Raw genomic sequence first — 288,358 nt, 5'->3', positions numbered from 1 at the left:
ATTTATTTTATTTACATACCATACTTGTCTGTTTGTGCATGTAATGTCAGCTATGTGGATAACCCTGATCATCTCTGTGATTAGACAAATTCAATGAGAGTCCTTCTTGGGAAAATATTTGGTTTGATTAGGCAAAATTATTAAAGGTACTTGAATAAATAAAACATGATTCTCCTTGTAACAACTGGACTCAATAACAACTCACATTCAATAAGGTTGAAATGCCAAAAGTTCCCTAGCCTAATCTGGGGGATGAAAGAAAACATCTTAGGGAAATGGGAATAGTGAGGTTGAGCTTTTATGTGGATGGCAAACATCCTCACCCCAACAACACACACACACACACACACACACACACACACACATGCACCCAGAGAAATTTTAGTGGATACCTTTAAAAAAAAAAGATTGAGAAAAATATTAATTAGGGGGCATCACATCTTCAAAAACATCTCTGGTAGCTGTCCTTTGTAGGTTGGGAATGACAGTGGTAGGTGCCATCATGGAGACACTCTGACCCTTGACTGGGTTAATGGGACACTGGAGTGGCAGAGGGTAAATGTCAGCTGTGAAGCTCCAGACATAGTGGGTCTGATTACTGTACTAAGCAACAAGAGTGGGGATATTTTGACCTATAGAGCTTTTTGCAATGCCCAACAGATCACAATGCCCCTAAAAATAAGATAGAAGAGTAACTTCTGGGTAAGAGAATGTTAACTCAGTGGGCCTTTGTTGCTTAAATCCTGCACATTTCAAAGAAAGGATATTTTCAGGACTAGACTTTGTTTGGTTCCTGGGAAAATAGCCTCTGATCCTTTAGACTATTCTGCCTAAGAGTGTTTTGGCATGCCTGAGGTTTGGGCCTTGTTACTTGACCAATGAGTTTATCCTAACAGTGTGACATATGGTGAATGCTTGTTTTTGCTCTGAGGGTAGAGGTGGAGTTGATTAGCTCAGGTCAATTGCATAGATGCTGCATGCCTGTGACTGACCCTCAATAAAAAGCCCAGACCCCAGGATTTGAGTGATCTCTCCTGTCTGGCAACACTTCACACCAGTTGTCACAAATTGTTGCTGGGAAAATTAGGCATGTTCTCATGAAACGCCACAGAAAGGGAGCTCCTTAAGAAGGTTCTTTTGTAGTTTCTCCTTTGCTTGATTCAGGCATCTTTTCCTTTAGCTGATTTTGATCTTGAACCTTTCTCTGTAATAAATCATAACTATAGATATAACAGTTTTTCCAAGTATTTTTCAGAGAGGTTGTTTTATCTGATTATTTTTTAGATATCATACTCAAAGTAAAATGTCCATTTATGAACTAGATCTCCAAACTTTTTGTTGTTTTCTCAAAATTGTGGGAAATTGTCTACCTATATCATGCACCATAATTTATACCTTTCCTCTCCTTATATGTTTGGGGTAAATTCAGATACATAGTCTCTTGACATTTTTTATCCTCATCTAATTGCTAAATTTACAGGCACCCTTACTTAGCTTCACACAAAAATTTATATTTGGTTTTGTTCTATAAAATTGTTAATCGTTTTTTTATATCAAGACAGACCATGGTCCACATCTAGTACCAACATCTGTTCAGAATGAAAAAAAAAACTAATCAGTTCATCTCAAAAGATTTGGTTTTCTTTGTTAAATGTCATGGTGATAATTCTTTGCTAAAAACACTTTTCTTCTGCTTCTTAAAACCCAAAACCCAAAAAACACATTATGCTATAATCAATTAATCATAGTTACCTAATGTATAAAGTTAAAGATACTTCCTTTTGGGATGAAGGAAAGCCTAGCTTCAAATAATACGGCTTTCTGAAATACCCATTGTAAACAGTAAAGTTCTATTCTGTATGAGTCAGAGAGACTATATTTTAAAGCAAATTAAATGCAACATTTACCTGAGAATTAATTTCATACTGTATATCATTTTAAGTCAATGTATCTTTAACTTTTATGCTATATAGCTTTCTCTTTACTCTTTTACTCTAAATCCCAATGAACATGTACATTCTTTTTATTATCTGCTGGAGGTGTCTTGTGAATGCCAATCTTCAACTAAAAGGAATAAAAAAAAAAGGCCAACTCTAAATTTCCTATTATTGTTCCTCATCCTTATAGGTCAAGAAGCACATAAATGGACTTCCCTTTCCCACAAGTCAACCTCCATTCCAAGTTATAATTAAACTGAGTTATAACTCAAGCCTTAAGTAAACAACCACCTCTATGTCCAAACTACCTTTCAGCTATATTCTCCTTGCTCCATCTATTTTCTCTGATTATAGATGGTAACTATGGTAACATCAGCAACAGCTGGTAACTTTACTTCCTGTTTAAGAAGATAAATGGAAATAACCAGATTGGAATTACCATAAATCCCCACTGCCACGTTTTACCACTACCAGATTCTAAACCCACCTGTCCCTACTGCCTACTGCTCTAATAGGTGGATTTCCCTTGTTCTATCTGATACCAACTATTCATATATGCTCTAGAGCTAACCCTCCACCCCCACCAACTTTTCAATAATCACTCCATCCACCTCAACTTCTCCTCCAGTATCAGCGCATCCCCTCTGTTAGTGTTCGACCTTCCCTACTGCCATTTCAGTGCTTGGGCACTGTTCTCTCTTACTCTTTAGTCTTGACTCTCCTCATTACTTCCTCTCTCAATATCTTCTCAATAGTATTTATACTCAAAGATAGTTAATTCTCACTTTCTTGAAAAATAAGAATGAAAGGAAGAGGGAAGGAAGGGAGAAAAAAGGAAGGAATGAGATAAGGGATGGAAGAGAAGGGAGAAAAGGAAAAAATGGAAAGAAAGGAAACAGTCTCAAACTGATGTATCTTGATCTTTCTTGGTTCTCTCCAATCCTTCACCTTAACAACAACAAAATTCCCGGAAGAATCCATATCTCCATTTCAATCTCTGTGTCATGTAGGATGTTTTTACTTGCCCATTATTGAATACCCACTATGGATGACTGGATGACTTCAGCCTTAAAGGTCTTATATCTCATGTAATGGTAGTACATGCAAACATAGGGCTCACTGTTGGGGGCTAACTCAATTGCTCAGCAGTGTTATCAGAGACTCAGATACTTTCTATCTTGCTCCCTGGATGATCATATATATTTTTTATTTCACAGGCCAACATGATTAATCCAGGGAAGAATAAAATTTTCACCTCAGCTTTTTCTTTCTGTTATGGAGGAAATCCCTCCAGCAAGCACTCACCTCTTGACACTATGACCAAAACGTTGTCACAGACTTACGTGTACAAGGAAGTTGGGGAAAGCAATTCTTTGACATGTGCAGCCTCTATTATGGGAAAAGTGCTAGTCTCAGGAAGGAAGTAAGGATGCGTGTGTATATGCATGTATTTAGGATTGGTATATGGATTAGCCGCTGGTAAAGCAACCTATAGTATTTCCCACACCTGTACTCATTTTTTAATCAACATATATCTTGATTCTGTGCCTGGCCTTGCAACCAAATTTTAAAAATATCCCAGATCTGTGAGCCTCAGGACATTGTTCAGTTATCATTCTTGATATCTAAACAGATTTGACAAAATTGACTTTTTTTTATTTATCAGAACACTTTTTTCTGTTGTTTCTACACATTGCCAGTTTCCTTCTATCTTTGAGTTCCTATGCTAACTTCCTTCGTATTAGTTATTAAATGAGAAATTTCTTATAGCCACTTCCTAGCCCCACATTTTTTGAATCCTGCATGTTTTTCCTAGAAAAATCTTTTCTCAAATGCTTTAGTTTCTATATGCCAATGGCTTCCAAAAGTGCATATCTGAGTCAGTATGTTCTGTAGAGTTCCAAATCACTATATCCAAATCCTTACTCAATATCTTATCTCAAAAAATTCTATAGAAACCCAAACTCCACACATGTAAAATTAAATGCCTTATTTTCCTCAAATCCTAAATGCAAATCCAGTTGCTCAAACAAGAAACAAAAATATCATCCATAGCACTTATCTATTTCTCATGTTCCACATACAATCAAATGTCAAGTTCACTGACTGAGAATAAAAGTCCTTAAATTTGTATTTTTCTCTGCTATCATCATTAGTCAAGAAGCTGTCATCATCTCTTAATTAGGCTACTGTTACTGCCTCCTAACTGGTTTTCTTTCTTAAACTCTATCTTTATTAAAATTCATTTTTAATAGTGAAACCAGAATAATCATTTTTAATTCAAACTGATTGTCAAACTCCCTTGATTAAAATCCTCTAATGGCTTCTTATTGCCTTTAGGATAAAGCCAAACATTTGGATTTTTATTGAAGTATAATTAATATAGTTTCAGGTGTATAATATAATATAGGTGTATAATATAGTGATTCAGCAATATTATACCTTACTCAGGGCTAGTGATCATCATAAGTGTACTCTCAATCCCCTTCATCTATTCTATCCATCCCCCTACCCATCTCTCCTCTGGCAACTGCCACTTTATTCTTTGTATTTAAGATTCTGGTTTTTTGTTTGTTTGACCCCTTTTTCTTTGTTCATTTGTTTTCTTTCTTAAATTCCATAAATGAGTGAAATCATATGGTAATTGTCTTTTCTCCTGCTGACCCATACTGGTTCTTTAAACAACGAACCTCAGTAATTGACAAGCAAGTTCCTTGGTTCAACTTCTCTGTTAAAAGCTCTTTTAGATGATTTACTAGAGGGATGCTTTGGTGGCTCAGTGATTGAGCATCTGCCTTTGACTCAGGGTATGATCCCGGGGTCCTGGGATTGAGTCCCACATCAGGCTTCCTGCAGGGAGCCTGCTTCTCCCTCTGCCTATGTCTCTGCCTCTCTCTCTGTGTCTCTCATGAAGAGAGAAAGAAGAAAGAAAGAAAGAGAAAGAAAGAAAGAAAGAAAGCAAGCAAGCAAGCAAGCTTACTGGAAGACTCTGTAGCTGAGCTGCCAAACCACTCCCATCTGGCCCACTCTCCTGTGTGTCCTCCCACACTTTCCTCCTCACCCCTAACTCCACATTCTAGGAGTTGTCTCATTCCCAATGGGTCCTAGTTGCAATATCAAAAATGTTTATTGGTTAATTGATAAGTTAATCTATTACAAAGTATTAAAAGTTAGTAGGTTGATGTATCCTATAAATACATGTTTCTGAAATAAAACAGAATCACAAGTCATTATATCAAAGAAGTTTCTTTCTAATGACAAAATTTACAAGTATTGCAAAGCTCACTTGGTAAGGACATTTTGGGCTGATGATATTCTGAAAAATACCTAAAAATCATATCAGGTGCATTGTACCTTATTCTACTTAATCAAAATCTGCACATGTGCATACACCACACACATACATACACTATATATTGACATAGATTTTTATGTGGCTTTTATTAAGAAGCTGAATAAGTTATCTTTGTTTTGGGCAGTAGTAGGCCATAGTTAATGCTTAACTTGGTGAGGGGACTCAGAGGCACTTGTTTCTGTCTCAATTTCCTATTCCTCTTACAGTTCTACTACCTCAGGCTATTTGTCATGATTATGTTTAATGTATGGTACGGGTTGTGCATCCTTAACACCCCACATGCTATCCCAGGCTCTCCATCCTTGTCAGTTTCATGATGTGTGTGATGATGTGTGTGGGTTACTTAAAAGTCTCTCTCTCTCTCTCTCTCTCTCTCTCTCTCTCCATATATATGGAATGATAAGAGTAGCCTCTTTCAACTATGTTTGCTTATATCTCCTTTGCTAGAAGTACATCATATACTCTTATCTACAAGAGAATTTAGAAAATGTAGGATTTTTTTTTGTTGCTGTTTGTTTGTGGGTTTTGATCGAAGACTCCCAGTCTTCTGGCAAAACAGATGTTTGGGCTGAATTGTGCTCCTCCCAAATTCATGTTGAAGTCCCAAAGCCCAAGACCTAGGATGTTCCTCAAATGTAAACATATTTGACTATAAGGACTTTGAAGAAGTAACTAAAATAAAATAAAACAGGGTGAGGCTCTAATCCAATCTGACTGGTACCCTTAGAGAAAGAGGCAGAGACACCAGGCACTCATGCACAGAGGGAGACCATGTGAAGAGACTGCGAGAAGGCAACCATCTGCAAACCAAGGAGAGAGGCTGCAGAAGAAACCAACCCTCTGGCACCTTGGTCTTGGACTTACTCCAGAACTTTGAGAAAATAGTTTGTTGTTTAAGCCAGTGGGTCTGTGGTATTTTGTTATGGCAACCATAGCAAACTAATACATCAGAGTTCTGTTGTTAAATAATGAGGTCATACACAATATAGGTTAGAGATAAGGTTTCTTCCTAAAGAAGAGTGTACCACATTCTTCATTTTTGCATCTGGATATGTCATTTACTCATCATCTTCCAGGTAAATTGCTTCTGATTTGGAACCAGAGGTCTCATTAACTGTTCTCATTTATATGGAGATAATAACAGTATTTAACATTAAACAGGTGAGAAAATGATGAAATGAAATAAGGTTTATAAATTTCTTAACAAAGTATATGCTGTTAGTAAGTTCCCTATTAAAGTTATATACTTAACTTGTTATAACTTTCAACATAATAGTTCTTTGTTTTTCTTTTCCTTGAACATAGTGATCAAACCTCCTGAATATTAAAATCCACACATGCCATACTTCTCTCTTTAATCTGCCTATCATGTTATTTCTTTGCAGAAAATAGTGGATGGAGGTTTTTCTTATTTGAAGTCAATAAATTCATTGGATTGAGGACATATTACAGACACCTTCAATAAGATAAATGCCCTTCATGTTAGCTTCAATTAATTCTTTGTTTAACTATTATCTCACAGCAAGAAGGAAATAAAAATAAGTTTTCAAAAATTTAAAAGGCAAGCAGGAGTTACATGTCATTTTCCAGAAAAATAGCAACCAGTGACAAATTTGCAATCTGAACCTGAGGTTAGTGCTTAACAGCGGTTGTCGGAATTGGAAATACCAGCTGCCTCTATTTCTGCAGCCACTTGAGAGAGCAAATACAGAGGATGTTACCAGATAGAGTTGGGGACATTGAAGTGGCAATCAAACACACTGCAGAAACAAATGGAAGAAAGTGATACCATGGACTCGGGGAAGACACAGCCCATCCATCACATAACCAGTTGTTCTTTCCAACGTGTGAAACATGGAACTCACTTCTCTATCTTCATGTAGGGGAAAAAACTCAGGAGATTCAGAGCCCCCACATACTCCACATGGTTGAGCATAACCTTTAGAGATAAGAGGAGTAATTAGAACTAAAAATCCAATTAAAATAACTTATCAGATTAATCATTTCCATTATTTGAAGTTTTTAATTTTTAATTTTTAAAATTTTTTGTATACTAGGTACTTACTATTTTTATATCCCACCAGTGCAGATATCCTAGGATTTATTATTATTTTCTAAAAATATGAGAGTGTTTGAAAATAATTCTAATTCCCTACAGTAATTACTTGTGGAATTTGTTGTACGAATCACCTCTTAAATGTTGGTTTGAACAGTTTTCTCTCCACATGTTTCATGTGTTGCTGATGTGACTACCAGTTCTGCATGGTCATTGCCCAGCTTTGTGCCAGCCAACCAACCTGACAGAGTGTCTCCTGATGCCCCTGCCTCCTGCCCCACCCCACATACACATCCTGATTCTCATGAGGCTGTTCCATTGACCCTTAGGCAAGCTTTACAGTAGAACTTGAAAAGATGGGTATTTATCTATATAGCTCATGGGCCACATAGACACCGAAGGTGGGCCAGATTTAACCCTACTACTCGTGAATCTCTGCTTTAAACCTATGAAGAGTGATTTTTTTTTTCTATTTGTACTACACTTCAAGAAGAAGCTTTAAAAATGCAGCTACTCTTAAAGGCTAGCAGGATAGTATTCAATTAAAATACTTCAGATTGGGGGCACCTGGGTGGCTCAGTAGTTGAGCATCTGTCTTTGGCTCAGGTCATGATCCCGGGGTCCTGGGATCTAGTTCCACATCAGGCTCCCTACAGGGAGCCTGCTTCTCCCTCTGCCCATGTCTCTGCCAGTCTCTTTGTGTCTATCATGAATAAATAAATAAAATATTTTTTAAAAAGCACTTCAGATTGTATTTCTGCAGGAGACTAGAACTTAATTAGCATCCAGGTGGATAATCAGCACAACAGCCAGTATGCATTCTGATTTGGTGATCTTTCTGGGTTACTATTACTAAACATTTTGAATATCACTCCTGGTATCTTTTTTTAAACAGCTTTTTTGAGATATAATTTACATACTCTAAATAAAATATAAATAAATAGAATACACTATTCAGTGATTTTTAATATATAGCTTTATTATTTTTTCACTTGTGGTAAAATACATGTAACAAAGTTTACCATTTTAAGTATTGTTTCAGTATACAAATTCAGTGGCATTAACTACCTTCACAATGCTCTGCAACCATCATCTCTATTTATTTCTAAAACTTGTCCTCAATCCAAATAGACACTCTGTAACCATTAAGCAATAAATCCCAACTCTTGGTAACTTCTAACCTGTTTCTTGTCTCTGAAATAGCCATTTAAAGTATTTCATATAAGAGGAATCCTACTACATTCTTCCTTTCATGTCTGGCTTATTTCGCTTACATAATATTTTCAAGGTTTATATACATAGTATGTATCAAACTTCATTCTTTTTGTAGCTGAATAATACTCCATTATATGCATATGCAACATTTTATTCATTCATTCATTTATTCATTCATATGATGATAAACATTTGGGATTTTGTTCACCTTTTGGCTACTGTGAATAACTACAATGAGCATTGACATACAAGCATCTATTCAAGTCTCTCTCTTTTTTTTAATTTTAGCCATCTTAATAGGTGTGAAGTGCTGTCTCATTGTGGTTTTGATCACCCCTAACGTCTTCAACCACAAAGTAAACATATTTCTGAAGTGTTTACTAGGTTCCTAACATTGTTTAGAAATTTTATGCATATTATTTCATTTAATCTTGACAGTAGCTACATGAGATCGGCTTTACAAAATCCACTTTACAAGTTGATGACTGACTCTTCATCAAGTTAAATAATTTGCAAAAACCATATAACCAATAAGTGGCATAACTGAGATTCAAATCCAAATCAGTTCTAAGAGTGCCCTCAATGATAAGAGAGACAAATAAGTTGTAGAATCATAGCAAATTCTCTTTGTGCCCACAAATTCAGAGACTCAGAATTGGAAGAGGTTCTCCAATTAAATTTAATTCTCTAATTAAAATTAATTAATTTATACATCCAAGTATATGTACATTTTACCAATTTATATATAAATCAACTTATACAAAAATTGTCATATTTTAACTGCACCGATCAAATTCATTAAGATATTAAATGAACAGAAAAGATATCTGCCCTCACTGCTACCCTCTGTCATATACCCAAGAGATGGACATACACCCAAGAGATTGACTATTCTTACATTAATTCTAATATTGGCTAATAGTACTGGGCAAATGTTATACTGACATATCTGTTTCCTGATTGCATTGGTTCCACCAAAGTATCTATTGATTCACCACATGCTATTTATTGGCTATATCATTAATTTTTCTATATGTAAATTTATAGCCTTATATAATATACTTAAATATCCTTATAGTTATTTGGGGTTTTTTATTAAAGTATAGCTGATATTCAACATTACATTAGTTTCAGGTGTACAACAGTGATTCAACAAGACTATATGTCATGCTATGCTCACCACAACTATAGCTACCATCTGTCACTGTACAACTCTATTTCAATACCATTGACTGTATTCCATATTTCATCCCCATGTCTTATTCATTCTTACCTGGAAACCCATACTTCCCACTGCCCTTCACACATTTTACCCATCTCTTCACTTCCCTCCCTTTGACAACCACCAGTTTGTTCTCTGAATTTATGTGTTTTGTTTGCTTGTTTTGTTTTTAGATTCCACATATAAGTGAAATCATACAGTATTTGTCGCTCCGTCTTGAGTCATTTCACTTAGCATAATTTAGTCCTCTAAGCCCATCCATGTTTTTACAAATGGCAAGATCTCATTATTTGTATGATTGAGTAATATCCCATTGTGTGGATAAATAGATAGAGATATAGAGAGATAGATAGACATGTCATCTACAGATGTGTGTGTGTGTGTATCAAATCTTCTATATCCATTCATTTATGAATGGACACTTAGGTTACTTCCATATCTTGGGTATTATAAACAATGCTGCACTTAATATAGGGGAGCATATATCTTTTCAAATTGTTTTTTTTTTGTTTTTTTTATTTTCTTTCTGTAAATACCTAAGAGTGGAATTACTGAATCCATAAGGTATTCTATTATTAATTTTTGAGGAACCTCCATGCTGTTTCTACAGTGGCTGTATCAGTTTAATTCTCACCAATGGTGCAAGAAGTTTCCCTTTTCTCCATATTCTCTCTAGACTGTTACTTCTTGTGGTTTTGATTTTAGTCATTCTAACACATGAGGTGATATCGTATTTGGTTTTGATTTGTATTTCCCTGACAGTGAGTGATATTGAGCATCTTTTCATATGTCTGTCAGTCATCTGCATCTTTAGAAAGAAATGTTTATTCAGATTCTTTGCCCATTTCTAATCATATTTTTTGTCCATTAATCTAGGGCAAAGGAGGCAAGAATATACAATGGAAAAAAGACAGTCTTTTCAATAGATGGTGGACAGTTGCATGCAAAAGAACAAAACTGCACTGCTTTCTTATACCATATGCAAAAATAAACACAAAATGGATTAAAGATCTAATGTGGGACATAAAACCATAAAACTTATAGAAGAAAATACAGGCAGTAATTTTTTTGACATTGGCCTTAGCAACATTTTTCTAGAAATCTCTCCTAAAGCAAGGGAAACAAAAGCAAAAATAAACTATTGGGACTACACCAAAGTAAAAAGCCTTTGCACAGTAAAATAAATCATCGACAAAATAAAAAAAAAAACAACCTACTAAATGGGACAAGATATTTGCAAATGATATATTTGATAAGGAGTTAGTATCTAAAATAATAAGGAAGTTATACAGCTCAGCTCCTTGTACATTCTTTGTACATTATTTCAAGTCGAGTCTTCATCTAAGGTGAGGGCCATAGGGTTTCTACCCTCAACCTTCTATAACTCCTACCTTCATACTGATTTTGTATCACCAGAATAAAATAATAAGAACAGAGTCAAAGCTTAGGATTGTGTAGCTATTAAACTTATTAGAGCTGTTAGAACTATATATTAAGAACACAATTGAGTCTCTAAATTTATGAATTCAAGAAAAATACTTATACATTGGGACAGATATTTTCCTACAGTGCATCAACTACTCAAAATCATGCCACAGTCAATTTGGTTATGTTTCATCACTCATTTCATAGGCCTCTTTTAAATAAAAGCTTAAATTTAGAGATTAAAATTGTCTATCTTTTGAATTTTCTACATAAAAATAAATGTCTTTTTTAATATCAGTAATATAATCATCTAGTTTTTAAATTATCCTACCTACTGAATATAAACTCTTTTCCAAGTTTTTGGAACTGCTGTTATTCTAGGAATCCTTTCATTGCATCCTTGTTTTCATGTGACTCTCTGATGTATTTTATGTGCCTCTCTCTTGATTTCCTTCTTTATTTTGATTTAGCACTTTTGAAAACATTTCCGAGACCTTAAAAATACAAGAATATCTTTATTTTACTCTCATACATGATGGATAGTTTGATTTTGCAGAGAAGTCTTCATTCAAAATCAGTCTCACATGTACCTTTGAGGGCAGCATATTCATTGTCTTTTAGAATTCAGTGTTGCTGGTGAGAAATATGATTTGTTTTTTGGTTGTAACTAACCTGAGTTATTCAGAGATTTTTCGCTGATGGAAGTTCCCATGAATTAACATTTGGGATGCACAACCTCAGGAAGTCATGTCAGCAGTTACATCCATATGTAAGATTACTTGAGTGGAACATTTCCATTTTTAGTGTTGGAACTAACAGTCTGAGAATAGTGGTTCTATCATTTTTGACTTATAGCTTAGTGTTCCTTGTATAGTTTATGAAGCCTCAGTTTCTTTACCAGTAATATCATGATGGTACCAAACAAGTTGACAAGTTGTGACTAATGAAGGACATAGTCTATACTTCTGAAAAAATACTACTGGTATTTTTTTCCCAAAGGTCAAATCACTCACTGTGATTAATCACAGCCTTTACTTTTAACCTTGGCTAAGTCACAGAATCTGTGATCTCTCCGAATTCTGTTATCAGATCTACAGAGAACTGATTTTTTTTTTTAAGCAGGGTGTTAACATTGTCAAATTCAAACTCCGAACTCTTTTTCCCTTACAGTAGGCAGATGCCAAAATCTCTATTCGGTTCTGTTAAACTTAGCTGTGTGCTCCAGAGTCTGCCCCACATATGTACTGTATAGGTCACCAGATTGCTGGACTTTGTAGCTGTTGTGGTCATGGTGAACACCATACTCATATTCCTCAAGCAGTAGGAATGTGATATTCTTTTTCTCAGTTTTCTTCAGCCCTCCAGACAACAACTGGCACCTGCACTTAGATGAAAATTCTAGGGAAAACAGGGAAACTTTCCCCATGTTACCAGACCAAAAGCTACTAACCTGGAAAGTCCAGGTGTTAACTCCCTTCTAGAAATTGTTTGTATCTGGCCACTCTCCAGTATCTTTGCATTTATTTATTTATTTTATTTTATTTTATTTTATTTTATTTTATTTATTATTTTGTGTGTCCTTGGATTTAAAAAATATATATATTTTTTGGTGTTTTTAATTGCTTTTGGCAAGATGGTGACCCGATATGAAATACTCTGCCTTTGCCAGAAGTGGCTCTCCACAGATTTATATATATAATGAAAAACTTTTGAAGCTTTTATTAAAATGATTTACTTTTTTGAAATATAACCAATACACATAAGTAATTACTCTAATGTGTTTGGAAATAGTAATGAAGAAACAAAATATTCCCCTTTCCCTGCCATTCCTTCAAAACAGTCCAATAATAAAAATATATAACATGTATCCTGATAGCAACCACATGAGGGCTGGCATTTAGTAAGTGTACAATTCTAAGTTGACCTTGATTACCTATCCTGTCTCATCAGAATTCCTCAGTGTGAGAATGTGTGTTACTAAAAGATGCTGACTGATCACAGCCACATAAAGAATTGAGAGGTAACATGATCTTAAAGGCGCTATGACTAATTTAAAATATTTTCATACTTAATAGGAAAATTGATAAAACTTATAGCATAAATAATAGGAAAATTGATTAAACTTATAGCATTGATTAAACTTATAGCATTAAACTTATACCATAAATTGATAGGATTATTTATCTTATTAAGAGAACATTTGTTTTTAATTTCAGGGGAGGCCTTGTTATAAAAGATTATTTCTTGAAGGTCATACAAATGATGTCTCAGTGCTAACTGCTTTAAAAGGCTACCATGCAAAAAAGACAATAAACTCTCTACAGACACTGAGAATTAGTCTCAGGTGGCTAGAAGCAAGTAAAAGTATTGATGAGGCCTTAATGGGCTGAGTCAAGTGACATTTGACTGGGTGGGACTTGGGTTTACATTCAGTCCTGCTTTGTTTCTTCCTTGGATCCTGTTTTAACTTTCCTTACTGTCTTTGGGTTTTGAAAATAGTTAAATTCATTATCACAATAGTTAATTCTTTGTTTTGACCTGAATTATCACTATAGTTATAACTGTTTTTTGCTCTCTCTTCCAGTTTCCTGTTTTGACCCCAAAGAGATTACATATAATTCCAGATTTAGGCTTCTATAATACTCACCATTTAACATTTTTGTTACCAAAATATATACACAATTCCATTTTAGATAAGTCTTCTATGTAGGACAGATGAGTTTTTTTTTAAAAAGGCAAATATATATTGGTATATATAAGTGTGTCCTAATTTTAAAAACTACTCACATTATACAATAATTGAATTTTTGCAATAATTAAGCCTGTATTGTTTTTCTGTTAAATGAAAATATATCTAAATTTATAAAATTAGAAGCAGTATGGAATGTTGGTCAAAATTTTTAAAAATATACTTAGCATTTTCAATGTGCCTAGAGTATATGGCAGAAACACTTGGAAAAATCAGAAAAATACATTTGGTTAGAAGGTCCAGAACACTTCAATATCTACAGCTGGTCATAACCACACAAGTTTCAAACATAAAAGGCAAGGCACACTTAGACAGATTTGAGTAAATGTAAAGATTTTATCATATTAGTGGGACTGATAAAATTAGTAGTTCCTCACTTCTCAGATATAAAGAAGAAATCACCTGCTAGAAAATTAAGCTGATTATTGAGACACTATATAGTACATCTGAAACTAAGATAAAACTGTATGTTAACTAACTGGAATTAAAATAAAAACTTACAAAAATAAAGCTGAAATACCATATTCATCAGTAAGGCCATTGAGATGGGAAATGTTGGCTGTCCTAGAGACTGATGTTGAAAACTTGCCATATGTTCTTATGGCATTACATATCAGTATCTGTGCTTCTAATACCACTCTGTTTCTAACCTCAGTCTGAGAGATCTTATCTCTTCTGCGTCAGAGAGACCCAAAATCTGTTATCGTTGTTGTTGTTTTTCAACAGATGAACCCAAATGCCTGCAGAGTGCTGTCTGAGCATATAGTATCAGTGAGGGAAAGCAGCGGGGGGTGGGGGGGGGAGAGAAAGGCTTCTGCTATGTTAATTAATCTAATAATTTTCATCTAATAAATGCCCTCCTAAAAAATGAGTGGGAAATATCAGAAAGGGAGACAGAACATGAAGGACTCCTAACTCTGGGAAACGAACTAGGGTGGGTGGAAGGGGAGGTAGACGGGGGTGGGGTGGGGTGACTGGGTGACGGGCACTGAGGTGGGCACTTGACGGGATGTGCACTGGGTGTTATTCTGTCTGTTGGCAAATTGAACACCAATAAAAAAATTTATAAATGATAATAATAATAATAATAATAATAATAATAATAATATAAATGCCCTCCTATTTTTAGAGTTCAAGAGTCAAAAAGGTTTAATTCAGAAGGAAACAAGTTCACTGTGAATTATAAACTTTATTCTGCCTATGCACCAGCATAGCATTTTTATATCACAAGATACTCAAATCACATCAAAGATGTCAAGTGCACTTATGATCTGGCTGGTCTTTCCTTTTCTATTATGTTCCTCTGTATGATGGTGGACATTTTGAACAGATAAATTTGAGGAGTCGGTTGATTAGATGCCTCACTGAGGTCAAAAAGACAACCAAAAAAAAAAAAAACAACAACAACAACAACAACAACAACAAACCATCTCCTGATCTTTCTGAGCAAGCAATCGGGGAGGAAAAGAAGTGGTGGTCGGAATAAGAGATTAGGGCTCACAAGGGCTACATTTTCTGACCATGAAAATACCCAAAATGTGTGTGAGCTTGGTGGTGGAGGTAGAAAATAGTGAAGGGTATCTGGAGAAAAAGTCCGTGAGCATTTTCCTTATTGGTTACATCCTCCACAGAGATGTTGAAGGCATTGAAAATGATGGCAAAGTCTGTGATAGAAAGCAAAGATGGACCAGATAGGACTCTTCAAAGAATGTAGAGGAGTAGGAAGAAGGAAGTAAGAGACGTTGAGGATATGAGAACTGGCGCTGTGTCATAACTCAAACTGTTATTTTTCTGTCTGTTCTCTTGCCATCCCCTCTCTTCATAATACTCTCCCCATAGTTCATTCTGCTAATTCCTTGTCTTCCAATACTCATGACATCTACATAGACTGCCCTTCTATGTTTTTAATGTACCTTGTACATCTCGTTAATGTAGTCTTTGTCTACAGGTTTTATGTGGTTTTAACTTTTATTAACTTCATAAGTATAAATGTTACAAACAAAATAAACATCAATTGGAAAGTTTGCCATTTCAATTATGTATATGCTCATAAAAGCTTTAATTTTAACTTTTTAGTCAGCCTGTGCTGTTTTTAATCAGATGGACCAAAGCAAAAAAAAGTTAAAAATTTGTTATACAAAATGTGCAAAACTAAATAAATCTGTAAGAACTTGAAATAATGAAACTTTCAGATTATTTTTCTAAGTTTGTGTCATTTATCTTTCTGAAGTTATTAAAGCTTAGAACTGCTTCAAGACCTTTTGAACATCCTATATTAAACTTCCCAGGCTGTAACTTATTATAATGATTTGCTTATGTGTCTACTTAACACATTAGATTATCCATGGACCATAATATAGAATATAGAGTTAGAATATAGACTAGAATATACAAGACCCAGAATATAGAATAAAAGCCTAATATGTAATTTTATTTTATTGATTGATAAAATAAATGAATTAAAATGGACCAAGCAATCTGTATATATATTTTGCACCTCCTTTGGTTTATTTGAATAATTTCTTTCCATGACTTTTTCATATTAAAAGTACCTTAAACCACAAATGGCTGTAGGTCAATGCACTAGCAGAGCGCCAAGCTAGCAAAAACAAACAAAAACAATGCTACAGTTAAGGGCACTTATGACATACCTCATGTTGGTAGCTCTCTACTCTTCCAACATAAAAGACAAGCCATTACTGATAGGGAGAAAGCTAAATTATTTCCCTTCCCAAATCCCTTTTTTCTTTATAGCAGATATTTGGGGCTGCAAACTCAAAGCCTGGGTATTATACTGAAAGTATTCCCTCGCAGCTCTAGTTTCTGGTTCATAATCTAAACATTTCAGCCTTAATAAATGTGTGTTTCTGAGCCTCCATAAACAATATAGCATGGGCCATCAAGTCTATCAATAGATTTGCATCCATAGGAGACTATCCCATTTATAAAGATTAACAGCAGATAGAGACAAACCCGTTCTCCCTGAATGTAGGTGATACAAGTGAAAGGTGGTGACGAATGTGACCAATATCCTTTTTTACTGGGGATGGATTAAATGGGTCTAAGAGGTAGGTAAGCCAAGCGGTAGAATGGTATTTTAAAAATACATGTGCTTGTGAACACTGCAACCATTGTTTTAAATAATGTCCACATCACCTAAAACGGGTGGAATTAGTACAGAAGCTACTCAGAATATGTGAACCTCATATTTCTTTATAAAATTATATATGATAATATTAATTTTAAAAATTTGTTGAATAGGATCACATGAGATAAGAATGAAATTCAATTAGTGACATATACAGACTCTCTGTTAAGTATATAATCCCAATATTAGTCTACCTGGCTTATTCCTCCTCCATATAAACATTCAAATTACAGAGCCTACCTGTTCATTTTCTGATATCCTAACCTAGTGTAAAAGAAAATTGCGTTTTCCAACATCACATAGCTGTTAGGGGAAGATTTGACTCAAGAACAAAAGACACTTGATTCCTGGTATCGTAACATACAGAGTTTATAAAGTCGTAGCATTCTAGATTTATAAAGGTCATTTGAGAACTCATAAATCAAAAGTAAATGAGTGACAAAAAAGTAAGATGTACAGTCTTGATTACACTTTTGTGATTCGAAAGTGTTAATAGGAAAAGTATGATTACATATAATCCTTTTATGCATTTGAGGCAAAGAATGCTGGTAATAATGTCTTAGCCCAAAGTACTCATATTTATGGCTGAAATATGTAAACATCGTTATCATCCTACTTTGAAGTTTTCCTAGACATTTAAGTACTGGTGGAAGACAAAGGTTGTCTTAATATAGAAGACGAAAAGGTCAAATATTAATTTTACCAAAACTTTTTTGTAGCCAGCATATAGGCGTGTGGCTTTGAATTAAAGTGAGAATGCACCACAGGGAAAAAAGTTATGTCAAAATCTGTTCTGCTGTTGGTGAGAGCTGGGCCATAGACTCCTAATGGTAACAGTGGCACGCTCTGCAGTGTATGATGCTCAGCAGTGAAGATGTCATTGTCCTTACCATATTAATCTGTGGCTTGCTTGTGACCATGGATTCTATTTCTTCCTTTACACTTCTGTGAGCCATCCTACAGTTTTTAAATAATTTGCATATATGTATCAACCATATTAAGTTTTTGTGACATAAACATAAAACCCTTGATGAGTGCAGGGGTATTTCAGTTCAAACAACCCATATTTGTAATAGCTCCCTATAATTACTGGTAAGCTTAATTACAAGATTTTTAAGATTATGGTAGAAACTTTTTAATTATTCAGCTATTTATGTAATAGGTTTTCCAAGCACAATGCCACCAGGTTGGGAATTTATAGGTACCATACAAATTGTCTGTCATTTCTTCCTATCTAAGAATAATATTTTTGTCCTTTTTTCCAAGCTTATTTCTATCTCACTATCCTCTTTGAGCTTGTTAGGCATATTACTATACCTTTACATACAAAATGATTCCTAATTTAAGAAATTGGAGCTAGACGGAATGAATGAGATCTGTATAGTGCAGTGCCTCAAAGCTATTTGAGATTCTCGGCAATTACACTTTATATTTTAAGGGATGGTCAATAATTTCATTTGGCTGTTTGGTCTACTTGGTATATGTAATAAGCCATATTTAGGACTGGTATTAGCTTTCTTCCTTATGTAGGAATCACTCAGTCTTGGAAATCTGACCCTCTATTTTGGTTATTATCAAATCAGCATAGTTGTCTTATCCCTTGTATTTTCTTAGCACTTTCTCAATGTGTCTCTCAGTGCACTGTAGCCTAAATATCAAGCAGTATACCATATGTGTGAAAGGAGGTTTATATTTCTTCCTTAAGTATTAAGAAACATTTAAATAACTAATTGCTGAGAATTTCCCAATCTGATGAAAAAGGCAAATCTGCAGACCCAATAAAGTCAAGAAACCTAAGCAAAATAAACACAAAGAAAGCCACACAGCATGATCATAGTATAATCAAATTGCCAAAAACCAATGATAGAGTTACAATCTAAAAAGCAGCCTGAGGGGGATCCCTGGGTGGCTCAGCGGTTTGGCGCCTGCCTTTGGCCCAGGGCGCAATCCTGGAGTCCGGGAATCGAGTCCCATGTCGGGCTGCCGGCATGGAGCCTGCTTCTCCCTCCTCCTGTGACTCTGCCCCTCTCTCTCTCTCTCTCGCTCTCTATCATGAATAAATAATTTAAAAAATAAAAATAAAAAGCAGCCTGAAAATATTACACTTGAGGTACACTTTAAAATGTAAATGTGGACAGTATGATACTTTTAAAATAATGCTAATTTACAAAGACAGGAATACTTTCGATTTTATAAGATAATGTCTTTATTTTTAGATGTACCTGCTGAATTATTTAAGGATAAAGTATCATGAGATCATGTCCCTTTTCCTGAGAAATTAATAATGGTATATGCTACACATTACTGATGCAGAGAAGGCAATATGCGTGGCTACGGGCATTTGGAGACAGGGTAAAGAATGTTGAATAAGAAATTTCAGGAATCACTGGATGGTGTCTGATTTCTCAGGGGCCTGTAGAATCAAGATTTGGGAATCAGGACACAGCTAGCATAGAAGCAGGGAAGCCCAGATGACATCTGTATTATAATTCCCGAATTATTTTTATGAATAAGATTTTGGTCATGCTATTTCCCTACTCTTAAATGTTCCTTCAATGGTTCTGATCTTCCAACAGAATAAAGCTAATCATTTTAGCCAGAAGTTACAGTTTCTCAATCATTGGCAACTAACTCCATTTCTGACAGTTCTTCTTGACTTGCTATATGCTGCAGCCAACCCAAATTACTCTCTGTCCTCTATGCTGCATTTATTTAGGATTTCCTGACTCTGCTCTTACCTAGATTGTCTTACTTAAATTTATTTATTTATTTATTTATTCATTTATTTATTTATTTTAAAGATTTTATTTATTTATTCATGATAGTCACAGAGAGAAAGAGAGAGAGAGAGGCAGAGACACAGGCAGAGGGAGAAGCAGGCTCCATGCAGGGAGCCCGACGTGGGATTCGATCCCGACCCGAGTCTCCAGGATCCCACCCTGGGCCAAAGGCAGGTGCCACCCAGGGATCCCTCTTACTTAAATTTAAATCCAAGTTCAGACTCTACCTTTCTTAACATCATCAACAGAAAACAGCCTTTTTTTTTTTTTAAGATTTTACTCATTTATTCATGAGAGACAGAGAGAGAGAGGCCGAGACACAGGCAGAGGGAGAAGCAGGCTCCATGCAGGGAGCCCGATGTGGGACTCGATCCTGGGACTCCAGGATCACACCCTGGGCCAAAGGCAGGTGCTAAACTACCACCCAGGGATCCCCGAGAAAACAGCTTTTTTTAAACTCCCAGATGAATGTGTCTGTTTCTTTACATGACATATCTCAAATTTGTTTTGAAATATAACTTAAATGTATTTTGGGTTTTATGCTCTACTGGAGATCTCAAAGGAAATCAATAAATTTATAATTTTTCAGAGAGTTAGAATTAAGACAATACATAAGTTTAGAATACCAAAATAGCACCTTTACTAGTTAATGGAGACTATTAAGGTTTGCAAATGGAGTGAGAACCAGGATAGCTAGCTTCAAAAGGAAAGTAACACTGAGCCAGGTATATATCCAGATTCCTCCTGTAGGTTCCAAATTATCCAAATAGGTGGTCACTCTATTTTTCTTACAGTAGCATATATTTAAAAAATGGAGAGAGAGAAGCAGTAACTATGCAAACTCTTCACGTACAAAGAAAACTCAGGAGCTGGGAAGTAGCATCTTTCTCTAAAACACACTTCTAGAAGTCTGAGCTTACTAAAGGCAAGGATCACATCTGAATTCAGTGTCCTTCACTTTGCCAGCCATAGTGCTTGCACCTTTGGCAGGCATTTGAGAAATGTTTGCTCACTGATGAATGAATAAATTTGTGTCAGTGTTCTTGAAAGAAACCAGAATATGTCACCTCAAAATATGCCTCTTTGACAAAAAGTATTTTGAGCTGAAGACAGTTAAGAAGCAGCAAATACAGGGAGAGCTCGGTCTTCTCGTTTTTCTGCCTAAAGACTAGATTTAAAGTCTCCTTATGGGGGAAGACTTTAGACTCTGAAGCAGCCCAGAGATGGCACCAGCAGAATCTGCAAACAAGCATTAGTTACACTAACACTTATCTTCTCGGTTTCTTTTCCACCATTAACTGCCCTAGTCTCAGCCCCTTTTGTCACAGTTTCACAATTTACTATTCTTTGTTCAATTTAGTATAAAAGCTGTTCAGTTTCCAATTTCTTTAGATCTTTATTTTTCTTGTGAGGGCTCCCTGGTATGTATGAGATGCACCTGTTTATCTACTTCTGTTTTTCTCTTGTTACTCTGTTTTATTCCAGGAGCCCAGACCCTAAATAGAAGGAAAGCTTGCTTTTCGTCCACTACACACTGAAATTCAAATGGTAAGAAGCAAAGTAGAAAAGATAAATGTAAGAATGGATAGGCATTATCCACAACTAACTGAAGAGCACAGGTTCTGGTCAGTAAGACAGTCAAATTAAAATAAGAACATTAATAAGCATTGCAATAGCCAACCAAAACCAAACAGAGGATGGATGCTGCCCCTGGGCCACCTGTTACATTAGTGTTAGTGCTTGCATCAATTTATTTGTGTTTTTACCTTTGTCCTTCTAAATTGAAAGATGTCTAGAGGGAACCATTAAATCATAATCTGTGTAAATATTCTCCTTTGGAGTTTACTTTTCAGTGCACTGGGGATCTGCAATGCTTTCTCTCATGTTAAATTAATTTCAGATGATATATAGATGGGAGAAAGTAATCCATTTGTTTATGTCTCTATCCATATCCATACTCAAATGAACATTTGTTTTTGGTCCAGGTTAACTTGTTTAGGCCATTGAAATCACATATCATACAGGCTCTCTGCCTTACCTTCTTTTTTTTATAAGATTTTATTTATTTATGAGAGATGCAGAGAGAGAGGCAGAGACACAAGCCGAGGGAGAAGCAGGCTCCATGCAGGGAGCCTGATATGGGACTCAATCCAGGGACTGCAGGACCACTCCCTGGGCCAAAGGCAGACGCCCAACCACTGAGCCACCCGGGCATCCCTGCCTTACCTTCTTTTGTTCACCACCAGAGCTGGCCCAGTAAAATGGAAATATAAGAACATTATGATGGTAACACAAAAGAAAGAACAAATAATACAGACTAAATTGTTTACACTTAGACACATTCTCTCTTCTTTTTTTACTTAAGCTATAATTAACATTATATTAGCTTCAGGTGTACAGCATACCAATTCAATATTTGTTTCTGTTGTGAAATGATCACCACGGTAAGTATAGTTAACATCTGTCACCATACATAGTTATAAAAGTGGGTTTTTTTATTATTATGAAAAGAACTCTTAAGGTCTATTCTCTTAGCAGCTTTCAAATATGCAACACACATTCTAAATTCTTTTTGCAGAACTGGCCAAAAAAACAAACAGCGAGGTAGTGATTTTAATTTTCCTTTCCTTCCAATCTTTTTAGCTGTGGTCTATTTGGAAGCTCCTTGGATGTACTTTCCTGACAATACAATCTCTGCATAAGATCTCCTAATGAACACTTTCTCCTCTTCTCTCTTAAAAAGTAAAGAACAACACAAACAAAATTCAATTGAGTAAATTTTAAAGATCTTCTTGTTGACTTTATTCAATGATTAATTAATTGGGCAACATCCCAACTAACAGATAGAAAAGAGCTCTGAAGAGCTGTACATAGTGAAAGACTTTTATAGTTATAAGGGAGCAGGACAAGGAGGTTACTAGCAGAGCAAACTATGTGGCAAAGTCATCTTCTTTAGGAGACTGAGGGGCCTATGGAGACAGATGATCTCATTAGTGCTGACCAGGTGATGCACAGATTGACTGGTTTAAGATTCCACTCCTAGGAGAGGTTGAAACTATAATTAACTGATGTAGGCCTTAGCACAAATGACTCAATTTGGGGCCTGTTGTCTCTCTTTTAGCACTACCATTTTTAAAAACACAATATGCATGTCCGATATCTAAAAGTCACCCTGGAAATCTTAGTAGATTTCAGAAGTAGGACTTGGGTTAGAAAAGAACTTAAAATCTTTATCTTTGGGGAAAAAAAAAATCAGAAGTTCAGAGGTCTATCAAAGCCTCAGAAACTTGAAGATAAAATTAAGTTCTCAGTGAGGAAAAAAGCATTTTGTCAAAGAATCAAGCAAAACCAGATGACTTTTTTCAACTGTGTTTTACATCCTACATCCAACTCCAGCACATTTTTGAAAACCATATAAAATAGCAAAATACTTGGACAGAACAGCTTCATTCATAACAATCATCTTAATAATAACTTTCCTGTGCACCTTGACTTACTAATGCCTTGCTTTGTCCTCCCCAACTCTTCCAGAGCTCTTAAATGAGGACTTAGAACTTTCCATTAGGATAATTTATGTTTATTCTGCTTTCATTTTTCTTTGTAGCACTTATCACTATCTGATATTATATTCTTCATTGGCTTGTTTATTTTCTATATTTTTCTACCATTCTACAATATAAGCTCCATAAGGGTAGGGACTTCATTCATTCATGGTTGATTCCCCTCTCTACAAAAGATTCCTGATAAAATCTCAATAGATATTTACCAAGTGATTATAAGAAAAATTTACTGAGAGGAAGATGGTGAGAAGGATTGAAGATAAAGCTTCAGAGAGTCCTCATGTGGCATCATTTCATATGCACAAAATTCATAAAAAAATAAGAAAATATAATGCCTAAAGGAGCTATGGATTGAATTCTGTCCCTCCCAAAATTCATAGCTGGAAACACTCATCCCCAATGTGATAGGATTCAGAGATAAGAACTTTGGGAGGTAATTAGATTTAGATAAGGTCATGAAAATAGGGCAGAAGGAAACCAGAATTTGTCACCCCAGATATGCCTCTTGGACATAAAAGAATATTTTATGCTGAAAGCAGCTAAGAAACAGCTAATGCAGAAAAAGCTCCCCCTTTTCTGCCTGAAGAAAGGATATAAATTCTCCTTTTACTGGAGACTGAGTCTTATCAGCCCCAAGATAGCTTCATATGAATTAAACAAACTTGAACTCCATTACTTTCATCCCACACATTTACCTTCCCACAACCTGCCACCCTTGGAAGCCTAAAACTATTTTCCTTTTCCAGTTGTTTTTCTACAGATTTATTGTACTTTGTTGAAGGTCCTATATAAGTTATAATTCTGCATCGTCGTTTTTAGTTTTGGTTTCTCCCATGTGATGTGCACTGCTTCTGCTAATAAACTGTTTTTAAACTGTTTTTCTCTTGTTAATCTTTCTTTCTTTCTTTCTTTCTTTTTTTTTTTTTGGAGTCCCAGCTGAAAACCTAAGATGAGTAGAGGTAATTTATGTCTTCCATATGGGACCTCATCATGAGATTAGTGCTCTTATAATAGGAGCTTGCTCACTCACTGAGTTTTCTACTTCCCTCCCTACCTGCACTCACCTAGAAAAGGCCATGTGAGAACACAGTGAAGAGGCCATCTCCAGCCCAAAGAGAGAGCCCTCAGAGACACCAACGCTGCTGGCACCCTGATCTTGGACTTCAGTCTCCAGAACTATAAGAAATAAATTTCTGTTGTTTAAGCCACCCATTTAGGATATTTTGTTATGGCAGTTGGAGCTAAGACAGTGGACATGTTTGGAGCAAAATTGGAACATCCTTGTTATGATATCTTTATGGATTATTAGAAGCATTTTGTAGAGTGAGTTACAAATCAGATCAAGAGAAATCCTGCATTTCCATTCCAAGAAATTTATCAAATGGAAACCATTCCACAGACGAAAAAAATTCTAGTACCAATTTCTAAAAATAAAATACTGAAAAACAATGTAAGTGCCCAGAATCAGGATTTTAAATATATGTGTGCATTATATATATATATATATAGAGAGAGAGAGAGAGAGAGATAATTTTACATCAACCTGATAAAATATTATATATTATGTATTCTTAAAATTATCACTATGAAATATATGTGGATAAGTGGAAAATATAAAACATATTTCAAGGCATACCGGAGAATTTGATTGACCTCATCACTGGGAAATCTGTCAGTGTTGTATGAAATTTCTCTGGGATTAAAAGGAAAAGTAACACTAGAGGTGAGTTTCCTGAAATGCTCTCAAGGCCTTGGGAAATTAAGGAGTCTGGGAAACACAGGGCAGCATAATTCCCCTGTGAGAACTATTGAGATGCCTGCCTCCCAGTCCCATCTCTTTTCCTGATGCAGAAACTAGAGTTTCATCAGTTCTACTTGACTTCACCTTTGCCACCACAAAGTCTTCCCCACTTGAGAGTGAACTTGTTGATTTCTCCCCTGTGCTAAATGCATTTTTACTTTGCTGAAGTGTGGATCTATGGCTTCTCATGTAGAAGCCTCCCATTCTGTTGTCCTTTCAGTAGTATCACTGCTTGTCATTGACATCACCAAACTTACTCTGGCCACAGGGAGACTGGACCACTATCCACACAAGCTGGGTCCTTCCCCAGAGAACACAGATGGGGAGAGAATCCTCACCCTGAGCATCCAAGCTGGAGAAACAGGTGATCTCTTTCTACAGTGTCACTTCCAGCCTCCCAGCCTTGGAGCACCCCTGTTTTAGAGTAGTCCCTCACTGACTGCCAGTGGTAAGTTCTTTGGCTCTTCTAGCCTTAGTTCCTGCAATCAATTTCCGGATTGTGGCTTTTCCTCCAAGTGACAGTCATTTAAATAACTATTTTGCTTTCCATTTTAGTGAAAAGGAATTTCAATTACATAATGATGTAATTTTGTTAATTTTAGCAAGTTTTTAAAAGTACTATAGGAAATATCTGGGGGTTATGGAATCTTCTGAGGAAATGTGCCAAAATTGGTATTTAAGGTTTGCGTTTTCTTTCCCTAATCGTGGAATTACTTTCTGTTTATGATAGAAAATACATAAAAGAGAATAAGAAATATGAAAGAAAATAAGACAGGGGGATCCCTGGGTGGTGTAGCGGTTTAGCGCCTGCCTTTGGCCCAGGGGGCGATCCTGGAGATCCAGGATCGAATCCCACGTCCGGTTCCCGGTGCATGGAGCCTGCTTCTCCCTCTGCCTGTGTCTCTGCCTCTCTCTCTCTCTCTCTCTCTCTCTCTCTCTGACTATCATAAATAAATTTAAAAAAAAAAAAGAAAATAAGACAGGATTCAGATGCCACCGAACCCACAGTAATAGTGTTTAAACTTTGGTATGTTTTTCCTTTTTTATACTTATTGTTTTAGAGTGCCACAAATACATTTTCATTTTTTTAAATATACTTATGTATTTTCCTATGTAATTGTTTCTTGGCATACATATTTTTATTGTCTGCATCAAATTATATATAATCATTTTAATATCTCATAGCTTTATCTACTTATATTCAGATGTTTTGTGCATATCCTTTGTTTTATAGGCAAGGAACATCTTTGCATAAATACTGGTTTCTATTTTATATTAGCTCCTAAGGATAAATTTAAAAGTAGAATTACCAGGTCAAACATGATGAATAATTTAATTCTAATTCTTATATTGTCCAATTGTTTTCTAAAATTATTTTCTTGCTTCTGGAACTGCATTGCGCTGCCTCCAGGAGATATTGAAGAATGTGACAATCAGTTTACAATTCTTAAAATGTGGATCTGGTCACCAAGCAGATACTTTAGGATGGCATTTCTTTTCATCTTCTTGCCGACTTGTATAAACAATTCAGTTCAGTAGCAAATTCCTGTGCATACAAAAAAACAAAAAAATCTACTTCCCTTCCTGAAAGCATAATAATCTTTGTCATAGATGAAATTTTCTATCTTCTCATCTAAAATATTTCAAATTATTGAGCCTAGATGGTTGAAACCCAATAAATAAATCAGCTGCATATATAACAAATGAAAAACTAATAGTCATTATCCTGCACAGAGCCCACAGCTGCATTTTTCTTCAGCTATTTTTTTTTATTTAAATGTGTTAATGCGGCATGTTTATTTGTTAGTTCAGCCACCCCTCCCAGACTCCTGTTACTACTTCAGTGAGTAACATATTGATATTACCTGCTTGGTCCCTGTAGGCACATGAGCTTTTGAATGCTGCAGGACCACTAGTTCTTGGTTAATTTGCTACATGTTCTATCTACTTCTTTGTTTAGACAAATAAAATCGCTAAAGATATAAGACTAATTTTTTTAAGTTATATTGCATATTTTCTGTTCCACTTTCTGATGTCTCTCCTACTTGGAGCCTTTTCCAATTCAGATGTTCTGGCTTTTCTAGGATAGCAATTTCATCTATGAACTTCCTCTGAGCAAATGTCCTCACGAGTCCACAGGCTCATGTCGCTTTTCTAAGGCTGGCCTGGCCTTCATTTGTCAAAATATGAATACATAATTTTTTACATAAAATTCAGTATTAGGAAGAGACTGAAAAATAAAAATATGGTAATTAGAAGGGACTAAGCACTAAAAGAGACATTTTCTTTTCTTCATGACAAGAACCTATTTCTTCCAGTCTCATCTCCAACATATAAAGAGCTTAGAAAGTGCTACCCTCATCTTTACCACAACAAAAAAAAACTGAACAAACTAAAAAAAAAAAAAAATCAATGATTTTCCTTACACTAATAAAAAAAAAAATAGAAGATGTGGGGCAAATTGACTCCCCAAAAGCTAAAGCAATGGCAGATACAGAAAAACATAGCTGAAATGAACAAACTTGAAGAAAAAGCCACTGAGGTCAGAAACCGGAGTGGGAAGCATTTAGTGGTAATTTTGATAAAATGTTAGAGGCTGTGTGTTAAAGGGAAAGAGAGACCTGCAGTCTTAGGTGGAGCCCCCATCTCATAGGCTTTACTTCCAGGTACCTCACCAGGTTCTCATGATGAAGAGTTAAGAAAAAGCCCCACAAGTCTCTGGAAGTGGGAGAGTAGAAGTAGCAATTTTGAAATACACCCAGAGCATTCTCTATAACAAAGGCTTACTCTCTAAAGGGAAATACCTTAACAGAACCTTATCCCACTAGGGGAAGGGCATGTATCCCTGAGCAACCTTGTCAGCCCTTCCTGTCTCACCTAAGGGGGCAGGAAGATAAGGAACATTTTGTGAAAATCACAGCCCATGGACACGGGCTCCCTGAATTACTGAGATTTAATCACACGGTCCTAGAAGCTCTTCCCCCTCCCCTACTTAATCAGCACACAAGTGGGGATCCAGTATAATAAAAATGGGTTGTAACTCTAGGAGCTATAAGATAGAAACTCTATTTAGGAGGTTCTTAGACAAACCCAAAGATAAGAGGAGAATAAAAATAAGTGCCCTCGAGGAATTTGAAGCCTATGGCACCTAAATTTAGAGCAAATATAAAATAGACAACCCTGAGCCAGGTGAACAAAAAACTTCAAACTAAAGACATATTTACCTCACACGCTTTTCCCTGACACATAATGTCTGGCTCTTAACAGGAAATTTAAAAGCATGCTGAAAGGCAAGAAAAAGACACGGTGAGAAGATACAAAGGAAGTATCCGTATCAGACTTTGATATGATACAGATTTTGGAATTATCAGATAGAAAATTTAAACCAACTAGTACAGATTCTGGCAGTGCTAGAAAAAGCAGACGACATGCAAAAATAGGTGGTTAGAGCAAGCAGATAATAGATAACTGAAAACTTTAAGAAAAAAGTTAGAAATCAAATCAAAAAAGCTAGAAATCAAAATACTGTAACAAAAGTGAAGAATGCTCCTAAAGGAATGATCATTACGTTGGGCATAGCCAAAGATATCATCAGTGAGCTTGAAAATCTATGTCAAGAGATTTTCCAAACTGAAATGCAAAGAGAAAAGATAATTTAAAAAAACAGAACACAATATCCAAGAACTGGAACAATTTCAAAAAGTGTGACATTAATATAATTGAAATACCAGGAAGAAAGAAGAAATATTTGAAGATCAGAGATATTTTTAAAAATATTAGCAGATCCCAAACTATGTATCTATAAGGGCTAGAGAGCACCACGCCAGATAAATATTACAAAACCTACACCTACCCATATCATATTCAAAGTTCAGAAAATCAAAGACAAGTGAAAATCTTAAGTGGCAGTGGGGGATTTTATAGAAAGAAAAGGATAAAAAATATAGCTGACTTCATATCAGAAACCATGCAAGCAAGAAAAGAACGGAGTAAAATATTTTAAGTGTTAGGAAGAAAAACCACATCAGCCTCATATTCTATAGTCAGCAATATTATTTTTCAGAAGTGAAAAAGAAATAAAGATTATCTGAGACAAGTAAAATATAAGGTAATTTTTGGTCAACAGACCTGTCCTAGGAGAATTGTTAAATTCTTCAGAAGAAAAATGATAGACCCTGATTTACATCAACTCTTTTGTTGATAGACATAGTTATCACTACCAATTGCATAGATATTTAAAAAATAATAAGGAGGAGCTCCTGGGTGGCTCAGTCAGTTAAGCATCTACCTCTTAGTTATGGCTCAGGTCATGATCTCAGGGTCCTAAGATCAAGCCCTGCCTCCCAGGCTCAGCATAGACCCTGCTTGGGATTCTTTCCTTCTCCTCTGCCCCTCCTCCCCTCCCTTTTGTACAGGTGCTCTCTCTCTCTCTCTCTCTCTCTCTTTCAAAAAAAAAAGGGGGGAATAATAAATAATACTATGATACCCACAAATTTAAGAACTTAAGAGAAATGGACCAATTCCTTAAAAGATGCAACCTACCAAAATTCACACAAGGAGAAATACATAATCTAAACAGACCATATTTATTAAATAAGGTGAAACAATAATTTATAACCTTTCTAAAATGAAAGCAAAGCCCCAGACCCAGATAATATCACTAGGAAATTCTACCACACATATAAGGAAGAAATTATATCAATTCTCTATAATTTGTTCCTAAAAATATAACACAGGGAACACTTCCTAACTCATTCTGTGAGACCACCTACTACCCAAACCAGATAAAACCATTGCAAGAATGAGACAAATATCGCTAATAACTACAGATATAAAAAAAAAACCTCAACAAAATATCCAAAAATGTACAAAAAAAGAACTGTACCATACCCAAGTGGGGTTTTTGCCGAGTATGCAAGTCTGGCTTAACATTTAAAAATTAATGTAATCCACTAAATTATTAGGGCTCATATGCTTATATAAATTGATTCAGGATGTGAATTTGACAAAATTCATACAGATTTATAATTAAAAGAACTTAGTGAACTAGTAATAGAGAAAAACTTTCTCTATTTGATAAATTATGTCTACAAAAAACTTATACCCAACATGACATTTAATGGTAAGAAAGTATACACATTCTTGCTAAGACTGAGAATAAGACGAGGATATTCCCTCTCACCACTCCTAGCCAATATTGTGTTGGAAGTTTAACTAATGAAACATGACAAGAAAAGTAAGCTAAAGGTATACAGAATGTGAAGAAAGTGCTAACAGTGTCTGGATAGCCACATTAAAACAAGAGCAACAACACTGAATCTAGACACACACCTAAAACCTTGCACAAAAAAATAATTCAAATGGATAGTAGATAAATGTAAACAAGTAAGCAAACAAAACCCCTAAACAAACTAGAAAACTTCTAGAAGAAAACAGCAAATCATCTGAGTTTGGTGTTGTTTTTAAATAAAACACCAAAAAGCACATTCCATGAAAGAAAATAATAAAGTGGACTTTACTAAAATTAAAAACTTCTCTGCAAACAAACAAAACAATAAGGTGGAAACCCAAGCCACTTATTGGGAGAAAATATTTGCAAAACACACAATCTGATAAAGAACATCCAAAATGTCCAAAGAACTCTTAAAAGCTCAACAATAAAAAAATAAGCCCAATTAAAATGTGGGCAAAAGAACTGAACATACACCTCATCAAGAAGATATTCAGAGGGCAAATAAGCATATGAAAATATGTTCAACAAAATGCCTTAAGGAAGTGCTAATAAAATAGCAATGTGATACCATCACCATATGTCTATTAGAATGGCTAAAATCCAAAAAAGTGACAATAATAAATGCTGTCAAAGATGAATAGCAACAGGAAGTCTTTCGCTGCTGTTGAGAATGCAGTGTCTGAGTCACTTTGCAGTAACGTAGGGGTTCTTAGAAAGCTATGTTTAATGTTCCTCTGCTCCTGCCCTTCATATGCTTCTAGATATTTACTCCATGGATGCGAAGATTTATTTCCCACAAATACCTGCATTCTAATTTTTAATATCAGTTTTATTTATAATCACCCAAACCTGGAAGCAATCAAGCAGTCCCTCAATAGCTAAAAGATTTATCGCTTGTCAGCAGCAGTTAACTTAAATAAAGGTTTATCTATACCCTGGAAATATCCACAACAAAGTTTCAATTCTATCACATCAACTATCTACTCTCTCCAAATAAAATTTTAACAAAATTCACCACATTCCTTCGTTGGCTACTTATTCTGATAGGAGAATAAAGATAAGCAAAGCTTATCTGTCTTGAGGATTATCAAGCAGGAAAAGATCTTGCTAGTATCCTTGTTCCACTGCTATTAGGAGAACCATGGGAATGTGTGTTTTTTGTAACAATAGCTTATGTGGAAACGACAAAAGATTCCCTGCATGTCTTGTTCTACACAATAGAAAGACTCCTTTCTGTTTATGCAGCTCTTTTGTCAAGGTGAGTTTGTTTAGTTTAATTCCCATAGTGTATAAATTCCAATGCAGAAAAGGAAGCACTGCCCAAGCTCCATTCCCTGGTTTCTTTTTCTAGAGGGTATTTTGTAAATTACAGCCTCTGCACACTGCATACTCCCTAGCGGCCTGCTATAGCTAATACAGTTCTCCAAAGTACATAATGACTCCCAAGTTGCAGCTTAAATAGTGGGGAATTATAATGAATAATGAAAGTGAAATTACACCCGGGTTCCCTTGCCTGGGGGGTGGCGGATGGGGCTATGGCTGGCCCTCTAATGGTACCAGATGCAGCACAAAAGCATCAGCTTCAGACTTGTTCCCCACAGCTTCCCAAAATCGAAACGGATCCCAGAAACACACACTGAAAAAACCAAAGGGATTATTTCCATTCATATTCTTTGCCCCTGATTTGTAGATACCATGATTATGGCAATGCCTTTGTCCTATACTGAAGTCACAGATGTCCTTTCAAAATGCAAAGCACTTTTGAGATGTCTCTATAAGTCTCTGTGCTTAAAGGCCTAAATCTCCTCATACTAAACAAACAATAAAATCTTCCATACATTATATTGGTCTGTGCTTGTTTCTAAAAATACTGTCAGGATCGCTGGCAAAAAAAAAAAAAGGTGAGTGGTTAGAAATGCTGAGTAGACAGGCAGCTGTGAGATCCCTCAAAGACACTGGGAATTCACTTATGTTATCAGCAGTATTGTCCTATAGTGTGGGCAATATCTATATCAAAGACATGGAAACACCATGTGACTTGCAAAAAAGGTTCCTGGAAGCACATAAAGAAAGGCACTATATGAAATATAGGAGTTAAGAGATGAAAAAGGAGTTTCCTGATTGGGCTACATTTGGGTAGAAACCAGAGTTGGTCTCAACACAGTATTGCTATAGACCATTATTTCTCCCTTCCAGTCACCAGGCTCATCATGAGCTTTACCTGACCCAACCAATACCCGACTGCCTCCAGAGTCTCATTATCCTAGGTATCTGTCCATTTCCAGTACTCAAAACTAGATCATTCCATAGTGAGCCAACTGTTTACCCTCACCTTGAACCCTCTATCTTTGTTCTGTCCGCTCTCTTACACTGTGTTAGTGTTCTTGAATCTTCTTGGTCTTCATGTTTCTTGTTAATGACATTTCCTCTACATTGCAGTATTCTTTAAAAGTTGATTATGGATTTTGACATTCATACTTTTATCTTTTGGCATTTTAAAATAAAATTTATTTATTAAATTTTTTATAATACATTAGGTTACCCTTCTATGACTATCCTTTTTCTAATTAGATCCCATCTTCCAGAGTCCATAGCAAATGACCACTACTATTTTTGCTTCACTCAAAGGTTCTTTTTTATATTTATACAAGCAAATATAAACCTATATTCTTTCTCTCTTTTTATTATATAACTGGTTGTACACCATAGCATTGTTCTGTACTTTGCTTGTTTTATTTTGTTTTTATTAAAAAGAGCTTACCTGATTAGGTCAGTCCCACTCAAGATATTCTTACTTTTGCTTAACTTAAAGTCAACTGATTAGGAGCCTTAATTATACCTGCCCATTATGTTTACCATATTTATTGGTTAAACAAGTTACAGGTCTAGCCTACCCTCAAGGGGCTGTGATTACACAAGACCATTAGGGATCTTAGAATACTGGTTACCACACAACTATATTCCCTTAAGTGAAATTGTGGGGCCAATTGCAGTTTGGAAAGATTTAATAAAAGGCCCTTCCTAGGAAATTACACTTTCAAAAAGCGGTACATTCATTTTTCTTTTGGGCCTCACCAGTGTTGTATGTTAATACATTTTGAAATGGTACTATTCTGATACAACAGTGGGGGGGTGGGCGGTTCTCAGTATACCTTTAATTTTCTTTCTCTTGTTATAAATGGGATTCAGGAGCTTTTCTTATATTTAGTACTGTTTATATGTTATTTTCATTAATATTCTTTTATTTCTTCTCCCATTTTCACCCATTAGGTTTTTAGATTTTATTTTGCTTATCTAAGAATATTTTTAAATATTGGAAGGATTAAATCTTTGTCTATGATAGAAGTTGTAAACATTTCTTAGAACTTTACAAGTTTGCTGGTTTTTTAAAAGATTTTATTTATTTATTCATGAGAGACACACAGAGAGAGGCAGAGACATAGGCAGAGGGAGAAGCAGGCTCCCTGCAGGGAACCTGATGCAGGACTTGACCCAGGACCCTGGGATCATGACCTGAGCCAAAGGCAGATGCTCAACTACTGAGCCACCCAAGTGTCCCTGCTGTTACTATTTTAAATTGGGGTAACTATTTATTTTGAAATGATGCAAAAGTTTTCATTTTATATTAGTCACAAGTTATCTACATTATTTTAGTTTGAATAATTAGTTGATGTTCAAAAAAAGAATTGACCATCTTTTCTTATAGTGTGATTTATGATTGTATGGTTTTCATTTTACATATTCCATGTATTGGGAATTTCTTGTTATATTTTATTAAATATAGATGTTTTTAAAAGGCTATACATAATTTGTATTTTTCCATGTGAATGAACTTCTTGTAGAAGATTGTATTTTCAAAAGATAGCTGCATGGTTTTCTTAAGATGAAACCTGAAACTTGCAATATGGCTTTCATCTGGCTTTCTATCTAAGGAAATGTGTCTTTGGAAGCTTGGGTCACTGTGCAAGTAATCTAAGAATGCTGCATTGCCATAGTAGTGAAACAATATGATGAAATTACATAAAGAGACAGAGATGCCTATGGAGCCCAGCTCTTTCAAATTCCAGCTCTCAGCCAGGTAGGAGATACATGAGTAAAGAAGCTTTTGAGATGATTCCAGGACTAGGCTGAATCCAAACTTCACAGCTGAGATGCTCCCAAATACCTAATCCATGGAAATCATGAGTCATTATAAATAATTTTTGTTTTAAGCCACTTAATTTGGGGATGATTTGCTAGCTTAGCAGTAGCAATCAGATTTTTCTCATGGTTTACAGATTTATCCCATATTTTTTAATAAAAATAATTCTAGTTCTGTAATCAGAAACATTCCAAATTTTAAACTTCTATTTATCTAACCACACTGGATAATAGCACCAAAGATAAATAATAATGCTAATTACAGGCATCTTTCTTTTGTTCCTGCCTGTAGCCAAACTATTTTTAGGGTTTCTATAATAAGTAACATGATGTCTTTGAAGCAAAAGAAATAGTTCAAATATTATCAAGGTATCTATACATTTTTGGTTTTTAAATGAATGCTCCATCCTACAAATACATCAATGAACTGGCATTTTTCACTTTGAATGCTCGGAACACACTCTGCTGACCAAATCCAGCTACAGGGACCATATTCAGATTTTCCTAAATGTGACTCAAAGCCTTTGGCTGTGCTAAATGCTATAGGAAACTGGATTATACATATACTTTTTATTATATACTATTTCCTATTCAATGTTACCAGATATAGAAAAGAAGTCTCTATCGCTGTTATGCACACACATCTGCAAGGTGCTCCTTTAAGAGAGATGTTAAACTCTACAGTCAACTCAGATACTCAAACAGTACTGTGTGATATTAAATGAACATAACTGCAGAGGAAACAATTTCTCCTTTTCTCCTTTCCCTGGAGTTAATATGTAATTTTGAGAAGCATGCTATTTGTTTAGAGTATTAAATGAGTGGCATATTGAGAATATTTAAAATGCATGAGTATTTGATTTTCATCAAATGTGGGAATAGTGTTTTTATATTTCAGGAAATTTTCTGTGCCAGGATGCAGGAAAAAAAATTATTTATGAAATTCAGCATTGCGTATCCTGGTATTACTTTGGGGAATCATTTATTTTATTCCAGATTTCAGCAATTTATAGAGATGACAAAGAAGATAAAGAAAAGCTTTAGATGCAAATAGCTACATGTGTTTAATGAGGACATTAGCCCCACTGTGAAGTACCAGGAGGATTTCACACAATCTGCATTCAGGTAAGATTATTAAAATCCTATATAGTCAATAATTTCTATATTTTTTCTTAAAATGTTTATGGAATCAAGGTGTCTTAGTTCTTTAGAAATAGATACCAATTATTCAATCTTTCCTTTCGGCCATTAAAAAAATCCAAAATACATCATTTCCATTGCAGAATAAAAATTTTCACCTAATTAACCATTAGTAAATATCAACTCTCTACAATAACCCCATATTATTTCATTTATTTAATGATAGCCATCATTTCCCCTTCCCTCCTAACAGAGCTCTCTTTTCTCATGTAGGCTTCCTTTACTTTCACTAGTAATTGAGAATGTTCAATGAATGCCTAGTTTGTATCAGAAACTATTTAACTGTTGGAAATGTGGTGGTAACTGAAAAAGACAAGGTCCTTACTCTTATAATAATTACCTGTGGAATAAATGATCTTCTGTCTTCCCTAACTTTTCTTATTTCATGAATTTATCTTATCTGTTTCTGAGATAACCTTATATGCTAACTATCCTCTTTAATTTTTCCATTCCTTGTTTTCTTTCTTTTTCTACCTTTGAACATCTCAGTCCTTACAAAGATAGTCAGAATGGGTTGTTGCCATTGGCTGAAGCTGGATCTACATTAAAAAAAAATCTTAAGGAGCTAATGAGTATAATTAAACTTTCTGCAATATAAAGAATAGTTTAAAATTTTTTCAGCACGTTGAAGCAGACTTTATTTACTAATATATAAAATTTTGACTACTAAAACAGTATACTTTGATGATCTTCTTTTTAAATATCAATTTAAATTTACTCAGAAACATCTGGAAGATATATGTCTCCTCTATTGCCATGTAAGTTCCCTCGTTCCCACACCTAGAGTCATCCTGGCATTTACTATGAGGTCATTCTTGTAATTATGTAATTCTAACCTTTTATGTCTGAATTACAATATTTGAACTTGATCCTGAGACTCTTACTCTCAGTTCCTCTATTCACCTAACCAGACCAGTTTGTTTTCTTTGCCTGTGTTCCTATCTTGGGGCTTTGCATGGTATCTCTGAGTTCTTTAGAACTAGAAACCAAAACATTGTGGGAAATTATACAAACCCTGTCTGGATCCTACTTTCCTAACTTCTCTATAGAACAAAAGCCTCAAGATATTAAAGGAAGGATGGCAAATCCTGTCACTCTGACAACATTTGTGAAGACCCATCTTGGGAAAAGGGCAGGAAACTCCTGGGGCCAGGCAGCAATTACAGATCCCTTGCTCATTGGGGCTGGGCAGGATCACAGGATCTCAGGTCCCACTTGAAGGCTTCAGGAAAACAGCACTTGATTAAGGCTGAGAATGAACAAGAACAGCGAAGAATACTGCCCTCTCCCCAAACCTGCCTCCTAAGAGTCGAGCAAAATGTAACAGCAGTCTACTGCTGGGGATGGTAGAAGAGCATAGAAAGAAAGCATCTCTGAGCTCCAGGTACAAAGAGAAATCATAAAGTTGAGGACAGAGCACACACTAAAGAAAATTCTCAACTAACTAGTTTGGTCCCCCCACTAAACAGAATGTAATGCCAAAAGACGTTGAAGTCTATAGTATGCTTAAGGTAACAACAGGAATGACAAAACCCAAACCCAGCAAACACCTATTCAATTGACTACACCTTATCCTACAATAAAAGCCTAGCCAAGGAGAAATGTGCCCATTTTCTGGCATGAATTTTATTTATTTCTGTCTCCACTGCCTTATACAAGATATTTGGATTTCAACCTAAACTTACATGAAGCATAAGAAAAGAAGTAGTACAAAATATTGAAAGAGAGGGGCACCTGGGTGGTACAGTCAGTTAAGTGTCCAACATTTGGTTTTGATTCAGGTCATGATCTCAGGGTTGGGGCACTGAGCCCCACATGGAGACCCCATTGATCTTTGAACTCATTGCAGAGTCGGCTTGGGATTCTTTCTCCTTCCCCCACTACTCCTCCCACTTATGTGTTCCCTCTCTCAATCTCTAAAAATGAATAAACAAATCTTTAAAAAAAATTAAAGATTCTTTCCCTGTCCCTCTGCCCCTCCCCCTCTAAAATAAATATTTTAATTTTTTAAAAAATTATATTGAAAAAGAAAAATTAATTCCCAAACCCAGACTGGTATACAGCTTAGATGTTAGAACATCTGGACAGGGAATTTAAGATAATTATGATTCATATGTTAAAGTTTCTACTAGAAAAGGGAGACATCATACATGAATGAATTCCAGCAGAAATATGAAGGAGAGAGAGAGAACAGGTCAAAATAAATATTTCAAAAGATGATGGCTGAGAATTTTCTAGTTTAACACAAGGAAACAAATCAGAGTTCCAAAAAAAGGAAATACCAGGATAAGAACAAAATAAGCAAGTATACAAATATCAAATAAGTAAATAAATAGCAAAAAAAAAATCACCACGATATATCAGATTCAAATTGCTGCAAATAATAAAGAGAAAATCTTGAAAACAGACAGCAAATAAAAGATATATTGCATATAAAGGAACAAAGAATATCAGTATTTTCATGGAAGCTCATGCAAGCTAAAGACCATGGTGCTATACCTTAACATAGTGAAAGAAGAAACTCTTAATCTAGAATTCTATATCCAGTGAAAATATTTTTCAAAAAATGAAAAATAAGATTCTTTTCAGACAAAACTGATGGAATTTTTGGCAGTACATTTACACTATAGTATTAAAGGAATTTTTATTTTTATTTTTTTTAAAGATTTTATTTATTTATTCATGAGAGACACAGAGAAAGAGAGAGGCAGAGACACAGGCAGAGGGAGAAGCAGGCTCCATGCAGGAAGCCCAATGTGGGACTCGATCCCGGAACTCCAGGATCACGCCCTGGGCCAAAGGCAGGCGCCAAACCACTGAGCCACCCAGGGATCCCCTAAAGGAATTTTTAAATAAAAGGAATGACATCAGACAGAAACTTGGAACTAACCACACATACACACGCATATATAGTCACACACATAAAATGAAGAAGAGTAGAAATTTGTTGGTTCATTGGCTTGGAAGCGTCCTGGGTGAAATCTGAAACTGGCCCCCTTTTACAAACAAAGGGCAGGGAGAGACTGGAGAAAGAGTCAAGCCAGTCCAATTGGGAGCTGGCCAGTTAAATAAGCAAGGGAGCTTACAGATGAGGCTTGTCTTAGGCAGCCACAAGGTGTGTAGATCTCTAAACCTGTGCACCAGAATCTTAGAAGTTTACATAGAAGACTCAAGGGGGTTTAGTCATACACACTGTCTAGTTGGTCTCAACAGCACGTTGCTCTCCTAAGACTAAGACGTTGAAAATGGCTCCAACAGAATGTACATTTCAAAGACAGGGAAGAAGGTGAGGAGCCAGGGACCAGCTTGAGGATCAATGGACTTTCATGTCCTCTCAATGACCTCATCCAACAAAAGTACACAAATAAACATAAATATGAAGTTCAGTTCTCCTTTTTTCCAGTGGCTGAAAAAACAGAACTGAATAAAAAACAATAGCAACATATATATTTATGGTGTATATAAAAGTAAAAAGGATGACAATGAGAAGGAGCTAGTAGTTTACTTCTGTGAGATCCTCACCTTACAGTTGAAGTTGTGAAATAATGGTTTAAGGTAAATGATAGCTAATTAAACATGCATAAACTAAGCCGTAAGCAAACAATCCACATACGGCAGTGAGACAGAAGGAGTGTGTCCCACACTGACTGACCTCTCCCACACTGACATCTCCTGCTTTGCAAAGAGAGCAACCCACACCCAAGGAGAAGGCATCAGAAGTTTTATGGGACAGCTATAAACAAGCTGAAAATTGACCCATAACCCAACCAAGGAAAGCAAGGAGGCTCCAACATCAAGTATAAGATTTAAGGACGCCTAAGTCAGTAGGTAGACTTCCTCCTTTCCCCATATGCACTACAAGGTAAACCCTGAAATCTGGCACAGCTACAAAGGACATTTAAGAAGTTTCATGTGGCATGAGGCACAGAAGATGTTTTAGTAAGTGCTGAATATCTACGATGAGAGGAGTGAGGCGTTCTCCCTCCCTGTACTGCCTTGGAAATAAGAAATCATAATTTAACAGGCTGCCTTCCCCTAAAAAGGCACCATGCCATGTTAGGATGCAAATGGAAACAGCTACGAAAGCTGTTCCCAGGTTTGGCTTATAGTCGTATTTAGACCCGTGTAACTTGGGGTCAGTCGTAAGGAGCAGCTCCCAAAAGGCCATAAATATCCACCTACATTAGGGCTAAATTCATGACTTCAGGGACACGGGAGTGAATCACTAACTCCAAACCGACCATGCTTAATACATTTGTATACAGGAAGATTAACTCAAAAGCCTCTTTACCCTGAAAATCAATTCTCCCTTTCTTAATACCTGGCTCATGTGGAGACAGTGGAGGTTATAGCACTGCCCGTCAATGGCACCAAAAAAGGGAGGCTCTTTCATCTTCTGAACTGTCATTAAGCTGGAGCCCTATCTCTCACCTAGACTGTGTCCATGCCAGCAGCTATGTTTATACTTATACAGTAAACCACAAAGATAAATATTTGCAAAGAGCTTCTCATGCTAAGAATTTCTGGGGTTGTTTTTAACTTTGATCCTTCTCAGAGTAACTTTTACTCCAGCACTCCCTGCCCTCATAGATCCCACCCCTCACCTCTCTGCCTTATGGTGTATTCTCCAAATCTATACAGCATTGGCAGTCAACTTCAGACTAGACCCTTGGAATTCTTTCTGATTTTAACTCTGGTTTCCACTTTGGAGCCCTAGACAAGGCAGCACAAAAGTCCTATTTGTCTTTCCCTCCCCCCATTCTATTGATCGTGATGAGGAAGAAAGAAAGAGTTGATCAAGGAGAGCCCATAGAAAAGCAATGTTGTAGGGGAAAGATAGCTTTTGGTGTCACCCTGCAATGTTAGGCTCAAATTAATCCCATTTTTAATACTCAGCTTTAGTTTAGGACTATATGTATTCATATGTATGTGTATGTATATGTATCTGTGTATATATATATATATGTGTGTGCATGTGTGTTACATCAGAATATATATATGTTATATATATGTTATATGTGTGTGTGTGTGTGTGTGTATACACACACTTCACATGCACTTTACATTTCTATTTCTGGTATTTTGTTGTATAGAACAGTGGATCTAGGAAGCCAAAACCTAAATTAAAGTACTAGTCTCAATATTTTTTTACTGTGATTTCGGTGTAGTCCACTCTAATTCTGTTGCCATATCCATAATAATATATACCTCAAAGATTTTTTATGAAGATTAAACAAATACTAATGTATGTAAATGTGTCAAGATGGGTTTCTAGCGCATTGTAAACACAAATTTAGTTTCCTTCTTTTGACTTATCCCTGTTAAATATATAAGTATATATTTAACAAATATATAAATATATATATGGAACACTTATATACTGACTCATAAGCACATTAGAAGTCACAGTTATTGCATTCATTAGCATCCTGTATTTTTACATTCTCCCTTCTTTACCTTCATATAGAAAGCCATATTACTTGGGCTGATTTTGAACAGTATGTACAATCCAATTAAAATGTATAGATATCCTTTAATCACATTTGAAATCTCATCTTTGTTAAATAGGTTCAAACACTGATCTGCCTTCCAAGTTAGTTACTCGCTCTCTGCAGCCTCTGTACCCATGCAGGAGGAGGAGTACAAATGGCCTCTCTGTTTACTAACCACAAATCTGCTGACATGAGAAGGTAATTTGAGAATAATGAACATTCCTTCAAGGTATACGCTGAATCTACTGTAAATTCTTCCCTTTAAGTTTACTCATCTATCAAACAGAACAGGAGGTTTTCACCTTATCTTCTGGAAATTGCTGCCAAGTGGATATATTGATTTAGCTGGCCATTTAATGGGCTGGATGTCTATTATATTTTACCACATTGGTAAATGGGGTTTATTTAATCCCATTCTCAGTTTAAAAGGTTTCAGCATTGATAAAATCTGCAAAGACAGATGTGCAATAAATTGTGCTCTTTTAATGGAATTACTACAGAGAATAAAATGCCAAAGAAAGATGCTCACCCAAAAGTGTAAATCGCCTAAGGATTTCTCTACTTCAAATATATTTTGGAGGAAGTGCTGTTGACAAGTTGAATTATTTAACCCTTGTAAATACAGCCTCTCTTTTAAAAAAATATTTCTCTCATGTCAAAGTCATTTGCTCACAAGTAAAGAAAAGAGAAAGAATGGAAATTATACCATCCATTGGATTGATTTATTCAGTATATTGGAATAATGTAAACAAGATCAAATTTAATTCTATATTTATGACCCACATCACCTTTCTCCATGGTAAGCAAGCTCTGCACCTTAACTTAAATATGTATATACTGATGCATCTGCCTCAAACTGCCCCTTCCTGCTTACTTCACATTTGATTGCCAGTTTACTGTATCTGTTGCTCCAACGCTATATGACTGTTTTTATATATTTTTTTTCATTTGTATATTCCTCACTTTATTTATTATTCTGCAAGACTCTTAGGAATGTTTAAATTCTATCCCTCATTTGGCCTCCAAAGAGATTTCATCCAAAATAATGGCTACCAAATATACATGAATAACATTTATATCTCCAAAAGATTAATCCATGCTCATAGTAATTTTAGAATATAAATATAAAAATCTTGAAGAAAACATTGGAGTAAAGAAAATATATAAATCAACTAAAATTAGCTAATGTTTTAGTTCATTTGGAAAATTTCTAAGAGATGGTACTGTGTATGCAATTTATTTTTTGTTTTGACTCAGCATATTATTAGGATTTTGTATAAACTTTTTTTATTTTTTAAATATTTATTTATTTATTTATTTATTTATTTATGAGAGAGAGAGAGAGAGAGGCAGAGACACAGGAGGAGGGAGAAGCAGGCTCCATGCCAGGACCCTGACATGGGACTCGATCCCGGGACTCCAGAATCACACCCTGGGCCAAAGGCAGGTGCACCGCTGAGCCACCCAAGGATCCCCTCGTATAAACTCTTTTAAACAGCATTTTATATGGCTTCATAATAGTCTGTTTAATGGATGCATGATTATATTTCTGGATGTCTACTTAAATTTTTTCTTCTGGGTATCCCTGGGTGGCGCAGCGGTTTGGCGCCTGCCTTTGGCCCAGGGCGCTATCCTGGAGACCCCGGATCGAATCCCACGTCAGGCTCCCGGTGCATGGAGCCTGCTTCTCCCTCTGCCTGTGTCTCTGCCTCTCTCTCTCTCTGTATGACTATCGTAAATAAATTTAAAAAATTAAAAAAAAATTTTCTTCTAGTATTACTGATATATAATTGACATAATATTACATATATATATATATATATATATATATATATATATATACATGATATACCACAGTGGAAGTTTAAGAGTACAGCATAATGAATGGATTATTTGTTTTTAATCCTATTTAGTTGTCTGAGTTCTTTATATATTTTAGATATTAATACCTTGTCAGATATATTATCTGTAAATATTTTCTCCCACTCCTTAGGTTGCCTTTTTATTTTGTTGGTGGCTTCTTTTGCTCTGTAGAAGCTTTTTAGTTTCATGTAGTCCATCTTATTTTTTATTTTTTATTTTGTTGGTTGAATCTTATGTGTCATATCCAAAAAAAAAAATCATTGCCAAGATTCATGTCATGGATATCTACTTTTATTTCTGAATTTCTGTTCTCATAAGTAATGCCAGAAGAGATCATCTAAATTTAATATTTTCCCTTAAGATATTACTGGATCAGCATGCATGCATTTTTAAGCTCTAGATACTTATTGCCAAATGGTTTCCAAAAATATATAAAATGCACAAAATTTATCTGGAATTCTAAAACCTAAAATGTCTTGAAACTTAGAAGTTTTTCTATAACTCCTTCAGTAACAAACCATGACTTGCTTGAACTCATTTACTGTAGAACATACACCATGAGGAACCCTGGAAGATCAGTATGAGAGTTAGTTATTTAGTTAGTTATTAGTTATTTAGTTATTTAGTTAGTTAGTTAGTTGTTTAGTTAGTTATTTAGTTATTTTTAAGAGCAAGGTAAGAGTAAATGGGGAAGAGACAGAATCTTCAGCAGGCTCCATGCTGGGTGGCACTCAATCTCATGACCCTAATGCCGTACTCAATCTTATGACCCTGACTGAGATCATGACCTGAGCTGAAATCAAGAGTCAGATGCATACCCGACTGACTGCCACCTAGATGCCAGTAAGTCATTTAGAAAGAACTAGTTTTAGGTCTTCAGCCTTGCTTGGGTGGTATTGGAGAGTCTAAGGAAGTGCGGTTAGCTCTAGGTAGGATGCAAGGGCAAATCTTTGAATATCTCAGTATATCTTATCCATAGAAAGGCAGGCCACAGTGAAATAAAGCTTTGCCAATACACAATTGGTAAGGAAGGAAGTGGCAGTTACTCATTTTAGCTCGGAGAGTGAACCTTTGGCACTTTTTTGTGTATAGACAAAATTATGAAGTGGCCATGCTTTACCTCACTTTACCATAAAATCTGAGTAATATTGACTAAGATTGGATTTTTATGAGATTGCTTATATAGAATAATAGAAGGATAGCATGGTCTAGGTATGAATGCCAAGACAACTTCTGGATATGAGAAGCACCTCTCGCTTTAGTTTCTCAGAGGCTAACTGTATACTTTATTTGTTCTAGTTTATAAAATATCCATAGATTTGCTGAAGAAATAATAAAATTTTCATTACAGGTGGTGAAAATTACGACTTTCTAACATCTGAAAAAATTGAATTCCAATATACATTTGTCCCCAGGCTTTTAATATTTTTTAAAGAAATATTTATTTATTTATTTATTTATTTATTTATTTATTTATTTATTTATGACAGACAGAGAGAGAGAGAGAGAGAGCGGCAGAGACAGAGGAGGAGGGAAAAGCAGGCTCCATGCCGGGAGCCCGACATAGGACTCGATCCCGAGTCTCCATGATCACCCCCCTGCTGAGCCGCCCAGGGATCTTGTCCCCAGGCTTTTAAGAGAAGAGTGATTGGAACTGTATCATTTTATAATTGTATATACAAATGAGCTGGAAGGGCCATTTCATTGCATACTAGTCAGCACTGACGAACCTCATTTTTAGAAAGCTTATTTTATTGCATAAGTGGATTGATGGGCACACTTCCTAACTGGGTGCCCAGCATGTGAAGCTCTACTATTGGAATCAAGTGTGATAAAAGTCACCACTGTACATTGTTCTGCCTGAGGTCACTCTGTGGTAGCCTAAGCCTCCCATTGTCGTTTCACTCAGCTCCTGTCTAAGTCCTTCAGTGACTGTCTTAAGGGAACTAGATGGATACAGAAAAAGAGGTACAAGAAGGGAAAGAGTACTGACCAGGAGGGAAGACGAACTGTATCGGAAAGCAGATATTGCCAATAGGGGGCACTTTTTCTGCTTTTCCTTTGCTGGAGATGCCCAGTCACCTGAAGCCTGGAGCAGAAAGAGACTAAGAAATGAAACTACATCTTTTTCATGCCCAAGTCACTAAGCTTACTTTTTTCAGACAGTGACAATAATTTGAAGCAGATCAATATTCATATTGTTTAATATATTAAACAAATGTTATAATTGCTTTCTAAATTAATCAATGTATCTAATTCATTGAGGTAAGATCAAGAAAGCATTCTGTTCTCAGGACCATGCATCTACTAGTACTCCAGAACTTTTAGATGGCATTGAAATATCCTGGAATGATTGCTCAAAACGTACTTTATCAGCTATTACTCCCTTATAGTCAGATCCATGAGGTCTATGATAGAGTCAGGATGTCTGCACTGCATGGATTTTGTTATGAGAAACTGTAAAGAAGGCATACTTCCCCTTGGAACCAGCGATGTAAATCAGTTATCATCTTCTCTCCCAGTCATGGACACTGTTAACAAAAGTCTTGATAAATAAATGAGTGTTATAGGCAGCTTTGCTGTGATGAAACACTTTGGACATAGAATTATTTTTAATCCTTGATCTTATAAATATGCTCATCTGTGAAAAGCTTTCAGAGAAAACTTTCCCACTAATATGGCTTTCACGGAAAATCTTCAGAATGGCAAGTTATATTTAGGTATTGGAAGTTCTTGAAACAACACTAAACTTCAACTCTCCCCTGGAGTAGTTTGAACTATGATCTGAACTGTTTAAGAAATGAATTTGATACTACACGCAGGCACCAATATTTAGCACAGGACCTTATGATTCCTTCTAGAATGGCAATGGCCTATGTTTTGATCCAACAAAGAATAGGATAACAGAGAGAAATTCTTCTTGAGTTTCTCTAATGGGCAATTAGAGGGAATCAGTAGAGTGAGTATAGGGGTAGAAAAAGTAATGATGAAGAGATGATTTAAGACATTTGTAGGAGGCATGAAGCAAAACAGGAAATTATGCAAGTTTTCAGTAAGCAAAAAAGAAAATTGAGTAGGAACCCAGACAAGATCCATCAGTACAATTGTGAACTCAGAGTATACCAGAAGGACATTTAGGTGACAGATAAATCAGTTATTCCATCTACTCAGATCATTCTTCCTGGGATTAACACTCATTCTATATTCTTGGCTTTGCTACACAGAAATATTCTAGACTCTTCCTTTCTGAAACCAACTATCAGCCAAATATCTTAAAAACTCATACTGGCTTATAATTTTCATTAGAGTATCAGTTGCTCTCTAGGGCAATACAATGGCTATTAATGTTATCATTCATTATCATTATAATAATTACTGTTCTCTAGAAACTTATTAGCCCAATCTGGCACAGATTCCTGGGCCAAATAATTACTTACCAAACCCCCAACTTCACTTTTCAGAGCTGAAATGAAATGCAAATGCAGTTTAAATAGTTATGTGTAGGTGCTGATGATGTTTCATACCAGCTGGCCTCCCCAGCACCAGGAAACCTACATGAGCCCTCATAGGATGCTGCCCAAGGTGTCTCCAGAGAAGGGAGATGTGGAGACAGAGGAAAAAGGGTCAACAATATGAGTTAAGTACCTCTTATGAAAATGATTTTCTGTCATGGAAAAAGTACTTCTCATAGAAAGTACTTCTCCATTTTTACTCAAAATGGCTGCTAAAGAAATCTTAAGTTTAGGGATTGTTGTTTTTGTTTTTTTTTAATCATCTCTGATATATTAAGTATAGGTACATATTTCAATCTTAGACTCACACACTAAAGTTGTTCATGAGCATTGGAGTCTCACAGAATTAGCAAAATGTTCTGGAATTTTCTATAGCAATCCTTATTTTAAACACTATTTTATTCTTTCCTTACAAAACATTGAAATGCCTGGAAATACTAGTATGTTCTCATAACTAATGATAGTGAAAATAAAATGTTTTTAATTTTTAAGCCTTGATTTTTGGCTTATGAATCATTCTATTATTCTTTTTCATTTTTTAAATATAAAGTTATTTTTTATTGGTGTTCAATTTGCCAACATATAGAATAACACCCAGTGCTCATCTCATCAAGTGTAGAACGCATTCCACTTATACAGATAACTATCCTGTTTGAAAAATAAAATGTCAGATAAGGAATGAGGATGAGTATTTTAAGTTCTGGCCCTTTGGTCCTTGTACTGAATATGACTGCCAACTAGCGCCCTCAAGCTTTGACTAGTTTTCCCATCTCAGAAATCAATTCTGAGTTTGAGAACCCATGAAAACATTGACTTAGAAAAACACCAAACACCAGAATTTTTTTCTTTTTTTTAAAGATTATTGTGTATTTAGTTTTTGAGAGAAAGAGAGAGGGACGGAGAAAGAGCATGAGTAGAGGGAGGGGCAGAGGGAGAAGCAGACTCCTCGCTGGTCAAGACCCTGGGATCAGGACCTGAGCTTAACCAGATGAGCCACCCAGGCACCCCAACACCAGCATTTGCTTAGCCTCCCTAGTTCCATCTCCATCTCATCTTCCTGTCTGTGCTTTCAGTGTCCCTCATGTCACTTTGAAATGATCACTTTACAGACACATTCAGGACCAGACAAGAATCATCTACCAGTGCTATTTCTCTTTCAGTGAAACTCCCTCTTTTCACGTAGAACCTGCTTCAGCAGAAGAGACCATATCAATGAAGGAAATAAAATGAGAAGGTTAAAGGAAGGATAGAACAGAAGGAAAGAAGATTTTTAAAAAAAAGTTAGAGAATGAGGGATGGGTAGAACACACATTTGAAATCTTTATTAATGGCGATATTGGAGATCAATGTCAAAAATTAAACAGTAGTGTTGTAGTCTAGGCACCTGGATAAAAATACAACACTTTTCTAGATTTTTCACTGAGTGTATCAAGATATATAGGTTTTCAGATAATCATAGTTCATTCATTTAAAAACTTTTCAACTACTTGGGATAAAATACATTTTCAAACATGTCACATTCATCTCTGATTATAATATCCTGCACATGGATATTTAAAGTTTAAACAATGATTCTTTCCTAACTTCCTCAACTTCAATATTATACAGAGTTAGTTTTACAGTTCTTCTAGACCTCTTACCAGCAGTTCCATGCATGAATGGTTTAATGTGTGACCATATGGAGGCAGAGCAGAAAAGCAGATAGTATTCTTTTACAAGGACCAGGAGATCTGGTTTATCATTCCAATTTAGCAAACTGCTTCTGGGAGGTCTTGGGTAAGGCATGTGATTTTTTTTAGGACTATTTACTCATCTTTAAGACAAAGGCTGAACCCTCTGCCAACTATTTTTGCCTCTGCAAAGAAAGAACAGGACATGTCATTTTTTAAAAAAGAAATATTCATGAATATAATAACAGTAATTTTATTTATATCAATATTATAATTCATAATAAATCCTCATATAATATTACTAAATTTTCACTGCATATAGACGGGAAGATTATTTTATCTCCATTCTACAAGCTTAGAGAGATCAACCATCTACTACTGAGTTTCCAAAACTATGATATGGAGGTTAAAAGTTGTTACATGTAGGGCAGCCCCGGGTGGCTCAGTGGTTTAGTGCTGCCTTCAGCCCAGGGCATGATCCTGGAGACCCGGGTTGGAGTCCCATGTCAGGCTCCCTGCATGGAGCCTGCTTCTCCCTCTGCCTGTGTCACTGCCTCTTTCTCTGTGTGTGTGTGTTTCTCATGAATAAATAAATAAAATCTTAAAAAAATAAAATAAAGTTGTTACATGTAAAAAAAAAGTATCAGTGATCAAATAAGTTTGAGAAATGCTAGTATAAAGAGAGTTTTGAATTTCTTTCTTGAAAGACCTCTCAGAGGTCTTAATACTCTCACATAGCCCATGGATGTATAAGATAAGGAGATGGATTTTCTGCAGCATACTCAATTCCAACACACCCTGAGGGACTATTTCTGCAGAGCACTATTGGAGAATCTCTTCTAATATCACATAGCTAGCAATTTGCTAGAATTGGCTGAAAAAAAATTTGAAGCCAAGTTTTCTCAAACCATGAAAAGAGTTGTTTCCACCAAAATGCAGTGAAGTGCACAGAAGTATGGCAGTTGTGTTGAACAAGGCTTCCTTGTTCACACTCTCCTTGAGCACACTCTCCTTCCTTTGTTAACTACCAAATCTGCAATCTCCCCCATTCTCTCTCTCTCTGCCTAGCTCTCCATCTTTGTCTATTCCTCCTCCTTTCTCCTTTTCACCTCTCTGGCTACTACTACATATATATACATATGTTTCTCAAGTGGACAACTAGAAGGAATCAATGAGAGGAAGTGAGTATGAAGGTAATGATCAAGACAGTTCAAGACATTTGCAAGAGGGCATTAAACAAGTCAGGAAATTAAGCAAGTTGTCAATAAGCAAAAGAGAAAACTGAGTTAGAACCCAGACAAGGTCCATAAGGATAATCATAAACTCAATAAGTCTTGACCACCTGTGCATCGGGTAAGAGGCAGATAGACCTCAATACCAGCTGTGGACCTTGTAGCAGCCTGTGAACTAGTTCCACCCCCCCTACCAGCCATGGTCCAGGAGCGCTTGGAGAACACTGACCTGGGCAATCACCCATGAGTGAGAGAGCGTTTCTGAAAGTTCAGATCTCCAGAGACATTCCAACACTCCCTTGGAGAAAAAAAAAATCATGCATTATAAAAGGTAAAAGGAACAGTCTGACTTCGCCCACATTATCCCTCCCCCAAGTCAGCCAAACTTAGGGCTTAGCGAGACCTCTAAGCCTGTGATTTTTCCTTCAGGGGTAAAAAACAAAGAACATCTGGCTCAGCTGTGTGGGACACTGCCAGAGAGATTCAGTTTTCTCTTGCAGCCTCCAGAGTACTAAATCGGGAGCTCCATGATTGGAAGGAGAGCAATATTGGAAAGTCTTAGAGGGTATTTAAGGAGTGTTGTTCCTGCTGATTGTGCTTTATATTCCATTAGGAAACCCACAAAGTATGATCTCACTTATATGCGTCTACAAAACCTACACTCAAAGAAGCGGACAATAGAGTGGTGGTTACAAGGGGCTGGCGATTGGGAAATAAGGAGTGGTTGGCCAAAGGGTACAGATTTCTACTCAGAAGGTAAGTTCTGGGGATATAATGTACAGCATGGTGAATATAGTTAAATATATTGTGTTGTTACCTGAAAGTTGCTAAGGAGTACATCTTAAATATTCTTACCCCAAAAAAGAAATGGCAATTATGTGACACGATGGAGGTTTAACTAATGCTCCAATGGTCATCATTTTGCAATATATATGTGTATCATATCAAACCTTAGTTGTACTCAGTGTTAAATGTCAATTATACCTAAATAAATCTGGAAAAGAGCACAGAATATCATAGTTTTAAAACTTCCTGTGATTCCTGATTTGTAATCTTTTTTTTTCAATTTCTTTACTTTCAAGCTTCATAATAGCACCATTTGTTAAAGTGTCTATTTCTCAGTCAGTTATTCTCAAATCAATTGTAGCCTAAGAAACTAAAGTTCTCGCGTTTATTTAGATCAAGAAATAACAGCCTATTTGAATTTTCTGTCCCTGGATTCAGGTTTTGAGTTACCCTACTTCTCCCTTCCCACATGACAACATTTTCCAGATGATGGCCATTAACAAATCCCTCTTCAGTATCTCTTACAGGCTCAATTTCCTAAGGTGTTACTAAAGTCCTAGGTATGTTACTTCCTAGATCTGTACAGGATCCCAGATCTGAATACTTTAATTTGTCAGTGTCACTGATAAAATGCAGAGGTATCAATCAATGATTGTAACCATATCTATTACTCGGAATTGCCTGGAAAGGTTTCGCTTCAGTGAGTTAAGGATGGGCTCACACAGTGTAATTTTATAAAGAATTTGAGTACCACTGAGCTAGCTATTAAAATCAACTCTTTCACTATCCCCACACAAATCTTCTATCCCCTAGGCTAATCTGTTTGCTATTCCTTGAGCAACATTTCCTCATACCCACCATCTGGCTCTTTAAAAGAAAACAGCTTCTTTTTGAAAATACCTTTATATTTTTCTCCTGTACTCATATGCATTAATCACCAAATTAACCCTTTCTTGAATGTCTGTCTGAAACCTGTATAGTAATCAGATCATTATCTTTTTCATATTTTCTCAGCACTTCAAAAGAATAAGTTGAACATTACTTGTGATATTCTAGCAAAATGACCTACTGGCAAGTCATATTTTCCTACACAAGTGTATCATACTTTTTTTTTTTTAGAAGAGGGAGAGATAAAGGGACCAAGGGAGAGAGAGAATCTCAAGCAGGCTCCACACCCAGTGCAGAGCCCAGTACAGGGCTCAATCTCACAGCCCTGAGATTAAGACCTCAGTCAAAATCAAGAATTGGATGCTTAACTAGCCGTGCCACCTAGGCGCTGCTAGGTGCTCCATAGCACACATTTCTTAAAGGCAATAATACCGATAGTGACTGCTCTTTGCTCATATAATTAGATCATGTAATACAGTATATTATGTGAATCAAAGGATGTTCTTCTTAAATATGAATTTCTTCCCTACCTCTCAATCCTCCTTCAATGGCACCACCCAACAAAAATAACTTATCCTTTATATTCGGGACTGATATTTATATAATCCCAAAGATTATATATTGTATCAATATTTTAACAAATGCTAGTGAGACCTACTCCAGCATATCTCTTCTTTCTCTGATACTGAAAATTTTAATCTGTTTACATTGGTCCTTTCTCACCTTATCCTAGCTTGTATGTTTCACCACCATGGATCCCAAGGATGGGATCCTACCACTGCAATGCATAGAAAAGCCATGCAAACAAAATGCCCTGTGCCAGAGAAAAAGGAAGGAGACAGTAAAAATGAGCACCTTTACTTACCCTGAGATACCAGGCTTTGGTCACATAGCCAACAATCAGGAAACGTGAACGGAAAGTCAATGTTATGGACATTTACATAGCTTTATGTTATTTGACAAGAGGATAAGGAATAACTGAAACTAGCTTGACCTCAGGCCTTTTCCCCTAAGAGAATATGGAGGAAGTTATGTAGACAGAACGGTAGCACATAACAAAAGAAATACCAATTCTTATTATTTGATTATGGCCTTTACAAATACTTTTGGCAAAGCTGACTCAAACTAAAAATGGCAATAGACCCTCTCCTTTGCCCTCAGCCCAAGTCCAGACATTGAGCTCTTACCCCCTCTGCCTGACTCTAACAGGAGCACTAAAAAGTGATGAAGACATGCACACACACACACACACACACACACAGATAAATGTGATTCAAAACAACAACAACAAAAGCAGTAAAACAAAAACAAAAGCAGAAGGTTGTATAAATACCCAGACTTTAAGGAACCTCTGTTCAGTTTATGTTCCTTTTTCATAGATACAAATGGAAGCGTTGATGCTACTTCCCAGCACACAAAGTGATACATGTAGCATACATATGGTCCCCAAATCTATGAATTGGAATCATTAAATTAGCTTTCCCTGCTGTGTGTAGGGAAGAGAAGGGGGAAAGCGCTTCATGTTCTAAATATCACTGTGTGCACAATTCTCATTTGTCGCACCGCACCCTGGTTTACTCTCACTTTCTTCAGTCTGCATTTTGCTGCTTTTCCTGCTATACTTCTTATTATTTGATCTTTTACATTACTTATTATCTAATCACATATGTTTTGTATTATTTCATGTTTCTGCTATCCCTTTCACCAACGAGGCTTTGACTCTTTATAGGATTGTGTTAAATAGATATCTCCTACTACTTTACTACTGTTTGCTTAATAGTGGGCTCAATAAAATTGGGATATATTTGTGCACCTGTCAGAGTAGAGGTCACCTGAGAAGAGCCAAAATGAAATGAACACAAATCCAGGCTATTGGATTAGCTGAGCAAATTATAGTGACTAATGAGATGATGGCTGCTTCTCTCATAATTGATGGATACCTGTAGTTTAATTCTATTTGATTTTAATTCTGTGTTTGTAGAACTGATCATTCCCAAACTTATAATGCTTGATACCAAATAACAAATATTTTTGTTTCTTTGTTCTTTGGGCCAACCCTAGGAAATACCCATGAACTGAGCTTATTTAATGTTTCTGTTATATTTTCTGTAAGAGACTAATTCATTTGAATGTCATATATTATGATAAAAAATAAATATTCATTTGAGTAAAACATTTTGAGTATCAGATTCCCTATAAGAATGATACTGAGAGACTATGATCAATATTTGATTCACTATGTAATAGACAACAGGTATAAAAAGACTGATTTATAAGGTAGAGTTTTAAGGCAGAGCTGGTGTTTATGTTGTAAAATTCAAACAGTGTAATTTTGTAAATAACAATACATACATGTACACATACACCCTTCTCTCTGAAGCCAAACTTTACAATTAAATTTGATATTACATAGATTTCATCAGTCATTAGATTCTAAAGTATAAATTGTCATCTAGAGAATATTATGTCCATCTTGTTCAGAAAACAATAATGATTAGATAATCAGCATTAAAAAGAAACCAATATAATTTAAGAGGGTGAGAAACACCCAAATGTGTATCAGTTGGAGTATAGTTAAGAACATTCTGACACATTTATGAAATGTGATGCTAAATAGACAAAACCAAATTTTCTACTTCAAACTGTATAAAGCTTATATATATAATATATAAAATTTATATCTCTAGATACCTAGATATATGTATCTCTAGAGTACCTCTATATTATATATAAAATTATATCTCTAGAGTACCTAGATATATGTATCTCTCTACGTATGTATATATATTTTTATATCTGTATCTCTCTGTATATGGATCTATATATCTGTATCTCTTTACATGTTTATTTATAATACACATGCAAATATATTTTATATGAAAATGTGTTATATAATTTTATAATATTGGTGTGAAAGATATCTGATTTTTATTTCATGAATCTCTTCCTGCTTTGGCATTCTTAGTAGTGTATGTGCTAATATTTCAGTAGAAAATGGAAGATCAGGCAGCCCGGGTGGCTCAGCAGATTAGTGCCGCCTTCAGCCCAGGGTGTGATCCTGGAGACCCGGGATCGAGGTCCACATCGGGCTCCCTGCATGGAGCCTGTTTCTCCCTCTGACTATGTCTCTTCTCTCTCTCTCTCTCTCTCTCTCGAATAAATAAATAAAATCTTTAAAAAAAAGAAAATGAAAGACCATGTGTTTTATGAATTTTTAAATTTTTTTCTTTCCCAGTTGTATTGAGATATAATTGGTAAATAAAATTGCGATATACCTCTTGCATACAGCATAATAATTGATATACATATTGTGAAATATTTACCACAGTCAAGTTAATGCACACATCCATCACCTCACATAGTTACCTGTATGTTTAGGTACGATCTACTCTCTTAGCAAATCTCAAGTATACAACACAATATTATTTATTGTACATTAAGTCTCCAGAACTTATCTCCTCATTGACAGTTTGTACCTTCTGATCAGTTTCCCCCCGATTTATCCCACCTTCCAACCCATGGCAACCACCATTCTACTCTATTTCTTTTTTTTTCTTTTTTTTCCTATTTTTTTTCTACTCTATTTCTATGGGGTTTGTTTGTTTGTTTGTTAGATCTCACATATAAGTGATAGCATATAGTATTTGCTTTCCCTTCTAGCTTATTTCATTTAGTATAATATCCTTCAGTTTCCACCATGTTGCCACAAATAATAGGATTTTTTATTTTTTGTGACCAAATAATATTCCATTGTATAATATATACTACATTTCCTTTTTCCATTTATCCATCCATGGACACTTGTTTCCATATGTTGGCTATTGTGAATAATGCCGCAAAGAACATGGAAGTATACTGCTATGTTTTTGAGACAATGACTGTGTCTCCTTTGGGTGTATATCCAGAAGTGAGATTGTTGGATCATATAGTAGCTCTATTTTTAATTTTCTGAGGAAAGTCCATATCATTTCCCATAACGGCTTTGCCAGTTTACATTGATAGCAACCATGTACAGAGTTTCCCTGTTTTTTACATTCTTACCAGCATTTATTTCTTGCTTTTTGATAATGGAGATTTTAACAGGTGTGAGGTGATGTGCCGTTATGGTTTTTATTTGCATTTTCCTGGTGACTGGTGATGTTGAACATCTTTTCCTATACTTGTTGGCCATTTGTAGGTCTTCTTTGAAATAATGTCTATTCAGGTCCTTGGCCATTTTTAATTGAGTTATCTGGGCTTTTTTGCTATAGAATTATATGAGTTCCTTTTATATTTGTGGATATTAACCCCTTTTCTGATATGTTATATGCAAATATTTTCTCCTGTTCCATATGTTACCTTTTCATATTGTTGATTATTTCCTTTGCTTTGCAGAAACATTTAATTTATGTAGTCTCATCTGAAAAAATAAAAATAAACATATTTTTACTTTTGTTGCTTGTGCCTTTGGTGTCAGATCCAATTCATTGCCAAGATGAAAGTCAAGTTTCTCCTATGTTTTCTTTTCGGATTTTTATGGTTGTAAGTCTTAAAGTCTTAAATCCATTTTGAGTTAATTTTTGTGAGTCTAAGATAAGGATCTAGCTTCATTCTTTTACATGTGACTATCCATCTTTCCCAGCACGATTTATTGAAGACACTATCCTTTACCAAGTGTGTATCCTTGGCACCTTTGTCAGAAATTAATTGACTTGTATATGTGTGAATTTATTTCTGGGCTTTCTATTCTGTTCCATTGATGTATATGTCTGTTTTTTTTATGCCAGTCATATACTTTTCTGGTTCCTATACCTTTTTAATATTTCCTATTTTTGAACTTTGGACTTTTGTTAACTCTGGGTCATTTCTCAACCATACTTTACCTGAATATTTGTAGGAGCAAAGAAAGAGCTGGAGGTGTAAACACTGCTACCACTATGTATTCCTAATTGTTACCAATTGCAAAATGTATTAGTGTCCCTCTTCATTTCTTCAGTCCTAGAATTATTATTATTATTGTTAACCCAGCTGCTGGGTTAATGACTGAGTAAGTTGTTGGATGAGATTAATATTTGCAGAAAGGCATGACTTGTGTCTAATATTAACCCAAGGGGCCCTCATTAAATAAAACATCAATTTCAAGTAGGTTTATTGCTCCCCTCACTCACTTGCTTCCTGATACCACAAAATTATTCATATGCATCTTTTACTATTAATTAATGAGATCATGAGATGTGCACAACATGACTCCAGCACTTTTTCTTATTTTAGATCTTTTTCTCAAGCTATGTGAATGAAGACAGAATAAATAACATGATAGTGGAGAATGGATTCCATTAGACTGACATTTGGAAGCATGGGCAAAAAAATCCTCTAAGTACTTCCTTTAGACTTGCAATCTATTAATATGTCATCCTATTGTCCAACTTCATAAAATAGCATTGCAAATTTTTAATTAAATTATTAACTTGCTGTTTTTGTTCACTGTCTCTGGAATTAAAAGGAACCTGAACATGGATTTGACATATATCATGAGATCCTATATTATAAGTCAGAAAAAAACAAAAGCTAAATGAGTCAAAAATGACTTTAATTCCTTAACTTTGCATATTTTGCTATACTAAATATATCTTCTATTATTTGATTCTAACATGTATGTGCAATTCAAACATTTTTATTTTACTTCAGCATGTGCCAGACACTATTATTAGGTTCTAGAACTATGGAAATACTAACAGCCAGTTTACTCCTAATTTCTTTCCTTCTGGACACTATTAGACATTTTAAATTTATTACTTTAAAAGAAGTATGATTATACATATTTCATGTACAAGGAATCTGAAGATAAGAAGAATTAAAAGTTTTTCTTAGACGCATATAGTGAGGTGCTGTCAGAAATATCATTCAAACTTAGTAACTGCTAATACACTAATGCTAATATGCAACTGTGTACCATAGGTTAAAATAAAAATTATAATATAGGAAACAGTCATAAAGTTGGTAACTTTTTAAAACCTTTTTTTCAAGTGAGGCATAAAATAAATGCAATACCTTTCCTTTTTACTCTGATTTAATAATAAAAAACAATCTTTTGGTGGTAAGCCACCTGATATCTTCATCTTGATATGTGCTTCAAGGGCAACTGAAAATTTCCTCTAGGAATTGCAGTGGTGTCACTCCACAGAAATCCCCTTTAGGAATTCTTACAGTTTTCTAAATGAGTCTCAGACGTTTGTAAGGAAAAACAAATGCAAAAGAAGAGCAATACATTCAACAATACATGCACACAGTTTGCACGAGATTCAGTTAACTCAATCAGAATTGGGTAAAAGAAATAATATTTATCAAAACTTACCAAGGAACACCGTATCTGAGAATTGGAAAATAACTCAGAATTGGGGGGTTTAAAATAAGAGTGCTATATTATTCAAATATTTTATCTACTTAAGCCTGTAAGTGCTCAAGGCAGGGCTCAAATATGCCAAGTCCCAGGTATTGATTACTCCCTTACTGTGTACTCTTAGAGATCCTTCTAGTTCTATGGAGAATAAACACAAGAATAAGAGAAGACAGATGTAGATACTACCAGTGGTTGAGCCAAAGAACAAATACACAGAATGGTCTAGATGCTAGAATTCCTATGTATATCATATTAAACATGAGCAGGGTTGGTTACAAGCTGAATAAAGCTTTACAGAGAGTTGGGTTTCACTACTACTTCATCACTTACTGCAGTGTTAACTTGAGCAATTAACTGCACTTTAGTTTAATGATTTTTATTAGCTGCAAAAACTGTTTTAATACTATGTATCCTTCAGTATTTAGAGAGTAAAATTATTAGCGGTAAAGCATTTACCCTATGGTAGGCTCTCCCAATTCAGTGATCTTGGCTTACTTTTTTAAATTATTTTCCTGTTCCATAATCTTCTCCCAGTTCCAGAAGACCATTCTTTAAGACTTCACGGAAGATTTCCACCAAAGGAAGTATCTTTTGGTTAGACCTCTTGCCCCTAGGTTTTGTTACTATTATGTCCTCTAACTTTCCTTAAAACACAACCCTGCCAGTTTCTCAATCCCATAAAGCTTTATATATGTATTTAATTGCATTATAAAGGTATTCATTTTTGTTTGTTTGTTTGTTTGGGGGAGTTTTACTGTTTTTTTTTTTTTAATTTAAATTCAATTAATTGAGCCACCCAGGCTGCCCAGTGATTCATCAGTCTTATGTAACACCCAGTGTTCATTACATCATGTGCCCTCCTTAAGGCTTATCACCCAGTTACTCCATGCCTCTTCCAACCCCTTGCCCCAGTAACCTTCAGTTTGTTTTCTATGACTAAGTCTCTCATGGTTTGTCTCCCTCTCTGACTTCATTTTCTTTCATTTTTCTCTCCCATCCCCTATGCTCCTCTGTTTTGTTTCTTAAATTCTGCATATGACTGAAATCATATGATAATTGTCTTCTCTGATTGACTTATTTCAGTTAGCATGATACCCTCTAGCTCCATCCATGTCATTTCAAATGGCAAGATTTCATTTTTTTGATGGCTGAGTAATATTCCAGTGTGTGTACTTGTGTGTGTTTGTGTGTGTGTGTATCTCACATCTCTTTTACCCATTCATCTGTCGATGGACATCTGGGCTTTATCCATAGTTTGGCTATTGTGGACATTGCTGCTATAAACATTGGGGTGCAGGTCCCCCTTCAGATTACTACATTTGTATCTTTGGGGTAAATACCCAGTAGTGCAATTGCTGGGTCATATGGTAGTTCTATTTTCAATTTTTTGAGAAACCTCCATATTGTTTTCCAGAGTGACTACCAGCTTGCATTCCCACCAGCAGTATAAGAGGGTTTCCTTTTCTCCACATCCTCATTAACATCTGTCATTTCCTGACTTGTTAATTTTAGCCATTCTGACTGATGTGAGGTGGTACTTCATTGTGGTTTTGATCTGTATTTCCCTGATGCTGAGTGATGTTGAGCATTGTTTCATGTGTTTGTTGGCCATTTGTATGTCTTCTTTGGAGAAATGTCTGTTCATGTCTTCTGCCCATTTTCTTGATTGGATTATTTGTTCTTCGGGGTTGAATTTGAAGTTCTTTATATATACATTGGATACTAGCCCTTTATCTTTTTTTTAAGATTTTATTTATTTATTCATAGACACACACACAGAGAGAGGCAGAGACACAGGGAGAGGGAGAAGCAGGCTCCATGCAGGGAGCCCGATGTGGGACTCGATCCCGGGTCTCCAGGATCACACCCCAGGCTGCAGGTGGCGCCAAACCGCTGTGCCACCAGACTAGCCCTTTATCTGATAAGGATCTCTTCCATCTGAAAATAGCTTAGATGCCAGAATCGGGCTTACTGAACAACAAGTTCTTCTTTTCTTTTCCAGTGAATCAGTGGAATAAAAGCTGCATATCTAGTCATGCTTTGTGCACCCAGTCTAGGCCAGAAGAAACTATAAACCTTATTCTAATCTCTGAATATATATATTTCTATAAGATTAATATCCCATTATAAACATCAAAAATAATATTTGCAAAAATCGTATCAACAATTGTGCAAGAATCTTGGTTTTTCTCTTCTCTGATCGGTACTGCCAGCCTAGCATGCATGGTGCCCTTCACTCTAGCAAGCAAGTTCGTACACTCAGCAGATATAGAAGTGGATTTCTGTACTTGTAGTTCCAAAGTAATTTTTTTTTTTTGAGAGAAAGAGAGACTGAGAGAGTGCATGCAAGCGAGGGGAGGAGATTCCATCTCATTACCCTGAGATCAGGATATGAGCTGAAACTAAGAGCCAAATGCTTAATAGACTAAGCCACCCAGGAACCCCCAAAATGATTATTAATAATACCCCTTTTCACTCAGAGGAATAATCCAATTTTGATGATCTATTTAATGATCACCTATGAAACTGTCATCTCCTGATACATAATCTTATAATTTATAGGTTAATTTTCTCAATTGTCCACTTTTAGGTACAACATGGCCATCAGAAGCCCATAATTATATTTTATTTACCATGTCTTACATTTGTTTCTCTTCTGTCAGTACATCCAAGGTGCTGGCTGCAAACAGAATTTTCTCCCATCTCTGCTAATGTCATCAAGCCCTTACCTAAGTTCTCTGTGCAAGCCAGAAGGAAATGGAAAATTTGACTTGCACAATTGGCTACCAAAGAATCCATCTCTGATTATGTTCCTATTTGTGCTCTGGCTGGCAAGTATCAGATTCCAAGGAAGCAGTGCTGCAATTAAAAAATAAAAAATAAAAGAGTGGAGTGGAGGGCATGCATTGCTATCCTACTGCAGTTGAGAAGTAGGGCATTTATGCTCTATTGTGTCTTTTTCATTAATTTTAACAGACTACCTGTTTATTTTAAAGATAGGGAAACTGTGGTTGATGTGTTCATTTTGGGCAGTTAAAAAGTTAACTTGATCTACATAATATGAATAGGGGCCAAATTATCTGGAAATTGTAGCTCTGAGAGGAGTCTCCTCTGAGTTAATTTGAACCCATAGAATAGATTTGAGAATATGTGTTTAAAAATATAATTCTCACTCCTTCACGTATGCAAATTAGATGAAACTAAAGTAAGAGAAGTGACACGAAGTAGCAGTCCTCTAGGGTCCAGCTTTAATGAATAATTTATAATTAGGTTGCACTTGTTTTGCATCTTTTCATATTTTCAGCCTGTTAGTGCCTCTTTGAAAAATGACTTTTATAAAGCCATTGCCTGATATTCCCATTAAACGTACCCCTAAGCTTTAAGCAAGCCTTTTCCCAGATTTAATATTCTGTGATTTGTTGAATTAGGTTCTAAATCTTGGTATCCTACTGATATTCTAGATTATTTGAATACATGGCCAAATTCCATCCTTTTGAACTGAGAAGGGTAAGTTTTTTTCATCTGTCTTCAACTTTTTCTCATGCCTTTGACCATTGAGAAAATTATTCCTTGTACTTTATTCAGCAATACTAAGACATTTATTCATTGCAGTGATACTTTTAGCCTCCTAAAGTATGTTCAGAATCGCTTTCTATGTGTAGACTCAGAAGTGAACAAAATAGGCAGGATCCTGCTCACTTAAAACTTACTTTCTTGCATGATGATGGGTGTAATGGGGGAGGGAAGATAGATAATATATTAGCGAGTAAATAATTTCTGATAGTAAATGAGATCAGGAAGAAAATAAAAAGAAGGTAATAGGATAAGAAATAATTACATAGTTCAACAACAACATACAGAAGCCACTTCAAGGAGTAATGAGATTTAAATATATGTGTTATATATAATATTTATAAAATATAATATATATTGGCCCATGTCTTGTATATATATTGCAACTTTAATTAAAAAAAGAAAACTCATCTCCAACATTGGAAAACTGCCAGGCATAGCCACAAAATTGCCCTTAGGAAAAATGCTCATTAAATGATAAAATACCCTTAAAGTAGAAAATCTTGGTTTAAATCTATACTTCAAATCATATTTGCTATACGGCATGTTTTAGTTATGTACCTTTTTGATATCCAAGTTTTCTTATCAATAAAAATGAGTGAACTCATAATGATTACTCAGGGGGCTATAGGACAAATAAATAATGCAAAGGAAAAATACACATTAATGTTAATTGTACAAAGAAGACAGTATATTTATAGTTCCAAATATCACTGTGGTAACTCAACAACTACTTAGTAGAATAGGAATTCTCCTTCAATTCATAAAGGCACTGCTGCTAGCTGAGACCAATGGTATTAAAGTCATGTTTATAATGCTTGGAGATGAGTAAGGAGCCCAACAGTGTGTTAATTTAACAAAAATTTATTAGACATTTACTATATGCCCAACACAATGCATGTTTCCATCAAAAATGAAAGTAGGGAAACTCTTCTGAATTCCGGCAAATCTTCAAAGAAGGCTGACTAGGCACAGGTCATCTATATCATCTCATAGGTTGAGCAGTTGTTGTTTTTTTTTTTTCTCTCTGAGTGAGGGATCTACTATTCCTTCTCACTTGACTTAGCTTTGGTTTCTATTTCCATTTCTAAAGTCCAGTCTTGGAATATAAGCCCAGCCTTATGTTCATCAAGCTTCAACTCAATGCCAGGAACATTTGCTTTCCTAATTATCATATGTGTATCTTCATAGTGTCCCTCTAGGGTGATTGTTACTGGCCAGTTGGTCCCTAGAATCAAAACTGCCTATGCCTCAGTTGCCTATTCATAACTTGGAATAATAATAACACCTACTTACCTCATAGAGTCAATGTGAAGATTAAATTAATATCCAAGCCAAAGTAATTAGCTTACTGTCTTTTGTGTAAGCACCCAAAATTCTAGTTACAAGGATGAAAATGGTTGTCCCTATTTTAAAAATGGGAGCCAACCTAAAAAAAGAAAAGAAGAAAAAAACAATTTGCACTACTTGTTAAAGAACATCAACTTGAACCTGAATTGAGTACTTCTGATTTCCTGCTCTCTCCAGCCATCCAATGTCACCATAGTGATGTCACCATGTAACCCCTGAGATTCCTGGCTTTCAAAACTGGCACTTGCCACAGATCCAGGATAGTCAGAGACAAGGATATGAAGAAAAAATCAGAGTATCACTGAATTTTAATCTGGGGGCAGTGGGACCAAGCCTCAGACTTGGACTCATACTGGACTCAGACTCAGACCCCGAGGCTTTATCTCCAGTTTTTATTAAGAAAGCTAGCAGATTGGCTATAGGAAGGATTAACTTTGGGAAACAAAGAAAAACATGTTTGCTTCCAAAGGTAAAATAATAGCCTATTGACTCAAGGAGCGGGGAGCAGAAGAGCTGTATCTGGAGAACAATGTGGTCAAGAGTCAGTGTGCCGACTCATGACTTCCCATATCCCCAGGGTACCCAGGACTACAAGATTCAGTTCTCAGGCTCTGCAGCTTGTTCCCCAAAGACACAAAAGAGGGAAGAAATTCTGATTCATTCCTCATATTTCCTAGAACTCTACCCACAAGCTGGCTAAGCTCTCCATCATTTATGTCAGTAACAATTTCTTACTAATTTATTCTCAAAGCTGTTCGTAAGGGTTCAGGTGAGGACACATGTTTCTGAATCCATTGACAGATAATACAGGGCTCATTAATGCTTAAATAAATGAATCCATCATGTTGTTAATTTAGCATAATTATAATTTTGATTATAGTTAGACATTTAAATTTGTGTTGAAAGAATACACTTGGGTCTAAGGATTTCAGATATTTTTATAGTCACTTCGAGACCTCCTATGGTCAAATAGTTCAAATAGTTAAGAGAGAGAGAGAGGGAAAGAGAATTTAAGAACTAGAATACTTGATCTAAAAACATTCTAGAAGAACTGTGAAATATTGCCAAATTTAGAATTCAACCAAACTTTCATGACATTATTATAGATTATTATGTTTAACTATATATGTTAACTAAGATATGACCCTAAAAATACTCTGTGCCCACCTCACAGGCTTGTTATGCACATTTAATGAGTCATAAGTGTGAACATGAGTCCAAGAGTCCAAAGCTAAACAAGTATAAGAGATTGCTACGATTATTTTTTGCTCACTGGTCTTAGATTAGAGCTTTGATTCTGTCACCTAGTGGAAATTATTTTAAAAAAATACTAGTCCTGATCCAGAATTTACCTCTTATGTCCTAAAATAATTGCCTTCATCACTAGTATCATTATCATTATCATTGAAGTCAAGACTAGTGGTATTGTTTGGTTAGTTTTTCCAGGAGCCTGGAATAGACAAATGCAAATTCTCTCCCAGAGAATGCTTACACTAAGGGATATAAGAATAGTCACAGTAGAATTTCTACAAAATGAAATATCACATTAAAATAAACAGAACATCTAAAGAAACAAAGTCTTATGAGTTAGCCAGTACAATAACTACCTGCAAAATCATACCCACAAAAATTTTGAATTTAATTTTTTGGATACAATACAGAAATGTATTTCTTATTACATAATATTTGTATTATTAAATACTTTAAAGAAATAAAATATTATTTTAATAATTTGCTGAAGAATAGAAGACATTACCAAGAAGGAATGGTAGACCTTTTTAAAGAACCAAATCAAACTTATAGAAATTATACACACATTTTTTAACCTATAGTTAAATATAAGATTGATCACAAGTAAAGTTAATGAAGTAAAGAAGTAGAAAATGTGAAGGAAGACTAAGAGACATGGAGGTGAGTATAAGATTATTTGAAAAGATCTACATTAATATATATTAACAGTTTAAGAAGACAAGAATAATACTATATTTAAGAGATAATGACAAAGAGGTTTCTAATTTATAAAAGACAGTGATCCTCAGATTCAGGAACCACAACAAATTCTAAGTAGGGCAATGAAATACATAGATAGATGATAGATAGATAGATAGATAGATAGATAGATGATAGATAGATAGATATCAATAACATTGTAGTAAAATGCTACCCCCCTAAAAGAGCATGTTAAAAACAGACAAAAAGAAAAGTTAGACTGTCTACCAAAGAATTAAAATTAGACTGTGGAAAGGGAGAAGATAGAAATGTAAACAACATAGGTAGGGAAGGATTCATTGAGGAAAAAATATAATATGTAATAACCAAAAGTAGATGAGAGAGTTAAATCAGGAGGACATTTATAGAAAGAACATTTCAAATAAAAGAAACAAGTATAAATGTCTTTAGGCATGAGTAAATACAGAAACAGATCAACTGAAACAGTGACCCCAGACTAGAACCATTTATTTTATTGGTATCACTTGGGAGGTCATTAGAACTGCAGAAACTAAGTCCTTACACAGGCCTACTGAATCAGTTCTACATTTTGACAAAACCCCTAAATGACTACTATGTAAATAAAATTTTCATAAGAATAGAGCTAGACAGGAATAGAGGATGAGAAGAGAGAAGTTAGCAAGGGGCCAGATTACATAAAACCTTGTTAGGTTTTCATTCTGAGTTATAGGATGGCCATTGTGTGATAGTGATCTGAACAGTGAATGATCTCCAGCTACTTTTGGCTCAGATGCCTCCACTGTATAAGTCATTAAAAAAAGACATTATTGTCTCCAGACTGTTTACTATTATTACAGCACTGTCATAATAGGTATACAATTCCACAAATGATAGAAGAATGATAGTCTCTGCAACTGCACACTGCACAGTCTGCACAATCACACATAGCAGGCTCATGACCTATATATTTTTTAAAGATTTTATTTATTTATTCATGATAGACATAGAGAGAGAGAGAGAGAGAGAGAGAGACAGGCAGAGACACAGGCAGAGGGAGAAGCAGGCTCCATGCCGGGAGCCCGACGGGGACTCAATCCCGGGACTCTAGGACCGCGCCCTTGGCCAAAGGCATGGAATATTTGTCTGTTTCTCTCCACTTATTAATTTCTTAAAAACTAATGGACTCAGAAATTTAGTTTAATTTTGGATTATAGTTCAATAAACTTAATTTATTTTGATCTTGTTGTTCCATTTTTGGCCATTGAGAGCTCTTTTAGTTGGCCCCAGTGTCCCTTTGACAAACTGTCTTCAGTGTTTTGAGCACTTCTTTTATTTCTGGCACAGCAAGATATTCCAGCTTCATCTTGTGTATTTTCTTTTCTTTTTTAAAGATTTTATCTATTTATTCATGAGAGACACACAGAGAAAGACAGAGACAGAGACAGAGACACAGGCAGAGAGAGAACCAGGCCTCATGCAGGGAGCCCGACGTGGGGCTCGATCCCTGGTCTCCAGGATCAGGCCCTGGGCTGAAGGTAGCGCTAAACCACTGAGCTACTTGGGCTGCCCAATCTTGTATATTTTCTACCCCAGTGGACTCAACTCTCTTTATAAGCACTTGTGTTTATCATTTGTTTATGTTCTTGTTCTTATTATTGTTGTTTTCTCATTGGAGAATCGTATTAGAAACCAAGATACAGAAGTGCCTGGGTGGTTCAGTTGATTAAGCATCTGACTTGTGATTTTGGGTCATGATCTCATGGGTTATGGGATAGAGCCCTGTACTGGGCTCCAAGTTCAGCAGAGAATATGCTCCTCCCCCTCTTTCTCTCTGCCCCTTCCCCACTCACTCTTTCTCTCTCTCAAATAAATAAATCTTAAAAAAAAAAAAAAAAAGGAAACCAAGATACAGATAAGTATGCTCATTGTTAATGGGGTATACTTTTTAGACCCCTCTACTGACAGAAAAGCATGTATGTATGCTACCCGCGTACACATAAACATTTCCACATGTCTATATAGAGCTATCTGTATTCATATTAAGCTAACCATGAGTTCATACTGACATGTCCAACTCTAATCCATTACTACATGGATTATTTCAGCCACCTCTCCTTGCTTATCTATAAATTCCCGTTACTAGAGTGAGAAATATAGCTCCATTTACGTAATTGTTCAGTCTTAGTATACATGTTCATAATCAGAATTGTGAACCTGTGCCCCTGTGGGGGGGGGGGAACTTTATCATCTTGAGTTCAGTGCTTCTGTACAGTTCCTTTTATTTTTTTATTCTTAAAGATTATACTCATTTTCAAAAGTTACTTAAGTCAACAATTTCCCTCTCCCCTTTTAAATTCATGTTTTACTGCCTACATACATTTTACTTCTTCCTTTCTCATTAACATTTGCAAACATAATAAATTGGACATAGTTGTATGTCTCTGTGTTTGAGATCCATTGTTATTTTTCACATCATGAAGCTAATCTAAATGATCTAAACATATTTAATGGTCTAAAATCAAATTTTCTCCATCTTGTAAATTTGATTTATTTTCAGGGATTTTAAAAGTTTTTATTTAAATTCCAGTTAGCATATAATATGATAGTAGTTTAAGGCATACAAGATAGTGGCTCAACACTTCCATGTAACACCCAGTGCTCATCAACAAGTGCACTTTTTAATCCCCGTCACCTATTTCAGGCTTTTTTAACCACAAAATTATTAACCAGTTTGCTTTTCCTCAGAACTCTGTCCTGAAACAGTAGAGCAGAGTGCATTGTGTTCTTCTCAAAGATAGGCTTACAGTAGTTGGAGCTGACTCTCTCTCAGAGGAGAGGTTTGATTTCACTATTGTTCTCCTCATCACACAATGTATAATTTCTCCATATCTTCCTTTCAGCATTCTTAGGCATACACTTTAGACAGAAAATCTGTCTAGGAAGGAAGGCTGCATATCAATATTGTTGTCTTCTCTGCCTTGCTATTAAGTATTAGCATAGTTTACGATACTACGTAGATTCTTCATATTTTTACCTAATATTATGCAAATTACAATTTAGAAACGATATAATGGTGATAAAAGTGGTAGAGAGAAACCTTTAGCCTTGTAATTATCAAGCATATGGCTATATGTCATTTAGTTAGGGTAGTGGGAAAGTTTAACCAAAGATACAAAAGGCTTGGTGTGTGGTTTTGACAATGAAGACAGCTCATTTCCTATGTTAAGTTTTTTACTATAAAGATCCTGGGGTTCAGACTCTGATAGATCACATACACAATCTCATGGAAAATAGTTATCTCACAGGGAAGCGGCAAGTAAAACTGCTTAGTACAGAGACTGTTACATGCTAAACAATTAATGAAGTTTAGCTGTGTTTCTCTTCTCTTTTCTCCCACCTTAGCTTCTTTCTCTTTTTCCTAAATCCAACAATTACTTTGGGTTTCAGGTCATGTTCCCTCATCCATCGGTTCCTTTGTTCACCCATTTGTTCCATGCTTATTCCCCTTTCTCCTTTTTTTCTACCTTACTCTCTCCTTCTTTTCTTCCTTTTATCTTCCTTTCTTTCTCCTTTCTTTCCCATTTCTCACATCTGATTTTATATTAAAGGTATTTCAAAATTATCAAAATACTATAATATTGTAAATCAGTGCATGGCATTTTTTAAACTTAGGGGTCCTCAGACACAGGTCATAGTTATTCTATAAATATGCATCAACATGGGACTGAGAATGGAGGTGAGATCTGATACTAGGTCAGAAATGCACTAAAGATCTCAAAAGGTACAAGAAACGCAGCCCCTGTGGATCTCACCTGGCTTTATGTTGAAGCATTCTCTAATAGAAGAGAACTTTATGCAGACAGTGAACTTTTTCAAAACCAAATTTCCAAAAACCGTATCTAGCTGGTTGCTATTGCTAGGACATTCAGCCTTTCCATGGATCTTTGGGTTTTCATACTCAAATGAGTTGGCTGCAGCCACTGAGACAGTAAGTAAAGTTAGTGTGTTCAACCCTTACCACCAAGTCCCAGTATCCACAGATACTATGGTTTAACCAGTTGCAATCTAACTTCCAATAAAATAATTCATTTCACCTTTCTTTATCTTCTCTGAAAAGATACCATAGGATATATTGGCAAAGGCATTGCTGAAATCAGTCTCCCTAGCCTGGAAATATTTTGTTTATCTGTAATCCAAGAAAGTTCATGGAACAGTTTTTGTTAAATACAAAGGTATTTTCCTTCTCCAAATTATGCCTATATACAACTGAAGAAACATGTGATTAATAATAGATATTGGTATGGATCCCTGAGTGGTTCAGTGGTTTAGCACCTGCCTTCAGCCCAGGGTGTGATCCTGTACTCCCAGGACTGAGTCCTGCATCTGGCTCCCTGCGTGGAGCCTACTTCTCCCTCTGCCTGTGTCTCTGCCTCTCTCTCTCTTTCTCTCTCTCTCTCTCATGAATAAATAAATAAAATCTTTTAAAAAGTAATAGATATTGGTGAACAAACTGTCAACTGAGAAGTTGGGGGACTACTTTATAGTGTTCTTTTGGTTTTTTGTTTTCAGTCACTCTATTGTCATTTTTCATACTACTATTTGTGATATCTATATATTTCCATGTGAGGTTAACTAAAATAGTATACATAAATTCAAAAAAATCTATGGATGCTCAGAATACAATGTATTCTGTTTTAGGAACATAGCTTTTCTCATTGTTCTAACATTCATAGATTTAGTTGATTTCTCTCTCTGTGTAGAATTGAATATGCTTTTCCTTGATAATTTTATGGCGCCAATGGTCAAAACTCTAAAAATAGTAACTATTTTATAAATATTCACGGAAACATATTGCCTTCTGAAATAAACTGCCAAGTTTTCGTTGTTTTTTTGACAAAGAAAGTTATGAACATGTACTCATTTAATTAATGTATGGTACAAATAGTGGACCCAGGAAAAGATGCTAGAATAATTTAAAATATCGGATAAGTCTATTCAAATACAAATATGTCTGTCCATGCTGCTTCTGTCCCCAGCAATCTGGATCTTTTGCATATAAACTCATAAATCCAATCTGTAACCCTATTCAAAACATTTTTCTTTTAACTAGTCAAGAAAAGGGAAAAAATGAATTTTTTAAAAGAAAATCAGTTGCATTTTTTAATTAGAAAACTAACCCCAATGAATAATTAACATGGCAGAGCAAATAGATAATAATTACTTGAAATTACTTATGTTTATAATGATGAGAGTCTTGGCCATGAGGTTCTCCAGTCATTCTTATTAACATGAGAGTCATTATTGTGTTAATAATCATTTTGCTTATTCTGCATCTGTTTATTCTAAAACTTGAACTAAAAGTTTTGTTTAAAGGCACAGGTTTCCATTAGTACCTGCTTCTTTAGCTAAATGTCTTAACCTTAAGTGGAAACACAATTTCTTCAAATGCCATTATTTGAGAAATTAATGAGGTGCATAAGAAAAAAGAATGCAGAGTACATTATCTAGAAGGTCTTGCCTTGCTCATATCTTTTTTTATCTTATTATTGTTAGCTATATTTCATATATTGAAAGAGCCTAATGTAGGGGATTGCTACATTAACTCTTCTTTCCCAGAAAGAAAGAAATGCAACAAAAGGAAATTATGAGTGCATATGATGTATCTCTTAACAATCTCTGCCTGGATTTCCCCTCTCTCTTTCATACTCTTCCTTTCTCCCAGCCTTCCTCCTTCCCTTTATTTTCTGTGAACAGGAGGTACCAGGTGAATGACAGGTCATGGCTGACCAAACTGAAGAACCAATAATGAGGACTATCAATCAGTATTTCTAATTATTAAAATTTCTCCCCATCCACCTAAAACCATCTCATGTAAAAGGTTTCTTGGCACTTTGTGACTGCTATTAATATTCTTTCTCACTGTCAATATGAACCATTATGAGAATATGCAATTATAAGAATAGGAGAAAGTCTCTTCAACTATCCTCACACCAAATCGACAGCAAGCCTAAGAGGTGGAGTGGATACCGTAACTGGGCCACTTTCCATTTAAATATTTCTATCTCATGTCAACTTATTATCATCATTGACTATTTTTTTAAAACTTTCTAAAATAAATAAATAAATAAATAAATAAATAAATAAATAAATATTTAAAAAAATAAAACTTTCTGTTCATTGATGATAATAATGGTAAAAAATAGTTTGGTAGGAAACAAATGATAGATTTTCATAACACCACCCTCCCCAGTATGCTCCTGGTTTTTTTTGGGGGGGTGGGGAATAAAAGGTTTATAAGGGAACTGACTTTTTCTTAATGCCGCTTCTGTTATTTTTTGTACTATTTCATTGTGCCAGCTTCCCACTGTTTTACTCCTTCACCATTAGAAAGCTCAAAAGTTACTACTTTAGTTTTCTCTGTCATAATGTTAGCTGTCTCTTCCCTTTTTATACAGTTTTCACAGATTGATCTATTTCATAGAGGAAAACAGTAACACAGATATTAGTCAAGGAGAATATAGCCTTATTGCCTAAGACAGACTCTACTGTATGTAAGCATGTAACATGGCATGCACAGCCTTGGCCCTACCTCTTTAGTTGTTCACATCCACCTGATATTTACTGCCTGAACAGTTGCTTCTATTGGGAAAACAGTAATTTAGAACAGAGCTAGGTTTCATCCAGGGATACAAGCATACAACATTCACAAGCCTACTTGATAAGGCTATTTTGACAAAACCACTTTGGGGTATATTTTCTTTGAATAAATTGTTTTGGTGAGAATTTTAGAAACCATTGAAATTTTAGCTTTTTTATTACCAACTAGTGGGCAAATAGGAATATTTACTCCATTCTTGGAATGTTGGGGTCACCAACATTACCCCATCATCACCTTTTTGAAAGATGAACTAAAAACAGGAATATAGGGTGTAGTAAGAGAACCTGAGATGGACTGAGTCAGAACTGCAGTAATGTAAGGAACTACAGTATTATGGATACTGAGTGGAGAGAAAATTACTTTGCATTGTGATTCAACCACATACAAATAGTAGGGTCAAATTGACTGAATAAACTTGGTGGGAACAAATTGGGCTTATTACTTACATTGAATGCAACTCAAAGTAACTCCCAAATTAGAGCATTTTGAGAATAATTTTATTCTAAAACAATTGAAATGTAAAGGACTTATATGTTTTATCTTTGTGTGTTTATGATAGCTAAGCTATGGAATGTAAAAAAATGCCTGTATTGTCTTCATTTTTATCCAGTTTTCACTGATGCATATGGATGGTCCTCACTGCAAATTCAACAGTATAATTTCCCTCACTGCAAATTCAACAGTATAATTTCAGGAATTGTGACAATTCCTGAAATTATACTGTTGAATTTGCAGTGAGGACCATCCATATGCATCAGTGAAAACTGGATAAAAATGAAGACAATACAGGCAATTACTGAAATGATAGTGAACACAAGATGAGAGAAAGTTTCCTCATGAAACTTCCCAGTTGATTATACTCATTTTAAATATTTGAAATAGAGTTCCCAATGACTGGAAAACATAGAATTTTATATTTGAAGGGACTCCTAGAGTGCAAGTTATTTCCCCAATCTTTTCTTTATATTTCCCCTACATTGTCTCTGGCTCTTCTTTTATCAACCCAACTTAAATTTTACAGTGTTCATTGCTCTAGCACTGTGATAATTTGAGCAGGAGTTCAGATTATCATAACTTCCATTGTGAAAAATATCATTAGAACTTATTTATTCAACACATCATAATGAGAACTTTCTAGATGCCAGGGGCAGGCCCATCATGCTCTTTTCTTGTGGGTTGTATTAATTATATTCACCCTTAGATAATATTTTCCTGGTTGCTATTTGATGTAGAAATATAATTCATTAAGACAGACTTAGAATCACTCCAAATATATTTAATACATTTACCTGCAGTGACTTAAAAATGGCTCTCTGTGATACATTAGAGATTTTTCATTTGAAAATAATTAAAGAAATGGCTTACAAGCAAATGTACTAGTTGATGGTAATACCAAGAATAAGGACAAGGCAAGTAAATAAAATAATCTGTAAGGTTAATGAAGGTGAAAGACTTTGTTCATCAAGTCCATGACATGTATTACTTTTTAGTCAATAAAGATGTTTGCTGTATACAATAAAATTGACAATTGCTAGAGCCTAACATAATATTCTGTCTTTAGATAGGTTGGGGGAGGTTTTCCAAATATTTTAAACTTATAGTTACCACAGCACATGTTTTTTCAGATAGTGGATTTTTAAAAAATCATTGGTAACATTATTATGGAAAGAGAAATATAAATAAAGTAGAATTTTTAAAAAGTAGCTTAGACTGATAACATTTCACTTTTTGGGAAAAAGCGGGGCAATGTAAAATCATTGTCAATTCAGTTAATTAAAGGATATGCACAGATTAGAATTTATTTCTATGAAAATTATATATTAACAGAAATCTACAGCATAACACCTTTGGTGCTACTTCCACTTTATTTCTATTTGCATGTTTATACCCATTTAAGAATTCCTTCCCTTTCTCCCTTTGGCATTCACATTCCTTTTGTTGCCCTCAACTGGCCAAAGTTAGTCATCATGTTCATAAGTCACCCTCTCTACATTTTTCCTCACTGAGTCCCTCTGGATCTTAGAGTTGGCTTTTTTACAAATGACAGTAATAACATGAAATGGCTTTATGTTGTACTTTATAGGTAGAATAAACTCCAGATCAGGAAGAAAAACAAAGAGCCTATCTCTTTAAGGATCAACTGGAATTTGACACATAATGAAGTTAGCTTAGGATACTTAAGACACTTTTAAAAAAAGAAATTACAGACTCCTGAGGAGGGGCAAGATGGCGGAAGAGTGGGGTCCCCAAGTCACCTGTCCCCACCAAATTACCTAGATAACCTTCAAATCATCCTGAAAATCTACAAATTCAGCCTGATATTTAAAGAGAGAACAGCTGGAATGAGCCAATAGGATCCAACAGTACATTAAGAAAATTATTCACCATTACCAAGTAGGATTTATTCCCGGGACACAAGGCTGGTTCAACACTCGTAAAACAATCAATGTGATTCATCATATCAGCAAGAGAAAAACCAAGAACCATATGATCCTCTCATTAGATGCAGAGAAAGCATTTGACAAAATACAGCATCCATTCCTGATCAAAACTATTCAGAGTGTAGGGATAGAGGGAACATTCCTCACATCTTAAAAGCCACCTATGAAAAGCCCACAGCAAATATCATTCTCAATGGGGAAGCACTGGGAGCCTTTCCCCTAAGATCAGGAACAAGACAGGGATGTCCACTCTCACCACTGCTATTCAACATAGTACTGGAAGTCCTAGCCTCAGCAATCAGACAACAAAAAGACATTAAAGGCATTCAAATTGGCAAAGAAGAAGTCAAACTCTCCCTCTTCACAGATGACATGATACTCTACATAGAAAACCCAAAAGCCTCCACCCCAAGATTGCTAGAACTCATACAGCAATTTGGCAGCGTGGCAGGATACAAATACAATGCCCAGAAATCAATGGCATTTCTATACACTAACAATGAGACTGAAGAAAGAGAAATTAAGGAGTCAATCCCATTTACAATTGCACCCAAAAGCATAAGATACCTAGGAATAAACCTAACCAAAGAGGTAAAGGATCTATACCCTAAAAACTATAGAACACTTCTGAAAGAAATTGAGGAAGACACAAAGAGATGGAAAAATATTCCATGCTCATGGATTGGCAGAATTAATATTGTGAAAATGTCAATGTTACCCAGGGCAATTTACACATTTAATGCAATCCCTATCAAAATACCATGGACTTTCTTCAGAGAGTTAGAACAAATTATTTTAAGATTTGTGTGGAATCAGAAAAGACCCCGAATAGCCAGGGGAATTTTAAAAAAGAAAACCATAGCTGGGGGCATCACAATGCCAGATTTCAGGTTGTACTACAAAGCTGTGGTCATCAAGACAGTGTGGTACTGGCACAAACACAAACACATAGATCAATGGAACAGAATAGAGAACACAGAGGTGGACCGTGAACTTTATGATCAACTAATATTCGATAAAGGAGGAAAGACTATCCACTGGAAGAAAGACAGTCTCTTCAATAAATGGTGCTGGGAAAATTGGACATCCACATGCAGAAGAATGAAACTAGACCACTCTCTTGCACCAGACACAAAGATAAACTCAAAATGGATGAAAGACCTAAATGTGAGACAAGAGTCCATCAAAATCCTAGAGGAGAACACAGACAACACCCTTTTTGAACTTGGCCACAGTAACTTCTTGCAAGATATATCCACGAAAGCAAGAGAAACAAAAGCAAAAATGAACTATTGGGACTTCATCAAGATAAGAAGCTTTTGCACAGCAAAGGATACAGTCCACAAAACTAAAAGACAACCTACAGAATGGGAGAAGATATTTGCAAATGACCTATCAGATAAAGGGCTAGTTTCCAAGATCTATAAGGAACTTATTAAACTCAACACCAAGGAAACAATTTAATCATAAAATGGGCAAAAGACATGAACAGAAATCTCACAGAGGAAGACATAGACATGGCCAACATGCACATGAGAAAATGCTCTGCATCACTGGCCATCAGGGAAATACAAATCAAAACCACAATGAGATACCACCTCACACCAGTGAGAATGGGGAAAATTAACAAGGCAGGAAACCACAAATGTTGGAGAGGATGCGGAGAAAAGGGAACCCTCTTACACTGTTGGTGGGAATGTGAACTGGTGCAGCCACTCTGGAAAACTGTGTGGAGGTTCCTCAAAGAGTTAAAAATAGACCTGCCCTACGACCCAGCAATTGCACTGCTGGGGATTTACCCCAAAGATACAGATGCAATGAAATCCCGGGACACCTGCACCCCGATGTTTCTAGCAGCCATGTCCACAATAGCCAAACTGTGGAAGGAGCCTCGGTGTCCATAGAAAGATGAATGGATATAGAAGATGTGGTCTATGTATACAATGGAATATTATTCAGCCATTAGAAATGACAAATACCAACCATTTTCATCAACGTGGATGGAACTGGAGGGTATTATGCTGAGTGAAGTAAGTCAATTGGAGAAGGACAAACATTATATGTTCTCATTCATTTGGGGAATATAAATAATAGTGAAAGGGAATAGAAGGGAAGGGAGTAGAAGTGGGTAGGAAATATCAGAAAGGGAGATAGAACATAAAGACTCCTAACTCTGGGAAACGAACTAGGGGTAGTGGAAGGGGAGGAGGGCAGGGGGTGGGGGTGAATGGGTGACGGGCACTGAGGAGGCATTTGATGGGATGAGCACTGGGTGTTATTCTGTATGTTGGCAAATTGAACACCAATAAAAAATAAATTTATTATTTAAAAAAATAAAAATAAATAAATAAAAATAAAATTAAAAGAAATTACATAGATTGCACCTTTAGTTATGTTGCACCTTTGGATTATATTTTTAATTATATAAATTCACTTTTTTCTTAAGGATTCCACTAGTTTAATAAGGAAAGTCCTGAAGCACTAAACTATTCAAGTAATTGACAGTAACCTCAAGAATGAAAATACATTCTCCCAGAATATATGTCTGAGTAAGAAAATGAGCACTGCTTGAATTTTTAGACAGATCACATTATCTCTTATTCTCATCTCTCTTATCTCCCTTTTCTGCAAAATCTGATAGTTAAGATTATTTCTTTTTTCCTTTATTTGCCTACTTTCCTCTTTACTAAATGGTTGTTGCTATCTGTGTTATATGCATGGATTTTGAAGATAATAGAATATACACAATAGTTGATTTCATGGAAGTAGTTAGACTTATACATCTGTATCATAGCTCTTGTCTATATCTCTTGATTGATGGCTGAGAAGATAGGGAGCCCCACCTTCTTGGTCACAATCACTCATCATGGAGCTTCTACCAAAAGACGTAGGGGTAGAAGTGGGACCAAGTCATGGCTCAAGGAGTATAGACAATCCTTGTTATTGCCTATATTTACTAGATTTTTCTTGAATGAATGTTTCTTCATTTTGTTTCTATGCTTTTCAATTTCCAGAGATTCTGAATTTTTTTAAGTTTTCCTCAGTTATGGGTATGTACTAGTTTTGAAGAGCTGCCATAACAAATGATCACAAAGCAAGAGGCTTAAAACAGCAAAAATGTATTCTCTCAGAGTTCTGGAGTTCAGAAGTATGAAATCAAGCCATTGAAAGGGTCATGTTCTCACTGAAACTTCTACAAGAAAACCCTTCCTTGTCTATCCCACAGTCTGGTGGTTCTTGGCATTTTACCTGTGGCAGGATAACTCCAGTCAGTGCCTCTGTCTTCACAGGGCCATCTTCTCTGTGCCTCTGTATGTCCTCTCCTCTTCTGATAAGGACACCAGCTGTTGGATTTAGGGCTCACCCTAAATCCAGGATGATCTCCTTTAAAGCAGCTTAACTTGATTATATCTGCAAAAATGCTATTTCCAGGGAAGTTCACATTCTGATGTTTTGAGTGAACTTGAACTTTGGGAGGATACCATTCAACCCATTAATGGTTGTTTTACTGAGAAACAGGTCTTTGGAACAACTCATGCTGCCATTCCAGAAGTGGAGATGGTTCTTTTTTTTTTTTTTTTCAGATTTATACTTACTATACAAAAAAAACTTCACATATTTAATGTACATTTCTGATCTGTTTGAACATACATATATATGGTGATACCATCACCACTATCGAGATAATGAACATACTTATCATCTCTAAAAGATTTCTTGTAACCTCTCACTTTGTGTATGTGTGCTAAAAACACTTATCTTGAGATCTGCCCTCTTAACAAATTCTTAAGTAAGAAACCATATTGTTAACCATAGGCACTATGCTGTACAGATTTCTAGAACCTATTCATCTACTATAACTGTAACTTTTTACCCACCAATTACCTATTTCCTTCTCTTCTCACACTCTCAAAACTAACATCCTATCCTTTGCTTCTATGAGTTCGACAAGTTTCAATTCCACATGTAAGTAAGATTACGTGCATTTGTCCTTCTTTAACTAAATTCACTTAGCATAATGTAATCCAGGTCCTTTGTATTGTCATAAATGATAGGATTTCCTTCATTTTTAAGGTTGAATAATATTTATATAGAGAATTAGAGTTATGGATATATCCCTTTTTATTTATCCATTTGTCTCTTGATGGACATTTGGGTTATTTCCATTTCTTGGCTATTGTGATTAATGCCGCTTAGTTGCTTCTTGATTGTAATTTGTATAAAAGAATTATCACTCAGCTCTCTTATTTTCTAGTAGTATTGATGTCCTGATTAATTTCCCAATTGTAGCATAATAAATTTTGATCGAAAACCAAATATCACATACTATCATTTCCCATTTTTATTAGGAAAATGTTTGGCTTCCTGAATAACTTTGGCTTTATGTTTGGCTTCCTGAATAACTTTGACTTTATTATTTTGATGTAGATTGTATTTGAAGAAAATGTTTTCTTTTGAACTTCAATTTTATTGGAATATTGTTTACACACAATGTTTCAGTAGTTTCAGGTGTTACAACGTGGTGACTCAATATCTCTCTATGTTATGCTATGCTCACCACAAATGTAGCTCCCATCTGTAACTCTACAATACTATTATAACACTATTGACTATATTCTTTATGCCATACCTTTGATTCCCGTGACTTCTTCATTTCAAATACATAAACTACATAAAAATTGTGTGTAATACTCTGTACCATGATACTTTTGGAAAACACAAAAATTAAATTGTAACCTAAACAGCTGTTCCTCTGAATCTTATACATTACTTGACTGGAATAATTAACCAAAATGTAATAATTAATAATTATTCTTTACACTAGTGTTGAGTCCCAGTGCAAAGAGTTTCTTTGCATTCAGACCTCAGGAATTTTGACCCGCTAGTAATAGTATTTCAATAACAATTAGTGAGACAAAAGCTAACCCTAAAGTCTAACCCTATGGATAAAAAAAAAAAAAAGAGATAATTCTCTATTAGGTGCTGGTCCTGACTCATATGAAATGTTAAATGCCAGAGTTCTACCTCAACTCAGATGATTTTAAATATAATGTATGTGAAACACTAGCAGAAAAGGATGTGGATGAATTAATATAAATGCTGAACAGTCTTGAAGTCTCTAAGGAGAGTAACAAAAACAGAATTTACTTTAACATATTTGGTAAGCATTAAAATATGAAAATTCATAGTATCTAGACATCTATCAAAAGTGTAAAGAGCTCTCAAGTTTGGGGCAATGGATTGGTGGAATGTAAAACTGTGAGAGATTATCCAAAAAGAACAAATAGGAACCAAGTTATACAAGACCTTAATATGTAGGCTAGGGAATTTAGACTTGGAAATGTTATGTAGGAAATGGTTACAGCACTAAGATTTGCCCTGCTTTTTTGCATTAGAGCTTTTGAAATTTATTTTTTTACCACATGCAAAAAACTTCCTTTAATTGAAATTTTACATCATACCTTACTATACTAAGCAGATGAAAGCAAGCCATTCTGACTAAAGCAGAAGCAGAAACAGAGCTCAGGATCCTGTGTCTTTGAACTTTTCCTTGTCCCTTTACAGTATCTGCCCAGTGATGAAATTCCTCCAGAGAAATGTTAGCTTCTCAGGATGCAGAAACACCCTGCTTCACACCATAAACCACCCTAGAATCTGTCCAAACCAGGCTGCTCCAATTACTATTTTCTTTTCTAAGTTTCACAGGAAAGATTTAAAATGTATTTTAAAAATAAATTAATCTCATGGGTAAGTGTGGTACTGGCACAAAAACAGACACATAGATCAATGGAACAGAATAGAGAACCCAGAAGTGGACCCTGAACTTAATGGTCAACTAATATTCGATAAAGGAGGAAAGACTATCCACTGGAAGAAAGACAGTCTCTTCAATAAATGGTGCTGGGAAAATTGGACATCCACATGCAGAAGAATGAAACTAGACCACTCTCTTGCACCATACACAAAGATAAACTCAAAATCGAAGAAATATCTAAATGTGAGACAAGATTCCATCAAAATCCTAGAGGAGAACACAGGCAACACCCTTTTTGAACTTGGCCACAGTAACTTCTTGCAAGATACATCCACGAAAGCAAAAGAAACAAAAGCAAAAATGAACTATTGGGACTTCATCAAGATAAGGAGCCTTTGCACAGCAAAGGATACAGTCAACAGAACTCAAAGACAACCTACAGAATGGGAGAAGATATTTGCAAATGACCTATCAGATAAAGGGCTAGTTTCCAAAATCTATAAAGAACTTATTAAACTCAACACCAAGGAAACAAACAATCCAATTATGAAATGGGCAAAAGACATGAACAGAAATCTCACAGAGGAAGACATAGACATGGCCAACATGCACATGAGAAAATGCTCTGCATCACTGGCCATCAGGGAAATACAAATCAAAACCACAATAAGATACCACCTCACACCAGTGAGAATGGGGAAAATTAACAAGGCAGGAAACCACAAATGTTGGAGAGGATGCGGAGAAAAGGGAACCCTCTTACACTGTTGGTGGGAATGTGAACTGGTGCAGCCACTCTGGAAAACTGTGTGGAGGTTCCTCAAAGAGTTAAAAATAGACCTGCCCTAAGACCCAGCAATTGCACTGTTAGGGATTTACCCCAAAGATTCAGATGCAATGAAACGCCGGGACACCTGCACCCCGATGTTTCTAGCAGCCATGTCCACAATAGCCAAACTGTGGAAGGAGCCTCGGTGTCCATCGAAAGATGAATGGATAAAGAAGATGTGGTTTATGTATACAATGGAATATTACTCAGCCATTAGAAACGACAATTACCCACCATTTGCTTCAACGTGGATGGAACTGGAGGGTATTATGCTGAGTGAAGTAAGTCAATCGGAGAAGGACAAACAGTGTATTTTCTCATTCATTTGGGGAATATGAATAATAGTGAAAGGGAATATAAGGGAAGGGAGAAGAAATGTGTGGGAAATATCAGAAAGGGAGACAGAACATGAGAGACTCCTAACTCTGGTAAACGAACTAGGGGTGGTGGAAGGGGAGGTGGGCGGGGGGGGGGGGGGTGAATGGGTGACAGGCACTGATGGGGGCACTTGATGGGATGAGCACTGGATGTTATTCTGTATGTTGGTAAATTGAACACCGATAAAAATTAATTTATTAAAAAAATCTCATGGGTAAGTTAAGAAAGAACAAATTCTGTGGCATTTCTTTCATTCAGATAATGTCAAATATATATTGGGAGTACTTGAGGGAACACTGTGTTCTTCCTGTGACTGAGTTTGTTTTCTATTTCATGCATTCTCTTAGGTGATTCTACTGGCATATATCATCACACTTACAACATTGGTTTGTAGTTTTGTGTAATTTATCTGCCCCCCCTAAACTATAAGCTTCTTAAGAGGAGGAGCCATGCAATGCTTTTTTATTTATTTAGCACTTCACACAGTGATCTATATGGATGGGCATTTAATGTATATTTCTTTAATAAGTAAGAAAGGTATGCACTTTATGTTCTGAGTTTTTTGTGAATTAGTAGATTTCTTTTAAATCTCAGATGCCTAGAAGGCACTTCACTATTTACTGAAGATATTCTCTCCCTGAAAAAATGTCAAAAACCACAGGTTATTTTATGATGCGTTTGGAATAGGAGTTGTAGCCCCTGGGGCAGCACCAGTAAAAGCTGGCAGACAGCAAACGTTTTCAACAGAATCCATTAGGGCTCCCTGAGACCTCTATCTCTGAGTTTATACTTGATACCTGGAGAATTACCAGCTTTATTTGGCCTTCATCCTTTGCTTCATGGCTTGGATTCCTCATTAAAATGATTTCCAGGGCCTCTCCATGGGCATGATCACTAATGGCAGTATTGACATCCAAGAATTGCCCTCTGGATGACAGATTAGTTGAGACCTAATCTCACTTCACCTATTGAATTAACACAGATAGCTTTTCTTTTTTAAAGATTTCATTTATTTGAGAGAAAGAGAAAGAGAGCACAAGTTGGGGAGAGAAGCAGAGGGAGAAGCAGATTCCCCACTGAGCAGATTGCCCAATACAGGGGATTGATCCCAGGACTATAAGATCACCACCTGAGGTAAATGCAGATGCTTGACCGACTGAGCCACCCAGGCACTCAGATAGCTTTTAAACCAAATTAGAAAGCTGACCAATCAAATGGCCTACCACACCAATTTATAATGGTTACTAAATCATATCTAGAAATATCATCTGATGAATAAAAGATGTTGATTTATCAGAACTCCTCTTCAGAATATCAGTTTAAAGAAGTACTCTGATGAAGAGACTGGGTTAATAGGTGCTCAAAATCTTTTAAGTAAATATTGAACAAATAAGTAAGGCCTATTTAAAGATTTACAAAATTATTAGCCTGTCTTGGTCTACTCTGCCTATACATTATCTTGGCCAAAACATGTCACACACTGGAAGAAAAAGATATGAGTGTGTATAGTTGTAAAAATAACAATCGCTTAATATTTGTTAATCAAGCATTTATTTAGCACATACTATTTGTCATCACGATCCTACTCTCATTCTTCATATATTTTAGATGAGCAGGACAGAATATAAATTATAACAAAATAAATGAACATAAAAATGTCAGAAAGAAATTTCAGCAAATCTAGTCTGTTACGTGTTTACTGTATAAATTAGATCAGATAGGAATTAAAAAGAGAGCACTTTGACTGAACTTAGCTCAGTGTGGAAAAAAATCAAGAAAAAATAGTATATTAACTGTGATTTTTAAAGCGGAAAGAAATTGAGTAAAGTGAAACAAAGGATATAGAGTTCTTAAAGTTGAAAAGAACGAGAACTAAATTCATACCCCACTTCCCATATTAAAAATAGCACACTAAATAAGATAACTGGTCAGAATTGGGTTAATTGTAAGGAATCCTTTAAGAATATTATAAAAAAAGAAGACCTATACTTCAGGAAAACAGTTTATATGGTTTCAGGAATTTGTAAGCCAGTCTAGGGGATGATAAGACCATGGGCTAAGAATTGGCTAGTCCCAGTGGAGTTTATAAGTAACTTTGATCCTTGAGATCTGAAGAGCGGGCAGGGCCCGTCAGAGTCAGGATCTTAAAAATTGTATGATCAAAGTTATTTTGTTTTACATTCTTTATAAAAGAAAATAAAAGCACAATTATAAGATTATCAAAATCTTGTCAAAATATCAAGATAATTTTGTAAATACAATAGGCTTTAGAATAAAATGCAGCTGTTGCTTAGCGCTTTCAAAGTACCACAATATTCACCTTCGAATTTTACTGATATTCATCTTCTATGATGCCAATACACAAGAAAAAACAGAGTGCATAAATATTGAATTAGAAAGGAATAAATTTGCCTGGTGTATGATATTCCTTATTGCATTTAGGTAAGACATAAAATACGGATCTGTAAATTTCTCTGCACTCTCCCTTCATGCTGAATTTCCAGCCAGAAATGTTCCCAGAATTTATTTTTTTGAAGAACTTTAATTTTTCTTGGCAAGGTAAATGTCTTTTTTGAGTCATTACATGAGATTGAAATATTTCTATTCAATATTAGCATTTAAGCTAGTCCATCCTAAAATCAGGTTCTAGGTTTGCTTTCCAAATGATTTTTATTCCCCAAATTGTCATTCCTCAAACATCACTTTGAATTAATATTGCTGTAATATTATATAGTGTGGTTAAAAATACATAATGTTGACTGGAAATTTGGTCTATTCTAAAAAAACTTCCAGTTTTATTCACCTTTCATTACTAAGGGTTAAAATTTCATCTTGAGAAATAACTGAAGCAAAGGAAATCATTTAAATGCTATGAGTTTAATAAAATTCATATGTTTTCACAACCTGATCCTTGATGTTTCATCATTTTATAATTTTTTTAAAAATGTATTTAATAAAGTTCAGTGAGTTTTCATAGCATCAAAGTTCTTTTTTTTTTATCAGAGTTCTTATTGAGCAGTATCTTAATTAAGGGTTTTGAGAGTTTAGTTGAATAGAGTAGGGAAAACAATTCCAGAATTCCAGGATATTCTTTCTTCATTCCAGTACTATAATTTTCAATCGTTAGGGCACATATGAATTACCTGGGGGTAATTGTTAAGATTATAGATACACATACACTATTCCTAGATATTCTCATTTGTTAGGGAACATATTTTTTTAAAATATAGAAAAACATTAGAAAATGTAAAAAAAGAAAAGAAAAGAAAATGTACAGTCACGAATCAGTAGTCAAAATGTCTAACCCTTGTTAACATCTTAATAACAAAAGAAATCTAGGATAGAGCAATGAAGCAAGGACCAAATAAAGTTGGATAACAAAATATGAATAAAGAAAGTTCTTGGAGACTTCTTCTCAGAGAGATTATATAAAGAGATAGGTGGCAGTGCTATAGTCAAAGAGAAGAGGTATAGGCACTTATTAGGCATTTAATAATTTATTATTTAGAATAATAAGTTGAAAATATCAGGACTATGCTTAGATTGAATCAATGAACATTTGCTGCATAGCAGGCAAATTGCTATATGCTAATTATGCAAAGAGGAGTCAGATACACCTGCCAGTGTTAGATAAACTTTGCTGCTAATAAATATTCCTTTAAAACAATTCACTAGAAAGTAATTAAACACATGGTATTTATGCTGTGATATATGTGGATATTTAGTATAATCAAAAAATTCTGGATATTTCTATGCCTAAGAGTTATTTTCTTGTGAGAACACAGATAATGAGAAGGTAGAAGACAAATCACTCTTCTTTCTCTGTTTTCATGGAATGCCATTCTATCCTCTGCCACACCCCTTCCTTCCCCACCCACCTCCACATATTGATCCCATCCAGGGCTCCTTTTCATTCACTCATGAGTCTTTCTCTTCTAATGTCCTCTGCCCCGGGCCTGCTTTATTTCTACTTTATTTCTTCAATACTAGTGTTTTAATTGGCTCCTAACTGGTCTTTTGGCATCTGGTTTTTCACCCTAATGGTCCATCCCTGAAACCACAAACTGTGTTGTCTTTCTGAGGTAGATGTGGATCCTTGTACTTTATCACAAAAGACTAAAAAATAGCCTTTGTGTATTCCTCTCTGTTTAACAATAACGTCTAAATGCTTTCTCTCAGCCTTTAGGGTTTTAGCATTCATTCATTCTTCAAAAAAAAAATGTAGTGGCTACAGTGCAATAGATGCAAAGTATGTTTGCATACTGGAGATATAGCCATTAACAAATGTGACCCATGTTTACTGTTCAAAGAATTCTAGCCTAGTGGATAATGGTATTCTGTAGGAGAATGCCCCACCTTCTCACTCCACTCTCAGCTTTTAGTACCCTGCTTCCCTTTTAAAACTTCCCTGTGTCACTTCCCTCAAAATACATGTGCTCAAGTTGAGTGCCCATTCAGTTCTTGCAATTTCTTTTTTTTTTTCATTTTGCTGCTGAAAGCTTTTTTTTTTTTAACGGAGTTCAATTTGCCAACATATAGCATAACACCCAGTGCTCATCCCGCCAAGTGCCCCCCTCAGTGCCCATCACCCAGTTCTTGCAATTTCTGAAAGGCTTCATACCTCTTATGCTTTCTCTTCTTCCTGTGCCTAGAATATCCTTCCTCCTGTTCTATACCAGACATGGTCCTGCCCATTCAAATCTCTGCTATACTTTCTATATCTGACATGGGTTTTCAAATCATTTAAAAATGTAGTTTTTTTTTTAAGGAGGAGAAAAGGTCAGAATATAGGACTATAATAACATCCTTGACATTCCTGTATGCCAAAAAAAATGTAAATATCAAAAACCAAGGATTTTTAATTTGCCCATCCAAATTATGAGCTATCCATGATGTTGTCAGAATCCCTCTCCAATCTTAACATAGCTTTTCACTTTCTAATCCCTGTTATAAAAAGACCTAGCCGCCATAAATTTCACACAACTCCTTTCCCTATATAAGTATATAGCATGTGTCATGGCACCACAGACCTTTAGGTAAGGTTTTAAAAAATTTTTTTTAACATGCCATCCTCCTGACCTTAGTTTAGCAGTGTGAAAAACATCTATCTTTGTATCAATAAACATTAATAATGGAGAAGTGAATATATGAATGATAGATGAATGTCATTGCTCTGACATTGCTCTGACACAGAGGCTCCTAAACTCAGATTCTTGATCTGATGTTTGCCTGCTGTGTCCAATTGTACAGGATTCAATTTCTATTTTTTACTTCCTGGTCTGAGAATGCTTTTTTTCCTGAACCCTAACTACTCTGATTCCCTTGCAAATGCTACATACTTATTTTGATTTCATCATTCTTTCTTTGGGATGAAGAACTAGATAAACCTCTATTCTCAGTACCTAGGACTCTTCTATCAAGTGATGATGTTTTCACATGATTATCATCCGTCTTCAGGTGTGTTTGAATTTCTTATTATTGATCTTTAACACTGACTCATGTTCAAATGATATCTAGTGATAGCTTTAGTGGCATCTGATTTTAACAGCCTTTGTCAAGTTCTACTTGGGCATTCCACCCTAGGGAGATCTGTCTGTAAGTAGAGGCACCACAATCAGTGATAAGACCAAAGGGGTTCCTCTGTCTAAATAGGTGAAATCTCTTCAAGGTAGAAGTCCTATAACTGCCAATGGGGTCCTAGAAAGACAGGGATCATCCCAACTCCCTAACTATAGAAGTAGAGTTACATTAAGGATTTAGGTTAAAAAAAAATTAGAGAGGTATGATTCTTAGGGAGTTTACTACAGTGGGAGGGCATAGAAGAAAATCTCCATGTCACCATTTTTTCCAGCCCTGATGAGTCATTACTCTTCCAAGAGACTTTGAGCTGATTTGGTTAAAAATTGTCACCATAATAAGATGGAAAATGTCAGCATTTATTTTTTAAATTCATATACTAATAAATTCACTTGCTGACATAGGCAAGTATGATGGTTAATTTTATGTATCAACTTGACTAGGCTGTGGAGCTCAGCTGTTCAATCAAATATTAGTCTAGATGATTTTGTAAATGTATTGTGAAGATGTGATTAACATTTACAGTCAGTCAATCTTAAGTCAAGGAGATTACCCTTCACAATGTACATAAACTTCATCCAATTCATTGAAGGTATTAAGAGTAAACACTGAAGATGTTCTGAGAAATAATTCTTAAGACTCTAACATATAAATCCTGCCTGGGTTTCTAGCCTTTCAGCCTGACCTATAGATAGTGAACTTTCCATCCTTGCTGTCACGTGAGACAATTCTTAAACTCTCACACTCTCGGGCAGCCCGGGTGGTTCAGTGGTTAAGCACCACCTTCAGCCCAGAGCATGATCCTGGAGACCGGGGATCGAGTCCCACGTCAGGCTCCCTGCATGGAGCCTGCTTCTCCCTCTGCATGTGTCTCTGCTGCGCTGTCTGCCTCTCATTAATAAATAAAAAAAAATTAATAAACAAAATCTCACTTTCTCTTTCTCTTATAGATGCATATATACATGCATACATACATACATACATATAGGTAGATATAGATATTCTATTTCTTGTTGGTTCTATTTTCTGGATAATCCTGACTAATACAGTAGAATAACAATTGCTTTATTCCTGACTAGTTGTTGGGATAGGTTCAAACCTTATTGTGTCAAAGGGAAAATTGTGCACTTTCAGAAATCTAGGTAGGAAATGGTGTTACCATGCAGAACACTCATCTTCCAGCAATGGATTAGTGAATTGTCCCTCTGTTCATCCCTTCATAATGCTTCCTTTGTTCTAACTTGATAGAAAACAGCAGTTTGGCCTTGCACCACAGCATCTTCTCAACAGAATATTTGAGGATATTCAAGGGATTTTTGTAGGCTCCATATGTGAAATTTAAGAGAAAATCATTGAACTGTTTCTTTTTAGCACTTAACCTTGAGAATTCATTTTCTGCTTTTCAGCAGAAAAGGAAGAAATAAAACTACTTTTATGAAACTTAGTCTCTTTCTAGCAGTTACAAAAGTGCAACTTTTTGGCTTGATTAGCAGAAAGGACTTGGTTCCTTCTGCAGATGACACCCTTAAGTACTACTGAGGTAGGAGGATGGGAAAGTGTTAGAATGTCACAAATTCTTAAACTCTTCTTGTCATATCACGGGCCCTGACAGGGCATAGTCAGGTTTTCTGCAATGGTGTAAGACTGGCTCAGAGAGAGTTTAGGATTCAGAATGAATTTTGGGAAGAGAAACAAAGCTGTAGAAGCATGAACAATGCATAACTTGGTGAGATATCATATCCAAATCAGAAGTAAGAATGCAGTGAAGTATTTCCTTTTGGGGTACAGGTTGTTAAAGCAAAAGGGTGGAAGTCAGCAAAGACAAATGCATCAAAAAACATTCTTCTTTGCAAAACTAAGACTGTTCCAAATTCAAGAATTGTGTTTTATTTACCTGTGTATCCCCAGGAGCTAGACTTAGAGAAACTTTTTTTTTGGCGGGGAGGAATATGGTATGTATGCATGAATTTATATGCAAATGAATAAATATTGGAACTTATTCATTTATAAATGAATTAATAAATGAAAGAATAATTAAAAATTCAGGCCAAGGGGCTGTTGACATAATCAGATTTGATCAACATCCCCAAAGGAAATCTGGGACCATAAGGCAATGATTTTCCATGTCTGAAGAGGAATGGGGAATCCCACAACTTACTCATACAAGGCTTTGAAAAACAGCAGAATCAAAGTGGTAAGATCAGGAATAATAATTCAGTTGCCAATTCTAGAATGTTTGATTGGAGCCTATTAACAATCTCCTGCTCAAGTAGAGATAGATCCTAGACATGTGAGGAGAGTCTTAGCTTATAGATTAGTATTAAATGACTTTAGGAGCCAGAACTCAAAACAATTTCTAACACTTCCCACTTTTCCTTTTCTGTAATTCTGAACCATATAATCAACAGCTAGTTTCCTAATACCAAGTTAATATTTATTTGGGCACTTTAAGTGATTTTTCAAGGGCTATAATGAAAGTAAAAAACTGTAGTTAGGAGTGGAAACCAGATCTAGTTAAGGATATGATTAAATAAATAGAACATCCAGATAATAAAATATTATTTAAGAATGCATATGAAGAGTTTGTAGTGAAAGTTTCAATCATAAAGTTAAATTTTATGAAATTTTATAAAATTGTGAATGCCTTATAATCTGAATCATCCTTCAAAAAATGTGTCAAAAATTGGGCAGCCCGGTGGCTCAGCGGTTTAGCACTGCCTTCAGCCCAGGGCATGATCCTAGAGACCCAGGATTGAGTCACAGGTCGGACTCCCTGCATGGAGCCTGCTTCTCCCTCTGCCTATGTCTCTGCCTCTCTCTCTCTCTCTCTCTCTCTCTCTCTCTCTCATGAATAAATAAATAAAATCTTTTAAAAATGTGTCAAAAATTAATCAATTTTAAGAGTGCTTCTTGGTGGTGAATCCATGGATGATATATTTTGTTTCTTCTAGTTTTCCAGTATCATCCAAATGGTCTATAATGAACATATAACAATATTGTAATAAAAACAATTTTAGTCATTTATTTTCATTTTAAAAACATTATTTAATTCTCTTCAGTCATTAATGAATTAATATTGGTCCCACAAGCCCCAGATTTTGCTTTAAAAGCTATATAAACACTTCCTCAGAGTGTGCATGTGATTGTGTGTGTCTCTATGTGTGTTAAGTTCATTTATAAAGGAATCAGTTGCATCTCCATTTTGCAAAGGTATTGGTATTGGTCTTATTATCTCTGTGTAAAAAACAGGAACTAGAGTCTTAGGACAATGAATTAGATGCTTGGTAGATATTTGTCAAGTGAATGAAGAAAAGAATGAAATATGAAGGTAGGGAAGGTGAAAGGTTGAGAGAAACTCACTGTTTTAGAAAAGATTTTGAGAGGCAATTCTTGAATTCTTTATTGGTATGTAGGATATCATCAATGTACAAAAATGTTTCTACTAACCTATAAATGTGTTTTATTAGAATTTTAGGGGCTACACAGCAATAGGCAAGAAACAAAGGGGATGAAATATCTGTACTAATCATTAAATCACTGTCATTTTTGGCAATTAACTTCCACTCTCTTAACCTCAGAGTTCTTATTAAGTTTGTGTTAGCAATTAACCAGAGAACCTCTGAAGTCTCTCTTCCATTTGGACCTTGTGTTCTATGAATGTATTCTACTTTGTGGTACATTCATGGCTGGCAGCTTTTTCAAATATCAATATGGATTTTCTAAAAAGTAGGATTGCCCTTATCTGTTTAACTTGGTAAAAAGCCTAAAATGAGATAAAACTATATTTAACAAATTAGCATTTTTAGAAAGAAAAGCTGAGTTTCTGACATAAATTCTAGAAATTATTACTGCTATCCTATATATTATTTGCTACATTATTGTAAAAGGTTCTTTTTATTTTTTTAAGATTTATTTCTTTATTTTAGAAAGATAGAGTGCACTGGCAGCAGTGGTGGGGGTAAGAAGGAAGAGAAAGAGGGAGAGAGAGAATCTCAAGCCGACTCCCGCTGAGCATGGAGCCAGATGCAGGGCTAGATCTCATGACCCTGAGATCATTATCAAATCAGGAGTCAGACACTTACCCAACTAAGCCACCCAAATGCCCCTCTTAGTGTTTATTATTAACCCAAATTAATAATAACCTCTCTTCCTTTTATCCAATTCCACATTTCAAGGAAGATTCTCTCAAAAATATTAATTATGCATTTCATAAATGCCAGGCATTTTTCTTGTTTGAAGAGATGATGAGGTAAACATGAGATGTCTGCACCACAAGCTCTTACTTAGTCTCTGTGTGTGTTGTGTATTTTGTGACTGCAATAGCAGCCAATGTGAACTAAGAAATCAGTAAAGAAAATAATTTCATATTTGTCCCACTAGAGTAACTGCAATCAGGGAGGAAATTTGTGAGTTACAATTCTAATAAGTTAGGAGAAAGGATACCTACTGTGTGGAGATAATGACTGAGATGAGATTCAATGGATGGATGAGAAGATATGAGCCATTTTAAGAACAGGGAAAGAAGCAATTCAAACAGGAAGAACAACAAATTAAAGTGGAAAATACCTTGAAATATTCAAGGAACAACTGAGTAATGAGCTCAGTCAAAATATAGTGAGTTAAAAAAAAATATAGTTTATCTTTGCGTATGGTGCAAGAGAGTGGTCTAGTTTCATTCTTCTGCATGTGGATGACCAATTTTCCCAGCACCATTTATTGAAGAGAGTGTCTTTCTTCCAGTGGATCGTCTTTCCTCCTTTGTCGAATATTAGTTGAGCATAAAGTTCAGGGTCCACTTCTGGGTTCTCTATTCTGTTCCATTGGTCTATGTGTCTGTTTTTGTGCCAGTACCACACTGTCTTGATGACCACAGCTTTGTAGTACAACCTGAAATCTGGCATCGTGAAGCCCCCAGATATGGTTTTCCTTTTTAAAATTCCCCTGGCTATTCGGGGTCTTTTCTGATTCCACACAAATCTTAAAATAATTTGTTCTAACTCTCTGAAGAAAGTCCATGGTATTTTGATAGGGATTGCATTGAACGTGTAAATTGCCCTGGGTAACATTGACATTTTCACAATATTAATTCTGCCAATCCATGAGCATGGAATATTTTTCCACCTCTTTGTGTCTTCCTCAATTTCTTTCAGAAGTGTTCTATAGTTTTTAGGGTATAGATCCTTTACCTCTTTGGTTGGTTTATTCCTAGGTATCTTATGCATTTGGGTGCAATTGTAAATGGGATTGACTCCTTAATTTCTCTTTCTTCAGTCTCATTGTTAGTGTATAGGAATGCCATTGATTTCTGGGCATTGATTTTGTATCCTGCCACGCTACCAAATTGCTGTATGAGTTCTAGCAATCTTGGGGTGGAGGCTTTTGGGATGAAAGATTTAAATGTGAGACAAGACTCCATCAAAATCCTAGAGGAGAACACAGGCAACACCCTTTTTGAACTTGGCCACAGTAACTTCTTGCAAGATACATCCACGAAAGCAAAAGAAACAAAAGCAAAAATGAACTATTGGGACTTCATCAAGATAAGAAGCTTTTGCACAGCAAAGGATACAGTCAACAAAACTCAAAGACAACCTACAGAATGGGAGAAGATATTTGCAAATAACATATCAGATAAAGGGCTAGTTTCCAAAATCTATAAAGAACTTATTAAACTCAACACCAAAGAAACAAACAATCCAATCATGAAATGGGCAAAAGACATGAAGAGAAATCTCACAGAGGAAGACATAGACATGGCCAACATGCACATGAGAAAATGCTCTGCATCACTGGCCATCAGGGAAATACAAATCAAAACCACAATGAGATACCACCTCACACCAGTGAGAATGGGGAAAATTAACAAGGCAGGAAACAACAAATGTTGGAGAGGATGCGGAGAAAAGTGAACCCTCTTACACTGTTGGTGGGAATGTGAACTGGTGCAGCCACTCTGGAAAACTGTGTGGAGGCTCCTCAAAGAATTAAAAATAGACCTGCCCTACGACCCAGCAATTACACTGTTAGGGATTTACCCCAAAGATTCAGATGCAATGAAACGCCGGGACACCTGCACCCCGATGTTTCTAGCAGCCATGTCCACAATAGGCAAACTGTGGAAGGAGCCTCGGTGCCCATCGAAAGATGAATGGATAAAGAAGCTGTGGTTTATGTATACAATGGAATATTACTCAGCCATTAGAAACGACAAATACCCACCATTTGCTTCAACGTGGATGGAACTGGAGGGTATTATGCTGAGTGAAGTAAGTCAATCGGAGAAGGACAAACAGTGTATGTTCTCATTCATTTGGGGAATATGAATAATAGTGAAGGGGAATATAAGGGAAGGGAGAAGAAATGTGTGGGAGATATCAGAAAGGGAGACAGAACATAAAGACTCCTAACTCTGGGAAATGAACTAGGGGTGGTGGAAGGGGAGGAGGGCGGGGGGTGGGGGTGAATGGGTGACGGGCACGGAGGGGGACACTTGACAGGATGAGCACTGGGTGTTATTCTGTATGTTGGTAAATTGAACACCAATAAAAATTAATTTATTAAAAAAATAAAAAATAAAAAAGATCTAATATAAAGTATAATAAATACAGTTATTTTTTAAAAACCTAAACAAAAAAAAATATAGTGAGTTAAGGGCATGTCATTGCGGGGGAAGGTATGGTGGGGGCAGCACAATTTGAGATAACATTGGAGAATGAGGCAAGGGCCAAAGCATAGAAGGTCTTGTTATCATAAAAGGAGTTGGATTTCTTTCTAGGGTAAGGGGAAAGACATTTAATTTTTTATGTTATGATCTGATCTGTGAAAAGGTAACTATGAACGTTCACTGGGAAATGGATTACAAGAATGTGGAGTTGAGAGCTGAAAGGGTACGAAGGCTAATACAACAGTTACAGTGATGGATAACAGAGCCTTGATCGGGGTGATGAAGGAGGGCATGGATGACATGCTAGATGGCATGTGTGGGTCAGGAGTGATGAGCCAAGGGATTGTTTATGTTTTAAAAATAGGAGATTACTAGAGAATTTTGGTATGCTGGTAGAAATTAATCAGGCAGAGGAAAAAAAGATGATGATGCAGAAGAGAGAAGTTTTAACTAAAGAAATCAATCCTCCAGATTAATATCCCTTACGACCATAACACAGCCACCACTTCCCTCTAACTAAGAGTGTGGTTAGTAAAAGCTTTATCAGAGCACAACACAACAGCGAAAATGAGAGGCACCCAAGGAACAGGAGCCCAATGTGAGCCCAACGATAATAGAAGAGTAAAATGAAATAGTGCCAAAAAGATGGCCAAAGTCTCAGCTTTTCTGCACATTTTCTCTCACAATTATTGCCTCACTAGCAGCCCACTCTGAGCCATGCTGACAGAAGACTTTGTGTTAAATTATTCCAAGAAGGAATATTGTTCCTTAAGGCAGAAATTTTCTGACTACCCGACTAAAGCTGCTTTCTACCTAGCAGGCCCTGACACCTCTGCCTCCTTTGTTCCCTTAGAGAAAAATGATGAGATATCCTCTTCTGTAATGCACATTTAGTAGGAGCTCCCTAAATCAACCTTGCTTGACCAATTGAAAATTAGCACTTGAAGATATAATAAATAAAAGGAGGTTTCCAGTTTCTCACTGTTTAATAATTATGAGATGAAGAAAGAGTCAGACCTGAATCAAATCTATTTTCAGTGAAGGCTCAGAAAATGGAAATCTGGTTCATGTACCAAGAAGAAGAAAAGGCTCCTTGACCATCCTGTTTTGAAGGCCACTTAGATGTAAGATAGTCGATCACACAGCCTTGACCAAAAGCATCTTCCAAGTTGATCTGGGTTTGTATGAGCTTTTCAAGGAGCATGGAAGGAGCCCTATAGCAACATATATTCCTTTCATGTCACATACCCATAAAATATTTTTTAAGTGTGTGACATTCTAGAGTAAAGCAAAGAGAAGTTGCTTACAATGGCTTTAGAACATTTATATATCTCTTTGGCTGTTCCCATATTCACATTATTTTATTTTCTCATGTGTGAGACATATCACACAAGACTAATCACCACTACTAGTGATTTGCCCTCCAGTGTCCTCCAACTATAAACTATTTTATGTATCTAAGTCAATAAAACTGTCTTTGGTTCCCTGATGAACTATTGTATTGTAAAATAAATTATTCTTAAACATTTGCCAAACTAGCAGTTCCTATGGGCATCCATGACTGTATAATGGAGACAGATCCATCATGGAAATAATTCAGAGTAGAAAAAATGACTGGAAGTGAGTGGAATCACTGCCTAAAAGACAAGAGCTTCCTCATTCTCCTTCATCTTGTATTCTCTTTTCCTGATTTTATCAAGCAGGGGGGAGAAATAATTTGAAGTTATCATTTAACAGCCATCAAATCATAATGCCATTGTGGTAGGCGTAGTTTGGCTTCCCAATAACAACCTCCAATTTCTTGTTCTCTGGTAGTCTCCCACGAGAGGGCTTTGCAGCCACAGGGATCATGTGAGCCAATTATGGTCAATGAGACATACAGAGATACTTGCTGGGGGTATTTCTGAGAAAGGTTTTGCTTCCTGATAAAAGAGAGAGGCTCTTATCCAGGTTTTCAGTCACAACCTGAATTATTCAACCACCAATTTTATTAGGATAACTTGATTCACTGAGGATTATCTGAGATGCAAGCAACAACAAAATTATTTCATCTAATACAAAAGAAAGTTCTTCAAAGTCAAAAAGACATGTGACTGAACCTCAGCTGTGCCATGTATATTTTCTTCTGTTTTGAACACATTTCTGAAGCACTGTATATGTCGATTTTCTTACCTCTAAAATAAAATTTTCACCATTCTCCAATTTTAGTTTTTAGAATATTAATAAAGTAAGTTGCACTAATATATTACCCAAAACTGAGCCATCCTCATATTTCTAAAAGAATCCTTATTTTGTTGGAGTATGTTATTTGTAAATAATATCATATAACCAGTTTTCAAATATTTAATAATAATATTTTCCTCTGTATTTGTAAATGATGTGGTAAATTTTTGTCCAATTTTGTTTGAAATTGGAAGTTTTTCATGGTTTCCTCTGCTCTGAAAAAAACTTATCTAGAAATTCTCATTTCTTGAGGATTTTATGAAAATGATAAAATAAAACCATCTGAGCCTAATGTTAGGTGGGAGATAAATAGTTAATCAACTTTTATGCCTCTCCCCATAATTAATGACCTATTTAGATTATTCATCTTTCCTCATGACCATTTTCATCATTTAAATTTTCTTGAAAAATTATCCTCTCCTCTCAACTTTATAAAATCACAAAGATTTGAAATTGCACATTGAATTATCTGATGCTTCAGATGCTTTTGTGTTTGATTTGGTATTTCTTTTCACAATTCAAATGCTTATTATTTATTCTTCTGTTTTAAATTGAGCAAGGCTATACTTGTTTTATTTTTAATAATGTATTTTAAAGAAGCTTTCTTAATTTTATGTTTACTTTTTTATTTATTATTCTTTTATTTCCTTTTTAGTACTCCTTTCTTGCTTTATTTTTATCTATTATCTCCTTGAGACAAATGCCTGCTTTGCTTATTTTGAGTGAGCAGACTCCAGATTAGTTACCCACAAACTATTCACCACTGTCTTTTCCCTTGCCTTCCTTTGCTATGGTTATAGACAGAATACTCAATTTCAACTACCTTGCACTCAGAAATAATTCTAGCCAGGTGTGACATGGGTTTTAAGCACTTTTCTCATGATGTTCCTTTTTTTTCCTCCCCACCATAAACACAGACCTTATAATTGGAAATACCATAGCAATAGATCTTGAGAAAAGAAGTCAAATGGTAAGGATGGCAAGGAGGATAAGGAGTAAAAGCTTCCATATATTGATGACATTGCTGGACTGTGGAAATGCCTGGGTAACTTACTCCTAACAAGCAAGAAGGAGGGGCCGAGGGAAGGAGAAAATCTTAAGGAGGCGGGACGCCCAGCACAAGCCTGACTGGGCACCATCTCACAATGCTGAGATCATGACCTGTGCTGATATCGAGTCCGACCCTTACCCAGCTGTGCTACCCAGTTACCCCCATGAATGTTTATTTTTATTTGTTGGCATATGTTTAATTTTCAGATACTTAGATTTTATATTTTGTATATGCTTTTCTGTTTTAGAATATAGAATGCTACAGTCTGTACCTCCTTTCTGCCCATTGTCTCAAGGCCATTCCATTTAGTACTGTGCACTTACTGCCTTTTAAAACCTCTCTTGTAAACATTACTAACATGATGAAATCAATTGTCTTACCTGTTTTTGTTTTATTCAAATTATCAGTATTACCTGACGCATTTTTGTCACCTTTTCCTTGAAACATTATCTTCCCTTGAAGATCAAAACATTAGTATCTCTTTGTTCTTTTGAGGAGTTCTGTCTTTTTTTTTTTCAGTCTCTTTTGCTGATCTCTCCTTATCTGCATGACTATCAAATGTTAGAATGTACAAGAGTTTAATCTTTGGACATATCTTTGTCTATATTAATTCTCTAGATCATAAAATTTAGTCACATGGCTTTAAATACCATTTATGTGTTGACGGCTCACAAAGTTATATTCTACCTACACATTTGCCCTTGACATCAGATTTATCTATCTGACTGCCTATTTGGCATCTTCATCAGGATATCTAATGGACATTTCACATTTTATATGTCAAAATATACTCTTAATTCCCTCCTCCTAAGTGTTTCCCCCATTCTTTTCCCTATCTCCATGACAATTCCATTCTTCTAGTAATGCAATTCACAAAATCTGGCATCATTCTTAACTTTTCTTGTTCTCTTACAGCCATCAGCAAATCCTATCACTCTACTTACCAACAACATAAGTTTTATTATATCATTCTTTTACCTTGAGTAATTTATAATTCTTGGATTTTTTTTGAGAATGATTAAATTTTTAAACCTTTCCTTGCATATTTGGAAAAAAAAATGCTTGTATATTACTCTTTTAAAGCTCCATGAGCTCACTGGTCAATCAATTTTGATTTGTGTTAATCACACTACTCTCTATAGCTAGGGTGATCAACTGAGGCCAGAGCTGAGTCCCAAATATTGCTAGAATCCAGGCTGCAAAGTCTTAAGAAAGAACATTCTAGGCAAAGGGACAATAAATACAGTCTCTCAGTTGCAAATGAATTTTGCAATGTTGGGAAGACTTGAAGTGGGCCATCTTCATAACAATGTAATGAGTTACAGCAGAGAGGAGAGAGATGCCATCTGAAATGTAAAGCGTTCTAGGTCATAAAATAGAATTTGAAAAACATTTTCAGTGGGTATAGAATTCTAGGTTGACAAAGTGCTGTTGTAGTTCATTGTTCCTGTCAAGATTAAAGATGTTATTGCACATACTTTTGGCTTATATCACATTCAGCAAGATGTCTGTATTCATTTTTGTCCTTGTTCTTCAGGATGGAATGTGTCTTTTTTTTCAGCTGCTTTAATAATTTTATCTTTATCACTAATTTTCAGCAATATTATTGAAATATACCTTGATGCAATTTTCTTCATGTTGTCTAGTTCTTTGGTAGGATTATAGTTGGCATCAAATTTGAAAAATTCTTGGCCATTTTTTTCTCAAAATACTATTTGTACTTTCTGTCTTTTGTGAGACAGATTACTCATTACCTCATTACTTGCACAAGTACTTAATTGTATTCTGCAAATAACTGATACTCTATTTTTAAAAAATTCTTCTTTCTATTTCATTTTGAATGGTTTCAACCACTATGTATTCAAGCATCTTTTTTTCTGCACTGTATAATCCATCATTAATCCCATAGAATGTATTTTTCATTTAGACATGGTAATTTACCTCTCTAGAAGTTTGATGTAGTCCTTTTTTATATTTTCCATCTCTCACATCATGCACATACTTTCCTGTAATTTCTTGAACAATATGAAAATATTTATGAGATGTTTTATTATATCTACTAATTTTGTCATCTAAGTCATTTTGGGTTTTAAGTGCTATTGACTGATTTTAATTTTTTTTTTTTGCATCATATTTTTTTTACTTCTTTGTATGCTTGGTAATTTTTGACATTACTTGAATTTGTTTTCTGGAGTAGTCAAAAACAAGTTCTACAAACTGAATTACTTAAAACTGTTTCAATTATATACAGTTCTGGACAGTTCCCTCCAGCTCTGTAGGCCAGAAGTCTGAAGTCATGGTTTTGGCAAGGTTATGCTCCCTCCAAAGCTCTGGGGAAGTATCTTTCCTTGTCTCTTCCAGCTCCTAATAGCCCCAGGTGTTTTTTGCCTCATGGAAGCATAATTCCAATCTCTGTCTCCATCTTCACATGGCCATTTTCCCTCCATATGTCTCTGTGCCCAAATTCCCCTCATCTTGTAAGGATGCCAGTCATTGTTGCATTAGCACCCACTTTAATGAGGGCCCACTCAATTTAACTTAATTATGTCTAAGATTGTTTCCAAATAAAGTTACATTAACAGATTTTGGGATTAGGACTTTAATGTCTTTCAGAGGACACAATTCTATGCATAAAAATACCAGAATTTGTGAGCTTTACATTATTGGGCATGGGAATTTTGGTTGTTGGTTTTTTAAATTTCTTTGAATAGTTTTGACTTTTATTCTGAAGCGTTGTAAAATTACTTAGCATCAGTTTGATCCTGCCAAAGCCTGCTTTTAAACTTTGTTAGGTAGGGCCAGCTCAGCCTCTAGTCTAGGGCTAAGCGGGCCACAATAGCCTTCTGGGTGCTCTACTTGATGTGAATTTTGAGGCTTTTCACAATGGCTGTAAAGGTGAACCAGTCTTCTGTGAGCTCTAGGCACTGTTCTACTAGCTTCTTTCTGGTGGTTCTTTCTCTACCCAGTATTTCTCACACATATGTGCTGATAAGAACAAGGATGAAAACTTGAGAGGAATTGTCTTCTAGAGCTCTGGAGCTCTCTGTGCAGCCCTTCTTCAACACTTTGTCTTAAGAATTCTAGCTACTTTGGCCTCCTGAACTCTGAACTCTGATTCTATAGCTGAGGGAGACCACAGACTTCAATTTCATTCCCTCCTTGTGCTTTGGCCAAGCAGTTCCCTCTAGGCATTAAGCTGGGGCATATGTAAGGCTCACAATTTTGGTTTCTCTTCCTTTATGAATTAATGATCTGTCACTGTTTTCCCAATGTCTAAAAACCACTATTTCATATATTTTATTTACTGTTTTAGTTGTGAAAGGGGGAAAAGAAAATTTGGCCTTTTTACTAATTATACCTGGAAACAGAAGTCATAAAATGGAATTTGAATTATATGTTAATTAGTTGCATAGCATTTGATTTTAAGGAAGGGTATGATATTTTCAGATTTATTTATTTTTAAGATTTTGTTGTATATTCATGAGACACAGAGAGAGAGGCAGACACATAGGCAGAGGGAGAAGTAGCCCTGTGGGGAGCTCAATCCCAGGAACCCCGGGATCACAACCTGAGCCAAAGGCAGAAGCTCAACCACTGAGGAACCACGGTGCCCCTCAGATTTAATTTTTTAATATCATTCTTTTTAGAGGAAGGGAATGAACTGAAGAAAGGATAGGAAAAAGGAAGACCACTAGTAGTGTATTCCTTTGGTCCAGGCTAAATTAGGTGGTTACTCAGACCAGGTTTGCTGCTGTAGAGACAATAAAAAGGATGCTTTGGGAATAGAATTGGAAATGGATTCCACAAAACCTGCTGAGTGATCAGATGTGAGATAAAAATGAAATAAGGGTAATCAAATATAATTTATAAATTTTTCCTAAGAAACTGGTGAATGATGATATCATTTATTGAATTATAGAGGAAAGTGATAGGTATAGAACTATGGAAAGGGTTTGTATTTTATTTATAATTTTTTTCCTCCCAACTGGGAAATTGAACCTTTGCACTTTACTTTGATCAATTTTGTATTTATTCTTACTTCTATTACTTATTTTTTCTATTCACTATTTTTGCTTGTCCATTTTTCTCCTTTATTGCCTTTTACTATTTTTCTTTTATTTTCTTCTCTAATACTTTTGAAATTTTATCTCTTATTTATACTCCATTAGAATTTATCCCTTAAACTTGTATTCTCCTATCACTATGAAAAATTAATCAATATCTACAAAGGATAGAGAGGTTTCTAAAACATATATCTGACCAGGTTGAGCTCCACATAGAATTTAATAATTTTCAGTGCTTCAGGATAAAATTCAGTCCTACAATTTATCTCATGTCAGAGCTTTGCTTCTTACAAATTTCATTCACTCTGCCTCCTGTGAGAACAGAACCTTCTTGTTACTTTTATAAAGTCCCACAATAAGGATGGTGTTTTTTTCTTTATTCTTTTGACCTCCACATTGTGGCAGAAATTTTACATTCAGTTAATTGTTTCCCACAGCCAGTGAGGGAAGGAAAAACCAGAGTGACTCAGATGACATCAAATCAAGGACTTCAGGGTCCCATAACAACTGTTTTTATTGAATATGGAATCATGAGGGCATTTAAGAAAATTCATCTGAATATCAACACAGAAAATTGGCTCATAAGTAAACTAATTACAGTTTACATATTAGATGACTGGAGAGTATCTCTCTCTCTCTCTTCACTTTCTCTTCTTTCTGTAGGCTACTGTCCTCTGTAGGACCTGCTTTTACCATGCTGAGGGGTTTTCCCAGAGAGAGCAATGCCAGAGGAAGTATACAAAAGAAAGTAACCTGGGTACAGTAGAAGTAACAATATTTTGTTTCATTTTGCCTTTGATCACTTATCTTTAAATAAATGTTTGCCAAAGTTGTAACTAGGTGTTTTCTCTATTTCTAATATTTTAAAGACTTAATATAAATGAACAGCATGGTATACTTAGTCTCCCACACAACAGTTTCAAGTGTGATATTTAAGAAAAAACACATGTCCTAGAGAAACATCAAAATGAAATGTGCAATGTATAAATTTTTTTATTTATAAAAATAAATAAAAAATAAAAATCTCTGGGGTGCCAGGCTGGCTCAGTTAGTAGAGTAAGTAAGCTGCTCTTGATCTCGGGGTTGTAAGTTTGAGCCCTATGTTGGGTATAGAGATTACTTAAAAATAAAGTTCTTTAAAAAATAGAAACTCTTAAATGAAACTACTGGAGAAGAAATGGCTTAAGGGCATTACAGAAAACAGAGTTGAGAGCCATAGGTATAAAGTGGTGAAAAAATTATATTTATAATAATAATGTGCACATGGTTTAGTCATTCTTTTAAATCTACTCTGTGCTCTTAAATCCATAATGGCTCTTCTTATGGTCAGGTAAAATAGGATGTTGCTCCTCAAAATGTACTAACAATCATGTAAATATAACTCAAAAACATTTTGGTTGATATTGTTCTTTCCTACTGATTTTGTATTTTCAAAAATGTGAGTATTTTACTTAGCATGTGGCTTCTTAGGTTAGCTGCCTGGATATAATGATGTCTGCAATTAAAAAATGAAAAGTGAACTTTGTTATTGCTAACCTTGCCTGAAATAATGAGCTCTTGATTACTGTAGATCTTAACCACCTTTCATCTACACAATGAATTGCATCAGCCTTCACTACTAGTGGCAGTCACTACTAGTGCCCTACACAATACCCATCCCCTCTGAATAGGATAATATTTATTAAGAATAATATTAAAGTATTATGATTTTGTTGTGGGGTGTATGATACCCAAATAAAAGTCTTCCTTTGACAGCCTCTCTTACACTGGGTCTTCCCTTGAACATTGGCCATCACATACACATTACAAAACGATGAGATGGAGGGCCAAGTCCCTGTGAAGAAGAATGTATTTTCCTGAATAAAATACCAATGTTGTGTTACTCTTCATATTTCCCTTTTTACAGCTTAGGATGTGCATCCCAGGCCTGTAGACACAAAAACAGACACCATCTGTTTACCATGAAGTTAGAAGTCAGATGTTAAAAATAGTGGAGAAAAAGATTAGTAGAACCTGGAATCTATTTTAGAGACATCCCTTTTCACCTAAGGGAGCTCTCAGACTATGAGTTCCTGGAGATCCTTAATGATGTTGTGTAGTTCGCAGCTGAATAATTAGTGTCTGCCTCAGACCTCAAAATATAAACTGTCAACAAATACTTTTTTTTTTTTTTTCAGGAATGGGTTCATTAGAGCTTTCCTACTTATACTAGTTAGGATTGCCTTTAGTTGCACATAAGAGAAATCCCAATGTAAGAGATGCTTTTTGGGGGAGGCACTTGGGTGGCTCAGACAGTTGAGCATCTGACTCTTGGTTTTGTTTCAGGTCATGATCTCAGGGTCACGAGATTGAGCCCAGTATCGGGCTCCACACTCAGTGGAGAGAGAATTATCTTGAGGATGCTTTCTCTCCCTCTACCATTGCCCCTTTCCCCACTTGTGTGCTCACTCTCTTATGCACTCTCTCTCTCAAATAAATAACTACATTTAAAAATAATAATAATTTCTTTCTTCCTCTGTGTAACAGTAAGTATGGAGGTACAGTAGATACACTGCCTTCCATTGGGATGATTTTGACATACGTGCACATAGTTTTCTCAAAGGACTTAGACAACAGAAAGCTTCAGGTTTTTTTTTGTTGTTGTTGTTTTTTGTTTTTTTTTTCAGTTCTATCCAGCAGTTTAAGGATAGTAGGGCCAAAATATCTAAAATTTTCTTAACTTTCCCTTTATGGATACAAGATGACTGATGACATCCAACTCTCATATCAGTATTACAAAGAAGAAGGAGATTTAGTGGAAGGAAGGCTGGCAATAGAAGACTTCTGTTTACAGAAGTAATTGCTGATAATTGTATCAAAAGGAAAACCCTAGCTGCAAAGGAGTCTGAGAGGAAAGCCTTGACTTTCCAGATTCTATAACTGAAAAAAGCAAGCAAGAAGTAAATTGGATTTTGAGTAAGCCAACCTAAAATATTTGTCACTTTTGTTTTGAAGATTTAATTTCAGACTTCTTGTGGGTTTTGGGGTTTTATTTGTTTATTTTTTTGTTTTTCCTGACTTTTTAGTACCTATAAACATATAAACGGGAAGTTGGCTAAAAAATATAGTCAGCTGAAAATAGAGGCCACTTTTCTTCTTTCTTTTTTTAGTAGGCTCCATGCCCAGGGCTTGAACTCACAACCCTGAGATCAAAACCTGAGCTAAATTCAAGAGTCAGACATTTAACAAACTGAGCCACCCAGGAACTCCTTTTTTTTAAAACTAGGGCCACTTTTTTTTATCAGAAAGGGTATATGACTCAGATGGTGGTGTCAAAAACCTAAATTGTAGAATGAGAACCATAAGAAAATCACAACCAGAGTAGTTTTTACAGGAACTAGGAACGTGCACCCAGATGATTTTCAGTATGGCTGTGGACTAGTAACTACTATTTATATCATACTCCTTACTTTTGAACCAATGTGTACATTATGGTTACCTATCCCTGTCCCAATACTGTATGTCAGTGTGTGAGGGGCAGATAACTAGCTCACAAGTCTTCAAATCCAAAGTCACCCAGGAGACTTTGCCTGAGGAGCCTTATCCATACTGGGAGCTGATTGAGATGATGTTATAATTGGCTTATTGGAGTGGATGAGTTTTGCATATGGAAAAAAAGGAAATTGCTTTGGGTAGAGAAAACTATGAAGACCATAAGATCAGTGATTTCCAAGGAGTGAAAGGGAAGGAGAGATGAATAGACAGAGCACAGAGGATTTTTAGGGCAGTGAAAATACTTTGTATGCTATTATAATGATGGATACATGTCATTATCCTTTCTATAAAACCACAGAATGGGGAACACCAAGAGTGAACTATAATATAAATTATGGACTTTGGGTGATTTGGGTTTGTCAGTGTAGGTAAAAAATTCACCACTCTGGTGAGTGATTTTAATAATAGGAGAAACTATACATGTGTGGAGGCAGAAGGTATATGAGAAATCTTTGTAGCTTCCTCTCAATTTTGTTGTAAACCTCACATTGCTCTAAAACAATATGACTTTTTTTAAAAAAGAAGAAAGAATGTTTCCTCATATCACCACAGACAGTTCAGCCATGATTTTCAACCATTTGCATTTCAGTTGTTTTGAATACTGGATTTTGAAGGGAGGCTAGCTTGAATAGATTAAATAATTGCAAAACAAGGCAGCATTAATTACAACTCAATAATTCCTGCAGGATAAAAATGTATTAGTGTCTACAAAAGCATCTAGCATGATTACACTGGTCACTTGGCTGCCCTTCACATATCACTATCTGACTAGAACAGTTCATTGTCATGATGAGAACCATAACTTAATTTTTTGCACCTAGTAAACAGGTCTTCTTTCCTTGCTAGATTCTTGTCAAGCAATGCCAGTTAATGGCAGCATGTATCAACCTGTTATGCTAGGCTTGCTCAGTTTAATCTTTGGACTAAAATTGCAATCATAGAATTTTTACTAATTATCCTACAAACTTGTAATGAGTTCTTGACCAACCAAAGTTACTACGACACAGTGAATTACTCTCTCTGTTTTTAAGAGAAAATAATTTAAGCACTAAAATACTTTTTTTTCCCCAAAAGTACAAGTCATAATGACAAATGAGAAATTTAGGTTTTTCGTTGTCTGGAGATAATCTATAGTATAGTTTTACTCTCCAGGAGTCTTTTATACCATTTCCATTTCAGCCAAACTACTAAAAGAACTGATCCCCCAATTTCATGCACAAATTTTTCAAAATAATACTAAAAGTTTTACAGCCCTTGTATTTTAAATGATTTAACATATAAAAAGTACAAGATTTTTATACATAGAATATTATATAATTTTAAAATATCTTGGCAAGGATGCCTTTATTTGTGTTATTTCTTCTGTATTAAGTATTTCTGTGCTCTCCAATATCTGATAACCTATATAGTTACTTATCCTCAACACCAAATCCCTAGACTATAATTTTCAGTTCTCATTGAAGTCTCTTTTTTATGCACCCCACTCAGATGAAATTTACTATCTATTGAACACCAATTGGTATTTATCTCCTCCTATTTTGGGGGTTTCTTGAGTTTGCCATGAATTTTAATTATTGATTTACAGTACTCTACTTATACTACAAATTCTATATAGTTGGGATATTAAGTACCTAATTGATTTTAGAATTCTAGTGTCACATATGTGCTACATTCTCAAAACATTTTTGAGTGACTGACAGATTGTGAGGAAAAACCTTCACTAAAAATGTTTAAGTCTATAAATTTAGTAATAGAAAAACATTAGCAAAGTCAAGATTTATGTGCTTCTCAGAATACATACTAAGCAGATAAAAGAAATTAAGCACTGACAAATAGAAGTAAGAATATTATTTTAATAGCCTAACACTGGAAACTCCAAATGTCTGTCCACAAGAGGATGATAAATAATTGTGATATTTTTATGCCAGGGAATACTACACAGCAAAGAAAACAAAACAGACTACTAATGTCTGTAATGATACAGATGACTGTCAAAAATATTTTCAGTGAAAGACGACAGACGCACAAAAAATACAAACTGTATACCTACATTTTTAAAATATTCAAAATACACAAAACAAATTAATGATAGTATAAATTCAAAGACTATTTGTTCCTGGTGTGGAAGCAATTAAATAGAGTAAAATTAAAGGATACTTAAAAATAAATTGCCATGTCACACTCATAGTGGGAGACATTAACACAAGCAAAGAAAAATTATTGTCTCCAAAAGCTTTGTAAAATAAAAAGTAACTATTTTCCAAGAGACGGATATTGAACCCTTAAAACAAATAAATAATAAGCATTCTTTTGATGGACATCTAAAACATTTATAAAAACTGATCTCAAAAATAAAAAATAAAAAAATAAAAATAAAAACTGATCTCATTAATTCCATATGAGGAATCTAAAACTTTTCAAAATAATCGTATAATAATATATTTTTCATTAAACTATACTGTGTAGAATATATTTTCTGAACACAATGTAAGTAATTAGAATCGATAATTATAAGATAATTATATATATTTAATATATTGTTTCATAGATAGATTTACTTGGAAAGATCAAACTGTTAAATAACCCATAGATTAAAAAAGTAAATTAAATTTAAAATTTAGAAATCAAAATGGAAATTTTGAAGTACTTAGAAATGAATGATGATGAATACTGTGCATATCAGAATGTTGGAGACTTAGGGATCCCTGGGTGTCTCAGCGGTTTCGCGCCTGCTTTTGGCCCAAGGTATGATCCTGGAGTCCCGGGATCCAGTCCCACGTCAGGCTCCCTACATGGAGCCTGCTTCTCCCTCTGCCTGTGTCTCTGCCTCTCTCTTTGTGTGTGTCTCTCGTGAATGAATACATAAAATCTTTAAAAAAAAAAAAAAGAAAGAAAGAAAGAAAGAAAGAAAGAAAGAAAGAAAGAAAGAAAGAAAGAAAGAAAGAATGTTGGAGACTTAGAATACTGGACAAAGACAAGTAGACCAAAGTAGCTGGAAAGGACATATCTCACCAAAGGGAAGTTGCTACTCTTTAATTCCAAAAGATTCTTGTCATGTGTGAGTGTGGACCTCAACACTCCAGTTTCCAATTTTATTTTTTTAGAGTACCTTGGGAAAATAACTATATAAAATCTTCCAAGTGATACATGTTGGGAATTATCTTTTTGGAAAATTGTACTGCATGAGACAAGCAAAATAGTTGCCTGTCTGCAAGCAAGTTCATAAACAGTGGTTCTTACAGTGGGGTCCCTCGTACAATCACATGAATATCATTAGTGAACTTGTGAAGAATGCAAGAATGCAAAGGTTCTCAGCAACCCTGGCCCCAGTCACTGGCAACTCTGTGAGTAAAGCCCAGCAATCTGTCTTAAGAAAGTCATCCAGGTGATTCTTATGTACCTTCAGGTTTGAGAAACACTACCTCAGGGGCCCAGGAAGTTTAACTATGACTTCATTGTTGCAGGATTGCAGGGTTCCTGTCTCACTGAGTCAAAGAACGAACCTTGTGGACATGAAAGGGTAAAGTGAAGTGAAAGTTTATTAAGGGAAGGTTAGAGTAGAGCACCTGGGTACACTCAGTGGTTGAGCATCTCTGCCTTTGCTCAGGTCATGAACCTGGGGTCCTAGGATTGAGTCCTGCATCAGGCACCCCTCTGCCTATGTCTCTACCTCTCTGTGTGTGCCTCTCATTAATAAATAAATAAAATATTTTTTTAAAAAAAAGGAGAGGAGAGGTGGAGAAGGTGAGAGCAGAAAGGAAAGAAAAAAGCTTTCTAGAATGAGAGGGGTCCCAAATAGGTTGCCACCGAGGGCTTTTAGTGACAATTTTTTACTGATAACTGACTGGGAAGCTTGTGGCCTTGAGATTCTTGTGCCGTCTTGGTCTGTTCCCTTGTCTCTTGTCCTGCTCTGGTCTCAGTGTCTCTGCCTGCCAGGAATAGTTTCAGAGATTAGTCAGGGGAGTCAGGGGTCTTCTATCTCTCCTGCCTAGACCTTTACCCATTCCATACTCACAGGACAGGATCTGTGGGCAGAAAGAGCAATCCTGGGATTGTGAGGAGTGATGGATTGTATACTTTTGAATTAGGGAGGGTGAGGGATAGCACAAGTCTTCAAGGAATCTGGAAACAAGGCTTTCAGGACCTTGAGGGGCCTGCTGCTGCTGAGATAAGGTTATTTTTAAACATGAAGGTGCTAAGGCAGCCACGAGTTCCTTGAAGAAGGTCACGCTCTGCATGTTTCAGGGATGTCAGTGGGCTGCGAGCTGTAAGGAAATTTTGATATAAGCTTCATTTCTTTTGCCTTTGTTTCCCACATCACCATCTTCCCAATTCAGCCAAAATAAATTCATTTTTACTTTACCAGTACATGACAATGAGTCTCTTTTTTCATAGCACCAAATTTGGCATCACTCAGAAAGAAACCGTCTGTTAGCTTTTAAAAGTGAAGACTTAAGCATTTAAGAATACAGATAAGACTCACTGGAGAAAGAGAATAAAAAAGAATTAATTTTTTAATTGAAAAAGAAGTAGTTTTATCATATGGGCTTTATCTTTTGAAAGGGGGCTGATACCTAGGATTGCATGTGCCCAGTGGGATCTTCATAGTGGCAATTTTATTGAACTAACAGCTCTGGGCTTTTTTCCCCCTAAAGGAAAAAAGTACAGGAGACTCCACCTGTTAAAGTATGTCCTTATTTGAATAGAAAAACAAAACAAAATCAAACCAGGAAAGCAGGGAGATATGCTCATGAGGAGGCAAGCTCCTATGCAGTTCGCTCTGAAATTATACATGATTTGATTAGGATTTATGGCTATCTTTCCCCAAACAAAAGATTATGTTTTTCTCATAACTTCTGGTTATGTTGATTTCTTTTTAAAGAAAGCTTAAGCCCTCACAGAGCAGCAAAGAGCTAAATAAACCTAATAAAAATTAGACATCTTGATTTTCTGCTAAATTACATGATAATGAATAATTAAATACAGTTTGATTATTTTCTGAGCTGTAAGTATCAGTGGTGCTTCAGGGAAACAGGGTGTGTTCTATAATATGCTATTTGGGTTTGTGTTACAGATAGCCAGTTGAATATTGATAATGAAAAATAGAATCTCAGTTTCCTGTGACATGTGAGGCAAATCTTCCAGGACTCCAGGACAATATCTGTCACTCAATTACAGAGAAAAAAAAAAAAAAAAAACAAAGGCAAATTTTTTTTATCCCTTATGTCACTTTGATCATATCTAAAGTAAGCATAGTCAAAAAAAAAAGGAAGTCACTTGACTTTTTTCAAAATATATTTCCCATCTGACTCATTAGAATTTGAAATTCAGCAAAGAAAGTTAAATATAGCCCCTCTTCCCTTCAATGGTCTCACTTTAATTAATTGAATTATATGACTTATATGACTTATTTATGATTGATGATTTATGATTTATGATTATATGACTCACTATCAAATGAGGACAACAGGTTTGCTTAGGGCATTATCAGGAAGATAACCTCCTTTTGGAAGGTGTGTGATGATGCCACAGTATTAGAGAAAGGTAGACATGAGAGATGTTGGGCTACTGATCATTTTCCCCTCTACCCAGTGATGAACAGGATGATATGATTTAAGAAGAGATAAAGCCAAATATTGTTAATAAATACAATAAGGATATACACCTTTGACTTGTAAACATGCCAAGAATCACATTTCCACCCATTGGGCAATTTTTGAAAATATCCAAGAAGCAAGTTCTGGCCAGCCTAATATTGAATATTTCTGCTAGCTGTTTTCCTACTAGAGAAACTTGTGAGGGTGAGTTAGTGAACAGGAGAAGACTGAGCTAAAACTCACTGACCTCATTAAGGGAACTTAACGCTAGTATTTCAAAGACAAAATATGCATACATGAATCTCAGTTTAACTCATAACTTAAGTTATAATTTAAGTAAGAAAATGCAAAAATATAATGAAAAGAATATAGATAATCAGGGGGACGAACAATGGGAAATTGCAGCCCAAAGCAATAGTGCTTAGGTCAGACTGTGTATTCAAAACCAGGTTGAACCAGTTACCAATGACCAAATCTTTTACATATTTTCCTTGTCTCCATTCCCTTATTTGTATGCAGAAATAACAATGATACCCATCCTTCAAATTATTTTGTGATGATTAAAGGAGACAACGTTTGTGAAAGCCTCTGGAATATAATGTTCAAAATGAATCTCAATTTCAGATTGACGGGTGGCAGTGAGTTTAAATTGTCAACCAATTGTTATAGAGTGGAGCAATCCAGAAAAAAATTGTGGAACAAGTGGTACTTGAAACAGAATTAGAGAGAACAGGAGATTTGGACTGATGGAGAGGAAGTGGAGGTATGAGATGATGCACAGAGGTGGGAATCAGGTGACAAACTTATATGAAAAGATCACCTGATTCCCAATGGAAAGTCTGCCTCCATTTTTTCCTTAACATTTAAAAATTACTGGAAAATAAACAAGCAGGTTTTTGATGGGAGACAGGATAGTCGATCCCCTTTTTGTCTGTAAAGGGATTTTGTTCATCATCTTTACACAAGTGGTACTACACTCTGTTAATAAGCAGAACATAAGTAGAGGCTCCTCAGTCAAATAAACCTGGCTGTGGGATCTGTACTTCTCCACTGGGTGACTCAGCCAATTACTTGGTGTCTTTGTGCCTCAGCTTGCCAATATGTAATATGGAGATAAGTATAGCCCCTCATTAAAGCTTAGACAATTGCTCTTATAATCCAATAATTAAGATAATTCTGATTGACACTTAGTAACTTTTCAATAAATATCATGATTTTATTTTCATTTGCATTATTATAGGAATAAATGAACTGTTGAATCTCTTTGGAACAAAAGCGTTACATAAAAATTCAGGCCCAAAGATATTTTTATTCCCAGAGTACCTGAATTGAACAGGGGCATGTGGCACAAAGAGACTCAGGTCCTACATGCACATCTGTTCTCTTTTTGAATAACTACCCAGTCTGTTGTTGGCAGCTATCCAGTCTGGTAATTCACTAGCTGGATTGCAGTGACATGGCTAATGTTGCATTATACATTATATTTGGAGCAGACCCACATGGGTTTTTTTTCCTTTTTTTAATCTTTAACACCTATGTGTCCGAATTGATTTTCACGTAAATAGAGTTGTAATGCTTCTATTATCCTAGCTGAGCTCTTCCTGAACAAAAAATGGATGCCCGTTTTGCAAGGTTTAAGAACATTACTAGTTAAGTATTTTAAACTATAGGGAAATGAAGTGTGTGACAGCATGGGTTCCTTGGGGAGCAGACTCTGAGGCAAAGCTGAGCATGCAGGAGTTTTATTAGGGCTGCTCCTGGAGTGATCACCTGGGAAGGGGAGTGGGCAGGACTGCTCAAGGAGAGAGGATGGGCCAAGCCAATAAGCAACGGTTTTTGTGCCAATCTCAGCTTGTCCACAAGCAGTGTTGTAGCAGTGCCAGCCCTTGTGGTTCTTATGATTGCAAGACTCCCTCAGCGATAACCAGCAGGACAGTTTGAGAAAAAAGGTTTATTACTTACTGGATCTAGAAGTTACACAGCACACCTGGGGTCACACAACAAAGCTGTGAGTAAAGAGAAAGAGAGGGCCTGCAGGCCTAGTGTTCTGCCTTTATTGGGGTCTGGGGTGGGGGCTTAGGGTTCCTTTGTTTGTGAATATAAAGCATAAGTGCAGGAATTTAAAGCATGGGAAAACAAAAGACAAGCGGCCCACGTAGTCATTTGTAGAAACCAACTAAAAAAAAGGAGCCTAGGAGTTGGAGTGGGGGTGAGAGGGCCGCCTGTCTCTTTATAATGTCTTTTGGCTAGCAAAGTGTTCATTGGAAATAGATGTCTTTGAAGTAGAGGTTGTCTTAGCAAAGTGTAAGTCAGTCACTTGCATTACAAAAAGACAAGACTGACACTGCAGCAACCCTGAAGCCCCAGTTATCTTTCATATTTCCTTCTGAGGGGTTGAGGTGGCAAGGTTTGTGCCCCATATTAACTAATCATTGGTTATGGCCCGTCCCTAGGCAACTTTTCTCAGACAGACAATTCCAAAAGGTAGCTAGAAACTGAGGGCTATCTCCAGACAGAACTTTCAGCTGCTGGGGGAATGAGGCCCACAGTTCTACTGAGGGATCTGGCCAGCATATCATAAGATCATACTGTGCATCACAGGGTGAAAAGGAAAACAAATATATCTATATCTAGTCTCATGCTATGTGAATATCATGTATGTATGTATGTATGTATGTATACACACACATACATTTATTTTTTATATTTTATATAAACACAGATATTTCTTTTAGCAGGAGCTTGATCACTAGCAGAGCCTGCAATATTATAAAGTATTCCAATTACATGTTTTTTTTTTTCCAATTTAGATGAGAAATCTTGGACAGAGAAGTATTAGAGAAATACATGAAAGTAAAAGTCAAAGGCCACAGCTACACAATGTCTTTCTTTCTCTTATGGCTCTTTATAGAGTAAGAAATATTTTAAACCCTAATAAGAACTTTGGTTCTTTCATATTCTCCCCCACCTATCCTGGTTAACCGTGATTGTAAGAAATAAAAAGGAAAAGAAAGGAGAAGGGAAAGGAAGAGGAGGAGAAGGAAAAAAAGGAAAAGAAAAGAAAAAATGAACCAGAGACATATTGAATTGCATGTGAAGGATTTAACACAATTATATTAAACTCAGTATCTACCCACATGACAACAAAAAAGAAATTAAGACCGATTTATTCTAGAAGAGTGGAGAGATGCTCTGATTATAGCAAACTGAGCTTGCCTGAAGTGGGAAGGTTAAGGGGAGATTTGGGAGAACTTACCAGGCTCCGTGGACAGGCTACGACACCATATTAAAAAGGCACAGCAAGAGCAGGTCTAATTCAGACAACCATCAATACCGCAGGGTGGAACATGGTGGTGGGACTATTGAAGCAGCAATCCAATTTGGATGCCAGGCGGGGTTTCTGTCAGAATATGGAGGCTTTACCTCTGTGACAGTACTGTGGGGATTACATCATGATTGGAAATTGACGGGCAAATCAATTTAAGTTTCCTTGTCCTTCTTTCTCTTATTTTTAGTCTTCAAAGAAGTAGTAGGCCAGAAAAAATGGCTGATTTTAAATGTGGACATTTGGGAGTGGATTATGGCTGGAGTTCAAGATGCCCTGGAACACGTGGTCAGCCCAATGAACCAGGAAGGAGAGATCTGGATGTTAGGATGTTTTTTAACTAGAGTCAGAACTAGAGAAAAATGGGAATAAATTTACAGACAACCGAAAAAGAAACAGAAAGTCACTGCCTTTATTTACGTAGCAGGAGTCTAGGTATGCTGAGCAGTCCTATTTCTTTAAATTTTAGTTTGTTTAAAATCTCTAAATAACTCATACTGTCATTTAAAATGGTAGTAGCATTTTTTAGGACAATACTGACTCTGTGCTCTACTCACTCTCTAATGATTTAAGTCATATGCAAGTGAAGCTATAGGCTAATTGTGGAAAGTTCTCTAGAAGAAATGGAAAAAATAATCCTCATCTGAGTGACCTTCGAATGAAAGTTCTTCTGTGAAGATAGATCTCATGACCCCTGAATACATTTTCATGATTGCTCATGTCCTTATTCTTGCCTGTCCTTTTCTTCACCTAAAAAACAAGACATCTTTATAATTTTAAGCTCTTTTGTGGACACAAGAATCAGATCAACAAATTATGAAATAATTTCCTTTCTTATGGATATGGAGTGACCAAAATAGGGAAAAGTTCTTAGAGAAGTTTCAAGTTACACATGCCCAAAAGCATAAGCATTTGGAAAATTGGAAGTTGGTGGTTTTGGTTAATTCTTGTCCTGTTTTTTTTTTTTTTATTAATTTTCTATGAAAAACAATTGTAATGATTAAAACTTATTTTTAAATATGTATTTTTACAGTTTCTTCTATGAGCATCAATATAAATGATTTTCTAGATGGTACAAATGTGTTTTTCAGAGGAGAAAAAAAATGACATTTTCTCAGTCTAATTTGTACTCAGCCATTTACCCATACTTTTCCAGACACATCTAAAATCAGTTCTAGTGAGCACTTGGATATTTCTCTGCTTCAAAGCAAATGCAAAATCTTTCATCCCCCCAAGTTGAAACAGTGCTATTTATCATAAAGTGAAACACTGTACTGTGAGGACAGGACGGTTTTAGTTTAGCCTTTTTTTCACCTTTTAACCTCCCAGCTTGAAACATGCCCATTTATCATTAAGAGGAATATTACACTGAGAGTGGGTTAAATTTAAAAGCTTTCTGTTCCTAAAGTAGCAGAGTCTCAAAACTTAATCATAGAGAAATGGAGGTTGAAACAAAATTCTTATTTGAGGATTTGCCTCCATTTATGGGAGAACAAAATTGCATCCTGAAACACTCTATCGCTGTCCTCTGCTGATAGCTGGGTAAGTCCATGTCCATGCTGGGTTTTGAAGCACTTTAACTACTGTGTCAGGTTTGAACTGCTGCAGAGAGCAGGTTAAGGAAGGCATTAAGCAGAAAGTTTAAAGTCTTCTCAGCTCCAAATTCTCTGCAGAGTGAGTTGAATGTACGACATTGTGTTGTAATGAAGCAACAGAAGTAAAGCAAGAGTTAAGAAGCTTTATATTTAGGGAAGGAGGAGAAGGAGAAGCATTTTTGTAATCACCCTGGATAGGTTTGGGTGTCAAAAAATAATAATAATAAAATAAAAAGCTCCTCCTACTCTTGCTTGGAAAAGGCATTTTGGAACAAATGCAGGACATTTGTGAGAGTAGGTTAACACCTTCTAAAATCCATCTCATGAAAAAAAAATAAAAATAAAAATAAAACCCATCTCATGGATTTGTGCAATATCCAAGAGATAAAACAAGACTGAGGGTAGGGGAGAGGTTCATTTATTCCTATCTGTATATAAGACTAAAGGATATAAACATTTCCAAAAGCAAAGTAATACCAAGGGAAGAGTGATCCTCCCTAACAGCTAGTCAGGATTTTTTTTTTTTAATTTATGATAGTCACAGAGAGAGAGAGAGAGAGGCAGAGACATAGGCAGAGGGAGAAGCAGGCTCCATGCACCGGGAGCCCGATGTGGGATTTGATCCCAGGTCTCCAGGATCACGCCCTGGGCCAAAGGCAGGCGCCAAACTGCTGCGCCACCCAGGGATCCCTAGTCAGGATTTTTAATGGGCATGTATCCTAACAAGTCTTTTAGATCAGTTGTTGTCAAGCTTAGCATACCTCAGAATCATCTGGAGGGTTTGTTAAGCATAGCTCACTCATTCTGGGATAAGGAAGTTGCTGTGTTGTAAGCAGCCCCATGGAGAGACCATAGCTTGACTGCACCCTCATAGGAGACTTTGAGCCTGAACCACCTGGCTAAGCCACTCCCAGATTCCTGATCCCCTGAAACTGTGTGAACTAATAAATATGTGTTAAGATGATAGGCTTTGGTATACATTGCTACGCCAAATAGATAACTAATACCATAATAAATGATGCTCTGTATATAAAATTCCTAAGTTTGAGAAATTGTAGACCAAGGCCTAGGATAAACTGCAATTATAACTTCAACCCTAATATATGGGCTAACCAAAAACATTGTAACATTTCATGAATCAGAGGGTTGCTTGGGCGGGGCTGGAGAAAGAAAATAATTGGTGCCTTACCTAGACCAAAAGTGACAGGAAGAGAAGTTTCAAATGACATTAGGTTGAAGCTAGGACAATAAAATTTAAAAGTTTAACCCATATACTACAAAAATCTGAAAACTAATAGCATGTGTAATGTTTATTTATAATTACAACATACATATTTGCAAATATGTATATTTATCTAGTCTACAAAACTTGCATACATATACATGGCAAATTCAAAATAATTATTTTATAAGCCTACATGTACAATACTTTAGACACTGACTTCAATTATTCTCAAGCATATAGTTACCTCTATATAGTTACCAATTAATAGTACCAATAAGCAAGGGTGATGAACATGTTTCAAGTCATAAACCAATTCGGCATTTTATGGAAGCTCCGTGGTTCACTATGTTAAGAACTCTGAGCCCACAACCAGACTCAGTGAGGAAAATGTGATGATCATCTATAAATGTCTGTCCTGGGCATAGGTAGAGTTTGGGCATTTTGATAGAGGTCAAGCTAATACTTGAAGATGTGGAATTTTCTTTCCCAGAACAGATGAAACAAATAAGAAGCACCAAAAATTTGGTTGCTTATTTGTTTGAGGGAGAGGTAAATTCTTTTAAATGCAATTCAATTTACATCAGTTTTATCCCACACAAACACATGCCAATGAAAAGATTCTCTAGTAAAAAAAAAATAGCATATTCTCCTTGAGCTCTTGGATAGATGTTCTACAAATATAAATAAATATCTATATAAAACTTGGCCTCCTGTATGTAAAACTATAACACAGTTTCTCAAAAATAAGTCAAACCAATATGAACTCAAAAAAATAACAGCAAAGCCAAGTTCCTTCCTTCCTGACATGATCATTACAGCCTATTTATTCCAGCCACTTCAAATATTAGATCTAAAGTGAATGTAGAGAATGACATTAAAAAGGCAGGACAATGTATAGATCAAATGATTCCTGTTATAAAGTCAATTCTAAAAAAAAAAATGTCACCTGTTTTTCTAGTCAGGAACTTGTATCAACTTTGGTCTTCATAATTAATTTTAAAAATAAATCATACCTATTTTTTTCTTTATTTACACCAAGCAAATGTTTCAGCTGATTTTTCCCATTACTGAATCAATCTGCAATGTCAGTTTTTGTATTTCATTTTATTTGGATGCTAAAAATATACCATACAACCATTGAATGATGCAAGTTGCAAATCTAGTATGAATCCATGAGCATACTTTTTTGACAATAATGTATATGTAATATTGTAAATCACTTTGAAATCACCTGTTAGAAAGAGAAGTAAACCATTGCATAATTTACAATGCATAACAGAGTTAGAAAAAGAGACTGCAAATGAGGTATTGCTTTAGTGGTCTAAACATTCCAGGACCCAAATAGGAGTGTAGAGTATTTGGGTTCAAGTTATGGAATTCACCTTGTAGAAGTGTTACCCTAAATCTCATGTATTAGTTTTCTAGGTCTGTCATAACAAAGTATCACACACTGAGCAACAAAATACTTTTCTTATGGTTCTAGACACTGAAAATCTGATATCAAGGTGTTTGCTGTGTTGGTTCTTTTCTGACGACTACCCCATGCCTCCCTTCTAGGTTCTGCTGGTTTTCTGGCAATCTTTGGCATTTCTTGGCTTGCAGAAGCATCACTGATGCCTGCCTTCATCTGCAAATGGTATCCCCCCTGTGTCTGTGTCTTTGTGTCCAAATTTCATCTTTCTGAGGAACACCAGTCTTACTGGATTAGGGTCTACCCTAATGACTTCATCTTAGCTAATTATAACTGCAACTACTCAATTTCCAAATAAGGTTACGTTTTGAGGTGGGAGTTAGGACTTCAATATGTGAATTTGTGGGCAGAGTGCATAATTCAATCAGTGACATTTGGCTCTCCAATGTGGCAAATTAAGTGCCAGTCTTCTCTGAACTGGTAGATGTCAACATCTAAAAGATTTGTTCTGAAACATAATATGAGGTCCTTGAAAAATTGCTTAGACTGGATCAGAAAGAGATGCCCTGTAACAGTCAAAGTGAGAACTCAGAAAATGCGAGCATAAAATCCAGCTCTTTCAGTACAAGTGGCTTGTCAAGGTCTTAGAAGATTTTCAAGTAAATTTGTCACAGGCCTACTCCCACTTTTTAAAAAACAAAAACCGTAGTTAGCTTTCGAAAATGGTCATATTCACTAGGAGAATAGCCATGTTTATTAATGACTTGGTAACATGAGATACCAAAGTGAGGATGTTTTAATTCCAGATTCCTTCCATTTGAGAAAATATTCACTGATACAAGTGCCCACAGGAAGCTGTTAGCAGGGGGGAACTGACAAGATCAGTAAAGATGTTACATTTTTCAAGAAAATTATGTAGTCATCCCACCTATGTTTTCAGGTGTTATGAGAGAGTATACAAACAGGATTAAGATTTTCTTGGAAAATGTGTTGAGTCCTCTGAAGTCTAAAGGTAAAGGCAATTCAAAATCCGTACAAAGTTAATCCATTTATGGCCCAATTGGAATAAACAGCTTCAGCTTAGAATTATTTTAGGTAAACTAGGATGGTATGCTTTGCTTATAAACAAATACTGATAAATATTCATGGGAAAACTTGGTTTCAGAAGTCAGCTTTGCTGGTCTATCATCCAGTATAAATCATGTGTGAAATACGTATCTTGTATTACTTACCTAACCAGTTAAGGTAGCTTTCACAGAGAAATGCTACACATTATCTAAGGATTTGGCTAAGGTTGAATGTCTTATTTGGCCCACAAGCCAGAAAGGCACAGTCTTTTCAGATAGATTAAATTTTAGCATACTTAGAATTTCTGAAGAAATTGACATTCAAGCTATCAAGACAAGATCTCAGGGAAACAGAACACACAACTGCCAATGAGGAAAGAAAACCAAAGGGTCAGAAATTTAGCAAGTGACTAGAATAGACTACATAAAACCATTGATAAATATTAAAGCCATTGTGGCTTCTGCTATACATAAAACATTGTTTATGTACTCTTTGTTGTGACAGGAATTATTCCAGGATATGAACAGCCCAGGCTTTTCCACATAGTGGGTAAACAATTAAATTCGAAAATGTTCAGTGTGTGTGTGTGTGTGTGTGTGTGTGTGTAGTGTGTGTGTTTGCTGACAAGAGTCAAAGCTAAGGTCAGAGGTCACTAAGAAGGATCATGGTCGCTATAAATTACAAACAGAATAGTACAGTTATATGTGCTTATAGTAAATATAGCACTTTATTGTCTTGCTCAGAGCTCAACTTCTCGCTGGGTTGAAGTCAGAATGGCAAATGCTACCCTGATTCTAACACATCTGTCTGCCTTTGTGCCTACTACAACAGCTGTTTAAGGGTCACTAGGCTTTGGAGAACCCAGATATTAGTATCCACCTTTATTTGGTGAACTTACAAAGAAAAACTCTACTTAACGTTTTTGTGTCAATGGACATAAAACAAGCTTGCTAAATTTTAGGAGAGGGTTTACTTATCTTTGAAATCTAGGAAAATGTGTCCACGTGATTAAAGTTGATTGACCTCCCAAAATACAATTGTCAGAATATAAAGTAATTGTCAATTATGATTGTAGAGAGATATTAAAAGGTTTTTGCTTTGTTGGTTATGCAAAATCTCTTTAGTTGTCCCATTTGTTTTCCCTTATAAGTGATTGCTATAGAAAATTAGGAGATTATATTAGAAGGCCAAGATGGTGATACAGTCTTCAAAGTTTGAGATATGAAAAGTTGTGAGCCCATGTATTGTTATTTTTATGTTTAAAAACATAATCAAGGATTATATTTCTTAACACATTTGTTTGCATAAAAATATTTTCCCACATCAGAAAGAAGGTGTCCAGGTAATATTGCTGCATTAATGAAGTATTCCAAACTCACCAACAACATTTTTTCTATGTTCACAGATTCTTTGGTTCAGTAATTTAGAAAGAGCAAAGCAGAAATGATTTGTCTCTGCTCTATAATATCTGGGGCCTGATATGGGAAGAATTGAAAGCTCAGTGTACTCAACATCAGGAGCATAGAATCATCTAATGCACATTCACTCACAAAACTGGACCTAGGATAAGAAAACACAAAAATTGGGGCACCTGCTTGACTCTGTCAGTTGAGCGTCTGCCTTCAGCTCAGGTCATGGTCCTGGAGTCCCAGGATTGAGTCCTGGGATAGAGCCCTCCCCTCCCATATCTGGCTCCCGGATCAGCCTATAGTCTGCATCTCCCTCTCCCTCTGCTCCTCCACATGCTCATGCTCTCGCTCTCTCTTTCACTCTCAAATAAATAAAATCTTTTTTAAAAAGAAAACACAAAAATTAAGATTTTAACCTGGAGTGCCTACATGCAACTCCTCTATACAGCTTGGATTCCTCACAATATAGTGGCCTCAAGATAGATTTCTTAACATGGTGGTTCAGGGCTCCCAAGTGAGAATGTTCCAGTAAGCAAAGCAAGAAGTTTCATGGTTTTTTTCTGACCAAGAGACAGAAATTTCTCAGTATCATTCCCATAACATCTTATTGATTATAAACAAGTTAGTAGGCCACTCAAATCCAAGAAAAGGAGACAGAGACTATAACTCTTGATGGAAACAGTGTCATGTAGAATGGAAGATATTATAGTGATCATCACTGAAAAATACAACCCAACAACAGAAGGTTTTATTTTGTCTAAATGAGTTATGACATTAAACTATAGCCTTAGAGTACATGCTAACTTTATGTGTTTAGTCAGCATGCATTAACTAAGCATCATATACTCAATGACTTCTGCTTTAAGAGTTATGAAGTTTATTTTCTTTTTGAGTTATGAAGTTTAAATAAAAAATAGTAAATTGTCTTTGTCATCATGGAGTGAAAAACCGAATTAAATATAAAACATGGCCATAACACTTAAAAATGATTTTTTTCTGGGGTGCCTGCATGGCTCAGTCAGTTGAGTATCTGACTCTTGATTTTGGCTCAAGTCTTGATCTCAAGGTGGTGAGATCTAGCCCTGCTTTGGCCTCCACACTCACACACAGTCTACTTGTGCCCCTCCCTCCCACTCTACTCTTACCACCCCCGCCCCGCCCTTGTATGTGCTCTTTCTCTCTCTCTTTCTGAAATTAATTGATTTTTTTCTTTTTAAGAAGTAACTTTTTTTCTCGTTAAAATGCTATGTGTACGTGTGTGTATATATATGTATATGTACATATATATACATATACATATATATGTATATATATATCTCTCCAGTGATGGGGCTCAGAGAAAGATTGTACAATTAATGAAGGTGGTGGGAAATGGACCTTCAATTGGGTTTGGAGGAAGAGGAACCAATCCAATTTAACAAAGAGTCTCAGTATAACATAAAGGCAAATAAGACAAAATTGCTTGTCCCTCCCAGAAAAATTATAAGACAACTGCACAAAATGGGAATATAAAAGAAAAAGATATAAAATCTCAGGGAAGAAAATAGAAAAGGAAAGGATTTATGAAGATAGCATCATTTGAAATTAACTTAGAAAATGCAGAACATTTGAGATACAGAAGATGAATGTAGGAGTTCATGATTTTCTAGATAAGGCTATTCAGAAATACTTGTATAGTCTAATGTGGCAAGAATATATAATTTGTTTAGTATGGAGTGGAAAATAAAACCAGAAAAAATAAATAAGGTCATAAGGTGGTTCATCTTCTACTTTTCTAAATATTATGTATACATACACTGGGTGGCCAGTGCTTGCACATGAATAAGAGGGTAGAGTGGCTGGGGGTGAGCTTCAAGAAGTTAGTCACTGGGAGCAGTGAAGGACAGAGGAGAATAGAAAAGAGATACAAGCAATGAAATCCATCCAGAACCCCATTCACTTGTTGGATTTCTTGTTTATTTTTAATACTAGTCAAGTCAGCTTCACCACCAGTAGTCAGATATAAAAATGTTTCACAAAGCATCATATTTTTTAAAGAAACAGCAAACCATTGCGAATTTTTCTTCTCTGATTTGTTTGTATTTCTTCTCTGAAATTTTTTGAGTAGCTTACAACAAATGTCAGTACTTTGTAACTGGCATTGAATTTTTAAATTGAAATAATTCATAACAAGTAATATATGTTGAAACATGTTGAGAGTTTTACTCAGTTTCTGAAGTCTTACCCATTCTATGTTATGGAATCACACTATTCCCTCAGATGTCTGGGATATTCTGTGTGACCCAGGAATATCTAACTGAGAAACTGAGGGTACCAATGCCATTCCACATATCATATATCATAACTGAATACACATGTATATTATATATTCAATTATATCACATGCATTTATATGCATAATTGTGTATGTTACAGGATATATGTGTTTTTAAATTAGTAACTTTTATTTCTTCTTTATTTTTACATAAGGAATAAATGTTGACACAAATTCTAGGCCATTCTTCCTGTTTCCTACTGAATAATCTTTCAAACTCTCAAAAGTGCATTAATCTTCCACTGGAGGTCCCTGGTATAGGTTCATGGAAATAAAGCTATTGAGGAGAGTAGACAGGAAATGAATGAATGCAAAGCAGGTAGAGTGGGATTAAATTGCATCTCACTGAATATGGAATTTTAGAAGTTCCTTTTGAGAACTCTTATAAGAAAATTGTCTTGCGGGATTGTAGTTGTTTGGGGGCATAAACAGTTACAATTAACAGTGTAAACATCAGAAGTTTTATCTTTATATTCAAACATACTGCTTAAACCAATGTGTATCCTCTTCGATATGAAATCAAATTTACACACATTAGACAATAGCCACTAATCAGTGAATGCATCAGGTTCTAGAAGAAACTATCCAACGTGAGGATGTAATTCTGATAACAGAATGCATACCAACTCAGTGGCATTTGTATAATTTCCACCGTACTAGAGAATTGCCTTTCAGAATAGAAAGGATGCCAAAACATCTGTAGGAAGACCCTCTTAAGCTAAGTGCTAAGTATAATTTACTCAAACACTTTTCACTATTCACCTTTTTAGCTTATCTCATCCACATGATCAGCAGTCATTATATCAGAAGACAAATGTGCCCATCAGATGGGTGCCAGAAGGAAAGCAGAAGAGCAAGATAAATACCATCCATTTGTTGGGCTGATTTTCAGGCTAGAGATTACAATGCAGCCATGAGAGAATCTGGATGGGGAGAGAGACATCATGAGGTCACACAGGGAGAGGTGATCTCATAACCAGTTTTATCCCTGATCATGGTGAGGTAGGACTTCTGTAGTACCGCATTGTCCTCCCTAATTCACCAAGGAGCTTCATAAATGTCAGAAATTATCTTTATCTCTACTATCTTGTCCACTGCCCCAAATAGACTTTCTTAACACTGGCAGCTTCCTTCCCAGTCTTTCTCATCTACTAGCCCCTGTTTCATATACGAGTATCCAGCTCAAGCAACTGCTTTCCTCGGGGCCAAGAACTTTTTTTTTTATAATAAATTTATTTTTTATTGGTGTTCAATTTGCCAACATACAGAATAACACCCAGTGCTCATCCTGTCAAGTGCCCCCCTCAGTGCCCTCACCCATTCACCACCACTCCCCGCCCTCCTCCCCTTCTACCACCCCTAGTTCATTTCCCAGAGTTAGGAGTCTTTATGTTCTGTCTCCCTTTCTGATATTTCCCACACATTTCTTCTCCCTTCCCTTATATTCCCTTTCACTATTATTTATATTCCCCAAATGAATGAGAACATACACTGTCCTTCTCCGATTGACTTACTTCACTCAGCATAATACCCTCCAGTTCCATCCACGTTGAAGCAAATGGTGGGTATTTGTCGTTTCTAATGGCTGAGTAATATTCCATTGTATACATAAACCACATCTTCTTTATCCATTCATCTTTCGATGGGCACCGAGGCTCCTTCCACAGTTTGGCTATTGTGGACATGGCTGCTAGAAACATCGGGGTGCAGGTGTCTCGGCGTTTCATTGCATCTGAATCTTTGGGGTAAATCCCCAGCAGTGCAATTGCTGGGTCGTAGGGCAGATCTACTTTTAACTCTTTGAGGAACCTCCACACAGTTTTCCAGAGTGGCTGCACCAGTTCACATTCCCACCAACAGTGCAAGAGGGTTCCCTTTTCTCCACATCCTCTCCAACATTTGTGGTTTCCTGCCTTGTTAATTTTCCCCATTCTCACTGGTGTGAGGTGGTATTTCATTGTGGTTTTGATTTGTATTTCCCTGATGGCCAGTGATGCAGAGCATTTTCTCATGTGCATGTTGGCCATGTCTATGTCTTCCTCTGTGAGATTTCTGTTCATGTATTTCTTCTGTATAATCTCATTGTTGAAATCCTCTCCTTTAATTTCTACTCATTGGGGCAGCCCGGATGGCTCAGCGGTTTAGAGCCGCCTTCAGCCTGGGATGTGATCCAGGAGATCCGGGATGGAGTCTTGCTTTGGGGTCCCTGCATGGAGCCTGCTTCTCCCTCTGCCTGTGTCTCTGCCTCTTTCTCTCTTCGTGTGTCTCTCATGAATAAATAAATTAAAAATCTTTAAAAAAATAATAATTTCTACTCATTGTCATGTCTGTCACGTATGTGTGGTCTAGATATTTATTTAACCCTCTATTGTGCTTCAGACCACAGATCCTATTGATCTTGGACTAATGTGTTACTAGCCTTGGCTTTTCTGGAATGTTTTGTTTGCATACATTGAAGCCCTACTTGCTTTCCTATCCCTGGCCCAAAGCTAGCACTCTTTCTAATATTCTTTATTAAATGTCATTTGTCTGCTTAAGGAAATGTGTTATAACCCTCTCCAGAGAGTTTCTCAAACTTTATGGCTGGAAACACAGATTTCCTGTTTTGAAGACAGGGCTAGAAAAACTACAGCCCAAAGGCCAAATCTGGTCCAGTTTTTATTTTTGTAAAGTTTTATTGCAACATAACCAATACCTGTTGTTTTTATGTATTGCCTATGGCCACTTGCATACAGCAGAGTTGACTAGCTGTAGCAGAGACCATATAACACACAAAGCCTAAAGTATTTACTGTCTGGCCCTTTACAGAAAAAGTTTGCCAATCTCTGAGTTAGGGTCTTATGGAAACAAGACCATTTGTATAATACAAGTATATGGTATTAAAATATCCAAGAAGAAGAAACAGAGGAAATAAAGATGATTAGAGAATCCTGTTAATTTCTCGTTATTCACACTCGATTAGAGAATCCTGTTTAATTTCTCGTTATTCACACTCAATATGTTCATGGTATGAAATAAAAACTCTTTTAAAAAAATCTCACAATGACTAAGGAGTTTGAATGCACCTTACCAGAGCCTAAATTAATGGGAAATTCTAGAATAAAAATTAAGATTTTTTTATATCTTACTTTGAGTATAATTAAAATCTTCTTAGACAAAGACATCTAGCCTCACAGTCTCTGATTCAAAACAAATCAAACCTTTTTTTTTTCTTTTTTTTTCTTATCATGGCCAGAAAATATGAAGGGGAAAATCAGAATGGTCTGGATGAGACTGGTACTATGTATTAAGCTAGTTTTTCTCCCCTCTTGTCTAGAGCCAGGTCATTTTTGTTCTATTTTGGTACCATAATTACTCTCATGCTAAAGTCTTTTTTGTTCCCCTTGTAGCTTTGAGAAATGAGACATTTGTGAAAACACAAAGGACTGATTGTTCTGGACAACACAGACAACTTCTTAGCTTTTTCCCATATAATTACTTTGGAGATGAGTTTGAGAATTTGTCAGGGCTCTTTCTGGAATGTGTGGTATCCTATTGCCTTTTAAATTGTTATATTGTTCCTATAAAAAACATTTAACTTAGCCTAGTCGTAGAAAATGTAAAACTGAAACAAAATGTAGTCTTATGATGTATCATCTTTAAGTTATTATGGTATACCGCTATTTTTCTCTGAATAATTCGATAAGAATTATGTCATGCATGCATTTCAGTTACACAGCCTGTTTTCTACTCCTGCAAGATAAAAGAGAAGCCAAATGGACTGCTAAACATGAATAGCAATTATCCCATAACATGGAAGACCCCTTTGTCTCAGGCATCTATTTAAATGAGAAGCAAAAGGAACCTGACTTACGGCCCCTGGGGATATTCAGTCTAATAAATTACTAACAGTAATTCTATATATAAGAAGTTTATATATCCTATATAATAGATATATAGATATCTAGATATATAGATATATATATCTATATATATAAGTTTATATCCTGAATTTTATATATATATATATATATATATATATATATATATATATAAGTTTATATCCTGAATGATCCTGAATGATCCTGAATGACGGATCCCTGGGTGGCTCAACGGTTTGGCGCCTGCCTTTGGCCCAGGGCGCGATCCTGGAGATCTGGGATCGAATCCCACGTCGGGCTCCCGGTGCATGGAGCCTGCTTCTCCCTCTGCCTGTGTCTCTGCCTCTCTCTCTCTCTCTCTGTCTATTATGAATAAATAAATAAAATCTTAAAAAAAAAGAAGTTTGAATGAAAACAGCAGAAAACATGGGCTAAAACTGGGAATAAAGTTGAGGCCCTCAGAATACTCCTCATGGATTTATCTTTCATTAGTCAAAGTCTAGTCCTATGAGAAGAAATGAAAAACATATTACATGAGAAAACCAGGTTCTACAAACTGCAAGAAAAAAACAGAACATTGTCTCTAGTCTCAACCCCCCTTACATTCTTTTAGAATACTTGCTTATGTTCAAGTAAAGATGGTTATTGAAAAAAAAAACTATAGTTCACTTTTATTAATGAACCCAGGGCTTTTTAAAATTCTGAGCAAATTTCATCAGACAGAAATCATCTATTAATGATAATGATTTTTTTTTGGAAGTAGGATGGGTCTCATTGGTTCTTGCCTCTATGTTGCTGAGCCTGCAGGAGTTTAGGGTGTTAGGAATCTTAGTTGCAGATGATAGAGCCCACTTCAGACAACTTTTTGAGAAAGGGATTTATTGAGGAATATAGAAAACTCAAAGGATCATTAGAGGCATTCCAAGAAAGACATCAGGCAAGTTTGCTGCTTTCTCCACCATGATTAGAAAGCTCTGAATTAAGAAGCAACTTACATAGCTACTGTTGCCAGACCTGCACTCCCTCTTCCATCCTGAGGAAGCTATAAAAACTGGAAGTCACAGCTAGTCTTGCTGAATGCAGTGTCCATGTTGTCTCTGTCAGGATTAGAAAGTTATGGAATCAGAGATTTGTCTTCCCAGTGGCTGGCTGTATAATTTAGCTGTCTTTGCTAAACTTAAGCCAGCAAAAATGACTGCCCTTGGTCCCTCTTGCTTTTTCGTATTACTAGCTCTAAATTAAGTCTTACATGTGTTCATTTGACTGGTAGAAGATAAACTATTAACTATTTGATCCCTAAAAGCAAAAAAGAGTGAGGCTGGGCAGTACTTTGCTTTTTTTTTTTTTTTTTTTTTAATTCCACATTGAGGTAGCAAGATTTAGACATGGGAAATTATCACAATCTGGAAGCTGTTCTCAAAAGAAATGCCATATACACATCCTTATTGGAGATGGAGAACACTGGGTTGGATCGCCAATCAAGGTCCGGTGTCACCTATGGGAACGGAACTGGGAGAATGCAAGAAAAAAAGAGTCATAAATCTTGCAACCAAGTCACTGAGACCAGTCCCTTTGATTTGTTAATGTTATTGCTAAAGTATAAGTTAAAATAATTTCTTCAATAATTTCTTGAATTTCAACACTCAGTTTTTCATTGGCTTTAGTATATAAAGACAGATTGTATGCACATAGAACTATAAGTGGTTTAGGAAAACACATAATGAAAATGAAAAAAGGTTTCAATTTAGCTAGTTCTTAAACTATTATACTACATGCAGGAAAAAAAAAACAAATAAAGAAACAAACAGCTTTAAAATTTCTTTCCTTGCAGAAGATACACACAAAATTCTGCTCAATAATTATTATTGTTATCACCATTATTTAGTTAAAAAGTTAAAAATAACCAAGTATTTTTGTCAAGTGGTCTTGGTGGCAGAAGTGGAAAAAGATGAGGTTAGTCTATAGCTCTTTTTGTTCTGGAGTCCTCTTCCTCTGCACGTAAGGAACCGATGTTCAAATACTCTAACTAATCCTACTGCGGAAAAAGTTCTCCTTCTTTGTCCTCTGATCCTCCAGAATTTTCCCAACCAGAGCTGTCTACTAGAATTCCCTATGATGATGGGATAAAGAAAATGTTCTATATTCTGTGTTGTCCAGTACAGACAATAGCCAGTAGTACCAGGTGGCTCTTGAGTACTTGAAATGAAGGGAGAAAAAAAATTAAAAAAAAAAGAAAAAGAAAAAGAAATGCAAGGAGAATACCTGAAGAACTGACTTTAAAACTTTTACTTTTAATTTAATTAACTTAAATTTGGATTAAAATAGCCATATGTGACTAGGGGCTGTCATATTGAATGGGACAGCTCCAAAACTCTATCACCTTTTCACCCTAACTGTAATTAAATATTTCTATTTTCTTAGTAGAATGTACAGTTGATCTCAGATATAGGTATCTAGGAAAGTAACAAGTTTATTATTTGACATTGAGGCACTAATTATTGCATCTATATTAACCCTGAAAACTATACTTGTGTTTGGAAATAGAAAGATGCTTGATGTAATAATAAATATTTTTTAATCCCCTTTGTACTGAGCCTCACTCATACTGGGGCTGTGGCAAAGAATGAGGCACACAGACAATAAATAAACAACTAAACATATGATAGGAAAAGTAATAATCAGGCCTGAAAAGAAATATGTTGCAGAATGATTTTATAAAGGTCATAATGAAGAATATTTTGTAAATCCAAATGTATATGAAATCAAAGCATATCACTAAATTGATATCAAGCTAAGTGTTGGGAGACATTTTAAGTTTCCTATATGTAATACAAAAGATTTATATTTATTGTAATAATGCCTATTAAAATATCCAGAAAAACAGCAATAGTAAACCTAAAGTGTAGATAAGCCATATATAGATGATTTAAGTGTAGATATTAAATATAGGTGGATTTGAATTAATGGATATCTTCTGGGGTCAAGATGCTACCAAAGTTTGGATCCTTGGAGGTAAATCTTGCCTGCCATGGGACACTTTCTACTGATAGGGTCCTAGAGCTTCGGTCTTCATGGCAGTTGTTATGATGAATGCCCATCAACATGTGGAAAGATCCAGAGGCTTGGGCCCATACATGAAGAAGCATGGAATCTGAGATTCTAGTCCAAAATACTGCTTATGAAAAAAGGCAAGAACCACGACGAGTGTAAAAATCATTACCAGGCAGGCAGTTAGGAAATCTGTGTCTGCTTCGGCTCTGGATACAAGGAATTAGAATTTCCCTTTAGATTGTATGACAATGGGTCAGGCCTTAGGTGGATTTAGGACCTGAATTTTCACTTTACACATCAACCAAAGTTTAACATGGGTTAAATAGCAGAATCAAAGTCAAATCTCTGGAAGAGTACAGTCTCAATATAGCCCTCAGAGATTCCCACAGGTAATATGAATATGAGAATTAAACACACACACATACAAGAAAACCAGGCAGAAAGAGTAAGAATAATTACAAATACAAAATGTAAATATTGGAATCAGATACATATGACTTTCAGAGATTTATATTGACAGATACCAAATATTGGAAAACATGCTAAGTTAGGATTAAAAAAATAAAAAATGTAATTGAAAACAAAAGTAAGAAGCAAAACTATAGAAAAAAATAAGTCATGGTGTAAGAGGAAGCAAATAGAACTTTTTGGAATCCTTCATAAATTCCAGAAAAAAAATTAAAAATACCTTGGGGTTTTGATTGAGAGAATATTAAATTTATTAAAAATCTATGGTGACTGCCATCTTGAGTCTTCTCCTCAAAGAAGCAAAAGTTTCTTACCGGAGGCCCTTTTTGGTTAGTATTATTCCAAGATATAATTTGGACCTTGGTATGATTGCTAATGGAACTAATGAAATCCCTTTTTCAATGTGCTTTCTAATTGCTCATGTTTACAAAAGTGATTGATTTTTTAATGTTTTATTTTATCATTGTAATCTTATTTTTTCTAATACTTTTGCAATTGATTCTGTTGGTCAATCAAAATTCTAGAAGTAATGATAGTTTTTGCTCCTTCTTTCCGATACATAAGTCTTCTTTTTTATTTCTTGCACTGGCTAGGAAATCTATAGCAGTAGTGAATAATAGCACTGATAGTGGACATTTATACCTTGTTCTTAAAATCATGGCAATAATTTTAATTGTTCATTCATTAGTTTAAGGTGGGCAGTATGTTTCTGGTAGAGGGTTCACCATACCCAGGAGCCAAATGTCCAGTAGCCTACTTTTATAAGGTTTCATTGGAATTCAGTCATACCTGCTTGCCTACATATTGCCTATGGCTGCTTTCATACAGCAATGATGGGCAGAGTTGAGCACAGATTGCAAAGCTAAAAATAATTTACTGTCTGAACTTTTACCAAAAAGTTGGTTGAATCTTGTTTCATGTATATAGGTACATATGTATACATATATAAGTACACACAGAGAGATTAATTTTATTATATATGATATATAACAATAACAGTTATATATATTAATTATGATATATATAATTTCTTTATAAATCTGACATATATTAGCTTTCAAACATTGGAAGCAAATAATATGACTTCTCTATAAAACAAATATTAAATATGACATACATATATATGAAAATAAATGACATTAAAGATTGATCCAAATTTTTTATTTACTATTCTTTACTCTGAAAACAAATGTGGGTACACAAAAATACCTTGAACCTAGATTGCAGTTCTCTATAGGAAGGGCTAAAAATACTTTAATGAGAAAGCTAAGTGGTAAATGTCTGAGTTGCACTCAGGATGAACAGAGGAGGTTTTTGTCACCTCAAATTATCCACATTAACTTACTGAAAGTGAAGTACACACCCCTAAAAAGCTTCAGTGGGTACAGGTGTTGACTTTAAAGTGATTGCTAATATTTCAGGATCACAAGCACATCACAGTAACTGTCTCTTGGTTAGTGTCTGTTAAGCCTTATTAAAAAAGTATTATACTATGACATATTTCTGAATTTCACATATGTTTCTTGATTTTGTTTATCACACTAATTTTATAGTTTTGGCTAGTTTAGAGCGGGAGTTCTGACTAGTTTAATATTTTTAGTGCACTTCATAACTATCTGAATCAAGCATGTTTTAATATCCTTCTGTCAAAATAACAACTGATTTTCATTTAAATTATTTTTTAAGATAAAGCACAATGTTAAATCAATTGAAGAAACAGTTGTGGTCTGCAACTGTGTTATAGTATTAGATTTTTAACACATGAAATGATTGAAAAATATAGAACACCATTTTAAAGATGTTAATCACATTGGCCTTTAGCAATGAATGGCTGCCACTCTGATGTGCCTCCTCCAAAAATGTCTAGCAGTGCTTAAGAAACTCATGGCACACTTATTTAGTAGTATAAGGGTTCTGTACAGATGTATGTGTATTATGTCAACCTTATGGTTCAATTTCACTTTGCAGTCTTACCTTGGTTATCTTTTCTATTCCATTATCTCACAGCATATAATCTGAGGCGATAAAAGTCTTTGGTAGAGTGCTGGGCAGTGTGACCCTTGGGAATGCCAGACTTTCTCACAAAATTCTGCCCTTATCATAGAAAAGATTTCCTTTGTTTTATGTGACATGTGGATTTTGCTGCAAAACTTGATCAGTTACATGATTTCTGAATATTAGTGATCAACAATTGTTATGCAGAGGACAGACACTACTGAAAGGGGTCAGCTCTGAGAGCAGCTGGGTGGCCAGGGTCTCTAACCCACATCACCAGGAGAGCTGAGTACACATGTGGAAGCTTTCTCTCCACATCTCCCCTGGCAGAAGGGTTTAGGCATGAGTTACAAGAAGTGAAGCCCTTTGACCACAGGAAGAGGTACGAGTTTATTGTCTTTCAGAGTCACTGACCCTAACCTGATTATTTCTGAATTTTGAGTCTTGTTTGACCATCAGGACTACTTAGGGTTTTAGAACAAATCTGACCACAACCAAATACACAGTTTCATTTGTAACTATACTTACATGTTTATATAGTAAGCCAGATAATCAGTCTTCTTGTTTTTACTTTTCTTACTCAGTTTTACATGTATAATACATAGAAGGTTGGAGCCTGCCATTTTCTTTGAATTTATTAAGTTCTTAAAGGTTGCTAAATGACTATATCTTTCCTGTGGATTAATCTTTCATCTGTCATAAATATCTCTCCTTTTTCCATTAAATTCCTTTTAACTTGTATTTTATTTTGTGTAATATTGACAGTTTTGCTCCATTTTATCTTGTCATTATTTGTATGATTAATCATACTTCTCTTTATTTCCAAGCTTTTTACATATTTTGGGTTTAGGTGTGTTTTTCATAAATAGCTGGATTTTATGTTGATTTCTCCCAATCTTTTACAATGATGGTCACAACAGCTGACATTACCATTCTCTTACTACGGCCAGGAGCTGTTCTAAGTGCTTTCAATGTAGTAAACGATTGAATCCCCAGAACAATTTTAAGAGATCTTTTTAAGTCTACTTTGTACATTGGACAACCTTTGTCCACATGGTGGAAAAAAAATTCACATTCAGCCATCTGGCTCAAGAACCCACATTTTAACCACTGCACTCCTTCATGTTTGAGGGATTTTTTTTTTATCGTTCCATGTACATTTAATGCGGAGTGAGAGAAGACATATTAGAGAATATTGATGTCATGGCATCCTAATTGATATAATTTCTTAGAATGTATTTACCTATCTGCTATGGCATAGGAGGAGTTGTTGACCCTCTTTCATGGGATTTACAGTCCATCAGGAGGTTAGGGTTGGAAAACACACCTCATACAAAGAGAGCTTTGAGAAAGTTCAGAATTGAATGCTGAATTATTGTACATATGCTAGGCATGCTATGGGACTCAAAGGAAGTGGAAAGCATCATGTATAGCTTTCTTTAATGGAAGTTGAAGAGTAGTTGAAGAATAGCTGAATACATATTCAGCTCATAAGTCACCTAATACACATCTTTCCTTGCCATGCTAAGTAGTTACATATTTTTCAGTAGAATAACTTAGAAATATATACTTTCATAGATACAAAAAATGCAAAGATAAGAATGGGAAGTCAACATAATTTCTTTTTTCTCAGCAGCTACTATGATCTGAACATGTATGTAAATTTGTTGGTCATCATAACTTTCTATAGGTAGAAGAAGTAAAAGGAGATGGAACAAATATCTATTAACCAGTTTTGTGCCTAGCCGTAACTTTTTTATTCATTCATGCACCCATGGATGTATGTATAAACAAATACCTTTGTTTAATTGATAGTCCTTGGGCCCTCCTCCCCTTTGCCTAGCATTGTCTATTATAGAAAATGGGGCTGTGTATATGAACAAAACAGTTAAGAACCATGTTCTCATAGACCCCATATTTTGTTATGGAAACAGTGCTAGACAATTTAACCCCATGACCCACTAAAATATCCCCAGTTAGTAAATGATAAAACATATATCCAATAGTCTTGGGACTCAGGGTCTGAGTAGTAAGTAACTGGGAAGTCACAGAGACACATGGTTTCCCTAACTTTGAAGTCCATGATCTTTTCACTACTTTCCACAGGGGAAAAGGAAAAGGAAGCCTCTTAAATATTGTAATGCAATATATACATTTGGGTGGTGAATATCATTTTTATTTTCTCTATAATTTACAAACTAATCCAATATTAGATCAATTAATTTTATAGAATATTTGCTTAGTTAACCACTTGAATGATTAAGATAACTAACCTTCATTCCCGTTTGAAATACCTGGTTACTTATTTTTTTTCTCTAGGATTTATTTACTGTCATGTGCACATCACAAAAGAAGGTCAAAGGTATTAAATTCCCCTATGTCTTTCAGTCATATCGCAAGGCAACTTTCAGCACATGTATAAGCCAATACTCACCTCCATTATTCATTTTGATGGCCTCAAAATATTTTGTTTATACTAAAAGTATGGAAGGACCAAAAATGCTTTTTCATCAGTTATTGGAGAAAGGATGCTAGTGAATTTCATTTTAACCCCATCATCCCTGATCAAAAGAAAATACATTGAATTGAGGAACCTAAGTAGAGATAGCCTAATACATTTTTTAAAGATCACAAGATGAAATGCCTGGGTGGCTCAGTCAGTTAAGCATCAACTCTTGATCTCAGCTGTCATGAGTTCAAGCCCTGTGTTGGGCTCCATGTATGGAGCTTACTTATAAAAAGAAAATCGCAAGAGACTAGAGGACAAGATGACTTGAGTCATTGATCCTGAGAAGTCTGCAGGCAGTACTGAAGCACCATGTCTTCAGGTGAGAGCCCTCACTAGCTTATCAATAAATTCATCTCCTCAATGGGAAACTACCCAGAGACTTCCAATTTCTTTTTCTTTTTCTTTTTTCTTTTTTTTTTGTTATAACGTGCATTAAACATAACCCCTTGTGAAGTGATACTTCACTAAAAGCTTTTTAAACTAAGTAATAACTGTTCTATTCCAATCAGAAAATTCTTAGTATATACAGAATTATGTCAAAGTAAGAAAAGTTCTGAATGGCATACTCAGTCACACCAGTCCAAAGATCATCTCCAGAAAATTCAGCTTTGTTCTCAAAACCTGAAGTTAACTGTCTCATAGCCCTGTAGAGATGCCAAGCACATTTAAATCACCATGCAGTTTAAACTGGGCACAGTACATTTTCTAAAGGATGACTGGAATGAAAGATGAGCACAGCAAAACTCTATACATTGCTGTTTCTTTCACAACTAGCCTACTTTTCTGCTTATGTGGAATGCTGGACATATATTCAAAAATCACAGAAGAATTTACAAGGTGCATGAGCTAATAAAGCATTTGCCTGTTATTTTCCTTGTGTTGTAAAGTACATCACCTACAAAATTATCTTAAAATCCTCTCTTAGATTATTATAGTTATAGGCCTAATGTTCAAATCTTCACCAACTGGTAATCTTTAGCTACTTTTTGTTTAAAGCTTAATTCACAAAAAGAACTGTGATGAAACCTAAACCACATTACCTTTTAGTTTTAAACTAAAATTAGAGAATTAATAATTTACATATATATTAATTTTAGTGGAAATTATCACATATTCAGAAAATTATAAAGACCATTGTAATAAATACCATATACTCAGCTCTCATATTAGCAAATTCCTTCAAAAATGTTTCTAAGTCAAACATGACAGATATTTTTAAGACCCTTTTATATTCACTTCAGATCCAAATACTCATCCTCCCTAAAGGTAACCCACTATTATAAAAGTGATATGTGTCTTTGCAATAAACGTTTTCATAGTATATTACATTTGTATATATCCATAAACAGTATTTATTGTTGTTTTGCATGTCATTAAGTCTACATTAAATCTTTCATGCTCTGTTTATCATTCTGGATCTTTCCTATTTATTCCAATATAAGGTATTTGATATTTATTATTTAGTTGAGCTGCTCTGTGGTTTTATACCCTATGAATATAGCATAATACATGATAAGGTCCTGCTGAGAAACATTTATATTGGTCAGCCTGCTTGTTATTGCAAATAATCCTACAATTATAATGTTGTCTCCTTCGGCTTATAAAAAGGCTCTCTATGTTATATTCTGAGGTCACATTTCTGTTTATCTGCAAATTTACTTGATACTACAGAAATTTTCTGCAAAGTGATTGTACCAACATAAATTATCAGTAGTTTCTGTGAGTTTCCAATTCTCTAAAGCCTTACCCATTTTGGGGTTGATCAATTTTTCCACATCACTTTTAGAATTAAATTATTAAATTCCATGGAAATTTTTGTTGGGGCTTTGATTAAATTGGCATTAAATGTTTATATTAGGAGGCGCAAGATGGCGGAAGAGTAGGGTCCCCAAATCACCTGTGCCCACCAAAGTACCTAGATAACCTTCAAATCATCCTGAAAATCTACGAATTCGGCCTGAGATTTAAAGAGAGAACAGCTGGAACGCTACAGTGAGAAGAGTTCGCGCTTCTATCAAGGTAGGAAGACGGGGAAAAAAGAAATAAAGAAACAAAAGGCATCCGAGGGGGAGGGGCCCCGCGAGGAGCCGGGCTGAGGCCGGGGCGAGTGTCCCCAGGACAGGAGAGCCCCGTCCCGGAGGAGCAGGAGCTGCACCAACCTTCCCGGGCGGAAAGGGGCTCGCAGGGAGTTGGAGCAGGACCCAGGAGGGCGGGGATGCCCTCGGGCTCCCGGGGACACTAACAGACACCTGCGCCCCGGGAGAGTGCGCCGAGCTCCCTAAGGGCTGCAGGCGCACTGCGGGACCCGGAGCAGCTCTGAGGGGCTCGGGCGGCGGCTCCGCGGAGGGGGCTGCGGGGCGGGAGCGCGAATCCAACAGCGCAGGCCCGGAGCACAGGGCGCCGGGACACAGCCCAGGATCCGGCCTCCCCCGGGACAGGCAGAGGCCGGGAGGGCCCAGGACAGCAAGGACGCTCCTGCCCCGAGCTGAGCACATCAGCGGCCCCGCCCCGGAGCCTCCAGGCCCTGCAGACGGAGAGCCCCGTAGTTCCTGCGGAGGCTGAATCCAGGCTTCCAGAGTTGCCATAGCAACTGTGGCTGTTCCTCCTGGGGCCTCACGGGGTAAACAACCCCCGCTGAGCCCTGCAGCAGGCAGGGGCAGAGCAGCTCCCCCAAGTGCTAACACCTGAAAATCAGCACAGCAGGCCCCTCCCCCAGAAGACCAGCTGGACGGACCAGTTCCAGGGGAAGTCAAGGGACTTAAATTATACAGAATCAGAAGATACTCCCCCGTGTTTTTTTTTTTTTTTTATTTCTTTTTGATTTCTGTTGCTTCCCCCACCCCTTTTTTTTCCTTTCTTTCTTTTTCTTCTCCTTTTCTTCTCTTTTTTCCTTTTTTTCTTCCTTTTTCTTTTTTCTTTTTCTCTTTTCTTTCCTTCTTCTCTCCTTTCTTTTCTCCTTTTTCCAATACAACTTGTTTTGGCCACTCTGCACTGAGCAAAATGACTAGAAGGAAAACCTCACCTCAAAAGAAAGAATCAGAAACAGCCCTCTCTCCCACAGAGTTACAAAATCTGGATTACAATTCAATGTCAGAAAGCCAATTCAGAAGCACTATTCTACAGCTACTGGTGGCTCTAGAAAAAAGCATTAAGGACTCACGAGACTTCATGACTGCAGAATTTAGATCCAATCAGGCAGAAATTAAAAATCAATTGAATGAGATGCAATCCAAACTAGAAGTCCTAACGACGAGGGTTAACGAGGTGGAAGAACGAGTGAGTGACATAGAAGACAAGTTGATGGCAAAGAGGGAAACTGAGGAAAAAAGAGACAAACAATTAAAAGACCATGAAGACAGATTAAGGGAAATAAATGACAGTCTGAGGAAGAAAAACCTACGTTTAATTGGGGTTCCCGAGGGCGCCGAAAGGGACAGAGGGCCAGAATATGTATTTGAACAAATCCTAGCTGAAAACTTTCCCAATCTGGGAAGGGAAACAGGCATTCAGATCTAGGAAATAGAGAGATCCCCCCCAAAAATCAATAAAAACCGTTCAACACCTCGACATCTAATAGTGAAGCTTGCAAATTCCAAAGATAAAGAGAAGATCCTTAAAGCAGCAAGAGACAAGAAGTCCCTGACTTTCATGGGGAGGAATATTAGGGTAACAGCAGACCTCTCCACAGAGACCTGGCAGGCCAGAAAGGGCTGGCAGGATATATTCAGGGTCCTAAATGAGAAGAACATGCAACCAAGAATACTTTATCCAGCAAGGCTCTCATTCAAAATGGAAGGAGAGATAAAGAGCTTCCAAGACAGGCAGGAACTGAAAGAATATGTGACCTCCAAACCAGCTCTGCAAGAAATTTTAAGGGGGACTCTTAAAATTCCCCTTTAAGAAGAAGTTCAGTGGAACAATCCACAAAAACAAGGACTGAATAGATGACAGATAGTCATGATGACACTGAACTCATATCTGTCAATAGTAACTCTGAACGTGAACGGGCTTAATGACCCCATCAAAAGGCGCAGGGTTTCAGACTGGATAAAAAAGCAGGACCCATCTATTTGCTGTCTACAAGAGACTCATTTTAGACAGAAGGACACCTACAGCCTGAAAATAAAAGGTTGGAGAACCATTTACCATTCAAATGGTCCTCAAAAGAAAGCAGGGGTAGCCATCCTTATATCAGATAAACTAAAATTTACCCCGAAGACTGTAGTGAGAGATGAAGAGGGACACTATATCATACTTAAAGGATCTATCCAACAAGAGGACTTAACAATCCTCAATATATATGCCCCGAATGTGGGAGCTGCCAAATACTTAAACGAATTATTAACCAAAGTGAAGAAATACTTAGATAATAATACACTTATACTTGGTGACTTCAATCTAGCTCTTTCTACCCTCGATAGGTCTTCTAAGCACAACATCTCCAAAGAAACGAGAGCTTTATTTATTTATTTATTTATTTTTGAAACGAGAGCTTTAAATGATACACTGGACCAGATGGATTTCACAGATATCTACAGAACTTTACATCCAAACTCAACTGAATACACATTCTTCTCAAGTGCACATGGAACTTTCTCCAGAATAGACCACATACTGGGTCACAAATTGGGTCTGAACCGATACCAAAAGATTGGGATCGTCCCCTGCATATTCTCAGACCATAATGCCTTGAAATTAGAACTCAATCACAACAAGAAGTTTGGAAGGACCTCAAACACGTGGAGGTTAAGGACCATCGTGCTAAAAGATAAAAGGGTCAACCAGGAAATTAAGGAAGAATTAAAAAGATTCATGGAAACAAATGAGAATGAAGATACAACCGTTCAAAATCTTTGGGATGCAGCAATACAAGCATCCATTCAAAAACTGGAAAGAACTCAAATACAAAAGCTAACCTTACACATAAAGGAGCTAGAGAAGAAACAGCAAATCGACCTACATCCTCACAGCAGAAGAAGAGAGTTAATAAAGATTCGAGCAGAACTCAATGAAATAGAGACCAGAAGAACTGTGGAACAGATCAACAAAACCAGGAGTTGGTTCTTTGAAAGAATTAATAAGATAGATAAACCATTAGCCAACCTTATTAAAAAGAAGAGAGAGAAGACTCAAATTAATAAAATCATGAATGAGAAAGGAGAGATCACTACCAACACCAAGGAAATACAAACGATTTTAAAAACATATTATGAACAGCTATACGCCAATAAATTAGGCAATCTAGAAGAAATGGACGAAAGCCACAAACTACCAAAAATGGAACAGGAAGAAATAGAAAACCTGAACAGGCCAATAACCAGGAGGAAATTGAAGCAGTCATCAAAAACCTCCCAAGACACAAGAGTCCAGGGTCAGATGGCTTCCCAGGGGAATTCTATCAAACGTTTAAAGAAGAAATCATACCTATTCTACTAAAGCTGTTTGGAAAGATAGAAAGAGATGGAGTACTTCCAAATTCATTCTATGAGGCCAGCATCACCTTAATTCCAAAACCAGACAAAGACCCCACCAAAAAGGAGAATTACAGACCAATATCCCTGATGAACATGGATGCAAAAATTCTCAACAAGATACTAGCCAATAGGATCCAACAACACATTAAGAAAATTATTCACCATGACCAAGTAGGATTTATCCCCGGGACACAAGGCTGGTTCAACACTCGTAAAACAATCAATGTGATTCATCATATCAGCAAGAGAAAAACCAAGAACCATATGATCCTCTCATTAGATGCAGAGAAAGCATTTGACAAAATACAGCATCCATTCCTGATCAAAACTCTTCAGAGTGTAGGGATAGAGGGAACTTTCCTCGACATCTTAAAAGCCATCTATGAAAAGCCCACAGCAAATATCATTCTCAATGGGGAAGCACTGGGAGCCTTTCCCCTAAGATCAGGAACAAGACAGGGATGTCCACTCTCACCACTGCTATTCAACATAGTATTGGAAGTCCTAGCCTCAGCAATCAGACAACAAAAAGACATTAAAGGCATTCAAATTGGCAAAGAAGAAGTCAAACTCTCCTCTTTGCCGATGACATGATACTCTACATAGAAAACCCAAAAGCCTCCACCCCAAGATTGCTAGAACTCATACAGCAATTTGGCAGTGTGGCAGGATACAAAATCAATGCCTAGAAATCAATGGCATTTCTATACACTAACAATGAGACTGAAGAAAGAGAAATTAAGGAGTCAATCCCATTTACAATTGCACCCAAAAGCATAAGATACCTAGGAATAAACCTAACCAAAGAGGTAAAGGATCTATACCCTAAAAACTATAGAACACTTCTGAAAGAAATTGAGGAAGACACAAAGAGATGGAAAAATATTCCATGCTCATGGATTGGCAGAATTAATATTGTGAAAATGTCAATGTTACCCAGGGCAATTTACACGTTTAATGCAATCCCTATCAAAATACCATGGACTTTCTTCAGAGAGTTAGAACAAATTATATTAAGATTTGTGTGGAATCAGAAAAGACCCCGAATAGCCAGGGGAATTTTAAAAAAGAAAACCATAGCTGGGGGCATCACAATGCCAGACTTCAGTTGTACTACAAAGCTGTGGTCATCAAGACAGTGTGGTACTGGCACAAAAACAGACACATAGATCAATGGAACAGAATAGAGAACCCAGAAGTGGACCCTGAACTTTATGGTCAACTAATATTCGATAAAGGAAGAAAGACTATCCACTGGAAGAAAGACAGTCTCTTCAATAAATGGTGCTGGGAAAATTGGACATCCACATGCAGAAGAATGAAACTAGACCACTCTCTTGCACCATACACAAAGATAAACTCAAAATGGATGAAAGATCTAAATGTGAGACAAGAGTCCATCAAAATCCTAGAGGAGAACACAGGCAACACCCTTTTTGAACTCGGCCACAGTAACTTCTTGCAAGATACATCCACGAAAGCAAAAGAAACAAAAGCAAAAATGAACTATTGGGACTTCATCAAGATAAGAAGCTTTTGCACAGCAAAGGATACAGTCAACAAAACTCAAAGACAACCTACAGAATGGGAGAAGATATTTGCAAATGACATATCAGATAAAGGGCTAGTTTCCAAGATCTATAAAGAACTTCTTAAACTCAACACCAAAGAAACAAACAATCCAATCATGAAATGGGCAAAAGACATGAAGAGAAATCTCACAGAGGAAGACATAGACATGGCCAACAAGCACATGAGAAAATGCTCTGCATCACTTGCCATCAGGGAAATACAAATCAAAACCACAATGAGATACCACCTCACACCAGTGAGAATGGGGAAAATTAACAAGGCAGGAAACAACAAATGTTGGAGAGGATGCGGAGAAAAGGGAACCCTCTTACACTGTTGGTGGGAATGTGAACTGGTGCAGCCACTCTGGAAAACTGTGTGGAGGTTCCTCAAAGAGTTAAAAATAGACCTGCCCTACGACCCAGCAATTGCACTGTTAGGGATTTACCCCAAAGATTCAGATGCAATGAAACGCCGGGACACCTGCACCCCGATGTTTCTAGCAGCCATGTCCACAATAGCCAAACTGTGGAAGGAGCCTCGGTGTCCATCGAAAGATGAATGGATAAAGAAGATGTGGTTTATGTATACAATGGAATATTACTCAGCCATTAGAAACAACAAATACCCACCATTTGCTTCAACGTGGATGGAACTGGAGGGTATTATGCTGAGTGAAGTAAGTCAATCGGAGAAGGACAAACAGTGTATGTTCTCATTCATTTGGGGAATATAAATAATAGTGAAAGGGAATATAAGGGAAGGGAGAAGAAATGTGTGGGAAATATCAGAAAGGGAACAGAACATAAAGATTCCTAACTCTGGGAAACGAACTAGGGGTGGTGGAAGGGGAGGAGGGCGGGGGGTGGGGGTGAATGGGTGACGGGCACTGGAGGGGGACACTTGACGGGATGAGCACTGGGTGTTATTCTGTATGTTGGTAAATTGAACACCAATAAAAAAATAAATTTATTAAAAAATAAAAAAATAAAATATGACATTAAGTCCTAAAAAATAAAATAAAATCCAAAAAAAAAAATGTTTATATTAAGTTGTGAGAAAGTGAGATTTTTATAGTATTAAAACTTTGTATCCAAGTAGGTATGTCCCATATTATCTAGGTTTTCTTCCATGTCTTTCAGTGGTATATTGAAATTTTCTGTATAATATTATTGAACATATATTTTATATTCCATAGTAAGTAACTGCAGTTTATCACTTATATGAATATTACATATATTAAGTTTCCATTTGAAAATTGCCATTGTGTTTTAATTATTGAATTTTTCTAACTATACTTCTGGACTTTCTTTTTAGTCATAATTGTCATTATCCCATACTTTCTGTACAAACAATCCTACTGTTTACAAGTTACACTATTTTATATTTTTGCAAATTTTATACTTTTAATTTTCTTTTTCCACTTAATAATAAAAACTCAAGTTGCATAATAGTATGGAGTCATTTCTGGGTTTTTTCCTTGTCTTAAAATGTACATATCCAACGTCTTATCATTAGGTATGATTTTTTTTTTATGATGGGGTGGTCAGTAGATACTTTTGTTAAAGAAGTTCTCTTCTATTTATATTTAAATAAAAATTTTTCTTTTTAATTATGAATGAGTTTGAATCCTACTGAATACTATTTCTTCCTCCATCATATTAAGTTTTATCCATTACTATGCTAATATAATAAATTATAGTTTAGAAAATGAGTTTTGAATCTTACTGAATACTGTTTTTCCCCCATCAAATTAGGTTTTTACCCATTGCTTTGTTCATGCAGTTTAATTATATTTAGGATTTATTAGGCTTTTTTTCCTTATTATGTTAACATAATGAATTGCATTGCTAGAATCCGCAACAAACGCAATTTATTCCACCTATTTTTAATAAAGTACAGTACAAATTGATTTTGTAAATAATTTATTTAGGAATTTGTTATCTATGTATTCATACATTACATTTACTTAAACTTTTCTCAAGATTTTCCTTGTGCCGTTATCAAGATTATCTACCCTCACACAAGAATTTAGATAAATTTCCTTTCCTTTCTGCTCTGAAACTTTGCATTTGAAGGGAATGCATGCTCCTGAAGGTTTATAAATACTGATATACAAAAACTATTCGGGCCAGGTATATAATTGGAGTCCAAGAGTCTCTTCTTTACAAAGGCCTTGATTTATTTTTGTTGGTTTATTCCTTTTAATACATTTCCCTAGTCAAAAAACTGCTCTTCTTGAGAGGCCTTTGTCATCATTCTCCACCCTTTGGAGCTAACCCATAACCCAGCCTGGCTGCTCTGCAGCTCCACTGCACACACCACCCCCGGCCCCCTCCCCGACAGTCCAGGACTTCCCTTATGCTTCCTAAGAATCATCCCACCTTACCTTCTGGTTAAAGGCCAGTGTCACGGGCCCCAAAGCCTCCCTATTAATTTGTCCCTAATGTTTTAGAAGCCATCCTAAGGTAGCTAGAATTCAAGGGAGGGAATAGTTTAGAAGTTTTTGTGAGACTGAATGTCTTTATTCTCTCCCTTGAGAGATAATTTTAGTATAAAATTCTAGTTTGAAAATAATTTCTTCTCAGACTTTTGAAGGAGTTTCTTGTATTTTCATTTCACTTTTACAAACCCACTGACATGCTCATTTTCTCTGCTTTATGTGCGATGTGTCTTTGCCCTCTCTCTGAAAGCTTTTGGAATCTTAACCCTGATATTCTAAACAATTACTATGAAGGGGTATTGCCAGTAGGATTCATCGGGATAAGCACTTGGTGAACACTTTCAGCTTGGAATTATATTTCTTCAATTCTGGAAAATTTTCTGTGAGCATTGTTCATTATTGCTTCCCCTTCCTTTTCTCTGCTTTTGGTCAGAATGCTGATTGATGTTACATTTGACCTCACTGGACTTCCCTAATTAAATTTTTTTTTCTTCACTTAACATCCATCTTTTCATCTTTTTGGTTGCCTCCTGAGACATTTCTTCAACTTTATTTTCTACCTTTCCATCTTACTTTTTTATGTTGGCTCTCTTTTTTTATTCTTCAATAGCTTGTTCTTTTTATATAAATGGTCCCTTTGTAAAGAACAGCCTATTAATGAAATATATATTTATACCTCATTATATAGTAAAGTATATATTACTGTTTTCTTCTAGTCTATGTATTTCTGTTTTTCAAAGTTTCTGATTATAAGATTTGTTTCAGCCCCTAAGTTTCATGTTAGTGTCTGTTCAAATGTCTCAGATACCTAGTGGATTCTTTGGTGATGGGGTTCTAAGGTAAAAGAGGTGGTGGTTTTGGAAGCCTAACTGTCATTATCCTATAAAATTTGACTTTAATCTAATTTTATCTTACTTCAGAAATTTTGACTTTTATCTAATTTCCAACTGACAATGCCCACACGTGAATATGCCATGAAAATGTTAGTCTGGAAGATGTATCTAATATTTAGAAATATTCATAGAAACTTGGTTTAGCTACACAAGTTAAAGCATCATGTTTTGTTTTACGCCATAATTATAGCCACTCAATGAAGTTATAGTAGCCATCTCCTACTGATAAGACATTTTTTTTTAATTTATTTATTCATGAGAGACACACACAGAGAGAGAGGCAGAGACACAGGCAGAGGAAGAAGCAGGCTCCATGCAAGGAGCCTGATGTGGGACTCGATCCCAGGTCCCCAGGATCACACCCTGGGCTGCAGGTGGCGCTAAACCACTGTGCCACTGGGGCTGCCCTGATAAGACATTTGTAATATGATTAGTCACTGATTACTAACTGTAGACTCTATTTTGTAAATTAAACACTTTAAAATGCCCAATACTTACAGAAAGAAAAATAACTGAGCATTTGATGGTAAAATACATTGGCAGCATATGTACTAGATATTCTGTAGATCAAAGTCTGTTTCTGTCTTGATGCTCTCTGTTATCTAGATCTTTGTGGATACAGTAGAGTATAGGATTCTGGAGTGTGTAAACAGGCTGGCGAGAGTCATTTCACACAGTCTGGCTAACTTTGCTCTGTTTGTGGCTGCAATCATCCACCTTAACCAGTCAAAATGGAGAACACAGGAGATAACATGATTATACATAACATGATCGTGTTAAAAGTGCAGACTTTTTTTTTTTTTTTTGTAATTCACTTCTGAGTTTAAGCTTTGAATGTTATGAGGGAAAGAACTTGATACTTGATATTTATATTTGGTGATTTTTTTTTAATATAACATGTTTGAGAAGGGCTTTCGGAAATAATATATGGTAATAGTAGGAAATGTGAAAAATAAAGAAATATCAGGGAAGAAAATAGAATCCGACATGACCAAGGAGTAACCACTATGAAACTATTGATATTTCCCTCAGGCCTATTACCAGGAGAACATTGTAGAAGTGAATGTGAATGTTAATCATTTCATTTAACAAATATTTATGGAGTATAAATTCTAGGCCAGGTACTGTTCTAGATATTTGGGAGACATGAAGGCCAAACTTTAGATGGTATTGTCAGAAAAGTACTCAATGAGAATATAATCATTGAGAATTAATCATTGATAATGGACTTGATTTGATATAAGTCAACTTATTAATTTGAAGTGCTCAGTGATGTTTCCCTGCTACAGAAGGGACTGACTTCTGTTTCTCTCAGCCTAGTAACATAGGGACACATTGCCTCAGTATGTCTTATGACCTGAACTGATTTGCAGTTGGGCTTTACTTTATGATAGGGCTTCTCAAACTCAGCTTTGCCCTATACCTTCTTTGTCATCCTTCAAAGGCTTCTGACGAAAAGTCTGGGAGGCTTACAAAAGATGCTTCTTGGTCCACCAAGATGGTCCACGGGATCCTGAGCTGTAAATTTTGTCTCTTTAGCTCACGAATCTATAAAATCTCTGCTCAGCCTCTCAGTCTCTCAGTCACAACTTGTGTATCAACAAATATCAAGAAGTAAGAGTAGCATGGAGTAGCAGACTCACTTGCCTGTACAGCCCTTTTTAGAGGGCTCTTATGTCCCCATAAGTTCTAGTACTGTGATAGCTTCTTAATTCCTTTGATCAAATTCCGTTTTTTCTATGTACTATGTGCGTGAAGATTGAATTGCACCAAGCTTATCTGCCATATCCAGAGGTAGAAATAAGCCCTCCTCTTTTCAATTTATAGCTGTTCTATCCTGCTTTTGTGACTGGTTTTCCCACTATTCAAGTCACACATGTCCTGTCTTCTCTGGTCTATGCAGTTGCAAAATATAGTCTTACTGTATGAGGTGTGGGAATACAAGGACCCAGGGAATATAAGTGATACTTACAAAACACTCAATTCTTACCCTTCACTATATTATGTGTAGAACCCGATAGTTCTAAAGCCTTGCAGGTTGTGTACAATTTGAGTTGGAGTACTTGTTTCTCTTTCCTTTGGAGAAGCTTTGTTTTGTTTTTTCTCTTTCAGTTGCTATGTTGGGTTCTACTTCCTCTTGCCTTTTCATCTCAATATATTGTAATTCAGGTTTAGGGATATCTCCAAGTCTCATTCAAGGTGGAGCATGTGTTTCTATTGTTCACTGGCCTTGTATCTCAGTAATTGTCAAGGTCAGAAGTAACTAAAAGGGATTTTTTTTGCCTAGTTTAACAGTGGAATGCCCAAAACATGCTGTGCCTATCCATATACATGAATGAAAGACTAAGTAGATGGGTTTTCCTTTGCGTATAAGAAGTCTTCCTTCTTCCACTAGTAAGTCTATTACCTGAATGTGATTACCGACCATGAATTCTTTCTTTTGTGAGTTGGACCTAAGAAGATGTAACAACTAAATATAATGTGTTATCCTGGATGCAATACTGTAACAGAAAAATGACATTAGATAAAAAATACAGGAATCTTAAATCATGTACTTCAGTTAATAATAATACATAAATATTGGTTCACTAATGTAATAAATGTATCATACCAATGTGAGATATTAGTAATAGGATAAACTGGGTGAAGGGGCATAAAGACTCAGTACTACCTTTTCAATTTTTCTGCATATTAAAAACTGTTCTTAGAAATAAAACCTATTTTGTAGATGTAGGCAAAAGATATAAGCATTTTACTCAAAAGAATATATGGATAGCAATTAAGCACCTGAAAAGATACTCAATATCTGGTTATTAGGAAAATGCAAATTAAAATAATAGTACGATACTGTGTACCAATTAGAATGGCAAAGAGAGAGAGAGAGAAATAAAGAGGAGAAAAAAGGGAAAGAAAAAAACCTGACAGTAGCAAAAACTGGGGAGTTAGTGGAGCAATTGGAAATTTCATACATTTATAGAGAAAAGGCAAAACAACACAGCCAATATGGCTGTTTGCAGTTTCCTATAAAATTAAAAATACATTTACCATATGATCCAGCAATGAATTCTAGCTATTGACCCAAATATATGAAAACTTTGTTCACACGGAAACATATATGTGAGTGTTCATAGCAGATTTGCACATAATTGGTAAAAATTAAATCCAACCCAAATGCCCTTCAATTGGTAATAGATAAATGACACTATGTCTTTATGAAGAAACACTACTCAGCAGTAGAAGGAAGTTACTCTTGATACGCACGTCAACATGGGTGAATCTTAAATGCATTACACTAAATAAGACAACTCCAAAGACTACATAGCGTGGAAAGAGATTGACTATCAAGGAACATCACAAGATAATTTTTGGCCGGTGGAAGAACAGTGCTATATCTTGATTGTGTGGTGGTAATTGTATAATTCTAAGCATTTGCCAAAATTTATAGAACTATATACCAAAAAGAGTATTTACATTATGTAAATTGAAAACTAAAAAATAAGGAAAATAGAACATTGGAGTTTTGCATTTCTCATAAAAGCCCTCATTTGTTCCGTTCAAAAATGAGCACAATTTAGAAATAGAATGATCCTGATACGAATAAATAAATAAGCCTCTGAATACATTTCTTTGCAATGCAACACTCTTTCCTCTTCTTTCTAACATAGTGATGGACTGTGTATATATTATTAACTTTTAACATTGTATATTTGATTAATTTCCTCTTTTATTTAATATCTGGACTTTTTAAAATTCATAGAACAACTACCTTTTATTGATGTTCCTATTCTTAGGCAAATTAAAAATCTTTTTAAACAGAAGAAATCTTGTGAATGCTCTATTCAATTTATTTACTGACTTATGCAAGTTTAAGTACATTCTACTCTGACACTCATGAAGCTGTGCTCACATTAAAACATGTTGGAGTTAATACTACATTGTGCTCATTTTCCTCTTTCTTATTTCTTCTACAAATATTTCTCCTAAGCTGATGTAGAAACAATATTTAATGTCTTTTTCTTTCAGAAACATAATAGTAATTGGCTGTCCCAATCCTGCAAATTGTGCCATTGACAACTTCTCTGAATTTCAATCCCTTTCCAAATGCAAAACCTTGAAAATCCAATTAGAGCTAGAGATTATGCTACATTGATCTCAATTATGAGAGGTAAAACTTTAATCAGACTTTTAAATTAACCAGAAAATGAGACCTAGTGAACTTAGAAATCACTCAGTTTATCAAGGAAGATAGAGATTTATTACTAATCTACCTATTTCTAATTGTTGTAAGATGATTGGGATGGCCAACAAGGACCCTAATTGATTCTTAGATTCTGTACTTGGCCCTGAGGAACTCTCTTCCTTCTTAGCTGCTTATCCAGATTCCAGAATTCTCAGGGGAACTGTAAGAACATCTAGAGTATGTGCTAGTTTCTAGTGGATGTTGGCCCTGTGCCAGAGGTGGCTAGTCATTTAGAACACTTCTTCCCTCTTTTTCCTTATCAAGTGAACTCAAATTTTAGGTAGTTCCCTAGCGTCCTGACATAAAGACTGCATTTCCCTGTCTCCTTCATAGTTAGTCATGGACTAAGGACTAATTTATAATAATGAAATGTAAGTAAGATTCCACAGGGAAGCAGTTTTCAAAAGACTGGCAAGGCCTTTCTCTATTCTTTCTCCTTCCTGATGGCTGGATTCAGGACTAGAGCTCATAAAGCCATCAGGGACTATAAGTAGGAAGCCCAAGCAAAAGATGACAGGCCAATAAAGTAACTGTTCAGCAAACTTTTTCTGTAAAAGTCCAGATATTTTTGTCTCTCTCGTCAGTTGTGCTGTATAATACCCAGCTCCCTATAGAGAATACATAAATGAATGGCTACATACCAATAAGACATAATTTATCTGCAACTCCAGACAATAGTTTGTTGACCTCTGAAATAGAAGAAGCCTGATTGCTAAAATGGTAGAAATATTATTTAAGCCCTGGACTTACCTCAGTACTTTCTTCAGCTGTGTGGAATTTGGCAGTTCCTCAAAAAGTGAAACATAGAATTACTACATTACCCAGCAATTCTACTTCCAGGTATATACTCAAAAGAATTGAAAACAGAGAGTCAAACACAATGTACACACTGATGTCCATCAAGTATATTAATAGATAAGTAAAATGTGATATAAAATACAATGGAATATTATCCAACCATAAAAGAAATGAAGTACTGATACATGCTACCATGTGGATTAACCTTTAAAACATTAAGTGAGAGAAGCTAGATACAAAAGGTCATATGTCATAGAACTCCTTTCATATGGAATGCCCAGAGTAGGTAAATCCATAGAAACCAAAAGCAGATTCGTGGTTACTAGGGGTTGGAGAGAGGAAGGAATGGAGATTAAGTATTTCATGGATATGGAGGATGGGTTTGGAGTGAAAGAAATGTTTTGGCACTAGAGAGAGGTGGTGGTTGAATAACATGGTGAATGTATAAACTCCACAGATTTTTTTTCACTTTAACTTTAGTTTAAAAACCTTAAAATTACTTTAATTCACTGTAAAGTAAACCATTTTAAATGGTTAATTTAATGTAGTGTGAATTTTACTTCAGTTAAAAAAATAAAACAAAAAAGAATGAATCCTAATTAACATGCTTCTCTTTATTTGCATGGCCAGTAAGTGTTCTCATATCATAGTTGCTTAATTATGTTTAGTTAATTAAAACCATGCTGTTTCATGTAACTATGTTTTGTGCCCATTGTTTCCTGGCTCTGCAACATCTTACCTACCAGGTATGCTTAGAACATATCTGTTCTTTACTATCCAGCTCAACAATGACTAATGTCATACACATGCTTTTAACAAATATAACCTCTTTTCTTTGGGTAAAATTTTATGGTTCCTCCTTGTCACATTGTGCTGTCATTACCTGGTAACATGATCTCTCTACAGGAAACTGGAGGACCACACTAGCAAGAAAGATGGATTTATAAATCTATATGTTGCTGGCATCTGTGGTTGCTGGATTATAGTAGTAGCTGGATAATATCTGCTGAACTGATGGCTGAAGCCATGCACCCAAGTACCTTTTTGATGTTTTTTTACAGACTAAATTTGTTACAGACATAAAAAGAAATCTGGGTGCTTGCAGTTGGTGTTAGGATTGGTCTGAGAAAAGGCCCTAAAATCGAATTCTATAGCTGTCCAGTTGACATGGAAACCCTCTATCCAGTGGTAAGTCCACTACAAGTATCCTATACCTAGTTAAAAATTGTCAAAATTTCCAAAGTGATTGGAGTGTTCAGAGAAAGTAGTCTGTTGCAGTGTACATTAGATGTGGTGGAGAAAGACAATGAAAGTCTGAGGGGATCTTTCACAGATTTAATGCTAGATGTGGAAGTCAAAAGGATTTTTAGGCAGAACATAAAGAACTTCATAACCTGAAATCAGGGAGCAGAAAAAACTGAGACCTTGAGCTGAATTATAAGGGCAAGAGAGCACCAGAGAAGACTGAACTATGCTCTCTGACAAGTCTGATATGCAACGTTCAGGACTATGGCTGGTTAGGAGTAAAACCCCAAGACTCAAGTGGGTGGGAAAACATCTGGGTTGATGCACTCAAGAACCATGTGATTCACCTGAACCCCCAGAACACTTCTGTACTGTCTCATTTATTCCTGCCAAAGACTAGATCCCTCACTCTTACATGAAGATAAAGAGCATGTACACCCCTTATTATAAAACCCCACCTCCCCTCTGGCCTCCAGATGGAAACTTAACTTAGATAACATCCAGACCCAGTTGGAGAAGTTCTATACTTGCTAAAGGAAAGGAGGAAACTGCCTCCTGAATGAGCTATAGGAACTAGTTAGTAAGTACTGATGAGACCCAGGAGAGGATGCGTGGGACTGGGTCCAGAGAGTGATGGATCAGAAGAAGTGGAACATGAAGTAGGTTAAGTGAGAGACTGTTGACATGGGAACATTGTGTTATGATATAAATTTAACATCCTAATAAGAACCCTGAGAGTGGGTGACTAAAGTGTTAATACTGTTTTTGGAAACCCACTGTCAGAGAAGGGGTAATTCTAGGACCACTGTGATCAAAGATGGAAGAAGAGACTAAGAGGCTCAGAAAAGTGATGTGCTAGACTAACAACACTACATGTGGCCAGAAAACCCACCAATGTGGGAGAACAAAAGAGACTCCATTTGCTAAAGTGGCAAGATTACACTGCTAGGACACCAGCATCAATGAGAAGCTCAGCGGTGATGGTCCTCTGTAAGCCAGGGCTGATGTCAGGAGATGCAGTTACAGAAATGGACTCATTGATGACAATGGGACTGAGAGATTTCCATGATAATAGAAGCCAGATGGCAGTCTTAATCATCACTACAAAATCTCTGGCATTCAAGATAATTGCATTTTGAGAGAAGTCCAAACTTGGCTCAAAGGGGCTATTGATTTCTCATTCCCCAAGGTGCCAAACTGACACCAACAAAAAGTGTTGTGATAGAAATATTTCATTCTGTTTAAGGGTAATTCTCCCCATTGGCCCATCTCAGATGTGACTGTGGAGGATAATAGACATTAGATATCCTCACTGAAGGCCTACTAAGATTCTCACAGTGGACTCTGCCTCTCCACCAAAACAGGGACTCTCCTTGTTTATAGCTCTCTAAGGATATGGTGTATGTTATAGATTGTTAAACTCTTCACCCTTTTTCTATTTTTTTTCCCTTTTTAATCAGGATTGCTTTTATTTCCCTTCTGGTCTAGACAAAGGAAAATGAACAATGTGTACCACTTAAAGGTCTTGGACTTGGAGCACAGAAATTGATATAGTCTCTTTGAAAAAATAAGGTGAGTAGACTTTTAGTGGTATGTGAAGTAATTATGTCATGTTAAATGCGTTATTTTCTTTTAAGATTTTATTTATTTATTTGAGAGAGAGAGCAGAGCAAGAGAGAAAGCAATTGGTGGGGAGTGGGCAGAGGCAGAGGGAGAAGGAGAGAAGGAGAAGCCGACTCCCTGCTTAGCAGGGAGCCCAACTTGGGGCTTGATTCCAGGACCCTGAGATCAAGACCTGAGCCAAAGGTAGACGCTTATCCAACTGAACTACCCAGGCACCCCAAAGGTGTCGTTTTTAAATGTGTCTTCAGGAAACATGGACTTGTAATCTTTGTGTTACCAAGGCATGGAACGTAGTGGAAACTTACTGTCTTCTGTCTAGTAGGCTTTCTACCTTCTTCTAATAACAGTGTCTTGATTTTCCTGCATAATGACCATGACCTCACTTTCATTTCCCGGGTAGTGGATGAGTAGCTCCTGTTCCCTTACCAAAAGCTGTGTGTGACAGAGACTTGACTGTTCTTTCTGTGTATATTCTGAGTATGTGACCTGAATGAAAATATAGGACACCGCAGTCAAGGTTTGTTTTTTACTGGGTTCATTAGGAAAATTGCCTTTAAACTGTGGTTGCTGAGGAGCATCATTTGAGACTGCATAAAAATGAAAATTGTAAGGCAAAGCCTAGAGAAGGAGAGATGAGAAGCTCTCTATCCTCAAGGCATTATTTGAGCATCTAGACCCATCTGTGACAGCAGTTAGTCTTCTCTTGCCTTAAAAGTAAGGCTAGCCAATAGATTTTCTATTTAGTTTAACCTGTTTTGTGATGGATTACAATAAATTGCAAGCAGAATCTTGACTTTATGCTATCTCATCTTTATTTCTTATATACTCCAAACATTTCAATCATATTGAATACATGTACAAGATAGTTCTGAGAGTACTTCATTTTTTAGAGATTTTTAGAAAGTAGATGTGTATTTTCCCGCATTTATTAGAGTCAACATCCTGCTCTTTGAATCCAGATTCTTTTCTTTCCCATACGCTCCTTTCACTTTCCTCTTGCTCTCCCACTCTGTCTCACTTCCCCAGATGATCTTTAATTGTGTAAACCTTTCCTGAGCAAATAAGATGGCTAAATTCTCCTGGGATGTCCTTCCTTTCCATTTGATTGCTATAAAAAAATGCTCTTCTCACACCTCAAAGAGGTGGGCTGGTTGACAGAAATTTAAATAAGCAATTCAGTGATCCAGTAACCTAAGGGAAGTTAGGAGTGAGCCAGGTCCTTGGTAATGCCAGGAATAACACTTTCAACTATAGTTCCTTCTCTGTCTTTGATTCTAAAACTTCACTAAAGGCCAAATATCTGTATCCAACTTTGGATTTGAGCTCTGCTGTATGCCAGACACATATTTTGGCAATGCCAAGAGATTCCCATTGTGCTGCCCAGCTGTCCAGTGACTATTTTCAGGTACGTTGACTGGTCTCTCCTCACCCCAGGAAACCTCAGTTCTTCCAGCACTGTTACTCACTAATGTTGCTAAGCTATTGCCACATAGACATGTTCAAGTAGTAGGATCTACGCTTATACTTCCCTGCCTGTGTCTTCAGTTCTTATCCTCTGATTTTGAAGAGTGTTCCAGATGGGACCCTTTCCTTTAACAAATTTCCTGGTAATCCTATGTTTATGTCAATGTCAGCTCTTGAAATCTTCTTTCAATAGTGTCCCATTAACATTGTATTTAATATAGGAAATGCTTCAAAAATATTTTGTGTGTGAAAAGCATCTTTCCTTAATCTAACTCTTAACACAATTTCAGGACACCTCTTCTCCATTTAGAAATTTGTTTTTTCAATTTGGTAGGTGAAGCCACTGGGTGGGTATATTTTTAAACTTGTGTTCATGTTCATGTCATACCTAAAAGTTCCAATTCACAAACAAAAAAGTACTGAGCACTAAGGAAGAACACCAAAATTTTCTGAATTTACTCATTTTTGATAATTCAGAATGATCTTTATTCAATTGGCCACCCTGGTCTGTTATTTAAATTGCCTCTCTGATTTAGGCTTTGACTTTTAATCTTGTTGAAATAATGTTGGTCTTGGTTCTAATTGCCTACAAACTATTATTGCTTTCTCCAAATTCTTTCTGATACAAAATTGTGTCATAATGTCCCTGAAAAAAGAGCTTCCATAAATTTACCTTTCCTCAATACAAATTATTTGATTCAGTGATTTCCTCTTACCTGTAGAATAAAAACCTGTTCAAAATATTGTATTAACTTCTCTAACCTCTTTTAAGTTTTTTATGAAATAAAATGCTTAAAATATTGCAAAATTTTATCTTTACAATGGTCTTAGAAGAAGTGGATTTGGTATGCTGAAATCCCAGGTGGAATTTGGATGCTTAAAAACTCCACAGAATATATCCAACTTTCTCCCAGTGGGTTGTGTTTTCTATACAAACTATCTCTTAGAATCTTGATCCTAAGCTTTCGAGAATAAAAATATTTTATTTACTCTTCAATTTCCTCAGCTGCAAAATGTCACAACATTCCCTTTCTGTCAATTGGTCTCTTCCTTCAAAACTCAACAGTTTAAGATTCTACTACTTTGTGAAAGCTTTGATTCTCCACCCCAAGAAGGTTTGAAGGATCTGTTTATCCCTCTCTTTTCACATAACACTCTGTCTTTAATTTCATCACACTATGTATCACATTGTAGAATTATCATTGACTTACTTGCCTGGCTTTCCCACCATGACTCAATGCAGGGAATATGTCTTTTATCTGTGTCCATTCTAAATATTAGAGTTCCTGGTAATGGCCTATGTTGAATGAAGACCAAAAGAAAGAAATTAAGTAATCGTCTTGTTTTTGCAATCTGAGAAAGTGAGACTTAATGAAACTGAGTCTATCTTTTAAATTTTTTTGAAAGTGAGTTTAAAGAAAAAAACTATAATTTTAAAATATACTGAAAGAAGTTTAAATCTTGGCATAGTCTCTATTATATTCCTTTTTTCCTTTGTTTAAAATATTATTTATTTGAGTGAGTTGGAAGAGGGGCAGAGGGACAAAATCTTCAATTAGATTTTCCACTGCTAATGGAGCCTGACCCTGGGCTTGATTTCATGATACAAAAGACCATGACCTGAGCCAAAAACAGGAGTCAGATATTTAACCAACTGAGCCACCCAGGTGCCCTGCCTCTATTAGGTTCTTGACTATTGAACAATATTGAACAAGAGGCTCATCTCAACTGAAAGAAAGAACACATGATCATGGGAAAGGTAAAGAGTATACATGCAGACAGGCCCATGGACAAAAAGAAATTTACATTAATTCCAGGACAGAGAGCTCTATCAGAAATGGAACTGTGTACAGTGGTATTTCTTTTTTAATGCTGGACCAATATCCAAAAAAGCAGTAATAGATGTGGAAATTATTTGTTTGTAGCCACAGAGGACTAGGAAGTGCCAAAGACTACATAGCTAACAGAGACAAATGTGAAGTACCTAATTATTATTTAATGTACATTCTTCTCACTTGTACAAAGAGGTGAAGCAGAATTATCTGCAATCAGCTCAGGAACAATGACAGCTTGGCACAAGTGAACCTAATCAGCTAGAGATGATGATGATACAGTGATTCTCAGGCAACTCTAAGAGCTCAGGAGGGAAGGAGAAAAGAGGCCTCATGAAACTGATCCGGGGACTTGGCAGTGAAATCATGATGGTAGAGGAGAATCAGATCAGTGTGAGGTAGAAAGGCCAGTGACTCTCAAAGAAATAAAAAGAAAGGCTAAGGATAAAAGAAGTGAATTAGTTTGCACCCTGAGATTTAGAGTTCAAAGAACATTGGCCCAGGCGCTGGTTGACTAGGTTTTTAGTTGCAGTTGTATCACTAACATCACCTGTGATTTTGATAAATAAGTGGCCTTCTTTGCCCTTAGGTATTTAGATCTGTAAAATGAAATGTTTGACTCGATGACTCCCCAGATTCCCCTAAACCTTAATTACATGATAGTTTTCCTTGTCTGACTATTCCTTGGAGACATGAAACTATGATTTTCCTGATTTCTGTAGGTTCTACACCCAACTGCAATTTCTGACATATAGTTAGTGTTGAATAGGGGTTATCAAGTAGGAAATATCACAAATAATTACTTTTATTCTCTATATTTGAAAGTTAATAGTCATAAGGTTAGATGTATAACTTCCCCTGTATTTAATATGGTTTGAAGGGAAATGGGAAAACCCACCTCCTCCAACTAAGAGTTCAGAGGGTCTGTGCTTTGAGAAGCTGGAGCTGGGAGAGCTTTTCTGGAAATTTTTTAAACTAATAACTATATAAAGAAACCTATGTTTACTGCCCTAGCACTCTGTAGTTGGTAGACATTTGTTTACCTCTGTTAACTCTGGCTGTTAACATATATTGTTTCAGGATAGATTTGTAAAGCAATACTGCTTCTTGCTAGTTATGTCTATACAAGGCTAGGAAAGCACTAGAAAAGGGAAAAGAAACCACTTCCCACCCCACCTTCTGAGCCTGAGAAGTAGCCTAACCCTATTGTTATTAAAGAGTCCAAAATTGGTTCTGTATCCTTTTATGCCTATTAATAATATGGTGTTCTGAGTCTTATTCTGCAGTTGTTTTGCAATTGTCAGGGGTGCTTTACTGCAATACCATCCAAATATTAGCATAGCTTCATGCGAACTTTAAAGCTTTAGTATTGTTATTACCTTAATGTTTGAATGTAATAAAAGATACCATGCATAATGCCTAATACTTAGTAAGCGCTCAATAATTATTATTATGAAGGAATATATAATTATCAAGATTTTTTTTAAAAGGGAAATGAAATCTCGTAGAAATTGAGATATACTTCATGCAACTAACATTTTCACTTTCCCAAAATGTACTATATTTGCATAAGTGGTTTTATTACAAAATATTATACAAAATGAAGAATGTCCTTCAAGTGTCTTGACAAAATTTTATCAACAATTTTTACTATGTCAATATTTTGTGAGGAAAAGTTATATCTGTTACAAAGCATAAATTAAAACCCACCTCTTTATTACTCAGCCACATAGTAAATTTCAGATTGAATTCTGCAAAAGACCAGGCAAATGAACTTAAGTCCGTCCTTCTTCCCAGTTCTATAAATCAGGCCCCTTCTTCCATAGGAAGGCAGGAGGAGGAATTTGAAGTCATCTCTGTTGGTAGAAAAGGGGATGATCCTGGTGCTTGTGCATGATTCTTTATAGGGGCCTCTTTGCTACTTTACTGGCTTTTTCTAGTATACCCTACACAGAATTGCAAAATTAATCTTCCCAAACACAGTCCAGGTCATGAGACTTTCTGTTCAAAATTTTCAACAGCTCTTTAGAGCTGACAGCAATAGACTTTTAACTCATGGGTTTAAAGACTGACTTCAAGTTGACTATCCTCTAGGGTCTGTTCATCCCACCAATGACTTGGCACACAATTACTTGTGTGTTTATCCTGTTGTTTAGTCTCCACTGAAACACTTCCAGGGTCAAGAAATCTACTACCTACTCTGTTTACACTCTGTTCTGTTTCTTAGAGTTTCCTTTTTATTATAAAATCTGTCTCCTTGCTACTGCTGGAGAGCCACACACACAAAATAAATACAACTATTTTCTCATATACAATAGATCGATATTTTGGGCCCCACAGACCTTCTAAACCTCATATCTCCTTTTAATTCAGACACTTCTCCAGCCAATTTCTACTTTTTTTTTTTAATTTATCTATTTCTTTTAGACAGAAAGAGAGAGTGCAACAGGAAGGGTGGGGAGAGGGAGAGAGAATACCAAGTGGACTTTGCCCTGAGTGCAGAGCCTGACACAGGGCTGTTCCCATGATCCTGAGATCAGCACCTGAGCTGAAACCAAGAGTACCATGCTCAACCGACTGTGCTCCTAAGGTCAATTTCTACTTCTGCTGTTCTTAGCCACACTTCAGATCTCACTCTTATGTGGTGCTTTCCATAATCCTTTGGTTCCTTCTCACACAGAGAAGCACTTTTCCCCCAATTGCATCCTGTCAATAGAATACTACACATTATTGACCTCTTTCCTGTGTTGCTTATTATAACTTTACTTTTAGGGATGCCTGGGTGGCTCAGTCAGTTGAGAAGCCAGCTCTTGATTTTGATTCAGGTCATGATTTCAGGGACTGGGATCAAGGCCTGCCTCAGCTGTGTGCTCAGCAGCAAGTCTGCTTGAAGATTCTCTCCCTCTCCCTCTTCCTCTGCCCCTTCCTCCACTCACTCACACACTCTCTCTCAAATAAATAAATAAATCTTATGAAAAAGAAATATTTTACAAAATTTGATCCATACAACAATATTCTCACTAGTTGTTTCTAGGGGTGCATTTGGGGAGGAAGATACATAAAGCAATAAACATTTATTTCCTATACATAATATAGATACTAGTTACACAGAAGCCTCAGAGTACTCAGATGAGTTTCGATTTGTGAATTTTCAAGGGTGGATGAGAAATATGCCATGTATTTTTTCTAAACTAATTTGACCATAGAACTCTGGGTTTCATAAGTTTAGATTTCTTATGGCAGGTTCTTTGGGGTATGTTGACTAATAGTTATTTATAACAATATCTCATCTCTCTTACTGGAATAGGATGTTCTTAATGGCCCTGTGCGCATCTCATATATCTTTGCTACTGCCACAGTCACTTCCACACTGCCAAGTACTTGGTTGGTATCAAAAATAGTTGAATAATCAAGTGAATTGGTGAATTAATAGGCTACAGAAGAGTTTTTCATCCTTGTTGGGTTGTTAGAGAGATATGATACTTCCTTTGTTTCTTGTTATAAAATTGTTTATGGAAGAAAACTAATCTTTCTCTTTCTGGTGTTATCTTCCTTTGCTGTTTTCTTCTTGTCTTTTCATTCTCATTGAATTTTTTCTTATTTATCACCCTTTTAGATATAATATTTGAGTACCTGCTATGTGCCAAAAGATGTACTACATGTTCTACATGAATCGTAACCCCTCAGCAGCCTCAATAATTCTATGACATAGGGATTATTATCCTAATTTAAAGATGAGACAATTAGAGTCACAGAAATTAAGTGAATTCTTTAAGGTATTAAAACTGACCAGAATCCAACCACAGGATATCTGAGTTCATATCTCATACACCTTTCTGCCAAACCATTCCCTTGAAATATGTAATTATTCTTTCTTTTTGTGAGTACAGAACATACAGAAGACCTGACTACCTAATAAAATGTAAGATTGATGCCTTCACATATGCAAATGATGGAATTCTGGGCCTTCAAACAATGGTTAAGTGAATTCAAAGCTTCTACAGAGTTATTCAGTCCAACCTCTTCCTAAATGTATTTTTTATCTCAGACTTTCCCCAGAGACTAGATTCCAGGTCATACAGAATCATGTGAAATCATGTGGATAAAGAAATTTGCCCACTATATTAGTGTCAGACATTCCTGGATAAATGGTAAGCACTTTAGGCAGCTTCATGGCATCTGTTACAAGATGGGCTTTTCAGTTAAGTACAGATTTCTTGTTAGAAATTAGTTGGTGAAACTCTTGACAATATTTATTTGAAATCTTATGAGTAGCCTATTAGCCCAGAATTACAGATATCAATTATGTATCATTTGCTTTTACAAAAACTTTTTATGTCCATTTATAATACCAGTTCTCATATTTGGAAATTGAATCCCAGAATAGTGGTCAAAAGTGCTAGAGCTAATAACAGAACAATTGAAGTAATACAGAATAATTTTCCAACTTTATAGACCTGCTCTCTCCAGAATGGATAGGAGTTACAGGAATGGAAAGGAAGTGATTGCTTTATGCTATTGATTGAAGAAAATTAAGTTTTCTTGTCAATACCTCTTCCAATATTAATAAAATGTTCTATACTTCATCATAGTTGATTTACTATAATTTATATCAACACCTCAGAATTCATACCACCTATATCAAGAAAGCTGTTTGAGGTTTGAGGAGAATAAAAGATAGAGTGGTTTCATTATACAAGCCAATTATCCTGGTCCTAGGCTATTCTTTCAACACAAACACCCATGTTTTCTACCTCATGATTTGACTCCTCTGTCTACAACAGAATAGTTTAGAGGATAGCACTTGGCCCAAAAGTGACCAGTTGATAGGCTAACCCATAAAATATGAGATTGTTTGAAGCGAAAGTTTTGCTCAATAGGCAAGCTAATGGCTAAGAAACAAAATATTTATTTCTTGTTTATTTCTCTTCACCTGTTTAAATGTTAGTTACCATATCAGGTATACCTTGACAGCAACAACCATTTTATAAAATTTAAAGCTTATTTTCATAGTATTGGACCCAACACAGTAACACTTGGATAGATAAAAATCAGAACTGTTACAGGGATGCTTGGGTGACTCATTGGTTGAGCATCTGCCTTAGGCTCAGATTTTGGTCCTGGGGTCCTGGGATCAAGTCCTGCATCGGGCTCATCACAGGGAGCCTGCTTCTCCCTCTGCCTATGTCTCTGCCTCTCTTTGTGTGTCTCTCATGAATAAATAAATAAAATCTTAAAAAAAAAAAAAGAGCTCTTCACTTCTCACAACTCAAATGACAAAAGACCATCAGGCAGGGCCACAGGGGTTTGCACCCAGGGACGGGGTAATGGCAAGTTGGAGTACAATTTGTATGGCCAAATGAATGTGGTTAGCTAAGTTTCTCAGGCTTCCTGTGCATTGTCTAATTTGAATAATCTGATGAACTCTGGATAATGGAGCTGTCCCTAATTATCCAGTGCCCAGCCCTAGAGTTCTTAGGATGGCTGCATAGAAGGCCCAAAGTGTGAGAACTTTTTATTTAAAGCATTTATTTCCTGCTCATCCCACTGTTTTTGCATCATATCTGCCAAAATCTCACTGGTCCAAGTTACACAGCCAAACCCAAAGTCAGAGAGTCAAAAAATACACACTTTGCCTCTGGTGGGAGTAATTGAAAAATCACATGGCAAGTTTGGAAACAAGGAGGGAGTGAGGATTTGGGAACCATAATTCCATCTACCACAGATGATGAAGACAGAAGTGGGAGGGAATGACATTGAAGACAGAATTGGTAGTTGGAGACAAGGATGAGGGCAGGAGTAGAGAGATGCGGAAATTCACCAGATGGTGTTTACTCAGAAGCACCCAGGGAATACTTTAGAGTCTACTGAGGAGGTAACAAAGTAATGTACTCCCCAGTCACTGAATATTCTTCATGACCTTCCAAACCTGGGCCTCCTCATGCCCTGTCCTACTTAAAACTTGACATTATAATTTTTCTTGGGTATCCTGAGGAATGCTCTCAAACACAACCTTCCTGTTTCCATATTTCTAACTGTATCTTTGCTTAGTAAGTGTATAGTCTTTTTGGCATCGAGTTGTATAAGTTCTTTATATTTGTATATTAACCTTTTATTGGATACATCATTTTCAAATATCTTCTCTCATTCAGTTGGTTACCTTTTTGTTTTCTTGATGTTTTCCTTTGCTATGCAAAAGCTTTGCATTTTGGTGTCCTTTCAACGGTTGAATTTTGCTTTTGTTTCCCTTGCTTGAGAAGACATATCTAGAAAAATGTTTCTACAGCTGTTGTCAAAGAAATTACTGCCTCCATTTTCTTCTAGAAGTTTTATGGTTTCAAGTCTCATATAGAGGTCTTTAATCTGTGATGGACCTACAGTGTATAATGCTAAATGAAATAAGTCAATCAGAGAAAGACAAATATCATATGATTTCACTTATATGGAATTTAAGAAACAAAAAAAAAAATGAGACAAATGAAAACCAGACTCTTAAATACAGAGAACAAACTGGTGGTTGCTAGAGGGGAAGTGAGTGTGAGAGAGGTAAAATAAATAAAAGGGATCAAGAATACCCTTATCTTGATGAACACTAAGTAATGTATAGAATGTTGAATCATTATGTTGTACACCTGAAACTAATATAACACTCTATGTAATTATATTTCAATTTTTAAAAAGAGAGCATGGTTGACTCAACCTTGAGATTCTACATTTGAGCTGATATTTCAAGTCTCACTTCTGAGTAAAGAGGAAGATGGAATAGACACAAGAATGCTTTACAGGGCCCTTTTTTTCTATCTTGTTTTTTGTATTCTCTCTTTGTTATTCTACTTTCTGTCAATCATCGCTGCTAGTCTTTCCCCCTCCTCCCTGCCAATTTAGTCTTCTCTATTCTCACCACTTCTTTCTCCCACTTTAATTTTCCAGGTCATTCTTTACCTCTTTCCTTATCTTTCCCTATATTTTTGCCTCCATTCTAGGTCACTTCCAGGTAGTTTTTTTTCCAGTCTCACTCGTTTTATCTTAACTTGTCCCCTCTCCACTTCCAAAAGGGCCCCCTAAAAAGTTGTTCATAGGAGAAAACCATCAGAGTTGCTTTTAACTTTGCCATTTTCCATCATTATAAATGCTCTAAGGGGTTTTGGGGGGACAGCTCTTGTTCCTACAAAGTAGGGACAGACTCTCTAGTCTCTGTACAATTCTGACCACTTATTGAGAGAAATGTATGTCCCTCCAGCTCCTGCCTAACCAGTGCAGGTCTGTCACCTGCAGCTACTGGAGGGAAAAGTTTAAATCACAGCAAACTTTGAAGTATGTGGCTGGGGAGAGAGGGTCAAAACAATCCTAATTTCCCAAGTGAGTGTTGGCATCATAGAAAAAAAAGATAAAATAAAAGTGATTATGACCTGAATTGGTCTTCAGGGCCAGGTTACAGAGAATCACCATAGATACAAAAGAAAAAAATTAACCCTCACCACTGCTATGTTTTTTTTTTTTTTTCCAAGGGAACAGTATCTTCCTGTTACTGGCTGTCCTTGTGGAAAGAACAAACTTTTATTATTCCCTTGGACCAGGAACCTTTCATATTCAATCTCACAGGCAAACTACAGCTTTTTCAGCTATAACAGAGCCCTGTAATTACTGTTATTAATCTTAAAATCATGGGCTTTAATTCCAAAGACTTCTTGTAACCTGAAAGTCTTTCAAAACATAATGGTGCAAAAATAAATAAATAAATAAATCACCCTTTCCAAGTGGCGTCTTTGCTTGGTAAATGCCAGCACTAAGAAGGATATAAACATATTCCCCAAACAGATACCATAAACTGGGAAATGACACAGTGTCAACCATAAACATGTCTTTGCCACAGCCTTGCTTAAAAATGTTCTCACTCACGAACTTGAGAGAAGCCTTTCAAATTGTATTTCAAAAAGAAAATCAATAAACCTGCAGAAACTCTACTTGGCCAGAAAAGTTAAAGCCACGTCTACTGCATTTCCCAGTGGCATCCTTTCCCTCCTTTATCACCCCCATTTCTTTCCAGTCACTGCTCAATCACTGGGACGAGACAAGCACCCCTCAGTACCAATCAATACCATGCAAGCCTTCAATGAAGAAAAGCAAACCCTTCTTCCTGAAGGATTTTACTTCCTGCCTGCCTGCTCTGCCTTGTGTTGAAGGCATTGTAATCCTTCATATATAAATGGCATATGTGTGTGTGTTTGTGTGTGTATATTACAAATACTCTCTAGAAGGAAAGAGACATTAAGCTGTTATCAACTGCTAATGTCACTTAGTAAATTAATTTATGTAATTAGAATTATCAAAGAACAGGACAAGGGAATAGGGAATAATAAGGGAATAGGACAAGTAGCAGACAAATATTCAGGTTGGGGAGGCAAGGAAGATATCTGGAATATGGGAGGTGACCCTGACACAGAAAGAGAACTGGGACTCACTGGGAGATAAGAACCCAGTGATTTGCTCCCAGAAAGTTTTCTCTCATTTTGGCCCATGATAGGCATCTTACCTGCCTGTCCTACGACATCACTAAGCACCTGACTGCCTTAGCTGACCACCTTGAATGGGATTCCTTGCTGTTTCAGGATGCATGATTTTTCTGTATCCTGAGTATGCCCATTATTCCACTCCTATTCAACAATAGGTATCCTTCACCCAAAGCTAGCATCCTTTCACAATGGATTGGGACAGTATGCATTCATGTCTTGAATAGGGCATTGTCATTGTAAATGACAGAGCAGAACTTTCAAGCTCTTCAAAGGAACCTGCTGTGCACTTACTGACTTTACTAGAAGACCTTCCTCCTAACACTTAGGAAGGAATGATAAAATGCAGAAACAAGTATTGTATCTGTTCGTGATGGGGAAGGAAGGAAGGAAGCTATAAAAGCAGTAGTTTAGACCAGCTATTCTGGAAATTTGTTGATATACTGATATCTCAAAATTTCTTTTTTTTTTCACTCTTAAAATTTTTTTATGAATTTATTTTTTATTGGTGTTCAATTTGCCAACATATAGAATAACACCCAGTGCTCATCCCATCAAGTGCCCCCCTCAGTGCCTGCACCCAGTAACCCTCACCCCCCACCCACCTCCCTTTCTACCGCCCCTAGTTCGCTTCCCAGAGTTAGGAGTCTCTCAAGTTCTGTCTGCCTTTCTGATATTTCCCACTCATTCTTTCTCCTTTCCCCTTTATTCCCTTTCACTATTTTTTTATATTCCCCAAATGAATGAGACCATATAATGTTTGTCCTTCTCCGATTGACTTATTTCACTCAGCATAATACCCTCCAGGTCCATCCACATCGAAGCAAATGGTGGGTATTTGTCATATCTGATGGCTGAGTAATATTCCATTGTATAAACAGACCACATCTTCTTTATCCATTCATCTTTTGATGGACACCGAGCTCCTTCCACAGTTTAGCTATTGTGGATATTGCTGCTAGAAACATCGGGGTGCAGGTGTCCCTGCGTTTCATTGCATCTGTGTCTTGGGGGTAAATCCCCAGCAGTGCAATTGCTGGGTCTAGGGCAGATCTATTTTTAACTCTTTGAGGAACCTCCACACAGTTTTCCAGAGTGGCTGCACCAGTTCACATTCCCACCAACAGTGCAAGAGGGTTCCCCTTTCTCCACATCTTCTCCAACATTTGTGGTTTCCTGCCATGTTAATTTTCCCCATTCTCACTGGTGTGAGGTGGTACCTCATTGTGGTTGTGATTTGTATTTCCCTGATGGCCAGTGATGCAGAGCATTTTCTCATGTGCTTGTTGGCGATGTCTATGTCTTCCTCTGTGAGATTTCTCTTCATGTCTTTTGCCCATGTCATGATTGGATTGTTTGTTTCTTTGCTGTTGAGTTTACTAAGTTCTTTATAGATCTTGGATACTAGCCCTTTATCTGATAGGTCATTTGCAAATATCTTCTCCCATTCTGTAGGTTGTCTTTTAGTTTTGTTGACTATTTCTTTTGCTGTACAAAAGCTTATGTTGATGAAGTCCCAATAGTTCATTTTTGCTTTTGTTTCTCTTGCCTTCATGGATGTGTCATGGAAGAAGTAACTGTGGCCAAGTTCAAAAAGGGTGTTGCCTGTGTTCTCCTCTAGGATTTTGATGAACATGGATGCAAAAATTCTCAACAATATACTAGCCAATAGGATACAACAATACATTAAGAATGTTATTCAACATGACCAAGTGGAATTTATCCCTGGGATGCAAGGCTGGTTCAACACTCATAAAACAATCAATGTGATTCATCATATCAGCAAGAGAAAAACCAAGAACCATATGATCCTCTCATTAGATGCAGAGAATGCATTTGACAAAATACAGCATCCATTCCTGATCAAAACTCTTCAGAGTGTAGGGATAGAGGGAACATTCCTCAACATCTTAAAAGCCACCTATGAAAAGCCCACAGCAAATATCATTCTCAATGGGGAAATACTGGCAACCTTTCCCCTAAGACCAGGAACAAGACAGGGATGTCCACTTTCACGACTGCTATTCAACATAGTAGTAGAAGTCCTAGCCTCAGCAATCAGACAACAAAAAGAAATAAAAGGCATTCAAATTGGCAAAGGAGAATTCAAACTCTCCCTTTTCGCAGACGACATGATACTCTACATAGAAAACGCAAAAGACTCCACCCCAAGATTGTTAGAACTCCTACAGCAATTCGGCAGTGTGGCAGGATACAAAATCAATGCCCAGAAGTCAGTGGCATTTCTATACACTAACAATGAGACTGAAGAAAGAGAAATTAAGGAGTCAATCCCATTTACAATTGCACCCAAAAGCATAAGATACCTAGGAATAAACCTAACCAAAGAGGTAAAGGATCTATTCCCTAAAAACTACAGAACACTTGAGGAAAGAAATTGAGGAAGACACAGAGAAATGGAAAAATATTCCATGCTCATGGATTGGCAGAATTAATATTATGAAAATGTCAATGTTACCCAGGGCAATTTACACGTTTAATGCAATCCCTATCAAAATACCATGGACTTTCTTCAGAGAGTTGGAACAAATTATTTTAAGATTTGTGTGGAATCAGAAAAGACCCCGAATAGCCAGGGGAATATTAAAAAAGAAAACCATAGCTGGGGCATCACAATGCCAGATTTCAGGTTGTACTACAAAGCTGTGGTCATCAAGACAGTGTGGTACTGGCACAAAAACAGACACGTAGATCAATGGAAGAGAATAGAGAACCCAGAAGTGGACCCTGAACTTTATGGTCAACTAATATTCGATAAAGGAGGAAAGACGATCCACTGGAAAAAAGACAGTCTCTTCAATAAATGGTGCTGGGAAAATTGGACATCCACATGCAGAATAGAAACTAGACCACTCTCTTGCACCATACATAAAGATAAACTCAAAATGAATGAAAGATCTAAATGTGAGACAAGATTCCAACAAAATTTCTTTTAAAAATAACAAAAAAGAAGAGTCATGTGTTATTACTTGTAATGAGTTCATGTTGATAAAGACTAAGATCACTGTTTACATTTAGCAAGTACTGTATGATATTTGCTTAAAAATAAATAATAGCAAGTGCAAAGTGGACACAGGCAAAAGGAGAGAATGTTCCATGAATTAAGAAAGCAGTTTAAATAAAAAAAAAAAGAAAGCAGTTTATAATTTGATAATGCATGGTTGCTAATTACTCAGTTCAAATGTTAAATTTATCATATTTAAATGGATAATAGATTGACAGACATAAGAAATGAAACAATTATAGTATTACTTTGTGAAATGTGTTTCTCACAGCCTATATAAAAACAAAATGTGATAAATAGTTTTGCAGATGGAGAAAGCTTAATGATATTTTGGAGTCATTTTGTCTGTATCCTAGGTAATAAGCATGAGATGCAGTATGGAATTGACGGATTTCCTTGTCCACCTGCAACAAATCTTAGCTAGCTAGATATGTTAATTTAATCTTTTTCATTTATATTGTAATTCAGCTTAATACTAAAGTTCTCATTTATAATCTCATACATTGAATTTACTCACCTCATTTCAATTTCTTTTATTTTCTTGTCATTTTCTGCACTGAACTTTCTTTGAGCTTTTGTTAACCCCTTAGTTGAGAGTAAGAAATTTTTTTGTATTTATTTATACTGTTAAAAATACTATCTTTTCTTGGCTCTATACATTTAACATCTTATTTTTTTCCTAACTACTTAAATCCTTTTCCTTTTCTGTTAATATTGCATTTAAATTTGTCAAAAGCTTAAACAGTACTGTCTCTTCAAAATGTTCTTTATTTTATCTCCCCAAGAAAGCAAGCAAACTATGGTAGATAAAGCAGAGTTTGATATCTGATTAACTTTACGTATTAGTCCTGCTGCCTAGTAAGTGAAAGATCTTATATATTACAATATCATTAAATTTTTTACTTATTTACAAAAAGGAATAAGTGCAATCCTTGCCATTCCAAGCTCACAAGATTTGTGACAAGAAAATAAAGATGTGAAAATCCATTCTATAAATTTCTGATTTTCAAATAATTTCAATGAATTTATATATTTAACTAATCTTTATTGACTCAGAAGTCTTTTAAAATCTCAATTTAAAAAATAAAATAAAATAAAATCTCAATTTTATTGCCATTATTATGATCATCAAATGTCAACATGTTGAATATGTTCAAAATCCAATTTATTTTTCAACCCATGTACTGAGATACTTGGCTGATATAGTCATAGGCCAGAGTTGTCAGGGATATACAGTCATATAGGGACTCCCTACTCAATTTATAAATTAAGAGAAAAGAAAACAATGTACTGAAGACAGTAAGTTCATCAAAGGTAATTGTTATAGGCTGGGTTTTTTTTTTCCCCTTAATTAATATGTTGAAGTCTTAACCCCAAGTCTTCAGAGTGTGACCGTATTTGGTTATAGGTTCTTTCAAGAGGTAATTAACAATGAAATCATTAGAATGGACCATACTCCAATATGCCTAGTGTCCTTCTACAGAAGAGAGAAGGTAGACACAGACACACATACAAAGAAGACCATGTAAGGACACAGGGAGAAGATGGCTACCTCCAAGCCAGGGAAGAGGCTTCAGAAGAAAGCAACCCTGCAAACACCCTGATCAAACAGCCTCCAGAATGGTGAGAAAACACATTCTTATGGCTTAAACTACCCAGTCTGTGGTACTTCATTGCAGCAGCCCTAATAAGCTAATACACTTATTTGAAGCAGATGCAGAGTAAATCTGAGGTGTTCCCAATCCTTATTGAGTAGTCCTTCTACCACATCATGCTGCCTCTCAATTTTATTTTTTAAAAAGATTCACTAATTAGGGGAATAATTACTTCAATGGTGAAATAAAAAGAAAAACAATTAACAATGATACAAAGATCAAAATACTCTGAAGGACTAGTTTAGGATGGCACCCAGTCAGAGGCTAGAGTGAAGCCAACATAGTATCAGTTAATAACTAAATATTCACCATTGACTGAGGTTATAGGACTCACCTAGCAAAACCTGAAAGTGGCATTTGAATTCCAGATGACTTGAGTAGAACTGGATCCCAATAAATAAATTGGAATGGAATGGCATAAATCTTGTAGAATTTAACAAATCTTAATAGAGACATAAGGAAAGAGAGAAGTTAACAAATAATATAGATAGAAGCATAGTAAAAGTACGCATCTCATGTTACCAGAGGTTACAGTGAAGCTACCAGCCCTGAAGGGACAGTGATGCTATTTGTAATGCTGGTCATATGCAGAACTTCTTGCTTTCCTGTCCTACAATACTCTTCCATTCCTATATACCACAGTAGCTTATCCCTTATGCTGCACCAGGTCATACTGGCCATCTGGAGTCAGAGATAACGTATACTGAATAAGTATTTGTTTAAGTCATATATATATAAGAGAATGAATGGATAAAAAATAGCATTAGTTTTTGATGAAAATCATGCCCCTGAAGAGTGCTACCACCAGAGCCTGCAACAAAAGGGAAGAGGAAGGAACAAGGAAAAGGGAAAAGGAAAGAGGGGAGAAATGGAAATAAAAATAGAAAAGAAAAAGAAAATGCTGTCCTGCCAGTAGACAAATGATGGAAAGAAGACAAAGCCAAGAGGGTATTAGAGAGCCAGTCATGACTCATAGAGATGCCCAATTCTAAGTAGTCAAACCAAGATCATGAGTTTAGTACTCCATGGGCTTCTTACTCAATTGAAGTCCTGAAACTTGAGCCACCTTGTGGTGCTGTATTTCCAGCTATTGTTCAACTCTCTCAGTGGGCTCTGCAGATAGTCTCTCATTTAGAGGCCTTCGACAACCTTTATGTTTGAAATTAAGTCTCCTTATAGCTTTTTCTGGCCTAAAGTATCTTCAGCTGAAATAAAGCCAAACATTTCAAAATAATGACTTCCATTCCACAAACAACTATGGTCTCTTATTAACTAACCCACTGACCCAATGTCATTCTCTTTTCATAAAAATAATTTGATGTTTTAATGGGTATAAGCCTATGGATTATTAATGGCTACTAGAAAAATATTTTTTCTAGGATACAGAAAAATATGTTTAATTATTTTGGACTCAGAGTGAACACCATATAAATGACACAAATAAATGGCTTCATTTAAATCCTCTGATGCATTTACACAAGACAGTTTGAAACCTTACATACACTATGCAATTTACTCACTTACAGTTCTTAAAAGGAAACCATAGCCCTCAGTACTATACTATGATTTGCTTTTTGTGTGGAAAAATATTGAGGTTGTGATTCTCAGCATTTGAAATAAAAATCTGAAGATTCTATAATAGTAGCTCAAGCTCCTTTCTCTCAGATCTTCTGTGTGGACTGTGCTGATGATTCACCCTTGGATATTATGGAGAATCAATCTATAAAGAAGTAGACTTTATTTCACTTAGATTAACTAATTTCATTTAGAATGAGTATATTAGGAAAGTTGCTCAGAAAAATACCGATACCATTACATTACAAAAAAAAAAATGACTTTACTTTGGATGATGCATGTTCTTTTATAAAAGCTGCTGAATTTATGACCATATTTTAATAATAACACTGTTTGAAAATATTTTTATTATAAGCAAACTATACAGCAAACGCAGTGGATCAACAATTTTCTAGATCTCATGGGATCTTTTCTCATATATATGGCTAGTTTTGGCTGAGCAAGTCTACTAAGGCATTTATATTCTGAAAAACAATGATCCTTTTATCTTTCTTTCTGTCTTTTAAAAAATGTTTTAAAAAAGCAAGTAATATTAAAATGGTAAAAATGCATGTGATAGTAAAAAAATCATATAAATATTTATAAAAACAATACAACATGGTAATTTTAAAAAAATAATAACTAGAATACAAATAGGCAACCAGAGAAATCAAAAGTAGTTGTTTAAAATCCAGTGTCTCTAATTAAACCAACACATTTTATTGTGGGCATAAACATTATTTTCCTGCAAGCAAAATTATAATTGAAAATTTTTAAATGCTTCCATAAGAGGAACACAAAGTAGCTTGTGAATACTAGCTGAGTTCAGCTTCAGTTAAACTTTGAATAGACATGTTCTTTTCCCAACTAGAGACTATAAGCTCCTGGAGAGCAGGGACTTTATTTTTTTATATATATACTTTTTCACAGACTCCACAGTTAATAAAGATTTCAATACCTAGAAGGATTAAACTAGGCACAATTTAATGTTTTGATTATTTGAAATACTAATATTCCTGAAGTGTTCCCCCACATAATTGGCCATGGTTATCCAGTGACCCTGGCACTCTTTTACCTCCCTATATCAATGCCAGAAATTGCAGAACCTGGTTTGGGTTCACAGGAAACTGGATTCAAATCTCAGCCCTACCTCTTTCTTCCAATGTGGTCTTGAGCAAATTTCTTAATTCTGTAGCTCCAGTGATGTTAGAGCTCCACAGTGAACTCAGAGGGGTATTTCAGGATACTTTATTTTCTGAGAGAAACATATTGATATTTGATATCTGTCAGAATCCTGGCCATTAGTAGCTTAAAGTAGTTCACAGCTTCAATATTAGATCACACCACATTCCTACCTATGGTCTAATTCTGCTGAAACTGGGCTTTCTGTGTATTCTGTAATTTAAAAACAAAAACAACCAGGGGTGCCTGGGTGGCTCAGTCAGTTAAGCAACCAACTATTGATCTCAGTTCAAGTCATGATCTCAGGGCTGTGAGATTGAGCCCTGCGTGTTGGGCTCTGCACTGAGCATAGAACCTACTTAAGATTCTCTCTCTCCTCTCCCCACTCCTCCCCCCCACAAACAAAACACAAAACAAAACAAAAAACAAACACTATCATGTGAAGATCAATGTAGAAGTGGAAATAAGATTGGTGTGTTTTATCCAATTCCAAGATTTGAGAAATTAATAGGTACTCAATGGGCACACATATCCTATTAGTAACTAATTTGACATTATTTAAGAAACTGAAATCAATATCTTATTTTTTTCAATATATGCATTTTTTCAAACAGTTACTAAGTTGTTTAAAACATAAACACTTCAGTTTTTTGGCCCCTACAACTACTTAAAAAATGAAGTTGTTTGAGATTCCTTTGACCTAGTAGCCATGAAAAAATTAATGAATTACTGAGACCACTGAGACAAGAACCTTTGGCTTCAAACTCCAGTTTCCTTATCTTTAAGAGGAAAGCAGTGCCAATTTTAAAGATAATTATGAAATTTAACTTAGGGAGCTTTTCTATAGTGTCAGGAATATGTTTTGAACTCAAGAAATTAAAGATATTCTGTGTTTATTATTTTAGGTACAAAATGGGCTATGAGAGCCCTTCAATTTCTCTTATTGTACATGTGTTACCCTTAATTCCTCAGTAGATTTTGGCTTTTAAGCTAGCACATAATGAATTAGCAGCAGAGCCAGGGCTAGCGAGGCAACTTCCATTTCCTTAACTCTGCCTGCCTAAAGCTGCAGCTAAGCAAAAAACTCTAAATTGTTTTTAATGTACAATATTTTGTCACTAGAACTTAGATTTCAGCGGGTAAAACATGAAAAACTGAGGTAACCATGTATATTCACTTTAAAAAACATCTTATTATGTTTTTAACACAATCCACTTTAAACTCAACTTAATACTACTCCACTGGTCCTGAAACCATGGAAAATAAATGCACAGTGTAAGAGCCAAGAAGGTCATTCAAGGCTTTATTTAAGTAAAATTCAATTATGACCAATGAGCCATTCTAGAAGGAATATGGAATAAGGTATTTGGGAAACATTTTCTACAGTAGAGATTGGAATAAGGTGTTTTCCCCTTAATTTTTATTTAATTAAAGATGCAACTCATTGGAACCCAATTGTTTTGTAAGATTCCTAAGAGAGTTACATTCTAATGAAGTCTCTCCCTCTCCTTCTTTTCTTTATCTTTAAAAACAATGTGTTTGAGCCCGAGGATACAGCAGTGCATGAGATGCAACATAACTTTTACCTTTAAACAACTCACAGGGTTCGTATACCTAGTTTTGAAAATGACTCTGACCCAAATACCCAAGACTAACAGAAAGTTTCATTTTTGAACCTATTTTTTTTTTCATCCTATTCAGTCACTTGTAGTATGCCATGTTCAAGAGCTGGAGACACACATTAAATGACAAGTGGCTTAGACTGCCTGCATTATATATAAGAGAAACCAAAAAGAGAGGAAAAAACAGAGCTAGAGGGAATATATATGTTTGTCTCTGTGTTTGGATTTCATCCTCAGGGTTATAAAGAGCTGAAAGATGTTAGTAAGGGAAATTATACAATCAAAAATTAGACTTAGAAATATCATTTGGTTGTGAAAGTGGATTAAGGGAGTGTGGATGTCTTGAAGCAAGACCGGCTATGCGGCCATTTCAGTAGCATGAGTGAGACAAAGAAGAGACTGGTAATGAGGATAGGAGAGATGATGTTCTATTCTCATGGCAGTCTCAGCTCTTCACTACCAGAAAGAACATTCCTTCCTGGTGTGTGTATTTCTGCATCATAGTATTTTACAGTTCATAGAACCTAGGAGGCCATACCCAGGGAAACACTGCTCCACCTCCTGCCCCAGAACCCATGTATTTGAACTGACTCAAACTCTATCAATTTATTCTGCAAAAAATAGATGAGTCAGAAGAATAGACAGGGCTGTCTACAGACATATTTATGGTTGTCTTCTATAATGACAATATTAGTGCTACTCTAAGCCACACACAGTCTCCATCTAATAATTTGAAAGCCCAGTCCTGTTCCCCACATAACTTGTTTTGGTGTTATGTCCCTTCCTCCCACGTGGGGCAGAACCAGGGCTTGGTTAGAACTTCATTCTCTCTCACTCATCTTTCCCACTACCCCTAGCACACTCACAGGCTTCAGAAAGTTTCTGATAACTCCAGGGTAGAACCGAAAGAGAAAGGATAAATTCCCATCATAGAGATCTTCCATCTTTAAGCTTTAGAGAGCAAATGCACTCTTCTAGAGGTCACTTAGTTTCCCATAGTCCACAGTAGCTCAGAGTTCATCTCCATCACCTCCCAGTCAAGCTGACATATAGAATGCAAGACAATCTCACACCTACTTTCTGTGCATGCAGCTCATCTCTATTCCATGGAAATATTCACATGACCTCTGTCCCTTGAGTCTAGTTATATCCCAAATGCTCACTCTTTCTTTCTCTCTCTCTCTCTCTCTCTCTCTCCCTCTCTCTCTCTCTCTCTCTCCCATCTCCTCCCTCCCCTTGAGGGCAAAGGCAGAAATTACTCACAGATCCCTCACAAACTCTCCTCTTGCTTTTAGAGTTTCAAAGCAGGTAAAGATTTTAAAGAGTTGTAGAACTGATTTTCAACTATTACTCTTATAAAACTGTTTCAGGCACATTTTCCAGTTTGTAACCTTTTTATTATGAAAAGTTTCAAATATACATAGATTGGTATAATGAACCTCTATGATCTATCAATTTCTTTCATCAGTCATCAACTCATAGCCATTTACATTTCATATTTTCTCCACCCTTACCCAACCCACTAGATTACTTTGATGCAAGTACTTCACATAATTTTATCCACAAATATATCAGTGCATGTCTGTCAGTATATATTAGTTTTCTATTGCCAAGTAGCAAATTACCACAAACTTAATATATTAAAGCAACATACATGCACTACTGCTCAGTTCTATAATCAGAACCCCAGGTGGGTTTGACTAAGTTCTCTGCTCAGTGTCTTACAAGTCTAAAATCAAGGTGCTGGTAAGGCTGGGCTTTTATCTGGAAGCTTGTAGGGGAGAATCCACTTCTAAGCTCATTTAGGTAGTTGGCATGATCTAGCTGGCTTTAGGTCTGAGGTCCCCATTTCCTTGTTGACTGTCAATGCCTCCTTTCCTTGCTCATAGAGCTGCCTGCATCCCATGTCTCTCCCCCTCCATCTTCCAAACAGCGAATATATCCTTGTCATACTCCAAATCTCTCTAATGTCACTTCTTCATTCCAGTTTTGCCTACCAGCTGAAGAAAGATCTCTGCTTTTTTTTTTTTTAATATTTTTTTTAATTTATTTATGATAGTCAGAGAGAGAGAGAGAGAGAGAGAGAGAGAGGCAGAGACACAGGCAGAGGGAGAAGCAGGCTCCATGCACCGGGAGCCCGACATGGGATTCGATCCCGGGTCTCCAGGATCGCGCCCTGGGCCAAAGGCAGGCGCCAAACCGCTGCGCCACCCAGGGATCCCAAGATCTCTGCTTTTAAAGGGCACTTATGACTACATTGGGCCCACCTGGATAATCCAGTATACTCTTCTTGCCTTGAGATCAACTGATTAATAATAGTATTACATCTACAAAGTCCCTCTTGCTGTGTGAGGTAACTTATGCTCAGGTGTGATATCTCATCATTTTCACAAATTGTAGGATTAAAACAAGACATTTTTTGGGTGGTCATTTTAGCTGATTACCACATAAGCCAGCATGAGCAGGAAAATGTAAGGGAAACCTATGTTGTATACCCAGCTCCACCTCTACCCAGGGTTCAGTATGCCCATCCAGCATTTCTGAAAAAATATATTTTGTAGTTGCTTTGCTGGCCATATTGTATAACTGATGAACATCTGCATTTTTAAAAATGAACAGAATGCATTAAGATAATATAAACTTTGGGACGCCCGGGTGGCTCTGTGGTTAAGCGTCTGCCTTTGGTTCAGGGCATGATCCTGGAGTCCCCGGATCGAGTCCCGCATCAGGCTCCCTGCACGGGTCCTGCTTCTCTCTCTGCCTATGTCTCTGCCTCTCTCTCTCTCTGTGTCTCTCATGAATAAATAAATAAAATCTTTAAAAAAAAGATAATATAAACTTTGATTTGGGCTGGAAAAGGAGTAGAGTTAAAAGAAAAAAAAATGAAACCAAGAAAAGATTTTCAATACTGTTTTACAAAGAGAGTAAGTATTACCATATCCATATAACCAAGCTCCTACCCAGCACTTCAGTTAAACATTGTGTGCATATGGTCTTAGGTCAAGCTCCCAAACAGATTTAGAGATGGTAAAATAACTGTGCTGAGTAGCCAGTCATGCAAGTATCTTATCACAAGCCTTGGAGAGAAAAGATCTGTTTCTGTGCCACTGCAGTGACATATGTGACAGTGCTGCTTCTTCCAATTTCTGTGATTCCTTCCTGTATCACAGCAAAGAATCCTAAGCCAATATGGACTCAAAACCTAGTAACATCACTGAAATGAACTCTCTGTGGTAGGTCCATTTCAAAGAGTGAATTGTGCAATTTGGCTTCTTCTATCACTCTTGACAACTATTTTCTTGCTTTGCAGTGATCATAAACCTTTTCCTCTCAGAGGATAAGTTCAGAACCATAATTTCCTTTATCTCTTGTCAAAAACTTACCTTACTTATGTCCGCATCCTTCAACTAGTTTTGTCTTAGTATATCTGATGCACTAATTAATGTAGCCAATAATGGCTTAATGTATTACTCGCATCTCACACACCACATGGATGCTTTAAGGGGAGCCAGTAACGCCTTAAACCAAAGCTAAAACAAACATGGAAATGCCAGGTAGTCTAGCAGAGGCAGATTCTGGAAGTAACATTGCAGCAGAGAGTTCAACATCTTTGTTCCTCCTTAGGTCAGGTCTGTTTAAAAGTGCATTTTCCTGAACTGTAGCTCAGGGCCTTTCATATTTTGCCAAAAATAATTTTGAAAATATTGTTGTTCACAATAGTATTTGCCCATATTTCTTCTTTCATCCTTTCACTTTTAAAAGTGGCTCATAAAAGTCAGAAACTACACAACAGATAGGCATGCAAAAAAAAAAAAAAAATCTCTGGTCCCCAGGAATTCACAGTTTAGTAAGAAAAAAGCAAACCTATCAGCTCAATACAGGTTGGAACACAGGATTTTGAGATTAAGAGCCTCATGTTCCCAGTCTGAAAAGGATTTTCAGAACAAGGTTGTTCAGTTCTATAGATTTATGACATGGAATGAATAGAGAACAAATAGCTTTCCTCAGTCCACAAGTTCTATTCATGTTGAAAGAAGAAAATCTATTCAATTATTCCCTTTCTGTCAGATTGCCAATTTTGTACTGTTGGGTTGATTAAATTCAATGTTTGAAAACTCCAAAAATATTTGAATAAAAGGGGCCAAATACACAGATGATTGTAAGTGATTTAAATTCCAATGGGTTTTGCTTCACTTTCTGTGTTGCTTTTTCAAATGAGGTTAAATTAGAACTTTTGTGAATATTGTGTTTGGAGTTCTCAAACAATATGTCTCCTATTAACCTTGACTTTCTTATTATTTTTCAGACAGACTTTGTCAGTACATTTCTCACAGATGCATCCTGGCAGACCAATATCTACCCTGTTATTTACTCAGATACGTTTTGAAATGTTCACCACAATCTCTAGACACGTGGTTTCTTAAAAAAAAAAAAAGAAAAAAGAAAGAAAATGGACTGTCTTTTTAAAGCCCTCTCCTGGATCCACTCTAGACTATGCACTGTATCCAAAACCTTTCTCTCCTAACTGCCCTATACTCTTCAATGATGACTTCCAAATCAACATCAGCAAGTTGTTATTCATTGCCTCAAAGATGCCCAGCAGGCATTAGACTCTGTAAAGAGATGAGAAGTAAAAAACTTTCAGAATTTCTTTTTAAAATATCTTAAATCTTATTGAAGTAAAAGAAAACAGACTCATGAAATATACATATTTTTTCCTAAGAAGAATGAGTGTAATCAAATGTTGATTGTGTGATTCTAACAGCAACTGTGTGAGAAGATAGGAAGAGGGAGAAATAACTGCTCTAGATAGAGAGTCTTAAATTGGATTTGGAACAATGGGCAGAGTTACACAGGCTAACCAAAGGAGGTGGATGTAATCTGCCATATATCAGAAAGATGGCATAGGAGCAGAGTCTACATAAGGTCACAGAAAGATAATTGTCTGGAGTTGGTACATAAACTAAGAAACATGTAATGAGCATGTCCTACATGAAGTGAAGCACTGAGCAGACTAAATGATACAGGATGTGGATTTGCCAGGTCAGGATGTACCGTCTAACTAGGAAGTCAGATATTAAATAAATAATTAGTAGTAATTGCCAATAAACCTAAGAATGTCAAGTGTCATGAAGGAGTACAGATGCTAAAAGACTGTATGTTTGAGGGACTGAAGGAAGGCCTATGTGCTTATAAAGTACGAGGAGGCTGGTCAGACATGAGCCTGGAGCATTTCCCAGGAATTAGGGCATGTTAATCTTTCTTGTATATTTTGTAATTTATTCGAATGATAACAGGTAACCCTTTGGGGGATTCAACACAGCAATAGCCAGATTAGGTATTGTTGTGCCCAAGATCGCGAATCCGAGGAACCACCAAGGAGCCGACACCGATGCAAACACACGAGGGTTTATTTACAAGCTCGAGCTTGGGTCCAAGTGTACCCGACACAGCGGAGCAGGGACTTGGACCCCGAGGTGGGTTTCAGCTTAGTTTTAAGGACTGGTCTAGGGGACCTCCAGAAGGGGGGGGGAGCAATTCCTCAAGTTCTGTTTACATTTTAATATGGGGTCTTCAAGGGCATTGAGCTCTGTTCTCATTCTAATAGGGGCTTCCAGCCCCTGGCTTGGGCTCTGTTCTCATTCTAATAGGGGCTTTCTAGAACATTAAGCTGTAAGCTGTTTTCTTCCTGTAACTGTACTAAGGTAAAGTTCAGCTCTTCTTCACAGGGGCCTGGGATGGCTGTACTTGTGCTAACGCTGAACTTAAAGTGGAATGGCCTTAATTTTCTCGGCCTCCACAGGTATGTTTAATGTTGGAGATAAAGTTAGAATACTGAGTTTTGATGAGCAGATTCTAGTGCCATCCCTACTCCCTGGCCAATAACTATTTCTATTACTTAAGCCTTAGTCTCATTGTAAAATGGAATAATGTTATATGGGTCAGATGTCACCCAGATATCACATGAGTGAAAATGAATTATAAAATGATGTTTTGTGTGCACATATGTGTGTAAGGTAAGGGACCACTGCTTATTCTCATGCATCCCTATAGCATCAGCCCCTAAGAAAATGCCTGTATCATACAGGCCATCATACAGGGCCAAATAAATGATTTTGCACCAAATATATAAGCACATACATGGTGCCACATGCACACAAATGTGTGTGTATGTACCTGAGAAATCCAACCTCCAGAATCCCTTCTTCCAAAGATCACTTTCCTCCAGTTGATTTGGGAATTTGCATAACATCTATTTCTGGCTCATTTTCTAATGGTCAAGGTACTACATAGTCACTCTTAAAAACCGAGCCCATAAAATTTGTTCTTGTATTTTTCACCACTATGACTGTGATTGCATCTGGCCCAAATTCCTGCACTAGACAAAGAATCTAATCCTATACTTGGATCCACAATGTTAGTGCTCATTAGGCTGTATTACTCTTTCAGTCTCGGTTCCAGTGGAATAGTGGAATAGTGCCAATTGAACATGGCTGAGACTGCAGAGAGCTTTTAATCTCAGCCATGCACTGTTTCTAAACCAGTCATTTCCCCCACATCCGTCTTGGCCTTAATGTTGAGACTCTGTCACCAATGCCAATTTTCTTTCCCTCACAAGAAATCACCTTTGCAATACCTCCATGTTCTCTCCTGCCAGTTAACCTCAACCACCTTAGAAAAGTTCTAGGGACTTTGAATTTCTAAAAGGAAGAAGTTTAGAGTTCAATTAATCACTTTACCTCACTGAGTTTTCTTGTCCTTGATTACAGGATACCTACTTTCATATCGGAGGCAAGCTCTGCAAAGGAGGGGTTATTTTGAGGCAGACTCTTCACTAAGCCACAAAAGGCACTGTTACTCAGGCATCAAACTTGAGCTGTTTAACCCCATATCCCAGGATCTTGACAATTTTACATATCACCTTTTAAGAATAAATTAGTTTACTTTCTGAAAACTCTATCTCAACCACACAGACATTACTACTACTTTTATTCTATCTCTTATCAAAATCTAATTTTATGTGCCCTGGATTCCCCTTTGGAGTAACTTTATTAAGACTCTGAGGCCTTCAGCTTCTTTTTAGGCCCCTACAATAGTTGTCTTCTATGTACGATAAATGTGTGAAATTTGACAGAGCTATTCTGGTAAAAAAAAAAAAAAAAAAAAAAAAAAAACTATTTCTGAGGCCTAGTTAGCAGGATCTATTTTGAAGTCTTCTTAAGGAGCAAACTTAATTCCCTCTACCTACAGATTATCTTCCTGGCTCTTCTAGTTTCTCCATCTGCCTTATATCTATATGACACTTTCTTGGACATCCAAATCTGTAAAGTGCAATGGAAGTTTCCTTCACTGAGGAATGACAGATCTGCCTGATAACACTCATTCCTCAGCAGAAAAGAGTAGTGGTGTCTTTTCATTTCTCATGAATGGCTCCTATTGTGACAGTGGTGGGGATGCATATGCTGCTGGTTATGGCACTGATTTTGTGACTTAGCATCAGCACTAAGGGATTTACTTGTTTTTCAACATCAATTGAGTCCCAAGGGAGACTTCTGAACAAATTTCCCAACATAGGGGATACATTCCCTTTGTTGCTTTTCTTTGAGGAATAACTCTTTCATTGTTCATTCCACTATAATGCTATTGATTAAGCTGGGTTGATGCAGTGCTGATGAAGTGATGTTCAAAGTTCTGAGAAGTTCATTCAGAATTTGAAAGGTCAGAAAATAAGTGAGTTTTCTCAAGGAAGTCTAGATGCCATTTGCTTTTCATTTTTCATAAAACCTAGTATTTCCATTTCAATACACACACAAATTAGAAATTAAAATAGTTTCAAAAGGTTTTTAGACAAATTCATGAACATAGATCCTGGATGTTCTATTAGGAAAACAAAGATGCTTACTGAGCAAATCCCTGATGCTGCAAAATTTACTGGGATATAGTTGCAGTCTTTCATAAGTGTTTTTAAATAAATGAGCTTCCATCCACCAAGTACATGATACTTGGAACCCTTATCAGAGCCTTATCAGATTTGTTTTTCTGTAAATGAAATATACTCTCTCCTCAGCCTATATAAAATTATATTTCTGTCTTCACTAAATGATTTTTAAAACCTTTTTTCCCAGATTAATATCAAGTTACTCTGATGATTCCAAAATATATCCTTGTGTAATCACTCATAACTCAGCAATACTTGGCAGGGCAAGAAAAGAACTAGAAATGGACAGACCTTTCCTCTATCTTCCAGGGAAATCAAAAGGTAGAAAGAGGTAATCAGACAACCAGGCCCCATCTCGAGAGTCTGGGGTATGATCCAGCTATATGCATTTTTTAATAATTGCTTTTATTGAAGTATAATATATATTGAAAAAACTCAACTCATGTGTGTATCAGAATTAATCATTATTAAAAAAAACAAAATTGTGTCACATGTAAAGCACACATAAAGACATAGGATATAACCAGCCCCCAAGAAATAGCTGTTCATATGCCCACTTAATCTCTACCCCACCCCCACCTTCCAAAAAAGAAACATTATCCTGAATTCTAGCATCAAAGATTTTTTGCCTATTTTCAATTTTTTTTATTATATTTTAATAAATATATTACCCATTACCCATATAGCCACCCAGCATAGAGGCTCACGTGGGGTTCAGTCTCACAACCCTGAGATCATGGCCTAAGCCGAAATCAAGAGTTGGATACTTGGGGGAGGGGCAAGATGGCGAAAGAGTAGGGTCCCCAAATCACCTGTCCCCAACAAATTACCTAGATAACCTTCAAATCATCCTGAAAATCTACGAATTCGGCCTGAGATGTAAAGAGAGACCAGCTGGAATGCTGCAGTGAGAAGAGTTCGCGCTTCTATCAAGGTAGGAAGACGGGGAAAAAGAAATAAAGGAACAAAAGGCCTCCGAGGGGGAGGGGCCCCGCGAGGAGCCGGGCTGAGGCCGGGGCGAGTGTCCCCAGGACAGGAGAGCCCCGTCCCGGAGGAGCAGGAGCTGCACCAACCTTCCCGGGCGGGCGGAAAGGGGCTCGCAGGGAGTTGGAGCAGGACCCAGGAGGGCGGGATGCCCTCGGGCTCCCGGGGACACTATCAGACACCTGCGCCCCGGGAGAGTGCGCCGAGCTCCCTAAGGGCTGCAGCGCGCACGGCGGGGCCGGAGCAGCTCGGAGGGGCTCGGGCGGCGGCTACGCGGAGGGGGCTGCGGGGCGGGAGCGCGAATCCCACAGCGCAGGCCCCGGAGCACAGGGCGCCGGGACACAGCCCAGGATCCGGCCTCCCCCCGGGACAGGCAGAGGCCGGGAGGGCCCAGGACAGCGAGGACGCTCCTGCCCGGAGCTGAGCAGATCAGCGGCCCCGCCCCGGAGCCTCCAGGCCCTGCGGACGGAGAACCGAGAGCCCCGAGCCCCGTAGTTCCTGCGGAGCCTGAATCCAGGCTTCCAGAGTTGCCATAGCAACTGCGGCTGATCCTCCTGGGGCCCCACGGGGTAAACAACCCCCGCTGAGCCCTGCAGCAGGCAGGGGCAGAGCAGCTCCCCCAAGTGCTAACACCTGAAAATCAGCACAGCAGGCCCCTCCCCCAGAAGACCAGCTGGACGGACCAGTTCCAGGGGAAGTCAAGGGACTTAAAGTCTACAGATTCAGAAAATACTCCCCCGTGTTTTTTGTTTGTTTTTTTTTTTCTTTTTTTCTTTTTTCTTTTCTTTTTGATTTCTGATTGCTTCCCCCACCCCCTTTTTTTTTCACCTTTCTTTCTTTTTCTTTCCCTTTTTCTTCTCTTCTTTCCTTTTTCTTTTCTTTTTCGTTTTTCTTTTTCTCTTTTCTTTCCTTCTCTCTCTTTCTCTCCTTTTCCCAATACAACTTGTTTTTGGCCACTCCGCACTGAGCAAAATGACTAGAAGGAAAACCTCACCTCAAAAGAAAGAATCAGAAACAGCCCTCTCTCCCACAGAGTTACAAAATCTGGATTACAATTCAATGTCAGAAAGCCAATTCAGAAGCACTATTCTACAGCTACTGGTGGCTCTAGAAAAAAGCATTAAGGACTCACGAGACTTCATGACTGCAGAATTTAGATCCAATCAGGCAGAAATTAAAAATCAACTGAATGAGATGCAATCCAAAGTCCCTGACTTTCATGGGGAGGAATATTAGGGTAACAGCAGACCTCTCCACAGAGACGTGGCAGGCCAGAAAGGGCTGGCAGGATATATTCAGGGTCCTAAATGAGAAGAACATGCAACCAAGAATACTTTATCCAGCAAGGCTCTCATTCAAAATGGAAGGAGAGATAAAGAGCTTCCAAGACAGGCAGGAACTGAAAGAATATGTGACCTCCAAACCAGCTCTGCAAGAAATTTTAAGGGGGACTCTTAAAATTCCCCTTTAAGAAGAACTTCAGTGGAACAATCCACAAAAACAAGGACTGAATAGATGACAGATAGATCATGGTGACACTGAACTCATATCTTTCAATAGTAACTCTGAACGTGAACGGGCTTAATGACCCCATCAAAAGGCGCAGGGTTTCAGACTGGATAAAAAAGCAGGACCCATCTATTTGCTGTCTACAAGAGACTCATTTTAGACAGAAGGACACCTACAACCTGAAAATAAAAGGTTGGAGAACCATTTACCATTCAAATGGTTCTCAAAAGAAAGCAGGGGTAGCCATCCTTATATCAGATAAACTAAAATTCACTCCGAAGACAGTAGTGAGAGACGAAGAGGGACACTATATCATACTTAAAGGATCTATCCAACAAGAGGACTTAACAATCCTCAATATATATGCCCCAAATGTGGGAGCTGCCAAATACTTAAACGAATTATTAACCAAAGTGAAGAAATACTTAGATAATAATACACTTATACTTGGTGACTTCAATCTAGCTCTTTCTACCCTTGATAGGTCTTCTAAACACAACATCTCCAAAGAAACGAGAGCTTTAAATGATACACTGGACCAGATAGATTTCACAGATATCTACAGAACTTTACATCCAAACTCAACTGAATACACATTCTTCTCAAGTGCACATGGAACTTTTTCCAGAATAGACCACATACTGGGTCACAAATCGGGTCTGAACCGATACCAAAAGATTGGGATCGTCCCCTGCATATTCTCAGACCATAACGCCTTGAAATTAGAACTCAATCACAAGAAGAAGTTTGGAAGGACCTCAAAAACGTGGAGGTTAAGGACCATCCTGCTAAAAGATAAAAGGGTCAACCAGGAAATCAAGGAAGAATTAAAAAGATTCATGGAAACTAATGAGAATGAAGATACAACTGTTCAAAATCTTTGGGATGCAGCAAAAGCAGTCCTGAGGGGGAAATACATCGCAATACAAGCATCCATTCAAAAACTGGAAAGAACTCAAATACAAAAGCTAACCTTACACATAAAGGAGCTAGAGAAGAAGCAGCAAATCGACCCGACGCCCAGCAGAAGAAGAGAGTTAATTAAAATTCGAGCAGAACTCAACGAAATTGAGACCAGAAGAACTGTGGAACAGATCAATAGAACCAGGAGTTGGTTCTTTGAAAGAATTAATAAGATAGATAAACCATTAGCCAACCTTTATTAAAAAGAAGAGAGAGAAGACTCAAATTAATAAAATCATGAATGAGAAAGGAGAGATCACTACCAACACCAAGGAAATACAAACGATTTTAAAAACATATTATGAACAGCTCTACGCCAATAAATTAGGCAATCTAGAAGAAATGGACGCATTCCTGGAAAGCCACAAACTACCAAAACTGGAGCAGGAAGAAATAGAAAACCTGAACAGGCCAATAACCAGGGAGGAAATTGAAGAAGTCATCAAAAACCTCCCAAGACACAAGAGTCCAGGGCCAGATGGCTTCCCAGGGGAATTCTATCAAACGTTTAAAGAAGAAACCATACCTATTCTACTAAAGCTGTTTGGAAAGATAGAAAGAGATGGAGTACTTCCAAATTCATTCTATGAGGCCAGCATCACCTTAATTCCAAAACCAGACAAAGACCCCACCAAAAAGGAGAATTACAGACCAATATCCCTGATGAACATGGATGCAAAAATTCTCAACAAGATACTAGCCAATAGGATCCAACAACACATTAAGAAAATTATTCACCATGACCAAGTAGGATTTATCCCCGGGACACAAGGCTGGTTCAACACTCGTAAAACAATCAATGTGATTCATCATATCAGCAACAGAAAAACCAAGAACCATATGATCCTCTCATTAGATGCAGAGAAAGCATTTGACAAAATACAGCATCCATTCCTGATCAAAACTCTTCAGAGTGTAGGGATAGAGGGAACATTCCTCGACATCTTAAAAGCCATCTACGAAAAGCCCACAGCAAATATCATTCTCAATGGGGAAGCACTGGGAGCCTTTCCCCTAAGATCAGGAACAAGACAGGGATGTCCACTCTCACCACTGCTATTCAACATAGTATTGGAAGTCCTAGCCTCAGCAATCAGACAACAAAAAGACATTAAAGGCATTCAAATTGGCAAAGAAGAAGTCAAACTCTCCCTCTTCGCCGATGACATGATACTCTACATAGAAAACCCAAAAGCCTCCACCCCAAGATTGCTAGAACTCATACAGCAATTCGGCAGTGTGGCAGGATACAAATTCAATGCCCAGAAATCAATGGCATTCCTATACACTAACAATGAGACTGAATAAAGAGAAATTAAGGAGTCAATCCCATTTACAATTGCACCCAAAAGCATAAGATACCTAGGAATAAACCTAACCAAAGAGGTAAAGGATCTATACCCTAAAAACTATAGAACACTTCTGAAAGAAATTGAGGAAGACACAAAGAGATGGAAAAATATTCCATGCTCATGGATTGGCAGAATTAATATTGTGAAAATGTCAATGTTACCCAGGGCAATTTACACGTTCAACGCAATCCCTATCAAAATACCATGGACTTTCTTCAGAGACTTAGAACAAATTATTTTAAGATTTCTGTGGAATCAGAAAAGACCCCGAATAGCCAGGGGAATTTTAAAAAGGAAAACCATATCTGGGGGCATCACAATGCCAGATTTCAGGTTGTACTACAAAGCTGTGGTCATCAAGACAGTGTGGTACTGGCACAAAAACAGACACAGAGACCAATGGAACATAATAGAGAACCAGAAATGGACCCTGAACTTTATGGTCAATTAATATTCGACAAAGGAGGAAAGACGATTCACTGGAAGAAAGACAGTCTCTTCAATAAATGGTGCTGGGAAAATTGGTCATCCACATGCAGAAGAATGAAACTAGACCACTCTCTTGCACCATACACAAAGATAAACTCAAAATGGATGAAAGATTTAAATGTGAGACAAGAGTCCATCAAAATCCTAGAGGAGAACACAGGCAACACCCTTTTTGAACTCGGCCACAGTAACTTCTTGCAAGATACATCCACGAAAGCAAAAGAAACAAAAGCAAAAATGAACTATTGGGACTTCATCAAGATAAGAAGCTTTTGCACAGCAAAGGATACAGTCAACAAAACTCAAAGACAACCTACAGAATGGGAGAAGATATTTGCAAATAACATATCAGATAAAGGGCTAGTTTCCAAAATCTATAAAGAACTTATTAAACTCAACACCAAAGAAACAAACAATCCAATCATGAAATGGGCAAAAGACATGAAGAGAAATCTCACAGAGGAAGACATAGACATGGCCAACATGCACATGAGAAAATGCTCTGCATCACTTGCCATCAGGGAAATACAAATCAAAACCACAATGAGATACCACCTCACACCAGTGAGAATGGGGAAAATTAACAAGGCAGGAAACCACAAATGTTGGAGAGGATGTGGAGAAAAGGGAACCCTCTTACACTGTTGGTGGGAATGTGAACTGGTGCAGCCACTCTGGAAAACTGTGTGGAGGTTCCTCAAAGAATTAAAAATAGACCTGCCCTACGACCCAGCAATTGCACTGTTAGGGATTTACCCCAAAGATTCAGATGCAATGAAACGCCGGGACACCTGCACCCCGATGTTTGTAGCAGCCATGTCCACAATAGCCAAACTGTGGAAGGAGCCTCGGTGCCCATCGAAAGATGAATGGATAAAGAAGCTGTGGTTTATGTATACAATGGAATATTCCTCAGCCATTAGAAACGACAAATACCCACCATTTGCTTCAACGTGGATGGAACTGGAGGGTATTATGCTGAGTGAAGTAAGTCAATCGGAGAAGGACAAACAGTGTATGTTCTCACTTATTTGGGGAATATGAATAATAGTGAAGGGGAATATAAGGGAAGGGAGAAGAAATGTGTGGGAGATATCAGAAAGGGAGACAGAACATAAAGACTTCTAACTCTGGGAAATGAACTAGGGGTGGTGGAAGGGGAGGAGGGCGGGGGGTGGGGGTGAATGGGTGACGGGCACTGAGGGGGACACTTGACAGGATGAGCACTGGGTGTTATTCTGTATGTTGGTAAATTGAACACCAATAAAAATTAATTTATTAAAAAAAAAGAGTTGGATACTTAACCGACTAAGCCACTCAGACACCCCTGCCTATTTTCAAACTTAAATTAATGGAATTAGACATTTATCCAAAATTATATATGTGAGAATCATCCTTTCTGAGTATAACAGTACTTCATAGTAATTTGTTACAATAGTGCATTGAATAAATATACCACATGTATTTATTCATTCTACTGATGGCACTTGGGGTTGTTTCAGATTTAAAGCTAATATAAGCAATGCTGCTATGACCTTTTTGTATTTGTGTCTGGTGCAAAGGGGGATGCACTTCTATTGCTAACTACTTTGCAATAGAATTGCTGGGTATTATGTTTGTATTTATTCTGCTTTATAAGTTACTGTCAAAAAGATTTCCAAAGGAGTTATACCTACCTATAGACATTCCCTCTAGCAGTATTTGAGAATTCTAGTTTTTCTGCAACCTCATCAAACCTAAGTACTATCAGCCTTTCAATTTTAACCATTCTAGTAGATGTAAGTGGTATCTTTTCTGGTTTTAATTTTCATTTTATTAAATTCTAATAGGAGTGAGCAGCTTTTCATGTTTATTGATTTGGATATCCTATCCTATCTAATCTAAACTACCTATTCAAGTCTTTGTTCATTCTTTTCCTAGCAGATTTTTTTTAATTGATTTGTAGAAGTTCTTTAAATAAGCTCTATATAAATAGATTTTTAGTTATATCTGTTGCAAATTTTATTTTCCATTCTGGAGATAACATTCTTAGCGGTGTCTGATTAAAAATTAGACTTAATTAAAAAAAATTTTTAAATAAATTAATTATAATGAAGTCCAGGGAGGAACTAAGATGGTAGTGGAGTAGGAGGACCCTAGACTGGTCTTGTGCATGGAACACAAAGAGATAACTATCAAATCATCCTAAAGACCCCCAGAGATAGGCCTGAAGACTGACAGAACAAACTCTACAACTAAAGGGAGAGAAGAAGCCTCATCAAAGAGGGTAGGGAGGATGGAGACGTGGTTTGGGGAAGAAAGGGACCATGGCTGCTGTGGAGAGGGAGTCAAGGTCGCAGAAGCAGAGAGAGAGCCAGAGGAGGGCACAGGGAAGGGAACCCACAAGGAGAACCTTTCCCCAAAGCCATTTGCTGGGAAAAAGAGAGGGCTGATTTTTATGAGTTTTTGCAGCCAGCAGAGCTTCAAGCCCAGAGTTTGAAAGGTCAGTGGGCTTGGCTGGCCTAGAGCCATCCGGGCGCTGCCCTACTCCCGGAGAGAAGGCAGGCAAACACCTGGAGCGGGGCGTAAACCCGCACGGGAACAGCCACCTGAAGACATAGCAGAGGGCGCAGGGATGCTTCACCCTCCTTGGAGGGGACGCAGAGAGGTAGCTCCTGGAGAGGCCCTCTGGGCTTGCAGGAGCTCGCGGGCATCAGTCTCTCCCCGCCCTCAGCAGAAGCACAGATGCACCAATAGGAGGCAGCACTGGGCCAGCACAGGCTGCCTTACTTGCTTCCAGGAAACCCCACTTCCCCCTGCACTCTGGTGAGAATGACTTTGCAGCTCAAACTGGTCTCAGTCCCAGCGCAGCGAAACCCTCCCCCAGAAGGCCAGGGCAGGTCCCTGCCCACTTTATGTCTCAAACCCTGGAGTTTGAAAAGTTTGCAAGCTGGGCTGGCCTAGAACCCGCAGGGCACTGCGCCGCTCCTGGTCAGGAAGCAGGCCAACAACCCCGGGCGCATGGCCTGGAAACAGCTTTCTGGAAAAGGCCTGGGACACTGTTTTTCTCAGGGTGCATTCCTGAGAGGCAGCGGGTGGGGAGCCTGCTCTCTGGGCACAAGGAGGTGATCAGGGCCATAGTACTCCGCTGCCCTGGGGCAGGAAGCAGGACAGGGAGGACTGGGGCTGCCTTAACCTGCTGAAGCCAAGTCCCACACCCTTGTCCAGGGGGGCTGCCCTTCTGTCAAGCTTGCTTCAGTCCCAGTGGGGCAGGCCCCTGGCCCAGAAGAGCCAGCATGAGCCCCCGCACAGACCGCATCCCCTGCCTAGAGAGTTCTGCACCACCACAGTGCTAGCACCAGGAGGGTCAGGAACCATTTCACAAACAGAGCAGAGCACACCTAGTTCAAACTCGCCACACTCAGGCAGGGACCAAACACTGTGCACATGCAACCAGGAGAGCCTCTGCAGGTGACAGGCCCGAAGGCCAGAGCAGCCAAACCACAGTAGCAGAGGGCATGCAGCACACACCAGAGATGCTCGCTCAAGTGCCAGATACTGGGCACCACTACCCTCTTCTTCATAAAGACATTCTCTCCAGAGTGGAAAGCAACTGGACTTTCCTTGCACCCGAAGAAGGCAGAAACTTAGACAAAAATGCCAAGACCAAGGAATTCATCCCAAATGAAAGAACGAGATCAAGTCATGGTCAGAGATTTAAGCTTGACAGATAAAAGTAGCAGGCCTGATGGAGAATTTAAAGCAACAATCCTAAGGATGCTCACTGGGATTAAGAAAAGGTTGGAGGATTTCAGGGAGGCCCTTACCACAGGGTTAAAAGAGTTAAAAAAAAAAGTTAGAAATGAAAAATATAATAATTGAGGTGGGAAACAGGCTTGATGCAATGAACATGAGGATGGAAGGAGCAGATCTCTCCACAGACAATTGGCAAGCCAGAAGGGAGGGCATGATTTTTCAACATGCTGAATGAGAAGAAAACTCTGATTGCAAATGGTAAGAATTTAATTTTTTTATTGGTGAGTAGTATTCCATTGTCTATATATACCACATTTTCTTTATCCATTCATCTGTCGACAGACATCTGGGCTCCTTCCACAGTTTGGCTATTGTGGACAGTGCTACTATGAACACCGGGGTGCAGGTGCCCCGTCTGATCCCTATGTTTGTATCCTTTGGGTAAAAACCTAGTAGAGCAGTTGCTGGCTCATAGGGTAGCTCACTTTTTCACTTTTGGGAGAACCTCCATATTGTTTTCCACACAAATGTGGAAATTAAGAAACAAAACAGAGGATCATAAAGAAAGGAGGGAAACATATAGTAAAATGAAAACAGAGAGGGAGACAAACCACAGGAGACTTAACTGAGTCAGGAAACAAACTGAGTGTTGCTAGAGGGGAGGTCGGTGGGGGGATGGGATAGCTAGGTGATGGTCACTAAGGAGGGTACTTGATAGAATGAGCACTGGGTGTTATATGCAACTGATGAATCACTGAACTCTACCTCTGAAACTAATAATACACTATATGTTATTGAATATAAATTTTTAAAAATAAAGAATGAGAAATACCCTGTAGTCAAGAAGGCTCTACTGAGTAAGGGAACCATTTAGAACCCAAGGAGAGATCAAAAGTTTCCCAAATAAGCACTAAAGGAGTTTGTGACTACTAAACCAGATCTTAATTATTATTGTCAAATGGATTTCTTGTAAGATGCCATTTCCCATTCTATTCTTTTTTGGATGGCAATTATTATATACAATACCATCTTTTTCTGTTTTGTAGGATCTACTTATTTTTCTGTTACCTAATAAAATTTTTCTCTATATATTTAAAAAAATTATAGTGAAGCCCAAAATATCAATATTTCCTTTCTTGATTGGTTGCTTTTTGTGTCCTATTTATTAAATACTTTTCTACCTGAAGTTCATAAAGATAATCATGTGTTATCTTTTTGAATTTTCATTGGTTTTATGTTCACATTTAGATCTACAATCTATCTGGAGTTCATTTTTTAGTATGATCTGTGGTAGCATTCAAACTCATTTTTCTCCATATGGGTGTTCAGTTCAGCTAGCAGTATTTATTGGAAAGACTATTTCTTTCCCTGATGATCTGCTGTCACATTTTTACCATATCCATGTGTTCAAATGTGTGAATATATGTTTATAGACTCACTCTGTCCCATGATTTTTTTTGTTTCAACTTTATAACTTACTATTGTACTTATAATATTGCTAATATTACTGTCTTAAGAACTATTTATAGCTTTGGGGCCCCTAGGTGGCTCAGTCAGTTAAGCATCTGACTTTTAGTTTCAGCTCAGGCCATCATCTCAGAATCGTGGTGTGGAGGCGGAGAAAATTAAGGCCATTCCACTTTAAGTTCAGCGTTAGCACAAGTTCAGCCATCCCAGGCCCCTGTGAGTAAGAGCTGAAATTTACATTACTTCAGTTACAGGAAAAAAAGAAAAAAAAGAAAAAAAAAAAACAGTTTACAGTTTAATGTCCTAGAAAGTCCCATATTAGAATAAGAACAGAGCCCAAGCCAAGGGCAGGAAGCCCCATATTAGAATAAGAACAGAGCTCAGGGGATCCCTGGGTAGCGCAGCGGTTTGGTGCCTGCCCTTGGCCCAGGGCGCCATCCTGGAGACCCGGGATCGAATCCCACGTCGGGCTCCCAGTGCATGGAGCCTGCTTCTCCCTCTGCCTGTGTCTCTGCCTCTCTCTCTCTATCTGTGTGTGTGACTATCATAAATAAAGAAAGAAAAAAATATGAAAAAAAAAAAAAAAGAACAGAGCTCAATGCCCTTGAAAGCCCCATATCAGAATGTAAACAGAACTTGAGAAATTCCTCCACCCTTTTTGGAGGTCCCCTAAACAAGCCCATAAAACTCAGCTGAAACCGATCTCGGGGTCCAAGTCCCTGCTCTGCTGTGTCGGGTACACTTGGACCCAAGCTCAAGCTTGTAAATAAACCCTCCTGTGTTTGCATCGGTGTCGGCTCCTTGGTGGTTTCTTGGATTCGCAATCTTGGGCACAACAGTGGGATTGATCATTGGGCTCAGCAAGAAGTCTGGTTCTTTATTTCCTTCTGCTCCTCTCCCTGCTCGTGTTTTCACTGTCTCTTTCCTCTCAGACAAATAAATAAAATATTAAAAATAAAAAACCTGTACCTTTATAATTACTCACTACCTGATAGTATAATTCCACCAGTTTTGTTCTTCAAAAATTTCCTGAACTAACCTTGGACCAATGCACTCCATTTGCATTCTAGAATTCTTTTGCCAATCTCCACCTTTCCCACATATTTGAACTTTGTTTGTGATTTCATTGAATCTGTGGATAAATTGATTGGAAAATTACACCCTTACAATATTAAGTCTTTTGAACCATAAACATATTCTATTTATTTAGGTCTTATTTAATTTCTTTTAGCAATGTTTGCAATATTATATGCAGAAAATTTACACATACTTTTTAGAATTATTCTAGTTATTAGAGACTACTATGAATGGCATAACTTGTAAAAAGTGACCTCTTAGTTTCATGTATTAATTCTAACCATTTATTTTATGATTTCTTTCCTGTTTTATACATACAATGTCATTTGTATATAATGATAGTTTTATTTCTTCTTAATCTTTTTAACATTTGTTTCCTTGTTTTACTGCTTTTCTTAAAATACTCAGAAACCATGAGTACAGGCAATGAAAACAGCTACTCTTGCCACTTTCTAGATCACAGAAAGAGCTCACATTTCACAGGTGAATACATTAATAGCTGTATAGTAGCCCCCTCCCCCCCCCCAGCCGCCTTATCTATGGGGCATATGTTCCAAGATTCCCAGTGGATGCCTGAAACTGTGGATAGAACTGGAGCCTATGTATACTATGTTTTTTTTCCTGTACATACATATCTATGATAAAGTTTAACTTATAAATCAGGACAGTAAAAGATTAAGAATAATAATTAATAATTACAACAATATGCTGCAGTAAAAGTTATGTGAATGTGGTCTCTCTCTCAAAATATCTTACTGTATTGTGCTCACCCTTCTTATTTGTGATGATGTGAAATAATAAACCACCTATGTGATGAGATGAAGTGAGGTAAATGACAGGCATTGTGACATAGCCTGTGGCTATTGTTGACTTTGTGACCTTAAGTCCAAAGGAAGATCATCTACTTCCAGACCACAGTTGACCAAGAGTAATTAAACCATGGAAAGCAAAAGAGCAGAGAAGAGGTGGCATGGAGGGGTGGGGGGAGCAGCAGAATACTGTGCTCTGTTTAGTGATATTTGGGTTACCTATTTGCTATGCATTTTAGTGATATATGAGTGAAATGCTGTGTTTAGTTATACCTAGTGTATCTGCTACTTTGGTCAGTGATAGAAGGGGGGGGTGTTAAGTTAAAAGATACAAGTGTGTGTGGCACCGTGTTTAATAATATTATGTGAGACACTGTGTTTAGTGTTGCACTGAGCTTGTGCTAATCTGTTTGATGACATATGTCTGAACCCTTGGACTCAGTGGTAGATGTGCTGCTGTGATAGTGGTATATGTGTCACCATACATATGTGTGAGACAGTCTCTTCAGTGATGCCTGGTGTGGGTGGTCTACTTTTAGAGAACTGTCTGCTACTGTGTTTACTTATATATGTGTGGGGAATTGTGTTTATTGGTGTGCATGCTGCTGTGTTTAGTGATATATGTGTGCAAAACATACAGAGTGCCTATTTTTGGTAATACTTTGTTTACTGATATATTTGTGAGCTACTGTGCTTGATATGTACTACTGTTTCAGTGGTAGATGTGTGAGACTGTGTGTAGCAGTGCATGGCGTATGGGCTACTATGTTTGACTACACAGAAGCAAAATACTGTGCATATATGACTGGTGTTTGCTACTGTGTTCAGTGATATGTGTGAGCTAATGCGTTTATTAGTGCCTGGTATGCTTGCTGTTTTGTTTAGTGATATATGTGAGAGACACTGTTTAAGGATCACAACTGTGTTTGCTCCTGCATTTAGTAATATTGTTTGAGATACTGTGTTCTGTGAAGATTCATGCTTGTGCTACTCTAGGTAGTGAATTATATGTAAGGACTTGGGTTCAGTGGTGTGTGTGTTAGTATGTTTAGTGATACATGTGTGACACACTGTGTTTCATGCTGCTTGTGTATGTGCTACTCTGTTTAGTGTTACATGTGTGAGAGATCATGCTTAGTGGTGTCTAATATCTTTACTACTATGTTTAGTGATATATGCACGAGACACTGTTTCCAGATAAAATCTAAGTGTTTCAATGTATTTAGTAATATTTGTATAAAACACATTGTTTGGTGGTGCCTGGCGTGTGTGCTTTTGTGGTTACTGATCAGTGAGTGTGTTGGTGGTCTGTGGTATATTTTTACTGTATTTAAGAATATATGTGTATTACATTGCGTTTAATTGTGAGGTATTTGAGACTGTGTTCAGGTATTTTATGTGTGAAACACTTGCTTTGTGTTATGTGGAGCATATTATAATGCATTTAATGTGTGTGCAGTAGGAATTTTTATTAGCATGTATGTGAGACACCTGGCTTAAAGGTATGTGGTGTGCATGATAATGTATTTAGTGATGTGTGTTTGAGGTAGTATATTTTTTAATATTGATTAGGTAGTATTGGTTGATGATGTTGTTGAGTAACTATATCTTTGATGATTTGCTATCAAGTTTTTTCATCAATTATTGATAGAGCATTGTTAAGTCTCCAAATATGATCATGGATTTGTCTATTTCTCTTTCCAGTTTTTAGTTTTTATTTCATATATTTTGCAGCTATATTGTTTGATACACACATTTAAGGTTGATGATGTCTTCTTGAGGATTGACCTCTTGTATCATTATATGGTAATGGTAATTTTCATTGATAACATGGTAATTTCTCAGGTAATTTTCTTTGCTCTGTAGTCTAATTTAGCTGATGTTAATATAGCCATGCTTGCTTTTTGTTATTAATGTTTACATGACATATCTTTTTTCCATCCTGTAATGAGTTGAATGGTGTTCCCCAAAAAGATATGATATGCCCATGACCTAAAAGCTGAATGTGACCATATTTGGAAAAAGAGTCTTTGCAGATGTAATGAAGTTAAGGGTATTGAGATGAGGTCATCCTAAATTTTGTGGATGTACCCTAAATCAAATGACAAGTGTCTTTATATCAGACAGAAGAGAAAAAGGAGAAGGACATGTGAAGACAGAGATTAGAGGTATGTCCCCTCAAACCCAGGGAATACCTGGAGCCATTAGAAGCTAGAAGAAGCAAGGCAGGATTCTTCTCTAGAGACTTAGGAGAGAGAAGAGTCCTCCCAATATCTGGATTTCAGATTTCTGGCCTCCAAAATGATAAGTCAATAAATTTCTTCTTTTAAGCTACCCAGTTTATTGGAACTTATTACAGCAGCTGTAGGAATCTAATATGTGTCCTTTTACATTCAACTTGCCTGTACCTTTATATTTGAAGTAAGTTTCTTGTAGACATAAAGACATCACATAGGTGGGCCATTTTTTTTCCCAGTTCTCACTTTAATCTCTGTATCTTAATTGTTGTATTTAGACCATTTACATATAAGGTAATCATTAATAGGTTGGGGTTTAAATCTTTTTTTTTTTGTTTTCTCTTTGTTCTTTTTTATATTTATCCTTTTTCTTTTTAGTTACTTCACCTGAGTTTCTTGAAAATATTTAGCACTACATTTAATTTTATGTACAGTGCTTTTGTAGAGCTACTTTAGTAGTTGCTTGGGTTTATATTACATATCTATAACTTATCAAAGTATATTTATGTCATCCTTTAACAGTTCAAGAGAAGTACAGAGACTCTACCTCATTTTACATCCTTTAACTTCTCTGTTTATAGTATAATTTGTGTTAAATATTTCTTCTTTATATATTTAGAAATATATCTGACAGGTATTATATTTTTCCTTTATTATCAAACATAAATTAGAAAGCCCAAATGCAAAAGGAAGTCTATTGTTTTTATCCATGTTTTCATGACCCTTATTCCTTGATAATGTTCCAAGATTCCTTTTTTATTGCTTTCTTTCAGTGTAGATAACTTCCTTTAGCCATTCTTTCAGATTAAGCCTACTAATAACTAATTCCCTTAGTTTTCCTTCATCTGATTATATCCTTCTCTCCCTCTTCCTAAATGTTACTTTTGCTGGTTATAGGATACTGAGTTGACAGGGGTTTTTTTTCAACATTTGAAAAATGTTTAGCATTTGTTTTTTGATGATAAATCTACCATTAGAAATCTTTGTTTTTTCTTATATGTAAAGTATTTTTCTCTGACTGAATCAAGATTTTTGTTTTGTTTTGTTTTTAGTTTTCAAAAGTTTGACTATAATGTACCTTGGTGTGAATTTATTTGGGTTTCTTCTCTTTGGGGTTCACTCAGCTTTCTGAATCTGTATTTATGACTTGCCAAATTAAGGAAAATTTCAACCATTATTTATTTGAGTACTTTTCCAATGCTTCTCTCTTTGTCCTCTCCTTCCTTCAGGACTTTGATGCCATAAATGTTAGATCTTTTGTTACACAAATCTGGGAGGCTTTGTGTTTTTTCCTTCTCTTTTCACTCCATTTTTTTTTTCAAATTGAGTAATTTCTTTCATTCTATCTTTCATTCATGGATTTTGTGTGTTCTTCTTTTATTCTTCTGCTGAGACCATCCATTGAGATTTTTATTTTAGATGTTCAGAGCAGAGCTTTGGAACCTGCCTTCTCAGAGCAGAACTCCTAGTCTTAAAGATCCACTTCTGGGTTAACTGTGGTAATGTTGTGACTTAACATCAGTTAGGATCCAGACAGATTTTCTGCAGCATTATCCAATGTCCACATAGGGCCTTTTCAAACCCAGTACTAATACCTCTTTCCCTTCCACTCCTTTCATATGAACCAACATCCCTGACACTAAGCTAAACCAATAATTGATCTCTGAATTGACTTGAGTCCACTGGTTCTAACAACATTGATAAAATGAGAATCTCTGAATAAGGCAGAAGAAAGATGAGGAATATCAGAAAATATAGCTTCATCAGAACTAGCAAGCCATTTTATGGAGGATGTCAAAAGTCAGGAATGGTGACTAATAGTAGGTATTTTATCAGGACTTGACAGAGAAATTGGCATTTTAGGAAGATATAAAACACTATTTCTGATATGCCTAATTACATCTGGGGAGGAACTTTGAACACAGAATGTTACAGACTCAGTATTAATTTCACATTGGAACCACATCTTCTTTCTGAGATGATCACCAGATAGTTTACAAATCTGAAATTTCCCAATGGATAGCAATTCTTATAAAATCCTTTCTCCACAGGTCAACAGTGAGAAAAATAACCTTCTTCTTCCAAATGGAGGGTATATATATCTAGATAGAAAGTTAGACAGATAGATAATAGATTGACAGATAGATAGATTTCATATATCTATGTATGAAAATAAAAATAAGAAATCCAGTTTTCTCTTATTTACTCAGTTATGGCATTTGCTTATAGTGCATGTAATTTATCTACTCAATAAATGATGCATTTGACACCTTCCAGGCAGGGTCATTTTTCAGCTGTCTTGTCTAATAATTTCTAATTTTTGATCTGCTTCTGTGTGTTCAGAGCTCTAACTGGTCAAGTTAATGCTGTTCTGGGTCATTTATTTACAAAACAAGCCCTGTTCATAGATTAATCATTTAGTTACCTGAGACCATTGATCTCTCCACTAGTTTATAGATTTCAGTGCTACACTAAGATCTTTTCCTTCTTTGCTGTTGGTATCTCCCTCCCAGACAATTCTTTCTCCTTTTAGTTTCTTACTTTCACAATATTTATTATATCTCTTCCTCTCTTCACACTCAGATAAAACAATCCTTCCTTTAGGTATCTTCTTCCTTTCCTAGGACCTACCTTAGAACAAGAGATGTCAAAATCTATTCTAATTTCAAATGAAAGAAAGAGTTAAGTGAATCTAAATTCTATTTTAAAACTACATTAAAATTTTTAGAAATACATGTGGATTTAGAGAGGGACCATAAAGAAAAGTGATAAAGGAAGGATGGTGCTTACTTATATTTCCTGGGGACATAATGGATCAGCCCTTTGCTAGCAACTTTACTTATATTATTTTATTTAATTTTAACAGGAAATTGGGTTAAAATGTGGAAACAGAGGTTCAAAGTCCTTATTTATTCTCTTCCAAACCATACTGTTAGTAAAACTGGTATGATGATGGCTACTAGAATTAAATATAAACAATTAAGTTTCCAGCACCCTGATAATATGCATAATATTGGTTAAAACACTATTTCACTTCTTTGGGCCTTATTTTCCTCAGCTATAAAATCAGATTTGAATATGACATGACTTCCTTCTCAGTAGTGCTTTAAGTATAATGAGATGCATATATTTTATCTCAGTTTTGGATAGTTTCCCAAAAGGATGAGCATAAAGTAATATAGGAAACATTCTCATATTCAAAAAGTATGGGCTTGACATACCATGCAAGATTTGCAAAAAAGGTAACAAAAGACTGTTTTTTTTTTTATATATATAACCCTTAGTTCTATATTCATCTCATAGAATTGTTGAAGGAACTTAGAACAAGGATATCTTTGGGAAAATTTGCAATGCTATGGCATAATATCCCCTCCTCTAGGAAATGGGAATGGGCACTTCTCTCTTCCATCAAAGTCAAGGTGAAAACCTTCAGTGGAACACACTAGACCTTGAGCTGTGAACCCTGAAGTCCCCAGGACTGAGGGACGCTAAATATGAAGGACTATTCCTGGCTACCTGCACTTGTGGCAGCATAAAAAAAAATAAAAAATAAATAAAAAGATCTGCACTGGGAACTGATGACATTCCTGGAGTTTATTGGAGAAAAGATAGAAAATCTTTGAGCCAAACACTCCTTAGGTTTGCTGAAGCCGACCTAAATACATTGTCCAAAAGAGGTTCCTATAATGAATCCAATAGAGAGTTAAGGAGAAAAACTACTGCTTGAAAAACTATGTCTGAGTTTTCAGGCCCAACCATAGTCAATTACAAAGGTTTTACCTGGAAGGACTCACAGAGGAAAACTGGCCTCTCCATACCAGATTTGGTGTACATCTGGTATGTTATGGTCTCTGAAGGGATTTGCAGTAAAGGACTCAGGCTCCTGGCCAGGTCTGCTTTTATGCATATTTGGTTCACATGTCTCTTTATCTGATAGTCTTCCTTCTGCTGGGCCTTCCTTCCTCAGATGCCTAGGCTGAGATCTTACAGCAGGTGGAGATGGTGGTACTCAAAAAAACTCAAAGATCCTTTTTCCTCACTCTTACACTATATTCAGTACTTTCCTGTTAGCTCTTCCTTCCCACCACCTCACAGGGTTAGATCGTAAGTAAAACAGTAATAGCCTAGCCAGTTAAAGAGAGTGATTAAGTGAAAATCAAACCAAAAAATATGGCTTAACAAAGGCTCTTCAAAATCCAAATGTGAGGTTCTAAGCCCTTGCAATTATGTATTATAGTAGTGACTGCTGTACTTTCCCCCCTTATTCATAGAAGGAGCTCATAATGGTGACTATTCTTTAAAAATAAAGCAATAACAATGTGAATAATAATAATACTTATCTTAAAAAATATGAAATATTCATTTCATATTTGGCAAGTGATACAAGTCCTTGATAATCAGTGAAAAGATAAACATGTTATGCCATAGGAATACAGAAAAGGAGCAACTAACCAGTCTTTTAGTGAAGAAGAATATGGAAAGTGCATTTTTAGCCTTAAAAAGGTGATGTAAAATTTATAAAAGTCAGCTAGGGGTGAAAAAAAAAAAGGGCATTCCAGGCAGGAAGACAGCATAGATAAATGCTAAGCTACGACATAACAAATTGGGAGCTAAAGATCATAATGGAATGGCTAGAGCCACATTTGAAAATATGTATTGAAGAGAAATGGAGACATGACTATTTTGAGCTTAGGACTTTATCCTGAAACTCACCAATCAGCAAAGAAACCAAGTGAGAAATGCATTTGAGAGATAATGTTCTGAAAATGGAGAAAAGAGCCCAGACAGGGATGAAAAAGGAGACAGGGACACCAATGAGGAGGTCATATGGAAATCCAAATTTTCCATTCCTCCTTGCTCATTCTATTCGTTTGGAAAGGGAGGCACAAAATTTCTTGTACTTCTGTACTTTGGTTACATAATTCTCCAATTGCAAGTTCTTTAAAAAAAATTTTTTTTTATTTATTTATTCATGAGAGACACACAGAGAGAGAGGCAGAGACATAGGCAGAGGAAGAAGCAGGCTCTATGCAGGGAACCCAATGTAGGACTCCATCCCGGTACTCCAGAATCATGCCCTGAGCCAAAGGCAGATGCTTAACCACTGAGCTGCCCAAGCATCCCTCAATTGAAAGTTCTTGCCACTGGGCCATACAACTATTTTTTTATTTTTCCTTTTCTTTTCGATGCTCTGCCCCATGTTGGCACAGATGCGTACTCACAAATGTGTACCCACAGACATTCATTACAAAAGTTATTTTGTGTTAGGGCCTTGCAGGTTTCTCACCTTCCTTTCTTAAAAGGAAGGTGAGAATAAAATAATATTCTAGTAATCTAGTTTCAGGCTTTGCATGTAGTAGGTGTTCTGCAGTTGTAGACTATTGATGGTGAAGATGAAAGAGAAAGCTAAAAGTGAAACAGTAGAAAAAGGAAAAAATATAAAAAGCAAAGAAAATAATTGAAACACATCTCTTATTTCACTTGATTGAATCTAAATGTCCCATTCATCTACACTTCCATTCCAGGTCCTTCCATAACTTAAGTGTGGCTGAGGTCTATGACACATAGTCCCTGTCATCATCTAAGTCATATTGCCTGGAATCTACCATGGGAATTCTTCACACTTCACCTTACTAAGTAGAAATACATGGAGATATATACTAGTACAAAGATGGGCTCTGCATTTGGAATCTTTTATCTCATGTATCTCCCTCTATCTCTGGATAGCTAAATAAAGCAATGGAATATAGGTTTCTAAACCAAATCTAGAGTGACATTTTTAACATAGTATGTGAGACAGAACCACCTGGACAAATCTCCAATTATTATGGCCTATTTCCCCACTAAATTCAGCACTCAGTAAAGAAAGCTTCAAGAACATGACCTGTCTTGGGAAGAAACTCCATTTACATATGCACACACACACACTTACAAATACCACATTTTATTTATTTAGCTGCCTTTGATGTGCTACATATTTGCATATATTGAGCATTATGGCACATATTAATCTCAAGCTCCTTCCTGAGCTCACACCTTAGCTGCTTCTAAACTAAGATCCAAATACGTCTAGAGAACTATAGGGGAAGACTGCCAGTGTGCCTATTGTTTTGATAAACTCTTGTTGTTAAAGTTTGAAATGAAATCAATGTATCACACTCTAAAAAGAATGGCGATTTTAAATACAGGGTTTTGTCTTAGAGTATAATCAATCCCACAGATACATAGGAGACTCCTACAGCAGGATGATTTAATCCATAAACTCAAAAAATGAGTACTGATCATTTGCAGTAGGCCAGGCCCTCTGCTAGGTTCTGAAGAGATACTGAAGAAAAATGTTGACAAGTCTAACAATTCTGATTTTAAGAGCTATGGGGAAACTTTAGCATGGAACGTGAAGTCCTCAAGAAATTAGTAAGTTAAAGGAGTGTTTTGCAATAAATTCTGTAAAAGCCTGAGATCATAAGATACCAACTGAAGTTCTGATGACAACAGTAACCCTCAAAATAATATTAATGTGGCTGAGGACTCCGTGCTGGGCAAAGGTTATAATGCTACCACTCCTTGTGTCCTCAACTTTTGTATACAGTGTCTGTGGCCTTTATTATTATCATCTTTGGGATGAAAAATAAACCTCAGTGGCAGAGGTGACAAGGATACATCTAAGCAAGAGCACAGGGTGACTTCAGTGGCTTTGGGTATACATCTTCCATTTTTTTTATGATACAATTACAGTCTAGGAAATTTCCCCACATGGGGACAAAGAGAAAACAGCAGTTTCTTCCTAGTTTAAGTAAGAAGACTGATCCTTAGTGTTCAAGGAAATCATCCCCTGCAATGTGTCCTTCTCTTAGAAGAAACTTGAGTTCATCTGATTCTGGCAAAGTTCATGGAACAAGTGGGTGTGGCCAGAGAGTAACCATTTATTATGTGGCCAGGAAAGCAGAAATTTATAATATTGCTTATATTTTCTTTGGTCAAGACTTTTTCTTTGTGATTTCAAATTGGCTTCCATTTCATGTTGGAGGGAAGGGAGAGAAAGAATTTAAGCCAGTGCATTCCAAAGATTGATAATGGTGCTGGTAGCTTAAAGAATATTCCTGAAATTTCTTGGTATATTAGAAGAGAAGGAATTAGGAAGGTTAAGGAAGCCTGCAGAGGTTACCTCAAGTTCAACAGTCCCAGCCTTCCCACTGGCAAACTCCAGCTCCTGAGACATGGCTGTAGCCAGATGTTATAAAACCACAACAATGTGTCAGAGTAGACAGGTGAGATACACATCCTTATTCACACACCACTCACAGATTGACACTCACCCTAAGGTCAATGATTTTATAAGGTATCCTGTAAACAGACAGTCGAGTAGCTGAGACTCCCATAGCTAGAATAGGGAGTAGTTAAGAGACATTTATGTCCCAGGCATCCCGAGGCACAACAATAATGTTAAACAGAGATTTAGTTCTATTGCAGTGAATTCACAGTGTCAATCAGCCAAGGATTAGAGGTGTTTTTCCCAGAGAGATACAGGAACAATGCAAGTATCAAATATATCAGGTGACTAACAGGCAGTGTAGCATCATGAAAACAAGCTTCAACTCTAGAACTAGAAGTCCAAAGCCCAATTTCTGGCTTGGTACAGATACCAGCATTGACTCTAAATAATTCCAGCAGGAATCGGGAGGGGCCCAAGGACAGTGTTCTCTTCAAAGTGCCAGGCACATATGCTTGCTTGGCCTCAGCATAATCTATCACTTGCTATTATGTAAATGCAATCCCAAGTAGCAATTTGTGAACCAGACCTATAATTCTGTGTGATTCAGGTGCTATGGCTGGATCCATCCCTAGCTTTTAATCTGTACATTTTATTCACTAGAAGGTGGCATGATTGGATTTTCAATTCTGTTACTGTGAGTTTTTCTATTAGTAGGCCAAATGTATTTCATGCCATTGCCCTCAGTGATTTCCCACTAAAATACAGACTACAAATATTTCAATCGAGTTGCAATTAATAGATCATACTCTAACCCTTTCCTTAAAACTGGGACTAGTATATATAAGTTTTCATACCATTATTAAAATACAGTATAACAATTTGGAAATTATTCAGTGAAATTTGGGTAATGGATTGATTATTCTTGGAGAGTTTCTTCCCCAAGTTGCTATGTGACCTTGCCTTGAAGGAAATCAGTCAGATATTTTGACATTTTTAAACCTGTGTCCAAGATGACCACAATAATAAGAAAGTATTTAATAAATTACTTTGTTTTAATGATAAAATCAACTTATCCGATAGCTTTCATATAAATTTTGTGGCTTACTGATGCCAAAAGCATGTAAATGAACTGACTAGACCCATGGGATCTAGAAATATGCAGACTCCCTTTAAAGATACCTCTCAGAGTAATATTTTTGATACTTAAAGTTATAAACTTGGACCTCCAACCATCCCATCCTCATCTCTCTGGAGCTCAACAAGCCCTGAAGTGATCCTTTAAAAGCCCACACATGAGCAGTTCTTGGATTCTTGGTAGGTGTGAATGTCTCAGATGAGAAATACCAGTATAATTATGAGATTAAATAAGATGAGGAAAACAGAGTATCTTTGAAGAAGAAATAGTAGATAAGTCAGAATAAGAAAGACAAATATGTGGAATCTAAAAAACCAGACAATTGAATAAACGAAATGCAGAAGCAGATGTGTAAGTACAGAGAACAAACTGATGGTTGCCAGAGAGAAAGAGGATGGGGGATGGGCATAATGGATGAAGGGGAGTAAGAGATACAGGCTTCCAGGAATGGAATGAATAAGTCATGGGGAGCACAGCATTGGACATGTAGTCAATAATATTTTAATAGTATTGTATGGTGACAGATGGTAGCTACACTTATGGTGAACTATGTTATATATTGAAAATAATGTAGCACTGTGTTACATTACACTGAAATTTTAAAAAATATTAGAAAAAATCTTTTTTCTTCATTTTAAAAAATTTTATTTATTTATTCTTGAGAGACACAGAAAGAGAGAGGCATAGACAGAGAAGCAGGCTCCATGCAGGGACCCTGATGTGGGACTCAATCCTGGGACTACAGGATGACACCCTGGGCCAAAGGCAGGTGCTCAACTGCTAAGCCACCTAGCATCCCTCTTTCTTCTTCATTTAAAGAAGGATCATTACTAATATAGGTGCACCTCTGCATACCCCTCCCTATGCTATTAACCACATGCCCCCAGATATAACTAATAATCTGAATTTAATAGTCATGATCTCTTACTATTACTGCATGCATACGTGCCTGAAGTGACACATTGTTTTACTATTGCCATATGTTCTAGCATTGCTTTACATATTTTAAGACTACATAAAAGGCATGATATAGTTCATATTGTTCATCAACTTGCATTACTCATATAGTGAAGTCATGATGTATCTTCCAACTCTTTCAAGGTTAGGGAACTTACTGCCCAGCTGTTGGGAGTGCAGGGCCTAAAAGCTCTCAGCTGTCATACCTCTCTAGAAATTACCCTCTGCTGAAGAGAGTGCCTTCCCTAAATTCACACTCTCCCAAAGCAGCCTGCTCAATGAGGAGTATAAAGTCCTAGCCCCTTAAACCCAACTCAGGAACTTTTGAAAGGCCATCTCAACGCCATATCTCCCTATGGAAGGTCAGAAAAGCCTTTTTGAGAAGAACAGATAATGTACAACCTGAATCAAAATGTAAGGAAACATCAGACTTTCCCAAATTGACAGATATTGTGCAAGATAACTGGCTTATAGTCTTCAGAAATATTGATGTCATAAAAGACAAAGAAAACCTAATGCAGTGTTCCAAATTAAATACACTAAAGAGACACAACAACCAGATGAAGCATATAATTGGGGATTTTCTTTTTGCTATAAGGAAATTATTAGAGTGATTTGTAGCTTGCATAGCACTTAACCATAGAACAGGCATTGTTCTAAGTAATTCATATATATATATGAATATATATATATATACACATATATATTCATTTAATCCTCATGAGAACCATATGAGTTAGGTATGATTATTATCCTTATTTTACAGGTAAGGAAATTGAGGCACAGGGAGCTCAAGTAACCTACCTAAATAATGCAATGAGTGAGAGGCAAAGCTAGCACCAAAAGAGGACACTGCACATGGGCTCACTATTCTTAACCACAGTCTCTACTGCTCATCATAATAAGGTCATCATTTCATACACTTTGATTTGGCAAAGACTAAAAAGCTTATCATCAGCTGATGGTAAAATTGTGACAAAATCGGAAGTCTCATGTTTTACAAATTGTTATTTGATTAAAACCAATTTGGAAAGCAATTTAGCAATGTGTAAAAGCACAGTAAAAGCACAACATAGTGTGATAAGAGGGATCCAAAAAGTCATATAAAGCACAGGTCACAAAGTTAAAGAAAAACAGTATTTTTTTTTAGCCTGTAATGTTCTCCACAGTATGAAATTAAAAACTATAAAATATTGATGAAAGAATTGCAGAAGACACAAATGAAAAGATATTCCATGCTCATGGATTAGGAGAATTAATATTGTTAAAATGTCTGACTATACAAAGCAATCTACAGATATCAAAAATACCAACAGCATTTTCCATAGAACTAGAACAAATAATACTAATATTTGTACAGAACCACGAAAGACCCCAAAGAGTCAAAACAATCTTGAGAAAGAAGAGCAAAGTTGGAAGTATCACAATTACAGGTTTCAAGATATACTACACATTTTTAGTAATCAAAACAGTAGGGTACTACAACAAAAATAGACACATAGGTCAGCAGAACAGAAAACAGAGTCCAGAAATCAACCCACAATTATATGGTCATTTAATTTATGTCAAAGAAAGCAAGAATGTAAAATAGGGAAAAGATAGTTTCTAAAATAATTGGTGCTGGGAGAGCTGGACAGACAGATGTAAAAGAATGAAACTGAACTGCTTTCTAACACCATTCACAAAAACTCAAAATGGGTTAAAGATCTAAATGAGAGACCTGAAATCATAAAAATCCTAGAAGAAAACATACGTAGTAATTTCCTTGACAACGGCTGTAGCAACATTTTTCCAGATATGCTTCCCAAGGCAAGGGAAACAAAAACAAAAATAAATTATTAGGACTTAAAAAAAAACCCAAAAACATGAAACTACAAAAGTGATCATAATGAAGAAAATCCCAAATGATTAATCATTGTTTTTTGAAATTCTATAAATTCTATTAGTATTTTCCTTCACACTAAAAATTGATAAGGTTTTTGTAAATTTCCATGAAGAAAGGGCTTTTTAAAATTTTTGATACTAATTTCTAGTTTTATTACACTGTGATTAAAGTATTGTTTATAATATTTCTACCTTATTGACCCTACCAATGATTTCTTTTTTATCTAATAAATGATCAGTTTTTGTAAATATTATGTATACTTGAGAAATCTTGAGATTTCTTGTATTCTCTATTACCTGTGTATAAAATTCAATATAACCATAAGGTTATAAATAATGACTAATACCTGACTCATTATATTTTTTAGGTCTCCTATAGTCTTAGTTAACTTCTCTCATCCCCATGATCTGTGTTTACTAAAGGGCAGCATGTTAGGGGCCCCTGGGTGGCTCAGTGGGTTAAGTGGTGGATTCTTGGTTTCAGCTCAGGTCATGATCTCAGAGTCCCGAGATGGAGCCCCATGTCCTGATCCCTACTCAGTAGGTAGTCTGCTTAAGATTTTCTCTCTCTCTCCCTCTGCCCCTCCTTGCCATACTTTGTCCCATTCTCTCCCCATTTCTCTCTCAAATAGATAAATACATCTTTTTAAAAATTAAAAATAAATAAAAGGTAGCACATTAGTTTCTTTTTAATGATGTATTTCTACTCATATCTTCTCACATCACCTGTAGTTTGTTTTGTAAAAGGGTCACTATGTTATTCGATGCATAAACATCCATAACATTGCAAATTGTGGCTTTTAACATTGAAAGGTATCCCTTATATGTGAACAAGCTTCTTTTACATTATGCTACATCGGAACCCAGGACCTAGTTTCTGATGTTTACCGTGCTAATTCACATTTCTTTTTTATTTCTGACATAGAAAGGTGTGCACTTCCATTTGGAGCTTAGATAGGTTTTATTAAATTTATTCTTTATATTATAGTACTACTTGGAATGTATTTAGAGCAAATGGGGATATTCAATGTAGGACGTTCCATAGCTATTTTGATAGGAATTTATCGTCTAATCAACTCTTTTTTTTCTTGTTTTGGATTCAGTAAACATGGGAAATTTCTGGGTGATGGTATTGTTCTATAAGTCCACTCATTTTCAACTCTTTCATAAGAGTTTCCCCAACAATTATATCTACTCTTTAACTCTCTTCTAAACTTTTCCTTTTAGTCCTCTAACTTCTGCACCATGTAGCATTGTTGTCTGTTGCATTACTGATGTACCATTCTTGTGTCATTGGTATAATATTTCAGGGAAATTTAATCTTATCTCCCCAATGAGTACCCAAGTTTTTCAACAGCAGATTCCACTCAGAAGCACCTCTGCTAACAAGCAAAGCTGGAGACTCTCGCAGGGGCTAACAGTTAGCTTGAAGTGTATGTACTCTACTACAAGAATGAATAACAAATGTGGATGCATAGTGGGGAGAGCGAAGTTATAGTGACTTTGAAGCTATGCCTTGAATGTTTTTAGAAGACATTAATTCATTAGGCAGATAAGGGGGCAAACACATTCTAATGAATGGAAAACTTGTCCAAATGCATAAAGATGTGGAAACACATGGCTAATTCAGAAAACGGTGCTTGAGTTCAGTGACTAGAGTACAGTGTGGCAGGACATACTGTTCAGCAGTAGAGTCTGCTTTTTATCCTGGTAAGGGGTTAGAGTGTTATTCTAATCATTAGGGATATTTAAGGGACAAAGTGATATGACCACAGTTGGCTTGGGAAAAATAACTGTGCCAATGGTTTGGGAAATAAATCTTAGGAGGTATCTCAAAGAAAAAGGCATCAGTAGAAAAGCTGCCTACTGTGGGGCACGTGGGTAGTTCAGTCAATTAAACAGCCAACTCAGTTTCAGCTCAGGTCATGATCTCAGGGTTCTGGGATCAAGCCCTACTTCAAGCCCTCTGACCCTCCTCCTAGTTGGGAATACACTTTCTTTAAAATATATAAATAATTCTTAAAAAAAAAAAAAGGCTACCTATTGTGGCTAGGGGAGACCTGCCCAACAACTGAATGAAGATAGTCATAGTAGAACTTGGTGAGAGATCAGATTTGTTAGCTGTCATGCATGTAGAATAGCTAAAACTTGGTTTCTAATTTGCTGTCACAGAGAAAGAAGATATAGAGGGTGATGTCAATATTTCTAGCTATAAAAATTTTCTAAGTGAACTAAAAACAGGAGACAAAATGTTTAAGGGACACAGAGCAGGTTTAAGATTCACATTTGTGGTGACATGAGGAAAAAGAAATTCTCTCTTTTTCTCTGTTGCCTCCCCACCCCCAACTTTCCTTTAGCCTCAATGTGAAGGGAAACAGTTAAATATCAGGAAAGACCATTGCATTATAAGCTAAGTTTTGTAGGTTTATTCCACTCAGGGATAAATGGAATTTGAAAAATAAAGTTGCCATAAGGTTGAACAGAAGCAAATTAAACTTTCACAAAGGATCTTCTCTTTCACTTTCACTCTCACAATTTTTTCACAGAGGCAGTTAATACTCTAAGCCATAGCATCTTAAGTAAATGAAATGAAGTCAATAATACCAGAGTCTCAGAGGGACAGTGTCTATGGGACAGGATAGGTAATTAATAGTTCAAGTAAGTAAATGGCCAGTATCCAGAAGCAGATTTCATGCAGTACTTATCTCCCAGTCTGAAGATTCTGGAAGGAAATATGGTTAAGATACTCTTAAGCCATTAAATTACATTGTCATTGGAAGCCTGATGCCCTGGGCACTCCCAGAACATATGGCAGAAAAATATCTTGTCTAGAATTTCATTGCCAGCATCAATCCACAGCTTTGAGAGTCACAGCTGCCATGCTGGATGGAGGCCAAGGGCATCTCAGGACTGCCTGTTCTTGTATGAGAGAGATGGAAAGGTTGGGGATTGGTCCCATTAATTTATTTTGATCTTTCAACTGAGACCCTGAATCACAACCACAGCTTAATACTCTGTTTCCCCAGACCTTCTGCTCCATCTTCCTAGTAAAAGTGAAGTGACAGGAGAGACACTGTGACCCAGCGTCAAACATCCATTAGTGGTGTGATGCATGTGGCTTGCCCAGGAAAGCCAAATTTCTTGGTTCTGCTCTCATTTATAATAACTCAGTTTTTAAAAAATCAGGTAATGAATGATAAGTGTGGCAGTTTTGATTTGTTTTAGCCACAGAAGGTACTAGATGGAATATAACCCTTTTAAGAAGCTATTGAGAGAATAGCAGTTAAGTGAAACTTGGAGGAGTCTTAGCAAAAGATGAAATAAGCAGTTACCTAAAAACATGTAACATGCTTACATGTTTTTAGCACTGAAAGCTGCTCCTTGGGATAAATATTCCATATTTGACCATCAGAGTTGCCTAAAACTCAGCTATTATATTAATCCTTAGTTGGAAATTAAGAAATTACCTCAGTAAAGCCCTTTTGAAGATGAAAATATTATCCTTGTTAGGGGTGTTATTTTCTGATGAGCTGGGTTTTTGTTTTGTTTGTTGTTATTTGTCTGTATTCTCATGGGGAAGTTTTCCAGACCTTGCCCATAGACTCCTATTCACTGACTACAAGGGATAGAATATTATCAATAAAATTTCAGCCAGTTTGGTTATTTGAATTAATCACTTTTACATAATAGTAAAATAGCACTGAGAGAATGACAAAGGGGCCTCTATATTTTATTAGGGGAATCAGGATGGAGAAGGCAGGATGGAGGGACCAAAGGCCAGAAGCCCTAGCCTGAGAAGACACAGGGACTGGAATGGAGTTATGGTAAGACCAGGAATAACAAGAAAACATAGAATGGGGTGTGAATGTTGTCTTCCATAATGCCTAGCATGTAGTAGATGCAAAATGAGTCAAACATTGTCTTCCAAATAACATCTGATCTATATATTCCACTACTGATAACTATCATTAAAACATTCCATCTACTTTTGAATATGCAAGTTTCTCTCTGAATTTGCTTGCATTATATGATTTTTCTGATTTATTTTCTACCATTCTGCATTTTTAGTACATTTGAATTTTAGACAATGAAGAAACAATGTGTTTACTGCTTTCTTTTATCTTTCCTTCAGGGACTTAAGTTTGTAGAAGGTTTATAACTTGATGAGGATCAGGCTGAGAATTTTAACCTTAATACTATAAGACATTTCATAATATAAGTAGAATTGTTCTGGATTACTTCCTTGTGTGTTTAGCTTAGTGGATATATTATTTTATTCTGATATTTTATTGTTTTAAAGCACACAGAAATTTAAGTGCAATAAATGTGTGCTTGATAAGTGATTGAATAATTAGAAGTATTTCAGACTGGCTGAGCACAAATAAGAAAACAGAAAAAGCTCACTATACTAATCCTGACTACTGGTATGAAATGATAGAGCAACATTTTTGAAAGGAAAGGCAATTAATCTTCTTCATAAATTCTCTATGGCATTTATGCTACTTCTAATTTGGAAAAAATATGTCAGATACAAATGTATATGAAAAATTCCATCATATTCATGCTTTAGTTTGGAAAGAATATGGAAAGAACCTGAGATCATATCAACAAGAACACTTGTTGTTGTACTCACCAAAGTGCAGTTCTTCCCCTTGGATTTTGTAAAAGTATCTGATTTGTGAAGTTACTCAATGTCAAAAATTGGAAAATCTGTAAATTAAAAATGAGATATCAATCAAGGAGAATGTTTTGTATCCAGAGCCAGATAAAGAAGTGAATCTTGCTTTACGGGGTCACATCTATGCCTCCATTTTTTTCTTTGGTTTAGTTTTCTCCCCTTTATTTCATGAGAAGAAATGATTCAGCACCTTATAGGAAATATTCAAATAAGACAAGGTTTGTTTTTAGGTTACTCGTGACTTGGAGCACAGCCTTCATGGGGATTGAAGTTAGTTCAAAGGTATCACTGTGAACTATATAAAGAAAAGAGAGAGAGCAAGAGGGAGTAAGGATCCTGAGATGGAGGGTAGCAAGCCACTAGTTTGGGTCTGGCACAATGCCTAATGTGTATTAAGAGTGCAGCAAATTTGAGGTGAATAAATGAATGGCTGAATAAAATGTGAGTGGACTATTTAATTATGGAAATGCTACAGATAATTTGGCTTCCAAGTTTTCAGTGTTTTTTATTGTTTTTGTTGGACAAATTCTAAACAGTTATTTTGAACTTTATATATCACAGATACTATATAACCACAGATTATGGCATTTATGTAATCCTTCTCCAGAAAATCCAAGATCTGATATGTTTTGTCATTAGTGCTACCCTGTCATAGACTTTATTTTCTGATTTATGAAATAAAAATTCACAACCTAACCCATCAGTTACCATAAATCACATTTGCCAAAGAGTACCTATCCATTATGCTTCCCTTGAGGTATATGGATTTTTATTTTGTTCCTTAAATTCATAGCTTCATGGATGATGTGTACTATAAGATAGACTGTGACCTTAGGAAGCATTTTCTAGGACTGCAATCTTAAACTATCTTAAAAGAATAAGAATTCAGAAAAAAAAATCTTCAAACTAAACTCCGAAGTAACTTTAAACAATGAAATCAAAATAATTCATCAAAGGTGAACTTCTAGGGGTTCCTGGGTGATGCAGTCAGTTGAATGTCTGACTTTTGGTTTCAGCTCAGGTCTGACCTCAGGGTTGTTACAACCCCATGTCATTCTCTCTTCCTCTCCCTCTGCCCCTCCCACTTGCTCTCTCTCTCTCTCTACAATAAATAAATTAATCTTTAAAAGAAAAAAAAACACAAAGGTGAACTTCCTAAAGTTCATTTTGTGATAGCTGTTTGGCATTTTCCTTTCCCTTTATCTTCACTAGTAGTTTAAATTTTTTTCTAAAAAAGAACATCTAACATGTATGTGCCTGAATGTTTTAATGAAATGAGGACATCTTAAAAATTTGGAATGTTCATATCACCATGAGTCATAATGGTTCAGGTTGTATGATGCTGTTTGTGCTACCAATTTTACTTTTGTTTCATTCAAGTGTTCAATTAAAATATAACTTCTTTGTATCAATTTTATTGATCTGCTGTTTCCCATAAGGCTCCCACCCCCCATTGAGAAGTGGTAGGAGGAAGACTAGATCTTGTTTCTTTGAAACTCAGATAAATGTTTCAAGTGAAAGTTCAGTCTTCAGTGTTCCAGGGCCTCCCTATGTTCTTACTGAAGGGCCTGGTTGTCCAGTCTGAAAAAGTCTAAGGAGTCTTCTTGGCTAGTTGTGGTTCACATGTTCTCTTCACCCCAATCCAATGTGGATAAGGAAGCAGAATACCTAGGTATATGGAATGGTCCACTAGCATCTCATGAACAGTATAGGAGAAGAAACATTTCCCAGAAGACCAAAAAAAAAAAATTAGTAGTAATTTAAGGATTTATTTATTAATTTTATTTTTTAATAATTTGAGGACTTAATATATACACACTAAAAATGGAATGTGTAAAGAGGATTTGACATAAAAATGGGTAGAAAGCAAGCGGAGACACAGACTTACTTATACTCTTAGGGCTTGGATGGAAGGAGTTGGAAGGGTTGTACTGACCTCCTGCTCTTGGGAAATCATCACTGAGCAGATAGTACTGAACTGGAGTTTTTTTGTTGGTTTGTTGTTGTTGTTGTTGTTGTTTAAGATTTACTTATTCATGAAACGCAGAGAGAGAGAAGAAGAGACACAGGCAGAGGGAGACGCAGGCTCCATGCAGGAAGCCTGATGTGAGACTGGATCCCAGGACCCCAGGATCATGCCCTGAGCCAAAGGCAGGCACTCAACCGTTGAGCCACCCAGGCATCCCACTGAACTGATTTTTAAATAGCAACAACAAAAGGGGCAGGGAAGGAAGGAAGAAATGAACAAAAATAAAGAAAAAATAGTAAAGAAAAGAAAGAAAAGAGAGGGAGGGAAGGAGGGAAAAGAAAGTAAGAAAAAAAAAAAAGGAAGAAAGATAAAGAAGAAAAGAGGAAAAGCCTGGGCAGTAATATCAGCTCTACAAACATTCATGAAATTTGTGAGCTTGTGTGTGGATGTTTTCCACACTCCCATTTTATGAGGTTCAACTTCATCCTCAAGATAGTTATTCATTCCGATAGGCTGGTTTCTGGATGCATAATACCTCTATCCCCCCAAAGAAGCTAGTCCCAAGGCCAATCCAGTCTCTCTCTTGAAGTCATAGTCCCAAATAGAACCATCGTTTACTCCACCCCTGCCCTCACCAATCAGAGCCATTTTTTCCTGATGTGTTTGCCAAAACTTTATTTAGTAAGGAAACAAAGTCATCAACTATTTTGATTTACTGTGTAAATTGCCTATAGTTTCTTTTAATCCTTTTAGCATACCCGTCTTTCAAAAGAGGGTAAAGAGTAATAGACTAAAGAAGGAAGGTCTTAGAAGATTAATGTGTAGAGGCTTAAACCTTATAAAGTAAAAACAAGTAATTCTTTCCCCAATTTTAGCTGTACATATAATTTCCTACACTAAAATCTCATAATTAGAAAATGACTAGTGTTAAAATAATGTTTTACATATATGCTGGGAAGGTTAAGTAGGATGAGTAAAACTCATTTATGCTTTTTAATGTGAATTAGTTCATTTTCTTTAGCTTTTTGACCTGGGGAATTAGTAACCCAGTCTTATCAATCTGTTTTCACATGACCTGGTTTCCAGATACTTTCTGCACCTTTGCTGTATGTATAGTGCATTGTGTTTCAAAATATCTTCCTTTTTTAAAGATTTCAAATTTTTGAAATTTGAAATTTCAAACCTTCCAACATATAGTATATTATTAGTTTCAGGAGTAGAATTTAGTGATTCACTAGTTGCATATAACATCCAGTGCTCATTACATCATGTGCCATCCTTAATGCACATCATCCAATTACCCCCACCCACCTCCCCTCCAGTAACCCTCAGTTTTTGTTCCCTATAGTTAAGAGTCTCTTATGGTTCATTTATTCATGAACCATAATATTCTCTGAAAATTGTTTCTGAAATTGTTTCTGAAATTCCATATATGAGTGAAATCATATGGTATTTGTCTTTCTCTCACTGACTTATTTCACTTAGCATAATACGTTCTAGCTGTATCTACATCGTTGCGGAGTGGCTACACCACTTTGCATTCCCACCAACAGTGTAAGAAGGTTCCCCTTTCTCTACATCCTCACCAATATCTGTTGTTCCCCAACTTGTTAGTTTTAGCAATTTGACTGGTGTGAGGTGGTATCTCATTGTGGTTTTGATTTGTATTTTCCTGATGATGACTGATGTTGAGTATTTTTTCATGTGTCTGTTAGTCATTTGTGTGCCTTCTTTGGAGATATGTCTGTTCATGCCTTCTGACTGGATTTTTTTGTTTTGTTTTTTGGGTGTTGAGTTTGATAAGTTCTTTATAGTTCTTGGATATTAGCCTTTTATCTGATAAGACATTTGCAAATATCTTTTCACATTCTGTAGGTTATTTTTTGGTTTTGTCAACCATTTCCTTTGCTGTGCAAAACCTTTTTATCTTGATGAAGTCCCAATAGTTCATTTTTGCTTTTGTTTTCCTGCCTCTAGAGACATATCTAGTAAGAAGTTGCTATGGCCACAAAGAGGTTGCTGCCTGTGTTCTTCTCTAGGATTTTAATGCATTCCTATCTCACATTTAGGTCTTTCATTGATTTTGAATTTATTTTTGTTGGTGGTGTAAGAAAGTAGTCCAGTTTCATTCTTCTGCATGCAGTTATCCAGTTTTCCCAACACCATTTCTTGAAGAGACTGTCTTTTGCCCATTGGATATTCTTTCCTTCTTTGTCAAAGATTAGTTGACTATAGAGTTGTGGGTCCATCTCTGTGTTCTCTATTCTGTTTCATTGATCTATGTCTGGTTTTTGTGCCAGTACCATACTGTCTTTATGATTATAGCTTTGGAATACAGAACCATGATGCCATCAGCTTTGGTTTTCCTTTTCAACATTAGTTTGGCTATTTGGGGTCTTTTCTGGTTCCATACACATTTTAGAATTGTTTATCCATCTTGGTGAAAAATACTAGTGTTACCCAAAGCAATCTACACATTCAGTGCAATCCCTATCAAAATAACACAATATCTTCCTTAAAATGTGGTGGTAAGAAGAAAATGGAAATCTCATATATATTTATGGAATGTGTGTGCCTATTCTCTTTGAGTTAAAAATTTTATTCCTGAGAATTTACCCTGTTATGCCAAGTTTTTTTTTTCTTCCAAATTTTATTTAAATTCTAGTTAGTTAATATAGTGTAATATTGGTTTCAGGGATAGAATTTAGTGATTTATCACTTAACATATAATACCCAGTGCTCATCATAACAAGTGCCCTCCTTAATAACTATCACCCATTTAGCCTGTCCCCCCACTCACATCCCTGCATCAACTCTGTTTGTTCTCTATCATTATTATGCCAAGTTTTTAAGGGGTTAATTTAATTCTACTTTTCCCTTCAATGATATGTAACTCTTAGAAACAATGAGGTACCATATTTTACAATTTATAAATAGAAAAATCTTTAAGATGTCTTTTAAGAGAGAAAAAGCCACAAGTTAGTGAATCAACATAGTGTGAAAAGTGTTTCTTTTATTTTTTAAGTATGTACATCTTTGTATATTTATTTACTGGCATATGACTTTTCAAATCAAGTCAAGAAACTATTAACAGTGGTTTCCTTTAGAAAAAATAACTTTTCTAACTTTATTTTGTTTTTTAATACTTGGTATTTCATAAGTGCCTAACATATTAGTTTTTTGTATTTTTAAATTTCAGTAGGTATTCATGAGGCTGTCAACCTATGGGTCCATTTGTGTTTCATTATTATGTTTTATCTTAAGCAAAAAAACAAACATAGGAAAATATCATTTACAATGCATTGAGGGAAAAGAGAAGATGTTTGTATGAAATGGGTATACAGCTTTCTGGGTGTAAACAAACCATTAAGAGTCAACTGAAATCACTTCCTCCCTCAATTTAGAGACCAGATGGTCTCCCTGGCCTTCCTCAAATGACAAAAGTTACAAAGCACTTTGGGAAAACATAAAATCCAGAAGAATAAAATAAATGACTTAAGGCAGAATTTTTCAGACTGGTATTTCACAGAGCACTGCAAAATGTTTTGCAACAACAAAATAAGTATGAGAAAATCTGGCCTTAAAGATAGTTAAATTATTTATAACACTAGCACACTCTGGATAATACTAATGTAATCTGTGACTTTCAAAGGTATATAGTGTTCAGCCTTTAGTGACCTAGCTATGATTCCCAGAACTGAGTTCTAAAAATGTCCATTTTATGAAATGCTGTTATAGGAAAATTGGTCAAGAGAAAACTAAGAGTTAAAAAAAATCTATGAATAGAAATGCATACCATGTGATTTTTTGTAGTTTCTGAAAGTGAAATGGAAATTTGATTTTATACTTCCTAACACCTGATAAAGAAAGTTAAAAAAAAAGAGAAAGTTTTTAATGCAAAACCTTGGTGACAAAAATAAAATCTTATTAAGGAGAAGCACCCTTTTCCAATACTGAGACTAATAAGAAGTACTATTAAAAAGAACACTAGGAAATATTATTGTTTAAGAGTTCAAGAATTTTGGATCAATATGATCATATGCCTTCTCTGCTCCTACTCTCTAGTTGCACAATGGTGCAAATTCCCACACCTCAAATCATTATCTCCAGTGTCAGCTGGATATTCAGCATCATTTTATCCAAATGTGCATCTTCAGTCCTTCTCAAACCTGTAGAAATCATCCTCTCTTCTCTGCAGTTAACCTTGACCTAGAGCAAGATGAAGTTTTCAGTGTGACATCTCTTAATTCTCCCTTTTTTTTCTTAAGTCTTTTCTGTAGATGCAAATCCCCTCATCTCTTAACACACACGAAAGAAAGAAAGAAAGAAAGAAAGAAAGAAAGAAAGAAAGAAAGAAAGAAAGAAAGAAAGAAAAGAAAAAAGAAATGTCCTATTTGGGCTCAGGTTAAATCTTCCCCTTATGCTTTACTATCTGATCCCTTTTTCTAAGTTTTATCTCTTCAGTGATATACTCTATTTGATGATACATAGTTCTCCTAGCTTAGTTCTTTGCTCCTTGTTTCCTTAGACTCTTTGAAGATATTTGAGATAGTTGAGTTAAAGTCTTTGTCTAGTAAGTCCAGTGCCTGTGCTTCATCGGGGACACTTTCTATTACTTTCTTTTTGTTCCTCTGTGAATGACCATTTTTTTCTCTTTTTTTTCCTGTGGTGCATAATTATTTGTTGAAGACAAGACATTTTAAATATTCAATGTGGAGGATCCCTGAGTGGCGCAGCGGTTTGGCGCCTGCCTTTGGCCCAGGGCGCGATCCTGGAGACCTGGGATCGAATCCCACATCGGGCTCCCGGTGCATGGAGCCTGCTTCTCCCTCTGCCTGTGTCTCTGCCTCTCTCTCTCTCTCTCTCTCTCTGTGACTATCATAAATAAATAAAATAAAAACATATATATTTAAAAAAATAAATATTCAATGTGGCAACTCTGAAAATCAGATTCTCTCCCTCCATGGGATGTGTTGTTGCTGCTTATTGTGGGTTGGTACTGTTTCTTTGTTTATTTACTGATTTTCCCAGACTACTTTTGTGAAATCTGTATTCTTTGTGTGTGTGAGTATGTGTGTGTGTGTGTGTGACCACTGAAGTCTGAGTTTGATTAACTTAGTGGTCAGCAAGTATTTCGACAAACATTTGCTTAAACTCCTGGGGCCAAGAAAAAAGGAAATCAAACAAAAAAACTTTCCTGGAGATTGACTCTGTGTGGAGACACTCTTTCAACATTTATCCAAACCATGTACAACTCTGCTTTAAACCTCACTTCTCACTTGTATAGAGCTTAAACATCGGCCAGCGATGAAAGCTTAGAGTCTTCTCTGATCTCTTCTGAGCATGTATCCAGCTCTGCACATGAATGTTTTTCTTGATTCCCCAGTTCACACAGGAAGTTTTAAAAGCCTATCTTCCCCTGGATACCTCAGATATCTCCTTTCCTAGCTTCTTCCTTCCCAGATTTTCCAGGCTGTCTATTGCTTGCCTAAACTTATCCCATACCCCAGACTCCTGTGGACAATTATATTGCCCCTAGAAGCTTTCAGTCAATTCCACCCTGGAAGCAGCTTCAGTCCCTGAAATACTTCAAGTTATGCTAAATGATACAGTCTTTCACTGGTCTTTCAGGAATCCACCAGATAGATTGAAAATATTACCACAATTCTTGAGTACAGGGCCATATTGCTCCATCTGGCACTAGTAACCTGCACGACGGGTGTGAGTTGCCATATTCATGGCCATTGTAGATCTGGGGGATGAGAGATGTTAGCAAACAGATATTTCTCTTTTCAGTGGCTTCCTCCCACCATTTTAAAAGCCTGTTCAATTATTTCCCATTATAAATCAAAGCAAATACATGAAAGAAGACATGATCTTGTTTTCTTTTTTTTTCTTTTTTTTTTTTTTAAGATTTTATTTATTTATTTATTTATAACAGACACAGAGATACACAGGCAGAGGGAGAAGCAGGCTCCATGCAGGGAGCCTGATGTGGGACTCCATCCCGGGTCTACAGGATCAAACCCTGTGCTCAAGGCAGCGCTAAACTGCTGGGCCACCAGGGCTGCCCGACATGATCTTGTTTTCAATGCCCTGATTATTCAATAAATAAATGTTCAGCTATGTTAAACCATAGAGTAGGCCTTTTTTTCTAATATAGTATTACAGTTGGCTAATTAAATAGTCCAGAGCAACTAACACCACAAAGAAAACTATTGATTTAGCATCAAAGATTTTTCTTTCCAAGTAGTTTTAATGCTTGCTGTGCATGGTATCTAAGAGTATCTAATAGACTTAGGCTTTGTGGAGTCAAAATACTTTCCTGGTGCCAATTTTAGTCAATTATTTATTTTAATACAGTCCAAAAAATGCACCACAATAACAATCTTTTAGAAGTTGCCATATTTGAAACAACCAATACTGGTGCTTTAACCCTAAAGCAGGTATTTGTTATCTGGGCAATCTAAACAGGCAGAAGTTATGCATGGAAATTCCTGGACTGCATGGCCCTAGGGATGTCACATACCCTGCCTCTGTCATTATCTCTAGCACTGAGGCAAACACACTTTCTCCAAGAAAGAACTTTTGACCTATCTCCTCTAAGATATTTACACTAGTGAAAGTTTACAGATACATGGACGTATATGTGTGTGGGGGGGGTATTTAAGTACCACTCCTATTTTATTTTCAGCGTATTTAGAAGATTTTAATGTTCAGTATTCTAGATATGTTTTAGTTTAAGGACACATGAAATGAGAGGACAAGAGAAGGAGAATTTAATAAAGGATGTTATGCTTTTACTTCCCTCCTGATTGCTTGGCTAAAAGTTACAACTGTGTCTTTCCTCTGTGACAGTGTATGTGGATACTTAACTAGCCAGTAATTCAAATAACAAATCTCTTCAACTCTGCTACCTCTTTTCAGTGCAGATTAATTTTTCTCAAAAAGAAATACTTCTCGCAGTCAGTCATTGTATACTTCTGAACAAATTGGGAAGGGAGACCAAGGGAAGAAGGAAACAGGCTTTTTAAAGAGTAGTCACATGATGGAACTCTGAGTCTCACTTCCAGGAAATATATTTGATTTTCCCCATCAGTCTGAAAAATCATAGTAAAATTAACTGAGAAGTTTGGAACTTGCAAAGAGAAAATTTGGTAATTGAAAATCAAGGACAAGAAAGTTTCTGTGAGGAAGAGGGATACTTTCTCCCAGCTTTAAGAGAAATGACAGCTTCTATTCCATTTTTGAATGTCAACTGAGGCAGGAGGGCTCCAAACTGAAGAGCTGCTAAATTGTATGATTACCTTCTTCTGGCTCTGCAGGAAAGAACAGGCATTAATTTTAGTTCAATGCAAGTTTACCGAGAGTCTCAGCAGGTATAAAGTGCCAAGATTCAGATATTGTCTGAGAGTAGAGCTTTGCTGGAATTCAGTATTAGGGATCTCTATCATTGGTATTAGATGTCATAGCCATAGAAGTAGATTCCCGGGGTATTACAGGAGAATGCAAAAGGATGCCTTGTTGGCAGATGTGCATCTTGGCTCTCACTGATGGAGATGGTTCGCCAAAACCTGAGACCTGTAGGAAATGTGGATCATCAAAATAATATGATCTCATATGTATCACAGACTGATAAGAGTCAGGGACATACAGGTTATAAGTCACATAAATATTTTTCACCTCTGCCAAGACTGGGAAAGCCCCTTTTCTCATGAACACTGAAGTTGCTTCTAAATAAGGATGATTAAAAACATAATGATAATACCACAGCAAGAGAAACCGCAATAGCAGCATCCAGTACTTCTGATTTATTCATCCTATTCAACTGCTAGCATTGTATCTGCCATGAAAGGTTCAAAAATATCCACTAGACGCACTACTTATTCATTCAGTGGAATCTGAGTATCTCCATCTTTGATGATTTAAGTCCTTGAGTACAGTAAGAAAAGCTCAAGTTCTTATCCCATTCTCTCCCTGACATACCCCCTACTGCTGTCCTCTTACCCCAATTCAGTTTTCAAAACCATATAAGTTGCACCTTCCCCAAAGATATGTCTCCAAACTACAAGATTCCATTTTTTCTAAGAACAACTCCACCAGTTCTTTCTTCTAACACACATTTAAAGATATTAAAACATTGTATTTCCATATACTAGCTAACTAATCTTTCTCTGAAAGATATATTAAAGAACTTCTTATTATCTGAAACCCATTTTCCTTACCACAACATTGAGCAGAGACACATAACAGTAAACCAATAAATACAGATTGACTTACCCCTCAAAAAAAAATCTTTGTCTTCCTCTATGCATTCAAGTTCTATTAGGAATTTTAGTTTTAGCTGAATAGTACAATCCACATAGGAAAATCCATACTTTAAGAATATTCACTATCTAATTAGGATGCCTCCTCACTCCAACCAGTGGCATAAATGTCATACTTTTATATTTAATATCCCTATTTATTTTCTATGTGTGCACATACATAATTTTTTCTAATAAATTTGATATATTTCATGGTACAGAGTGTAACTATTTCTAATTAGTTTGATCAAAGATACCATAGTCAGTGCTGAGTAATGGAAATTATGCTAATAAAAATTCTATTGCTTCTGACAGGAGGAAAAATGGTCACGCATTGATTCAGCCCTCCCAGCCTTCCAGAAAAGTATTTACATGTGACATATTTACAAGGGCACATAAATGTATATATAGTCATAGTTTGTAATATTCCTAAAGGCCCTGCAGCTGAAGCAGCAGGGCAGAAAGCTATTTCTGCTGACTCTTTTATTATCTGTGCCATTTCTGCTCTGATCTATTGTGGCTTTAACCCTTACATACTCTGTGAGATTGGAAGGGGAAAACAAAGAAATGGACTGACCATAAAAAGATCAAGTATTGCTCTCTTATGTTACCCTTTCATTCTGGAGACTTTGATGTCAGAAGATAATAGGACATTCTTACTAAAACAATGTTTCATACAGCAAGTATTTGTTGGGGAAAAGAGCTAAAATAATATTTGTTAACTATATAAATGTGTGATGAGGTCAGTGAAAGATGAGCTAAAGTCAGTATCCGGGGATAGATCTGGAAATGACTGATTTTCCCAGAGTACCAGGAATCAGGAACCAAAAAATTTTAGAAGGGACCACACCACCTAAGGAGCAGAAATATAGAATAGTTATTGCAGAAGCTACCCCTTGGAGACTGATAATAGGAGACAATCTAAAGAAACAATTTCTAGGAGGAACTAAGGATTTTGCCGGGGTTGGAAGTCACCTTTACAACCAGAATGATCTGAATTCAAATCTTTCCTCTTCTCCTAGGTATCATGTAATCTTAAATTTATGAGATGTGCTGAATCTTAATTTCTTCATCTAGATTATAAATTAACCACAGTGCCAGTCATATAGCAAATGATCCACGAAGGAAAGATTCTACCTCTTTTTTCCTCCTATTGATTCACTAATTTGTTCAATGAATAATTAATGAAAATAAATTGATTCTAAGAAGCTAGGGATACAGGAGTCAATATTTCCAATGTCATCCCTTTTTTTCTTTTTTGGAAAGATTTTATTTATTTATTTATTTATTTATTTATTTATTTATTTATTTATTATGAGAGAGAGAGAAAGAGCAGGGGGAGAGACAAAGGGAGAGAGAGAGAGAGAATCTCCAGCAGACTCTGCTAAGCATGGAGCCCAGCACAGGGCTCCATCTCAGAACCCTGAAATCATAGCCTGAGCCAAAATTGAGAGTTAGATGCTTAACCAACTGAGCCACCAGCCATCTCTCATCCCTTCTTATATGAAGCTTATAGCATGAGGAATAAGTTAGAAATCAATAATATAAAGGCAAGTAAATATTAAGGCAAAATTATTATGTGCTATAGTAAAGGAAATACAGGGTGCTCTACAAGGGCCCTACTCCTGGGCTTTCATGGAACACTTCCTTATGGAAGTGACATGTAAGGCAAGAGAAGAAGCCAAAATAAGACTAAAACAAGAGAAAAGTATTCCAGAGCAAAAAGAACAGCTTGTGTGAATGCTCTGAGTCCTAAAGAACATTGGCAGGTCTTAGGAACTAATAAAAAGTCAGGATGCATAGTATAGCAAATGAAGGTGTGAGTTGCATGAAATGAGGCAAAGTTAGATTATGGCCATAATAATTACATGATTTTTAATAATTTCATGTAAAACTACTAGATTTTTTTTAAACATTATTTTTTTATTTTTATTTTTTATGATAGTCACACAGAGGAGAGAGAGGCAGAGACATAGGCAGAGGGAGAAGCAGGCTCCATGCACCGGGAGCCCGACGTGGGATTCGATCCCAGATCTCCAGGATCACGCCCTGGGCCAAAGGCAGGCGCTAAACCGCTGCGCCACCCAGGGATCCCAAACTACTAGATTTTATCCTTAGTGTAATCTAAAGACTCTAAAAGAAACTAAGTAAAAGTGACATGATCATGCTTAATTAATAGCAGATGATTCTATTTTGTAGATAATGGCAAAAGCACAAATAGGGATGGGGGGAAAGTTTTTAGAAGGTTTTTCTTATCATTGAGGTTAAGAATTGATAATAGCATGAAACAAAAGGGTAATAAAGAGGTAAAAACATTAGTAGTTTGGATATATATTCAGGAGGGCAGCTTTACAGGATTTACATTTGATTCACTGTTGGAGCTACCATGAGGAGGAAGTGGAAAAAAAAAAAAACAGCCATAGACAAATTTTTTAAAAAGTTTGCTCTGCTGGGAGCCAGAAAATGGCTCACACTTTGGAGGAAATGTTGTATTCAAGGAGTCTTGTTATTGTTTTAGTTCCTTCTAAGCTGAAAACTTTGAAAGGCATGTCTACAGGATGATGGATATAGAATATATATTCAAGATGCAAAAGTGAAAAGGAATAATTGCAAGAAAAAGACATAATTTTGAGAGTAACCTTTTTTGGCAAGATGTTTTTCAATTTTAGCCATTGCATAATTAATCCACCTCTTTAATTTCATGTTCATCATTCATGATTTTACATCTTATGTAGGTTTGTGTATAGGGATAGACTGTATAGGATATGTTGGTTGAAGAATTCCAATCTGTAAAGTTCTTTTATTACCCATACTAAATTAATAAATGAGCACTTTATTTATGCACATTTATGAGCTTTATTAATGTGAGTCTATCATAACTTTCACTAAACTCTCAAAAATTATATATATGCCTAAAAAAAACCCCCCAAGATAGCCCTTCTGTCCATACTCAGATGCCACATATTCCTATTTTGAATATCATCATGAAATGAAATAATTACTTCTGTATGATACTGTGTTGAAATACAGACCAACTGCTTGAAGCATTGAGCAATTGAAGGTAGAGAATGAAGATTAGTGGCTCCTGGATCCTGAACTTATTACTATACTTTTTTAAATTATTGAGTTACAATTGAACAATAACATTGTATTAGTTTTAAGTGTACAACATAAATATATATTATAAATATATATAGTAAAATGACCATCACAGTAAGTTTAGTTCACATTCTTATAGTTTCAAGTCCACTTCCCTATCTTTTACTGGTGATGATCCACTTTGGAACCTCTTTTGACCTTTCTCATACCCCCATTCTCTGAACATCCCTCTTAATACTTTTTCCATTCTTTCACTTTCAATACCAAAATATAGCATGCGACTTGAGAGAAGGAGGTATTTTCAGAGACTATCAGAAGTACTAGGAGTCTATTTTTATACACTCCATAATACAAGAAACCCAAAGCAAAAGTTATCTCAATGAAATTGCTGATACAAGATGGTTACACTTTTTGCTTGGTGTGATTGGTTTGCATTTCCTTGTAAGGTCAAACTTAAAACAATATGATCATTTATGAATAAACATCAGTCATAAACAAGCTGCTCTGAAGGTAGTAAGGAAAGCATAAGAGGATACTACATCCATACTATTTTGCCTAATGGTAAAATATTTATGATTAGGTTAAGCCTTCATGAGCTTCTGATCTTTCTTAGTACTTTTTTTCTCACTGGATGCATCCAGAAATTTAAGAGAAGTGCTCAAATTATCAGAAGCTTTGGCCTGGTCTGTGGGGGAAAACCAAAGTCCCATATATACTGTTGAGTAATCCTTGGTATGATTAGTGATCTGGGGAGGCATTCAAGATTCATAGTAGACGTGGGAGTAACATGAAAAGAACAAAGGTCCACAAGCGATCTGGGTCGGAGAAATAAGGACATCCTATTTATGCTTGCCATGTAAAAGATTGTATCCTCCAGAAACACACCCAGAGCTAGCTTAGATGCCGTGTAGCCAAGCAGAAAGAAGTAGTGAGGATTTGTGGTTTAAGTAAATTACTTCCAGAAGTCATGTTTCCAAGCTATTAGTGTGGAACAAATAGTCTGAAAAATCTGAGAACAGAACACTTATTTCTGTAAGCAAGTCAGTGGGATGAATGAGACTATAGCAACTTCACTCCTTAAAATCACTTTTATGCATCTGTTCTATTACACTAAATTAAAGATGTGTGCTCAACACAATTAGCAATTAGATTAGTAAACATGCCCAAACAAAAAGCAGCACCCATCACATAATTTTTGTTCTTCTTACCAAAGAAAATACCTATTTATCAGTAAAAGTTTGGTCGATTATAATTTAAAACAATAAAAATCACCTTTATTTTTTTCTAAGTCAAATTAAATCTTGCAGTCCCCAGTAATCAAAGTCTAACCTGAGTCATTGTGGAGGAATGGAATCTTTTGTGGATTGTGTCTGTCAGGAAAGGCTAGGTAACATCTCCAATTACTTAGAGGAATCTAAATTTAACAATTCTAAATTCTCAGTAGCTTAAAATATTAAAGGTTCATTTCTGTCTCACACTACATGCTCAGTGAAGAAGGCCGGAGAAGTGTATTTATTGTGGTCATTCCAGGTTAGAAGCTAACAGATGCTCAATCAAACTATGACACCACTCTTTTCACACGTGCTTCCTTGATCAAAATCACTGTGCAGAAGAAGGAAGAGGTTTGGCATGTTGAATGTTCTAGTTTGAGGAATACACCCACCACTTCTACTTACCTTTCCTTGGCTAATCTCCTGGCAGTGCCTAACTTCAATTGGATAGGAATTATAATTCTTTATACAGCCAGAAATAGGGATTAGATATTAATGATTAACATTAGTAAATATTTATATATAATGTCTATCACAATTCAATCTTCTGGTCACTATATATTAGATAGACTTTCAACTACTCCCCAGAGGAGACACCTCAAATGTCAGCATGAAAGAAGCTGTCTACAACTGATTGAGACATGATTCCTTTGGTTTATGAGGAACTAAAAAACGAGCTGTTTTGAATAACTCAGCATACACTGGCGAAACTGGGACAGAACAATAAATGTTGACTTGATTTCACAAAGAATGGGAAACATATAGCAATCACTATCCATAGCTATTTTGAAATTCCAGTAGGCAAACGTTATCAGGATTCATCTATTAGGTAAGAAATCTGTGTGCCTTTTCATATTTCCCCAGCCACATCTTTTATGTCTCTCTGGTCAGTGATCCTCCTGTGCAGTGTGGCTTTTCCATTTCTAAACTTGAGTTAAACATCATATGGAAAGATCCTGCAATGTGGCTTTCTAACGCGGCCCCCGAGGTATGAGATGAGGATAATACAAATCACTGGGGACTTAGCCTCAATGTAATAATCTGGAATGATCTTTGACCAACGGATGACAGGAAAAAGAGAGGAAGCCTCTTTCCTCCCTTTCTTCCATGTACTACTCCAAAGTATGCTCTCCCCTTACCACCCTTTCTAAGAACTACTTCTGGAGTAGTACATGGAGAAAAGAAAATCTGGATCATTTATGTTTGGTTCCCTTCTTTCTCTCTGTTGATGAACATATCTACATAGAAACCTGATCAAGACAACGGAACCGAGATGCCTAGGCATCAATGGTTGAGCATCTGCCTTTGGCTCAGGGTATAATCCTGGGGTCCTGGGATAGAGTCCCACATCAGGCTCTCCGCAGGGGGGCTGCCTCACCCTCTGCCTATGTCTCTGCTTCTCTCTGTGTCTCTCATGAATAAATAAATAAAATTTTTTAAAAAAAGACAAGAGAACCAAATACTGGCCATTAATGCTTCAGACAAGAAATAACACTTTTCTCTCCTGCTCTCTTTTCATTGCCTGGGAAACTAATATGGACATATGTAAGTTCTAGGGTTAAATAATTATAATCCCTCATGTACATGGAAGAAATGGAGAACAAGATGTCAAAGGACATGAGTAATATCCACCACAGTTGCCTTCAGCGTTCATATCATCCAGCTTTCTTCCTAACTGGGACCCTGAGTGCAAGTGAGGGCAGAGTCTCCACCAGCCCAGGAATTCCCTGAAGCTACTTTTCAAGTAGTCAGGAAGCTATGCCTCTTCCCATATTCCACCTTCCTAACAAGACTTCTCCCATGTACCCTGATAGTTGAGTTAGGGACCCTGGGACATAAAGATCCATTCCTGGAAAGATTAAGGGACTTTCACAGAGGACTATAACAAAGGTCCTGGAGGTTGTTTACCTTTTCAGAGAGGTGGGCACAAGTGTTGTGAGAAGAAAAATACTTTACATTCCTTTGAGTGTGATGCAATAAAACAAAAATTATTATTCTAGTAGATCATTCTACCATACTTCTAGTAGTGGAAAAAAATACAGATTTTGAGGTCCAGCAGACCTCTGGTCTCATGTTGACTTTTATCCTAGCAACTAGTGCACTATCTTTTAAGGGAAAAATTTTTTAAAGTCTCTGAAATTTAATCTCCTCACTTAGAAAATATAAAAGTAGTAAATATTTTTAATATTTTGTGTGTTAACTAAAAATATGCAAGTAAATAATTGGCAGAATTATAAATAGTTTATAATTTTATTTATTTTCACTAAAATTGAGACAGATCCTAGGAAATAATCATTTTAGTACTTAAATTTTTGACTTCAGGTTATTAATTTGATACTGTCTAAAATATACAACTTACAAAAAAAGGTGCTAAAACTTGGGTAAATATTGGTGTTGATGTTTTTATTTCCTATTTTTCTTTCTTCTTCCTTTGAGATTCCAAGTAAGCCTAGAACATTCCCTGAGGTTTTTCCTTTCTGGCCTCTATTATACTTCTGGATTATAAAGGAAATAAAAATTTACATACATACATATTTGCATGTATTTGTAAACTATCATAATGATGCTTTATCTTTGTATAATTTCTTAGCTTACAAAGCATATAGATTTACATGATCTCATCCAATTTTTGTAATTTTTTTGAGTAGTAATATAGAAATGAGAAAGCTATAGATCACTTTGGTTAAGAGATAGATAATAGATGATATGGGTCAGATTCAATAAAATGCAGAGTACTAAACCCTGGTGGGGAGAAAAGATGTAATAAAAAATTCACAGCATTATTTTTTTCTTGAGAAACTTAGCATCTATCTGGAGAGATAAGATAAACACCTCCTAATTTTTTTTTTTTTAGTATTAATGTACATGATCTGTGAATAGAGGCAGGAAAGCTGTAGGGTTTAAAGGAGTCAAGAAGATCTGTATAATAGACATGGGTGGTAGGAAGTGATAAAATTTAGATAAAATACTAAGTCTTCATAGTTCCATTCATCAGAAATGTGAAAACTTCTCGACATCCAGGACCATGTAGACAAAACAACCAATTGATGATTATAATCAGTTACTTTTTGGTGGAGACTAACATCAAGGCAATTACTTTAGCTCATTTGCAAGTAAAAAAAATAGATGAAATGAATGCATTATGGTTATGGTCATAGATAGCATTTTGTACTTTGGATCTCATGTATTAAAAGTCTCACAGAAAAATAAAAAAAATAAAAGTCTCACAGAGAAAACCAGTTTTTCCTTACTACAGCTTTCTGTACATCCATGCCCTGTTCCTCAGAGGAACAGAGGCATTTTTGCTTTTATTATGGTTTTTCTTATTTACATCCAAATTTTATTTCCAAATGATACCACTATTCTGTTGTTTCCAATTTCTTAATTTTAAACATTCTGTTGAATTCCGGTTCTACTCATAAGGATTTAACGTACTCTGCCTGCTTTCTAAGCCTCTACCTGTGTAGTTATGTCACCATGTAAGGTTCAGTTATCAGGGTTTATCTTATTATTACTCAGTGTCATTTACTACTGAGTCAAAAGGTGCTGTTCTTATGAGTCCTTTTCTATTTTTCCTGGAGTTATTAGTTAATCTCTCATTTTTCATTCACTTAGTTTAGTATGTGCCTATCACTTTCAACAAATGTTCTAATTATCTGCTAAGCGTATAGCAGTCATTTTTTCCAAGGTTCCAATGCACCAAATAATGTATCAGGTTGTTGTCTGTTTTTTTCCCACCTCCTCTCTTCTGCCATCCCCCAAGGATAAACTTCTCACAGCTCTCTGCCCCACAGCTGTCTGGTCTGCTCCACATTAGTTTAGTTGTTCCCTCGGCCTACTGAACAACTATTTCCCAAGGATTTGTGCTCTTCTGTGTTGGGTCCACAATAATTTCTCATTATTCTACTTTCTTGATCTTGAAGTATAGTCCTCTTGCCTTGGTATAGAAATCTGAGTTAAAAACCATTTCTTTTGGAATTTTGAAGGCATTGTGTCCCCTATCCCTTCAGAATGTTCATATATATGTATATATAATTTAGGCTAACATGTTCATTTTTAAAATCTCTGTGTATTTCTGATTATTCCTATTGTCTAGCATCCATTCTTTTAAACAAATGCAAAATATCTTCTTTTATCTTTCTGAGGATGTTGATTATAGGAAATTTTAAGTTTCTTTCTTTGCTTCTTATTTGTTTCATTGTGTATCTGCCTTTCATCTTGGAGGACTTCCTAAAATGTCAGCCCCATCTTTGACACTCTAGTGACATTTAGAAGACCGATTAGAAGTTGTGTGAGCATGGAAAGTCTTTACCATCTTTTGGGCTTCACTGTTGAGATATCAGGCAGGAAACTGAACATTTTACCCACAATTGCTAGTTTCTGCAAAGGAAGCCTTCAGTCCTCTGCTTGGAGCATTTTTACAGCCCATCAGAATCATGAGGGGAGGGTGGAAAAGGTGGCTGGAACCTCAGCACTCAGCAGGCAGCTTTTCACTTGAGCCCCCCATTTTCATTCCCACAACTCACTTTCAACTTCTGCTGAGCCTAGTGACCAGAAGCAACTGTGGTCTTTAGGGTTTGACACCCCCACGGAATATACTACTGGTCATCTCCTGAGAGGAGCAGGAGGTATTTGAGTGTGTGGAGGGAGGTCTGTCAAACAACCTCCTGCTTTTGCCATTTAAATCAGGATCACCATCTGTAATATTTGGAGCCTCCCATTTCTGAGTCTTTACTGGATCCCAGGAAGCAATCATCATGCTTTTCACTGCTGTCCTCTGCTATTGGTTCTCTCTTTTCTCCTAAGTCCCCATCCTTTTACCTCTTCCAATCCCACATTGACATCTCCCTTCCATTCCTTTTAATCTTGTGAATTGATGAATCTTAAATTTGCTGTCATTTTCTGTGGTGAATCAGAAATCTAGATTACATTTAATCTTAATTTTTTTTTTCTAACCCAGCAGACTGGAGAACATACTTCTGTTAGTCACAGCAGCACACCTGTGGAGAGATTTTCAAAATAGAATGAAGCAGAAGCCCTATCAGAATCAGGGGGTAAGGGAGAAAATTTACTTGGCGAACCTCTCTAGAGTAGATTTGCATACTGAGGAGTCCAGCCACAAGCTAGACTATGTGATTTTTCAGGCCCAGCATAGGCAGTTACAAAGACTTTCCCTGACAGGCCTCAAGGGGAGAACTAGCTTCCCCACACCAGATTTGGTACACAGCCACTGTGTTACTGTCTAAGGCTGCTCTGGCCAGCCGTACTCTTACATATCTGCATTCCTAGCTTAGGATCCTCCATCCAAAGCCTCATTATCTGATGTATTGAGGAAATGCCTTGTCAGGTCCCTTGGCTAAGGCCTCCTTAAGAAGGTGGAGGGGGAAGGGGAACTCAAAGACACTTGTCCCCACTCTGACACAGTACTCAGTACTTTTCCATTCCTGGCTCTTTCCCCTTGCTCTCCACCCAGCCCCAGAGGCAATAAAACTGCAGAAGACTTTTGTCTGAGACTTCTTCAGCAGTAAAATGAACTCTACGTCTGTGTGTATGCATCCACCAGACCCTCAAACCATTGTGCTGATCCATGGGGGAAACCGGATCAGGGGAATTAATACTTCTTATGGTTTAGCTCCTTGGTTATACTATTCCAGTCACTAATAAAAGTCTTGACTGTTGCTTCTGCTTTGGCTTATTGCTTAAACTGGCTACTCCAACATCTGGCATCTCAGATCTATCCAGCTTAGTTGACCTCCTCACATACACTCCTCATTCCCTAGATTGTCCATAATTAAGTGCTTCCCTAACCAGTACACAGACTTAAACAAGTCACAGAGCTGTGTGGCTTTGTAAGGATCATTTAACTTCCTTGAGCCTCAGATTTCTCATCTTAAGATAGTAATAATAGTATTCGTCTCTTTCAGCTTTGGAAGATTCAATAACATGACTCATGGGAAAATCTTAAAAAAATCTCAATTATACAGTAAATGCTGAGTCAATATTAATGATGATATTGAAAATGATGATAATAATGATTTAGATTATTCAACATTAGATCCCTTTAAAACCTACACATTTTTTTTTTACAGAGGATTCGGAGTCAAGTGTCTAATTCATTTTCTCTCACTAAAAAATTAAACACCAATGTTTAAATAATGATGAGCAGGAAGTTCCAGAAGAATAAATAATTTGGGTCTTGGATCTTCTATTGAGGTTTTTATTTGAACTTTGGCAAAAAGATACATTGGTTCAGGTTGTAAACCAAGTCCCCAAGCCTAAGGCAACACCTTAGGATTCATCTCAGGCCTGCATTTCAGGCTGAGTGTTCTATTTATTTGTGTTCTATAAAGTCTTCCCAAGCTTTCTTATTTGCATTATAGATTTTTGTTAAGGCTGATGCTGTCCAGAAGATGATTCTTATTTTTCATCTTCTATGCCCATAGCTATATTTTATAATTCTAACTCCATACCTCCATGTCAGGAGGATAGGATAGAAAAACTTGAGAGAGAGATCCTGACGGCAAGAAACCATTTCCTTTCCTGGATCTCCCATGTTCTCAGCCTTCCCAGAAAACATTATTCCAACTGCTAGTACTTTTCCAGAATGGATTCTTCCCAATATATTATTGTGAATAGATGCAAATACTTCCAAGATGCATTTGGGTGTACAGGCATTATAACCAACTAATTCAATATATAGAAAAATGTATGTTCTTTATAACTCTGCAGGGAAGCAGAAAAGACATTTAAAGACATTAGATGATGCAGCTGCCCTTCTTCTTTAGAGGCAGCAAGGTTTTCTTGGTATTCACTCATTCATTTATTCATTCATTCACCTACTTACTTATTTATGCAATAGTTATTGTGGGTTTTCTGTGTGTAAGGCAGCTCTCAGCTAAGTAATTACCATATAGCACCTCTGGAAGGAGAAATGGACAATTTATCTCCAGCTGGGCCTTTTTGGGTAAATACTTTAATCTTCATTGATCATCATTTTCTATATAAAATATAATCTATTCCATACAAGAAGTTTTACCTTGTGTTTGTTTCACTGACTTGATTTTTTTCTTTGGGCATATACATACTTATTTTGGTCACTGTGAAAACATAACCACAAACAAATAACTATATAAATGTGTATGGAAATAGAAAACCATCAGTGATTTTTTTTTGTGTGTGGTAAGAAAAGATAATTATTTGCCAGGTTGTTTTAATACCTTCTACTTGGAAAGTACCTTGAGGATATTAAACTATCAAAGCAGGATCCCTGGGTGGCGCAGCGGTTTGGCGCCTGCCTTTGGCCCAGGGCGCGATCCTGGAGACCCGGGATCGAATCCCATATCGGGTTCCCGGTGCGTGGAGCCTGCTTCTCCCTCTGCCTATGTCTCTGCCTCTCTCTCTCTCTCTCTCTCTCTCTGTGTGACTATCATAAATAAATAAATTTTAAAAAAATTAAAAAAAAATAAACTATCAAAGCACCCCTAAAAAGGTAATGAGAATTGGGATGCAGTGTATAAGAAAAAGTTTTGTCCTTTGATAGATTCAGGGAAATAGAAAATCATATAATAAGTGCATAGTAATATTAACCTAATTTTTTAGTTTATATAATATTCCATAAGATATCTTAAGATGCACTGACTGGAATCTTGGGTCTAATAATGTTGACTCATTTGGTGAAGAATACTAGAGTCATGAGGGTCTGGAATTATTCTCCTAGGAAATAGTTCAAAAAACTATCAGTATGTATCTGGTGAATATTAGCAGACAGGTAGGAAAGTACTTGAATATATTTAATCATAAAATAAGTTATTTTATTCTTATGTGAAATATATGAAACATTTCTATGAAAATCAGATAGGAAAGATCGAGCTACCACTATGAGCTATATTTCACTTAGTCTATTAATAAAAACAATAGGAAAATAAAAACTAATAGTAGGAAGTGAGAAGTGAAAAGAATATATGTTAAAATTAGATTAGAGATATAAAAATCTCTTTGTTTCTTCAAGATGCTTATCACCAATTGCAAATGGCACAATTCAACTTTATGTGCATCAAAGAAAAGTATGCTCTAACATGAAAACTGTTAATAAATCCTGTTCCTCACTTGGTGAATCATTTGAGTACTACAAACAACATTTGTGTTAGTTAGGTTTTGGAAGATGCTCTTGAATGAGAAATTGAAACCCAAAATGCCATTTGTGTCAGCAGATGAACTTTATGAGTTAAATGTCTTATCCCTTTGACTGAAGAGTTCATATCTTTTTCTAAAGATTGATTCATGATTTATTAATGGATTAGGGTCATTCAACACTGATGACATACAGGTATGCAGTCAGATTGTTTCAAATGAACATCTGGAACTTCTTGGCTTGGTGTCATGTTAGTCATAAAGTTGGTCTTATATTCAAGCTTATTACACAATAATGTGGACATTCACAGGTGTGTCATTTGTGACACAAAGTGGGAAATAGGAATATAAACATTTACAGGGTAAAATTAATCAAGACTCATAAAATCTTTAAACAAAGAAGCAAATCGGAAAAACTCACTCAACAATATTGATCAAGCTCCTAATCAGTGTCAGAAATAGTGCTAGTGGGTTAACATTGTTGGTTTGCTCACATCAGGCTTGGTCCATCATGTGACCTCTGACTGAATAGTAAACTTGAAAAGGGAATTTATCCCTTATTATGGCAGGTAGATTTAGATGGGACAGTATTTCCTTTTCCGGGTTTCTTGATGATTTGCATGGTTACAGGTCTGTTATCTTGCTCTGTCCACTAAATCAGCAGTCTCAAACCCTGTTCAAACACCAAATAACAAATTGCTGCTTGCTTTGCTTTGCAGTGTCAGTGTACCCTGGAACAAATGCGTGTTATCTGCTAAGCACCTCTAAGCTCCTGACAATTTCCCCTGCTACAGCAGGAGCATCTATCATCCAGGAACCACTCTTTATCATTTCATAAAGGCCTGGCATGGTGAAGACTGTCATAAGCTGCATGCTGCCTCTTGGCAAGCCTACCTGTCGACAGATGAACCATAAAAAACCAGTCCATACAAAAAGGTTCACCAAGCAAAACTCTTCCCAGATTATTTATGTCTGATCCTTCCTTTCCCCCATTATACATCATAACAAACGCTGTTCTCCTTTTTTTCTATAATGTCAGACTCATTCTGGATTTCTCCGTAGTTATCAGCCCCCTTATTACAAAAATATTTTCCAAATTCTATAGATTTTATCTCCTTAAGTATTTGCCCTACTCTTCATTTCCACAGAAATTGCTTCCCTTTATAACCTTTTATTACCTCTGATCAAAATGTATGTCTGTATGTCTAGGTATGTTAAGTTAAGCTTCACATAGCACCTTTCTAAGGCCAAATGCAAAAGACGCTTGCATGGAACCTAATAGGTACTCAATAAATAATAGTTCAGTAATAGTTTTATTCTGACCTTTATATTTGGATGAGTTTCTTCATCCATATTTTTGCCTGTTTTCCCAGTCATTGACCCAACCATCACCATCAGCTTCATCTCTTCTTACTGCTGTATGTCATATTTCACTGTAGACTGGTGAAATTATGCTAAGTGCCATGAGAATGAGATCAGAAGGAATCATATTTTCTACTCAAAGATGTTAAATGCAAAGCCTTTTAAAACTCATACTTCTTCAAAAAAAATTAAGAGAACATATATGGTAAGGCTTTTAAATGTTTCAGTTAACTGCCATTAATTATAGAATAAATTTTGAAATATGTTGATCTATCACTTAGTGCCTCAAATCTTCTTTTCTAGTCCTCAAACCTGAGAGCAGGGATTCAGTTCCCTTTCCTCTTTGCTTACTCCATAGCACCTACCCAGGTACTATGACATTTTGAGTGTCCAAGGAAGGCTTGTTGACCCAATTATCAATAGATATTAAATTATGGCTCCTGTTTCAGGGCTAGGCAACTCTCATATCTACATTCTTGAAGGACATGAGTCGATGCTAATAAATATATAAATAATTTGAAAGTGTATTGACATCACTCTAGATAATATTCACCTTTACAAATTCCATGTGTCCATATGTGGACACATTTAAATATGTGTCCATATTTAGAATCTCTCTGCTTATCTGAAAATTATCTTTTACATTTATATTTGGAGCCAGGCATGTAAATAGGGTAAGTTTAGTCAGTGATGCTTCACACCCAAGAAGAGAATTTCAAAAGCACACCTCTTTCCCTCTTGTCTTCTGCAAATTCTGTGTACTTTCAGAGGTCTCCTCCCTTAAGAAACAGCCCTCACTCCCCTCATTCCTTTGTTTCAAGAATTTCTTGGCAAACTCTACTATCACTGTGGAAGGAGACTTCTGTCTTGAACAGGAAGTTTAATGTTTCTTAAAATTAGCAAAGGTAATCTCAGTATCAAATAGAAGCAGTGGATAGATTTTATAAATAAGAAAAATGGCAAGAAAGACCCTGAGAAATGAATCCTCATCAGAGAGAGAAAGAAAGAGTATCAGTGCACACAATGAAACAAATATCCAAGTGGCCAAGATGGCACTACATGGGAACCTGGGGCTAACAAAAGTGAAGAGAGGCAGAAAGCAGTGAATTCATGAGTTTTAGCAACATGAGCCCTGCTACCAAGTACTCAACTTTCCCCGGTCACTAGAAAGTGTTGCATGAAGTTCTTAATGTTCCACATAAGAAGATACAACTTTGTAAGGAGAACAAATCCTCAATATAAAAGTAAGCAAAGTCATGAGCAGTCAATTCATATTCCGAGGTGAGAGGGTAGATAAAGACCAAAAACATATATAAAGGTACTTAGAGATTAGACACATAAAACTAAAATGATATACCATTTTTTTTTCTGATCATGGCATCATTTTTTTAAAAAGAGCATATTACCGTATTTTTCATTTCTCTTTCATATCCAAATGGTGGGGTTTTTTTTAAATATAAAAATCTACTCTCAATGAAAGATAACTCCTTTAGAAGAGTAAGGCTTTTTTTTTTCCCAAGTAATTTATTTTTCCACTTAGTCACCATTTTATTTTTTATTAGTTTTTTTAATAATAAATTTATTTTTTATTAGTGTTCAATTTGCCAACATATAGAATAACACCCAGTGCTCATCCCATCAAGTGCCCCGGTCAGTGCCCGCCAACCAGTCACCCCCACCCCCCACCCTCCTCCCCTTCCACCACCCCTAGTTCGTTTCCCAGAGTTAGGAGTCTTCCATGTTCTGTCTCCCTTTCTGATTATTTCCTACCCATTTCTTCTCCCTTCCCCTCAATTCCCTTTCATTATTATTTATATTCCCCTAATGAATGAGACCATATAATGTTTGTCCTTCTCCGATTGACTTATTTCACTCAGCATAATACCCTCCAGGCCCATCCACATCGAAGCAAAGAGTAAGGCTTTTGAAAGGATTTTTTTTTAAATTTTTATTTATTTACGATACTCACAGAGAGACAGAGAGAGAGGTAGAGACACAGGCAGATGGAGAAGCAGGCTCCATGCACCGGGAGCCCGACGTGGGATTCGATCCTGGGTCTCCAGGATCGCGCCCTGGGCCAAAGGCAGGCGCTAAACCGCTGCGCCACCCAGGGATCCCTTTTGAAAGGATTTTCACCAATATGTCTAAAAGTAATTCTAGATGACATAACCTGTTTTTTGCAGGAATATACCCTCAAACGAGTTCTATAATTTTGTCATGTTACCCCCAGCTTTCTGCCTCCCATCTTGGTCCCTGGTCAATATCCTATCTCTTTTGCCCTTTGGTTTGCTCTGTCTTTGGTTATATGAGAAACTGGAGTTCTGGATCACATTGTTAGTCTTCTTAGTCTAATTCTGCTTCTACCACCTTCTTCCTAACTCCTCCCCAAGGAGGAAGTCTCATATACCATAACCCAGAAACTCAGGGTATGGCCAAAGAACTGTTCCTTTAATGGCACATTCTGTCTGGTTCTTTTCCTTTTAAAATAAATGTGCTCATAATGACAAATAGGTCTATATGCTGCTTACTCTATGCCAGGCATTATTCTATATGATACCCATATAATAACTTGATTAATCAACACAAAAACTCTATGGGGTAATAACTATTATTATTCCATTTAAGAAACTAGGAATAGGAGTCAAATAGAGGATATGTAACTTAGTAAATGTCATCCAGTTCTTATGTGTGAAAGCCTGGGCTGGACCAGGCACGCTTGCTCAGAGCCCTGGATCTTGTGTTCTGAAGCCCTGGATCTTGTGTTTCTCTTATCTTAGATAACCAGAGGTCAGAGGAAGGAAGAGATTATAAAACATTTACATATTTGGATCATTATTAATTGGCTTTATTTGAAATCTCATCCTGGGTTTAGGATGAGGGCGACTCATCACTATTAATATAAGGTGGTAAATAGAACTGAGAGTGCAACTTTGGCCTAGTGAATAGTTTAGCCTTAAAGTTAGCTTCATGTTTGTTCTGGTCAGTTGCAAAGACAACGGCTTCAGTGACTCTATGGTTAAAAGCAAACAAAGGATGATATTGGGGAAATAGTCTCACAGAGGTAGGCCAGGACAGCCATACCTTTGCTTGATTTTCATGCTAGCCTCTCTGTTAAGAAAGAAAACAAACTAGAGCAGGGTCTCATAAGGAAAATTTCTAGCTCTCTTTCTGTTCTAGAACTAAATCTGCAAATGCCCCTTCCCAATATGTCTCAAACAGAGAAGATAACTTGACTGGTTAGATCCCAGGACATTCCTTTTATGTTTGAGCTACATTCTTTAATTTGTGTTTTGCCAAACAGCATTGCATTAGAGGTCAATTAGATACTTGTCAATATATTTCAAATAAATGTATTCTCATCTCATTCTCTTTGTTCTTTTTTTATGCACTTAGATTTTTCTGAACTTGATGAGAGGGATAAATTAATAGAGCATTGATATTTTAACTAGTAGAGCAGCAGCCTGGTATTCTAAAACACCACTACAGTGTTTCATTCCATCAAAAATCACCAAAATTCCACCTTTATCCCTTATTCTTACCAAAGAATTCAATAAAATCATGCAACCTATTATGAAATCCTTTCTGGCCATGTCCCCAACTTCCTGGATATTCCTGGAGATCCCACAGCAAAGTCCCTGCCTTTTCCTGTTTCTCGACCCTTGGGCCCAATGAGTTAACCTACAGTAAACAAGCAAGTTGTAATTGGAGACAAGGGAGATAGAAAAGGCCAGCTCTTTTGGAAGGAGGGATATATTTATATGAGAACCAAAAAAGGAACAGTGCACTAGAACTAAAGAATGTTGGAGCAACAGGGGCATTTCTTCATCATTTGCTTGATGGCTTACCCTAGAATACTTGACCAGTCCAAGCAAATGCAATTTTTAAAAATTTATAACACATCTTTACTGGCTTATGACATCATGTCTGAAACATAGAACTGCATCTGGCCAGGCTGCAGCCCAAGTCATCTAAGTGATGATGTCTTTATAGTTTTATACATTTTTCATACAAGACATTCAATTAGTGCTCATTATGTTGGAAGAGATATCTTGGCAACTTATCCTCTCTCTTTTTGCTGCCTCCAAGCAGTGAGAGAGACTTCTGGAAATCTTCCCTCCACAAAGTTATACAAGACATGTGTTTGTTACTGAGCCATTATAGCCATGCTGATAATTTTAGGGGAAAAAAGGATTCTGGTCCCCAAAAGCACAAGCTACAGATGGTTGTGTCACGTGGCAGAGGCCAAGCCATCTTTCAGGTCCTAGATGGATAGAAAGAATAGTGGATAATTGGTCAATAATAGCCAAAAAAGAGTAATTCCCTCCCCTAGCATTTAGCATCCTGTTGGTGTAGGGTTTTAGAATGAAACAATTATAAAGATTGCTACTATATACTTAGGATCTACACAGTGCCAGGCAGTGTGCTATATGCCTAACATATCTATTGATGTGACAAATGTGTCAAACTGGTCCCATATTTTCTTGAACACTTACTGGGAGAAGAATGAAAATGGAACAAAATGAAAATTGTTGCAGGGAAATCTGAATTGGCCATTAGATGCTCCTCAGGGTATATTTAAAATGAAGGACTTCAGGAAAATTAAATTAATTAATTAATTGATTAATTAAAATGATTTTCAGGAAATAGAGTAAGGTTCTGCTATATAAATTTGTTTTGTAGGAGCCAGTGGTCCACACATATCTCTGTAAGAGCTTCCTCCAAGGCAAATAGATGTTTCCATTGTCATCATTCTTGGAAAGGTCAGTCCAGGAGTAGGAAATGAAGATACATAGACAAGGATTAGGAAATGGAAATGCTCCACCATATCCTCTGGAATATATTTGACCATTTTTGTGAAACCGCTGCCCCAACTTGTTTTTGCTTTAAACTACTTCCATTTATGACTTTCTTTGTATGGCTGCTCCTAACTACTGGAACTGGAAGTGCCTGTAGGGTAATGCAGCACTGGCACAGCCATTACCAATGACTAATTCATGTCAGAGTATGATAGCCCAGATCCTTGCCTCAAGTTGATACAAATTCTGAGGTATAATTTACACTTCAAAGCTCCCAGTGGACCAGGCTGATACTGGGATTTTGCCTGTAACTGCATCCTTGCCTGACTTTATCCCTTATTTTTCCTTCATGGTCTTACAGATTTCTTCTAGGAGTAATTTTTTTAAGATTTTATTTTTAGGTAATCTCTACACTTAACGTGGGGCTCGAATTTGCAACCTCAAGATCAAGAGTTTCATGCTCTATCAACCAAGCCAGCCAGGTGCCCCTCCTAGGAGAATTCGTTAACAGATCATTAGCACATGAGTCTTCATCTCATTATCTTACTATAGAGAACATACACTAAATCAAATGGCGTGAGGGATAAATGTCTCCCCATTTGCTTTCAAAGCATACACTTAATTTTGCTCATGTTCTGAGATATGGAGTTCTACATAGTGCTTCCAGAATATGCGTGAGATCAACACTGAAGGAAAAGTGAGGTAAGGAAAGGCAAAAACTTCCCTTGAACCCATGAAAAGGACTAAAAGGAAGGGAGAAAATTAACCTGGGAGGGACCATATAAATCTATCTTGGCCTATATAGGAATTTAAGATACTCTTACTTACTTTCCATTTTATTGGCTCTCTCAGTAAAACCTTCTCAAAATGTATTCTAAGTATGTCAAAAACCTCAAGGTGGTATCAGTGCCCTTCAGCCAAAGAGCACCATGAATATGCTTGGGATTAAACCAGTTGGGTTTATGACATTACAGTGGAGGACAAAGCACACCATAGGAAACCATGGAGTATCTCAGTAAGAGGGTGTCAGAAAGAACCTATTTTAGGGATAGCTGGGTGGCTCAGTGGTTGAGCATCTGCCTTTGGCTCAGGGTGTGATCCCGGAGTTCCAGGATCAAGTCCCACATCAGGCTCCCTGCATGGAGCCTGCTTCTCCCTCTGTCTATGTCTCTGCCTCTCTCTTTCTGTATCACTCATAAATAAATAAATAAAATCCTAAAAAAAGAAAAAAAAAAGAACCTTATTTTGCTTTAGGTTTTAGTCAGAAAACAGAGGTTAATCTATGATTAGATATCTAATAAATCTTATCTACCACAAAGACAAAACTGTAATTGGTAAAGAAGTATCAGTCATATATTTTGGCCAAGACGGGATGTTTGGTATTTTGGGGGTAGCACAGTGACTTTTTTTTTTTTTTTTTTTTTGCCTATGCTTACACAAAGTATGAAGTGGCCTTCTATTTTTTATCCATTTATTTTTAAGTAGGCTCCATGCCCAACATGGGGCTTGAACTCAAAGACCCTGAGATTAAGAGTCACATGCTCTACTGACTGAGCCATCCAGGCACCCATGAAATGGCCTTGTTTTATCAAAATGTAGTCCCTGAGAAACCTTGTCTGAGGTTGGTATTCTATAAGATTGTTTATGTTTAACAGCATAATTTGCCTTTGCTATGGATTCTAGGCCAGCTTTCAAATGTCGGAGGCTGCTCTTTTTTATTTATTTTTTACTTAGGGACTTCTTAGTGTTCTTAGTATGAACTTCCTAGTGGTTTGAAAGCTCTCAGTGGATCACATTTACTCCCACTCACTCCACTAGAGCCAAAGGGAACTTTCCTCAGTCCTTTGTATGCACCATGCCTCCCTCCACTCCAGAGTCTAGGCATGTGCTATTGTTTTGACCCAACCTTCACATCTTATTTCTCAGGTAGGAACTATCATCATATGTCAAGACTTAACATAGTATTTGATGCATAGCAAATAAACTCAGTAAAAAATTTGTTGAGTAATTAAATGAATGAATGAGTGAGTGAATTCATATCTTGTGACCCAAGATTATGCTCTATCAAACTTGTATGGGGCCTGGTTAATCAGGTCCCACTCATTGCCTGCTTAGGTCCCATTAAGTGTGTATAGGAAATTATCCCCACATTCCTCCTCCTAGAGTTGGCTGAATCTTCAAAGAAATCCAGCACTTGATCTAGTCTGCAAACCAACTGTTCACAAGGACAAAGGAAATTCAAGGAGAGGAATATGAGCAAGAAAAATAATGAAGATCTTGAAAAGGAATTTACATCCATTATTATAGAAATTATTAGGTTAAGTAAAGCATCTTTAATGGCAAAAGGAAGGTAAGAACTGACTATAACAAAGAGAGGAGTCATAATTATGACTAAGGAGGAATATACATTCTTAGAAGAACAGTGAAAAAAAAAGAACAGTGAATTTTTAACATATTCTTTTCTCTTTGCATGTGAAAATGTTTGCCTCTCTTTTTTCCAATGAATTACATGGGAATTTATTTGCACAAATTTATAAGACACACTTTATGTATTTTTTTAAAGATTTTATATATTTATTTATGAGAGACATGGAGGGGGAGAGGCAGAGACACAGGAAGAGATGGAGAAGCAGGCTCCCCGCAAGGAGCCTGATATGGAACTCAATCCCAGACCCCAGGATCACACCCTGAGCAGAAGGCAGACACTCAACTGCTGAGCCACCCAGGAGTCCCATAAGACACATTTTAAATACAATAGCCAATGGTTTATTTCAGGTTTCTAATTATAAAAGGAATATATATGCTCATTACAGAACTTTCAAAGAGAGAACAGGCAAATACAAAAAATTAGAATAAGCAATTATCATATCTATGTAATATTACTGTTAACATCTTGGTGTGTTTTCTTTCAAGACCTATAAAGATGGATTTAACTTGGGGTTGTAAGGTTCACAAAATTCTACTTCATGAGGTGTGTTTTTCAAATATCTTTATAACCTTTGATGCTATCTCATATGAATACTGTTATGCCATTAGTCTTTGAGAACATGATTACGTGACTGATACTTTAACACCTTGAAACATACTATATAAATGTCACATAATATATTATTCCAGGACTTAAACCAAGTATTTATTATGTTACAGAGTTTCTGAGTGTCAGGAATTCAGGATGGCCTACCTGGGAGGTTCTGGCTCAGGATGTTTCATGAGGCTGCAGTCAAGCTGTAGTGGCGTTACAGTCTCAGAAGACTTGACTGACCCTAGAGAATTAACATTGAAGCTTACTCAGTTGGCTATTTATTGACTGACCATTTCTCAGCACATGAGCTTCTCTGTGGAGCTGTTCCCACCATTACTTTTCCCAGAGTGGATGAAGAAAGAGTGAGAGGGAGAGAGGAGGGGAGACAGAGAAAGAGGGAGAGAGAGAAAGATGATACACCTTTTATGACCAAGTCTTCCAGTCACATACCATCACTTCTTTAAAAAAAAAAAAATATATATATATATATATTATTTATTATATTATTTATTTAATCATGAGAGACAGAGAGAGAGAGAGACTTAGACAGAGGGAGAAGCAGACTTCCTGTGGGGAGCCTGATGTAGGACTTGATCCCAGGACCCCGAGATCACGACCTGAGCCAAAGGGAGACACTCAAACACTGAGCCATCCAGGTGCCCCCATACCATCACTTCTACCATGTAATTCAGTAACTAAACAGTCACTAAGACTAACCCATACTAAAGGAGAGGAAGACATTACACAAATGTATGAATACCAGGAGATAAGGATCCTTGAGGCCATCTTGGAGTCTGGCTACTACATTTACCATACTACATATAATTGCTGTAATTGCATATAACGTTTTATGTAATTTTTAATGTAATGTATATATCTTTTTCTCTAGTAGATCCTTAGGCTTATTTCCATTTTTTCTACTTAAAAGGTAGTCATTAATTTTTCAGTTAAAAGGTATTTGTTAAGTGACTTCAATGTACTAAATATTGAAATAAAAATGTATTTTATTATGCTGACTAAAATTGAGCATTCTGTGGTTAAAATCTTTGTACAAAAATCTTCCCTGTCAGAACCTATGATTATTTTATTAAGATAGAGTATTAGAAGTAAGAATATTAAAATACAACATATAAGTTTTAGGGCCTTTTAGTATATATTGATAATGATATTTCAGAAAATATATATTTACTAATAATCCCAGAATGAAAAACATCTCACTATAAAATCAGTACTGTGGGATCCCTGGGTGGCGCAGCAGTTTGGCGCCTGCCTTTCACCCAGGGCGTGATCCTGGAGACCCAGGATCGAATCCCACGTCAGGCTCCCGGTGCATGGCGCCTGCTTCTCCCTCTGCCTATGTCTCTGCCTCTCTCTCTCTCATTCTGTGTGACTATCATAAATAAATAAATTAATTAATTAAAAAAATAAAATAAAATCAGTACTGTTCAATATTGATTTTTAATACATGACTATTTCTAAAGTAATAAGTTTAAAAATCATATATTCTTTTTACTTTAATCTGCATATACGACATTGATCAAAACATTCATGCTTCTTTTTTCAATTAACAAGTCTTCCCATTGCATTTTTAAACCTTTTCATAAGAATATTAACTTTTTATCAGCTGTGTTTGCTGCAAATATTTAATTTGTTTATAGTAAATCTTTCCATTTATAGTAAATCTTCACATTTTTACAGGATGTTTGCTATGCAGACATTTTATATCTTTGTGCTGCCAAATCTATTTTTCCACCATTTCTTTGTTGCTTATTGAGTCCCCTCCATTATCAGTTTATTTATTTCTTTATTTTTATTTTCTTTTTAATTTAAATTTTAAGTAGTTAACATACAATGCAATATTGGTTTCTGGAACAAAATTCAGTGATTCATCACTTACATACAATACCCAGTGCTCATCACTACAGATGTCCTCGTTAATCCTCATCATCCATCTAGCCTCTTCTCCACCCACAACCCTCCATCAACCCTCTGTTCTCTATCCTTGAGAGTCTCCTATGGTTTGTTTCCCTCTCTCTTTTATATTCTTTTCCCCCTTCCCATATGTTCATCTGTTTTCTTTCTTAAATTCCACATTTGAGTGAGATCATAGGGTATTCATCTTTCTCTGACTGACTTATTTTACTTAGCATAATATGTGTCATTGCAAGTGACATGATTTCATCCTTTTTTATAGCTGAGTAATATTCCCTTTGTGTGTCTGTGTGTGTGTGTGTGTGTGTGTGTGTGTGTGTGTATACACACCAAATCTTTATTATTCATCAGTTAATGGACATTTGGGCTCTCTCCGTAGTTTGGCTATTGTTGATAATGCTGCTGTAAACATCAGGGTGCATGTATCACTTCCGATCTGTATTTTTGTATTCTTTGAGTAAATACTTAGTAGTGCAATGCTGGATTGTAGAGTCATTCTATTTTTTTAATTTTGAGGAACCTCCATGCTGTTCTCCAGAGTGGCTGCACCAGTTTGCCTTCCTACCAACAGTGCAAGAGGGTTTCCCTTTCTCTGCATCCTTGCCAACACTAGTTTCTTGTGTTCTTAATTTTATCCATCCTGACAAGTGTAAGATGCTATCTCATTGTGGTTTTGATTTATATTTACCTGATGATGAGTGATGTCAAGCATCTTTTCATGTGTCTATTAGCCATGTGGATGTCCTATTTGGAAGAGTGTCTATTCATGTCATCAGTCCATTTCTTAAACGGATTATTTGTTTTTTGAGTGTTGAGTTTGGTAAGTTCTTTGTAGATTTTGGACACTAGCCTTTTATCTGATATATCATTTGCAAAAATCTTCTCCCATTCCATAGGCCGCCTTTTAGTTTTGTTGGTTGTTTTCTTTGCTGTGCAGAAGTTTTTTATTTTGATGAAGTCCCAATAGTTCATTTTTGCTTTTGTTTCCCTTACCTTGGAAGACATATCTGGTAAGAAGTTGCTGTGGCCAAGATCAAAGAGGTTTCTACCTGTGGTCTCTTTTAGGATTTTGATCGTTTCCTGTCTTCATTTAGGTCTTTCACCCATTTTTTAATTGATTTTTGTGTATGTTGTAAGAAAGTTGTCCAGTTTCATTCTTTCATGTGTGCCTGTCCAGTTTTCCCAACACCATTTGTCATTTGTTGAAGACACTATCTTTTTTCTATTGGGGATTCTTTTCTCCTTTGCCAAAAATTAGTTGACCATATAGTTGTGGTTCCATTTCTGGGTTCTGTATTCTGTTCCATTGATCTATGTGTCTGTTTCTGTGCCAGTACCATATTGTCTTGATGACACAGCTTCGTGATACAGTTTGGAATCTGGTATTGTGATGCCTCTAGTTTTTTCTTTTATATCACACATAGCAATAAAATTTTAATTAGAAAATATGAACACTTTAATATGCATGACATATATTTTGGTTAATCATGTACAATGAAGACCCAATGCTTTATTACAAAATAATTTCCTGAATACTCTTTCACTTCCTATTAACTTATGAAGCTTCTGAAACTCTACTGGATTCTCATATAAGCTATACCTCTTTATTCCTCCCCAAGTCTTCATCCCACCCAAACATACTGACATAACTCTTTAACCTAAAATGTTCTTAGTTAACTCACAGGGCATTTGCCATGTCTTTTTCTCCTTTTCCTTTTTAACCTTTTTTCTTCATGTAGATTCTGTGCATTCACTGGTTAGTGACTTGGTGGGTACTTGATTATTTGTTTCTTTATTATAGATGATTCTCTTTTATAACATAACTTCTAAGAGAAAGTTATGTTTCATTTTATATGAAACAATTTATTAATAATCTCTTGGTAAATTTAGAGTGCTTCAGTTGATTTCTTGATTTCTCCAAGAAATATCTGTATATTTACAGATATATATCTGTATATATATATATATATATATATATATATATATATATATACAGATATAATACCATCTGTAAATGTTCCTGCCACCATAAAATAAAATAAAAAGAAAAAAGAGCATTTTTATCTTCAACTTTCTAATGATTACAGCTCTTTTTTTTTTTTTTTGTCATATCATATGCTGATCAGAATGTCTGGAACAAGTTTAAAAGTATTAAAATTCACAGGAAACTTATTTTATTTGTAAATTTAATATGATTATATCTAGCATTTCACTATTAGAAATGAGGTTTTAAAAGATTCCTGTGAAAAATAAAATAGTGTAAACCCTGAAGCCCAGTATTTTAGCATTCTCCACATCCTTCCTCCAGTCACTGTCAGACATTTGATTATTTTCAAAAAAGAAGACACATTTGATAAGCAGACACTCAGCATAATAGACTCCGCTTTTGTTTTGTTAATCTGGTTTACTGGTTATCAAGCTTTAGAATTACTACTCTGGCCAGGATGGCCAAAACCATGTATAATAAAATCTAATGTGGATGCTTTAAGAGTTATTCAGAATTAATCATGACTCTGATGATTTGTGCTTTTTACACTGACTTTAGAACATAATAGAACTCTTTTTAAATATGAACAAACATTTCAAAGCTTATACTCTTTTGTAGCACTTCACAGAATAACTACTTTCCAATGACATTTACTATTATTGAATAACTATTTACTTTCCTACCAGACTTTAAGTTCTATTGGGGCAGGATTCATTTATTTTTTTCATGCATTGGCACTCCTGTATTAACGTTTTGTTATTGCTGTAACAAATTACCACATGCTTACTGGCATGAAACAACACAGATTTGTTATCTTACAGTTCTGTATGTCAAGTGTCTGACACTGGTCATACTGGGCTAAAATTGAGGTGTCAGCAAGGTCTATGTTCCTTATAGAGGGCTTTTAGGTTTTTTGTTTTTGAATTTTTGCTTGGTGGTTTTTATTTTATTTTTAAAATCTCTCTCTCTCTCTCTCTCTCTCACTCTTTAAATTCAAGTATAATTAACATATACAGTGTTATATTCTTTCTGGAGACTTTAGGTAAGAACTGGTCTTGCCATTTCCAGCATCTATAGGCTTCACTTCGTCTGTCTCACTTATCTACTTTGAAGGAATCTTGTGATCAGATCGAGCCCACTCAGATAATCCAGGACAATCTCCCTATTTTAAAGTTAGTTAGTTGATTAACACCTTAATCTCTCTTCATGATATGAAATAACATATTCATAGGTTCCAGGGATTAAGACAGGGACATTGGGGGAAGTGCATTATTCTGCTTTTGACAATACCCATATTGTCTAGCATAATTTGTGCTCAGTAAATACGGTGTTTTATAAACTAAAAAATTAATGAATGAGAGCTACAGAGTTGGTATATTATTTAAATGATCCAGAAGTTTTCCAACATTTCCAATTTTCTAAAAACTTTTAACAACAGTGGATGCTGAGGTTTTATTTTTAATACATTTTATGTACTCTACCATACAATCATTTATATTTTTTTCTTCTAGAGCCTAATAGTGAGCTAAAAGATTCTACTAAGCCATCATGAATTCTGATTTAGTCATAATACTGGTAACTCTGGTTGGTCATTTCTTTTTTTTTTTTTAGGATTTTATTTATTTATTCACGAAAGATACAATGATGGAGAGGCAGAGACATAGACAGAGGGAGGAGAAGCAGGGTCCATGCGGAGAGCTGATTTGGGACTCGATCCCGGGACTCCAGAATCCACCTGAGCCAAAGGCAGATGCTCAACCACTAAGCAACCCAAGCGTCTCATGGTTGGTTGTTTCTTAAAGATATTTGTACATTGATGAGCCACATGCTATATTAGATTTTAGTATCAGACTTTATTCACTTAACATAAAAATGATACTAGTATCTTATGCGTGATGAATGTTTATTATCTGCCCCATACCATACTGGGATAAATTAAAAATTTTACTAAGTGTTCTCTATCTGTCCTGTAATGTTCAGTTTATATAAAATTTCATAATCAATCCCCACAACAACTCTACTTAGTAGAGTTTGTTCTTGTGTTCATTTTATAGATAAATAAAATGAATTTTTGAGACATTGAGTATTTTGCCTATTGTTATACCCCTGATAATGATGGATGCAAATTACCAACTCTACTTTGGGAATCAAATTCTATACTATTAACTATAATGTTCCATCAATTGATGTATTTTCTATCATGTTCTTTGTTCTGGAATGAGATATATAGCATTGTTTCTTAGAAAATTTGAAAGAGTATATCTTTAAAGCCTGGAGCCTGGATTTTTAGGTCTTTCTGAGACAAAATTCTATTATCCCTTTTTCAACAGCTTTTTTCTCCTGGGTCAATGAGATCTCTTTATGTATTCTCCTGTTTCTTATTGGTTCATTAAGATAGTCGACACATTTTACCAGTTGTTTTTTGCCAAGAAACCTATTGGGTGCTATATTATCACTGCCAATATAGAGTTATGTTCTATTAGATAGATAGTAAAATTAAAACAACTCAGTGCATAATTTTAAATTATGATTAGTACTGTGAAGGAAATGAATAAATTGCGAAGAGTCACAATAGAAGGGCTAACTAATTTATGTAGTGATCTAAAAAGTCCTTCCCATTCCCTACCCCTTGAAAAGATGGCTTTCAAGCTGAGATTAAAAGAATTAGAAAGAACCAACCCAATGAAAAGGAGTCAGCCAGGCTTTCCATCCTCTTGATACTGCAGAGCAGTTATCTGAAATATTCTTTTGGTTGAGGAAGTGAATAAAGTTTTATAATAGTTCTCCCTCTCTCAGTCACCTGTGATGAAAATCCCTTTCCCTTATTTTGCAATCTGTTGTTTTCTATAGCTTCCATGTTGGTATTTTCATTTATTCATTCTGAACTGAGTAAACATTTATTTAGATCCGATTTTACAGGGTATATAAGTTTTTCTTCACCTTGCTCTCTGCCAGTTCAGGCTTACATCACCCTTACTTGTAATGTGAATATGGGCCTGTGGAAAATATAGCCAATTAAGTAAAATTTTACCCTACCAGTTCAGATATCCAAATACCTTTTTACAGAATATTTCATTGTTATGTCTATAATTCCAAACATACAACATATCACAATTTGTGCTCTAACACCAGGCTCTTGGAAGGTATTTCACAGAATTACATTGGCACTTCTGAAGAGAAAATAGTAAAGAATGATACTACTTAAATGTAATCCTATCAGAGTTTGGATAATATATGTGAGCCTTTTTTTCTCTCATGGGTTTTTCTTTCCTTTTCTTTTTTTTTAAATTTTCACTGAGTGACTAATAAAATCAGTCACAGTGAAGCACTTGGCACTTAATCTTGGATGGCAGTTATTGATACAGCCTACTTGATGAATGCAAGGTATGTACTGGAAATGTGAACATCATTATACACAGTTCCTGATAGACTTGATTGCCTTAAAATACCCATATTGGTTTAGTATTGGAGAACCACAAAATAATAAAGCAACATAATAATCATAGCATACCATATTTACCTCATAAATTAATTAAAAATGGCAGAAAATGAATGCTGTGTTTAAAGTATCTGTTTTAGCAAAATGGTGGGAGATTCTATCGCTATAAGTGTATGAGCTATTATGCTGTCTTTGAATGCCATCCCACAATTTGCAGAATGTGAGATAATCAAAGAAATTAGCAGTTCATTACAACTATGAAAATGCCATGGGGGACAAAATCATTTTAAAAAGAATTATTAGCAAGGTACAAGTATCAGGTGAAATAATTTTGTACAATTCACATCACCATACCCTGAATCTTTATAACCAAATTGGAAGAGTCCAAAGGGAAACCTCATTGATTTCACATGGCATGTTCACCTGTGGCTGTGACTGAATTATTTTTCAGAAGTAGAAGTTTCTTTTTTTTCTTGTATATTTTTTTATTGGAGTTTGATTTGCCAACATGTAGCATAACACCCAGTGCACATCCCATCAAGTGCCCCCCCTCAGTGCCTGTCACCCAGTCACCCCCCCCACCTCCCTTCCACTACCCCTTGTTTCCCAGAGTTAGGAGTCTCTCATGGTTTGTCACCCGCTCTAATATTTCCCACTCATTTTCTCTCCTTTCCCCTATAATCTCTTTCACTATTTTTTATATTCCCCGAATGAACGAGACCATATAATATTTGTACTTCATCAATTGACTTACTTCACTCAGTGTAATACCCTCCAGTTCTATCCATGTAGGCAAATGGTGGGTATTTGTCATTTCTAATGGCTGAGTATTATTCCATTGTATACATAAACCACAGCTTCTTTATCCATTCATCTGTCAATGGACACCGAGTCTCCTTCCACAGTTTGGCTATTGTGGACATTGCTGCTATAAACATCAGGGTGTAGGTGTCTCGGTCTTTCACTGTATCTGTATCTTTGGTGTAAATACCAGTAGTGCAATTTCTGGGTTGTAGAGTAGCTCTATTTTTAACTCTTTGAGAAACTTACACACAGTTTTCCAGAGTGGCTGCACCAGTTTACATTCCCACCAACAGTGCAAGAGGGTTCCCCTTTCTCCACATCCTCTCCAGCATTTGTTGTTTCCTGTCTTGTTAATTTTCACCATTCTCACTGGTGGGAGGTGGTATCTCATTGTGGTTTTGATTTGTATTTCCCTGATGGCCAGTGATGTGGAGCATTTTCTCATGTGCTTGTTGGCCATGTCTATGTCTTCCTCTGTGAGATTTCTGTTCATGTCTTTTGTCCATTTCATGATTGGATTGTTTGTTTCTTTGGTGTTGAGTTTAATAAGTTCCTTATAGATCTTGGATACTAGCCCTTTATCTGATATGCCATTTGCAAAGATCTTCTCCCATTCTGTAGGTTGTCTTTTAGTTTTGTTGACTGTTTCTTTTGCTGTGCAGAAGATTTTATCTTGATTAAGTCCCAATAATTCTTTTTTGCTTTTGTTTCTCTTGACTTCATAGATGTATTTTTCAAGAAGTTGCTGTGGCCAAGTAGAAAAAGGGTGTTGCCTGTGTTCTCCTCTAGGATTTTGATGGATTCTTGTCTCACATTTAGATCTTTCATCCATTTTGAAGTTATCCTTGTGTAGGATATAAGATAATGGTCTAGTTTCATTCTTCTGCACGTGGCTGTCCAGTTTTCCATCACCATTTATTGAAGAAACTGTCTTTTTTCCAGTGGATAGTCTTTCCTGTTTTGTCAAATATTAGTTGACCATAGAGTTGAGGGTCCACTTCTGGATTCTCTATTCTGTTCTATTGATCTATGTGTCTGATTTTGTGCCACTACCACACTGTCTTGATGATCACAGCTTTGTAGTACAACCTGAAATCCGGCATTGTGATGCCCCTGGCTCTGGTGTTTTTCTTTAATATTCCCCTGGCTATTTGGGGTATTTTTTGAATCCACACAAATCTTAAGATTATTTGTTCCAACTCTTTGAAGAAAATCCATGGTATTTTGATAGAGATTGCATTAAATGTGTAAATTGTCCTGGGTAACATTGACATTTTCACAATATTAATTCTTCCAATCCATGAGCATGGAATATTTTTCCATCTCTCTGTGTCTTCCTCAATTTCTTTCCTCAAGTGTTCTGTAGTTTTTAGGGTATAGATCCCTTACCTCTTTGGTTAGGTTTATTCCTAGGTATATTATGTTTTGGGGTGCAATCATAAATGGGATTGACTCCTTAATTTCTCTTTCTTCAGTCTCATTGTTAGTGTATAGAAATGCCACTGACTTCTGGGCATTGATTTTGTATCCTGCCACCCTGCCGAATTGTTGTGAGTTCTAGCAATCTTGGGTGGAGTCTTTTGGGTTTTCTATGTACAGTATCATGTCATCTGTGAAGAGGGAGAATTTGACTTCTTCTTTGCCAATTTGAATGCCTTTTATTTCTTTTTGTTGCCTGATTGCTGAGGCTAGGACTTCCAGTACTATGTTGAATAGCAGTGGTGAGAGTGGATATTCCTGTCGTGTTCCTGATCTTAGGGGAAAGGCTCTCAGTATTTCCCCTTTGAGAATGATATTTGTTGTAAGGTTTTTATAGATGGCTTGTAAAACGCTGAAGAATGTTCCCTCTATCCCCACACTCTGAAGAGTTTTGATCAGGAATGGATGCTGTATTTTGTCAAATGCTTTCTCTGCATCTTTTGGGAGGATCATATGGTTCTTGTTTTTTCTCTTTTTGATATGATCAATCACATTGATTGCTTTACGAGTGTTGAACCAGCCTTGCATCCCAGGGATAAATCCCATTTGATCATGGTGAATAACCTTCTTAATGTATTGTTGTATCCTATTGGCTAGTATCTTGTTGAGAATTTTTGCATCTGTGTTCACCAGGGACATTGGTCTAGAATTCTCCTTTTTGGTGGGGTCTTTGTCTGGTTTTGGAATTAAGGTGATGCTGGCCTCCTAGAACAAGTTTGGAAGTATTCCATCCCTTTCTATCCTTCAGAACAGCTTTAGTAGAATAGGTATTATTTCTTCTTTAAAGGTTTGATAGAATTCCCCAGGGAAGCCATCTGGCCCTGGACCTTTGTGTCTTGGGAGATTTTTGATGACTGCTTCAGTGTCCTCACTGGTTATTGCCCTGTTCAGGTTTTCTATTTCTTCCTGTTCCAGTTTTGGTAATTTGTGTTTTTCCAGAAATGAATCCATTTCTTCTAGATTATCTAATATATTGGTGTATAGCTGCTCATAATACTTTTTTAAATCATTTGTATTTCCTTGGTATTGGTTGTGATCTCTCATTTTTCATTCGTGATTTTATTTATTTGAGGCTTTTTTCTTTTTAATAAGGCTGGCTAATGGTTTATCTATCTTAATTCTTTCAAAGAACCAACTCCTGGTTTTGTTGATCTGTTCTACAGTTCTTCTGGTCTCTATTTCATTAAGTTCTGCTCAAGTCTTTATTAATTCTTTTCTTCTGCTTGATGGAGGTTTTATTTGCTGTTCTTTCTCCAGTTCCTTTAGGTGCAAGGTTAGCTTGTGTATTTGAGTTTTTTCCAATTTTTTGAGGGATGCTTCTATTGCCATTATTTCCCTCTTAGGACTGCTTTTGCTGTATCCCAAAGATTTTGAATGACTGTATCTTCATTTTCATTTGTGTCCAAATCTTTTTAATTCTTCTCTAATTCCCTGGTTGACCCATTCATCTTTTAACAGGATGCTCTTTAATCTCCACGTGTTTGAGTTTCTTCCAAATTTCTTCTTGTGATTGAGTTCAGGTTTCAAAGCATGGTCCGAAAATATGCAGGGGACAATCCCAGGCTTTTGGTATTGGTTGAGACTTGATTTGTGACCCAGTATGTGCTCTATTCTGGAGAAAGTTCCATGTGCACTTGAAAAGAATGTGTATTCAGTTGCGTCCGGATGCAAAGTTCTGTATATATCTGTGAAATCCATCTGGTCCAGTGTATCATTTAAAGCTCTTGTTTCTTTGGTGATGTGCTTAGAATATCTGTCATTTGCAGAAAGTGCCATGTTAAAGTCTCCTCCTATTAGTGTATTAATATCTAAATATGTCTTTACTTTGGTTATTAATTGATATACTTGGCAGCTCCCACATTAGGGGCACAAATATTCATGATTGTTAGGTCTTCTTTTTGGATAGACCCTTTATGATGATATAGTGTTCCTCTTCATCTATTATTACAGTCTTTGGGATAAACTTTAATTTATCTGATATGAGGATGGCTACCCCAGCTTTCTTTTGAGGACTGTTAGAATGATAAATGGTTCTCCAACCTTTCATTTGCAGGCTGGAGGTGTCCTTAGGTCTCAAATCAATCTCTTGTAGACAGCAATGGATGGGTCTTGCTCTTTTATCCAGTCTGAAACGCTGCATTTTTTTGATGGGGTCATTTAGCCCATTCACATTCAGAGTTACTATTGAAAGATATGAGTTTAGTGTCATTGTAATACCTGTTCAGTTCCTGTTTTTGTGGATTATTTCTTTGGGTTTCCTCTTTTTTTTACAAGGTCCCCCTTAATATTTCTTGCAGAGCTGGTTTGGTGGTCACATATTCTTTCAGTTTCTGTCTATCTTGGAAGCTCTTTATCTCTCCTTCTATTCTGAATGAATTCCTTGCTGGATGTAGTATTCTTGGCTGCATGTTCTTCTCATTTAGGACCCTAAATATATCCTGCCAGCCTTTTCTGGCCTGCCAGGTCTCTGTGGAGAGGTCTGCTGTTAATCTAATACTTCTCACCATATAAATTAGGGATATCTTGTCTCTTGCTGCTTTAAGGATTTTCTCTTTATCTTTGGAATTTGCAAGTTTCACTATTAAATGTCCAGGTGTTGAACGTTTTTTATTGATTTGGGGGGAGGGCTCTCTATCTCCTGGATCTGAATGCCTGTCTCCCTCCCTAAATTGGGGAAGTTCTCAGCTATGATTTGTTCAAATATGCTTTCTGGCCCTCTGGCCCTATTGGTGCTTTCTGTAACCCCAATTAAACGTAAATTTTTCCTTCTGAGGCTATCATTTATTTCCCTTAACCTTTCCTCGTGGTCTTTTAATTGTTTTTCTCTTTTTTCCTTAGCTTCCTTCCTTGTCATCAACTTCCTGTCGCTCACTCTTCCTTCTACCTCATTAACCCTCGTCATTAGGACCTCCAGTTTGGATTGCATCCCATTTAATTGATTTTTAATTTTGGCCTGATTAGATCTAAATTCTGCAGTCACGAAGTCTCTTGAATCCTTTATGCTTTTTTCTAGAGCCACCAGTAGCTTTATAATTGTGCTTCTGAATTGGCTTTCTGAGATCAAATTCTAATCCAAATTCTGTAACTCTGTGGCAGAGAGTACTGTTTCTGATTCTTTCTTTTATGGTGAGTTCTTTTTGCCAGTCATTTTGCTCAGTGCAGAGTGGCTGTATGAGTGGGTTGAGTCAAGAATATCAATTACAACCTAAGTAAATTCCATCCTAGATGATGCTGCTGAGTTCAGAGACCAGAAATTAAAACAAAGATCAGAACGAAATAAAACAAAGCAACCACTAAAGTGAAAAACAAATTTTAAAACAAGGTTTTAAAAACTAAAAGGCCAAGAATCCCAATGAAGAAGAAAAAAGAAAAGAAAAGAAAAGAAAAGAAAAGAAAAGAGAAAAAAGCAAAAGTAAAGAAGACAAAAGAAAAAAAAGAGAAGAAAAAGGGCAGCTACTCGGAGATGGTGGTGGTGATGAAGTTGTAGTGGAGGGAGAATGTAGTCTACCTGAGGGATCCTGGAGGGTGAGCCTCTTGGTTCTGAGTATATTAAGTTCTGTATGTTAGAAGATGCTCAGTTCGAAATTTATATAAACCAGAAATACTTGTAGAGAGCCCCGCCATTGACCCCCAAAACATAAATGAGATAAAAGAGGGGGGAATAATGGGAATGAGGAATCTCACAGAATGAACCAGCACAGTGTACCACTTGGTTGTGCATGCTCGTCATGTTTTAGAGGGTATTACTTCCACCATTGTAGAACAAAATGAGGCAGAAAAAATAAAAAACACAAAACAAAACAAAAATATATCTTGTATATCTCCCCCAAAATTAAGTTGAGTATGTTGAAGGGAATCTAGAAGTAGAAAATATATCTAAGACCTGTAATTGTAGAAATATGAAAGTCAAAAAAGAAGAAACTTAAAAAATGAAGAGGTGGTAAAATAATGTAGTTTAGGTGGAAAAAGAAAAAATTGGATATTTACAGTCTGAGATAAAAATGAGTTGTACTGGAAAAAGGAAGAAAAAATAAGGAGGGGTACCCTCTGGTTCTATATACAGTAAATCCCTCGACTTCCCCTGGAGCTTTCCAGCACTGCTCAGTCAAGAACTTGCTCTTCCCCTGTCCTTCCAGCTGGTGTTCTGGGGGAGGGGCCTGCTGTGCTCTCAGGTGTGTGCACCTGGGGGAGCTGCCCCACCCCTGCCAGGTGCCGGGCTCAGTTGGAGCTGTTTACCCCAGGAGGCCTCTGTCCCCTGGTCGCCCTGCCTCTCCCAGGCACAGGGTGACACCAGGAGGAACAAGCATACTGGTGGCGGCCAGCTCTCCAGCCCTGGAGTCAGCTCCCGCAGTTACTACCGCTGCTCCCAGTCCACAGGGGCCTGGATGCTCGAGGCGGGAGGGCACCATCTGCACAGCTCGGGGGCGCCTGGCAGCAGGAGCGTCCTCACTGTTCTGGGCGGTCCCTGCTTCCGCCTGTCCCAGGGGGAGAGCAGGATCCTGGGCTGTGTCCCCAGCACCCTGGGCTCCGGGGTCTGCGCTGCTGGAATCGGCTCCTGGGGCGCGCAGCCCCCTCCGCCCGAGCCGCCTCCGAACTGCTCCTGAGGCCCCACCAGGCGTGGCTCCACCCTTCACGGCGCTGGGCCCGTGGGGTATGGCGAGCTCTCCCCCGGGCGCACCTCCTCTGTTAGTGACCCCGGGAACCTGGGGGCTCTACTGCCCCTCCTGCGGTGCTGCCCAGGTTCCGTGCTAAGCCCTTTGTTTCTGGTGTGGGTTTTTAAAGTCCCCCCTTCTCCGGGCCTGGGCTTTCCTGTCCAGGAGACTTTCTCTGCCAGGCCATAGCCCGGCTCCTCACGGGGCCCCTCAACCCACTTGATTCTTTTTTATTTTATTTTATTTTTCTGCCTTCTTACCTTGTTAGAAGTGAAAACGTTTCTCTCTGTTCTCTCCAGCTGTTCTCTCTTTAAATCTCAGGTCGAATTCGTAGGTGTTCAGGTTAGTTTGAAAGTTATCTAGGTAAGTTGGGGCCGGATGAGTCGAGGACCCCTACTTGCCCCACCTCCGAAGTGGAAGTTTCTAATTACAGAGTCATTCATGAAGCCCTAAAATGTCTAGATCTCCCATGAATATAGTGACATCACCCCCCCCAAAAAAATAAGTCAATGGCAAAACTGTATAATATAGTATAACAGTGGAGCCCACTGGAACAATACAATACAACTTATGCATACAGTTCACTGGATCTCCAGGGCATCAGTTTCCTCCTTTTTAAGAGAGGAAGGGATGCTTATTTCACAGAAATGTTACAAGCAGCTAAAATCAGTGATGGAAGTAATGCTATGCAGAAAGCTGGCTCCTTGGAAGTCCTCAAGAAATGTTGGTCTAGTAATAAGCTCAAAATCTTCAGCCTTCTATTTAAGTTTTTTTAATACAATTTTAAAAGTTCTCTGCAAGAGAACCCCTTTAAATGAAATACAACACACAGACTGGGAGACATTTGCAAAGCAAATATTGGACTAGAGTATGCATGAGGAATATAGTTAGAGAAAACATAAGTAACTGATGAGAAAGGTTTAACCAAGAATGGTATGGGTGGAATGGGTAAAATGATGGTTATAAATTCTTTATGTTCAAGATCTTTAAAAAAAAAAAAAATCTTAACACATCTTTGCTTCCCCCACAGTGACTAATACAGTGCTATGATGGTGTTTGTACTTATTTGATATGGACTAGTTAATTTTAGAAAACAAAACTAAAAGTCCTAGAAAATAAAGCCACTCTACCCCATGTTGATAATTACCGGGAGCTAACTTAATAACTTTTTCCCAAATCAAAAAAAAAAAAAAAAAAACAAAAAAAAAACAAAAAACTGGGTGAAAATATTTGCAATATTATGGTACCAAATAGATGAGTTTTCTCACATACTGGAATACATATTGAAAAGGAATATATTTTGTAGTCAGGATGTTAGTAAGTGTTTAGCTCTATATGCTACTTACCATTTCAAAAACTATCCCAAAAGCAGTATTGAGTGTAGGAGAGAAGAATATCCTTATGAGAATTCACAAGACATGGCTTACTAAAGTCTGAAATGGAAAAAACAAAGGTCTACTCATATAGGACATAAATAAAGCAATTTTCCTGTCCCTGGTTTATATTACTATAGTGAGTTTTAGAAGCAAATCATCTACAAACTAATGGCCTTTCATAAAGTCAAAGAGCAGTTTATCAGGGAGATATGGCCAGAGAAAATACAGAGAAATCATATTTAAGGATCTACTTTCTCTTTCTCACTGCTTTTTCCAAAAGTCTGAAAAATAAGTTTGGAGTTTCTTGAGTCACGCAGCGCTTGACATACATTAATCTCACCCAAATAAACACTTTGTAGCCACTTTTGTGTTCTGAAACCCTGGAAACTCAAAGTGTTTCTCTGTAGGCATGCCACATGTGCACATTTTTACTATTTGTCTTTCTAGGAATTTGCCTGTTTTGTCTGTCATTTAATTTGCTGTCATACAGTGGATTATATTTCTATACTATTTATTTCTATAAGACCAGTGGCGATGTTCCCTCCTTCATTGCTGACTTTTGTAATTTGAATCCTCCATCTCCTCATGATCAAGCTAGCTAAATTTGTCAATTTCATTTATCTTTTCAAAGAATCGTTTTTGGTGTCATTGATTTTCTACTGTTTTCCCCTTCTTTGTTTCTTCAATTTCTGCTCTAAACTTTATTCTTTCCTTCTGCTTGCTTTCGGTTTAGTTTGTTCTTCTATCTCTAGATTCTTTTTTTTTAAGATTTTATTTATTCATGAGAGACACACACAGAGAGAGGCAGAGACTTAGGCAGAAAGAGAAGCAGGCTCCATGCAGGGAGCTGAATGTGGGATTTGATCCAGGGACTCCAGGATCATGCCCTGGGCTGAAGCTCAACTGCTGAGCTACCCAGGTGTCCCATATCTCTAGATTCTTTTTTTTTTTTTTTTTTCTCTAGATTCTTAAGGTGGAGTTCAGGTTACTGAATTTGTCTTTTGTCTTTAATGTGATCATTTACAGCTATAAATCTCCCTCTAAATATTGCTTTTGCAACATACCATAAATTTTGACATGTGTTTTGTTTTAATCTTTTCCTAGTGTTTTCTAATTTCCTTTGTAAGTTCTTCTTTGCATCCATAATTATTTAGGAAAGGGTATATTTTCTACATGTTTGTGAGTTTCTCAAATTTTCTGCTGCTGTTGACTTATAATTTCATTCCTTTGTGGTCAAAGAACATACTTTGTATTTCAGTCCGTTTAAGTTTATTGAAGTTTATCCAATGGCCTAACATAAGGTGTATCCTAGATTTTGTTTTATGAGTGCTTGGGAAGAATGTGTGTCCTGCTATTGGCTGTAGTGTTCTATAAATATCATGTCTACTCAATTTAGAGTATTGTTCATGCCTTTTATTTCTTTGTTAACCTGCTGCCTAATTATCCCATCCATTATTGAAAGTCAGGCATTGACGTTCCAGTTATTATTGTTGAAGTGTCTATTTCTCCCTTAAATTACATCATTTTCTTTGCCTCATGTGTTTCTGAGCTCTGTTTACAGGAGCATATATGTTTTCAATTGCATATCTTCCTGATGGATTATACTTCTTAACATAAAATAAAATGTCTTTATCTAAAGTAATGATTTTTACCTTTGAGTCTATTTTGCTTGATTTTAGTAGAAGTATTGCGGCTCTCTTTTAATTACCCCTTTCATGTAAATTTTTCCATCTTTTTCCTTGGATGTATTTGTGTCTTTGAATCAAGCATGCATCCTGTGCATTGACGATTGGATCATTGAGATGTTTAATCCATTTATATTTAATGCAATTGCTGATAAGGCAGGATTTATATCTGTCCTTTTGCTAATTCTTTTCCTATGTCTTGTGCCTTTTTTTCTAGATTCCTTGATTGTTGTCATCTACTTTTGTTAAATATATATTTTCTAGTGTATCTTTTTAATTGCCTTGTTTGTTTCACATATTTATTTTTTGTAGCAGTTGCTCTGGAAATTGTGATTAGCACCTTATTTTTAAATAATCTAGTTGATTAATGTTAACTTAATTTGAATAATATGCAAAGACTTCTCTAAAATACTCCTACTCCCTCTCCCTCCTTTGTACAGATATACATCTATATATATTAAAAGCCAATCAACACGGTTTTGTATTTATTGTTATGTAGTTGTAAATTTAAAACGGACTGAAGAGGAATTACAAACAAAAATGCATGTATACTGCCTTTCATAATACCCAGGCAGTTATAACCCTTACTAGCATCATTTTCACGCTTTCCTCTAATTCATTGTACATGGTTTCCTATCGTTCTTTGAATATATTTATAATAGTTTATTGAAAATCTTCGTCTACTAAATCCTACTAAAATCTGCCCCTCCACCCCCACCTAGGGACATTTTCTGTTGGTTGCTTTTTCTTCTCCTGTCTAGTAGGTTCACTTTCCCTTTTCTTCCTGACTTTATATCTCCTCTTTGTTACAAATAGAGTTGTTTGTGATCACTCTGGTATCAGATTTCTCCACCTCCCACTGAACTAAGCGCTTAGTCATTCAGATGGCTACCTAAGCATAGAAATTTTCCAGGAAGCTGAAAAATCAGACAAAATATTGACTCTGCACAGGGGACAGTACTTTTAATGGAGCTCCAAAAGCCATCCAATTTTGTCATTTTCTGCAATACTGCTGGCTTTTGCCTACTATATTACTAAACTGGGGAGGGAGTGAGGAGATGAGAATAGTTTCGAATTCAAGCATCACAGACCTTGTCTCTCACCAAAGTTCAGGACTTTGTCTTGTATAGAAATTTTTTGATTTATTCTGTGGCTTTGGTGAATTGCCAAAGTTCTAAAATGACTTATTTTAGTTGTTTTGCTTGTATTTTTGTTGTTTCAGAGGGAAAGTGGGTTCATCAAGGTTGTCATTCTGCCATTTCAGAAGCTTATCATCCCCTGGTTAACATCTATTTTTAAATGTATATTTACAACAGAGTATCAGTCATGGTGCAATGTCTGAAGACTAGAAACACAGTTAAATCTGATGCTGACATTTCAGAAAACCTGTGATCATTTAGAAGAAAAAAAAATTTGCACAGCTAAGTAATACAGTTAACAAAGAAGAAGCAAAGATACATGAATAGAATTTCCTCATTTTTATTGGTATCCAGTTAAACTCCATAAAAAAGAAATGAAAGAGGTCTTAAAAGGGATATTACATACTAATCCCAAATGAGATTTATCAGATGGAGGAGCCAGCAGCCACTTTTGTATCTTAACTTACTTTCCAATTTTACAATTCATAAAATACTCACCAAGGCATGACACAAGTTTGGAGTTCAACCACAGTGCATTTTATGTTGCAAGATACATTAAAAGCAATAATTTGTAAGATCCTCAATAGGAAAGTGTGCATTTTTTTTAAGGAATACTTCAAAGAAGGAAGCAGGACTCCTTGATCCAATTTTATGTGAAAAGTAATCTCATTCTCATCTGTGGCCACTTCTTTCCTGCCTGTGATTATGGTTGAAGTTGGAAAACTAAGAACAGAATGAGCAGCATCTCTTGGTGTCAGTAGTTCTTTTCCACAAGTATGAAATAACGATCTGGCTTTCCCCTGGGGAGACAGCAGTAAATCTCATACTCTCAGCAGGAAATAGCAGAGACTTTGATCATGAACTCATTCTGCTCTATGTCACCTTTCTCTGCCTATTTCTTTTTCTTAGGTGCCTGAAGTCCGGAGTATGAACATGGCTATTAGACAAGATTCACTTATTTTGGATCATTAGCCTACTGACTTTTCTTCCTCTATGAAAAGTAGAATTCTAATGTAAAAAGGCAGTGCCAGAGGGATGTATTTGAAAATGTTTCAGCTCTGCCCTTACCAGGTCTGTGAACCTGGGCTTTATTCTTCCTAAGCCTCACTCCTTATCTATAAAATGGAGGCTACTGTTTCTCTCACTAATTTTTTTAGACTATCAAATGATATCTAGCACTTTTATCAAATGATTTTTTAAAATCATTAAATATAACACTTAATATAAATATAAGCTGTTTAAGCTGCTGACAGGATTAATACAATTCCATGGGACAAATGTTGAGGGGGAAAAAAAAGAACTCAATCTTTATACTAATATTTAATACAAAGTATAGCTTTTAGTCCAGACAATTAGACTTTCTATAAGCAGTGATCAATCTTTACCCTCTTATTTGTCATTTTTGCCTCAATTATTTACTTACTATTTGTTTAAGATATAAAAACCAAGTTACGCTGAAATACTCAACACTGCTTTGTAGGAATTCTGATATAAGATTAACACATGAGTGTCACCAAAGTCAGGCTGGCTTATATAAAAACTGCAGAAGCATGAAAGTGATTAGATCCCACCTCCTTGCAGTTACTAATGGGGGGAAGAGATGCAAAGAGAATTAACATTTGGTGTAGATGCATTTTCACAGTTCTTTGAAGAAAAGTAAAAAGTAAAAAGATTATCCCAGTGTTCTGGTTTATAAATTAATAATAAGTAGACCAAGAATGAGTGAAAAATAATAAGTAGACCAAGAATGAATTGAAAGAAAAATACTGTATTCTGTATATGTCATTTGTTCCTGTGATCTCTGTCTTTTTGCTAAGATTTTAAGTCATCCATTATGAGAAAAGATGCCTAAATCATAATATTCTTATGTCCCAGGTTTTGTCTTTAATTCCTTAAATATGTACTGTCTCCAAAGTTCTACACATTCTTCAAAATGCTAGTGATAAATATTAAGTAGACAAGGAAGGCCTAGAATAGAGCCAATGTGAGAAAAAAAAAGTAGGTTACCACCTCTCTACCTTTCCTTTTTATTCTGTTGTTCCAAATATAAAGCTACCTATACCACATATGCTTAATTTTTGTAATATTTAGGAAGGCTGTGGATATTTGAAATAAGCCTACAAAATTCTCAAGATGGTACAGATATCATTCAGATCTTCTTCCTCCATGAAGGTTTCCTGTTTTCCATTCTCCACACCTCATCCCATCCCAGCTCTTCATCCACAAATTCTATCTCACCTCCCCTGACTTTTCTTAGTCTTTTACCCTATGTCTTCATGATCCTCATCATAGTCCTCTGCCTTCCATTAAAATCATCTGTGTATATGTTTTACTGTCTTTGGTTTCTTTTAATTTCCTGGAGGGTAGGGTCCATACCTGATTTAATTCATTCATTCCCATGACATCTGATATATACATGATGCATTATATACCTGCATAATTCGTCTTTCCATGACACTTGGATCATTGCCTGGAACATAATAGGTGCTCAATAAATATTAAATACAATGAATGATTGCATGATGTCAAGCTAAATTGAAGGAAAATGCATATATAAATATAAGATGTACTTTTTAGTGCCCTTGGCAGTTTTGAAGACTGGAATAATGACTTGGGACTTTCAAAATATCTATTTCTTTTCCAGACAAGAGACAAGAGAAAAATGTGTAAGGCTCTTTTTGGGCTGAAGATGCAAAGTAATTATGCAAATGCATCCAAAAAATCTATAATTGAAATGATAAGATTTTTGATAAATTAATGCCTTCACCAGAGGGTTAGTTCCACTTGTAAAATTTAAGTCTATGGGCAAGATCTGAGACCCTACCACTCTTATGTTGGGTCAAGTAAGGGAATTAGAGTTAAATAAAAATTACTTAGACTCCAAACGCGGTCAAGAGTACAATTGAATGCGATGTTCTTTTTCATGGCTGCACTCAGAAAGAATGAAAGCTTCTCAGTTCAGTACATGCTTGACACTAAACTACTTTCTTAGTTTTGAATGTTTTACAATGAAGTTCCATAAAATGAAGTCATTATGGTCTTACTCGACTAGTTTGAATTCCATGAAGCTGGTATGCTGGAGACAAATCATAGCTCCTGATGGAGACTTTCCTGCTCTAATTTGTTTTCTTCTATTTATTATTAAAATAGCAGTTATCTATAATTGTTGTGAGTCCTTCACTGCATCTTTTCAGTGGTGTTGCTGTTGTTGTTGTTGGAAAGAGACAGAAGCATTTTATTATTTCACTTTTATTTTTTATTAAACAGAAGACTTTGAGTTAGGTTTTCTTTTTTTAAAATAATTTTATTTATTTATTTGAGAGAGAGAAAAAGCACAAGCAGGAGGAGGGGCAGAGGGAAAAGAAGAAAGAGACTCTCTACTGAGTAGGGAGCCTAGTAGGCTTGATCCCAAGATGCTGAGATCATGACCTGAGCCAAAGGCAGACACTCAACAAATTGAGCCACCCAGCTGTCCCTATTTTTATTATTTTTTTTAATTTAGGAATCAGATTTTCCCCCAACTTTATAAAGGTATGACTGACAAATAAAAATTGTAGAGGCACCTGGGCACCTCGGTCAGTTAAGCATCTGCCTTTGGCTCAGGTCATGATCTCAGGGTCCTGGGATTGAGGCCCACTAAGGGCTCTGTGCTCAGAGGGGAGCCTGCTTCTCCCTCTTCTCCCTGCTCATGCTCCCTCTTGTTAACTCTCTCTCAAATAAATAAATAAAATAGTTTTTAAAAAATTGTATATATTTAAGGTGTACATTGTGGTACTTTGATATAAATATACCTTGTATAGTGGTTACCACAATCAGACTGACATATCATCACCTCACATAACTACCATTGTATGTAATTGTTCCATACTCTTCAAAAGTGCCAAGGTCTTGAAAGTCAAGAAAAACAGAAACTTTTCCAAAACGAATAAGAATAAAGAGACATGACAATTCAATACAATGTCTGGTTCTGAAATGGATCCTTTGCTAAATATTACATTACTGGAACACTTACAGCAACTTGAATGAGGCCTAAGGAATAGATAGTAGTGCTAAATCAATGCTAACTTCGTGATTTTGATCACTATACCATGGCCATATAAGAAAATATACTTATTTGTATAACAAATTCAGTTATTCTGTAAGTGTGGGATTGCTCCAAATCAAAACCAAAATAAAATAAAAATCAAACTGAATGCCCATATCCTTTGAGAAATCACACTTCTAGAAATCTATGAATATACTCTAGCAAGAGTGTCAGGGTATTTGTATAAATATATTCATGGTAGCATTGTTTGTAAAATGGAACAATTGAAAATAGTCTAATATTCAATAATAAAAAGTGTTAAATTATGGTTGGTTCAGGGCATACAGTATCATAGAACTGTCAGAAAAGGTTGATCTATATGTATAGACATAGAAATTGTTCAAGGCACACTGCTGAGTGGAAAAAATGGAATATTCAGAACAAATATTCAGTATGATCTAATTTTCATTTAAAACAACTCTAAAACAGCCCAAAATTCAATGCATACTCTTCAAAGGCTCATGATCAAATTAACCTGCAAGATATATGCTATATAAGTTATATATCCATGTATACTTTAGTGGTCCTGGGTCATTCTTCTACTTTATTTATATTCCACTTATTGCATAAAGAGATTAAAATGTTACTTAGCCAAAAAAAAAAAAAATCTCAGGTTTTGACTGAACACTGATTCATATTTGCAGAGCAAATCACCTTTTCACATAAGCATAAGCAACCAATACTACTTGTATTTAATCCAAAAACAAAAGCATTATCCTCTTTTCTTTCTTTCTTTATTTTTTTTATTTTTTAATTTTTATTTATTTATGATAGTCACACACACAGAGAGAGAGAGAGAGGGGGGGGCAGAGACACAGGCAGAGGGAGAAGCAGGCTCCACGCACCGGGAGCCCGACGTGGGATTCGATCCCGGGTCTCCAGGATCGCGCCCTGGGCCAAAGGCAGGCGCCAAACCACTGCGCCACCCAAGGATCCCATTATCCTCTTTTCTACATCAGGGTTTTCTTAGAAGAGAAACACCCACTTCTTTCAGACTAATGGTTTCATAACGTTGAGGAAAGTGGCTTCTCTGACCTAGGAGTGTCCATTTTCTTTTTCTCCTCTCTTTCTGTTCATTTTGTCTTCACACAGCATCTACCTTTCCTTGAGGTGATGCCAGAAAAAAAATTATTGTCGGCATTTCTTTTTTTACACAGAAGCATAGCCTGGACACAGCCAAGCTGATCTATTAATTCCAAAGCTCAGTACCTTAGCTAAGAATCTATAACATTTAATGAAAACGAAAATGGTCCTCTTAGAATTTTACACAGAGATTTTTGCTAAGCCTTTTCAAGCTCAGAAGATAATCCCCACATTCAACTGTTCTATACTCGTATCTTCAGGCAATTTCAGCTGGAGCATCACGTCAGCTACTCTCTCCTAGGGGACAGATTCTCACTGTGCTGGGAAAAGTACTCAGTGACACTGTTGGTTTTCACAAGGTTTCCAAATTGGCCTGGAGTCCCTTAGTGAGAGATAGGATGTTGTGACTCAAAATCCAGGGACACCCCATCTTGACAAACTGTCCCCTTATCCTGCTCAGCTTATTTCTCTTCTTCTGATTTAGTTTCCTCCTTAAGAACTAACAGGATGCTAAGTGCTTTGAATGTATAATTTTATCACCACAACACTCCATAAAGGGAGATACTACATTCATATTTTACTGATGAGCGATCAAAGATGAAAGACAGTACATAAGTACATAACTTCTTAAAAATTTGCTCTCCACACCTCCATAATTTTAACTGGCTTTTTTTGTCACCTTGGCAGCGTTCATTCACACAAATATATGTAGAATATTAACATATCCTAGTCATGGAAGTAAAGCAGTGATTTAGCAGTGAGAGTGTAACGTGTGTGCTAATATACCTCCTGGCTTATTATTCTTTAGCTCTTCCTAATACTCAAACTGAAACATTTCCAATAAAACCCATTTCTGTATTATCTCCAAAAAGATTATAATCTGAATTCTGATAATTTATTAAAATATCTATCACCTCCACTGATCAAAGTATCCATAAGGGCAGGGATAGTGAAGATGACATTTTTTATTGAATTTCTGTTTTCTGCCTTATTTGCTGTGAAGCCTGCTATGTATTTGCTACATTTTGAATGATCATTAGGCTCATTCCAGTCAGGGATCTTATCATCACTGTGTAGTTTTTCTGTTGGCCAATTAAAATGTCTGCAGTTCAAAAATAAAATAAAATGTTTGCAGTTCAATTATTCTTTGATTCTACCATATGTCTCTTTGCCCTTTAATATCCAAGGCCATATTAGAAAACAGAGTTTGAGATAGTGCCTAAGGGAAGAGAAAAACTTAATACTCAAGATCATCATTTCTGTGAAGAATCCATTTTGAGTCACATGTGGGCCTTTAAAGGTTGAGTTTAGGGTACAGTGTTCCCCTGGAAGAACCATATGATGAGCAGATGCAGTAGGAATGAAATAGATGACCTGGTATGAGAGATCCCTCAGCAGATATAGACTAGCTCCTAGAAAAAAAAAAAAAAGAAGTTTCCCATGAATTTACTGCGTAGATTCCTTTTCTTTAGGAGGGATTCTGTGTGAGCCAGCAAGGCAAAAGAACAATTAGCAACTACAGGAATTATGTGTGCTAATGTGACTTTATTTCTATCCACAAGCTGGAGATATCCTGAGTCATTTAGGTTATAGAGTAATTAGAGTATGAGCACCAGTGAGCTAACATGACGTCTTCAGTATTACACTGTAGCAGAGCCTAGGCTCACAATAAGCTCCACACTCAAATCCCAGCAGCCCTTTTCATATTCCAATTCAATTGTTTTATTGGTTCATGGTTCTCTACCTGGATGATCCATCATTATCTTTACCACAGTAAATTCTATCCAACCTTCAAAGTTCTAGCAAAGCTCATTCTCTATCACATTTCATTAGACATCCGTTTGATATGATGTTTCTCTAGATGTCTTAAATTTACACATATATTTTAGTAATAAATTATACCTTTGTCAACACTTCTAGAGGACACAGAAATCAGAATCAATATCACTCATACATACATGATATTAAATAAGCCTGCATGTCCCACTTTGTAAATGCCAGAAAGAATTCTAATATGACTTTACTCACATGCAGAATGAATTAAAATCACAAATTGAGCATCTAATATATGCCAGGTATTATTCTAGATTTATAGCATTACTCATAGGTAGGAGCGGAATGAGCACATACCAACCATACTTGATTGGCTATTTTTATTACACAAGTCCTAAAGAAATGAGCATACTCTGACTACCTGTTATTACCAGAAACTAGTTCAGACAACATTGCTCGTGCACATATATACCCACCACTATTCTAGTAACACATTACCAAAATAAAGAAGGCATTATTCAGGGCTCTTGTTATTGTTCAGTTTTCCTATCATTGCAAAGAAAACAGCATCCATTTCAGTCCACTCCCATCTGCATAAGTGTGAGCTGTAGGTACGACAAAACTTACATCTGAATGTGCATCAAGGACCCAAAAGCTTTGCTTGAGTTACCACCTCTTGTAACTCAGACATAATCTGCCGTTGTTCAGGCTCACAGTAAACATGGGTGGCCTTCTTTGAGGTATTTCGATCACTAGATGTTACCAATATTCCCAGAGGTAGAATGTGCCTCTTCCAAAATTCAAAACAACCTGACCAGGTGCAGTGCTTCTTGCTCAGTTACTAATTTAGGTGATGAAAGCAGTTTATTTTTTAACTGATTTTTTGGGGGATGTCACAGGTGGCCCCTTCTCAGTTTGTTCTGAAGAATTTCACTGTTTGGGTGTACCCTTGGATCTTTGCCAGCTTTATTTATCAGCCTCCAGTGATCAGGTGTCATCATTGTATGCAAGTCAGTTCTGGCTTACGTTTTAGTTTCTGATACTGTCGTAATATCATGAATATAATGTCTTATTACATTGGGGACCCACATCAAGTCCAAATCCCTTCCAACCAAGTAACAGTAAGCTGGCAAATTCAAATAACTCTATGATAATACAGTAAAAGTAACTTAGGATCCTTCCCACTATAGTTGACTTTTTCAGAGATTGGTATTAGGGAAAAAAGCGTTTGCAAGGTCAGCCACTGGGTACCAGTCTCCTTGAGTATTTTTAGTTCTGTTTTATTTTGCACTGCTCAACTCATATCTGAGATTCCTAATGCCATAAGTGGAACTATTTTATTAGGTCCTTAATAGTCTATTCTTAGTCTCCATGTGCCATCTGCCTTTTTCATCAGCCACACTAAGCTATTGTCCAGTGAGTCTGTTGACACCAGCATTCCAGCTTCTAACGTGTCACTGATAACGATGGTAATTTCTCTTTTCTCCACCAGTTATTGTATACCATTTCTAAATAACAACCTGTATAGGTGGTGTGGAGCTCCAACACTTCTAAAGCTTTCTATTTAACATGTCTTATTAATACTTGCTGGAGGGTGAACTTACATCCATTCTGTTCTACAATTCCAGGTAGAGGAAGTATTCTACAATTAGACAAAAAATCCATCCCAATAATGTGTGAAGATACAAAAGATACAACTTTATATAAAGGTGTTCAAACATTACAATTTTCCTCCAAATTTTCAAAAAGGGAACCCTTTTGTCTATTTTTGTTTTTTTTAATAAATTTATTTTTTATTGGTGTTCAATTTGTCAACATACAGAATAACACCCAGTGCTCATCCCATCAAGTGCCCACCTCAGTGCCCACCACCCAGTCACCCCCACCCCCCACCCACCTCCCCTTTCACCACCCCTAGTTCGTTTCCCAGAGTTAGGAGTCTTTCATGTTCTGTCTCCCTTTCTGATATTTCACACTTATTTTTTTCTCCTTTCCCCTTTATTCCCTTTCACTATTTTTTATATTCCCCAAATGAATGAGACCATATAATGTTTGTCTTTCTCTGATTGACTTATTTCACTCAGCATAATACCCTCCAGTTCCCTTTTGTACTGTTGGTGGAAATGCAAACCGGTGCAGCCACTGTGGAATACAATATGGACGTTCCTCAAAAAGTTAAAAATAGAACTACCCTATGACTCCATCATCACACAAATGAGTATTTACCCCCAAAATAGGAAAGCACAAATTCAAAGACACACATGCACCCCTATGTTTATAGCAGCATTACTTACAATACCCAAATTATGGAAACTGCCTAAGGGTCCATCAATGGATGAATGGTTAAAGAAGATATAAGGTGTGTGTGTGTGTATGTGTGTGTAATGGAATATTATTCAGCCATCAGAAAGAATGAAATCTTGCCATTTGTAAAGATATGGATGGAGCTAGAGAGTATATGCTAAGCAAAATAAGTCAGTTAGAGAGAGAGAAATACCATATGATTCCACTCATATGTGGAACTTAAGAAACAAAAAGCAAAAGGAGAAAGAGACACAAGCCAAAAACAGACACTAAACTATAGGGAGCAAACTGATGGTTACCGGAGGGGGGGGTCAGTGGAGGGATGGGTAGAAAAGGTGATGAGGATTAAGGAGGGCACGTGTTGTGATGAGCACCAGGTAATGTACGGAGGAATTGTTGAGTCACTATATTGTACACCTGAAACTAATTTACATAATATGTTAACTATACTAGAATTAAATTTAAAATTTAAAAAAAAATTTCACTTTAATCTCGCCAACCATTTCACCTCCATATCCTTCCAATGGAACTATAGTCCCTGTTAGAACTTCACCAGCCAGTTTTGGAATCACAGTGCATTGGGCTCCCATGGCAAGGAACCCAGACAAGTTTTTTTTCTACCCTCTGCCATTTTATTCATATATGCATATGTGACCTTGAGTTTCCATGCAAGCGTCAGGCTAAGGGACCCTGGCACCTTCATCAGTCCTAATTCTGATTAATTTGCTGGACCATCACCCTTGGCAATTCAAAGTCAGACTTCTTATTGCCATATCTTTGCAACTTTTGTATTCTTCCAAGCTAAAGTAAATAGTGAAGATATATTTGGAGCCTTAAAATGTTGGGACCAGCAGAAGTCCCTATTGGTCTACCCATCTTCTGATTGTATTTAGTGGTATGTGTGTGAATGTGTGTGCTACTCCATGTAAATATCTATGTGAGAGTCACTTTTTATAGGTCCATGGTGTGTTTCTGCTTTGTTGGATGATCCATGAACTTGTGTTTAGTGAGGCCAGGTAGATGTGCTACATTAATTTCTTATAAGACATTGCATTTAGTTGTTTACAGGCTACTGTGATAAGTGGCATATGTGCATGATATTCTCTTTATTGGCTCGTGTTTTTTGGTCCTGTGTTTAGAGATACTATGTTGTTTGTGCCTAGTGTATCCAAAATTGTTACTGACAAATGTCTGAAACACTGTATTTTGAAGTGCCTGTGTGTTGTGTGTATAGTAGTCATAGCCTACCCTTATCCACAGAGGAATGTTCTGAGACTCTAGTGGATGTCTGAATCTGTCGATACTACCGAACTTTATGTATGCTATGTTTTTTTCCTAATCACACATACTTATGATAAAGTTTAATATATAAATTAAGCATAGTAAGAGACTGACAAAAATAATTATTAATAAAATAGAATTATAATACTATAATGTAATAAAAGTATAGTGAATGCAGTCCCTCTCAAAACATGTTATTATACTGTACTCACTCTTCTTATGATGATGACATGAGATAATAAAATACCTGTGTGATGGATGAAGTGAGATGGATGATGTCGGCATAGTGTCAGGCTACTATTGACTTTCTGACCATAAGTCAGAAGGAGAATCATCTCTTTTGGACTGCAATTGATGCGATTAACTGAAACCATGGAAAGAGAAACTACATATGGGGCAGGAGTGTGGGCAAACACTGTACTCTGTTTAGTGATATTTGGGCTACCTATTTGCTACGCATTTTAGTGATATATGAGTGAAATGCTGTGTTTAGTTATACCTAGTGTATTGTTACTTTGGTCAGTGATAGAAGAGGGGGAGTATTGAGTTAAAAGATACAATGTGTGTGGCACCATATTTAATAATATGTGAGACACTGTGATTAGTGTTGCACTGAGCTTGTACTAATCTGTTTGATGACATGTCTGAACCCTTGGACTCAGTGGTAGATGTGCTGCTGTGATAATGGTATATGCGTCACCATACATATGTGTGAGACAGTCTCTTCAGTGATGCCTGGTGTGGGTGGTCTACTTTTAGAGAACTGTCTGCTACTGTGTTTACTTATATATGTGTGGGGAATTGTGTTTATTGGTGTGCATGCTGCTGTGTTTAGTGATATATTTGTGCAAAATATACAGAGTGCCTATTTTTGGTAATACTTTGTTTAGTGATATATTTGTGAGCTACTGTGCTTGATATGTACTACTGTTTCAGTGGTAGATGTGTGAGACTGTGTGTAGCAGTGCATGGCGTATGGGCTACTATGTTTGACTACACAGAAGCAAAATACTGTGCATATATGACTGGTGTCTGCTACTGTGTTCAGTGATATGTGTGAGCTAATGCGTTTATTAGTGCCTGGTATGCTTGTTGCTTTGTTTAGTGATATATGTGAGAGACACTCTTCAAGGATTCCAGGTGTGTCTGCTACTGTGTTTAATAATACTGTTTGAGATACTGTGTTTTGTGATGATTCTTGCTTGTGCTACTCTAGGTAGTGAATCATGGGTGAGACTTGGGTTCAGTGCTGTGTGTGGTAATACGTTCTACTATGCACGTATTACACACTGTGTTCCATGCTGCTTGTGTATGTGTTATTCTGTTTAGCGTTATGAGAGATTGTGCTTAGCAGTCCCTAGCATGTTTACTATTATGCTTAGTGAAATATGCATGAGACAGTTTCCAGGTAAAATGTAGGTATTTCAATGTGTTTAGTGACATTTGTATAAAACACATTGTTTGGTGGTGCCTGGTATGTGTGCCCCTGGATTTACTGATCAAGGAGTGAGGCATTGTATTAGTGGTCTATGGTGCTTTTTCTTACTGTATTTAGGAATATATGTATGTTACTTTGTGTTTAATTGTGTGAGGTATGTGAGACTGTGTTCAGGTATTTTGTGTGTGAAACACTTGGTTTGTGTTATATAGAGTGTGGTAGTACATTTAGTGGCTGTGTCATAGGAATTTTTATTTAGTAATGTATATATGAGGCACCAGGCTTAAAGGTTTGTGATGCATGTACATGATTATGTATTTAGTGACATGTGTTTGAGGGAATATGGGTATTTTTTATACTGTATGAGTTGATTTGTGTAGAGTTATATGGTAATTTGGTGTTCTCTGTATTAGCATAAAAGACAGTATTTAGTAAGTGTGGTTGTGTACTCCTGATTAATGATGCATTTGTGAGAAGCTCTGATTAGAATGTGCCTCCTTTCTACTTGGATCAGTAACATATGTGTGAGATTCTCTGTTTGATGGCGCCTGGTGAATTGGCTACTTTGTTTAGGAATATGTGTGTGACTGTTCTTAGTAATGCCAGGTGGTGTGTTCCTTTGTTTAATAATATTGTGTGACATTGTGAGACACTGTGTTTAACAGTGTGTGATAGCTGTGCTCCCCTGCTTAGTAGTACATGTCTGACCTTGAGTTCAGTGCTGTGTGTGTGCTAGTATATTTAATGAAGATGTGTGGGGCACCACGTTGGAAATGCCAGGAGCAGTGTTCCACTATGTTTGGTGGTACCTGTGAGACACTGCTTAGTATTTCGTATGTGGAGTGCTGCTTATGTTTATGCTATATATGTGAGACCATATTTGTTGGAGTCTGGTGTGTCACTACTCCATTTAGTGATATTTGTGTGAGGCACTGAATTTCAATGTTCTGCTTGGTGTGTGTGCTACTGTGTTTATGTTATTTGTCAGAAGCTTGTGTTTGGTGATGCCTGATATGTACACCACTATATTTAGTGATCTATGATTGAATACTGTGGTTAGTGGTATAGGGTATGCATGGTATAGCATTTATTGATATTTATGTGTGATGCTGTGTTTACTTGCGTGTGGTGTTTAGTGATACATGTGTGAAATATTGTTTAGTAGTATGTGGTTAATGTACTACTTTTTTACTGATGTATGTATAAACTGTTTAATAGTGTTGCATGTATGAGTTACCTGTACAGAGATAGATGTATGCATCATTTAATTTAGCACTGCCTGGTACTTATACCTCTTCTAGTGATACATATTAAAATTCTGTTTCATAGTCCTATATATGTGTGCATGTTACTGCATATGAAGATATATGTGTGAACAACTCTGTTTAGCAAAACATTATGTATATGCTTCTTTACTGGTGATATATATTGAGGAATTGTTTAACACTGTGTTTGGAAGTATATGTGTGTAATACAGCTGACCCTGAACAATACAGATGCCAACCCCTATGTGGTCAAAAAAATCCACATATAAACTTTGACTCCCCCAAAACTTAATTACTAATATCCTGCAGTTGACCAGAGGCCTTACTATAATGTAAACAGTAGATTAACACATATTGTGTATATTTATTATATAGTATATTCTTATAGTAAAGTAAGCTAGAGAAAATAAAATGTTATCAAAAGAATCATAGGAAGAGAAAATACATGTATAGTACTTTACTGTATTTATTGGAAAAAATCTAAGTGACCAAGTAGTTCAAAGCCCTGCAGTTTAAGGGTGATGAACTGTACTTTGTTTCACGATATATGTTGAAATAGGTTGAAACACTATATTTAATAATGACAAGTCTATGTTACTGGCTATAGTGATACATTTATGAAACAGTGCATTTAGCCTTATGAGCATATTATTAAATACATCTCTCTCTCTCTTACACACACACACAAACCCCAATAATATAACTAAGAGGAGTGCTTCACACATACATAACTAAGCATAGTGCCTCACACAAACCTCAGTAAACACAATACCTCAAACACACATCACTAAACACACTACCACAGACACAACACACCACTAAATTCACTGTCTCTACACAGTGTCTTCATAAGATCTACACACATCACACACCACTAAACTCAGAGATTCACATGCACACAGATGTACACACTCTACTTGACATATTACTTAAAACATTTTAACATCTCGGGCAGCCCCAGTGGCCCAGCGGTTTGGCGCCGCCCTCGGCCCAGGGTGTGATCCTGGAGCCTTGGGATCGAGTCCTGTGTCGGGCTCCCTGCGTGGACCCTGCTTCTGTCTCTGTCTCTCTCTCTCTGTGTGTCATGAATAAATAAATAAAGTCTTTAAAAAAATTTAACATCTCACACATTACAAAAGCAATGCCTTACACATTATTGTATGTGATAAAAACAGAACCATATATTCTCAGAACTAAAGTATTACTCACACCATGCTTATCAATAAAACTACATTTCACACGTTATTAAATATAGTGCCTCACACGTCACCAAAGTCAGTGGCACACATACCATATAAAAGTAAACAGTGTCTCTCACATACTTTTTTTTAAAAAGATTTGTTTATTTGTTCATGAGAGACACACAGAGAAAGAGTCAGAGACATAGGCAGAGGGAGAAGCAGGCTCCTTGCAGGGATCCCAGTGTGAGACTTGATCCCAGGACCCTGGGATCATGCCCTGAGCCAAAGGCAGACACTCAACCCCTGAGCCACCCAGGTGTCCTTCTCACATACTTTCCTAAGTATGTGAGTTTTCTAAACACAGTGACTCAAAATCATCACTAAACAGATTAGCACACAACTAAATATTATTAACTGCTGTGTCACATACACATTATTAACACAACAGCTTGCATACATCACTGAAAACATTATCACACATCATTATACAGAGTCTCACAGCTACAATTCACAACTACTCAACAAAACACAATGACTCAAATGCAGTATGAAACACACAGTCACCTACATCACACACCACTAAACACAGTGCCTTACAGAGTCACTATAAAAACAGTGTGTTATATACACAATATTAAATACAATATAACATACTATAAACAACTAAACCTCCTATCTCACAAATATCACTAAACCAAGAATCGGTACACCACATAGCACTAAACACCATGCCTTACATACACAGAACTAACTACAGTACCACACACACCAAATACTACCAAGCATAATGTTTCAATATAAATCAGTAAGTTAGTAACAACTTGCAAATATGTTACACAAGGACACTAGCATGCTTGAATCACCTAGGTTGGCCAGGCACTATCCCGATACAATATTACTCACTTAAGGGGAAAGGAAGTAAGTTTCAGACTAATTTCTAGTATGCTTTCTTCACATACCTGGAAATATATGAGCATGCATTAAATACCTAATAAATTCTAGATACAAAATTACAAGGAATTTTGGGAAGAAAATGAGCATGCATGGAGCACATAGTGTATACTACTTTCTGTTCTGGTGAAGATTATTTACACATAAAGGCAACAAGCAGGCATGAAGCACTAATTACAGGCATAATTCTAGTTTAATATCATTTATACATATGGGAAGCAAGCAAGGATGGATTCAGCTCCTAGTATATTCCAGGCACTACTCTAGTACAGCATTACTCAGAAGTAAGGAAGCAAGCATGCTTTAATTGCCTAGTATATGCCAAGTGTTCTCTAATATTGCCTTATTTAAACATAGGGAAGGAAATGAGCATGCTTGAATGAATCTAGTATATGACAGGCCCTAGTCTAATACATTACCCACACGCAGAGCAAAATAAATGATGTGCAAAATAATAATAATAAATAAATAAATGATGTGCATGGAGCACCCAATACTTGCCAGTTACCGTTCTATTAAAACATTACAAACATACAGAGACAGAAACAAGTATGAACTGAGCACTTAGGAGATACCAAGGACTAGTCTAATCCATTACTCCCAATCAAGGAGGAAAGAAGGGGTCTACATAAAGCATCTAGTACATATCAGGGATTATTTTAACATTAACATAACTCACACATGGGAAGAAAGATTTAAGCTGCATGAATTGCCTACTATATGTCAGATACTATTCTATGATAAACTTATACATAAGGGAAGGAAATGAGCATAAATTAAAAGCTTAGGATAGGCCAAACCCTGTTCTAGTACAACATTACACATAATTCAGAGGAAGAAAACAGGATTACTTTGAGCACCTAGAATATGTGAAGCATGATTCCAGTGCAGTATTACTCACACAGGAGGAAGGAAAGGAAACAAGTATGAATGCATCATCCCGTACATGGCAGGTGCTTTTTAGTACAATCTTATTTCCCTATAGAGAAAGAAAACCTGCATGCATGAAGCACCTGTGTGTGCCAGACACAATTCTAGTATGCCTTTACTCACATGTAGACAAAGGGGATGAACATACAAGGATCACATAGTAAATGCCCCGTACTCTTTTAACACAGTATAACTCATATATTGGAGAAAGAAAAGAGCACAAAAGAATGCCAAATATGTGCCAGGTACCATTCCAGGAGAGTATTATCCTCATACAAGGGAAAAAAGAAGCATGCATTTTGTAACAAGTTCACATCAAGCACTATCATAATTCATCATTTCTTATATAATATGGGGAGGAAAAACAATGTGTTAAGTGCTTAGTGTACACAAGTCCCTATTTTAGTATATATATATATATTTTTATTTATGATAGTCATACAGAGAGAGAGAGAGGCAGAGACACAGGCAGAGGGAGAAGCAGGCTCCATGCACCGGGAGCCTGACGTGGGATTCGATCCCGGGTCTCCAGGATCGCGCCCTGGGCCAAAGGCAGGCGCCAAACCGCTGCGCCACCCAGGGATCCCCTTATTTTAGTATAAACTTATAAATAGGGGGCAGGAAACACAGATACATGAAGCACCTAATATAGGCCAGGTGGTGTTCTAGTAAAACATAGCTTGCACACCAGGAGAAAGAAATTAGCATGCATTAAATGCCTACTATATGCCAAGTCTTATTCTAGTAATATATTACTCACATATAATAGAAAGAAAAAAATATTAAGTATCTTTTATGTGCCAGGCACTGGTCTAAGACAATGTTTGTCACACCATAGATGCAAGAAATAAGCATTATCGTCTACTAAATGTAGACAATCATTCTAGTACAATAACGTTCACATATAGGAGAAGGAAACAAGTCACTAATATATGCAAGGGACTTTTCTCATACAGCCTTACTCAAAGGAGAAAGAAATGAGCATGCCCGGTACACTTGGTACAACCAGTAGAGCACTAATACAACATTGCCTACTATTAGAGGGAAAGTAGCAAGCATGCATTAAGTGCCTTGTTATTGCCAGCCAGTAATTTAGCACCACTTTACTATTACTTGGGACAAAGAACACAAGAATGCATTGAGCACCAAAAATGTGTCAAGCACTATTCTAATACAGCACTACATACAGGGCAGGAAACAGTATTTCATGGAGAGCCTCAAATATACCAGATACAACATTACTCACAATAGGGTAAAAGAAGCAACATCCATATGTACCTTTAATAAGGCATATAGTATCCTGGTGCAAATTTGCTCACATATAGGGGAAAGAATTGTCATAAATGGAGCATATTGTATATGTTGGACACTAGTACAATGTAATTCACATGCTGGGAAAAGAAAAAGCAACATAAATTGCCTAATACATGCCATCTACTAATCTAGTCAGATAATACTCTAATAAAGGGCAAAAATAAAAAAAATAATAAAATAAACATTTACAGAGCTGCAGGTATAAATCAGGCAACATATTAGTAAAGTATTACACGTAGGAAAAGGTAAGCTTGCATCTATTAAATACTTAGTTCTATACTAGCACGTATATTAAGTATGTATTAACTGCTGAAGGCATGCCAGAAAAATATTCTCATACAAAATCACTCATAAATTAGTGGAAGAATAAACTGTATGTTGAATGCCTAATATTTGTCAGGCCCTATTCTAGAACAATCTACCTGGCACATAGAAAAAGGAAAGGAGCATTCCTCAAACACCTAATATTGGCAAATACTAATCTAACACATTACTCAAACATAAGAGAAGTAAACAAGAATACAGCAAGCATCTAGCAAAGGCCAGGAACTATTTTATCACAACTGTACTCACAAAGAAGAGGAAAGAATGCTCTGAGTATATGTCAGGCATTTTACCAAATTCACACAGAGGGACAGGGAGCAAGGTACATCCATGCCTACTATACACCAAGTACTTTTATATTATAATCTTTTATATTATAACCTCACACATAGTGGGAGGAAACAAAGCCACACAGTGTACTGAATATATGACAGTTACTATTCTAGTATATTACTTACATATACTTATTTCTTTCCCAATATGACAGTAAGGTTGTACTAGCATAGTACCTGAAATATATTCTGGTACCGTATCACTCACACATAGTAGGAGTGATGCAATCACACATTTGATCCTCTTGTATAAGTCAGATACTGTTCTACTATAAGTCATATATAGGAGGAAAACAAAATGTATTGAGTGTGTTCCTAGTCTATGCTAGGTTCTATTCTAACATTATCCACACAAGAATGAAGGAATAAAACATAAGTTGATCACATAAAATCATACAGGGAATATCTAGTACTATATTATTCACAGATAGGAAAAGAAAACAAGCTTGCATAGTTTTACCTAGTATAGGCCGGGAATTATTCAAGAATAGCTTGGCCCACACATACTGGAATTAAGTAAGCATGCACTGAGTCCTAGTATGTGCAAGGTGCTATTAATTATGAACTTAATCATATGTAGCCGAATGAAATGAGCGTGCAATAGGCACCTAGTAAATGCCAGATCTTATTATATACAACATTGCACACACATAAGCAAAGGAAACAAGGATGTAGAGCAACCAGTATATGACAGCACTACTCTAATAGGACATTATTCACACACGGGCGACAGAAACCAAGTATAAGTGAGCAACTAGTCTGTGCCAGGTACAATTCTCGTGCTACATTCCCCCACAGAAAGAGAAAAACAAAGAGGCATTGAGCACTTAATATGTGTCAGGTATTATTGCGGTAAAATATTACTTGCACATCATGTGAAAGAACAAAACATGCATTGAGCCAGCAGCATATGCAAGGTACTTTTTAATTACAACATTACTCATACATATGGGGAGGCAAACATTTATGCAATTAGTGTCTATTATATGCTGGACAGTATTCTAATACATCATTACTCTCACATTGGGAAATACTATGAGCCTACATTATGTGCAAATTATATGCCAGGCACCATTTTAGCACAACATTACACACACATTGGGAAAAAGGAAGGACATATGCATCAACTGACTATTGTGTGCCCGGAATTATTCTAGTCAAATGTTATTCTAGCATTAGTGGAATGAGATAAACGTGCATGAAGTACCTTGTACATACCAGATAATATTCTAGTAAAAACGTTACTCACACATGAGTAAAGGCAGCAAGTATTCATTAAGTATGCCACATTAAGTATGCTAGTGTAGCATGACTCTCATGCTGGATAAGAAAAGGAACATGCATGGGATACCTAGTATACGCTGGATGATTTTTCCTATGTCCTTGCCTACACTTAAGGGAAGGAATCAAGTAGTCTTGGAGCACAGAGTATTGCTTAGTACTCTTCTACAACATTATTAACACATAGGAGAGAAAAGAAATTACGCACTAAATTCCCAGTAATTCCAAGTGCTATTTCGATAAAACTTTACACATGAGGAGAAAAAAAAAACTACCATTAATTGATCCCTTAGGGGATCCCTGGGTGGCTCAGCGGTTTGGGGCATCTGCCTTTGGCCCAGGGCGCGATCCTGGAGTTCCGGGATGGAGTCCCATGTTGGGCTCCCTACATGGAGCCTGCTTTTCCCTCCTCCTGCATCTCTGCGCCTCTCTCTCTCTCTCTATGTCTACCATAAATAAATAAATATATCTTTAAAAAAAATTGATGCCTTAGTTCAAGCCTGGCTCTGATCTACTACAACCTTATTCAAACACAGAAAAAGCAGATACAGAGAAAACTTCATGTTTAAGAAGCATGATTCTAATACAACTTTGTTCATATTTATGGAAAAAAATAAGCTTGCATGGGGCACCAGGTATATGCCAGGCAATCAGTATTCTAGTGCATCAAAAAAATATTCTAGTGCATGATCACTCACACATATGTGTAAAGAAGATAGCATATATTAAGCATTTAGTGTGTTCCATATATACATATATATTCTATTTCTGTAATTCAAATTGGCTCTCATATAAGTAGAGGAAAATATGCATGTATTGAGCTTCTAATATATGCCTATTGCTATTCTACTGCATTACTTACACTAATGGGGAGGAATTGAGAGAGTATGTAGTATATCTCAAGTACTATTCTGGGATAATCATACTCAAGCAGAAAGGCAAGAAATGAGCTTGCACTGAGTATCTAGTGTGTGTGAGGTTTTTTTTAAAGATTTTTTTAAAGATTTTATTTATTCATGAGAGAGACAGAGACAGAGACAGTCAGAGGGAGAAGCAGGCTCCATGCAGGGAGCTCAACATGGGACCTGATCCTGGGTCTCCAGGATCAGGCCCTGGCCTGAAGGCGGCGCTAAACCGCCAAGCCACTCGGGCTGCCCTGTATGTAAGGTTCTATTCTAGAAAATGTCACTTACCCATAGAGGAAGAAAGCAAGATTGAATTGAACACTGAGTATATGTCAGGAACAATTCTAAGACAACCTGACTCACTAATGGGGGAAGGGAACCAACAGACATTGAACATCCATATCAGCTACTTTTCCAATACCAATTTACTCATATGTAGGGGGAAGGAAGCTTAAATGCATTGATTGCCTAAAGTATGTCACCTACTCTTCTAGTACGATCTTACACATAATAGGGGAAAGGAAACATGCATGAATTAAACTCCTGCTATATGCTAGTCTAGCGCATTCTAGTCTAGTACAACTTTAGTCACACATAGTGGGGAGGAAACAAACATGCACTGTGAATTTAATATATGCCATGCAACCTTACACATATGAGAAGGAAGTAAGCATGATAAAGCAACTAGAGTATGCCAGGCATTCTTTTAGTACATTTCTCACATAAAGGGTGAACAACCGAGCATGCATTGAGCACTTTGTATATGCCAGGTGTTATTCTCACAACATTACACACAGTGGGAAGGAAACAATCATGCACTGAGTCACCAGAATGTTCAAGGGTCTATTGTGTCACAACTTTATTCACACATAGAGGTAAGTAACATGCCTGCAGTGAGTGCCTGATATACACCAGGTACAACTTGAATTAATGTTAACTTTCACATTGGGAAAGAAAATGAATATGTATTTAGTGCCAAGTATTTGCCAGGCACTGTTCTAAAAAAAAAAAAAAAAAAGCATAACATTACTCACAAACCAATGAAATGATACCATATTACTAAGTGCCCAATATTTCTCAGATACTATTCTAGTATAATTTACTCATTTGTAGGTGAAGAAAACAGGCATGCAAGGAGTACCTGGTATTGCAACACACTGTTTTAATACAACATAAACCACAATTAGGAAAAAGAGAGCATGCATTCATTAAATGCCTGTGTATGCCAGGCAGTTTTTTAGTACAATCTTACTCTTACATAGAATTACTAATGCACTCATACATTTCACACCTAGATTAAGCCAGGCACTGAGCTCCAAGTATATGCCAGACACTAATCTAGTATAGTACTTCTCTCACTCATAGGGAGAAGAAAGGATGCATTCATTAGAATGTATTCTAGTTTATAATCAATACTACTCAAGTAGAATATACCCACACATAGAGGAAGGAAACCAGCCTGCATGGAGCACGTAGTATAGGCCAAATAATATGCTAGAATAATTTTACTCACGCATAGGAAATTAAGTGAGCATGCATTGAACACCTAATATATACCAGACACTATTCTAATACAATCTTACACATCAAAGAAAGACATGATTTTTAGAGCATAAGTTGGTTCAAAGCCTCTGAAGCTTCCCAGGTGAAATCTGAAACTGGCTCTGTACATGGAGGGCAAGAAGAAATTTAAGAAAGAAGCAGACCACCTCAGATTGGTAGATAGCAGGTCTAAGAAGCAAGGGACCTTACCTGTGAGGCTTGTCTTGGGTGGCTGGGAAACAAGTAGATCTCCACATTTATCTCCAGGAATCTTGAAGGCTTATATAGAAGCCTTAACAGGGTTCAGTCACATATCCACCCAAATTGCAACAACACATTGTTCTCCTAAGGCTCATCTTTAAAATGGCTCCAGCTATGGGAATGGTGGATGGAATGTACATCCCAAGAACAAGAGAGTGGGTGTGAAGCCTCTTGATTGCCTGGTTCCAGCTTGTGGGTCAACCAGCAGTCACATCTTCTTGATGACCTCATCAGACACACCCTTCATGACTGGCTCTCACAATCTTATTCCCCCCACCTGTCTCACAATGTGCTGTTAGCAATCGGCAAGGGGTTTCATTAGCATGGAGGTGGCTCATTTGGCTACTATCTGGCTGCATTGGAGGCAAATGTCACAGCAATAATATAGGCACATGTAAGAGAAAACACAGATTAAAATACTGATTCCTGAAATAAGTAACTTTTTTAAATAAGAGCCCTATGATCTAAACCATTGATTTATTAAGTCCCTGGATTGGGGGTTGAATCATTCAGGGCATTCACTTTTGATATGTAATCTAATAAAAATGTTACATTAGCAGACTCATAAGGTATGAACACACAGCATTCTGCTTGGATAATGGCACAAGTATGTCCCTGGGAGGTATTAATAATGTCCAAGACCATACTATTTTGGAGACAGTTTTTCTCACTAGAGACATTTCAGTGTCCAGCCTGTGTTCCATAAAGACAGGTTTTGCTGACTGTCATTTAAGGCTTGTTGAGTGAATCTAATGTGGGCTTCTGTGTCTATAATGTTCTTATGGACTGTATAAAAGCCAACGGAGAGAACAAAGACAGTGGCCAAATGATTGTACCAGTGGAAAACAGAATGTGCCCATCTGGTCTTGAGGAGAGGGAAGTTGGCAGCTTTAGGAACTTGACTTGTTTGTGCATACTACACATGTTGGTCAAGGAAGGTAGCATGATCAAGCATGAGGAGATGGTCTGGGAGTGGGATATGCCAAATCAAGACCCCATATACTCCCCCTCTTTCAAAGGTGCATGTTCCATGCCAGGTATAGTGTATTTTGAGAGGTCTAGCTTGCAGCAGAACAATGGGATGCCAGTGGAGATTGGAACCAAATCCTATCTGCCTGCAGTTCTTCTGAACAACAGTGAAAACTATTAACCTAGTATTTCTCACAGATAAAACACATTTTTCCCTAATTTTTCTAATTTCATATGCTAAAATGGCATGCACTGTTTTATCTGATAGCCCTTTCGAATACATTAATAACCTGTGATTTTTTAAAAGATTTTTTATTTATTTATTCATTAGAGACATAGAGAGAGAGAGAGAGAGGCAGAGACACAGGCCGAGGGAGAAGCAGGGTCCATGCAGGAAGCCTGATGTGGGACTCAATCCCAGGACTCCAAGATCACTCCCTGGGCCGAAGGCAGGCACTGAACCGTTGAGCCACCCAGGTGTCCCTAGCCTGTGATTTTTAAATGACTTTGTGTTATCAATCCTGATATTCAGTTGTGATTTAGCCATGTTTCCGAATTAATTTCTATCCTTCCTGTTTGCAGTGAACTCCCTCTTTTATCTTATTTTATTTTTTAAAAAAATTTTATTTATTTATTCATGAAAGACACACACACACACACAGAGAGAGGCAGAGACACAGGCAGAGGGATAAAAGCTGGCTGCATGCCAGGAGCCTGATGTGGGACTCGATTCCAGGACTCCAGGATCACGCCCTGGGCCAAAGGCAGGTGCCAAACCACTGAGCCACCCAGGGATCCCCAAACTCCCTCTTTTAGCTTGTCTTTCCCTCTACTTTCTCTGTTCTGGTTTTTAGCTACTCTGACTGTTTCTTTATGTTGCAAATATTCTTAAGAGATTTATGATGTAATGGTTGAATTTTGGTTGACTTCTTCTATACCTTTCATCTTGAATAAAATTACTGATGCCTTTGCCTTCCTTTATTTCCTTATCTCCATGTATCTGTTTTCTGTGAAGCTGGCCTGCCATGCTATGCCACCTTTGTTTTTAGAAGTTAGATTCTCTTAATTATTTCTTCAACAATTTGCCTTTATTTTCTGTTCATCTCTTTAATTTCCCATCTATTACTGAAAGTCCAGTTGACTGTATTCTCTTTATTTTTTTTATTGTACCTGAGGACCTATAGCAGTACTTATTTCAACAGATTATACATGCTTAGCATAAATCAGGCAAATCCTATAAATGGATTCGATCCAGTTGAACAGGATAAGATCTAGATATTACTGGTTTTACTCAGTCAGAAGCAATGTGATCTAAATAAAAAGAAATTAGGATTGATCAAAAAGTTTTAAACTCATCCTGTGATTTCGAAAACATTTTGACCCAAATAAATTTGTTTTGTATGGCTCACTTGATTCAGGTAATTTTTATAGGTTTAACTTGGCCTGCATGAGTCCAAATTTATTTTAGAGAATAGGACAGTGTGCCTGGGTGGCTCAGTAGATTAAGCATCTACTCTCAGTGCTGGTCATGATCCCAGGATCCTGGGATTGAGCCCTGAGTCTTGTACCCACCACCACCTGCGGCACCTGCCCACACCTACTGGTAGGCACATACTCTTATACTCTCTCTCCTAAATAAATAAATAAATAAATAAATAAATAAATAAATAAATAAAATCTTTTAAAAAAAGAAAGAAAGAACAACTTTGACTAAGCCAGAACTGGTTTAAATTAGTCAGAACCTATGTAAAGATATCGAGCCATTTTGTTAAAGCTCATGGGTATTGGTGCAAGGTTCTTCCAGCTGTGACCGACCTGAATGACTAGAACCAATTTACACTTCTTGTAAAGGCCTAACTTTACACTATAACCGTCGTTAACTAAATATATAAGTTTACTGAGCTCATTCTTACTGTAATAGATTAACCAAAACCAAGTAGAGCCTGACAGAGTAGGTCACAAAGTTCTCTTTACAAAGTTCTCCTCAACTTTTTGCTCCTCCGTGTGTGGTATATGTCTCAAAACTAAATCCAATTTCTGGGTTGATCTTGAGGTCTTGACCTCAGAAATCTGAATTACAGCAAACATTTCTTGGTTTCATCCCAAATGAATTCATTTGTCCTGACCTCAAAGTTGCAATTTCTAAAGTTGATCTCATTTCCTTCAAAGTGAATCTTTCTGCCCTTTAAAGGGAAGATGCTGAGGCAGGCAGCTGACGATTACTTTAGAAGAGTCTTTGGAAGAAAGTGCCAGAATAATCACTTTACATACATTATCCAATTCCATCCCCTCAAGAACTTTATGAAGTGTCTGCAGTGCTGCCTTGGTTTCCAAGAAAATAATATTTCTAAAAGATACACATTGAAATTATTTTAAACTTTCTTTGGAAGCCTCTTTACTCAGTCAGGTGTACAGCCTCCCAAAAGAATTTGTGTTATCCTGCCATTTTTGGAGTCCTATACACCCATGGCCACGAAAATCACTTTGTAATGCATAATTATTTACATAAAACTCTGGGCAGCCCTGAGCTGTCCTTTGTGTTTACATTTATGCCAGGGACTATATTCATATAGCTGTACTAACCTGGATATGTTACAGAAGTATACGCCCAATATGCACTTTTAAAAAAGAGTTTAATTTGAGCTCCAAAGGAATGCCATTCTTTCTGAGGATCACTTTGGTGTATGTTTCTATGCCTCTATAAGGATGTGTGATTTTTCCCCCTTTACCATGAGAGGTAGTACAATGAGTGTTGGCCACCCTGCATGGTCTCCTAATGTTGCAAAAGTCCTTCTCTTGTCAAATTTTACTTCTCTGGTTTTTTAAGGTCAAATTCCCTTGTTCTTTAACTTATCCTTGTAGATTCTTTAATGAGAAAGCAATACAATATGGTCTCATGGTTAAGAACATTTACTTTGGACCTAGGTAGAGTGGACTTAAGTTCCAGTTGTATTACTTAACACCTGTGTGATCTGGGCTGCATATTGAACTTGTCCAGACTTCAATTTTTTCATCTGTAATGAGGATAATTACAGGTGGCTGGGAGGATTACATGAAGGTCTCCATGTAAAGTGCTTGGCCTTGCACAAAATAAGTGCCCTATAAGTGTTAGCTGGTACTACAACTACACAATAACGTTTACTTATAACTATCACTGTTGTTATTATGTACAAATCTATTCCTCAAATTCCAGAAGTAAGTGTTGCTTTACTCTTATTAATAAAAAAGCAAAATCAAACAAATCTAGTAATTTACCAAAGGCCATATGAGAGCAATTTCTTCTTGGATTATTATCCATTAGAGTGCTTATAAAAAAGTCTAACATGGATGTTTATGAATACATTCATTTTTAAATATCTTTAAAACTCTTTGTTCAGTTAGAGACTGCTCCAAAAACACTGTGGTGCAGGGTAAGATGGACTCTGGTCCAGAATCCCAGAGTCTATTGTCCATCCTTCTGCTTCTCTCCTGCTGTGTGACCTCAGGTATATTCTTTGTATCTGAACCTTCTTGTCTTCCAAGTGGAGAGCACATGTCACAGAGGCTCCTGTTAGGTAAGATAGAAGAAAAATTGACAAAATAAGAGGTAAACTAAGAGAGAAAGTAGAAATAATG

General features: G+C 36.5%; 1 long non-coding RNA gene across 4 annotated transcripts; it reads right to left on the bottom strand.

Moving 5' to 3' along the window:
• Positions 1-48,302: 48,302 nt before the first annotated feature.
• Positions 48,303-283,902, bottom strand: LOC129501513 (uncharacterized). 4 transcript variants are annotated; one of them, XR_008662749.1, is made up of 6 exons: positions 283,724-283,902; positions 243,192-243,273; positions 211,033-211,109; positions 55,603-55,663; positions 49,820-49,888; positions 48,303-48,543 (listed from the first exon to the last, which is right to left on the bottom strand). It is a non-coding gene; the product is annotated as an uncharacterized LOC129501513 (long non-coding RNA). The 4 variants fall into 4 exon arrangements; XR_008662751.1 differs by lacking the exon at positions 243,192-243,273; XR_008662752.1 differs by lacking the exons at positions 48,303-48,543; positions 49,820-49,888; positions 55,603-55,663; positions 211,033-211,109 and adding exons at positions 237,896-239,475; positions 257,586-257,684.
• Positions 283,903-288,358: the final 4,456 nt, after the last annotated feature.

The sequence above is a fragment of the Nyctereutes procyonoides genome, unplaced genomic scaffold, assembly GCF_905146905.1.
Source record: "Nyctereutes procyonoides isolate TBG_1078 unplaced genomic scaffold, NYPRO_anot_genome, whole genome shotgun sequence".
NCBI classification, from domain to species: Eukaryota; Metazoa; Chordata; class Mammalia; order Carnivora; family Canidae; genus Nyctereutes; species Nyctereutes procyonoides.
This window is presented reverse-complemented; position numbering and strand designations above follow the sequence as displayed.